The sequence below is a fragment of the Bubalus bubalis genome, chromosome 3 (genome assembly GCF_019923935.1).
Source record: "Bubalus bubalis isolate 160015118507 breed Murrah chromosome 3, NDDB_SH_1, whole genome shotgun sequence".
Classification (NCBI taxonomy): Eukaryota; Metazoa; Chordata; class Mammalia; order Artiodactyla; family Bovidae; genus Bubalus; species Bubalus bubalis.
Genome location: NC_059159.1, coordinates 70141050 through 70391625, shown reverse-complemented (window position 1 = coordinate 70391625; position 250576 = coordinate 70141050). Strand labels below are relative to the sequence as shown.

Below are 250576 nucleotides of genomic sequence, written 5' to 3'. Positions count from 1 at the left end.
TTAGGTATAGAGTTAGGTTATTTATTTGACTTTTTTCTTGTTTCTTGAGGTATGCCTGTATTGCTATGAACTTTCCCCTTAGGACTGCTTTTACAGTGTCCCACAGGTTTTGGGTTGTTGTGTTTACATTTTCATTCGTTTCTATGCAAATTTTGATTTCTTTTTTGATTTCTTCTGTGATTTGTTGGTTATTCAGCAGCGTGTTGTTCAGCCTCCATATGTTGGAATTTTTTAATAGTTTTTCTCCTGTAATTGAGATCTAATCTTACTGCATTGTGGTCAGAAAAGATGCTTGGAATGATTTCAATTTTTTTGAATTTACCAAGGCTAGATTTATGGCCCAGGATGTGATCTATCCTAGAGAAGATTCCGTGTGTGCTTGAGAAAAAGGTGAAATTCATTGTTTTGGAATGAAATGTCCTATAGATATCAACTAGGTCTAACTGGTCTATTGTATGGAAAAGGCAATGGCACCCCACTCCAGTACTCTTGCCTGGAAAATCCCATGGACAGAGGAGCCTGGTAGGCTGCAGTCCATGGGGTCGCTAAGAGTCAGGCACGACTGAGCGACTTCACTTTCACTTCTCACTTTCATGCATTGGAGAAGGAAATGGCAACTCACTCCAGTGCTATTGCCTGGAGAACCCCAGGGACGGGGGAGCCTGGTAGGCTGCCGTCTATGGGGTCGCACAGAGTCAGACACGACTGAAGCGACTTAGCAGTAGCAGTAGCAGGTCTATTGTATCGTTTAAAGTTTGTGTTTCCTTGTTAATTTTCTGTTTAGTTGACCCCCACATTTCTGATTCATCAACTGTCTGTCCACTCACAGCATGGTCTCCTTAGAAAGTCTGGCACCTGCCCACTAGCTCACATTCTTGATTCTGTGAAGAATCAAGAGGAATCCTCTTTGAGAGGAGGCAGACAGCCCCAAGGTCATCTCGATTCTTCCCCTTGAACTTGCAAGATCCACCCCAGATGAGTTCAGATCTGCCTTGGACACTTACCTTCTATTTCCTGCCTCTTGGACCTGTTGGAATGAGGTTACAGCCACAAAACACTTTGTAGTCGAGTACCTTAGATTCATGACATCCGAACTCAAGTGGTACAATTAAGGGATGTCCCCACATCCCCTTTCTCCTCCCAGAAATAATGTTTGCCTACACCATTGAAGTAAAATGAAAGTTGGTTGTCCATCCAAGTTCTCATTTTTTTGTCACTACATCATGTTTGACACTTCTGCCACCCCAAGGACTGTAGCCCACCATTTCCTTCTCCAGGGGATCTTCCCAACCCAGGGACTGAACCCAAGTCTCCTGCATTGGCAGGTGGATGCTTTACCACTCAATCAGGAGGGAAGCCCCCCATTCAAGTTCATAGCAGCCTTATTCACGATAGCCAAAAGGTGGAAATCACCCAGATATTCATCAACAGATGAACAGATAAACAAAATGCGGTGTTTATACTAGGATATTATTCAGTGTTAAAAAGAAGGAAATTCTGACACATGGATGAAATGAGGACATTCTGCTAAGTGAAATCAGCCAATCGCATACAGACAGACGCTGTATGATCCCACCAGAGCAGTCAAGTTCACAAAGACAGGAAGTAGGATGACAGTTCCCAGGCACTGGAATCAGCGTTTAATAGGTACAGGGTCTGAGTTTAGGAAGATGACAAGTTCTGGAGATGGATGGTGGTGGTGGTGGCTGCAACCGCTGTGAATGAACTTGATGCCACTGGCGGAACCGCAGGCTCAACAATGGTTTGTTGTTCAGTTGCTCATTTGCTCAGTCGTGTCCAACTTTTTGAGCCCCATGGACTGCAGCACACCAGGCTTCCCTGTCCTTCACCATCTCCTGGAGTTTGTTCAAACTCACGTTCACGGAGTCAGTGATGCCACCCGACCATCTCATCCTCTGTTGTCCCCTTCTCCTCCTGCCTTCAATCTTTCTCAGCATCAGGGTCTATTCTAATGAGTCAGCTCTTCACATCAAGAGGCCAAAGTATTGGAGCTTCAGCTTCAGCATCAGTCCTTTCAATGAAAAGTCAGGGTTGATTTCTTTTAGGATTGGCTGGTTTGATCTCCTTGGTGTTCAAGGGACTCTCAAGAGTCTTTTCCAGCACCACAGTTCAAAAGCATTAGCTCTTCGACACTCAGCCTTCTTGATGGTCCAACTCTCACATCCATACATGACTGCAGGAAACATCATAGCTTTAACTGTATGGGCCTTTGCTGGTGAAAGTAATGTTTCTGCTTGTTTATATGCTGTCTAGAAAAGCAGAGACATTACTTTGCTAATAAAGGTCTGTATAGTCAGAGTCTGTATAGTCAACAGTGGTTAAGATGGTACATTTAATGTTATGGATATTTTGCCACAATAGGAAAATGAAAAGAAACATAAAGTTGGCAGCTGACTTGGCACCAAGTAGACCTAGAAATTGTTGAACAAGTCTTTGTTTCAGAGTTTGGGACAGTTCTGCAGATACTTGGGGAGTGTCAGACCCACTGCTCACTGCTGTGTCCTTTGGGCCTTGAGCAATGCCTGGCACATGGCAGGCCAGCAGCAAATAGCTGATGAAGGCATGGATTGAGAAGGCCACAGTGGAAGTACTTCTTGCCCTTCTCACCTCTCACTCCACCCACCATCTTCCCTACTCCATCCTCATCAGAGGGCAGTGGTCAACTGACTTGGTTCTGATGCCCTCTGTGGTAGGGACCTTCGAGAGTCATTCCCTTCAAGCTCTTTCCCGCAGGGATCAATGTTGCAGGCAATCAATGTCTAAGTTCTTACAGGCCGCTATGGAAGGGGTCCCGCTAATCCTGCCTGGGTCACGTATTTAATGCTCTGTGATTGATGCAACACTCTCCTCTCTTTTCTGCCCTGATTTAAACCTCCCATACCCACCCACCCAATTCTTTTCCCCTGAGAAGTGTGAGGGGGCCCTGAAGACAGGTGGGAGGGTACCTCGCAGGACTGAAGGAGGGGGCACGTGGGTAAGAATAAGACTCGGCCCCCTCTGAAATACTGTCAGCCCAGACAAAACATTATGAGGATTAATGAGGCCCTTCCTGGAGCTGGAGATGGAGGATATGCCCCCAGGGGAGTCCCTTTACCAAGTCTCGGAATTCTCAGAGTCTGTGAAGCCAAGGGCAGGCGGCTCTAAGGCTGAGGGGCCGCCGTCTTTGAACCTCCCTCTGACCAGTGGGTTTCTAAGAGGCCAACGGTGGCCTCGTGATTGCTGGGCCCCACAGAAACCCGGGGAAGTAATTGTGCAGCAAAAGGGCACAAATAGTGTCAAAACTCACAAATTAGGCAAATGAACTCCATCTGCTAAGGAGAAGGAAGAGGGCCCCTGACTAAAGGGATGTGTGGGTTGAAAATATTAGGAAATGATGAAATGGCCTTACTTCCCAAGACCCCTGGGATGAAATGGTGAAGTTCAATCAGTTTTCCACAGATCTTAAGGACTATGAAAGACCAGCATCACTAGTGTAAGAAGACAGTAAACACAATGGATGGGCTCCCCTGGTGGCTCAGCGGTGAAGAATCCACCTGCCAATACAGGGGACATGAGTTTGATCCCCGGGTTGGGAAAATCTCCTGGAGAAAGACATGGCAACCCACTCCAGTATTGTTGCCTGGGAAATCCCACAGACAGAGGAGGCTGGTGGGCTACAGTCCACGGGCTGCAAAAGTGCTGGACACAACACAGTGGCTAAACAACAATAAATGTAGTTAAACATACAAACAAGGTGTGTGTCACCATGGCCACGGTGGCCTTATTCCCACAGAAGCAGCCGCACTTCTCTCTCTCCCTGTGCTTCATGTGAGAGTGGATATAGGAATTATAGCAGGGTTTCCCAAAGGATGTGCCAGACAGCCCTAAAAAATCAGAGGCTCCTTAAGACAGTAATACATACTGAATACTTGAAACTGTGGAAAATACTTCAAAAAAGACATCTATTTTACTTTGTTTAATCTAGCATTTCTCCAAATTGATTTTCTATGAAAACCTTAGTCTACTAATATCTATCATTCAGTGGAAATAGAATTTCTTGGAATGTACTTAGGAAAATGCTTCAGTGTATCATTCAGATACCCTTGACTCATGATTCATTGAACAGTCAGTGTTCATGCACAAAGACAGGCTGTGTTGTCCAGGCACTAGGAACACAGAAGGCATGAGTCACAGTCCCTGTCCACCAGACACACTGTGGGGGGTGGGGGGAACCCCAGCATCAGGCGGCTTTGTAGGGGCTGTGTAATTCAGCAAAACACTGATTCAGAGTTGCAACAGTGGGCAGAACAGGATATGGAGATGCCCAGGAGAGGACTCCTACCCCAAGTCAGGCATCAGGGAGGGCTTCCCCTTGAACACACAGCTTAAGCTGAGCCTTAAATCAAGCAGAGGAGTTAGCCAGGCTCATGTAGGAGAAGGTTGTTCTAGAAAGAAGGAAAAGCTTATGAGGGACTTCAAAACACCAGCAAAAAGAACCCACGTAGGAACGACTGGGGCTTCCTCAGTGGCTCGGCAGTAAAGGACCAGTCTGCCAATGCAGGAGACGCAGGTTTGACCCCTGGGTCAGGAAAATCTCCTGGAGAAGGAAATGGCCACCCACTCCAGTATTATTGCCTGAAGAATCCCGTGGACAGAGGAGCCTGGCAGGCTACAGTCCCTGTGCTCAGGGTCAGACTGAGCACACAGGCAAGCAAGGGGATGACTAGGGCAAAGGGTATGCCTAAAGGGACGGGGAGAGGGGAGGTAGGAGAAGAAGCCTGGAAAAGAGCCAGGCATCTCTCATCTTAAGGCTTGTGGGCTTCATCTTAAACCATGCAGCACCATGGAAGGGCAATACGTGTGGCTGTCTTTCCTCCTGATATTGCTGGTCAATAGGCTTAACTGCAGAAGTCTGGGGGAAGTTTAGGAGGGGCAGGAGCTGAAGAGACAGACCCAGCACATGGGCCAGGACAGACTTCGGACAGGACCTACCACTATGGGCAAAGGCAGCATCTTTGTCAGAGACGTCAGCAGCAGATGCCAGTCTCTGCATAGTCAGGAAATTCTGTCCCTGGGGTGTGAGGCAGGGGGATGCAAGGAAGAGAGGAGACTGAGATCTAGAGATCCAGGCAGAGTTTGTTTGTTTTTTAAGTAAGTAGCAGTTAGGAGGTACAAGGGGAAGGTGAGAATTGGCGTACAAGTGAAAAAAGTCAAAAGCTTCAGTGATGAAAACCACATTTGTCAAGATTCGTCTCAGAACTTGGAATGAGGGTGGGAATTGAGTGGCCTGAGCTGTGAGGTGAGGGGAGCTTCGGGAAAGCTGAGAAGCAGGCCGGTCCTGGCCGGAGAGCTGCCTGGGTGGGTCTCACTCACCAGACTCTCCGCCCAAAGCAACCAAACTGTTCTGGGCTAGTGCTGCCCTCTAGTGGCTGGAAATAAAAACCAAGAGACATCTGCAGGTGGGCCAACTCCCATGTCTCTTTGAAGGAATTACATACCCTCCGCCCTCACCTCTGTAGAACGTGCTGTAGTTCTCCGTCCAAAATTTAGCTCCCTTCAGATCAGACACTTGCTCATATATACATCCCCTCTTAACTCCTGCATCTCTGCCTTAGCTCACACCCAGTTTTCTCAGGGGAAACTTCTCTCCTTTCCCATCTTGCTTTTTCTTGAATTTCATTTGAAGAAATTTCTTTAAATGACCCCCGTCACAATTAATGAAGGATAGCAAAGGGTCTGTATGAATGGAAGGAACACATATTAGATTTGAAGCTAAGTACAATTTTTTAAAGTAGAATAATGTGCACTGCAGAGAAGATCCTGCATGCCGCAACCAAGACCTGATGAAGCAGAATAAATAAACAAATATCTTTTAAAAGACTTGTAATCTTCTATTTTAAAAAAAGAAGAACAATGTCATCAATCTCTACAAAACAGCACTCATAGGTGCTCAGGAGTCCCCTCAGGTGGATAAATCGTCATCTATTTCTCGACCTTCTTCTGATTAAAAATCTATGTCTCCTGAGACTTCTCTGATAGTCCAGTGGTTAGGACTCCATGCTGCGAGTACAGGGAGCAAGAGGTCGAACCCTGGTCAGGGAACTAAGATCCAACACGCCTTGAGGCCAAATAATTGAGAAAATAAATAAATAAAAGACTGATAAGAATTACCAACAATAAAAACCAAATCTATGTCTCCTCAAGAACTAGCATTTAGGAGAGGAAAATGCTTTATCAAATCTGTTGCTTTGTCTGGAGGATTGGAACTATTGCATTGTCTCCATAGGAAACTGTGTTACTATTTCCGAAAGAGCCCATTGGTGAGTAGGGGCTGCCTGGAGGATCACTTCCTTAGCCTTGAAGTTGAGACAAGGTCTGTGGGGACAGGTGGAGGTGTAACGGGGACAGCAGATCCTGGTGCGAGGAAGAAGACTCACCGACTGCACTTCTTATTCTCGATCTGCTCCCATGAGCCTAGCACTGGACAAAGATACCCAGAGGATCAAAGCCAGAGCAGCATGAGAACCAGTTCATCCCCTAGCAGCCATGCTGTCTTCGCACCCCAAGCACAGCATCTCTCAGAACTAAAGTCAAGGCTTCCTTGGCAGTTCCTTGGGCAGCTCCCACCAGCTGCAGCTTTGAAGGGAGACTTCCTGTGTGAAGCCAGCCCAGGCTGTGCAGTTATTATGAGGCTCCCCTGGAAGGCATACTAACTTGTATGATATTTGCAGGTACCAGAATAGTTCAGCATCTCGAACTGTGGGTTTGTGCAGCAGCCAGAGCTCCTGATCCAGGTCTCAGCTCCTCTGTCTCTCTCTCTCTCCACCTCCTGTCTCTCTCATACACACACACAGAGATCCAAGCACATTCTGACCTAAGACCTCTCCTTATTTGGGGAAAAAACAGCAGCCTGTGTTCTCCCACAGGCCAGGAGAGCATCAGGCCCCCTCCGGGACACTTTGCTCTGTTTGCAGAGTGACTCCCCCGAAAGCGGAGGGAAACTGATGATGTCACTCAAGTAGGAACTCTCAGAAGGACTTTCTCCTCCGTGGACCCTGGAGAGCACAGGCCTACCTGAGCCAGAGAACTGGAGGATATGATGGCAAATGTGGAGGGCGTCTTGAACCTGCTTTTCTGCACTTGCCTGAGAAAACATCGACTGTCCTCATGGGAGACTGGGTGCTGCAGGAGGCTGGGGCCTGGGTGCCACGGCCACCCTGCATGCCCCACTCTGGCTCCATGCTCGGCCCTGCCTCTCCAGCCTTCAGCCCAGTGCAGGTCTGCCCTCCTCTGCTTGGCTCCTCGCAGCTCTCCTGTCCCCCAGAGTGGCTATCTGGCCACCCGTCGGCTGGACAAAGCGTTTGTCAGCTTTAATGGATGTATGACTCCCAGCCCTGACATGTTTTATGCATCCCCGGGGACTTTGATCTCCTTGTCTGCGTACATAAATGAGAGGATTACCGAGCCATCCAGAACAGGGCACCAAAAAATGTCTTTCACCGAGGTGCTTTTGCCTCCAGCAGATAAGAGTCATAAGCCGAAATCCCGGGAACCATTAGGGCATTGAGCTTGAGGGTAACTCAGCTCAGGAGAAATGGGTCAGGGGGACTGGTCTAGGAGGCGCTCCCTGTCACAGTTCCCCTATATTGTTTATATCTGGGTGATGTGGATAAAGAAACCGGTCGCTTCTGGCACCGCCCTTCCTCCCTGAAGATTACAAGCAACTGTGGCTGACATTTGCCAAGGCGGCCTGGACTGACTCGTTGGTGGCATATGGTTACTGTCAGGGATTTCTGGATGTGGGGGCTGGGATCGGACACGGGGGTGGGGACTGGTATTTTTAGGACACTTGGAGTTCTCAACTGGATTCAGGCCAGTTCTCCAGATGGTTACGGAGCAGCAGTGTCAGTCCTGCCTGGCTCCACCTCCTGAGAGAGAGAAGAAATGGAAGTGGTTATTGCCCTCATTAGGGGCTTCCCAGGTGCTGCCAGAGGTAAAGAACCTGCCCGCCAATGCAGGAGACGTGGGTTCCATCCCTGGGTCAGAAGATCCCCTGGAGGAGGGCATGGCAATCCACTCTAGTATTGTTGCCTGAAGAATCCCATGGACAGAGGAGCCTGGCGGGCTACAGTCCACGGGGTCACAAAGAGTCAGATACGACTATGCGACTTAGCATGCATGCACGTTGTCCTCACCATCTTACGTCCAGTGAATGCTAAGGGCCGGTGTTTGGAGGTGGGGCTCCTTGAAAGCTAACCTGAAGTTTCAAAATGGCAGCACAGACACGGCAGCCAGCCGAGAGACTGGGGGTAGGGTGGGTAGGGTGGCAAATGCCATCATGGAAGTGAGAAGGGTTTTTTGTTAACCATCAGCCACTGAGGGGGTACTGTAAGTTGCTCCAGTGAGCTAACAACAGTGCTGATCCCTAATTAGCTAATAAGGCTGCTGTATCTACTGACATGTTTATCACATGAGCCTATATGTCCTAAGGACAGGTGAGTCACTGGTAGATAAGACACACTGCTTCCTTCCATGAGCCAAGAACTTATTCATCATTTTCCTCTTAGGAAAATAACAAGATAGGCTCTCTGGTGTGGAAAGGCTGCCTAGCCCAAACTCATCTAAGGTTTGAGGATCTTCAACAATATTACTAAGAAAGAATCATCTGCCTGAGCTCGAACACCTCTGGTGACGAGGACCTCACTACCATAAATCTTTGACATCTTCTATTATTGTAAAGCTCACCCTGGCTCTTACTCCTTGTCTGTGGGGCAGAGTAGAATGAGTGTAACTTACCTCCATAGATCTTGGGTGAGTAGTGTCTAACCCACTGGCAGATCATACTTCACATCTGACCAAAGGCAAAGAAAATTAGGTTCTAAGTCACAACCCTCACCTAGCCCCACTGCTACTGCTGCTAAGTCGCTTCAGTCGTGTCCGACTCTGTGCGACCCCATAGATGGCAGCCCACCAGGCCCCGCCGTCCCTGGGATTCTCCAGGCAAGAATACTGGAATGGGTTGCCATTTCCTCCTCCAATGCATGAAAGTGAAAAGTGAAAGTGAAGTCGTTCAGCCGTGTCCGACTCTTCGATACCCCATGGACTGCAGCCCACCAGGCTCCTCCGTCCATGGGATTTTCCAGGCAAGAGTACTGGAGTGGGGTGCCATGGCCTTCACCTAGCCCTAGGCCACCCACTAACTCATCCAGGACCTTTGGCGAATGAAACAAAGATGTCTTTCCCTGGGACACATTATCGCCACCTGCTGGCAAATCGCTGCAGTGCACCACTTCCTGTGCGCCCCCTCCCGCGCCCCTCCCGCATGATGGTTCTCTTTTCCTTCAAATGTGAGAAGGAACTTTCGGGAGTCTCAGCGCTGGAAGGAGTCTGTGATGTGCAATATGAATCAAAAGTGATTTTTTTGGCCGTGCAGTAAGACCTGTGGGATCTCAGTTCCCCACCCGGGGTTCTCACTCATTCCCCGTGCAGTGAAAGGGCAGAGTCTTAGTCACTGCACCAACCAGGCAAGTCCTAAATCCAAAGCGATTTTTAAAAATTTTAGTAAATTTAGTGTTTTACTAAAGGACAAGCAAAAAATTCTTAACCATCTAGAGCAGTCCTTCTCTAAAATGTCAGAGCGCATCTCACACTCCCATAGGCTTTTAGCCTCTGTTCTTGACTCTCTTCCTTTCCTTGACACTTCCGTTTTCTCTCCTGCACTGATGTGTCATTCCCAGGACCCTCATCCTGGCTAACTGGTTCACGAATAGATGAAGAGGGTCTGCGGTAGTAAACTATGGACTCCCACTAAAGAATAAAGCAGTTTTGCACACCTCCCACCTAGAGCCCCAGCAGCAATCAGGGCTCAAGCTCAGGCACCCTAAGTCCCTTAGCGTCTGAGGGCTGAGCTGAGGCCCCCCTCGGGGCAAGAGGCCCTGCCCCATCCTCCAGGAGCTTCCAACCAGCACAGTTATCTGACCTGGACTTGAGAGACACCTCCTTCTTGGGAGAAAAGGCCAACCTATGAGTCTGATGTCTTCAGTCATCGCCAACAAGTGACTTCCAGTGTCAGGAGCACACCGCCAGGCCTCCAGGTGGCACAGGCGTAGGCAGCAAGCAGACTTTGCTCTCCCTCCTGCTCAAGGCACCTGGGAATGCTGGTGTGGGGGAGCGGCTGCCTCCACCATGCAAGTCCCCAGACAACTGTCCAGCCCCGGACACGTTCAGCAACCGTGTGCAGTTTAGGTTTGCAGAGAAGGTAACGCCTGAGCTGAGTCTCAACAGGTGGAGAGATTTGTAAAGGTGGAAACAACTGAAGTGTCCACCGACTGATGACAGGTAAACAAAATGTGGCATGTCCATACAACGGGATATTGTTCGGCCTTAACAGCGAAGGGAACTCTGACACAGGCCACAGTGCAGGAACCTTGAGGACATTCTCCTAAGTGTACGAAGCCAGTCACTGAAGGATAAACCCTGTATGATCCCACTGACAGGAGATACCTGAGGAATCAAATTCAGAGACACAGACTATAATGGGGTAGAGTGGGGCTGGGGTTGGGGGGAGGAAATGGAGAGTCCCTCCCACAGCACCCAGGGCGGCAAAACAAGGCCCGCAGGAGGCCCCCCACCCCTGTCCCCTGCACCTGTCCAGCTTGCCAGTCCCTCCAGGAGCTGCCTCAGGGTAGGGAGACGGCAGCAAGCAGACTTTGCTGCAGGGAGGGACGCTGGGGCGTTCTCTGCGTGCTCAGTCCCTCAGTCTGTCTGACTCTTTGCGACCCCATGAATTGTAGCCCGCCAGGCTCCTCTGTCCATTGGATTCTCCAGGCAAGAATACTAGAGTGGGTATAGCCATTCCCTTCTCCAGGAGATCTTCCCGATCCAGGGATCAAACCTGCATCTCCCGCATTGCAGGCAGATTCTTTACCCTCTGAGCCACCAGGGAAGCCCTGGTTCGCTGGATACTCTGGTACTGAGACCACCCCATCTTTTGCCTTCCCTCCCTACCCTCACTATTTCCTCTCCGGACCAATCATGCTGCCGGGAACCCCTTCCCTCCCTGCCCTGGGAGCATCCTCCTCCCACCAAGAAAGCTCACCAGGCTGAGATGTGCTCAGACTGGGAACCTGAACTGAGCTGTCTGTTCCTGGCAGCTGTGCCCACATCCATCACTGGGGACCACCAGGCCACACCAGGCATCCACCTGTGTGGATCCTCTGTGGGGTGGACAGCTCCGGGGGCCAGCCCACAGATTCAGAATTCAAGGACCCAGATTTGAGTCCCAGCTGCAGAGCTGGGTGTTCTTGCAACATCACCAAACCTCTCAGAGCTGAAGCTTCCTCAGCTGTGACCTGTGACGTGGGATGGTGTACAGCTTTTGAACGTATCCTACCTTTTTCACCAGATTGTTTCAGAGACCCAAATGGGAAAATAAATGCAACAGGGCATTGTTGATTATGGGCTTCCCTGGTGGCTCAGCCGGTAAAGTATCTGGCTGCAATGCAGGAGACCTGAGTTCGATCCCTGGGTCAAGAAGATCCCTTGGAGAAGGAAATGGCAACCCACTCCAGTATTCTTTCTTGCCTGGGCAATCCCATGGACAGAGGAGCCTGTCAGGCTACAGTCCATGGGCTCACAAAGAGTCGGACACAACTGAGCCACTAACATTCATTCACTGCTGACTATAAATGGGCTAGCAAATAGGAGGGCATACCTTGAGATCCAGTGCTTGAGCACTGTCTGTTCTGTCCTTATTAAAGGGAAGTTCAAGTTTCACACAAACACCTCCCACACGCTCCCTCCCTACAGACACCTCTAGGTCTAGCTGGTTGACAGGCTCCATCCACAAGCACAGGAATGAATTAGGAGGGGCCTTCGGATGCCACGGATTCTTTAAAATATGTCTATTTCAATCACTGAATTACTGTTTTAAAATTTCTTAAATGCTGGAGAAGCAAAAGCCGCCTCTGACCACGTTTTGCTGCCTCCCGGCCCATCTCCAGAGCTGCCCTCCCTCCCCAGGAGCCCCTCCCGGGTGAAGGGCAGAGCACAGGCTCCCTCTGCAGCCCCATACTGTGCAGCCCCTGCTCCATGGCCTGGAGCTTGGACCCTGTCCAGGCCCAGAGCCAGGATAATCACGCCTCTCTCCTCCGAGCATTTGAGCCAATTAAAAAGACAAATGACCACTGGCTTATCTTCCCTTCTCCTCTGCTCCTCCATCCCTTCCCACCCCCACCACCTCCTCCCCTCCAGGGAATGGAGCTAGGGACCTCCGGGCTGTGATTCCTTTCTGGAACAACCAGGCTCCCCCCCATCCTGCCCCTCAAACCTGCCCTGGTCCTTTCAAGGTCTTGATGGATGAAACAGCTGAGGCCTCCTCCTGGAGCTTCTGAGTGTCCTCAAGCCGGAGGATGGACAGTGAGGCCACAGGAGTGAACTGGGAGAAAGGAAAGCAGAAAAGCTACAGGCGCAAATGATTTTTTTTTTTTTTTCCTCTTTTGGAAGAGAAAGACTTAGAGCTTATTTTCCAACTCTGGCCTTGGAGCCTGGAGCTTTAGCAGAAGGCTCTATTTCTAGAGGGGCGTTTAATTCATTTAGCTTATGGTTAAGGTGACCAGGTCCCCTGCCTTGAAGGAAGGCCAGCCTGCCCATGAAAGAACAGGAGTTTTGGGTGTGGAAAATACTAGGTCTAGTCCAACCTTCAAGCTCCCAGACCCAGAGCAAGTTACGGAAGCCTCTAAGGCTGCACCTCCATTTATCAAATGCCTATCTCATAGGAGGGTTAGAAGGAATAAGATATCATGTAGTAAGTGCCTGGCACAGCATTGGGTACATACAAAGCAAGCCATTAATATCCATCAATTCTCTTCCCCATTGTGGAAACCTCAAGACATTTATTCTTTATGGCTCACACCTTCGCCTCCTATCACAGCTTATTTAAGGGTCTCATAAGTATCACCAACAGAAAGTTTATCCTGAAATCTAACTGAAGAAAAAAAAAATCTTTGATACTGTCTCTCCCTGATGAACTCCTATTCATTCTTCAAAACCCAGTCTAATTGTCACCTCTCTGGCTTTGACCTTCTCTACCTTCTCCCAGCACCTTGATCACACTTCCATTCTTACTCAGCAATATTGTAATTGTTCCACTAAGTTAATGGGTATTTTCTGAAAGTCTGCCACAGGTAAGGCACACTGCCAGATTCTGGGATACTTTGGTTAACAGCATGAAGGATATCCTCACTGTCTTGCTTTTGGTCAAGTTAGAAGAAACAGACATGTTTTAAAAAAAAATTCTAAAAAATAAGCAATTTGCCTTATTTTGTCTTATTTCCTATATAATGGACCCCTTGTCGTCTTCTTTGTATCCTGAGAAGCTGCGTGGTGCCAACAGAGTGGGAAGCTCAGCAGATGTTCGTTCTCTTCTCCAGCTTCATTTTCAGTGGCTCATTCCTCTGGGAAGATAATGAAGGGCTGTTCGCAGGCCCCTTTAGCGGTCAAGGTCCATCCGCTCCTCAGGTCTGAGCAGCTCTGAGGGCCACGTTTCATGGCCACACCAGCAGACTCAACGGCCACCTGGCATGGACAGAGTTCCCCAGATGCACTGCTTCAAGCCAGAGAGCACAGCAGAGAGACTGGACCGGCCTGTCCCCACCAGGCTGGGCCCAGGGAGGAGGGCTGTGCATGCAGGCTGGGGGAAGCCCGGCTACTGACCAGGAGCCGCCCAATGAGCTGTGGAGCTGCCTCTGCAGCCCTCCCCACCACCCCACCCCAGAGTCAGGGGCCAGCAGGAGCTGACTTCTTTCCTGTTCCCCACTACAGCCAGCTCTCTGGAGAGGAGCACTTTGGATGATGTTTGGGGTCACTGGGGTCCTAGAGTAATGGTGCTAAAAAGGAATTTCGAGATCAGCCAGCCCAAGTCCCTCATGGATGGAGAAGACAACTAACACTCCAAGTAGGAAAGAGTCATGCTTGACACCAACAGGACCTTGGAGATCGTCCACATCAAGAGAGGAAACTTGGGGAGTTTATGCTCCTCGTCCACTGTCAGCACACATCACTGATCAGTAATGGCCCTTTCCTTCTCCTCTAACTGAGACAAGGTCCCTAGTCCTTCCAACATGGACGTCCAGGCAGAGATGGCTGAGCTGACACACGAAACAATGACGATGATAATGGTCTTTCATATGGATATCTGTATGCCACTGCTGCTTATTCGCTTCAGTTGTCTGACTCTGTGCCACCCTGTGGACTGCAGCCTGCCAGGCTTCTCTGTCCCTGGGATTCTCTAGGCAAGAGTACTGGAGTGGGTGTCATGCCCTCCAAGGTATCTTCCCAACCAGGGCTCAAACCCAGGTCTCCTGCACTACAGGCATATTCCTTACCGCTGAGCCACCAGGGAAGCCCATATATCTATATCTATATATATTCAAATACATGTATATATAAAGCTTGTTTTGTGTTGAGTCTCTACATGCATGGCCTCATTTGATTCTCACAACTCTTCCAGGAAAGTGCTTCTATTATTATTCCTATCTTGCAGACAAGCAGAGGAGACTTAGCTGAAGTAACTTGTCCAAGGTTTCACAGCTGGTGACCCTCATGCTTGCCCAGCCCTGGCTCCATGGGCTGCAAGCAGGAAAGCCAGGTGTGCAGACACACACATCATCCAGAGAGTTTGTTCTGGGTGCCAGGCACCTACACAGTTCCCAGGACTGCACACTGGGTGCTTGGCCCCATGTGGTAGTCATCATCACATTAGCTGCCCTTACTAAGCGTCTCCCACACTCCAGGGACAGTGCTGGACGACGGACACACGTTGTCTCATTTTTATCTCCAAAGCAGTCTTACCAAGTAGGCATCACTGCCTTCACCATTCTGCTGTTGTGTAGTCACTAAGTCGTGTCCAACACTTTTGCGACCCCACAGACTGTAGCCTGCCAGGCTCCTCTGTCCATGGGATTTCCCAGGCAAGAATACTGGAGTGGGTTACCATTTCCTTCTCTAGGGGATCTTCCCTACCCGGGGATCGAACCCAGGTCTCCTGCATTGGCAGGCGGATTCTTTACCATCTGAGACACCAAGGAAGCCTTCATCATACAGGTGGGAAAACTGAGGCTCAGGGAAATTAATTAATGCATGCAAGGCTATGACAGCACCAGCGTTTGAACTCAGGTGGTCTGTCTCCTGAGTTCACGCTCTCTTTTTCCATGACACCAAGTCTTCCCCCCAGAGGCGCTGGTGGAAGGAAAGATGCTCTACGTTTGCAGGCCAGAGCTGCTGCCAGCACGGTCCCTGGCTTACCGAGGAGATGTGGCACCCGACTCAGGGGATGCACGACCTGGTCCCCTAGCCAGTGCGTACACTTCCACTCTCACCCCCATGCTTCCAGCCACCATTTGTCTCAAGCAGCCAGACTGCATGGAAGACAGGACTCAGCCCCAAACCTACTGGGTCCTGCCTGTCCAGGTATGGTGGTGTGTTGGAGAAGAAAGCGCCTGAGATCAGAAGTCATCAGAGTTGGTATTGGCTCCATGACCTCCGGGACTCACGGGACTCATCTCCACCTGGGAAATGAGGAGCCCCAGCCTCTCCAGTAGAGGTTGGTGAGGGGCTCAAATGAGCTCACACAGGCACAGAGCCCAGTCCCAGAAGCCAGGGACTTATTCTCAGATGTGAATGCCACCCCATACCAGGTAGGCAGCCCTGGGTGAGTCACACCACTTTGCAAAGCCTCAGTTTCCTCTCTTGCAAGATGGGGATGTGGATGGTTGGATGTGTGTGGATCAAATGCGGAGCTCTGTGTGAGGCCACTCTGTGGACCAGCAAGTACTGTGCCAAATAATAAAGAGCCACCACGGATATGAGAGCTGGACCATAAAAAAGGCTGATCATCGAAGAATTGATGCTTTCAAACTATGGTGATGAAAAGGACTCTTGAGAGTCCCTTGGACAGCGAGGAGATCAAAACAGTCAATCCTAAAGGAAATCAACCCCCGAATATTCACTGTAAGGACTGATGCTGACAAAACAAACCCTGACTCCCAAAGTAGCAGTGTTGATGGCACAAACCAGCAGTTATGAATGTTGCCAGCTTCCCCTGTCTTTGCGCATTCCTAGGGTCTTAGATGACTGGGCCCTTGGGGACGGGGCTCACAGAACCCTCCCTGGAGTGGGCAGTTTGTCAAGACCTCCCCCTTCTTTGCAAAAGAAGCCACTGGGGCTTCCTGGCTGTCCTCGACAGCTGCAGCTGCTGCCCGAGACGTCACCATGCCCTTGAGAAGGTAGCTGGCCAGTGCAAGTTTAGTCTGAAATTCCATTCCGGTCCTCCCCCTGCCCCGAGCGCAAGGCCTTGAAGATGTTACGTGCTGTGTGGGCTGGACAGGCAAAAGTAACAGCGAGAGAAAGAGGAGTGAGAGGGAGACTGTGAGCACAGCGATAGCAGGGTCAAGGCCAGAAAACACAGCACAGACCAAAGGCCTGCAGGATCTTCTTCCGGCTGAAGCGGTCATTAGTGGAGATACATAAACTTAAGTGTCTTCAGAGATCCTTCATCTCAAGACCTCATATCATTTTCCAAAGACAAGTCTTTCCCGCATTCTTTGCCCTGGAATAAAAGAAATGCCCTTGTAACTCTAGCCTAGAAATGTTCAGGCCTTTGCCCACACATCACCTGCATCTTTTTTTTTTTTTTTTTTAATTTTGGGGGGCCTTCCCTGGCAGTCCAGTGGTTAAGACTCTGGGCTTCCCAATGGAGCAAGCACGGGTTCGATCCCTGGTCCCATAACTAAGATCCCACATGCCAAGAGGCATGGCCAAAAAAATTTTTTTAATTAAAAAAAAATATTTATTTAGTCACATCTTGTCTTAGTTGTCCCAAGGCATGCGGGCTCTTAGTTCCTTAACCAGGAATCAAATCCACATCCCCTGCACTGGAAGGCAATTCTTAACCACAGGATCACCAGGGAACTCCCTTAACTGCATCTTTTAAATGGTGGACCCTAGTGGTGGCTTCCCCACCAACCTCCAACCCCACAGCCTGCCCTGGTTTCCTTATAGATGGAGTTGTGTCTCCTCCAAGTTCCTAGGGTGAAGTACTGACTCCAGAACCCCAGGATATGACTGGATTTGGAGCTGGGGCCTTTAACAATGTAATTAAATGAGGTCATTAGGGTGGGCCCTAATCCACTATGACCAGTGTCCTTATAAGGAGAGGGGATTAGAGCCCGAACACACAGAGGGAAGACCATGTGCAGACCCAAAGAGAAGACGGCCATCTGCACGCAAGGAGAGGCCTCAGGAGGACCCGACCCTGCCCGCAGCTTGCGCTTGGACTCCCATCTCCAGAAGTGTGAGGAAAATTGCCGCTGCTGTGGCAGCCTGATCAGATCAACGCTGTTTCACATTAGCTTCAGTTTAACGCAAGTGATTCCTGGGCTGGCCAGGCCCTGGGCAGACGCTAGATTCAAAGAGGAAAAGGCACCGTCCCAGCCATCAAGTTGCTCCCGGTCCAATGAGAGGTCAGAGAAGTCGAGGACAGAATATGTTTGTGGGGGAGGCGGTCAGAGAGAGCACCGACTATGGAGTGACTGTTACACGGGGGCATCCAGGAAGGCTTCTCAAAGGACGTGAGGTCTGAGTCCGTCCTTAGAGGGTGGGAGGCACTGGCCAATTTGGCGGGCAGAAAAGAAGAGGGAGTGAGTGTTTGGCAGACACTGACACATGAAGAGACAAGGCAATTTTGGGAAATTATCCTGTAATCTGGATTATCCAGATTACAGGAGTAAATAAAGCACCAACTGGAGTGGGGAGGGTTATGTCAAAAAGCCATGTAACCTCTCTGAGCTCAGTTTGTCCATCTGTGAAATGGGAATAATAGTATCTCATACAGTTGAACTAAGGGTGAACTGGGACAGTGGGGAGGAAATTCTACAGAAAATCACTCACAAATCTTACTTCAAATAAACTCATTGTAAACCCCCTAAACTTCGTGGCTTTTTCCCCTTTAAAAAAATCAGCTTATTAAAATGTAATTAAAATACAGTAAAACTGATGAATTTTAAATGTATGGCTTGATGAGCTTCAACAAATCTATATAACCCCTCTAAACTTTGAATTCCACTCACCCCTACTATCACTTACAAACTCCAATTAAACCAGGCCAGGCCTGATGTATTTTAACAACAACAAAAACTAAAATTTTAGGATATCTAAAATTAGAATTTAAATTTAGAATCTAAATGATGTGCAAAAAGGTTGCTAAGACAGAGAGTTCCCACCTACTCCCTCCTAGTCTCCCCTTTTGTTAACCTCTTACATAATATGATACACTTGGTACAATTAAAGAACTAATATTCGTGCCTTTATTCACTGAAGCCCGCAGTTATTCAGATTTCCTTAGTTTTCACCTAATGTCCTTTTTCTGTGCCAGGAGCCCACCGAAGATGCTGTGTTACGTTTATTCATCAAGTTTCCTTAGACTCCTCTTGACTATGGCAGTTGTGACCTGATTGCTTTTTTAATTCTGAAGATGCAGCATTTGCCAGGGAAAGTGCTAATGCACAGAAGTAGGAAGCGAGGCAAATGTAATATTTTTTTCAGCATTGTATCATTTGGCTTAACAGCATTGGTTACAAATGAGACTCATCTGTTCCCTGAAGGAGCCCTAAAAAGTCTGTGCTGGTTATCCTCTCAGTTTATTTTATCCTTTGCACTGAAAAATAATAACTAATTTACATACCATTTTAGGCTTCTCCTCCATATGACAGTCTGCGTTCTTTCTCCCCTCCCTGGAGACCTTTTCTGGTCCCAGGTGTCCTGTGCTTTTAGAATTAACCCCTGCCTCTCTGAGAGGTGAAAGGCTGCCTCCTTTTCTGACCCTGGGGGCGGGGGGTGGGGGAGGGGAACAGGGTGCCACGTGCCTAGAGGCAGCCTTCTCTCCCAAGACACCTGCCGTGGCCACTGGGTCTGCACCCACCACTCCACAGTTGGTTGGGGATGCTTCCACTCTGAACCTGGGTGGCCTCAGAGGTGGGCTGGGCCGGGTCGGGCTGGGTGGCCTGTTACTGGCTGTTCCTCATGAAAGGACACATCCCACAAGTCTGCCTGCACAGCACTCTGTCTGGAACACTAGGTTCTAGGACTGTGTCTGTTCATGGATCTCACATCAAGGCCCCGACAGGATGACGAGGAACTGGAAAGCAGCAGCAGCAATCAAAGCTGCATTTGTGAGCCTGGAGTGGCAGAGAACCACAGACCACACCTCCCACCCGCTCCCCACCCCCTCCAGCTACAAGGCCCGAGTGACCCCAAAGTCACACCCTCAGCTGAGCACCTTTCTTCTCATTCTTTTTTATTTAAATAACAGAACTTTTAAAAATGGTTCAAGTCATTGTAAAAAGAATGAAACAAGCAGATGAAATGAAAATCCCCTGGAAACACTGCTCAGTCCAGGGCCCTCCGCAAGGCCAGCAGCTGAGCTTGGGTCCTCAGAGCCCTTTTCAGTGGATTCACAGGCCTCTAGCGCTTCCCAGGTGGCTCAGTGGTAAAGAATCTGCCTGCCAATTGGGGAGACATGGATTCAATCCCTGGGTCGGGAAGATTCCCTGAAGGAGGAAATGGCAGCCCACTCCAGTATTCTTACCTGGAGAATCTCATGGATTCTTTGTTTAGCAACTAAACAACAATGGGTACATTTGGAAACAGGGAATGTTCTTGAGTAGCTGAAAGAGACAATTCCTCTAAGTCTTTTCCTTGAAGAATGTGAACTGAATGGTCCCATTCTGCCATCTACGGGCCCAATTCATCAAATGTACACTGTCATTTGATCAGTAATTTAGTAAACAAAAAAAGTCATTTTCAGATGTTAAAAAACAATAAATAGGTATAGCATATGCTCTAATATACTACACTAATACACTAGATGGGCCAGCATACCATCCTTATAGACTAGAGGTAGAATACAGACTTTACATGAGTGTTTCTGCAGTAAGGAATTCCCTTATGGCTCAGACAGTAAAGAATCCACCTACAATGCAGGAGATCTGGGTTCAATCCCTGGGTTGGGAAGATCCCCTGGAGAAGGAAATGGCAACCAACTCCAGTATTCTTGCCTAGAGAATCCCATGGACAGAAGAACCTGGCAGGCAACAGTCCTTAGGATCACAAAGAGTCAGATACGACTGAGCAATTAACACTTTCACTTTCTACAGTAAGGATGTAGGATGGTTCATATAATGATTTACTGACAGAAGTTTGGACTCCTTCTCATGCTGTAATTGAAATGTGACCCTTCTTTTATTTTGTAGGCAAAGCTGGTGGATGACCATATCCCCAATGGGACCAGATAACCATGCATCTCTCTCTTCACCCTGGGAACAGCAAGAGAAAGCCTCTTGCTCTGCATGTTTCCCCAGCATGGTGCATAAGGGGTGACTTATGCACCCCTTCCCAAGCTGTGTTTATTTCCACAAAGACAGCTGGCCAATCTTTGAAAACGTTGGCATTGTTGAATGATGTTCTCAGTCCTGACTCTTCTTTAGGTTTCAGACTATTTGCCATGAAGATGACCATAGGAACAACATAGAGATGGTATTATGTTCTGTGGCTGCCATAACAAACGATCACAAAACTGGTGGCTTAAAGCAGCAGAAACTTATTCTCCCGTGGTCGTGGGGGCCAGAAGTCTGAAGTAAAGCTGTCGGCAGGGCCATGCTCCCTCCGAAGCTTCCAGGGGAGCATCCTTCCCAACCTCTCTAGCTTCCTTGACTGGTGTCCACGTCACTCCAGTCTCTGCCCCTGTCTTCAAGTAGCCTTGTCCTCTGTCTGAGTCTTCTCTTCTGTCTCTTATAAGGACACTTTTCATTAAATTTAGAGTCCACCCAGGTAAATCCAGAATGACCTCCTCTCAAGATCCTTAATTATGTCTGCAAAGACTCTTTTTCCAAATAAGTCACATTCAAAGCTTCTGGGGCTAAGATGTATATGTATGTTTTAGGGTCACCATTTAACTCACTACTGGGATCATGAGTGAAGCCCCCCACTTAACAGATAGGATGGATTCTTCCCTGCCAGGGGATGATAAGTGCTATGGGGAAAAAAAAAAGCAGAAGAGAGACACAGGGAGGTGCCAGGCCAGGGGCAGGGTTCCTTCTTCAAATAGGGTAGTCAGAGATGGCCTCTCTGATGACAGGACATCGACCGAAGAGCTGCAGAAGTGAGGATGTGAGTCACACGAGGGTCTGGGTGAAGCCTTCCAAGCAGATGGGACAGCAAGGATGGATATGGCCTCCCTGTACCCTCTGCACTTTGCTTCTACTGTTGTAATAATTTTTGACACTATTTATATTTTAGCCAAGTGCATATTGGTCTCCTGGATTACACTGCAAGCTCCCTGAAGATAGAAACTGTATCTTTCTCCTTGCAGCATCCACAGCACCTCGCCAAGTGCATGATGCATGATGAGTAACTTGTACAAGAAAGTGAGTGAATGACAGGAGATACGAAGGGAATGTATGGCTTAAATGACTTGCCCAAGGTCACACTGCTGGTCAGGAGCAATGCTGAGACCAGAACACAAAAGCAAACCAGCTTTTCAATGGAAGCTCATTTTCTAGTCAATTCTCTTTGGAGACTCAATTTCTTGTATCAAGATACATAGAGTAGATGTAACCAAGTCACAGGACTGAGACACAAGCCTCCTCAAGTCATGGGCTTTATTAAATTAGAATATCCCCACTGCTCTAAAGCCAGGAAACTTTTCATAAATGTCTGCTTATGTGGCCGGAGAAGTAGAAAGGACAAAATCAATAAATTGAGTATGTCTTGAAAATCGACCAGATTCCAAGGAACAACCACACAGGAAAGCAAGTGCCCGTGGGAGGATGTAAGGGACAGAGTGACACACTGCTGGACAGTGGGCTCGGCTGATTATCAGCAAGGACAGCGGAGGTGCAGAGGGAGGCCTCAAGGCCATGGTGCACCGGGTCCAGTGAGCTCGGATCAGCAGGACCTAGAAAGTGGGTGAAAGGGCGGGGTACTGTAAAGTTTGGTGGGTCCCAAAGTCAGGGAAGGCCAGAGGCCAAGGACCCAGACAGAAAGATCGGAGGTCAACTGATTACAGGCAGCACCGGGCAAAGCACTTGCAGGACCTTGGATAGCTCCATGGAAAGCTCTGCTGAGGGGACTGAGGAGGGTCTTCCCCGCTCCAAGTCCCAAGGGTGAACAGATGGATCCACCTCTCCAATGAAGCTCTGAGATTTAAGGGACCCCCCTATACTCACAGTGGCTCTGACACTCTGGTTGTGAAGAACAAAAGCACATTTTCCCAAAGCAGTGACTTTTTCAGCACGTGTAAGGTGTTGTGTTGACATAACTGATGGTTGTCAAAGCCACAAGGAAGCCCGAGAGATCAGTGATCAAGGAGGAGCTGTAGCCATGTTCAAGGTCTTCCAGCTCCTGAGCAGACCCCAGGCCTGGTCTGACTTGGCCGCTCCAGATGGTGCAGCAATTCAGCCTCGCTATTCCTTTCAGTTCAGTTCAGTCACTCAGTCGTGTCTGAATCTGCATCCCCATGGACTGCAGCATGCCAGGCCTCCCCATCCATCACCAACTCCTGGAGTTCACTCAAACTCATGTCCATTGAGTCGGTGATCCCATCCAACCATCTCATCCTCTGTCTCCCCTTCTCCTCCTGCCTTCAATCTTTCCCATCATCAGGGTCTTTTGGCCAGGGCCTTTGGCCAGGGGCAATCTTCATCCATGGGGGCATCCCCAGGCCATGCAAGAACACCTGTGATGTGTCAGAACAAGTGTGCACTTCGGAGGCATTTAACTGCTCAACAAGTTAGTTTCTTTGAGCCTCTACTTTGTCACCTGTAAAGTGGGGACAAGAATATCTTTCAGAATGATTGTAAGGACTGGTCAAGCTACACAAAGCACCCAGCACGCAGTGGAGGTTCAGTGAGTGATCACTGTTATTAGAATTGAGACCACCCCTTGTCCTCCTTAAGGTCACTTGGGAGGTCTAGGGCACAACCCCTCAGAAGTGGCATTGTCTATCTTCCCAGAGTTTTTAATCCCTTGCCATATCCCATTCAAGTTTGAAGCTTGAGTCCGGGCAGGATCTTTTTTTTAAATATTTATCCGTTTGACCTCACTGAGTCTTACTTGCAGCATGCAGGGTCTCTGTTGGTGCTGCACAGGCTCCGGCAGTTGTGGCACACAAATTTAGCTCATGTGTGGCACGTGGGATCTTAGTTCCCCTGACCAGGGATCAAACCAGGGTCCCCTGCATTGCAAGGTAGACTCTTAACCACAGTCCCACCAGGGAAGTCCCCAGGCAGGATCTAAGACATGGTAGAAACAGACAGCCAGGAGACTGGAAAAAGATTTTCTAAAGTCAGCAGAAGAAGAACTTAAAAGCTTAATAGCTTCACACACTAATAAATGTAATATATTTGGACAGCACAGCCTGGAGAATAGCTGAAGACGAACTCAATGTCAGCAGAGCCTGGGGAGACTTTTCTGCCCCCAGAATTAGACCACTGCACTACTTCTGAGGAGCATAAAAATACTGGTGGGGTTATTTGTGACAAGAAAGAGAAGCCAGGGCTGGATCATCCAGATCTGGATTCAAACCTCTATCCAGCTCTCATGGACTCTGAGGCCTTAAGCAAGTCATATAACATCACAATCCTTGGCTTTCTCATCTGTGAAATGGGCAACTAATACCTCCATCAAAGAGCTGGTGAAAAGTAAGTGAGAAAACATGTCTGCAGTTCCTGCCAGGGCAGAGTTTTGCAACATTTATCCAAGAGCTATAGAACCTGGGCATGACCAGTGCAGGTCCAGGGGCAGGGTGGCCACGTCACACACAGACCATGGCTGCCACAGCCCACTCTTGGGCTCCCCAGGTCCCCTCCCCACGGCTGTTCAAGTCCTCGGGGACACCGAGCCTGAAGTCCTCCTGTCTTATGGGGTCCAGCAGTGGCAGAGTTGCTGGCCTGGAGGGATGAGTCCTGGCATCTGGGGTCCCCCATCCTCTGAGGCATCCCCTCCAGCTTCCCAGAGCAAATTCCCGGAGCCCCGGGGAGCCCTGGCTTGGCCAGCTGTTCCGTGTCTAATCTGAGGAGCCGAAATTCTAATAGGGATGATGGATGAGCTTCTGGGCGAGGGGAAAGGGAGCGGCACTTTCCTCTGACACAGAGCCTGGTCCCGCGGGTGCCGGGATGAGTGATGCTCTCCAGGGGGGCAAAGGGCTGTTGTCTGAGTCAAGGGATGATTTAACTCCTCAGGGAGCCAGCATTCCCTCCAATAACTCACACTCCTTGAGAAAGGGAGTGGCGTCCCCCGGTCCTGTCGGCCTCTGTGCCCACTCAGGGGCAGGAGGGGCCCAGGAGCAGTCAGCACGGGAACCTCATGTCAGCATGCGGCAGGGTGGGCCGGGAGCCAGCAGGCACGGGGCGGGTCAGTGTACTGACCGCTGGGCAGGGGCTGCCCCAGGCTGCCGAAGGGATACCCAGGGGAAGGAGCAGAGTTAGACTGGCTGGGAACCAAGGCCAGCTCAGGACAGGTGCAAAGGGTTCTTACTCTTGTTGTTTACACTCTAAGTCCTTCTCAACTCCGTACAACCTTATGGACTGTAGCCTGCCAGGCTCCTCTCTCCATAGGATTTCCCAGACAAGAATACTGAAGTGGGTTGCCATGTCCTCCTCCAAGGGATCTTCCCGACCCAGGGATTGAACCCTCGTTTTCTGCACTGGCAGGCGAATTCTTTACCACTGAGTCACCAGGCCAGCAAAAAGGGTACTAGAGGATTTGAACTTGGGACAAAAAGAATTTCCCAACAATCAGATATACACTCCCACCTGTAAAGAGTAAATTGTGTCCTGAGATGGTTGGTGAGGGTTATGGAGAAATCAAGAATTTATTTGCAGGGCAGCAATTTATTTGCAGGGCAGTAATGGAGAAACAGACATAGAGAACAGACATATTCTCTAAGACACAGGCATAGAGAATAGACATTAAGAATTTATTTGCAGGGCAGCAGTGGAGAAACAGACATAGACAGTAGACTTATGGACATGGGAAGAGGTGAGGAGAAGGTGAGAAGTATGGAGAGAGTTACATGGAAACTCACATTACCACATGCAAAACAGCCAACGGGAATTTGCTGTATGGCTTAGGAAACTCAAACAGGGGCTCTGTATCAACCTAGATGGGTGGGATGGGGAGGGAGATGGGAGGGAGTTTCAAAAGAGAGGGGTTATATGTATACCTATGGCTGATCATGTTGAGGTTTGACAGAAAACAACAAAATTCTGTAAACTAATTATTCTTCAATTAAAAAATAAATTAATTTTTTAAAAAGACCCCTGTGCATTGCTGGTAGAGTGTGAAATGGTGGAAACCAGTATGACGGTTCCTCAAAAAATTAAACATAATATTACCATTTGATCTAGCAACAGATATTTGTACACCATGTTCACAGCAGCGCTAATCACAGATGCCAAAAGGTGGAAACAACCTAAATGTCCATCAGGAGATGCATGGAAAACAAAAACATGGCCTATCCATGCAGTGGAATAGTGTGTGCTCAGTCGCTCAGTCATGTCTGACTCTTTGCAAGTCCATAGACCGTAACCCACCAGGCTCCTCTGTCCATGGGATTCTCCAGGCAAGAATACTGGAGTGGGTTGCCATTCCCTTCTCCAGAGAATCTTTCCAACCCAAGGGGTCAAATCTGGGTCTCCTGCATTGCAAGCAGATTGTTTATCTGCTTGCCTGTATGAACTACAGGGAAGTTCCTAAGTGGAATAGTATTCAATCTTAAAAAGGAAGGAAGGGGCTTCTTTGGTGGTCCAGTGGCTAAGATTCCAGGCTCTGAAATGCAGGCAGCCTGGGTTCGATCCTTGGTCGGGGAACTAAAGATCCCACGTACCACAACAAGATCCAGTGCAGCCAAATAAATAAAAATTAAAAAAAAAAATTTTAAAGGAAGGGAATCCTGATACAAATGACAACCTTGAGGACTTTATGCTGAGTGAAATAAACCAGACATAGAAGGAGAAATACTACACGATCCCACTTATATGAGGCACCTAAGGCTGCCAAATTCATAGAGACAGAGAGGAGAGTGCCAGGGGCTGGGGGCTGGAGGCAGGAGAGTCATTATTTATGGGGACACAGTTGCAGTTTGCGATGATGAGAAAGTTCTGGAGATGGAAGGTGGGGATGGTTGTGCAGAAACAAATGTACAAAATCCCACTGAACTGCACACTTAAAATGGTTAAAACGGGCAACTTTATGTGATGTACGCATGCCTGCTTGTGTGCTCTGCTGCTTCAGTCGTGTCCCACTCTTTGTGACCCCACGGACTGTAGCCCCTGAGGCTCCTCTGTCCGTTGGATTTTTCAGATGAAAATACTGGGGTGGGTTGCCATGGCCTCCTCCAGGGGATTTTCCCAACCCAGGGATCGAACCCAGGTCTCCTGCATTCCAGGCTAATTCTTTATCACCGAGCCACCGGGTATTATGCCACAAGGGCAAAAGGAAAAAATTGAATTTCAATAAACACAAGAGAAGGGGCTCAAGCTTTTGAAGGACCCAAGGACTTTGAAAGTAACAAGCTGTTTGAGCACAGGGGAGACTCAGAGTAAATTCAAGAGAAAATGGAAATACAGCCTCTGGGGCACTGTCCTGTCCAGATCCTCTCAGTCTGAGATGACAAGGCCCAGGGTGTCTGCCCTTAGAAAACAGATACAAAATTTATATCAACCCTGACAGTCCACTTCCTAAGTCACCTCCTGATATTCTGTCTCCTGTAAGAATCACAAAAATACTCATGGCTAATATTTACTGCATGCCAGTCCCTATGATAAGCACGCTATGCACACTGTTCCCCTAAATCTCACAACAAACCTAAGTGATAGGTCCTGTTATCACCCCTTTTGCAGATGAGGAAAACTGAGACCTGGTGCAATTCAGCATCTATTATTTTTGCAATTAATCTCTTTCTCAAGCCAGAGATTTCTCCGGCACTCACTCTTCCACCAGTGTGCGATGTAGACCAAGTGGCATGAGGGGCGGGCTGAAGACTGTGCACAGGAGCCCTGAGCTGGGTCTTCAAGTAAAATGGGGCTCCAGCTATGAACCCAGATGCTGAACTCACCAGCCATAACTTAGCCTCAGTCTCTCATCTGCAAATTGGTGATGATCATCACACCTGCCCAAAGGTTTGCCGAGAGGACCAGGATGCAACGAGGCAACAGCACAAGAGTTTAACCCAGCTCCTGGTACAGAGGAGGTGCTGACGAGCACCCACTCTCCTTGTGAGCATCTGTCTTTCCCCGTCTGAGTTTTCAGAGTGCTTGGTTGCACTTAGTAAGTCCTACCAAGCACTGGATGGAGCACTTAACTTGGCCCAGCAACTTGCCAACTCCCCAAGTTACTAGAGGCCAAGGTCTCATCTTGCGCCTCTCTGGGTGTCCAGCAGTAGTATAGGAAGTGCACAGTGAATGTCTGAGAGAATGGTGACCTAATAAGTGGATGCATGATGCTCTTTGACCAAAAACAAAACAAAACAAAACAAAATCCTCCTGTGATTACAATGGGAGCCACAGCCTAGCGGTCCACGAGGCAGGCCAGAGCGCCATCCTGCCCCATCCTTGCAGACGACCAGTCGGCTACCTCGGGTCGGGCTGACCTCAGAAAGGATAAGGGGAGCAGGCAGCTTTGGGAGGGGGCAGCCCCGGCAGACAGGCGGGAGGAAGTGATGGCCCTGGACCCTGTGGTGGAAAAGTGGAGGCTATGAAAAAATGAGTGGGAAATGAAGTCAAGGAGCCGAGGGAAATGGCAGATCTGTTAACAGGCTGTTTTTGCTTTTGTCTCTGGAGAAGGAAGAGGATGGAGAGCAAAGAGGAGAGTCATGCCGGCTTCCTGCCCTGCCCACCGCCGGGTGGAATTGCGCCAGATAGTAGCTGATAGTGGTGGAAACGGGGAGACAAGATAAAGGGGCGGCACACAGGCAGCAGACCCCTGGAGCCAGAGCAGGAGCCTGGGAGGCGCGGGAGGGGAGAGGAAGAGGTGAGGAAGTTGGGAGGAAGGCCTCACCAAGACGGACCCAGCAGAAGCTCCCAACTGGCTGGGGCCTCGGTCCAGGGATGAGACGTGCTATTGCTCAGGCTCAGGGGAAACCCCACTTTCTCCAGGAGTTCCTAACTGTCCTGAGTTCTGGGGCTGTGCAGGGTGGCCTGTTAGCAGCTCAGCTTCCTCTAAGGGTGTTTGCTGCAGGAGAGGAGGCTGGTCCAAGTGGAGGCTCTACCAAAGGGCTGATTCCTCACCTTCCCTGAGAGTGGCTTCAAGGAGGCTTCAGTTCCTCCCTGTGACCCTTGAGCTCTGGAGTGGCCCTGGGTGGTCTCTGGTGACCAGAGCAGCAGCTTGGGCTGTACCTACTTGGTTCCAGTGCCTCCTCTGAGTTCGGGCATCAGAGGGCATGTGGGGGAGCCTGTGTGAGCAGCACTTCTGTGCATGTGTCCACAACTCCGCACACACCGCCCCCCACCTCCTGAGATGCACCCTGGAGCTGCCATCCACGCAGGGCACAAGCATCCCATAGACGCCTGGGCTTCCTGACCTGGCACCCCCGCAGTGCTAAGCAAGGCACAGACCGAGATATAGCACGGAGCCAGTGTCAGGAACCGCCCAGAGGCAGCTGCCCCTTTCCCCATGGCTGACCCTAGACCATCTTCATCTTCTCCCTGAACCTCCGCTTCCTGCTCTATCCTCAGCCTCCAGTGTTGCTTCGGGCTCCTGCTCCAGGATGCCGAAGTGTGGGGTGGCCTCACCATCCCAGACCCACATGGATGCCCTGCCGTAAGAGCTCAGGTCATAGCCCATCCCCCAGAATCTTGCTGTCTGCCCAGCACCTCCTCCTCATCAGCTCATTTATTCACTCGGCCCATGTTTTCTGAACATCTTCTGTGTGCCAGCCGCAGGCTGAGATACGGAGACATGGTGTGGACATGGTGGGGTCAAGAACAACCCGCTTTTGTCCCACTGGGGCTCTGGATTGAGAGGTGATGCCAAGAAACACATGAATGATCATTACCAAGCACACGAGGTGCTATTAAGGGTTCTGTGGGACATAAATACTGGGGAGCGGGTATAAGCCAAGGAAGAATACATCACGGCCTCATCAAGGCCACAGACTTCTTGCATGAGCTGGTATTTCTATTGCAGATCTCACAGGAGAAAGGTGAAAGGCGAAGGACTGAGACAGAAGGCAGAAAGGAGAAAGGGACCAGCTTACAGAGATGAGCCGGGCATTGTGTGCTAACACGGTATTTGTAAAGCTCTGATAACTCCCTAAATGCGATTGTTTATCTGGGCAGGAAGGAGGCACTTCACTGTGTGTAAGAATCTCCCAAGAAACCCAGTCAGGCCTTCTGACTTCTAGAAAATTATGCTCTGAGATCATCAAAGCTTAAGGAGCATTAAGTGCTTGGCTGAGCAAAGGGACACCCAGGAAATGCTGCCTTGGGCCAAAGGAACACGTGTTCCAAATGTGAAACTGGAAAGGAAAAGATAACCTACACCATGCAAAATAATAATAATAATAATTTTTAAAAGCCAAGTCTGGACAAACTGGGCAGCAAATGCTTGCCTTCTGTCCCATGCCCCCTTCCTCTTGCACTGACCCTTTTCCCCTTGGTGTTTTCCATGGGCACTCAGCACTCACAGAAGAGAACACGTGAAAACCTGTTCACGTCAAGGTGTTCATGACTTGCATGTGGTTCACCCAGAAATATTTGCACCTTAAAATGGGACAGATAGAAGGATCATTGATACAATTACAACCAGTCCACGGCGGAGAAATTTGAGACCTGTAGGAATCCTTCAAATCCCTCAGGGGAAGAGAATTGACTTTGCTTAAAGCTGCCCTTGAAGGAAGAGATAGTTAGGGAGCTTGGGATGGACATGAAAACACAGATATATGTAAAATGGATAGCCAACAAGGACCTACTATATAGCACATGGAACTCTGCTCAGTGTTACAGGGCAGCCTGGCTGGGAGGGGAGTTTGGGCGAGAATGGATACGTGTATACGCGTGACTGAGTTGCTCAGCTGTTCACCTGAAACTATCACAACACTGTTAAACAGCTATAACCCAACGCAAAATAAAACACTGTCTAAAAAAGAATTTATACACAACTTAATTATAAAGTTAGTTTAATATTTTTTAAAAAACAACTCACCCTTGAAAACACCATCTCCAATCCACACAGCACTGTATTTCTGCCTCTGTCATTCTAATATTTCACTTTGGAACTTCCAAAAGAGAGTCCTGTCAGGAAGGAGGTATATCCAGTGGGGCCTGGGATTGGGAAAGGGCACCTCTGTTTTGGATGTCTAGTCCCCTTAGCCCCCTCAGCCCTGGCCTCTGGGATGACAGAGAGTATGGCAAGCCCCTGATGAAGGAAGATCACCCAGCAAACACAACAACAAAACAGACAGTGCCTGCCCCTATTCTCTAAGCCTCTTTTTGTCCCAGGAGTGTGTGTTTAAGAGACAAAGCCAAGTGCTCTATCTGCTGCCACTTGAGGTCTTGGAAAAGGCCTGGATGTGGACTCAGAGGACTCAGGTTTGACTTCTAGCTCTAGGTAAGCCCTGTGTCCTGGGTGTAATGTGCTGGTGGAGATTAGCCAGCGTGTCTCACCGGACCTGGTGAGAACCTAACAGGATGGGGTTACTTTGAGGACTCTGGCCTTTAGGGGCTGTGCTTATTATCAGCCTGGGGGTCTGGAGCCCTGGGGAGGGGGGCAGATGGATGGGAAGGGTCTCCACCATTCCTGGTGTTGAGCCTTCACTCTCTTGCAGGAGCAGAGCCCTCCTGCAGGGTTGTCTGTTTATTAAGTGAGGTTCACTAGGCCATTCTGCAAATTAAAAACTGCCTTCAAATGGAGCTTGCCAATCATGTTCCAAATTAAGTTTCCCTAGAAGCACTTCAAAACAGATCCATTAGATACAAAGTTTGACTCCACAGAGAAGTCTCCGAATGCTTACCTATGCATTCACGTTCTTTTTAAAGGTGAGGCAAAAACTTGACGCCCGATTGTCTCTTTTTCCCTCTGGCAGCCAACACAGGCTGGCCTAGCCCACCGAGGCACACCGCCTCCTCTCTGCCCCAGCTCTCCAAGGAGGGGATCAAGGCAATGCCCTCTAAACCCTACTGGCAGCTCTCCTCTGGTTGTCCAGAGACCAGGCTTTGTGCCAAAGCCTTAAACAGCTATACGCATAGCAGCCACCAACTTACTGCGTGTGACTACATGCCACGCAGCCAGCTGAATACCTAGCCACGCACCTTACCTGTTTCAATTCTGGCCTCCGGACAATCCGTTGAGACGCTCCTGTTTAATGGAGGAAGAAGCTGAGTCTTGGAAAGGTTAAATCACCCCAGCAAAAGGCAGCAGGGCAATGCACCATTTTCTTTCTTAACCACATTCTCTGAGGGGCTTTATAACAAAGGCAGCTCTAACACGGGCGCATGCGCGTGCACACACAGGGTCTCCTGTACTCAGACCAGACTATGAGCAAACACAGGATCTGGGAAGACTGAGCATCATGGGGAGAGGACAGACCATATTATTAAGACTTTCCTTAGGAGATGGCACAACTAGGGCTGGAGGGTTGGGGAGTGGGGTGTAACAGAAATGAAGACTAGTCTTGAGTTTTCTACCTTCTCTCAGGCTGGACCTTCCCAGATGCCTGCGCTTTGGTTTTATCATTTGCTTATATGCTTACCAAGCTCCTACCAAGAACAGGCTCTGGTGGGGCCTGAAGGAGCTTCAGCGGAAGAAGAGCACCACGACCCCTCCCCACCTGGAGCTCACCACAGGGAAAACAGGCCTCCAAAACACTCACAGCCCGGGGTTGGGGTGGGGGGCATGAAAGCACCCCCAGCACGCTCCACCCTCCCCAGCACTTCAGCTGTGAGGAGACTGGCAGGGTCGTGAGCCAGGGACTGAGAGAAAGGCCAGGAATGGTGTCCGGGAACCCTCCCACCACCGTGGCGCCCTCGGCGGCCCGGCTGCGGGGGGACAAGGGGTGAATTCTCGTGAGAATTCTGATAAATGGGCTCCTCCGCCCCTCCCCCTCCCTCCAATTAAAGCGAAGCCCTCCCAGCGGAGATGCAGAAACCACTTCCAAGCCAGGCATGACATCAACATTTCTGCGATAAGCGGTGGACAATGGGGTGTTAGACTAATAGAAAAACACCGCTGGATAAGGCCGGCTCCTGATACCCAGGCTGATGGGAAATACCATTGTCTGTCCGCTGTCAGCTGAGTCCCGGGGCGACAGGGATCCCAGTGGCCACAAGCAGCCGCCGGGGGAGGGGCGGCGGCCGGTGGGGCTGGGGGAGGGCGCCGCGGAGAGTGGGGGTGGGGTGGGGCAGGGGGAGGGCGGCGAGGATTCTCAGAGGCTCCGGAACGTTCTGCGGAGGGTGCTCTGGGCGTGGTAAATAAAGGACGCTTCCTGCTGTCCCCGCTTAGTCTGTTGGAGAAAGTGTCTCCCCAGCCCAGCGACAGCGACGTGGAGCCTGCTGTTCCCAAGCCCGGAGCCCCGCAGCAGCCAGAGACATTTCTACCCAGAGATTTGGATAGAAAGGGAAGAACCACACTTCTCTCCACGCCCCTGAGACTTCCTTGCTTTACTGTGTTCGTAGCTCACACGTGAACTTGACGCTTTGAGTCTCGGAATTTATTTTTAAAGTTTTTTATCAAAGTAATATGTTCACAGTTTTTCTATTTTAAATCAATTAGTTACAAAAGCATGTTTAACAACCAAACTATTTTCCTGCAATCGGCCTCCCCATTCTCCTTACCATCCTTGTCCCCTGTCCAGTTCTGCTTCCCAAAGGCAACCAAACGACTGCTAACCCCTGATGCTGCTTCTGGTATTTGCCTCTCTGTTTCTGAATAATGTGTTTATGGTGCTATCTCTTTGTTTATCAATTTTAGACATCATCTAATGGCTTCTTCATATGACAAATGAGAACTTAGTAACTGTACACTACTCTCCCTTTTACTTTTTCTCTCTCATCCTTCCAATAGAATTATAATATTTGAGTGAAACAAATCAGAGATTATTCTGACAATAAAAATATTGCATTTGTTACACTGTTTCCTAGATCCTGAGTCCTCCACTTGGTTTACTCCTTTGTCTTGCTGGAGTATCTCCTTCACTATCTTCTTGCTGCTGCTGCTGCTGCTAAGTCGCTTCAGTTGAGTCTGACTCTGTGTGACCCCAGAGACGGCAGCCCACCAGGCTCCCCCATCCCTGGGATTCTCCAGGCAAGAACACTGGAGTGGGTCGCCATTCCCTTCTCCAATTACCTTCCTGAGAAAGGGTAAATTTTTCAGTTAGTAAGGTATTGAATTCTAGATTGAAAGTCTTTTTTAAAAAAAAAAAGAATTTTAAAGAGATTGCTCCTTTGTCTTCTAGTTTAGGGAAGCTGTCAGACCTCTCAAGATACCAATCTGATTCCTGAGTCTTTGAATGGGACCTTTTCTTGCTTCCTCTCTGGGAGCTATTAGAAATCTCTATACCCATTGGTGAAACACTTCACGGTGATATTTCTTAGTATGTCTTTTAATTCATTGTTTTGGACAATCAATTAATAAGCTGTCAATCCAGAAACTCATCTCCTTTACTTCTGCAGAAAATGCATATATTTATTTCTTGACTAATTTCTACCCTTTCCCATTTTCTCTATTCCCTCCTCTAGAACTTCTATTAACTGGATATTAAACATCCTAAATTGATAGTCTAAATATCTCATCTCTTATCTCTTATTTTCTATTTACCTTTTTGTTCTACTTTTGGGAAGAAGTCTCCAAGTTTTTCATACCCTCCTACAAAATCCTCTTTTTTTTCTGTCATATTTTAATTTCAGTGATGACTGAAAGAAGACCTTTGTCATTTACTTGGACTGGTTGGTTTCTGCAGCTTCCATCTCAGTGACCAGCCCAAGGCCCCTGCATTCTAGAACCAAGGGAGGGGAAGGTATGTGTGGTTCTGATGGTTCAGATTGCCAGCTGCTCCTTATCCTCATGGTCAGGGTCATGCTTCATCCCTGCCCTCCACTCTGCCAGATGCCCCTGCGTCAGGAGACTCTCCAGTTCAGGTTCCATCGGAAAACACTTTATTTAGTACCTTCCACCCCACCAAGCCCTAGAATTATGCTGGAGAGCTCAGGAATTCCTTCTCTGGTAGAGAAGGATGGTGAACTCAGTGAGAAATGACTTGCCCTATGTCCTATGGGAGATGGAAGCAGTGCTGGATTAAGGGGTCAGGCAAGCCCAGCCCATGACCTCAACCTCCAGCACAGAGGACACATCTGATGAATGGCCAGGTCTCCCTCCCCACTCACCTCTCTGTGTGTCACTTCCTGTCCTCCCTCTGTTTCCTTTCCACCTCCACTGAAGGATCACAAGAGGGTGAAGACAGTTAGTATGAATCGCACAAGTTGCACAAAAGAGAGCACTGGATAGTCTATGCATAATTTTTTTCTGTGCATCATTTTCAGGTGAAGAAATTTTTTTAAAATTAGGTAAATAAATGTCAATTCAACCAGGTGGTCCTCAGTTTTAAATATGTGACCCTCATATACCCCATACTTTTATACAGAAGCACTTAGGAACTTGCTTTGATGGGCCTATCTTGAACCTCTCTGACCATTTCTTGGAAGCACTTTTTGAATTCCCTCGTGGTGGTGGTTCCCATCTACAAACAGATGGCTTAGGGCTATGTTGCCATCTTTGTGTTTAGCAGTACATATTAATGAAATTATTTGTCTTGTATGAGTGTATTTTCTTTCATTATGTTATCCAACTAAGTGGACAACAAAATAAAAGTGTGATACCAGCAATAAGAAGGGTTAGGTCACAGGAACTTAATTTGGATGAGACAAGAAGCCGCCAGAGTGGCCAATCTTCGGCTTTAAGCATGTTGAATTAATCCGGCTGGTGGTGTTTAGTTTTGAAAACAGCATGATTAGAGGATAAAGCTTAATTGGAGGGTTTACAATCTTTTTGAGATATCTTCCAGAGTTCATGTGTCAAAGCTCATGGGAGGATTCTGATTGGTTCTTCTCGGATCACACGTTTGAACTAATCACCATGGAGAAGGAAGTAAACAATTAGAATTGGACCAGTGAAGTCACAGGCCATCCCAGGGGCTTCTGTGTTTGATACCCCTTCAGACTCATATGTGGTTCATGTCATGCTTTCCCAGTGAAAGCTTGCTGGAAGACAAAACCTGTCCCTTATAATCATCCATAGACATTGTATCAGTGCCCTCTCAGAATAAAGCATTATATTCAGCTTTGTAGAGGAAAACAAAGATTAATCAGACTCATCTGGCCAAAGGGGGCTTAGAGCAAGCAAGAGATTTAGTTATGTCCATAAATATCTATAACAGCCTGCCTGCATGCTAAGTCTGATTAGTCATGTCCAACTCTTTGTGACCGTATGGACTGTAGCCCTCTAGGCTCCTCTCTCCATGGCATTTTCCAGGCAAGAATACTGGAGTGGGTTGCCATGTCCTCCTCCAGAGGATCTTCTGGACTCAGGGATTGAACCTGAGTCTCTTATGCCTCCTGCATTGGCAGGCGGGTTCTTTACTACTAGCGCCACTCGGGAAGCCCATAACAGCTTGCAGGTGGGCCCTAAAGGCACAGACAGAGTGCTCTTAGGTGCCATAGAAGGGAGCTGTCTAAAGGGTCACCTGTGGAAACCGGTGCAGAAGAACAATCCTATAAACTCTGTGGTCTGTTGGATGGAACCAAGGTGAGGGAGCATCAGTCTTGTTTACCCAGAGCTGGCTTGATGCCTGGGCATGACTTCCTGAGGTCTTTCCAGGCATCCACAGTGCTGTTTTCTTTCAGGTCCAACCTCCCATTCTTCTACTCGGCATCCCGTCCTGATTCAGCTGACCCAACTCACATTAGGACCCTGATTCCTCCCTTTATCCTCTGCCAGGCTGGTCCATGCAACAGTTACCTGCTTCCAGCCAGCATCATCACAGACATTTCTACTTCTGATTTCTGAACTCCATTAAGGCACCTGACTGGAGATGGGCTTCAGATGAGATTTGGCCCCAGACTTTGTTCTAAGTGTCTTTTCAAGCAAATGCTTCAGCCTACTACCCCTGGGCTTCTAAGTGATTTCAGTCTGTTGCAAAAACTCTCCAATCACGGGCAACCTGCCATGTGGCGAAGCTCAGTCTCTAGAATATCCCCCCTGTCATCTCATCATATCCCCCACCCAGGATCCCACTGGAAAGTTAAACTTTTGTAAAAGAGGGAAAGTGTCTGTGGCTAGATGGAAAGGGACAATGCCTGGAGGCAGGGCCACATATGGTTAGAAGGGAACTCTAAGCTAGCTAGCTAGATTGGCCTCTGGGGCTCCATCAGTTAATAATTTCAGTTTACTCAGGGCATTGGTTTCACAACTCTGCATGTTCCAGAAAATACTTGTGACTTTTCCCCCCACACACTGGTAAGAATGTGAAAAGTTGTCAGTCAAATAGTTATTTGCTCCATAAGAAGCACACAGCGGGCTTACATATTTTCCTTTCTTAATGACTCTCTGAGTGAATTAATGCCTTTTTTAAAAAATTGAGGTAAAATTCACATAACATAAAATTAACTGTTTTAAGGTATATATTCAATACCATTTAGTACATTCACAATGTTCTGCAACCACAACTCTCTCCACTATCAAGTTCTAAAACATGTTCATCACCCTAAAAGAAAATCTCTTACCCATTAAGCAGTTACTCCCCCCTGCCCCCTTGCCTAAACCCCTGGCAACTACCAACCTGCTTTTTGTCTTTATGGATTTACCTATTCTGAATGTGTCATATAAAGGGAATTGTACATCATTTTTTGTGCCGAGCTTGTTTCACTCAGCATAATGTTCAAGGTTCATCCACACTGTAGTATGTATCAGTACATCATTATTTTTTATATGACTGAATTATATTCAATTGTAAGTATAACCACATTTATTTATCCATTCTGTTGATGGATATTTGGGTTGTTGCTACCTTTTATCTGTTGTGAATACGCTGCTGAGAACATTCATGTGTGTTCACATACTTGTTTTCTATTATTTTGGGCATATATCTATCTAGAAGTGGAATTTCTGGACCACATGGTGATTCTATGTTTAATTTTTTGAGAAACCACTGTGCTACCTTCCACAGAAGCTGCACTATTTTACGTTTCTACCAGTAATTTACAATAGATCCAATTTTTCCACATCCTCTTCAACATTTATTTTCAGAGTGTTTTTTTTATAGCCATCCTAGTTGGTGTGAAGTGGTATCTCATTATGGTTTGTATGTGCATTTCCCTAAGTACTAATGATGTAGAGCAATTTTTCATGTTGCTGATTAATTAAATCAATTGGCCATGGATGTATAAGTTTATTTCCAGGTTATTTTAGTTAAATTCTGTTCCATTGGTCTATATGTTTATCCTTATACCAGTACCATTCTGTTTTGACTACTGTAGGCTTCGAGTAAGTTTTACAATTAGGAAGTGTGAGCTCTCCAGTTTTGTTTTTCTATCTCGATATTGCTTTGGTGAACTAAAACTGATGCTAATTACAGAAAGGACTTCTGTGTTTGGTCAGACTCACCCAAGTCATCCCAGGCAGCAAGTTGTTATAGTAGAGGGATCCTTGGAGACCTGAGTTCTGTTCTGGCTTTGCTCCTATGGTACTGGAGGAGACTCTTGAGAGTCCCTTGGACAGAAAGAAGATCAAACCAGTCAATCTTAGAGGAAACCAACCCTGAATATTTATTGGAAGGACTGATGTTGAAACTGAAGCTGCAATACTTTGGCCACCTGATGCAAAAAGCCAACTCATTGGAAAAGACCCTGAAGCTGGGAAAGATTGAGGGAACTGAACACAACAACAACCGACTCTCCAGGTGTCCTTTGTAAATCACATGTCCTCTTTGCTGCTGCTGCTGCTGCTAAGTCGCTTCAGTCGTGTCTGACTCTGTGCGACCCCATAGATGGCAGCCCACCAGGCTCCCCCATCCCTGGGATTCTTCAGGCAAGAATACTGGAGTGGGTTGCCATTTCCTTCTCCAGTGCATGAAAGTGAAAAGTGAAAATGAAGTCGCTCAGTCATGTCCGACTTTTAGCAACCCCATGGACTGCAGCCTACCAGGCTCCTCCATCCATGGGATTTTCCAGGCAAGAGTACTGGAGTGGGGTGCCCCTTCTCCGCATGTCCTCTTTAGGTCTTTACTTTTTTTGCAAAATGGAGACAAGGGGGCTCCAACTTAACATTTCCCCTTGAAGTGGGACTTGAAGCTTTTTAATAGGCTCATCCCGAAAAATGCTTGGAATTTTCAAATTGAGGACCCAGGTACCAGAGAAGTTACTGTCAGACAGCTCCCCCGCAACCCCACAACTATAGCTACCTGGCCTGCTTATAAACTGTCACCTTGCTCCTTCCTGACTCATCAATAAAGATGTTATTCTCACAAGTACTGAACTGGCAGAGGAGTGAAATTCTAGCAAGCACTGAACTGAAAAGTTTGAGTCAAAGAGAACGTTAAGAGATTGAGTTACCTTTAGTACCTCCTCTGATTGTCATTGAAATTATGCTTGATATTCTCTAGAACTTGACTAATGAGTAAAAAGTGAAGTCTCATATATTTTAGATGGCACAATTCATTCATTTATCCAAAAACATTTATAGGTAACTATTATGTGCTAGGCATGTTGGGTGGGTATTATGGGCCATACAAGAATACATTAGGTATGAGTCTCACCTCTGGTTTCACATTTGAATACTATGAAGGGGAATTTTCATTGTTTTGAAAGTCCCTAATATTCTTATTGACTTGGACATTGCTTTCAATTTTTTAAACTGCTACTGCACATATTAATGACCTTGGGTGTGTGCTTGATAAATTGCTTTTCGTGTTCAACTCTCTGCAACCCTATGAACTGTAGTCCACCAGACTCCTCCGTCCATGGGATTGTCCAGGCAAGAATACTGGAGTAGGTTGCTGTGCCCTCCTCTAGGGCATCTTCCTGACCCAGGGATTGAACTGTTAGGTCTGTTAGGTCTCCTGCACTGGCAGGTGGGTTCTTTACCACTAACTTTCACCACTTGGGAAGCCCTGTTAATGACCACAAAAGAAAAAGTAAAAGTGTTAGTCGCTCAGTAATATCCAACTCTTTGCAACCTCATGGACTGTAGCCCTCCAGGCTCCTTGGTCCATGGGATGCTCCAGCAAGAATACTGGAGTGGGTTGCCATTTCCTACTCCAGGGGATCTTACCAACCTGGGGATTGAGCTCAATTTTCCTGCATGCAGGCAGATTCTTTACCATCTGAGCCACCAGAGGAGCAAAGTCTCGTGCATAAAAGATCAACTACAACACATCTGAAGCCCCTTTCCACACCAAGCAATTTAGTACAGTCTGTGTTACATGGCTGAAATCAGGGTACACACATGGTTGGGTTCTTAACTTGATGTAATTTCCCTGAATTATTTTCTTGCAGAGATACGGTCCAAATTGTAGACGGTGAACTACAATGCCTCCTTAAGATGGTCATGGGGCACTTTAGGGAGCAGAGGGCCTGAACTACCTCCAGTGTCTAGATGAGGACAGAATCACACCCGATTCCAGAAGAAAGCAGTGGGTGATCCTGGTCTTGGGTCACTTTATTCTTCCCAGAAGGATCAGAACTGTTCCACTGCATCCATTTATGCCTGAGGACTAGCAGGGGCTGGGCCAGGCGGGGATGAGGAGCCAGAGAGAAAGGGCAACAGGAATAATTACTTGGGCTGGCAGCAGCTGGCTAGGTGGACCCTTGGGACCCCAGAGGAGAAAAGAGTGAGGGTTTCTTTAATGGCCACAGGTGTTGGAGTAGAAAATTTTCCATGAAAAGGGGGCTGTTCCACATGATTAAAATAACCACTTGGTCAGCTTGGCAAGTTCAGACCTTGTTTGTTTCACACTTCGCAGCATGTCCTTCAACTCCATTCAGAGGCTGTTCCAATTGCTAAAGGAATTCCTTTTCTTTTTAATCACTAATAAGGAAGGAGTGGGAGAAACTGGGCCTCCAAGGGCAGGCAGAGGCAGGGTACTTGGTTTTGTTGGAGTCGGAGGGGAGCGAGGCGGGGGATGCAGATGAAGGGAGCTAACTTGGCAGCTGGGAAACCTTGGGGTGGGGGCGGGGGAGGGCCCTGCAGAGGCACTGTCCGGTTGGTGGCTGCTTGGCGGGAGAAGCCGGCGGTAGAGTGACTCGGACCAAAGCCCGTCCAAGAGAGAGAGCTCAAGACCTGGTCCTCGCGGTGGTCACAGAGGGAGTGTTTCAAGGGAAGCTGGGGAGGAAGACAAGCGCGCACCCCCTGGGGTGTTTAGACGCTGTGCATCCATCTGCAGGGATAAGCGAAGACAAGAGGCAGCCTAAGCTCGCGCATGCGAGCCTACTGTCCTGGCGGGTTACTGGGTGACTCCCTGTCTAGGGACCTCTCTGTAAAACGGGGCTGCTTGAGGAGTGAAGAGGGCCTATTTAGAAGAAAGCATATGAACAACCGATAGTGTTAATGGTGGTGGGGATCCTTTCTTAGTCCTCATCCAACCTGAGTCTCCAAGGTTCTTACCTGTTCTCTCCATCTAGGATTTAATTGCACTTAACCCACTCCAGTACTCTTGCCTGGAAAATCCTATGGATGGAGGAGCCTGGTAGGCTGCAGTCCATGGGGTCGCTAGGAGTCGGACACGACTTCACTTTCACTTTCACTTTTCACTTTCATGCGTTGGAGAAGGAAATGGCAACCCACTCCAGTGTTCTTGCCTGGAGAATCCCAGGGATGGGGGAGCCTGGTGGACTGCCTTCTCTGGGGTCACACAGAGTCGGACACGACTGAAGTGACTTAGCAGCAGCAGATAGATGATAGATAGATGCTGGGTAGATAGGTAGGGAGATGATGGATAGATAGGTGATGGATGGATTGATATGATTTGATAGATGGGTAAATAGATGTGCTTAATTGCTCAGTCGTGTCCAACTCTTTGTGACCCCATGGACTGTAGCCCACCAGACTCCTCTGTCCATGGAGATTCTACAGGCAAGAATACTAGAGTGAGTTGCTATGCCCTCCTCCAGGGGATCTTCCTAATCCAGGGATCAAACCCAGGTCTCCAGCATTGCAGGCAGATTCTTTACCATCTGAGCCACAAGGGAAGCCCATAAATACTGGAGTGGGTGGTCTAGCCCTTCTCCAAGGGATCTTCCCAACCCAGGAATTGAACTGAGGTCTCCTGCATTGCAGGTGGATTCTTTACCAGCTGAGCTACCAGAGAAAGCCCAGGTAGATAGATAGGGAGGTAGATAAATGATGGAAACAAACCTTATCAATTCAGCTCTGGTAACTCCCCAAACTGAAGTGCAGGATGTAGAGAAGTGCCTTATAAAAGACAGGGCCTGGATCCATGAAGCTGTTTAGAGCAAAGGTAGATAGGGGGCTCTGCTTGGAGTTGATAACCTGGCAGGACAGGGTTCAGATCTGCCCCTTAGTGGCTGAGTGTGGTTGGGGAAGTTACTGGATCTCCAGGCCTGACTTGCCCCATCAGTAAAACAGGATCCCAACAGTACCTGCTCTCGGGACTACGGTGAGCTCTGACTTAGTGTGGGCAGCAAAGGCAGCTGTATGCTGGACATGGGCTCCAGTTCCTATTCGCTCTCTTCTTTCCTGCTTTCTTGCAGCTTTGCTTCCAGAGCTCCTCCCTACATACAGCCATCTTGTAGCTGGTTTATATCTTTTCAGAGGCAACACTTCCGACACGGAAGCATATCTCACTCAAGTCCTGAATCCACGTCTCTGGAGGAGAGATCTGGAAGGACCCTCCAGGCTCCGTCACAACTGTAAGCCCCTCCAGTCAGAAGTAAGGGACCCAGTGGTGCAAATGTGAACGCAGCTCCGTACCCTCAGCTCCTGCCAAGAAAAGAAACAGTCCTCAGAGAGAAGGGTGGACGCAGGTGACAGGATGCACAGACACCCCTCAGCTGTCTACCATGGCTCCCCTGAAATAAACATTCTCTCCAGATTGACCCCCTTACTGCCTTTCATCTCAAAGTCTGCCCTCCACATCTTCCTGGGATTAAGTCCTTCAGCCCCTACCTCCACCCCAATCTGTCCCCTGTTCCCCCATTTTGTCCACACTGGTATGATCCTCCTAAAGCTTCCAGTGTGCCCTCCACTGGGTGGGTTAGGGATGATCCCCAAGTGTGAGCCCTACCCCCAAGGTGCTGACAGTCTAGCTGGTGACAGCAAGACAACACATGCAAACCAATTGAAACCATGAGTCGTGACCCTGAGGGCTCCAGGGATCCAGAGAAGGGAGAGATCCGTGTAGACTGGAGTGACCAGAGAAAGCTTCCTAGAGGAGGAGGAACCAGGGCAGGCTTTTGAAGACGGCGGGGATTGGGAAGAACATTCTAGGCAGGCACTAGAGGAATGGAGAGAGTCCTACTGATAAGCTGCCCAGGTGGGGAAGGGGGTGGTGGGAAGGAGAGGAGGAGGAGTCCAGCTCTGGAGGAGCCCAGCTCCGGAGGAGCTGTGACTATGGTGGGCCTCATGGCCAAGCATGGCCCTCCAGACTGTGTGCTGGAGGTCGGTGTGTCCAGGCCTCCCTCCCACCCAACTCAGACAGGCTGGCTATCGGGCTCCCGACCCCAGAGCTGCCCCATTGATTGGCCTGTGAAAGGCCACTTGGTGGGCTGGTTGCCGAGAGACGGCCCCAGAGGCCAGGGCTGGGATTAGCAAGTGGCCCTGTTTGCTCTCATTGCTGGGAGGAAAGAGGACTTTGGTCTCAGCTTATCAAACTGCCCGGGTTTGAAAGCCCAGGAATGCAGCCTTGGCCAAATGTGCAGGTTCACAGGACACCCATTAATCAAACAGTTCCCTTCCCTCCACCCCAATAACCTGGCCCCCGCTCCACACACACATACACACTCACACTCACATGCGCACACACTGCCACTGCACTTTTATATGGTGTCTTGGAAGGCCAAGCCCAGCTGGCTGCTGAGCCTGAAACACCTCAGTGGAGGAGAAGAAGCCAGAACACCACCTTGCTGCCTCTCTTCTCCATACAAATGGAAACTCATTGTTTCCTCAAGATGGAAAGAAAAATATCCTGGGAAGTAACTTATTAAAGTTTGTTAAAGTTTCCAGTAGTAAGCTTTTTAAACAAACATTTTTTTTAAGAAAACATAAAATTCCTCTTACACAGTGGGTGAAACTACAGTGGAACGTCACATATCAACCCAGAGGCCAAGCGTCACAGCTTCTAACCCAAGGCTGCTGTGTCTTCAGGGTAAAGGGCTGGAGGTGGAAGCGCTGAATCTAAGAAAAGTGAACTTCTTACAAAAAATACAAAGAAAAATAATAAATGCGAGTTCCTGTTAATAGGTTCTAAAAACCAGCTGCCTGGGTTCCAGACAGGGGCACGTGGCTTGGAGCGATCCAGAGTGAAGGTTCACGCCCTTGAGAAGAAAGTGTGTTTCTATGAGCGACTGTGGGCTCCAGCTACCAGACCTCGGGTGTCAACCCTGGTGGCAGAGAGGGCACAGGCTGGAAGGAGAGATAAAAGGCTGAGATAATCCACACCATCCAGACAGTAGCTGAAATCCTTTGTTCTGCTCTGGGCGCCACACTTGAAGTTACCTTAAATTGTAAACAGGAGCCCAACCCAAGGGGCTGAGTTGGCTGGTGAAGCACTCCAAGGTTATATCCAGTGAGTACGTGCAGACCTGAAGTTACACGTCTAAAGAAGTTTGCCAGCTCCCCTTGGACCCACGTGTTACCATCTCTCAACCCCACCCATTGCCCTCCACCCACGGCTGCCGCCTTAGCCCAGGCACCCAGTGCCTCTGGCCAAGCTGCCTGCAGCCACCTCCCCTGGACTCTCTGTCCAGCCAGAGGACACCCTGGAAATGCCTTCTCCACCTGGAAGCTGGCATGACCTTGCTAAATTCCACACCTGATCCTGCCTTTCCCCTATCAAAACTCCCTGGTCTGTGCCCACCCTCGCCCCTGCTAGGGCCTCAGAATCAGGTCCAGCTGGTGCCCTGACTGGGGTAAGCTGTCGGTCTCCCCACACATTCTGAATCACCTGCAGTGCAGGCGCCAGGCTGCACCCTGGACTCCCATGTCCCAGCCCCTCTGTCTGGAGCACACAGAGCTCCAGCACCCCGCCTGAGTAGCCGTCATGTGCCCTCCAGCATGTGGCTTCCTCTCCTCTGGGCAGTGGCCAGCCCCCAGGGGGTCTCCCAGCCTGCAGACTATCACCCTACAGGGCCAGCTCTCTTCCTGTCCTCACCTCCACCAGACCACCAAGCACATGTCTGCTCTCAGCTCTCAGGCCTGGCCCAGCACCCAGGAACCCTCTCGGTATTTGCCAACACATGAATGCCAGCTGTTTTCCAATATCACAGGGCTGTCTTGGGGAAGGAGGGTTCATCCTAACCCAAGTAGCACAGTCAGGACGAGTGAGTGGAAGTGACAGAGGGGCAGGAACCCGGTGGGCCTCCCCTCTGCCATAGGCTGCTCCCAGAGGCAGTGAGGACCCTGTCACCTGTGGTCACTGAACATGACAGGCTGGCCCCTTAAAGGGATGACCACAGAGGGGATTGCATTTAGATGAGAAAACCTCCACGGCTTCCAGTCACACACCAGTCATGCTGAGACTTGAGCTGTCCCAGTCAGGCCCAGCCAGGCTGAGCCTCTGAGCTGTTGAGGAGCCAGACGCAGCCCTGGTAGGACCCAGAACCTGTCACCATTCTGCAGAGGCACGCTGGGTGCCTTTGGGAAGACAAGGAGGTTGGTGGACATGTGACCATCAGCCTGTGGCCTCCAGGGGGAAAGGTAGAGTCTCGTCCCCCAAACTCTCCTCCCCGAGGGCTTCCCTGGTGGCTCAGATGGTAAAGAATCTGCCTGCAATGTGGGATACCTGGGCTCAATCCTGAAGTCGGGAAGATCCCCCGGAGAAGGGCATGGTAACAACCCACTCCAGTTTTCTTGCCTGGAAAATCCCCTGGACAGAGGAGCCTAGCGGGCTACAATCCATGGGGTCGCAGAGTCATCAGGCACAATTGAGCGACTAACACACTTCGTTGTGGGCCCCCAGGGGCAGAGAAGGAGTCTCCTCCCCCCAAACCTGCAGGGCCTCCTTGAGAGCAGAGCTTCTCACCCAATGCTGAACCAGCATCTTTGCCATCAGAGTCAACCCAGGTGCCGCAGGGGAGGGGAAGTGACCTCAGCCCAGCCAGCGCGGCTCCTTGGCCTCAGCGGGGCTGTCCTCCCTTGCCAGCAAGGTCACTGTTATCTCCTCTGCGAGTGCACTCGCAGGGCCTGGACGCCCTCCAAATATGTAGAGGGAGTTTTCACCTAACCCAGGACTAAGAGGCCTCCCACGCTTGACATTTTCCAAGTGCTGTAAACTCCAGGCGAGGACAAGAAGGAAAAGCACCGTGAAACACCTTTGCAGCATGGGCTGTGGACGTCACCTGCATGAGGGCACTGGTTTATATATCAAAGTGTGGGTATCAATGTGTGTGTGTGTGTAAGCATGTGCCATTGTGTGTCTTGTGCATGTGTTAACGTGCACGCATGTGCCTATGTGTTCACAGGGGTACAGAGAAGCAATTTCCTTTGATCGCAAGGCTGGACTTATGGAAACGTTTTGTCCAGAACCCTCTCCCAGGCTGGGAAGCCAGGGTAAAATGGCTCCCATTCTCAGTCTCTAACTACTCGTTGGATGTGGCCACTGACAGTGCCCTCAGTTCCTTTGAAATCTTTCACTGTGAGCCATCTTCATCCTCTACAGAAACTTCCGCTCCCCTGTTGCTGTCAGAGGTGTCATCACTTTCCTGGGTTAAGGGTCTAAGCCTCAAAGCCACTGGGAAAGAGGGGGACGTAATGTTCACTGAGAGTCCTGACTCCGGGCCGTCCCATCCCCGGCTGTGTGATGCCGGTGAGCTAGCCTCTCAGCTGGCAAATCTGAAAGCGGCCTGATTGTATGATCACACATGAGCACCTCTCTCCACGTTTCTGTAGTTCCCTGCATTGTAAATCCACTTTTCCAATGTAGAATTAAAAAGCAGAACAAAAACAATAAAGCTTTCTGATCCCTGACTGAACTATCTTCTGTGCCCTAATGCACCCCACACAGAAACACTCACAACCACCTGAATGTGCTTAAGACTACTGGACGATACACTTAAAACGGTCATGATGCAAATTTTACATTATGTATAATTGACCACAACTAAAAATGAGAAACATTTTCTGCACCAAATGGATGTTATCTGATTATAGCAACATGTTACCCACTGGTCTCTGGGCTAAAAGGGCAATTTTATAGCCCTGTCATCTCTCACCACGCCTGGCACTTAGTGGAAACCCCATACCTTTTAGTAAACTGCAGGAGGCTTTGGAAAGAGGGGTGGCTGGGGGTAAGGAGGACAGAGTGGAGCCTGGTACAGAAGCCACATTCAACCATGAGCACTTGCCTTCTTCCTCTGAGAAAATCTTCTGTAATCAGGTGGGATTCCCTGAGGTAGGCGAGTAGGCAGGTTTAGAGTAGATAGACTTGTCTCTGCTCCTTGGAACTGGTTTTCACCTGGGTCCTCTTGCCCTTCAAGGAGACTTAGGCACCAAAAACAAAGGAGGGGGCAATTACTTGACAATCCAATGGCTAGGACTCCATGCTTTCATTGAGCATGGGTTCGGGGAACTAAGATTCCACAAGCCACCTGGTGTGGCCAAAAATAAAAATAAATAAGTAAAATCAAAATGTTTATAAATAAATAAAGGAAATAAAATTTAAATATATTTATATAAATAAAATAAATAATCGTGTCCTACTGTATAGCATAGGGAGCTATATATAATATCCTGGGATAAATCATAATGGAAAAGAATGTATATATGTGTATAACCGAGTCACTGTGCTGCACAGCAGAGATTAACACAACACTGTAAATCAACTATAAAATGTAAACTTTAAAATTAAAATTATTTAAATTATACAATTATTTATTATTAAAACAAAACTAAAATAAATTTAAAAATAAAAGGTAAATTGTTCTTGAATATCTGTAAAACACAAAACTTGTAATAGTCACACTATTTTTTGATGTCTTCACTTTTAAGCAATATGAAAAAAAGCAAAACATGACACCTGGCTTTCACTTATTAAAAGGAAAGTAAATCTTTGAATTAGAAAAAGGCAGAAAGTAAAGATATGTTGGCTTTAAAATATAAACAGTATAGTCTATCTTGAACTAGAAGTGAAAATAAATGCTGCCTGTAATGGGTTTATTATTTTATTTTGGCTGTGCTGGGGCTTTTCTCTAGTTTTGGAGCACAGGCGTCTCATTGCGGTGGCTTCTCTTGTTGTGGAGCACAGGCTTTAGGGCTCACAGGCTCAGTAGCTGCAGACCTGGGCTCTAGAGCACAAGCTTAGGTAGTTGCAGCATGCGGGCCTTGTTGCCCTGTGGCATGTGGAATCTTCTCACATCAGAGATCAAACTAATGTCTCCTGCATTGGCAGGCAAATTCTTTACCACTGAGCAACAAGGGAAGCCCATGTTTTACAAATGATACATAACTGAAGGTGACTATAATAGAATAGCCTGAATGAGTTTATTTCCAGGGTAAATCAAAGCTGTTAAAATATATTTTTTACTTTCCTGCATTTCAAAAACTCAACAGTTCTTGGGTGCAAAGGAAACCAAAGCATGAAGAAATGTTCTTAATCATTATCAAAAATTATTAATAACCACTTAAGTCCTTACAGGTATATTTAGTCGACATCCAAAAGAGCCACTAAGAGACATATTTGAAAAGTCACTTGTGTGTATGGATTGGAGTGTATTTTTCTTGCAACATTCAGAAAACTAAGATCGTGGCATCTGGTCCCATCATTTCATGGCAAATAGGTGGGAAGAAAGTGGAAACTGTGACAGATTTTATTTTCTTGGGCTCCAAAATCACTGCAGACAGTGAAATTAAAAGACACTTGCTCCTAGGATGAAAAGCTATGACAAACCTAGACAGCATATTAAAAAGCAAAGACATCACTTTGCTGACAAAGGTCCGTGTAGTCAAGGCCATGGTTTTTCCAGTAGTCATGTACGGATATGTGAGTTGGACCATAAAGAAGGCTGAGCACCCAAGAATTGATGCTTTTGAACTGTGGTGCTGGAGAAGACTCTTGAGAGTCGCTTGGACAGCAAGGAGATCAAACCAGTCAATCCTAAAGGAAATCAACCCTGAACATTCATTGAAAGGACTGATGCTGAAGCTGAAGCTCTAATACCTTGGCCACCTGATGTGAAGAGCCAGCTCATTGGAAAAGACCCTGAAGCTGGAAAAGATGAGGGCAGGAGGTGAAGTGGGGCACAGAGGATGAGATGGTTGGATGGCATCATTGACTCAATGGCCATGAGTTTGATCAAGCTCCAGGAGACAGTGAAGAACACGGAAGCCTGGCGTGCTGCAGTCCACGGGGTCACAAAGAGTCATATACAACTGAGTGACTGAACAACAACAATGAATAAGAGAATGTGACTTTTAGAACCAGAACAAAGTTTAAAGAAAATATCCTGAATATAAGAGCCTGCCACCCTTGCATACAGTAGGTGCCCAGTAAATGCTGTCCTGTCCAGTCCTCATATATCCACTTTGAGCTATTGATCTGACCCTCAAAACAGACCCAATTCTCTCTCCTTCTGGGCCTCAGACTCCCCCTTCTTTCCAGTGAGTAGCAAGCTCACTGTTCCTCGGTTTCCCTCTGCGCAGAAGGAGGGCTTTACAGTTAATATACTGCCGCCTCTGATTGCAGCTTTAAGAGGTGTAACATTTGATAAGCTCCATTTAGCTTGGCTGGGCTGCATTGTTTAAATTATTCAAAGACAGATTGCACCCCTGCCGTCCCCTCCCCCACCCCAAGGATTTCTGCTCCACTGAGCCCGCTGCCTGCCAGTTACCAGGAAGTAAGGAAAGGGAATCAGCGGGGCAGTTTTTCACTCTAGGACTGAAAATCAGTTCCAGCCGTTGTTCGACACCCATCACACCCCATTATTCCTTGCTAATTGCAAGCCTGGTATGCGGTTAACTCTTTGAGAACAATGACGGCTTTGATTGCCAGGGAGACGCAGGGCTGCCCCTCCAGCCCTCCCCCCTACTCCCGTTGCCCTCTCCCACCATCCTCAGCTGACTCCGCCTGTCTGGGATTCCAAAGGTCTCACTTTGAGGAAGAGGAAACTTGGAGAACGGGCTTACCAGGTGGCTCAGTGATAAAGAATCCGACTGCCTTTCCAGGAGACTTAGGAGACCCCGGTTCAATCCTTGGGTTGGGAAGATCCCCTGGAGAAGGGAAAGGCCACACATTCCAGTATTCTTGCCTGAAGAATTCCATGGACAGAGGAGCCTGGTGGGCTACCGTCCATGGGGTCACAAAAAGTTGGGCACAACTTAGAGACTGAGTGTGCAGGCGAAATTTGAAGAACAGCTTGCTTCCCAGGCACTCTGATGGTGGGGCATGTAGTGGGGAGTGAGACACGTGGGGACAGAGCCTGTGTCTAAATGACAGGAAGAACAGACAGTCTAGACTTAGCACCTGCTCGACAGCGCCTGCCTAGGCTGTCATACTTTGGCCACCTGATGTGAAGAACTGACTCATTGGAAAAGACCCTGATGCTGGGAAAGACTGAAGACAGGAGGAAGACGGGACAACAGAGGATGAGATGGTTCGATGGCATCACCGACTTGATGGACATGAATTTGAACAAGCTCCTGGAGTTGGTGATGGACAGGGAAGCCTGGTGCGCTGCAGTCCATGGGGTCACAAAGAGCCAAACTCAACTGAGTGACTGAACTGAACTGAACTGAGGCTGTCAGTCTCAGAAAACGCTTGCTCCTCCTGGCCTGAGAAACAGGGATGGCAAGAACTCAGGCATCTCCTGTGGACAGATCATTCACTAGAACAGTTTGCTTAAAAGCCACTGAATAGGGACTTCCCTGGTGGTCCAATGGCTAAGACTTTGTGGTCCAAATGCAGGGGGCCTGGGTTTAACCCCTGGTTGGGGAACTAGATCCCACAGACCTGGTGAAGCCAAATAAACAAATAAAAATATATATAAAAAATAAATACGGAAGGGGGTTTAAGAGGGAGGAGAAATATGTGCACCTATGGCTTTTTCATGCTGATGTATGGCAGAAACCAACATAATATTGTAAAGAAATTATTCTTCAATTAAAAATAAATAAATATAAAAAAAAACAGTGACTAAATGCAGATGGTTAGCAGGCACTGTGAATGGGAGATTGTTTATTTCCATCTACCGAATTCATTGAACTTAATTTGACAGCTATTCCCTTAGAACAAATAAAAATAATTGTAAGAGAGGGCACATGACCTGCAAAGACTAAAATATCTACTCTGATCCTTTACAGAAAATATTTGCTCACCCCTGACCTTGAGTTTGGATGAAAGGAGACTAAGGCCACATAGCCACTAAATATAGCTCGTGAGCCTTTGTTGAATTGGATCCTGGACCAGAAAAAGGGCGTTAATGAAATAGCTGGAAAATTTGAATAAGACCTGCAGATTAGATAAGAAAGTGCATCCATGTCATTTTCTTCATTTTGATCATTATACTGTGGTTCTGTAAGATGTTAATATTTGGGAAATCTGCGCATGTGGGAGTTCTTTGTACTATTTTTGCAACTCTTTTGTAAGTTTAAAATTATTCCTAGAGGGGAAAAAAAAGGTCTACAGAAAAACAGTTACAAAGAGATGGGGCGTTGTCTTCCTCGCCAGAACCCAGGGGACCAGGAGAAGACAGTCTTAAGGTAGGGAAGCACCCAGGAGAGGAACACAGAGTTCAGGAGGCTACCCTCCCCAGAGGACCTGAGTTTGACCTCACGGGCCCAGATGCTGCAGAGAACACAGGTTTGGGGAAAGGATGTGAAGTGAGGGGGGAGGGAAGAAAGATGGTGGAGGGATGTCCATGTGGTGACCCCTCTCCATGAAACCTAGAGCCTCAGCCAACTTACTAACCTTACGAAATACAAGTATGATTAGATTTCTCATGTAAGTTCAGGGCCCAAAGTGGTGTCAGCTGGCAGGAGGGTGAACAGAGCTGGTATACCAGAATGCAAGGACAGAGACCATGGCCCATAAGGAAGTGAGGCTGGTCATTGACAGGAATCTCGGGAGGCCTCAGGGCTTACCCAGGCTGGGAAACTGGAGGGGAGAAAAATGTACCTAAATTGCTAAGGGGCAGATGGAGAAGGAAATGGCAACCCACTCCAGTATTCTTGCCTGGAAAAATCCCATGGACAGAGGAACCTGATGGGCTATGGTCCATGGGGTCAAAAAAGTCAGATACAATCTAGCGACTGAACAACAACAGAGAGGTCCCAAGGGCTGGGCTCCCCTCTCAGGCGGTTGGCACTGAAAATGTGCATACATCCTCACAAGGGGTAACCAACTCTCCCTTGAGAGCATACAGCCAAGAACGGCTTCAGGATGATCGATGGGGCCCCAGCGAGTCAGCCCATTGGAAGTCGATAATGCCTGATTCACTCACAGCCACTCCCGGTGCTGTTGGCTTTTCCGACCACCCAAACCTGATAACCACTCTGGCGGAGGTCCACGTGCTGTGGTGTAAGCAGCACAACTGATCTGTGGATTCTGCAGCTAGTAGCTAGCAATGAAACAGAAAGTCCTGCCCCTGCCAAAGCATCTTTAAGGAAAGAGGGTGGATTCTTCCCTCAGTGGTAAAGAATCCATCTACCAATGCAGGACGGGTTTGGTCCCTGATCTGGGAAGATCTCACATGCCATGGAGCAACCAAGCCTGTGCGCCACAACTATTGAACCCACGTGCTGCAACCACTGAAGCCCTGGCACCCCAGAGCCTGCGCTTTGCAACAGGAGAAGCCACTGTGGTGAGAAGCCACTGTGGTGAGAAGCCTGGGCACTGCAACTAGAGAGTAGCCCCCACTCCCCATAACTGGAGAAAAGCCCTGCAGCAACAGCACAGCCAAAAATAAATAAAAATTTTCAATTATTTAAAAAAAGAAAAGAGGGCATATGGAAAGCAGGAGATTCTCACCAAACAGTTCCCTGAGAACAGCCAAAGAGGCAACAGACCTCAAAATATTCACACTGGGAGAGGCCCTGGAGCTCCGGGGAGCCAGCCCACTGCATTGGGCGTTAGAAAGGCTCAGAGCTACTAAGCCAAGAGCTGGGATTTGAACCTGTCTGCAGGCACGACATTGGTGTCGTGACACCCATCCTGTGACTCAAGAAGGTATTTCTGGACTGGTCACCTTGGTGACTCCATCAGCACTCACTTCCTTGGCTTTATTTTGGACTCAAAGCTGCCCAAGTGATGAAATCATATTTGTCTTTGCCTAAAGCAGCACTGTATTCTTGCCTGGAAAATTCCATGGACAGTGGAGTCTGGCCGGCTACATTCCATGGGGTCGCAAAGAGTCGGACACAACTGAGCAACTGAGCATGCACACACAAAGCAGCACTTTAGCTTTTTTTTATTTCAAAGCACAATTCATGGTGAGAAGCATCTTTTTCACTGCAGTCCAATACACATATACCCGTGGAGGTGTATAAAATATCTGAAACAAAGGTCACACAAACTGATACTAATCCTATTTGCAAAGCATTCTGGTGTTTTCTCATTTAGTGTCTTCTTTTCTCTATCATTTAAAAGTAAAGCTACTTGCAGTCAGACAAACACCAGCTGAAGGGAGGACTGTGGTGACCTGAGTGACCCGGAAGTAATGGCAGGTCAGCAGTGAGGCTGTGCTCAGGTGTGGCTGAACGTCCTTATCAGGACGCTGGAGTTCTGACCCCAAGAGGTCCCCACGGCCTTGTGGATCCTCTCACTGCTATAGGTCCAAGGACATGCCTCAGCCCGGATGCCTGCTCACAGTCTCTGATTACAGTAACAATTTATACTTCACTCACATTTTCTCACTAGAAATCCCTCAGAACCACCCAGCAGAATAGGTGGCGTTTTTCCTTTGTTTAACCAGTGAGAAAAGTAGAAGTCAGCCTGCCCAGGTGACTTGTCCACGGTCACCAGGTCTCAGGGCTGAGACCTGAGTCTTCTGATGCTCTTTCCACCACGACCCTTCCCCAACATTTTGAGGTTCTCTGTTGGGACTAGGGGAATCTTCTGTCTTCCTTGGGAAATCTCTCCTAGGTCCTTGAGGAGGAGAAATTTCTAATAATCATCTTGCAGCAGTCTATCCAACTGATAGCCTGCAATAGGGGCTTCTACTAAGCCCTTGAGCAAATATTGAGGATTTATACAGAGACAGTAGGGGCTTCCCAGGCGGCCCTAGTGGTAAAGAGCCTTCTTGCCACCAATGCAGGAGACCTAAAAGACACAAGTTTGATCCCTGGGTTGGGAAGATCCCCTGGAGGAGTGCAAGGCAATCCACTCTGGTATTCTTGCCTGGAGAATCCCATGGACAGGGGAGCCTGGTGGGCTACGGTCCATAGGGCCATGAAAAGTCAGCCACTACCGAGTGACTAAGCGTGCACGCACACATACGGAAACAGTGGATTGCTCAAGAAGAAATATGGGAAGGCAACAGTGCTTCCAGCTCTGCCTGGGAACTCTTTTAAGCTGCTAAGGTCAGAAGCGATTTGCAAAGCCCTCCAAGAAACTTGACCGAATGACGCTCTGTGTTGGGAGTTAATGTTTTTATTAATTGGTTGTGTTTGCAGCTTCTTGAAAATATTGTCGACCCACTGGCATCCACCCCCCAGTCCCACTGTAACAGCCTCAACCCAGCCCTCCATTTATCAACACAACCGCATCGAGGGATCACCTCCTGGTCTCATCCATCAAACAGGCCACTGTCTGCAGACGTTCCGGGATTTGTTGTATTTGGGATTAAATGTGGGAGGGGGTGGGGTAAAATTAACGGGATTTCTATAAATATAACTTCTCTGGCTCTTGTTAAAACTCGGGGTCACAGGAAATCTCTGGTTTCAAACAACTTCATGTGGAGTGATCCTGTTTACTTGAAATGTCTAGCCAAGATCTAACTTTGCCCCATTAATACTGAATAAATAATTTCCACAGAAGCTATTTTTTGGTCATCTTTGCCAAAAATGTTGAGAAAAGGGGCCAGTACAGAAGCCTTACATGCATGTTTCATGTAAAAGCCACAAAATCATTCGGAACTAGGCTTCCTTATTTTTTTAAGCTGTTTCGTGACAGATAAAACTCAGCTGGTGGTGAACCCATCCATACAGAATGATCCATCAGGGCTACCATACTGTGAGTAAAGAGAGAAAAAAAAAATCAAAGCCCCTTGTTAAAGGTGGGGATGCTGACTTTATTCAGGACATTCAGGACAGGTGTAGGGACCACTGCAATGGGATTTTACAGTGGGAGAGAGAGAGATGGGATCAACTCTGAACATATCAGTGACAAGTGAGGATTTATAGCCGAGGGGCCTGGTGGGGACCAGTGGCTGGAAAATTCCTGGGAGGAAACATCAGGGCTGAGGAAGTTTCTTCATAAAGTGACATAACAGGATTCGTTTTAAATTTTCATTTACTTATTTATTTAGGCTGTACTGGATCTTTGTTGCTGTGCACAGGTTTCCTCTACTTGCCGCGGCGGGGTTTGGGGGTGGGGTGGGGGGAGGAGGAGCCTACTCTTTTACTGCAGTTCACAGGCTTCTCACTGCAGTGGCATTTCTTGTTGTAGAAGCATGGGCTTAGTTGCTCTGAGGCATGTGGGATCTTCCCAGACCAGGGATCGAATCTGTGTCCTCTGCATTGTCAGGTAGACTCCCAACCACTGGACCTCCAGGGAAGCTCCAGGATTCTTGATGAAGGCGAGATAGGACAATCAGACATCTCTGGGGTATGGTGTGGGATGAGGAAACTGATCAGACATCAAAGGTGATCAGATACTAAAGTTGGGGAGATTTGGTTAAACCGATTTAGCAGGGTTCTTCCTAAAACTAAATTTTGCAAGGAAGCACACAGATGGGCTTGGGAGAAGGCTCAGGAGCCTGACTACAGTTTGGTCAGGCAGTCTTTGTCACCGGTTACCACCAAGAGGCCGTTCCGTGAGCTCCATGTTCTCTTCCTGTCTAAAACCAGCTCCCTGAGAAGGGCCTAGCAGACGAATTTACCCAAGAAGTAAATGGCTGTTAAGTATGGTGGTCAGATTGAGCACATAAAAAACACAGAACATCCTGGGACTTCCCTGGTGGTCTGGTGGTTAAGACTCCATACTTCCAATGAATGGGGCATGGGTTCAATTCCTGGTCAGGGAACTGATTCCACATGTGGCCAAGAAATAAAACAAAAAAAATTTTTTAATATGTCATGTTCAGTTAGATTTGAATTTCAGATGAACTGTGAATAATTTTGAGAATGTCTGTCCTGTGCAGTATTCAGACCCACTTATGCTGAAAGTTTTTTGCTGTTGATCTGAAATTCAAATTTAATTGGGTGTCCTGTATTTAATCTTGCCACTCTACTTGGTAAGGCCCACTATGCTACCTTTCCAAGGGCATTTGATTTTTAAGAGGACAAGAGTAGACAGTAATGGGGTGAGAAGGGAATTTTTGTGGGCCTGGGCTGGTGTGCCAGGTAAGAGGTTTTTGTTGCCCAAGAACTTGCTTGGATTCAGAAAGAGCAGCTTGTCCACTGTTCTCTGCTGTGTGGCTGAGTAACCAAGCTCTGCACCTTGGCCCCTGGGATGGGTAAAAGCTGACATTCCTGAGCACCTGGCACTTGACATTCGAGGTGAGGTAGGTATTCTGACTCCATTTTCATAAAAGAGGAAACTGAGGTCAGGGAGATCAGAAAACAGGCCTCAGTTCTCCACCAAGACAGAGGCCCCCAGAGACAGTCTGGGTCATCTTGAGAGGGAACGTACCCTCCCTTAAGTCACCAGGCTGGGCCTGCAAGGGACAGAGGTAGACAGGGATGCAGAGGGATGACCAGACGCTTAGTGGACAAATCTAATAAAATGGGCTCTATGCAGAATGCTCAGAGGGCACTGATACTTACTGGGGAGACTGACGAAGCTTCAGAACCAAAGTGATTTGGGGGCAAATCCATAAAGGAAAAGAGAAGGTTGAATTTGGAAGGAAGTGAAATGAGTATGGATCCAATTTCCGAAAATCATCATCCCACCTGCCATCAGAGCCTCTGCTTGCTGCATGTATGTCCACTCCCACTGGTTTTGTACCCAATTCAATAGGAAATTCCAGCCAAAATTTCAGAAAATAAGAGTTTCCTCAACTTTATTCCTAGGTTTATTGCCCCTGCCTGGCTACAACTTTCTCACACACAGAGCCTCCAAAAATTGCTATTTTTCTCTGATTTGTGTTCTAAGAAAATCAAGGTCAGCACCATTCCAACCTTGGATGTGCCAACAATGCTGCTCTTGAGAAGTTCAGATATCATTGCAGGCCTCCCAGTCGTTCTCAACTGGGGCAATTCTGGGCCCAGGGACGATTGGACATGACTGTAGGTAAATGGGCTTCCCTGGTGGCTCAGATGGTAAAGAATCTGCCTGCAATGCAGGAGACCCAGGTTCAATCCCTGTTTTGGGAAGATCCCCTGGAGAAGGGAATGGCAACCCACTCCACTCCAGTATTCTGGCCTGGAGAATCCCATGGAGGTAAATGGATTGTTACAGTCTGACAGCAGTGGGTCTACCACCTCCAGTGGGCAGAGGCCACAGGGGCTGCTAAATGTCTTACAATGTGCAAGACACCTCCCAAATAGCATTATCTGGCCCCAAACCCTGGCCTAAACTACTCAACTAACCCGTGCATTTGAAAAGCAGCTACTGGACACCAACCAGGCCAGACGCTGAACTAGATGCTTGGAATGTGAGATAAATCAGGCCTGGTCCTTGATCTCATCCACTCACACTCTGGGTGAGGAAAAAAGGCCCAGAGACAGAGCTCTCAAAATTGCCTGTAAATGGGGGCTGCACACAAGTCCATGTGGGCAGAGAGAAGAGGGAAGGGTGATTCTGCCCCCCAGAAGGTCCAAGAGGACTTCCAAGGAAGGGCCATTAGAAAAGAGCTGTGACAGAGGAATAGGAGTTTGGTAGCAGGGAAGAGAGGAAGAGGACTCAGGCAGTGGGTCAGAGGCTCAGAGACCTGGGGGTATGTGAGTAGCACCGCACATTCCAGAAACCGTGCAGTGCCTGTGCAGCTAGAGCACGGCCTGTCGTGAAGGAGACAAGAGGGGCTGGGCAGGTGGGGAGGAACCCAGTCACATAGTCACATTTGAACTTGGAAGATGAACTGTGTGTGGAGGGTGGTCTGGAGCAGGCAGCCCGTGAGAGAGGAGGCAGTGGCAAGAAAGCAGAGGGCGCAGCTGGCTGACGGGTTACGACAGTGATAGGAGAATCTGGGATATTTTAGAACTTAGCAACAGATTCTGTCAGGGGAGCGGGGGAGGCAGAGGTCAAGATTTAGAAGTTGCAGGAGAAGGGAACATGCCAATGCGGTTGACATGGAGTGGGGTCTGGAGTGGGGAGTTGCACGTCTGCTAGGGCTGCAGTAGCAAAGCCCCACAGACCCGGGGCTTCAAAGGCAGAAATGCATCCTCCTACAGCTCTGGAGGTGCCAGCAGGGTTGGTTTCTCCTGAGGCCTCTCTCCCCAGCTTGTCGAGGGCTGTCTCCTCCCTGTATCCCCATGTGGTCAACCCTTTGCATGTGTCTGTGTCCTCATCCACTCTTCTTAGGACACCAGCCATCCTGGATTAGAGTCCACCCCAATTACTTCATTAAAAGATTAATTTATTAAATTCATTATTAAATTAAATGAAAAGGTGCCTGTTCCTTGAAAGAAAATCTATGAGCAAGCTAGACAGCATATTAAAAAGCAGAGACATCACTTTGCCAACAAAGGTCCATACAGTCAAAGCTGTGGTTTTTACAGTAGTCATGGATGGATGTGAGAGTTGGACCAGAAAGAAGTCTGAGCACCAAAGAATTGATGCTTTTGAACTGTGATGTTGGAGAAGACTCTTGAGATTCCCTTGGATGGCAAGGAGATCAAACCAGTCGATCCTAAAGGAGATCAACCCTGAATATTCATTGGAAGGACTGATGCTAAAGCTGAAACTCCAATACTTTAGCCACCTGATATGAAGAGCCAACTCACTGGAAAAGACCCTGATGCTGGGAAAGATTGAAGGCAGGAGGAGAAGGAGGCGACAGAGGATGAGATGGTTGGATGGCATCACCGACTCAATGGACATGAGTTTGAGCAAACTCCAGGAAATGGTGAAGTACAGGGAAGCCTGGCTTGCTGCAGTCCATGGGGTCACAAAAATCAGACACAACTGAGAGACTGAAAAACAATAACAACACACTAGATTAAGACCCACACCAATTACCTCATTTTTATTTAATGCTTCTTTAAAGATCTTGAAATACAGTCCCATTTTAAGGGCCTGGGAAGTCAGAACCTGGGGTCTGGGAGGGCATCAGCCCCCAGTGGAAAGGCACTGAGCTGTCTCCTCCAACACTTCCCTGGGAGCGGTCAGGGTCCCACTGGTTCAGAGATGCTGACTTAGCAGCAGGAGGACTGTAGAGATGTCCCACGGGCCAGGCAACCAGCAGGCTCTCCAGTCCAGAAAACGAGACATGTCATGAATTGAGCCACTGCTGAGGGATGGGTATGTCACGTGCGGTTCCATTTCCTCCTCACAGGGGGATGCAGGCAGCTCCTCTCATCCTTGTTGTAGAGACTGGAGACAGATGTCCAGAGAGCTCAGAACACTTGCCCATGTTCTCACAGCTCACAGAAGCAAGTTCAGAAGCGGCGCTCCTTGCCTTCTCCCGCACATCTGCCGGGCTGCCCACCAAGCCCGTTGTCTGCTCAGGGCCTGGCACCGTGCCCCTCGGGGGGAACTTTTGCCTCTGCATCACCCATCTCTTGCCTGGCAGAGCCCCCACTTTGCCAGAGACGTGCCCGTGGAAACAACAGGTAGCTCCCGGGCCACCGGAGCCGTGGGTCAATATTTACCCAGTAATTCAAGCGGGCAATAAACAGCTTACAGGTAGCCTCCCTCACACACCACACAAACTTCCTCGGCCCTTGGACTGGGCCCAGCCCAGGCAGGTCTGGGCCGGGGCCTCCCCTCCTCAGCCCCGGGGGCACAGTGGAAACCCCCAGGGGAGCTTTGAAAAATTCTGGTGCTCAGGCCACCACAGACCAGCGAAATCAGAGCCTCGGGAGTGGGACTCAAACCTCAGGCTCTCGGATTCTTTATAAGGCTCCCTGGTGGGCAGCCAAGGCCAAAGGGATGCAGCCATCTACAAATGTGGTGGAGAGATTTACTGTCCCTGTCCCCAAGGGGCGTGACACTCAGCACAGCACAGCACTCCCTCTCCTGCGCATTTCCACCTCCAGTGGACCCCAGGCGGATTACAAGCATTTACTCGCACATGCAGACCCACAATCAGGCATATGCAGGCCCACGCCAGGACCTTCTGTCCTAAACCCATTGGAGACAAGTTTTCTGGGTGATGGGGCATGAGTCAGTTGCCCTGGCTCACCCCACAGATCACCCCAGCATGGACTGTCCTGGCAGTGGGCTCAGCCCTCTGCTGGCAGAATAGACGTGTCAGATCCCCCTCAAGACGTCCATTCCAGGCAAGGGGATTCCCGCAGGCGGCCCACATGGAGCATCACAGCTGGGGAATGACAGGGGACTTGGCAGTGGTGCCAGTCCTTCTTTTCTGCAGCCCAGAGAGGTGCGGGGTGTGCCCAGGGCCACACAGGAAAGGCCAGCAGAACGACACTGACGTAGCTGCCAGCTACTGGACATTGGTGGCTGCCAGCATCTCTGGCCGCCACTCTGGACTGGCCACTTCTCTCAGGGGACAGCTCCATTCACACACTCAACCCTGACAACCTCAGAAGTACAAGAGGTTTTCCCCCGTTTTAGAAGTAAGGAAACTGAAACAGAGGGGTTTTTTCCCCTCCCTCTTTTTTTCAATTATGGCATAGTGGTAAAGAACCCCCCTAGCAATACAGCAGACATAAGAAACGCTGGTTCGACTCCTGATAGAACCATTCCTGATAGAATGGTAGAATTCACCTATGGACCCATCCGGTCCTGAAATTTTGTTTGTTGGAAGTTTTTAAATTACAGATTCAATTTCATGACTCAGAATAGGTCTGCTTATGTTTGCTATTTCCTTCTGGTTCAGTCTTGGAAAGTTGTACGTTTCTAAGAATTTGTCCCTTTCTCCTAGGTTGTCCATTTTATTGGCATTGAGTTTTTCGTAGTAGTCACTTATGATTTTTTGTGTTTCTGTGGTATTGGTTGTAACTTCTCCTTTCTCATTTCTGATTTTATTGATTTAAGCTCTCTCCCTTTTTTTTCTTGATGAGTCCATTAAGCATGCAATAGTATTATGTCTAAAAAATACATATATCTTAATTAAGAAATACTTTATAGCTAAAGAATGCTACCATCATCTGACAACGCAGCGTTGCCACAAACCTTTGATTTGTAAAAAGAAAAAATAATAGTAATCCCCCCCAAAAAAACCCCCACAAAAATGTAGTGAATGAAGTACAATAAAATGAAGTCTGCCTGTACGGATTTCCAGAGAAGCTGCTTTATTCCCACCAACAGTGCATACAGGTTCCAATTTCTCCACAGGTTCACCAGTATTGGAGGGGTGAAGTTCACACCCAAACATCTAACTGCAAGAACTTGCTTTTAACCATTGAAATAACACGTGTGGAGCTCTTGAAACAGTGGCTTGGGCGGATTAAGTATTCTGTAATGTTAGCTATTACTGCCCTTAACAGTACATTAACAGTACGGCCACTCAACACCAGTACTACCATTAACATCACCACTACTCGCACTACCCGTGGTTGTTACTACTACCATTGCTACTCTTAACGGTGCTGCTGCTCCTGTGTGTGTGTGTGTGTTAGTCAGTCAGTTGTGTCCAATTCTTTGCGACCCCATGGACGGTAGCCTGCCAGGCTCCTCTGTCCATGGGATTTCCCAGGCAAGAATACTGGAGTTGGTGGCCACTGCCCTCTCTGCTGCTAGCCTTATTACGAATAATATTACCATGACTGCTTTGACAGAGCCACCATGATAACCACCACACCAGCAGCTGAGTTCTGTCGAGTACTTGCTGTGTACAAAAGTCTTCTGCACACAGTATCTCACTGACTCCTTGCAACAACCGCATAAGATGAGCCATGATTACTCTTCACAGAAGGCACAGAGGGACCCGTTTGCCCAGTCACCCAACGAAGGTGGGGCAGAACCAGCATTCGTGGTCCTACCTGAGAGCTTCCCTCCGCTGGAATCCCAGAACCAGCACGGAAAAAGTGCAGAACCCATCTGCACACTTGATGATGCTGCTCCCTTCTGGGGTGTCAGCCTCCAGTCTGGGAACACCACCCCCAAGGCTTTTGGACAGACCTGTGTCCTGTGCTGCTGCAGAGCCGAGGCCAGACGGCCACAGCCTGCTGGACTCCCTCATCACAGGAGCTGACCTGCAGGTCAGGGTAAGTGATGGGGTGCGGCAGTGGCTCAGCCGTCATCTGCTCACATTCGGCTGCACCAACATTCTCTCTTGTTCGCGGGAGACGCCTGACCCAGTAGTCTCGGAAGAGAAAGGTGCCTCCCACCACTCCGAGCAGCCAGGCACGGAGCTGTCTTGTCCTGCGTAATAAACTGAAAGGAATTTTGAGTATCTGGGCAACCAGACAAGGAGGAAATAAAGAGTCTGGGAAGGAGGAAGGTGAGACCAGGAGGAGGGTCAGGGGAGAGGGAAGAGCATGGTGGCTGGTGCCCTGCACAGGGGAGCTGCCAACACAAATTCCTCCTGTCCACGCTACAGAACCCCAGACAATATGCCCAATGTTGCATTTATTTTAAAGATTTTTAAAATATTTATTTATTTGACTGTGCCAGGTCTTAGCTTTGGCACAAGGGATCTAGTTCCCTAACCAGGGATAGAACCTGGGCACCCTGCATTGGGAGCACAGAGTCTCAGCCATTGAAGCACTGGGAAATTCCCACATTTATTTTTAAACCTATACAATTTTTTTTTCAATTTTTTTTAAAGCATGGAATTTGTTACAATGTTGCTCTATTTTATATTTGGGGGGTTTTTGGCCCTGAGGCACATGGGATCTTAGTTCCCTGACCAGGGATCGAACACAAACCCCCTGCATTGGGAGAGGAAGTCTTAACCAGTGACCATCTAGGGAAGGCCCCCAATGTTGCATTTTTTTTAATAACAAAGTAAATCAAAACTTTACTCTTCCTCTGTATATTAACTATAATATTTTATTACTTTTAATTAGCATTCCTTTTCCAATGTTGCATTCAAATGTGTTTGCTGTGTTTTGTCCTGAGAGGTGACACCCTTTTCCAATTACCCAGGCCTTTAGCAAAAGTCAACCTCACCCAAATGTGGTCCATCTTTGACGCTTTGGGACATGAAAAAAGAGGAGTGTCATCCAGCAAGTTTGAGAGAAGACCCTTCTGTCAGTCATTACTGGAAAGTAGGGGCCACCCATCTTTCCCAAACGCCTGAGTCAATTCTGCCTGGATCCATGTCCTCAGCTCTTTTTCAAAATTAACCGCAGTAACTGAAACTGAAACTCCGTATCCACTAAACACTAAGTCCCTATTTCCCCTCCCTGCAGCCCTGGGCAATCCCCTATTTTACTTCTGTCTCCATGAGTTTGGCCACTCTGGATACCTCGTACAAGTGAAATCTACAGTATTTGTCCGTCTGTGACCGGATTCTTCAATGACCATAATGTTCTCAAGATTCCTCCATGCTGTAGCCTGGATCAGAATTTCCTCCCTTTTTAAGGCTGGATAGTATTCCACTGTATGGATGGACGGTATTTGGTTTATCTGTTATCCATTGATGGACACTTGAGTTGGTTCCACTTTTTGGCTTCTGTGAATAATGCTGCTATGAACAGGGATGTCAAAATATTTTTTTTCAAAATCTTGCTTTCAGTTCTTTTGGGTTTATACTCCAAAGTGGAATTGCCGGGTCATCTGGCAATTCTCTTTAATTTTTTGAAGAACCACCATTCTGTCACAGCAGCTGCCCCATCTTATAGTCCCACCGGCCGCACACAAGGCTTCCAGTTTCTCCACATCTTCCCCACACTTGTTACTTTCTGTTTCCTCAGCTCTTTTTAAAAATTATTTATTTATTTAGCTGAGCTGGGTTTCACTGCGGCATGCAGGATCTAGATCCCTGGCCAGGGTTTGAACCGGGCCTTCTGCATTGGGAGCGCAGAGTCTTGGCCCTCGGACCACCAGGGAAGTCCCCTGTTCAGCTTTCTTCCTCACTACAGGTCTCAACCTCTCTCGACTTACTGCAAAAGTGATCAGTGGAAATATTCACTCTTCCAATGCATTTTCCCTCCAGAACTCCCGATTTCTGTAGGGTTCTGCGTGCTCAGTGTTTTACTTAGGTGATGGTTTAGTCACTAAGTCATGTTTGACTCTTTGCAACCCCATACATTGTGGCTTGCCAGGCTCCTTTGTCCTCCACTATTTCCCGGAGGGAACAATATTCAATTTCCTATGATACCGCGATAGTTGAAAAGAATATTTTTAAAACGCATATGTGTATAGAATGGAGTCCCTTTGCTGTACAACAGAAATTGGTGCAACAGTGTAAATCAAGTATACTTCAAAAAGAAAAAGACACCTGCCTCTGGAAAACAAAAAGTGTGGGTGGTGGGAGGCCAGGGAAAGGTAATCAGCATCTGTTGAATAGTTCCTCTGGGCAAGCACTGTGCTCGATGTTTAACATATTCTACATCATAGAACGCTCACATTCCTGAAGAATATGCAATATTAGCCCTTTTACAGATCAGGAAGCCAAGGTTTACCAGGAGTTAGCAGCTTGCTCATCAATGTTGGGGATGTAATCTCAGATGTATCCATAACCCCAAATTCTGCTTCTTCCAAACGGCCAGCTGCTGCTGACTTCTGTTTCCCCGCCTCTCTGCTGTGATGGTGAAGAGGGCAGGGTCGGGGGGGTGGGGGGGAAGGGTTTGGGTGCTGAGGCTTCAGACCATGGACCAGTGTTGTGCAGGCCCAGGGCTGACATTCACCTTCCCCTCCAAGTGAGCAGTCTCTGGAGGTCTGACCTCCACTCAGAGGAGATTGACTTGAAAGCAGGGTGGTGTTTACATATTTATTATGACCAGATGGTGACAAGATGCCTGGCTTCCAATCAGTCACCATCTCCTGGCTCAGGAAGTGAAATCAAGGTCAGAGTCAGACTGATATGCAGAGAGTCCATGCAAAGTGAAATCAGCATTTTAAAAATTCTTATTTATTTATTTTTGACTGTGCTGGGTCTTCATTGCTGCGTGGGCTTCTCTCTAGTTGCAAGAGTAGGGGCTGCTCTCTAGTTCGGAGGCACAGGTTTCTCATTGTGGCAACTTCTCTTGTTGTGGAGCACATTTCTAGGGTGAGTGGGCATCAGTAGTTGGGGCTCCCGGGCTCTAGAGCACAGGCTCTCAGTAGCGGTGGTGCTTGGGCTTAGCTGCCACCACGGCATGTGGGATTTTCCTGGGTCAGAGATCGAATCTGTGTCTCCTATGTTGGCAGGCAGATTCTTTACCACTGAGCCACCAGGAAAGCCCCAAATCAGGATTTCTTGTTGTGATAAAATGCACCTGAGATGGACCATCTTAACTGTTTTCAAGGGCACAGTGGTAAAAGAGCTGCCTGCCAAGCAGGAGACTGAGGTTCCATCCCTGGGTAGGGAAGATCCCCTGGAGAAGGAAAAGGCAACTCACTCCGGTACGCTTACATGGGAAATCCCATGGAGAGAGGAGCCTGTTGGGCTACTGTCCATGGGGTCACTAAAGAGTCAGAAGCAACTTAGCAAATAAACCACCACCACCACCACAGGGAGGAGGGGTGGAGGTTCCCTTGGGGCAAGCATCCTTAATTAGCAGCTCCTGGATCTGGAGGTTCTTGGTCACTTTCTGTAGAGCTGGGCGGTTGCGGCCCTTGTTCTAGTCTTCTGCCTGCTTGAGCCATCCGCTGAAACACACACCCCTTGCTTCACTTTTCCAGAATGAAGATGACTCCTGGGGCCTCCCCACCCCACCTCATGCCAGCTGCCCTGCCATCTGCCTGTCTGCCTGTGCCCACCTCACTGCTTGGGGAAAGAACCTCTGTCGGCCATCCCTTGAGGGTCAAGGTCACTCGGCCCTCCTGCCCACCCTCTGGCTGCCCAGACTTCCCGGGCAGCTCCACCCTGCCCTCCTGGGAGCACAGGCCTGGGATTGCATCACGCACACCTTTAGACTGCCAGTGCCACATGGGCAAGGACTCTGCTATTTGTCTTGGCTACACCTTTTTCATTAATTCCCTGCTGCCCTCGTTTACGGCCCCATAAAACGACAGGATTAGAAAGAAATAAATAACCAATTGGCCGTTGGTGCTCCCTTTAACAGGGGAGAGGTTGGGAGGGTCCTCCTTTCCAAGTCCAGAAGTGAAAATGTCACCTTTCACCTCAACAAGGTGAGGAGCCCAGGAGACCTTGTGAAGCTCACCGGGTCCCCTCTGAGCCCGGTCCTGTCTGCTTCCAAAAGGCCCTTCTCCCCAGGCCAAGTTGCCTTCAAGACCCCTCTGCTTCTCCTGCCTCACCCCATCTCCCAGCCTATCTGTATCCCCGTGGTCTTGTTACTTGTAACAAGGGGGTGGGAGCAGCTATGGGCTTCACCCCAAACCTTCACCACCACCCCATTTTCCTTCCTGAATCCCAGAAAGGAAAAGTCCTCCCTTTTCCTGCTTTCCCAGGAAATCCATTCTACAGAGGCTCTCTCACCTTGTTACTACTAATAACTGGTAGAGAATAAAATCAAGAGACCGTCCCCAGAAGCATCCTCCTCATCTCCTTCCAAGCCCGGGGGTGGGGCCCTGTGGACCACTCGCCCCAAGGAGCTTGCGGGGAGCAGCAGGACCAGCCTGCCCTTGTTCCCAGGGAGCCCTGGACCTCTCATACCCTCATCAGTCATCCCAGCTGACTCTCTGGAAGACCCAGGTGACAAACCTCATCACCTCTCTCTGTGGTGGAAGCCTCACTTCCAGGACGATGTCCCAACCCTGCATTGTAGAAACCACCTGCCTTTGCATCTTCCTCTCTGGCCCATTAGTAAAAAGTGAGGAAACCGCCTTTTCATAGATAGTCATCCCCTCCCGTCTGGGCCAGGACACTGACCTCCCCACCCTCCTCACTGCTGCATATAGTAACCTTGCTGGGCAACACCAGGGGCCCTCAGGGCTTCATGCCCAGAAGTCCTAAATGATTCCCCACCTTACACAGAACAGAGCACTCAAAGCCCTGAGCACGCTGACCCCAGCTGGCCCCTCTAGCACTTCCTCCGTGACCTCGGTGTAAGTACCTCATGCTTCAACCAAGAGCGCCTGCTCATCCTTCAGAGAATGGGTGTATGGTCTTCACTTTTTTCAGAGGAATATGGACTTAAAGAAGGAAGAATTTAGTTTTAAAGAAGGGAGTTACCATACTGTGTCTGATGGTGGTGGGAACAATCCAGGAAAGAACAGGTGAGTCTAAAGAGAGAAGGGAGGTTTGCTAGAGCCACGTCCTTGAACATGGGGAAGGAATGAAGTCAGTCCACAAGGCAGGGAGACAGTGGCTCATGTAAGAGCAAAGACAGTGTGGGTATGCCCAGACGAGAAGGAGAGGCAGACAAGCCCAGAGGCAGAGGCAGGGGCTGGCAGCACATGGGTGGCTCCTGTTTTCTCAGTGACATAAGAAGCTGAGACAGAGTGGGTGGGTGTTGGAGGCCTAGGAAGAGAGAAGGAATGAAACACAGGATGACAGCAACTATGAAAACACACATCTACGTCTGTGTAGCTGTTTCTCTGCCTACATACCAGCCCCCTCTCCCTCTATGAAGCCTGGAGAGAAGTAAATCAGAAGGTGATGTGAGGCTCTATCTGAACACGTGTTTTATGAGGGGTTCCTGCTTTCTTCTTTGCATATGTTTTCCAAAACATATCCAGTGAGTGTGAATTAATTTTACAGTTAAAATATAATTTTTAGCAACAAAAATAAAATTAATCACAGGCTGGCGTCTGAAGTAGATAAAATGGGCACCTTAGAAAGTAACTTATGAGGATCTTAAACTAGAGTCAGTTGAAGGGAGAAGGCAGCAAACACCTCAAAGACGCGTGACAAAATGCCTCTCTCCAAGCTAGTCTAATGTTACAAGCCCTAGTGGCCGCACAGACCAAGAATGGCTTAAAACTAAGACAGGCTGACACTAAAGCACAGACAAGAAAAACAAAAAATCCACTGGACTACATCAAACCTTGGTGCATCTGAAGACTAGGATTCTAGGCTTTTATTGCTGTGGCCCAGGTTCCATCTCTGGTGGGGGAACTGAGATCCTGCCAAGCCATGTGGGGAGTGGCCAAAAAAAAAATTTTTTTTTTTTTACAGATACAATCAGTGAAGTGAAAAGGCGTCTCTCAGAATGGCATCAAATATTTACCAATTCTATTCCCGATTAGGAGTTACCATCCAGACTATGTCAAGAACTCCTACAACTCAGTTCAGTTCAGTTTACTCAGTCATGTCCAACTGTTTGCAACCCCTTGGATTACAGCATGCCAGGCCTCCCTGTCTATCGCCAACTCCTGGAGTCCACCCTAACCCATGTCTATTGAGTCGGTGATGCCATCCAACCATCTCATCCTCTGTCAGCCCCTTTTCCTCCCGCCTTCAATCTTTCCCAGCATCAGGGTCTTTTCAAATGAGTCATTTCTTCGCATCAGGTAGCCCAAGTATTGGAGTTTCAGCTTCAGCATCAATCCTTTCAATGAATATTCAGGACTGATTTCCTTTAGGATGGACTGGTTGGATCTCCTTGCAGTCCAAGGGATTCTCAAGAGAGTCTCCTACAACTCAACAATAGAAAAATCAGATCACCCCATTTAAAATGAGCAAAGGACTTGAATAGACATTTCTCCAAAGAAAACACACAAAGAACCAGTAAGTACATGAAAGGTGCTTTCACAAATCATTCAGTTGAGTTCAGTCGCTCAGTCGTGTCCAGCTCTTTATGACCCCGTGAACTGCAGCATGCCAGGCTTCCCTGTCCATCACTGACTCCCGGAGTCCACCCAAACCCATGTCCATTGAGTCGGTGATGCCATCCAACCATCTCATCCTCTGTCATCCCATTCTCCTCCTGCCCTCAATCTTTCCCAGCATCAGGGTCTTTCCCAATGAGTCAGCTCTTCGCATCAGGTGGCCAAAGTATTGGAGTTTCACCTTAAACATCAGTCCCTCCAATGAACACCCAGGACTGATCTCCTTTAGGATGGACTGGTTAGATCTCCTTGCAGTCCAAGGGACTCTCAAGAGTCTTCTCCAACACCACAGTTCAAAAGCATAAATTCTTCAGCGCTCAGCTTTCTTTACAGTTCAACTCTCACATCCATACATGACCACTGGAAAAACCATAGCCTTGACTAGATGGACCTTTGTTGACAAAGTGATGTCATGAATCATTAAGGACATGCAAATCAGAACTAAAAAAGGAAAATAAATGTACACTAAACAGCTGGTGAAAAAATGCCAGCAGACCTATGCAATTTTGAAGTGATTTATCCAGGAAGGGTGAGGCTGTTTCACTGCGGTGTTTGAAGCATGAGATGAGACTCCTTGCTCATCCTGTGTGAGTGCCGGGGCCATGAACTTGAGCTCAGGCAAAGCTGGCACTCTTGCTGCCCTCCTGCATCCGTGGGCACACTCGCCAAGGACCAGCTCAGGAGCCAGGGTGGGAGGGGCTTGGGCCAGGCCTCCCTGCAGGTAAAAGGCGGAGCCCCGCCCAGCTCTCTGACTCCACCTCCCGCATCCACTCACCACCCCCAACCGCCTTCCGGACACCAACAGGCTTTAGAGGTAAGCAAAATCCCAGCCACCCCTTCACATTTAATTTCAGCCACCCTCCCTCACCACTTTCACCTCTCTGCTTCAATCCATCCCTATTTCTTTATCTCCAAAACTCAGGCTTCCGGCTCCCCCGAAGAGCCATCTCCATGATTGTCAGGGGTGCGCTCTTTTCTGCACCAATTTGTTGCTGGTATGAGGCAGCAACTTCTCCCTTCAAGCCTATTCTTTCCCACCAGGGCCCTTGAACCTCACGGACCAATTTTTAAGTCCCTCCAATCTACAGGTCTTCTTCCATCAAGCGAGACGTTACCTGTCCTCTCCCCTGGGGTAGTCTAAACATGCATCTGAAGAAAAAGACATTTATTGCCTAGACAATTGAAGATAAGACAAGATTGTCTGTCTGCCCAAACGCCTTGGGTTGGGCCAGAGTTGCGGCATTGTCAGAGTGATTTTAGCACAGACTCTGCTAGACATGAGGCTCTTACAAACTCTAGATAAGGCCCTGGTCTTTATAAGGCTTGGAGGAGTGGAAGAGAGGCTGGGAGTTGCATGAGACTTGCCACTGTAGATAAGGAGGATATATATTTTGTTTAACCAGACCTGTCCTTTGGCTGGAAACCCCAATGAAGTAGCATCCATCAAATCCTTTTCTGATTTACATGAATCCCTGATTCCCCTGATAAGGAAAAGTGTAAGTCAACACAGCTCTGTTGTAATTGGGTGTTACCTGCTCAGATACCAGACTTTTTATCTATAGATTCTTTTGCAGGCTCCCTTTGGCTTTATCTGCTTTGTAGGTGCGACCAAATTATCATGTGTGTGTGTGTGTGTGTGTGTGTGTGTGTTCCAAGGACCTGTTCATGAATATGTCCCAAAGAAATGCATCAGAGAATTAGTGATTGGAATCCAAAGAGGGGGAAAAAAAAAAAAGGAAGATGGCAGAAAGATGATGAATCTATTTAATAATCATACCTAAGCCTTCCCATATTGTCTGCTCCATGAAGATATCTGCAATCCATCAACCATACCACAGGAAAGCCAAACTCAGGGCTGCCCTGATAAGAGGCTGATGCTGGGATAAATCACCCACACCTCCAGACTCAGTTTCTCCACCTATGAAAGGGAAAACTGTATGTACCACCATGTAGCTATCGTCAGGATAAATGAGCTGTGTTTCACCAAGTGATCTTAAAACAGGAAGGCTGGTGGATTAAATAAAGATTTACAAAGAATTATGTCTAAATGATCATTATGTATGATGTGCTTCGGGATGGTGATAGATGATGCCTGGAGAGATCGCCAGAGAGAACCTGCTTCCAGTGGCTCATTTCCCAAATGGAAAAAAAGAAAAACACACATACTCCCCTCCCCACTTTCCCTCTGCTGGTCAGGTCAGTATCCAGGGAAGATAAGTTCGAGCTACAAGTCACTGGGAGCTCAAAGTCCATCCTTCTCTCCTGGAGAGTGATACTTAGAATTTTTGGCAAGGCAGAGAATCAGCAAGGATACAATGTTAAGCAACCTAGCAGAATACAACGGGGATTGACATATATACACTACTATGTGTAAAATGGATGGCTAGTAGGAATCTACTGTAAAGCACAGGGAACTCTGCCCAATGCTCTGTGGTGACCTAAATGGGAAGGAAAGGCAAAAAAGAGGGGATATATGTATACGTATAGCTGATTCACTTTGCAATACAACAGAAACTAACACAACATTGTAAAGCAGCTGTACTCCAATAAAAATTAAAACAAAAACAGTACGTATACTACAATTGCATTTGTGCTGAGTGTGTGTCTGGGGAAAGCAGTATTTCAAAATGAATGGAAATAGTCATGCTTGAGGGTGTGTTTTAGTTTAAATGTTAGTCTCTAATGTTACTGCGTTGGCACTGGTCTCTTAAATTGTGACGCTCTCTTTGCCAAAGTGCTTTTATACAGAAGTGTAAAAGTGTGCTCCACCATGACTCCCCAGTCTCTTATCTTGCTCTCCCCGGTGAAATAGCTTTACGTTAGACATGTATTTCCAGATCTTTCCTAGCTACAAACCTGACTCTGAACGTTTGTATTGATTTTTTTTCCTTTGAAAAGGGGGTGAGATTCTTAAGTCTCACTACTCAACAACCAGGAACAACCTGTCCTGGGACACAACAGTGTGTGTGGGGCGGTGGGGAGCGTGGAGGATGGGGGAGGATGTACTCTCCACTGAAACCAGGAAAATGTGACTGTGGACCGAGGTGAGAACAGTTCATTCACCTTCCTAAGGGGAGACTTTACTCCCAGAAAAGCACTGACTCAGCCTGGCTCCTCCTGGCTCGGTTTCTTCCCCTTTAGCCCAAAAGCACCCAAGTGTGTTGGCCTGTGGACCCAGCCACCACTGATGAGTCAGAGGCCAGCCTGACGGAGGGAGGCTCAGAGGCAGCAGTAAGTCAGTGTGCGTGAGTGACCTGAGAAAAACAAATCATAAAAGAAGAACCCTGAGGACAGCAGGTGCAACGAGCAAGCACCATGTGGCCTGTATGTGGATTATCTTCCTGGGAAATCCACCAGGACCCAATTCAAACACCACCTTCATAACACCCTCATTTATGCTGAGCTCTGGGTGCTCATAATGGACTAATCCAAACCTTGGAACAGGTTTCTTTCATGAGCAGGTGCCCCAGTAACCCCCAAATATAAGGAACCCACCCCCTATTCACACACAGGGCTTCCCAGGTGGCATTAATGGTAAAGAACCCGCCTGAAATGCAGGAGACAGAAGAGATATGGGTTCGATCGCTGGGTCTGGAAGATCCCTTGGAGAAGGGCATGGAAACCCACTCCAGTATTTTTGCCTGGAGAATTCCATGCACAGGGGAGCCTGGCGGGCTACAGTCCATGGGGTTGCCTAGAGTCAGACACAACCGAAGTGACCTAGCACACACGCATGCATACACATACCATTCCCATCAACACACCCCTCCATCCACGGACCCCAAAATTGTTGCAAGTTTTCTCCACACTTAGAATTGCCACATTTGCAAATAAAAACTCTGGACACCCAGTTAAATTTGAATTTCAGATAAATAACAAATTCTGTTTTAGTCTGGTAACAAAAGAGTTAACATTCAAGTCACTGGAGCTCCAGAAGAGAAAAGAAATGGGTAAGGCTGAAAATAAATTTTAAAAATTTTAAAAAATAAAAATTAAAAATACTTAAAAGTTCCAAATCTGAAAAAAGATATAAACTTGGAGATTCAAAAAGTTTAGTGAAGCTCAAACAGGATAAATCTAAAGAAATCCAAGTTCCTCACAACCTATTTAATATAAAATAGACCATTTGAATAGCCCTGCAACTCTTAAGAAAGCTGAATTTATAATTTTATTCCCCCCCAAAGAAATATCCAGGCCCAGAGGATTTTATTGAAGAATTCTACCAAGTGTTATGAAGAAATCTCACCAGCTCCACACAATCTCCTCCAGAAAATATACATGGGGAGACATTTCCCAAGGCATTTTATGAGGCTAGCGGTACCAAAAGAAAACTAAGAAATACACGAAAAGAACATGACAGACCAATGTCTCTCATTTATATAGATGCAAAAATCTTAACAAAATGTTAGCAGCTAGAATACAACAGCTCAAAAGAATTACGTACCATGACTAAGAGATTTATTGCAGAGATGCAAAGTTGGTTCAGTAGTTGAAAACTATTCAGTGTAATTCACCACATTAATAGGCTAAAAAAAGGTAAGTCATGAGATCATATCAATTGGTACAGAAAAAATCTTTCCACAAAATTTGACATCCGTTCATGATGAAAACTCTCTGTAAAACAGAAACAAAGGAATATTTTCTCATCCTGATAGCATTTACAAGACACCTATGGCTAACATCATACTTAATGGTGAAAGACTGAATGGTTTCTCCATAAAATTGAGACTAAGATGAGGATTTCCACTCCCAACCCTTCCGTTCAACATAGTGTTACCAGAAGTTCTATCCAAAATAATAAAGCAAGTAAAAGAAATAAAAGGAATACAGGGAAAAATAAAAGCATGGCTATTTGCAGATGATACGGTCATATAAATAGAAAACCCTAAAGAACCTATGAAAGAAAGCACTCTGGAACGCATAAATGAGTTCTCTATGGTTGCAGAATACAAGATCAACCATTAATTACATGTGATCAAATGACATAGAACTATACACATGGCACTATGTCAGTTTCCTGGTTTTGATATTGTACCTTATGTCAGACGTTATCATTGAGGGAAACAGGTAAAGAGTACATGTACTCTGCGCTGTCTTTGCATCTTCCTATGATTATATATGTATGCAAATCCGTGGTGTATCAGCAGCCAAGGGACTTTCCTATGAGAAAAACCTGTAAAGAGAAGAACCTGGGGCTGTAATGAGTTTCCTCCCACTTCAGTACCATGTATCTCTTTCAATTAAGCATAGATGCTGATCTGGGATGAGAACAATAACTGCACCTTCTTCCTTTTAAAACATGGAATGTCAGAGCAAGGCGTGATCATTTAGAATTTGATATAAATTGCTTGTCAAACCATAAGAAGAAAGGAAATTTAGTTTATTTGATTCCACAGTCTCCACATTTATAAGGACCAATCAAGTCAACAGAATCATGGATTATTCTGTTTGTGCAGCCTAGGACTTTTTCAGTTCTAAGAGTCTAAAATAATTCAGATTAGCTTAATAAAGGCAGACTTGAATCTAGGGGATTAAAATATGTCATAAGAGTCTTCACGATCCAGCAGGCTCTCTTCCAAATGTGCAGCCTGAAGACATACATCCCACCAATTTTGGAACCCAGCTGGAATAGACAGATGGCTTTCTCCGGTTAGAAAGTCTCAGGAAAATTCTGAATACATCTTCAAATTGGCCAGCTTGGGATACCTGCTCCAACTAAGCCACAAGGAACAAGTATCCCATAGGAAAGAGGATTCTGCCACTTGAAGAAGGGATGAGAGAAGTCAAGACCCAGGACTAGCCCTCCAAAGGAGTCCTCTCTGCCCTTGAAAGGGAAATTACCAAGTGGTCCCCACCCCTGCAGACTTCACTTTCCAAAAAGAGAAACAAGATGAACCCAAATGCACAATTCACATATAAACATGAGAGGTAGGAGATCAGGTGGCGTCAGCGGTAAAGAATCCACCTGCCAATGCAGGAGACATAAGAGACATGGGCTCGATCCCTGGGTTAGGAAGATCCCCTGGAAGAGGGCATGGCAACCCACTCCAGTATTCTTGCCTGGAGAATCCCATGGACAGAGGAGTCTAGCAGGCTACAATCCATAGGATCAAAAAGAGTCAGACACGGCTGAAGTGACTTAGCAGTAGCAGCAGCAGATTGCAAATATGAACACATTGAATCTCAGCTATATGAAGACATGGGTTGAGTAAAAGGCCAGTAAAGCGTTAATAATGAAGTGCTGAGCTGGAGTGTCCAGAGGGGCGGGACTCAGAAAGCTCTCATGGGGGAAATGCCCAGGAGCAGTTTCAAAGGAGGGAGAGGGCTTTGCCTCTTGAACACACAGGATTAATGGGAAGGTCCAGTGAGAACAATGTGAACACTTGGTCACTGTCACCTGTGACACAGTTGGCTGTTGGCGTGATTTACCAGGGAGGATAGGAGGACATCCCCAAGCTGAGGAGGGCACAGTATCAGAGTTAGCCAGCTCAGAGAGTCAGCGGCACAGTGAGGAATATGTGAGGGTTCAAGGGACTTCTGTGAACCTAGATGAAATAAAATGATATGTTTGTTCTCTACAACCATGTTTCATTTCTGCTTTGAAAATAGGTTCATGTGCACCATTTGTTCTAGATTCCACGTATGTGTATTAGTGTATATATGGCTGGTTCGCTTTGTGGTATAGCAGAAAAGGATAACACATTGTAAAGCAACTATACTTCAAAAATATTTTAAAAATAAATAAATAAAAGGATAAGAAAACATGCACGTGGAGAGCTCAGGGTGGCGCCTTGCAAGGGTGAGAACCCAGCGCCAAGCCACCATTCAAAGCCACGGTCCTGGTTCACCAAGTCAACATGAAGAGCAGGAAGGACCGGGAATGATCAGCTAGGAGGCAGACCCAGAAGCTGAAGCTGGAATAGGGTTAGACCAACACAACCCCAAGGGCCACTAGAACTAAAAAGTCTGGGACTTTCTCTAAGAAATTTTCAATAAACCTGTTGCTGCTGCTAAGTTGCTTCAGGCATGTCCGACTGTGTGACCCCATAGACGGCAGCCCACCAGGCTCCCCCTTCCCTGGGATTTTCCAGGCAAGAACACTGGAGTGGGTTGCTATTTCCTTCTCCAATGCATGAGAGTGAAAAGTGAAAGAGAAGTCGCTCAGTCATGTCCTACCCTCAGCGACACCATGGACTGCAGCCTTCCAGGCTCCTCCGTCCATGGGATTTTCCAGGCAAGAGTACTGGAGTGGGGTGCCATTGCCTTTTCTGAATAAACCTGCTAAATCCAATCAAATTATGACCCGAAAACATTCTGAGTTTAGATGGTGGTGATGGTTTGCACAGCCTTGTGAATATACTAAAAGCCCCTGAACTGTACATTTTAAAGGATGAATTTTACTGTTTGATTCCACTTATACAAGGTACCTAGAATAGTCCAATTCATAGAGTCAGAAAGTACAAGCATCTCCGGTTAGAAAGTCTCAGGAAAATTCTGAGTACATCTTCAAATTGGCCAGGGGCCAGGCACAGGGTGTGAGGTGGGTTGGAGAGACGGGAATGGGGAGCTAGTGTTATTAAGAGGGACAGAGTTTCCATTAGGAAGGTGAAAACTTGGGGAGATGGATGATGGTGAAAGTTGAGAGTTGCACAACAATGCGAATGTATTAAGCACCATTGAACTTTATAGTTAAATAAGATTAAAATAGTATATTTTATATCATGTGATTTCTACCATAATAAAACAATACTTTAAAATTTTTTTTAATTAAAAGAATGAATTTTATGATATGCAAAATTTATCTTGATGTTAAAAAAAAAATCAAAGCCTGACAGGCTGGGACAGAGAACAAAGGTCAGAACAGAGTGGATATACAGAGCCAAGCCAGAGCCTGGCCCAGAAGGCACTTGTCTTCAAACTGTCCTTACGTCTGCCCACATCACAGGGACCTCCCGGCCCCAGGAGACACACTTACCAATAGTCCTGTCACAACAATGCGGGGGAGCCACCTGCCAAACACAGCACAGCCACGAGCTCCAGGGCCAGGCGGAGCGTTCACAGATGGTCAACGCTTGTCAAGCAGCTGTCCACAGAGCTCCTGCCTGGACACAGGTCAGCACAGGTAGCCTGAACAGGGTCACTGGGCTGAATTCAAGCTTCCCCTTCTGTCCACAGTTAGTAATATTTTATTTATTTGTTCATCTATCGATTCATTCATCTATGTGCCAGGCAACATACTAAGTGATTCTCATCTCAGGAATCTCAGGTTCACGGGAACCCTATGAGATAAAAATTATTTTCATACCCATTTCACACATTTGAAGGCTGAGGCTGAAAAATATCCATTAATTTGCTCACACAAGAGTAAGAAATGTAATTTCTGGAGGCTATCTCTTCATCACATGTTCAATGTCAAACCACCCAGGAAAAAAGAAGTCTTCAGAAGAAAAGTCAGAATTTCAGAGGGATCTGATGAAGGGGGAGGTGACGGTGATGAGAAAGACTGTCAATTTTCACCTTCTACAGTACTTTTAATTTTAGCAGTGGCTATGCCACACTCCCATAATAAAAACTAGTAAAAAAAAAAAAAGTGTGTGTGTGTGTGCACGCATGTGTATATTTGAAGATCAGGGAAAGCAGATCTGTAATGAATGTTCCTCAGAAGTTCTCTCTCTGATCTTCTCCCTGGGGTGGGTTTTGAGTGGTTTTTAGAGAGTTCTGGCTGGTTTCATCAGCAGTCAACATCATCATCCCTGGGTTTTACCCTCTGCCCTAATACAGAACAAGCAGGGGTGTGTAGATGACAGTAAGTTCTTTGTCGAACCAACACACGAAGGAGCAACTGGCAGAGGGCTTCCTTACCCCTCGCCTAACCTGAGCTCCTGGGCACATCTCACCACCCTACTCCCCACCCATGGGCAGTAAGGGAGCAAGGGCTCCCACCCTCCCAGGAAAGACTGGACCTGACCTGGGCTGTATGGCCAGAGCCCCAGACTAGGCCTCAGGACAACAGAGTTTCAGGTTCCCCAAAAAATACAAAACCTCTGGAAAGTTTGAAACCACAGGGGACAAAAATGGGCTTGCCTCTACCTCACAAAAAAAGTTCAGTAACATGGGAAGAAACAAAAATACAGGAGATTGCATTAATGCTCCAGTGATTATTTTTGCTTTTTAAATTTCTGAACATAAAAGCGTGCTGTCTACGACTTGTGTTTCTCTCCTTGACCTTGTTGGCTGAATAGTGAAGCTGTGAGGACCCCAACTTGTGGTCACATGTGGAAGATGGAGGTAGTAGACAGCAGAGCGGATGTTGGGAGCCTCTGAGCAGGCATCAATCTGCCTGGATAGAACCCCAGCTGGAGTAAATGGGTGCAGCTGACTCAGCTCTTCATTTTTTTAGGGGGATGGAGACATCCTCTACCCATTTTAAATCAGAACTCCACAAGGGGTGAGAAAAAACAGCATGACGGGGACTTCCCTGGCAGTCTTGTCATTAAGGCTCTGTGCTTCCACTGCAAGAGTCACGGGTTCAATCCCTGCTGGCGGAACTAAGCTCCCACATACTGCAGGGCCGAAAACAAAACAACAAAACAAAAACAGTACGGCAGCTCCTCAAAAAATTTAGCTTACACTGGTCCATATGATCCAGCAATTCCACTTCTGTGGATATAACGCAAAAGAGCTGAAAACAGAACTAGAACAGATGTTTGCACACCCCTGTTCATAACAGCATAATATTCACAATAGCCAGAATGGCCATCCACGGATGATGGTAAATAGAAGTGTTGTATATGTGCAATAGAATATTATTCAACCTTAAAAAGGAAGGAAATTCTTTTTATTTTTTAATTGGTGGAAAATTGCTTTACAGTGTTGTGTTGGTTTCTGCCGTGCAACAATGCAAATCAGTCATAATTATATTAATACATATATCCCCTCCATTGGCTCAGATGGTAAAGAATCTGCCTGCAATACAGCAGATGCGGGTTTGATCCCTGGGTTGGGAAGATCCCCTGGAGAAGGAAATGACATCCCACTCTAGTATTCCTGCCTGGAGAATCCCATGGACAGAGGAGCCTGGTGGCTACAGCCCATAGTGTTGCACAGAATCAGGCATGACTGAAGTGACTTAGCACACAGCACACCCCTCCATCTGGAGCCTCCCTCCCCTCTTCCCATCCCACCTTTCTAGGTCATTGTAGAGCGTCAGGCTGGACTCCTTGTGCTATACAGCAATTTCCCCCTTGCTATCTATTTTGCACATGATAGTGTATATAAGTCGATGCTACTTTCTCAATTGGTCCTACCCTCTCCTTCCTCCATTGTATCTACAAGTCCATTCTCTACATCTGCGTCTCCATTCCTTCTCTGCAAATAGCTTCATCTGTACCAGATCATGGCATCTGGTCCCATCACTTCATGGGAAATAGATGGGGAAACAGTGGAAACAGTGTCAGACTTTATTTTTCTGGGCTCCAAAATCACTGCAGATGGTGACTGCAGCCATGAAATTAAAAGACACTTACTTCTTGAAAGAAAAGTTATGACCAACCTAGATAGCATATTGAAAAGCAGAAACATTACTTTGCCAACAAAGTTCCATCTAGTCAAGGCTATGGTTTTTCCAGTGGTCATGTATGGATATGAGAGTTGGACTGTGAAGAAGGCTGAGCACCGAAGAATTGATGTTTTTGAACTGTGATGTTGGAGAAGACTCTTGAGAGTCCCTTGGACTGCAAGGAGATCCAACCAGTTCATTCTGAAGGAGATCAGCCCTGGGATTTCTTTGGAAGGACTGATGCTGAAGCTGACACTCCAGTACTTTGGCCACCTCATGCGAAGAGTTGACTCATTGGAAAAGACGCTGATGCTGGGAGGGATTGGGGGCAGGAGGAGAAGGGGACGACAGAGGATGAGATGGCTGGATGGCATCACTGACTTGATGGACGTGAGTCTGAGTGAACTCCAGGAGTTGGTGATGCACAGGGAGGCCTGGCGAGCTGTGATTCATGGGGTCACAAAGAGTTGGACACGACTGAGGGACTAAACTGAACTGAACTGTACCGCTTTTCTAGGTTCCATATATATATGTTAATATACAATACGTGTTTTTTCTTTATGATTTACTTCACTCTGTATAATGGGCTCTAGTTTCATCCACCTCAGTACAACTGACTCAAATTCATTTCTTTTTATGGCTGAGTAATATTCCAAAGGAAGGAAATTCTGACAAAAGCTACAGCAATGGATGAACCGTGAAGACATTGTGCTCGGTGAAATAAGCCAGTCACCAAAGGACAAATACTGTGTGATTCCTTTTTGTATGAGGTGCTTAGAGTAGTCAAATTTAAAGAGACAGGAAGCAGAATGATGAGTAACAGGGCCTGCAGTGAGGAGGAACGGGGAAGTGTTATTTAACGGGGACAGAGTTTTGGTTGGAGAAGATGAAAAAGTTCTGGAGGCAAATGGTGGTGACGGCTGCACGGCAATCTGAATACAATTAGTGTCGCTGAACTATGAACTCTTAAACGTGGTTAAGATGGTAAATTTTACGTTACATGTATATGTGTGTGCTCAGTTACATCTGATGCGACCCCATGGACTACAGCCCGCCAGGCTCCTCTGTCCATTGAATTTCCCAGGCAAGAATACTGGAGTGGGTTGCCATTTCCTACTCCAGGAGATCCTGACCCAGGGATCAAACCCACATCTCTTGCATCTCCTGCATTGACAGACAGATTCTTTATCACTGTGCCTGTGTCTACATACTGTATATATATAAGTATACGTATTTACCATAATAATTGTTTCAACTTCATGAAGAGAGGCTACAGGGGAAAGGGCAGTCCTCTGGTAAAATTAAGAGACCCCCCCAAAAAAAAAGAAATCAGGTATGACCCTGCTTCTGCATCACTGTCTTGTCCTGCTCAGCCCACACATTAGGAATTTTAATGATCTGACATTACAGGGAGTTGTACACTGAAATCTTCCTGTGGCATAGTTTCTACAAGTTATTTGGCAGGGGAAGAGTATAGAGACAGATAACAATAATAGACACCTTATTTATCACTTCCAAAAATATTCATAACTAAAAATTCTTGGAAGGAAAAAAATATTTATCTTCCCTTATGTTTTGCCTTTTTTCCCAGGCCTTCATTTCTCTAGTTGCTTTTCCACCAAACGTTTGTTCTTTAATTTCTGGCAGTTCTTTTACCTTTTCTGTTCTGGGTTTCTGGACTACATTTGGAAATAAGTAATAACTTGTATTACTTATAACTTGTTCTTTCCTTTCCTTGCAGAGATTGTTGTAAGAATTCTGGAGACTGGGAAGAGGGAAATATGTTAAAAATATAAAGGCATTCTGTTTCTTCTTATTATTATTAAGAATTGCCTTTGGGGGACACTGACTCCACAGGAGAAACTTACCCTAAACAATGCCAGACGTGACAGGAGAGAACTCCACAACAGACCTGTCGAGAGACCTGGTTTGCCTGGTTCCTCAAATCATGCTGCAACTGCCTCTTCCTGTCTCTTTCTGTGTGCCTGGCATAGCCCGCAATTCTGGGTCACCTGGGGGATAGGTAAGTGTGGTGGCCAGGAGAGCTGTACCTCCATGCACTGTAAAGGGATGAGCTCCCCATCACCAAGGGTATTCAATTAGAGTGCAGCTAATCACATCACAGGGAATTTCTGCTTTGTGAAAGAGACTGAATTCTGAGGTCTCTTTCAGTTTTAAGAACCCATTGATTTCTTTATTACTGGATTCAGTTGTGTTCAACTCTTTGCGACACCATGGACTGCAACACACCAGGCTTCCCTGTCCATCACCAACTCCCGGAGCCTGCTCAAATTCACGTCCATTGAGTCGGTGATGCCATCCAACCATCTCATCCTTTGTTGTCCCCTTCTCCTCCCACCTTCAATCTTTTCCACATCAGGGTCTTTTCCAATGAGTCAGTTATTCACATCAGGTGGGCAAAGTACTGGAGTTTCAGCTTCAGCATCAGTCCTTCCAATGAATATTCAGGACTGATTTCCTTTAGGATGGACTGGTTAGGGGAGGGAGGTAGGAGGGGGATTCAGGATGGGGAACACATGTACACCCATGGCGGATTCATGTCAATGTATGGCAAAACCAATACAATATTGTAATTAGCCTCCAATTAAAATAAATAAATTTATATTTAAAAAAAAAGGGTGGACTGGTTGGATCTCTTTGCTGTCTAAGTGACTCTCAAGAGTCTTCTCCAACACCACACTTCAAAAGCATCAATTCTTTGGCGCTCAGCTTTCTTTATAGTCCAACTCTCACATCCATACATGACCACTGGAAAAACCATAGCTTTGACTAGACAGACCTTTGTTGGCAAAGTAACGTCTCTGCTTTTTAATATGCTGTCTAGGTTGGTCATAACTTTTCTTCCAAGGAGCAAGTGTCTTTTAATTTCATGGCTGCAATCACCATCTGCAGTGATTTTAGAGCCCCCCAAAATAGGAGTCAATTGATCTGTTCTTTATATGGGCTCCATCCCCTTCCTTGCTGTGTGACTGGACCACAGGCATGTTCCTAACTTCTCTGAGCTCAGTTGTCTCAATTATCTCTTATTATTATGTAATCTGCCTCCCTGATCCTATCCTGAGGAGTCCAGAAAATGCTACAGAGCAAGTGCTTTGAAGATCTTATTTTTTTTTTAATTGCCATGCTGGGAAGAATTGTACTGCTGTTATTATTACTCCTGCCCTCAGAGGACGACTGCACAAACCAACCAAATACCACAGGGCAGCCCTCCCCGCTCAGAAGGACAAGACTAGAGTCTGAGAGGGACTTGGGGTAGAGGAGCCATGCTCTGAATCAGCATTTCTCCCCAAGAACAGTGATTCCTTCCGTTTCTTTCCTGTTGATCTCTGGTCCTTCTGAGCAGGCGAACTTTCAAAAGCATCTCTGGAACCATGTGAACACTGACTATTATTTTTTTAATGTCCAACTAGGGCTTCAGTTCCTAGGAGGGTTTCCTTCCACTTGCACACATACCAAAAAAAAAAAAAAAGGCTTGCTGAATTAATGAACCACTTCTCTTATCTATTTTTCCTGTTATCTAATTCCGAGGGGAAAGCTGGGAGCTCTGAGGGAGCTGGGAGACAGCTCACAACGCCTCCCTCCCACCCGCTGAGAACAGCCTGGAGTCCCCAGGACTGAAGGACGCTTCGAGGAGCTGCAGGAACATCGCTTCTGCTCCGGGTGAGTCCCCACCTGGCCCCCTTGGTGACCCCTTCACCAGGGCAGAGCAGGAGATGCACCGAGGGAGTCGGGAGGGCCAGGAGCAGAGAGGCTGGAAGAGAGGCGGTAGGTGGGGGGAGGAGGTCAGGGAGAGGACCAGCCAGTGTGGAGTGAGGGTGCACAGGGCTCTTGGGCCTTGGGGACAGGAAGGATGAGATTCTTTGCAGGCCAAGTCACAGAGGCAAGGCTTCCTTTCCCACTTTCGCTCTCTGGTTCATTTTATCGGTTTCTCTTTCTTACAATCGGGTGGCATTTTAGTTTCTCATTTCCTGATTCGGCTTCCTGCTTGAACAATCAGAAGTTGATGGGGATGAGCAGTCTCTCAAGAAAAAAAAAAAAAAAAAGAATATGCACCGTGCAAAAATATCAAGTGATTGGACCAGTTGCCCCTGGGCCCCTTGCCTCTGCTTCCTCCAACACACCCAATGGCCTTTCTTTCCCCTGGAGTCCCCGCTGTGGATACTCTGTCTTGAGAACCTGGTTGGAAAGCTTAGGAGAATCCTCCCTGACCCAGATCAGACTTGCCCAGGATGCTTTCGGGGCAGAAAAAATCTCACTGGCATTTTTTGTTGGTTTCTTTGGTGAGTTAGTGAACAGGCCTCACGGCCTTCAGGATCTGATCATTTTCTTTACTTATTAACAGGTCAAAAGTCAACCAGACTTGGTGTCCGGTTTAATTTTTCGTTAATTCTGGAGCCAGAATTGTGATGGGAAGGAGGGGGTGAGGGTGGGTCTTGCAGGTGTACCTCAATGATCACGCTTTTCTTTTCTGAGTTCAGTTTGTACTTGCAAGAGTTTGGTTGCATATGGTTTTTGCAAACACATCAAAATTACCTCTGCTCCCTATAAACCCATTCCTTGGACAAATGAGCTTTGGATCTTATTAGTAGCTGAGAAAAGGAGATACAGTGGCTAAGACAGAGGGATAGCTCTGAGAGGGCACAGTTGAGAATGACAAATCAGTGCTTAAAAATGAAGGCTCTGTGGGGTTTGAAACCAGGCAGGTTGAACTTTTTCCGCTGGCCCAAAAGTTGGAAATAGATAATGGCAGATTTTAACTCTGTAGCCTTTCAAGGACTAAGCAGCGTTCTTCGGGAACTGGGAAGGAGTTAGTGCAAAGTCTCTTGGTGTCTGTACAGTTACTACAAATATTAGCTCTGCAAAGAGGAGAAGGGAAACTTTTCCTGTTTCCCTCTCGCAGTCTTTCAGCCAGGTGGTTCAAAAGTTCTGCCTGACTTATCTTTCCCCTGCCCAACTCTGAGTTCCTTCACCTTCCCCATTCCCCTCAAAGGTTTTTATTCTCGGGCTTTTGTGTTTTCTCCAAAATTAAGGGAATTTGAGAGGTTTTTAGCTCGGCAAAATCAAGAAAGTACCCCTCTGAATTGAATGAAAATCTTACTGTGAAAGGCTACTAGAATCCCATGATTTATCATCACAAAATTGATTTTTTTATTATTAGTAGTAATGTGTTGGTTTTTGTTTGCTTGTTTATGTCTGTTAGTCTTATTTGAATAAATAAGCCTAGCATAAAAGGATATATAAAAGTCCTGCTTTATAAACTTTTTAAACATAATTCATTAGAGTTCATTTGTAGCAAAACAGACATATCCTGTTTCTTCTAAAGAATTCATTCCTGAAAGTGACTTTGCATTTGTGAATTCAATTGGCAGGGAGGTGAGAATCTCAGTTTCCTGTGGTTGGTACTGAGGAAATATTAATAAGTTGCTCTTTATCCAGTTTTATTTCTCAAGCCCAATAAAATATCCATTTCAAATGACTTTCTAATGCTTTGTTATATTTGCCAAGTGATTTATGGGGCGGAAAATTGTAGTTCAGCATGTGTAAGTGCAGAGATGGTTTAGCGCTGGGGACAGTAGAAAGGAGGGGGTTTAGGGTTGGGGCAGCGCAGAGACTGAAGAAATTCAAGCTATCAATCTCCAGCTGTCTAAACACAGCACCAAGTGGAGATTTGAGACAATTATCCGAATAATTGGGGGTGGGGTGGGGAGGCACTTTCACCTGAACTGTCTGGATAAAGGGGAGGGCAACACAGGAAAAAAAAACTAGCACGGGGAGGGCTCTGCTTCGGCTTTTTCCGGGATCACGCGAATTCGGACGATTTTTCTTTAAATTCTCCGACTTAGACTTAGGGATGGCAAAGAAAGCTTTCCAGAAAAAGCTTAAAAGGGGCTCCCGTCGCACCACTGGGCAAGGCGGAGGGTGGGCGCCCCGCCCGCCGGGCCTGCGCCGCGGGACGCCCCCGCCGGGTCTGATAAAGCCCCGAAGCCGATCTAAGGTCAATAAACCAGGCGGCGTCAGGCTCTGGCGGAGGGTCGGGAAGGACAGGGGCGGGAAGGGAAGACAAGCAGTCTTGAGGCTGTCAGCGAAATGGAAAGGAACGGAGGACCGAGGAGGTCCGGGTCCGGGCGCCGGCGTGGGGCGCGCGGGGCCGAGACTGGGCCGCGGTGCGGGGCGCGCGGCCCACAGGAGGGAGTCGGGCGGCCCGGCTGGGTGGATCCCCGCGGGCGCGGCCCCCTGACCGGCAGTGAAGGCGGCGACCTTGAAAAGTAAATCGGATCCCCAGCGATCAATCGTAACTTCGCCGAGAGTTTGAAGAAGGAAACGAAAAGTTTGGGGGGCGGGAGGAACAATTTTTTTTTTTAAAGAAACGGAGGAGGGGTGAGGTGGAGACGCTCAAATAATGAGAACACTCAATAAAACTTCTGGGATGCTTGTAAAAGCCAGGGAATTGTCCCAAAACGAGAGAAACTAGGAGAAGGATGACAGTGTTCATCATTAGTCATCCATTTTAATCCCTTTTGTATGGCGTTTAAAAGTTTACAAATTCCTTTTACATATAGTTCTTGTTTCTCCCACTCCTCGCGTGGCGAGAAGAAAGATTGGAAGTAGTTATTCTGCCCAAAGTTACATCACGTCGCCAGGGTTCCCCGCAAAGGGACTCAAACCGGTTGCTAAGTCACTCCTCGTCATCAGAGAAGGTCTTCCCAGGAAAGAGCCCGGATAAGTACGCAGCCCTGCGGAAAACCGGTGCACGGAAGCCTGGACCAGCGATTGGGGTAGTTAACAGCCGCGATCTGGTCCCTCCCGCTGAGCAGTCTAGTGCAAAGCCCGGACGAGAGCAGATGCGCGATGAGCTGCTGCTGCTGGTGGTGGAGGGGGCTCCCCTGGAGGCTCGCAGGATCCCGGCTGACACAGCGCCTAGAACCGACGGATTTCCGCAAATAAACACCACCCGCCTTGAGTTCTTTCCACTCTCCCACGCTTGGCCCACGAGGCTGCGGGGTCCAACTTATTCGCATTCCTGGCGCGGCCGAAGCTGGTTTGGTTTGAACTTATTTCAGCTACTGTGGTGCTATGTAGGCCAGGCCACCTCGGATGGGTGTCGAGTCCGAGGTCTCCAGGGTCGGGTCTTAGGCCCTGGGAACCCCGCGCAACCGAACTTTCTGAGCGCAGCAGGGCTGGTAGGCGAGAAAGCCCAGGCCGCAGGCGCGGTCAGTCGTGTGACCTCGGGCCTGAGTGTGGCGCTGATCAGAACGCCGCCCTAGCTGCCCTCTGCAAGGGAGACCCCTTTAGGGGTCTGGGGATGCAGGATTCAGGACGCACTCATGGCGGGGGCGGGGGTGGGGCGCTGTACGGGTTAGGTGGCGGGCAGGAGTAGGTGTGCTAACTTTGCCTGCCTCCTCCGCTTCTCCCCCTGTGAGCTGAGCTCTAGCGGCCCCAGACGCCGTTGCCCCCATGGTCGGAATAGCAAGGCTTGTAGTGCAGCCCCGTCCCCCTGGTGTCTTTCCGGTCGCGACTGCCCTGTGAGGTTCCTAAACAGTCCAAGAATCACTGTAGGAGTTTAATCAGAAAGGTTATTCTTACACACAACTCCCCAGTTAGGCTGTTCTGCATCTCAACATCCCGTATGGAGGATCCCCTATCCCCAGGGTCGAGGGTCGCAGCGAACCTCCGCAGACTCCGAATGGCACTGGATCAGTCATTTCTTGGGCCGGGTTTGGAGGGTTATGGGATCTGGGAAGGAAATGAATGGCAAACACCCCGGGCTCGAAGGCTTAGTGGCCACGGACACCGGGTTCAGGGAGTCTCGCTCAGCCCGGCTCAAAGAGCCGTAGTATTTCAGGCACGTTCCCTTCCCGCGCGGGGGCTGGAGGTAGATTTTGCGCAGCTTCTGGACTTGGAACTTACGAAGGATAAAGGGTTCCCGGGCCTGGGCACGCGGATTTTTTTTTTGGGGGGGGGGCAGTGTTTTAATCACTTCTCAGCCCGCTCCCCAAACTCGACTGTTCCCCAGCGAACCTCCTCCTAGTCTTGGATAAAAACTCCTGGCAGATCCTTCCCATACGACCCGTCTCTAAACTCGGGGGCAGAGGCTGCAAAGCCCGCTTGGAGGTGAGGGCGGGGAGAGGGGGGGCCGGGGTCCAGTGAGACGTGGGCGGGTGTCGACGTGGGGCTGGGGTTGGAATGGCTGGTGCTTTTTCTTTAGCTACTGAGAGGTGTAATGTCTCCCTCATCCACGCCAATCGTCGTTCTTAGGGATTTTCTTTATTCGTTTAATATTGTCTTCTTAACTTAAACGCTCCGCCTTTAAATTTTCCTCTGGGTCTGGCTTGATCTTTCCTCATCCCAGCCCGAGACCCTTACTCCTTATGATAAATTCGTTTTTATTAATTCGGGTGTCCAGTTCCCACCCAGAAATTACCCGATGATGTCCTGTTGGATGAATCAGGGGCCTTCCTGTTCGCGACTTATTTTAATTCATGAATGTTAAACTACATGGTAGCAGTTTTTCTCGCCTTTAAGGAATTTCTTAAATTCCCACCTCTAATTAAATAGCACCCTACAAATTATTTTCCAGCTTCTAGGTGGACGTCTAACAAGATTGATTCTCTCAAATCATGATGCAGTGGTGTTGATATTGTTGTTTTTTAATGTTGTAGAAACATTTACTACTGAGCCAGTTGATTTGTCCTACCACACGATTTATTATGGCTTTCCACTAACTCCAAAGATTTAGCAGGAAACTGATATGGTATAAATAGATAACTTTCAGTTGTTCATCAGCTAAGATTTTGTTTGCTTTCTGTTATATCAGAGTAGTTCCAGTGTAATAATGATAGAACAATTAGTCTCTCCTTGTAGATAAGTCATTATTTTGAGCATTTATTATATGTTTTCTGCCGAATTTGTTGTTAGAGCCTACTTGAAAATGTAGTTTCCTGTAAGAGTGCTGATTAATAATAGATCCTTTTCATTTTCAGAAAATGACTGGAGATCACGAAAAGATAGCTCATACCAGGGGAAAATGTGTTGAGGTTTATTACTTCAAGAAACTTTAACAAGGAAACTCTAAAGAAACAAAATCATTAACAGATAAAACTTGATCACAGGGAATTCAGAGTGGAGGTCAGAAAACATAGAGGAAGCTATGCTTCCTCTGCAATGATTCAAAAACAACAAAAATTAGGAAAACTACTACCCTACTGGTCACCCTGTTACTGCAAAAATCTCTTTCTAGTATTAATTGAAGGGAGGGGGAGTGGAGTGCATGGGAAAGGTGTTCAAAGTGTTCCTAGCTTCTGGAAATTTGACAAGCAGAATCTACCAGTCTTAGAACTTCTCGCTAGAATTCAGCAGATAGTAGCTACAGAGCACATCGGATACCTGCTTCCTAAAATGCTATGGGAGTAGCGGCAGGAGTTAGGGTTCAGGGCAAGTTCTGAGAAGAAGTTCTAGGAGGAGACAGCCTGGAAGCCACAGGGATTTGTCAGCTCTCCTGGGCCTGTCGTTTCCCGGGCTTGGCACGGGGCTGCCTTAGAAAGCTCTCAGCATGGTGGCCGCTCGGGTTTGCTCCAGCTGCGATAACGAAGGGGCCAGCTATCTAATCTGGACAGCAGCATGAACAATCCATTAGACCTCGACATTTATCTGGGGCGGGGGAGGAAGGAGGGATGGGGCTGGCGTGCCCCACCAGGACTAGGAGGCGCTGAGCTGGCCCATTGGAGCCTGGATGGGGTGTGGGTGGGGGGTGGGGGGAACTGGTGAAGCAGAGTTTGTGTGGACTCACAATTCACCCTTGCTTGGTGTGCTTCCGATGCTGGTAAATTACAATTTACCCATTATCAGTGTAAGGACGAATTAGGATCCCTTTGGGTTTGGAGTATTATACGTTTTATCTTAGGCAGTTCAGTGTACACTTCACAATGTCTCATTCATACTCCACCCCAATTGCAGGGCACTGTCAGATTCCAATTTTCACCAGGATTCCCAGGACCTGGGAGACCTAAATCCATCCACCCATTCTTTCATTCAGTCATTCGGCAAACATTTACAAAGCTTCTCTCTGCCAGGCATTGTGCTTCGTTCTGACAGGTTGAATTATTTGCCCAAGACGAGGGCTATGCTGGCGACAGAGGCGGAACCCTAAATCAACTATTCCAGCCCTGTGACTGCTCACTTCTTTCCCCTAAAACACACAAATCAGAAACACAGGGAGTTGCAAGGGCCTCAGGGGTTATCCGGTCCAGCCTACCATTCAATGCAGGAATCCCCTCCTCAGAAGGCGGGCAACGAGGCCTGCGTGGGCTTGAATGTGGCTCCCAGGACTGGAAAGTCTGTTCTGGGAGAAATCAGCCTCTGCCTGCCTTCACCTAAGCTCAGGATGCTAAGCCCCTCCAGCTACTGTGAACCCCCAGGTGTCCTGCTAACGAGCTGGGCTACCTTCCTTTCAGACTTGCCCTGGGAATGGAATCTGCAAGTACAGGATACTAACCCCCAGGTAATGCTTGGGCATTAAGGGCCTTAGTCCAGCTGGCCTGCCTCCCCCTCCCATAGTGGGTATTTGCTGCTGGGTCAGCAGTAGCCAAAGAATCTTCAGAGCTTGGATTTTTGTCTCAACACAACTACCTACAAGCTGGGTGACCTGGAGCAAATGATTTCACTTCTGTTTCTGGCATATTCTAGAAATAAGATACATGAATGTGCTTCTCAGTACTGGAGGATACCACCTTCTTCAAAGATAAAATACCCCCTCATTAGTAAAGAGATTGTTGTCATTTGCTGTTTAAAAACTTCAAAGTTACAAAAGGCAACTTCTGAACAATGACCTCATCACAGAGAACATTCTGGAAACTTTAGAACTGATGAGAAACTAGGTGCGCACTGTCACTGGGTGAGTGTGAGAATTTAGGCTGTTAGAATAATGTGATTTGAATCCCACCCCCACTGCTTACTGGCTAAGTTGTGTTCAACTCTTTGCACCCTCACGGTCTGTAGCCCACCAGGTTCTTCTGTCCATGGGATTCTCCAGGCAGAAATACTGGAGTGGGTTGCCATTTCCTTCTCCAGGGATCTCCCCAATTCAGGGATCGAGCCCACACCCACGTCTCCTGCATTGGCAGTCAGATTCTTTAGAATTGAGCCACTTGGGAAGCCCCCACTGGCTATGTTGTCTTGGGCAAATTACTTACCATTTCTGTGCTTCTGTTTCTTGTCTTTTGAAATCTTCACAGACGTTAGAGGGCAGAGAGGACCTCTCCCAGTCCCTAAAATAATCTCCATAATGTAGTTCATTAGCATCAATATCCCTTGTGGGTTTGGTTTTGTTTGTTTCTTAACCTGTAACTTCAAAACATTTAATAGTTAAATTTGTCTACTAATGGGTAGACATTTTCTCTAAAATTGATAACTATCTTTTAAAATTATCTCACCCAAAATGGAGTGTTGCTGGTGGGAATTTTAGGTGCAGCCTTTCTGAAAGGCAATTTAACAATATGTATCCAAAACACCACAAATATTCATATTTTTTGACCCACTTTTTCCAGTAGTAGCAATTTACTCCAAGGAAATAATCAGAGGTTTACAAGATGCTTTGCTTTCCAATATTTGTGTGAACTTGACAAGGACCCTTCAAACATATATTTAGTTTAGTGAAAAATAGAAAATAATATAAACTCTGAAAAATAAGTTACATAAACTGTGCAAAATCCATAATGTAGCCATCAAACTATTTTTTCTTAAAATATTTAACTCATGGGAAATCTCATAATATATTTTTAAAGAATAAAAAGAAGATTATAAAAGAATAAAAAGCAGATTATGGAATACTTTATACAGTGTGAAACTGGCTGAGTGGGGTGGAGGGGAGAGAGAATTAGATAGATGGAGAATATTAATGTTCTCTGTTTTTCTTTCTAGGTGATGTGGTTAAGGATAGGTTGTGTTTTCCTGTGTTATACTCATTTGTGTTTTCCAAATGAACTACAATGAGCTCCTGTTTCCTTGAAACTAGAAAAAGAAATTATTTGAGAGGGGTGGGGATAATTGGTCAGCTCCAAGACCAATTCTCTTGCTTCCTAAGATTTCATGACTATAGTGCTTATGACAAACACTTATTCATTTTGGAGAATTTAAAGTTTCCAAAACTCAATGGACTCAAATTCCAAAAACAGTCCTGGACTCTAGAGACGTTTATACTTGGTGGGAGTGATTTTTCCACACAGATTCCCCCTCCTCCTTTAGAAAATCTTTTCAAAGTCATCCAGATTGTCTCAGAATTTCACTTGCAACCTTGAGTGTTTCTGAAATTGAAAACAACAGTCTAAGTTCTTGTAACTTTTTCCTCTTCTCAAAACTCCCTTTGCTGGCAGAAGGATGTGCTGGAATGTGAGGCCAGGTGCTGGTCCAACTGCAAATAAAAGCTGCTTATTCAGACCCAGGAGAAGAGGAGGAGGGAAGGCAGACATTTAGTGTTGGCCCAAAAACCGGAGAGGGTTTTCAGAAGGGAAGACCTCTGTGAAAGCAAGGAAGTTAACCACTGAGAATGCAATGTAGGACAAAATAAATTACAAGTATCTAGTGAAATAGTTTTAATTTGTAGAGGATTAAGTAACAGTTTATAAAGAAGAAGGCTGCCTTCCTTCTACTTTATATGTGCATTGTGTGATGGGGTTGCGAGGGAAAGTGGTAACACAAATAAATGGAAACAAAATCCCATCATGAACTCAGAGAGCCTTCAAAGGTCTTGTACTGAGATTTTTAATTTAATATAACATATTGGGTCAACAGAAGATAAAAGTAGCATGGAGCTGAAGGCTGATTTCATTGATATTAATTGTGGAATAAACAAGCAAATTTTAAACATTGGAGTCTGAATACAGTAGGGGATAGAGATTTAAAATACCACTCCTATCCTCTCTCTCCAAGCTCTATACTTTTTGTTTGTTTGTTTAACTTTGAGGTCAGCCTTTGATTGGTTGGTTGGTTGGTTGGTTTGGTAATAAAGGCATAGGAATAGAATTTTGGTAGAACTGCAGAATTTAAGTTTTTTGTAAACTGGAGTGAGTTTCTGTCCATCCTGCTCCATCTGTGAGGCAAGCAGGGCTCTAGTAAGGCACCATATTTATCTTTACGCTGCATTTGCAGGCCCCCTTCACTGCACAGTCATGGTAGTAGGTGATGTCTTAAAGACTGATCTCACAGGAGCACATTCTAGACATCTTTGCTAACTGAATTCTCTACAACAAAATCGTTATCAACCACTGATTTCCCTTGTCTCGGAAGGGAACAAACTTAAGCCTTGGACAGACCATATGTACCCTCCACCTGGCCAGGATACATCCCAAAGCAAGGGGTATAAGAAGTAGTAAGGACAACCAGAGTTACGAAGCATGCATATTTCCAAAGCCTTTACAAAATGCTTTATTTTTCTATTAACGAGGATTTCCTAGATCTGTGGGCCAGTAGATACAGGCTGATTTTCTTATGACTGTGCCATTTAGCATTCTCATAAATGTCTCATCAGGCAAGATTTTCTTGAATACACACTGACCCCAGGGAAGTATCCTTAAGTAGTCAACCTCTATATAATTTTAAAATAATTTCCACATGTAATCAAAACAGAATGAGAGAGGTCAAACAAGACTTCCCTTGACCCCACTACAAACTGATTAAACAAACTGCCTCAATCGATTGCCCGATTTGTAAATTGGGGACAAGGAGTAGCATTTATTGGAGTCCTTTCATGTACATATCACATTTGATCCTCACGTTTGATTGCTCCCTGGGGCAATCAGTGTGGATATTAATAGTATTATGCCCGTTTTATAGGTGAGGAAACTGAGACTTGGAGATGTTGCATTGCCAAAGGTCACATCGCTAATAAGTAACAGAATAAAATTCAAAATGCCCTGCTATATCTAGCTCGTGCTGCCTCCTCCACCCTCCAGGAGTATGCCAAGGACTCCTGAGATGGTCTGTATGAACTGATTTGTAAAAGATCTCATCAGGATCCCTTAATTTACTCATCTGAAAATCTGGAAATCAAGGAATGACAGAGCTGCAAGTTTCTTAAAGCTTATTTAACTACCCCCTCCCTTTCATTTTACAGGTGAGGCTCAGGGAGGTTAAGTGATTTGCCAAAGGTCACCCCACAAGTTGGTGGGAAATGACCAATGTCATTTTTAAAAATTAGTTAAAACAATTTCCTACCAAGCCCATTTTTATGGCTTATTTTAAGCAGGTTAATAAGTATACCAGGCATAGCTTTAAACCCAACTGAGTAAATGCTGACACTAGTTTATAGATTCAACAGATAAGTAGCAATAAGGAATTATTCATCTCTCATTTATCATCCAGCCTCTCCAAGGTGCAAGTTATAAAGTGAAGCAAATAGCAGTTTAAGAGCCCCCACACATGGGAGATCAAAACAGTGAAAATAAAGTGGTTCAGGAAGCCATCATTTATAATGTGGCTTGGCCCCCAGGTCTCCTGAAATGTGAAAAAAGTGAAAGAAATTTGTGCATTTCACAAATAGACACTTTTGTGGTACAGACTTCCATATTTCGCTTCCAGATGCATCCCGTCTTAATTCATCCTTTGGAGTGTGTATTGAGCACCTACTGAATGCAGGGCACTGTGGAAGGTATGGAGAATGATTAAATACTATTCCAGCCATCAAGGACCTTTTACGCTTAATAAAGTGGCAAAATAAAACACACACACACACTCGAACCTCAGTTAGTGGGTATAAATGAGGAAAGGGAGACTGCCCTGACTGCTGGGGAAGCCGCAACAAGCAGCAGACTGAGGAGGTGTCCTTGCACAACCTTGTCCCCAAAAACACTTCTTTATCATAAGCACAGTGCTGGCAACCATCACGGGCAGAAAAAAAAAAAAGGCTGTGAATTGACTGCCCCAGTTAAGAAGGAATCAAAAAACCACATTTCCTCCACTCAGCTCCATGTTAAATACAAACAACCTGGTGAAGAGATGGAGGGGGTCCCCTAGGATGTGAACAGATGTTAGAATATTTGTAACATATGCTGATGATGAGTAAAATTAACAGTTGATTTGCTTATTTGGAAGGTGAGCTCTAATGAATTCTCACATTGTTCTTCAGGAGGACTGGCTTACTTTATTATTTTCTAAAAGTCAATCCCAGTACCCCAAGGGTGAGCCTTGAGGTTATTGACATAATAACAGGGCAGTCACAGATCCATAGTGACTTTGCTCTCGCTGCCCAGACAAAAGATACTGTGAGGCTCCTCTTGGAGCCCCACTCTCACAAAATGGAAGCATTTTCCAAGATATTTACTCAAAATCCTTTAATTTATGGGACTTTCCTGGTGGTTGTGGTAAAGAATTCTCTTGCTGATGCAGGAGACACAGGAGACATGGGTTCTATGCCTGGATCAGGAAGATCCCCTGGAGGAGGAAATGGCAACCCACTCCAGTATTCTTGCCATGGACAGAGGAGCCTGGTGGGCCACAGTCCATGGGGTCACAGAGTCAGACATGACTGAGCGACTGAGCACAACAACATCAAACTTTAATTTGTAGATGAGGAACCAAAGCTCAGAGAGTCCAAGTGGCAAAAGGTGACCATTCAATATATGTGAAATGATGAGTGAAGTGTGTATTACAAATAATTACGCAGGACGTGGGGGGCATAAACTGGGACATGGGATCATCCCATGAAACAATAAGGGTCATGACAAGGACCTAGCCCAGGACCCTGTCTATTATACCTCTCAACCTGCCCACAACTTTGCTATCTTATTTCATTTTGAAGGCTGGAATGTTTAATGAGGATAATTGAAAGCCATTGTCCAGAAACATATTATGTACCCAGTGCCCCTTTTGGCTTGGTTTATCCTCTGTCTAGGAGGTGCAAGGAATGACTGTTGTTTTGAATGTCTCTGACTCCCTGAGACCCTTTACTGCAGCCTTGTTCCCCCGCCCACCCCCACCGGGGCTGAGCCTGGTCACCATCTTCACCTTCCTGCAAAGCGTGGGGGTGGCGGGACTCACCATGTACTCTGGCTACCCCAGAGCTCAGTGTGCCTTATCGCTAATCCTCTCACCCTGGTGATAGCATCAGGGTGAGGAAAGCTTGGCCTTGGGATTCAGATTTATAGAGGGGAGCTATCAGTTCCTACAGCAGCATATTGAAATGGAAGAATAGGGTACGGCCAGCTCTAATACTGGCTCTGCCACTAAATAGCTGTGTGACTCTGCACAAGCCTGTCGCCCTTTTCTGGGTCCTAATCGCCTCATCTATTGAATGAGTGGATTGGACCAGAATCCCCAAGGCCCCTTGCAACTCCAGCTCTCCATATCAGTGTCAATGTCAAAATAAGAGACCAAAGGTACATGGGTCATAGTCACTCCCACAATAGGGGCACTCAGGCTAAGATGCTTGTGAGGCCTCATTAGGCATCTTCTGCATGTGAGCTTTTCTGTGTTTGCACAATGGAAGGGACCACAGCACACGTTTTGCCGTATCCCACCGGTGGCTCAGCAGTGAAGAATCTGCCTGCGGTGCAGGGGGCACAGGAGACACGGGTTCAATCCCTGGGTCAGGAAGATCCCCTGAAGGAGGGCATGGCAACCTACTCCACTTTTCTTCCCTGGAGAATCCCCATGGACAGAAGAGCCTGGTGGACTACAGTCCATGGGGTCGCAAAGAGTCGGACGTGACTGAAGTGACTTAGCTCGCATGTAACATGGTACATCATCTTCAGTCATAAACGATAGGGGTTTATACTGTGTGAAGACAAATTGAAAGCTTCCATTTTCTGAGCTCAATTCAACAAACTTTTAAAAACATCTATTACATATTAGAAGCTATGGCAAATACAGAAATACCAAATAGGATTTCTGCCCTTGATAAAGCTGAAATTTGGGAGAGGGTTATGGAGACAGGCAGACATGTGGAGAGATTAAAAGGAACTAATGTGGTAAAATCTGGAAAAGGAGGGGGGAAGGGATCGATTCTGGGAATTGAAGTCTTTAAAAATGGATTTTCATTCACCTGCCAATGCAGGAGACATGGGTTCAATCCCTGGGAAGATCCCCTGGAGTAAGAAATGGCAACCCACTTCCGTATTATTGCCTGGGAAATTCCATGGACAGAAGAATCTGGTCTGTGGAGTCACAAAAGAGTTGGACACGACTTAGCCACTAAAAAACAACAATGTGAGGTTAAAGCTCATGTTTTTTCCCTTTTTCATCCCTCACAGTACCAATGCTTTGCTCACAGTAGCAGCATTTGGGTTCTGGAATCAAACTACCTGCTTGTAAATCTTGGCGCTGTCAGCTAGTAAGCTAGGCAAGTTATTTAATAGTGCTGTGTCTCAGTTTCTTCATCTGTAAAATGGGAGAATAAAGTGATTGCCTAGATAAATGAGATAGTCAATCTGTCCCACGTTGTTGGCACCATGCCTGGATATAGTAAGTGCCCAGTGGTAGCTGTTACTCAATAAACGTTTGTCTAGGAAATGGAAGTTTTGTCTGCAGTCTGAGCCTTCTATCATAGACATGCAGATGTCTATGATATAGACATTTTGGGTTTCTCACTGAACACATTCATTATCTGTGGCTAAAATTGAGTTCAGACTTAAAGGTCTGGTGTTCCTACCCTCCCTCTGTGTGGGACCAGCAGCGAGCCCCTTGTTATAGAACCTTTAGAAGGACAGAATGGCACCATTTGGAGATGTCCACCTGGGGAGCTTTAGAGTCACAAAGTGTTGATGTAGGAAAGGATCCAGCCTCTGCTACTTACAGACAGAAAACTAAAGCGCAAAGAAGCGATTTGCCTGTGGTCCTGCAGAGTCAGGATTAGAACCCAAAACTTCCAACTCCAAATCAATGCGTTTCCACCAGACACCTGAAACCTAGATCCGACTCCCTGGCCAAGGCTGCTTTTTGCTGTGAGTCTCTTGGGCCACACTGCCTCCTCCCACTCTCCCTACTATGTCACAAAGAAAAGGCTACCTGTTCCCAGTTCTTAGGTCACATCTAACGTAGAGTGAAGGCCCTTACTTGTCAGAGCTAGCCCTCAACTCAGACTGGGGTGAGGGGCGGGGCGGGGCGGGGTGGGGGGAGACAAAAGAAAAATCTGAGCCCTTTAGCACTTCCTGTTAAGTTGTCTCCAGGGCTGACTTACTCCTTCAGTTCTCACCGAAAGTGCTTTGCAGGTGCTATGAGCATGGCCCCTCCCCCCACAGGAGTGTCTCCAACAGAGAAGGTGACCCTGGGGGCTTTCAGTAGAAAGTCAGAGGAAGAAGACAACTTGCCCTAGTTACAAAACCTGTCAGGAGGTCAGAGTGCCCGCTTTTCTGGTCTGAAAGACAATGGGAAGGAAAACTGACCAAAAGCAAGATGGAGGAGGGTGGAAACGGGAGAGTGAGCTTGAGGTTGCGCGTGAACTAAGGTGGATCGTATTTTTTCAAGCGAGTAAAGTGTATTCGCTATTATAAAAGCGCAATTGAAACATTCAGTTCAGTTCAGTCGAAATGTACAAAAATGGAAGGGGGGCGGATTCCAAGCTGGAAACGTACCGTCTTTACATGTAGGTGCACTGACTTTCATTTATCTACCTGTCTTGGTTTCTATCATTATGTAAAAATTCGATGAACTCAAATGGAATGTGCGCCGGGGTCCTGATTTTGCTGCGCTCGCGCGGGCGTGAGTGATACCCGAGAAACTGACGATTCCCGTCCTGAGCTGTGTAGCCAGAGATACTACGCGGCCCCTCCGCTGGGAAAGGCGCTCCTCTCCCCCGGCGCGCGGCTGGAGAGGGCGGGCTCCGGGCTCTGACCCTGGCACGGACCGCGGCTGCCGGGTTAGAGCCGAGGTCCGGGCGCGGGACCTCCGCCCAGGAGGCTGCGATGTCGGCCAGGGGGAAGTGGCGCGGGGGAGCGGGGGCGGGAAGCTGGGCCACAGCCTGGAGGAAGCTGGGCCGCGCACCGGGCGCCGGGCTGGGGAAGTGTTTCAGCGCCCGCCGCCCCCTCCGCGGAGCCGATCCGGGGCGCGCCGCGGGGCGGGGGCGGCCGGCCGGGGGCTGACCCCGAGCGCCGCAGAGTCTGCGCCCGCCTGCCGCCCCGCGCTCGCCGCCCGCCGCCTCGGGTTACGCGGCGGCTGTCGGCGCGCACCTCATCAATAAGGCCTGACAGGCCGCCGGCTCCGCGGCCATCCATCACCCGCCCGCGCGGCCCGAGGCGCAGGGCACCCGGCGCGGGGGGCGGGCGCGGGCCAGGAGCCGACGGCCCTTCAGGAGAGCGGGACAGGAAAGTCCAGCGGTCACCGAGGAGCTGGACCGACTCCACGTGGCGACTCCACAGCCCCGCGCAGCTCGGAAGCAGTTTTCTATCCATCAACAAATATTTGACTTTATTCCAGTTCTTAATTTCAGGGGGACATGCTCATTTGTTTTTAAAGAGCCACAAGGGAGCTTAGAAATGATCTAACACAGCCCGCCCATATCACAGATGAGGAAACTGAGACAGAATGGGAAGCAGGCATGCCTGAGGTCACGCAACCTGGTGGCGATGAAAACGACAGCCTAGGTCTCCTGACCCCGGATTCCCAGCCCACGCGCCGGCCACTTGGGCACTGGGCGGGACCCACGATCCATATGCAAGATTGTCATCAAATATGTGGATTGAACGAAGTCCTGCGTGTTGTAGGTTCTCGGTGTGCCCGCTAGTGCATGAACTCTACAAGGTCGACACAATCTCTTACCCCGAAGTCAGATCGCCTCCTGCGTGTGTGTGCGTGCGTGTGTGTGTACACGCGTGTGAGTGCGCGCGTGCTGAGGTCTAGAAAGAGAAGAGTGAATGAGGCAAATGTATGGGCGTGGCGGGGGGCACCTACATATAAAAATAATAGAGTTCCTTGAATTATTTACTTCCTCTTCCCACCTACTCCCCCACTCTCCGCCCCTCCAAGCATTAAGGTGGTTTCTCTTCTAATTTCTCTGTTGCAGCACTTTTCCGTTACCTGTTTGCAGGGTTCTTTTTCCTCACTGGTCTGAACCAGTTTGGAGGTGGAGACTTGTGTTCATCCTTAGATCGCCAAAGTTTGCCTGATGCATGGCATACAGCAAGCATTAAATACATGTTTGCTATGTAAATTGCAATTCTTGTAAGGGAATCCAAGTAATACAAGTTCAGTGGACACTGAAGCTGAAAGAACTCTCAGATTACAGTGTTTTGTCTCATTTCAGGAGAGACAGAGACTGACTCTTGATTTACTCAAGGTTGCCTGCCAGTAGGATCAAATCTCTCTTGGCCCCGAGTTTTTTTCCCCCCAGGATGCTACGGTCACAGGCTCTCCCAGTTGTGGCTTCCTGCATGCTTTTTACTTCTTCCCTTTCCTTCCCACCTTTTGGATCTTCCACTGCCAAATTAGCAAGCTTTCAAAGGATGGGGAGGAGAATAAGAAAAATCGACAGAGCCAATCTGTTGGCTTTATTTCTAACAGGAAACAGTATTTTGTGGGGTTTTGTTCTGTCTTTGTAGATGGTGGTGTTTTGTGATTGTTGGTGCTATTAATTTTTTATTTCGAGTGAACAGGATGAGATTAAAGCCAAAGACCAATGGGTGTCTGTTAATGTTAGCATTCGTTTGATTGGAGTTAGAAACAATGATATCAGCAACTCTTGGAAGGGGTAGAAATGAATGCACACACACTCACACCACTTTTGTTGAGCGGGAAAGGCATCAGAGCCATCCTATGGTCCAGGTAGTCAGTGGCTTTGGGCTGGCTTGTGATGTCCACTAGACCATGATTTCTGTAGATACAGGTAAAAAGTGTAATTTTATCTGGAATAATGTGCACTTTTTTCTGGTTACTATCTACCTACATGGTAGCCCTTCCACAGGCAGGTCATGAACTGCAGCTGAATGTAATGAAAATTGATATAAGAATCAGAGTCAGAACAACTTATCCTGCAGAACTGTTGTGAGGGTTGAATATGATCATTTACAGAAAAGGTCATGTTTCACCCAATGGAAAGGGAAATACAGTTCTCTTCTTGGGGGCAAACTCATGCTCTCAAGGGCACACTTTGGCTTACTCTTACTTCATGGGACCAGCCGGAGAAAATCCAGTCTCCTGATTGACTAGGTTCTGGCCAGCTGGGTCCCTCCACCCTTCATTTCCTGCCAGCTGGTTGCCTTGGGGAGCAGCAATGTGACTGAAAGTGACTTAGCAATTTCTGAGCTTCTGCTACATGGTCCGGGGACTGTCAGGATGAGAGAACAACCATTCTTCCTGAAATAAGGAGGGCCAAAAGAAGACATGCAAGGCTGTCTTCTGTATATAAATCACTTTTCTGAAGTATCTTAGGTGGGAGTGAAACATGTACCAGGGATGTGAAGTCTCACTAAAGACTGGAGATGTGTGTGTGTGTGTGTGTGTGTGTGGAGACAGAGAGAACAGGGAGAAGAATTTTATCTTGCCCCAGAAATACTTTTCAACCCCCTGGTTTTTCAAAGATACTTTTTCAAATCCCCTCTTTCTGATTTATTGAGGTAAAACTTACATACAGTAAATTCACCCTTTTTAGTGTACAGTTTTGTCAAATATACAAATGGTGTAACCACCACTACAATCAAGACATAGACTAGTTCCAACACACCCCCAAATTTCCTCCTCCCCCTTTGCTGTCGCCCCTCCTCCACCCTCCTGCCCCTGCCAACCTCTCTTTGCTATCCCTACGGTTTTGCCTTTGTGACAATGTCAGATAAATGGGTTCATTTAGTCTTTTGAGTTCCACCTCTTTGATGCAACCCTAGGGCACTTGACATTTTTTCATGTTGTCGGGTGTATTTGTAGTTCATTCTTTTTTGTTCCTGAGTCGTATTCCCTTGCATGGATGTCCCTCCATGTATCTATTTTCCAGTTGAGGATCATTTCTGTGGCTTCCAGTTTGGGACAATTATGAATACAACTGTAAGTTTAAAGATGCCAGCAATCCTCTTTTATAGGTTAAAACACAACTTACATTGAGCTTGTCTTATCCTGAGGCTGGTCGCAAATAATTCATCTGCTGAGCAGCCATGTTCAGGGAGTCTGGGGAGGGGATGTCACAGTATGTAGAGGTAGGGAGGTTGGGAAGGAAGAGAAGAGGAAAGAGAATGAGAGTTCAGGGCTTTTGAAGAGGAATAAAGACCAATTACTCACCTAGTGAAGGAGAATTTGATTGCTCTTGTCACATAAGGCTGTGTCTTATGTGTCAACCCTCCATCCCATCCTTACCCCACACCAAGAAGTGTGTGGGCAATGGGAACGGCATCTCCAGAGACTTCCTGGGGTAGAGGTGCAAAGATTCTTGCCCTCACAGGGGAAAGATTCCAGCCTCTGTGAGCGGTGGTATGAGATGGGAGCGGGGAGACAGGCTCTGTGTGCAGAGGCTCCTGGGGTTGGGCTCTCCACCTCCCAGAGCAAAACCCTGCCAACTCTTCCCCAGCTAGGTGCTGATTATTCCATTTCATTTGGACCCTTGCCTGTCTATTTCCCCCCTTTAGTTTCTGGCGCTTTGGCATCTTGCTGTTGATTAGCACCTCTGCTACAAAGGGCTTGGGCTGTGGAAGAAAGACTTTAAAGGTAGAGCACCCTTGTCTTTCAGTCAAACAGGCGGATGCAGGAGAATGCACAACAGGGAAGTTGAAACTAGCCTAGAGAAATGGAACATCAGGGATCTTCCAGTCTTTCTCTTCACTCAGGTCAAAATACAACAAATACTCTTTTGACCAAAATAGGTAGGTCGAGCTGTGGGGAAGCTCCATGCCTTCCACTTCCTTCTTCTGCTGTTGCAAGAAACCAATCATTTACAAATAATTAATAAATAACCAATACTCTGGCCGCCAGATGCCAAGAGCTGACTCATTAGAAAAGACTCTGATGCTAGGAAAGACTGAGGGCATGGGGAAAAGGGAATGACAGAGGTCAAAATGGTTGGATGGCATCATTGACTCAATGGACATGAATTTGAGCAAGCTATAGGAGATGATGAAGGACAGGGAAGCCTGGCGTGTTGCAGTCCATGGGGTCGCAAAGTGTTGGACACAACTGAGTGACTAAACAACAACAACAATAAATAATTATCTCCAAGTGCCCAGGGGTGTGTGAGAGAGAGCAGCCCACTCTCTTCAGGCACCTGCTGCCATTGAGGAGTGGTGGCCTCTGATCTAACTTTGGGTCCATTACAGGGAAGCCCAGGCCTGGGCAGAGAGGCTCCTCCCCCACGTGCAGGATCACAGGGCTTCCAGCCACCAGCCCCCAGGTCCGCTCAGCTCAGCCCTGTGGCCTCGGCTCTGGGAGCCGCCTGCCCAGGGCGGAGAGATTTCCAGGGAATGGGGGGCAGGGAGGAGATGCTGTTTTTGCACTTGAGCTTCGTGCTTCCTTGACACTTTCCTGTCTCTCGCTCTGCCGCCACGTCGCGGCGCCTGCCTGGGCGTCTTCTCCAGCTCCGGGGTCACCTAGGGCTCAGTGGCCCCGGGAAGGGTGCAGGGGGAGGCCTGTGCGGAAACCGGCCCAGGCTGGCGCTTGAAACACCGCCTCTCCGGTGGCCCCACAGGTCCCGATATGCATGTCGGGGTATTGGACTGGCAGCTCTCCAGGCGCTGGATCCCGGTCACTGCCCGCTGCCCTCCTGGGAACGGGTCACGAGTGGTGGTGGGGGCACGATTTGGAATTGAAGTCACCCTGCGGGGTCCCCTCTCCTCCATCCGGCAGCCCTGGCCTTTCCTTCCCAGTTCTCTCCTTGGCCTCCCCTCTCCCTGGGGGTCTCACTCTCTGTTTCTGTCGCCTGGTCTCTTGACTCCTGTCTCTTCTTTCTCTGAGTCTGTGTTTCCCTCTCCTGTCGACACCCCCTCTTTTCTGGGGTCTCTGTTACTCTCTGCCCTCTGCCAGTCCTTTCCCAGCTGTTTTTTTCCCCTAACACTCCACACGGCCTAATACTCTGTATTTGACTTACTTCTTCTCTGTCTTCCTCTTATAGAATGTAAGCTTCCCAGGCGGAATTTTTCTCTATTTTGTTCTATGTTGACTCCCAGCAGCACAGAAAGCTCCTGGCACCGAGTAGGTGCTCAGTAAAAATAGGATGAATGACTGGATGAATGAATTGTCTAAGGATGGAACGAATCCTGTCCCCTGCTGAGTCTCTGGGGAAGCCCCTCTGGGCTCTCAAGCCAGTCTTTTCTCTGTCCTTTCTGCCTGCCTTCTTTGGTCTCAGCTTCCTCTTGTTTCTGTCTCTCTCCATTCCTCCCTCACTTTTTTTCTTGGTCCTACTAACTGACATGGTCCCTCCAGCTTTCCAAAATGTAGGGGTCCACGCCCTCCACCCTCCCTACCGGGAGACAATACACCTGGCATCGCTTGTCGGCCTTTGTCCCAAGGAGCCTGGCAGCTCCCGGCTCCAATCGCTGTAGGCTCAACGCCTAACCCGGTTCCTAGCAGAACTCAACCTCTAAAATCCTGACTGCACCTGGAAATCCCTTCTTCCTGCAGACCCCAGAGTCCTTGGTCCTTAGAGGCAGCCTAGATTTGGGTGGGAAATTTGTAGGCAGCTGCACAGATTAACACTCCCCAGAGACTCAGAGTGGGCCTTCCTCTCCCCGTGTCTGGCCTGGGCCTCAGGGTTCTACTTAGAGAAATGGCGGTGACTGAGCACCTACTGTATGCCAAGAGATTCACTCCCTTTTGAGACAGTGTTCAGTGGTCCAATTCCCAGCAACCCTGAGAGATTCCATTAGCAATTCCTTTTGTAGTTGTAATCATTCAACAAACATTTACTGGGCAGCTACTATGTGCCAGCCCCTGCTGCCCTCATACATCCTGCATTCTGGCATGTGTGGGGGAGGAAGGGGTGTGTACAAGCAACCACAGATACACTAATTTCTAACTGTGGGGAACAGAAGGCCTAGGGATTAAGCTAATTCACGTTTTTTGTATTCCAGGAACATTTACTGTGCTCTTCCGCTGCACTGGGCACAGCCAGCGCTGCAACTTCAATAGTCCCTGATAGAGGAGGAGGGAGGGAGAGTCCACAAGTGAAAGAATGGTGCCCACATCACCAAGAGAGAGCCCAGAGGTGGCAGCTTAGGTCCCAAAGAGTAGGGCCCCTCCAGTCAACTCAAAGACTCTGCAGGCTCAGGGCAGCCAGGGCAGTGGGTGCCAGAAGCTTCCGCTAGCGCTAGCGACTGTTCCCTTGCCTCCAGCCCCAACCCCCACCGAAGTCCTCTGTGAGGAAGGGGAGAGGGAGCCAGGCTGGGAGAAGGAAGAGGAGGCATGAGAGGGCGTCAGCCTGGCCGCAGGGCGCCCGGTGCTCCGCGCTCCGCGCCCCGCTGGCGGCAAAGCCGGGACTTGCGGGCGCCTGGACCGGGTTTCAGTTCTGGCCTCTGCTGCCCCGGGACCTGAGGATCACTCTCCCCATTCAAAAAACTTTTGGCATCCTTCCCGAAATTAATGAAAACGTAGAGACTCCTTTTAGCCTTTCTTTCCCTTCCCACGGGCTCTTAGATTATGAGACAGGAGCTGTTTTATTTAACCTTGATTTTAATTTTTAAATGTGAGACATATTCAATGAAATTTAGAAATATTTGAAAAGCAAAACGAGGGTTGTTTTTTTTTTTTAAAGCATTTCGTTGTAGAAACTCGATATTAAATAGAATGCTGCTGGTGCTAAGTCGCTTCAGTTGTGTCCAACTCTGTGCGACCCCATAGACGGCAGCCCACCAGGCTCCTCTGTCCCTGGGATTCTCTAGGCAAGAATACTGGAGTGGGTTGCCATTTCCTTCTCTATTAAGTAGAATAAATAAAAGAATTAAGACTCAGAAATCTAGATTTGAGACCTACTTCAGAGAGCACTGGCTTTGCTACCTCCAACAAGGGTCTTAACCGCTCTGGGTCTCTGAGTTCCCGTTTGTTCGAGGACGGGAATCTCTCTGCCTCTAGCACAGCGATGCTGTTGTTTCCTCGAAGGGGGAAAAAAAAAAAAGGAATTCGAAAGTGTTCTGTAATCTGGAAATGACTCTAAAATATGGTAGGATGTGCCAAAAACTCTAGTCCTCAGGGCCGGAAGCAGGAGGAAGCGTTTGCGGTCTGTGACTGAGAGCATGGCTTCGCCTTGCAACACCGGGTAGTATTTTTACAAGTTTGACAATTAAGAAGCCGAGCTGCCTTCTCCTCGCACGTCTGCCGGCCTCGAGGCTGGTAATTCCTTTCCGGGGTGCAGAGCACTGTACCCTTAGGAAGGGGGCGAGGGTCTCTATGCCCCCCTCCCACCAAGAATTCCCAGTGCCAAGGCACAGGGTTCGGGAGGGAAAGAAGGTCTACTAGCTTAATTCGTTCTGCATTTTTCCGTCCACGGGGATGGCCCTGCTCCACACGCTGGTCCTCGGTGCTCCACTTGCGGAGGGTTGCGCTGTTTTCAGTGCGGGCTCCGCGAGTGAGGACCGACTGTCGGAGAGGGAGAAGGAATCGCCCGCAGCGCGAGGCCCCGCGGGGCAATTGGAGGGCGGTGAGGGGACTCGAGCCGGAAAACGCTTCAGCGCGGGTCCCTTTGCCCGTCTGCCCAGAGTCCTTGTGCACAGACTCGCAGAGTATCGTCCACACCTCGAAGGAATTCGTTACACAGGACGAGGGGTGACTTTTCCGGTCTCCTCCCTGGTTCTCTTTGCGAGTTTCTTGATTAGAAGACTTTGGGGGCCCACTGTTCTTTCCGGCGTCGTTAGTTTTTAGGGCTGGCGGCCGCCGAGGCTGATTTCCGCGGGGTCCCCAACGACTGCACCAGCCAGAACCGAGATTGTGGCACCGCCTTGCGCTCGGCTTAAAGCAAGCCCACTCCGGTCCCACCAGGAAATCCGGAGAACCCCACACGGAGAGACCCTCGCTGGTGTCACTGTGAATCCCATCGTCCACTGCTTATTAACTTCTTTTTTCAGGGAACTAGAGTTCCGATCCCTTTGTCCAACGTGTCCTGCCTACAAACCTGTCTCTAAGGTATGGACCGGCTCAAGTCCCAGAGGTCTTAATGGAGCAAGAAAATGCATCTTATTCTTGTGTCCTGGAGATTTTTTTTTTTAAGCGTAAAGCACATTTTAGTAATTCTTATTTCTCTAAAAATCTCACCACTTGACTCTTCATTAGACCCAGACTCCTAGTAAAAGAGGTCAAAGAATTTCACAGTATTACATTTTCCTTGCAGTCTATGGGAAAGAAAAGCGGAAAGAGGACGTGAATGGGGTTGGGCCATATCCCAGGCCAATTCAGAGCCTTCTCCTTAAAAATAGCCAGGAGTCCGAACCTCCAAGCACAACCGCCCCCTTCCCCCGACCCCCCTTCCTAGCGGCCTCCTGAACGTGGGAGAAGCCTGGGAACTTAGCGGCAGCCGATAAACCTCCTCCAGCCCGCGGGCCAGCGAGGCCTTGAAATGCTCTCTGCTCCTGGCAACGGCGAGCCGGCCCCAGCGGCTCCCGCCTCGCCCAAGGGAGGGAGGGGGCGAGCGAAGGAAGGAGGGAGGGAGCGAGGGAAAAAGAAACACCCTAAAAGAGTGGGCGGCTCGCCAACCACCCTCTGGACTGTCCTTGAGCTGGGCCCTTTGGGAAGAAACTTGGGGCGCTGGGCCCAAAGGTGGGAGCACATAGAATACATCGACACAAAATTCTCGGTCCCAGTAGCCTTCGTAGAAGCAAGGAATCTTTCATGGACTCCTGGGCTTCAGCACACAGGAGAGCCCGGGGGTTGGGGGTTGGGGGTGGTGAGGTGTGGGGGGGGTGTGGGGGTTGGTAAAGGAGGTCTATCGCAGGCCATGCCTGGAGCGGCCCCCTAGTGAATCCCGGCTGCCTCGAAATCAAGCGCTTAGAAAAATCAGGCTCTTCCATCAGGGGTCTCACAACAGCCACATACAGCAGGGACTGCTAAGTGACCCCTCCATTGCACTGGAGACTGGGAGTTGGGGGAGTGGGGCGAGGCCCCCCGCCGGTTACCGGGCTAATGCGACCCTCAGCACGCGCTCTAGCGCCGCGGCCGACCCGGCACTGTGGAGGTAGCCTGCGTGGGAGTGGCCGTGTCCTTGGCTTTGGGGAGGACGCCCAGATGGCCGCTCCGCCAGATGCTAAGCTCCAAGGTCCAGTCTCCAGGTTCATTCCTTTTCGCCCTCTGGGGGTCGCGCGGACGGGAGGCAGCTCTGAGACTTGGGGCATCGCTGGAGCCACAAATTTCCAGGGAGAAGGGAGATGCCGACGCAGCTTCCTGCTCGGCTGAGCTCAGCCTTTCAACTCCTGAGAAAGCCCTCGTAGGCCCCTGACGCAGGCCTTTTTCTTCGTGGCTTTCTCGCTCACTCCAGTGGGAAGGAGGACCCGTTTCAAAGAGCGCAGGGGCCCTGCACCCTTCTCGGCTGCATCTGAAAGTGCGCTGGTCGGAGTGTCCCCGCGAAAGCGCCTTTTCCCAGGTCCAGCCTCGGGGATCCCCAGGACCCTCCTCCGCCCCCACCCCCACCCCTCTTGAGTTCCCAGGCCTGGGATCTGCAGCACCAAACTCTGCCAGGCGCTGGCGAGGAGTTGGGGGAAGCTGGAGAAGGGACCGACACCTAGCACGCCACCCTCAGCTTCCGGGGCGCGAAGGGACCCGGCGGGCAGCAGCCCAGGGAGCGGCGTCGGTTCACCCAGCCAGCTCGCAGCCCTTCCGCCCCTCTGCTGGGCACCTCAGTTTTCTCTCTTTCGCCTGAGCCCCTCTAGATCTCCGCACCTTTCGCTCAGGGAAGAGACTTCCCCGCGCAGCCGCGCTCAGTCCTTCCTCCGGGATTTTCCTGAGAATCCCCACGAGTTGGCCACGATCCCTTTGGGGGTTTCCTTCCAGCCAGCCCCTAATCCTAGCCTGGTTCTCGGCGCTCGGATCGCCCTTGCGCAGGCCGGGAATCCAAGACCGATTACCGACTGCGGAAGCGGGTCTCGCCTAGTACCCTTACGTCGGAGGCGCACAGGTTTCTTGCAGGGAGGTATCCTGGTCCCCTCCCGACCCCTCCAATCTGGCTTGAGAAACCTGCGCTTGGGATAGAAACACGACCTTTGGCGGGTGGGGGGTGTTTAACCGAAAGCTTGAGAGCCACCGGCCGGCTGTTATCTGGAGCTGAAGGCTGCGGTAATCGATGGGTTATTTTTACGCGGTAATAGGGCCCTGTGATTGCTCTATTAACCTTTAGACCTGTCTGAGGGACTCTCCGGCTCGCAGCCCCGCTGCGCTGAGGCCTCTAGGCACTGACGCCGACTCCAAACTCAGGCCTGCCACCCTTCTCGCCCGGCTCGGGGCGGGGTGCTGAGCCCCTGGAAGAGTCATCTCCTCGGAGAAGCCCCGCTGGATTGCTGAGCTCCCCGAGCCCCTGCTAAGTCTCTTAGATTAGTGCGGCGGCGCCGCAGGCTGCAAAGAAAACGGAAAAATCTGAAGGCAGGAGGCCGCAGGGGCCGGGAGCTTCGCCATGAAAGCGTGGACTCTGCATAAACACAAAACTGTAGGCAGGAGCCTCACGGACTCCCTGGGCTACTGCGAAGGTGAAAGGGAGGGCGGGTTAGGTCTCCGCGCTCCGTTTGAGGAGGCCCATCCAAGTTTGGTGTCTCTTCCACTTACCCGGGAGCTTGGACTACGAGGATCCCCACTGCCCACTATCACCCGGAGCCTTGCAGCCAGCCGGGGCACTCCCCGGTGACCTAGTGCCCCACACCCGAGCCAGGGTCGCTCCCAAGAGGTCACCTTCCCCTGATCAGCCCCGCCCCTCGCCCACCGCGTCCCTAGCCTCGGCTGGAACCCGACCACCAGGAGGCGTGTGGAGGAGGGACGAGGTGGAAGGCAGGGGAGGTCTCATTAATAAAGCTGACCCAAGGCAAAACCGCAAAATCGAATCGACCTCAGGCAGGGCGTGAGGTGGGTGAAGCCCCGCGCCCGGGCGGAAGCACTTTGGCGTTTTCCGAGGAGATCCCAGAGTCTGGACTTTGCCTGCTGGGGGAGTTTTTTTGAACAGCCCCGCAGCCCGGCGCCCGGTGGAGGTGCAGCCGCCTCGGCGCACCCCCCGCCCCCTTCCCTTGCACGTGACTCCCGCGGGCCAGTCAACGCCGGCGAGCCGGGAGCAGGGGCCAGGGGCTCCGCGCCGCGAGCCGGGGGACTCCGCGGCGGCCGGCAGGGAGGCTGCGGGAGCTCTGCCGCCGCCTAAGCTGCCGCGGCGCCCGGGGGAGCGCGCGCTGGCCTCCAGGAAGCTCGAGCCCCGGCAGGTACGGCTTTTCCCATCCCTCTCCCGGCTCTTTCTCCCTAGTCGCGGAACCCCGATCTCCTCCGTGCGGGCTTGCCTGGGAGTAGAGAGAGGTAACTAGCGGGTGGAAAGGAGACGTCGGTCATCCCGCGTCCCTAACCTTTCCCAGAGCCGGCTGTCCTTTGGCTTAGCAGTTTCTTTAAAGCTAAGTGAGATTTAGGGGGAAAGTGGAGAGGAATCTTCTATGGGCTTCTGGATTTTTTCTGTGTGAACTTGGACGTTTTTAATCCCCGCCCCTCGTGCGGATTTCCCAGCCCTTGTCTGCACCTCGCAGGACTGGGCCTTGGTGGCAATGATGGCCGTGAGAAATCATCCTGACCAACTGACCCGGGACCGGCCGCCCAGCGGCTCGAACACGGAGAGACTCAGACGGAGGACTGTCGCCCATGGGCGACAGAGTGGCGGTGGGAGGCGGCGCAGCTGGGCCTCAGGGCCCCGGGGAGGCGCTCAGAAGTCGGCAATGGCTGCTGAGCGCCCGCTCTTTTTATGCCTCCCAGTCTTCCCATCCGGGGTCCAGGGAACTAAACGCCCCTCACGCATCTAGCAACCCCACCCACCCACAGTGCTTCTGGATGAGATTAGCTGGGGTTGGGGGCGGGCGGTAGGGAAGGGCGGGAACCCGGTGTAGAGCGGTGATGTCCCTCAACTGGCCAGGGCTAGCTACCCCGTCCACGAAATTCTGTCGCTTGACCTTGGGCTGGGGGGTGATCTAGGGGATCAGAGGATGCCCAAGTGGTGAGCTGCCACCAGGCTGAGAGAACGAGGGGCCTTGGGGTTGGTCTCAGAGGGTGGGGAGGGACCCAGGGCTCGTGGGAGTCCGGGCCAGCGCTGCCGGGAAGGTTGGGGAAGCGCCTCGGGGAAGTATTTCCTGTGTTTCTCAGAAAAGGAACTGCAGCCTAGAGCAGGTTAGAGGCTTTAAAAGAGAGAAAGTTTTTATTAGGGTGACGGGGTGGTTCCCACCCACCCTACCCCCCCACTTCTGGATCTCCACGTCCCCCTCAGCGATCAGGTTCATTATTGCCAGCTAGTGTGTGCGTTCGGGTGTGACAGTTTTCTAGGCAGCAGGCCGCGGGGGAAGGCGCCAGCAGAACCGAAGGAGCAGGAGTGACTGTAAATGGAGGAGAATGTTAGGGCGCTCTCCATCCTCCCCGCTGGCAGAATTTATCAGAAAAGGGCTGTGCGCTAACTCAGTAAGGAAAAAAAGCATTCCTGTCCGGCCTGTGAATCGGGGGTGAACTGGGATGAGTGATCAGGAGGAGAGGGAAAACTGGGCGCAAGCCTGAATCTCCAGAGGCCAGACCTTTTCTGCCATTCTCAGGAGTTCTGTCTGTATCTTCTCTGGGTGGCCTGCGTCGGAGTCTCAATTACAGAAACAAGCAACAGTCTTTTAAAGGGAGCAGTTAATTTCTTGTCTTAACAGAAAGGTCTATGGTGGTATTTTCTCCACCTTCTATTGTTCAGTTATCCAACTCTTAGGTAATGTATCAGCCATTTTAAAAAGGCAGAGAATGCAGTAAAGACAAATGTTAGACTTATGGCATTTTCAGCGTTTACATTTTAAAGCTTGTTAAGTTAGCATCTGTGTGTATATTGGAAATTGGATTACAAAATTATAAATCTTCCTTTCCTGCAGCTATGTGAGAAAAGAAATATATAACGTTTGTTTTAGAACTGAGGGGGGTATTCCAGAAAATTCAATGAAATAGGTCAACTATTGGATTTTAAAATTAAATATGAATATTTTATTAAGGTAAACCTGTGTAATTTACTTATTGAAGCCTAGGTATTCCTTTAGGTATTAATTTTTTGTGTTCATTTTTGAAGGGGAAAATTGATTTCAGGTCAAATTTTTTAATATCCATCCTCTAACTAAACTTCTTATTGGAAGGAAATGTTCACAAACCAATAATTTATCAGAGTTTTGAAAGCAAATAATAAACCACTTAAGAGTTAACATATGACTATATAATATAGTGGTATCCCATTATTATTAGTAATGTTATTAATGATGATGAAAAGCATTATATATTATATTAGAAATTCCGTTTCCAGAACTTTTACTGGAATAAAGATGACCATTTATTATAGTACATAATACATCGGAAGCACTTTCTTTTGATACATTAGAAATTTTTAATAGTAATAATAGCCAAGTATATAGAATTTATAATCCTCACAGTGACCCTACAAGATAATTACCTTTAATATTTGAATTTTTGCAAATGAAGAAACTGAAGCATGGGGGTTAAGTAATGTGTCTACAGTCATACAGTCATACAGTGGCAGAGCCTGGATTTAGTACATAATTCAGTTAATAACTCTGTAAGTTTGCTATTGCAATAAAAAAAATTGTTACGAGTACCTGAATTTTCTTAAGGAGAAAAGTGGGCACGGACTGGACAAACTTAAACTCTGGAGTCCTTCAGATTTTGTCCCCCACCTCTTTTAATTGTACTTTGATCTTAGAGGAGTTTTAAAACTTTTGGATGCTTCAGTTCTGTCTTTTGTAAAATGATGAGAGAAACTTCTGCTTAGTGGAATTGTAAAGAAAATGACCTGGAACCAAGCAGGTGCTTCAGAACATAGCATGCTTGGTTTTTATCAGAAAAATTGCCTGGTGAAATCAAACACAGGATGCAAGGAAACAATCAAGTCCTACAAACTGTTTCTGTCCCCCAAGCAGTCTCATTGGTGTTCTGATTCCATACGTGGCTGGACCTGTGATTCCATGTGCAAAATCCACTCAATGAATTGGAGAGCCAGTGAGTTCTATAGTTCTGTAAACTGATTGTACATTTCTCTCACTTTTCTCATCTTAATATCCAGTCTGCAAAATCTCCAAAATAAAACTATTTGTAAGAAACATGTATCTTGTCTAATTTGATGTCCACATTGTATAGTTGTATAGATAAGAGTTCACAAACCTTTTCACTGAGATTTACCAGACGCTGTGTTCATTTATAAATATTTAGAATCTGCCTCTAGTTTAAAAGCAAAAAAAAAAAAAAACAAAAACAAAAAAAAACCCAAACAAACAAAAAAGATTGCAAACAAAATTTTCTTAGGTTGCTGGGTTTTTTATTTTATAAAGTTTGTCCTTGTCTTCCACGGGCAATCTAAAGTTCTTTCAGTCAGGATCAGTTGGGGATAGGTGGGGGAGAAAGGAGTTGGGGAGAGATTTCTTAGATTTCTAGGCTCTTCGTGGAAACCCGAAACCCTTGGTCTTTTAAAATACTGTGACAAGAATATGCTAGAAATAAGGTAAAATAAAAGTCCTTCCTGACAAGCAATGCAAAAAAGAAAAACTCTGATCGAGATCACAACCAGTACTTTACACGTCCAATAACTGCAGAGCCCTACGTCTCTAAGGCGCCCCTCCCCGAGGCTGCCTTGCAGCAGTCACACCCCACGGGCCTCTGCAGATCAGCTTTCCGAGGAGCTGGGCCCCTGAGAGTGGTGATTTTGTTTGTAGGGCGAGAGAAGCAACCAAGCTTAGGGGAAATAGGCCCTGAAAGCACTGGATGACCTTGTTTCCCCCTGTCGTTCCCTCTTTAGACGCGGCTACGTCTCGGAGGAAAGGAGCCGGCCCGGGCCTCAGCCTTGGAGCCAGCCTACCGCACCCTGTGCCCCAGGCCGGGGTGTTCTGACGACCGGCTGGCCCGCGTCACCCTGCAGGAGCTCCGCGCCCCGGCGCCATCCCGCGCCTTCGGATCCTCTAGGACCTTTAGTGGACTCGCCCCCCACCCCTCAACTCCACCACCAAGGGGAACAACCACAAATTCAATTTGGGATTTTCCTGAGTAAACCAGAACCTCAGTCTTTTTGCTCAACGCTGGATTTAATATGTATATATTTTTGAAGGATTTGTGTTTTTTTTTTTAACCTTTGATTTTTGATCTTCGGGTTTTTTGACAGCCCCTCCCCTGTACGTTATTCGTTTTTTGTTTTTAATTTTTGTGTTACTATTTTCTCTCTCCGCGTTACTCCTTGGCCCGAGGACTCGGACGCTGCGAGCGCGCGCGGGGCGATGTACCAGAGCCTGGCCATGGCCGCCAACCACGGCCCCCCTCCCGGGCCCTACGAGGCGGGCGGCCCGGGTGCCTTCATGCACGGCGCGGGCGCCGCGTCCTCGCCTGTCTACGTGCCCACGCCGCGGGTGCCCTCCTCGGTGCTCGGCCTGTCCTACCTCCAGGGCGGAGGCGGGGGCGCGGCCTCCGGGGCTGCCTCGGGCGGCAGCTCGGGAGCCGCGCCGTCGGGAGCGGGGCCCGGGACGCAGCAGGGCAGCCCAGGCTGGAGCCAGGCGGGACCCGAGGGAGCCGCCTACACCCCGCCGCCCGTGTCGCCGCGCTTCTCCTTCCCGGGCACCACTGGGTCCCTGGCTGCCGCCGCCGCCGCCGCCGCGGCCCGGGAAGCCGCGGCCTACAGCAGTGGCGGCGGGGCTGCCGGCGCAGGCCTGGCGGGCCGCGAGCAGTACGGGCGAGCCGGCTTCGCGGGCTCCTACTCCAGCCCCTATCCCGCCTACATGGCCGACGTGGGCGCGTCCTGGGCCGCGGCCGCCGCCGCCTCCGCCGGACCCTTCGACAGCCCAGTCCTGCACAGCCTGCCCGGCCGAGCCAACCCCGCCGCGCGACACCCTAATCTCGGTGAGTGCTGCATGCCGCGCGAGTACCCGGGGCCGGAACAGAAGCAGCCCTGAGCCCTGTTTGGGGCATTTAATTTTTCACAAATATATGGGGGTGGGGCCAGAAGGTAGAAGTTATGCGTGAATTTCCAAGGAAAGCAAACTGGGATACCGAGCCAGGCGGCCAGGGTGATGATGGCGGTGAAGGTCACAGCTCCAGGGAGCCCAGATTCAGTGAGATTGGGCCTGCCCTCTACATCCTTTCCTGAGCGGGAGAGACGACTGCAGGATGGCAGGGGCTGGGGGAGCCCTCCGCGCGGCCCCAGACGTAGGATGTGTCTGGGCCGCCGTGCACCCAGGCAGCGCCCATTTTTGGGTGACTGGGGAGGCCACCGGGCGCCCCTAGTGTACAGCGCCGAGACCACGGGGTTTCTGCTCCCACCGCCTCTCAGTCCTCCGCAGGGTACTCATTCCATGGTTTGGGCCTAACATCTTATGGCTCCATATGGCGGCTCAGTTGGAGGATCCCTCTGGGCCGTAGATTTTCCTGTTGAGTATTTCACACCGGGAACAAATGAGGGACCCTAGCGATGGAGAGGGCTTCCCTGGTGGCTCAGACAGTAAAGAATCCGCCTGCAATGAGGAAGACCTGGGTTCGATCCCTGGGTTGGGAAGATACCCTGCAGGAGGGCATGGCAAGCCACTTCAGTATTCTTGCCTGGAGAACCCTCATGGACAGAGGAGCCTGGCGGGCTACAGTCCATGGGGTCCTAAAGAGTCAGACAGGACTGAGCGACTAAGCACAGCAATGGAGATGGGTTGAATTGGGACCAGTGCCAGGGGTGTGTCTCTGGGTCGTATCTCAGGGCCGGAGCGTATTGTGACCTTGGCTGGTCGGCCAGACCGAGGTGCCCAGGGCTGCGTTAGAAGCACTCCCCAGGTGGGTGTCCTGGCACACAGGGAGCTAGGCATAGGAAGTCCTGGCACACGGGTGCTTCTTTATAATGCCCACCTGTGGAGACTGTGACGCAGGTCCACGTGTTCAGCCTCCTCCTGTCCCTAGCGCTGGGGTTAGAAGTTATCATTGTAACAGGCAGAATGTTATAGTTCCTTTGAATGTCAGACCTGAGAAGGACAGCATGCGTGTACCCCTTGGCCGGATTTACAGATGAACAAAATGAAGTCCCAGGAAGGGCTTCCGTGCTGAGAGGAAAAGGAAGTGGCACCACAAATTCAGAATTCGAATGTCCTTTGGTCCTGTGGAGTTTCAGGAAAGGACAGAATCGGGTTTGGATGGAAGTGGCTTTGAGGAGGAGGGGAAGCCCAGACTTGAGAAATAAAGTTAACATTTATTGACTGCCTACTAAGTGCTAAATCCTTTCGCATTTGTTCTCACTTTGAAGAGGAGAGCTTTGTCCCTCCCTGGTTTCCAGTCTTGGGCTGGCTCCAAGAAGGATCCTGGCTTTGAAGGTTTTTAAATTAGTCTCTGACCCTGGGTGGCCTGGGAAGGTCCTTAGGGGTGTCGGACCAAATACACATCTTAGGTAAACTGATTAACTGTGCATGTGGCGCCCAGTTTCCCCCTCCCCCTCTTGGGGGAGCCAGATGGCACCCCCCCCCATCCCCAGGGAGGAGGACCCTCTCCCCCAGGCTGCTAGCCTCTGGGAGGACCTTGAGAGATAGCTGGACAGCATCTCCATACAATGGCAGTTGGAGGTGGGAGTACTAGGGGTGGGGCCCTCAGGCCTCCCATTCTTGGAACTCTCCTGAGTTCTCTCTAGAACTCACTCTAGAACTTCCATTTTAAAATAGGAATGGTTCACAGAGTTTTACTTCTTTTAACTTGGGAGTGGGCTGGAGAGATTGCTTCCTTAACTCCTGTAATCTTGGACTCAGAATTTGGTGTTAGAGGAAGAAAGAGAAGTCTGAAATCCAAAGATGGGGGACAGTTTGTGGTCATGAGAGTTACAGTCGCAGCAATGTTAAAAGAAAACAAAAGTACCGTTTGAGAAGTGCACTCAGGGAGTATTTAGATTAAAAAACATAACCCCTACCAAGCAGGAGGGTATTGGAGTCAGTAAAGTTTCCTGCATTCCAGTGTCAGCAAGCTGACCTTTAAGGATGGCATCCTTGCTGAGACGCGTGCTCTGTTCTGTGTCCTCCTGGTTCAGCAAGTCCCACCTGAAGACAGCCGTTGGGCCTGGCCAAGCCGTTGGATTTTCTCTTCTGTGCACAGCCAAGTGTTTTAAGTGGTCAAGTTACGAAAGGTTCCATGTTATCTATGTGAGGGGAGGAGGCATGTTGAATTTGTTGGCATTCACATCTCCAGTATGTTCTCCAGTGGCACTTATATCAAAGCCAGTTAAAAGCAGCATATGTACATGTGCTTTTTATATGTTCCTCCCATCACATGAGCCCTCTTGTAAATGCCTCGTAGCTTTATCAAGGACCATCACTGGCATGTTAACTGATGCTGAGTGGTAGAAGGATGAAGACTGATTCTATATTTTTTGAGAGCTTGCTGTGTGGAATGAATACCAGGTCCTAAGACCCACTGAAGGGCTTCCCTGGTAGCCCAGCCACAAAGAACCTGTCTGCCAATGAAGGAGATACAGGTTCAATCCCTGGGTGGAAAAGATCCCGTGGAGAAGGGAATGGCAACCCACTCCAGTATTCTCGCCGGGGAAATCCAATGGACAGAGGACCCCGGTGGACAACAGCAACGCCTAAGACCCAGTACGGTGTGGGGGTGTGGCAAAAGCAAACCTAGATCCAGGTGCCCCTGTGATCTTGGGCAAGTTACTTACCTCTCTAAGTCTCCTCTCTTTTTCTGTAAAATGAGATGATTGTAACTACTTTTAATGTTGTCTTAAAGTAGAAAAATACTGTAATGTTTGTGAAGTACTTGGCTCTGGCATCTCAGAAATGATGGCTATTTTATTAAACAGTCACTCGCTATCATGCAGAGTGACCAGTTCTGATTTTCTAAAGACTGGGGTTTTTTTTTTTAGGATTGGTAATGTTTCATGCTAAACCTAGGCGAGGCCTCCACAAATGGGGATGGTTGATCACCCTAAAGACACAAGAAGGCCAGTAAGTGACTCAGCAGGGAGCTATGGCCATGAACTGATAGCAGAGGAGAGATGACAGACGTGTGCCTCCCTTCTGTCTAGGAACCTGGAAGCCTTCACCAGGGTGGTACTGTCTGCACTTGGCACTGAAGGGTAAATAGAACTTTACCAGGAGAAGTGCCTGCAATTTGAAAAAAAAAAAAGATTAAGAAAACATATGCCCTCATCTACAAGTCACATAGCCTGGTACCATGAAATAATACAACCCAGTTTGGTTTTTGTTTAAATAATATATTTGTCACTATAGGTAAAACCACACAGACTAACTCACCCTTCACTCAGAAACTGTTTTTAATTTCAGTGAGGAGAAAGAAGCAAATACTTTTATTTTCTATGAAGTATTAAGCATTAATATTAACAATAGTTCACATCTTGCCAGAGTTCTTTTTTTTTTTTTTTTGGTTATTGGAATAAGGGAAAACCCAAAGTAATAAAAGCAAACAAGGGCCTTTGTAGAGCTCTGGACTTCAGGTGGACGGAATTACTCTGCCTTGACTGCAATGTATATAAACGTTAATTCATTCCAAGTTCAATATGTGCGTGACACACCATTGAGTTCGTGAATTAGGCTGCACTAATGGAATTATGTGACCTTACTGAGGCCAGGTACAGAATGTCACTCATGTTTAAGTGCCTGGCAGAGGCTGGGCACTTAGCAAATATTTCAGTGGAAATCCAAGAGGGAGTTGCCGCAGTCCTCTGCCCAGGACAAACCACACACTTGGGCTGCTGAAGAGGCCAACTGGAGAGCCATGGGGAGGAGTAAGTCAGGTGGGAGAGGGTTCCAGAAACCCTGGGAAACCACTGGAACAGTTTTGAGTGAAGAAGTCACAGGGTGGGTAAGAGAAGATAAGAGAGAGAGAGGGACTGTGTACAGACATCTAAAATGCAAGAGTCTATGGCCTTTAAGAACTTCTCTGGTGGTCCAGTGGTTCAGACTCTGAACTTCCACTGCAGAGGGCATAGGTTTGATCCCTGGTCGGGGAATAAGATCCCACACGCCACACAACATGGCCAAAAGGTTTAAAACAAAAAATCTGTGGCCTTTAAACGTGTTGCTCTATGTGAGCAGATACTAGGCTTGAGAAGAACACTTTCAGACATGGGACTGTAGTTGTTGAAATGGAATGTGGGCGCTGAAAGTTCTTAAGGATGCACAGCATGACCATCTGCCAATGGAGCTGTGTTCAAGGGCTCGGGTCCACGTAGGTGTGCCTGTGAGTTAGCTATGCAGGATGATATAGCTGTCCCCTTGTGGAGAACACAGCTGTTACGTAGGCATATCCATTTGTCAGAACTCATGGACAGGTACTAATAGAATGGGAGCATTGAGAATTCCCTGGTGGTCCAGTGGTTAGAACCCCATACTTGCACTGCCAGAGTGTGGCTTCAGTCCCTGGTCGGGGAACTACGATCCTGCAAGCTGTGAGGCCTTGGATGAAAAATTAAATAAAATGGGAGTATATAAAATAAACAAAATTGCCAAAAATAAATAAAAGGGAGTATATAAAATAAACAAAATTGCCAAAAATAAATAAAATGGGAGTATTTTATTGTGTGTACATTACACCACAATAAAGTTGATTTTTTTAACCAATTAATGCTTGTAAATACTTAAGGCTGAAAAGGAAACTGGAAATTATATGTAAATATATCTTAAAGAAAATAACATTGTGATAGATGTTACTGGAAAGCTATGGAAATATATTTTATGATGAAATAATTCTTTTGTGTAATAGAAAAACAAGGGATTATATTTTTAAAGGATCTCAACAATTTAGAATCATTTTAAGGGTTGATTAAAAAAAATAACAATACAACAAAATGCACGTATAACAGTGTTAACCAGAGGTTTCTTTGAAAGCTTTGTCGTATTCGCTGTATTCTAAGAGTTTGTTCATGGTGTAGGTTGGTGAGTTCCACAAACCTACACCATAAACAAACTTTTAGAATCTTTTGGTAACTGCTTATCAACAAAGCCAGTTACTTTCTGAGCCAGTTCATTTATGTAGGGAACTTTGTAAGATAGACTCGTGAGTAGCTTGTTTGGCTAGAGAATGATTCGTCAGTCTTTGAGAAACCAAAGTTGTTTAACTTTCCGGTTACCACCCCAAGTAGGTCAGTCAGAGCTGGGGCTGGACTATGGTGCTGGCTTGAGAACCAATTAAATGGGGAAGGTGTGTGGGGGGAGCCAGGGGTGTGTCGCTGCTTCTAGTAACATTTGTCACCTGCCCAATTGTGTCCCATCGAAAGGTCAAGCCACATTTGCTAGGTACTTTCTAAGCACTCAGGTAGAATGATGCACGGGAGATGGCTTTAGATAACACTTTCTTTGGTATCCCTCCCTATTTTTTTTTTTTTTTTTTTTACCTTAAATGAGCTAAGAAAACAAACATACTCTGAGATGGGGAAACAGGAACTCTGATACCTGTGGATGGAAGTGAAAATTGGTACAACCTTTGTGGAGAGCCCTTTGTGATGTCTGACAAATTACAAAACTGATACCCTTGACCTGGAAATTTAACTTCTAGGAATTGATTCTGCAAATATAAGGGCCTATGTTAGTTGCAGCACTGTTTGTCATTGGAAATAATTATTCCAACCAAAATTGGAAATAATCTAAATGTGCATTATTAGGTGACTGCCTACATATGGTGCATACAAACAATAGGATATCTTGTCAGCGTAAAAAGTTAGGAAGTTAAAAAAAAATTAACACTGTTTAGAAAAAAAAATAATTGATATTCTTTGAATATGCAAAAAGCTCTCCAGAAAAAGTTAGAACGTTCATTATGCAATGAACTTAGAATAAGCTTGGAATCCTCTCCAAGACGTTTATAAGTGCAGAATGTGTGTGTTTTTGATTTTTTTAAAAAAAGGACAAGAAAAGATTATGTACGTTTGAAAATGTTTAATTTTTCTGTGGAACTATTCACAAGGAATTTGTAACAATGCTTGCCCGATGGGATGGGATGGGGTGGGGTGAGGGGAAAAGGACTTTCACCATATATGCTTGGGAACTTTTGAGTTTTTAACCATCTTAACTGTTTTTCATTGTCATTTTTCTGCTTCTTTATTAACCCATTAAATAACAAGAAAATACATTTAACATCCAGGGAGGTTAAAGTGAAAGTTTATTTGTTTTGTTTTTTACCATCTTGTTGTTGTTCAGTGGCTAAGTCACATCTCTTTTTGACACCATGGACTACAGCACACCAGGCTCCTCTATCCTCCACTATCTCCCCAAATTTGCTCAAATTCATGTGCATTGAGTCGGTGATGCTATCTAACCATCTCATCCTCTGTCGCCCTTTCTCCTCATGCCCTCAGTCTTTCCCAGCATCAGGGTCTTTTCCAATGAGTCGGCTCTTCACATCAGGTGGTCAAAGTATTGGAGCTTCAGCTTCAGCAACAGTCCTTCCAATGAATATTCAGAGTTGATTTCCTTTACCATCTGAACCATTTTTAAGTGTACAGTTCAGCAGTGTTGTGTGTGAATGCTCAGTCATGTCCAACTCTTTGTGACCCCATGGACTTCAACCCACCAGGCAGGAATACTAGAGTGAATTGCCATTTCTTCCTCCAGGGGATCTTCAGAACCCAGGCATTGAACCCGCATCTCCTACATTGACGGGCGGATTCTTTACCACTGAGCCACCTGGAAAGCCTAAGTTGTTTTTAGATTGTTGTAAAACAGATTTTCAGAATTTTTTTTGTCTTGCAAAACTGAAACTCTATACCCATTAAACAGCAACTCCAAATTTCAAACTCCCTACCAGCCCTTGGTCACTGCCTTTCTGTTTCCATGATTTTGACTACTTTAGATCCCTCGTGTAAGTGGAAATCAAACAGTATTCATCTTTGTGTGACTGGCTGATTTCACTTATGGTCTTCCTGGTGGCTCAGCGGTAAAGAATCCACCTGTAATGCAGGAGATGCGGGTTTGATCCCTGGAGAAGGGAATGGCTACCCACTCCAGTATTCTTGCCTGGAAAATCCCATGGCAGGTTACAGAATCCATGGGATCACAAAGAGCTGAACCCTGAGTAACTAACAACAACAAGGGAATGTCCTTCAGTTTCACCCACATTGTAGCCTGTGATATAATTTCCTTTCTTTTTAACGCTGAACAACATTCCATTGTATGTACTATGTTTTGTTTTTCATCTGTCAGGGACACAAGTTGTCTCCTCCTCTTGACTGGTGAATACTGCTGCTGTGGATATGGGTATACATGTGGAACCTTTTTACTTTTGAGTCATATAACTATATTACCAGTTTAAAAAAGCATGAAACCGGTTAAAATTTTAAAGACACATAAGTATTCATTAATTAACTTCCTGAAAGTCTCCCTTCTTTCAAAAAAAATAGGGTTCTATATTTAGAGTTTATGGATGCACAGGAAAAGCACTTTAAAACATAAATTGTTGTTTATTGAATGTGGCTTTTGATTTTTGCTTATCCAACAGGTGATTGCTTTACTGAGGGGTCCAAAAACCCTTATCCAACCCTCAGTAATGTCTTCTGGAAGCAGATCTCAGTCCGCAATTGTCAGATGCCACTCCCCGCCCCCCACAACTGACATGACTTCCTAAGATGCCCTCAATTGGTGCATACACTGGCCACCATTCTTGGTGTGGGTACTTTCACTCAGATTATATTGGGGATAGAACCAGAAAAACTAATAACCCAGGGCAGTGATGGGATTGTGTTAGAAAACCAAATTACCTTCCTCCAGGGCAAGGTAAGTAAGTCTTTTAACCACTTCTTTTCAGCCTGTCCTTTTAAGACCTTTAAGGTGTACTGAACTTAGAGCTGAAGCAGATTGCAAATATTGCTGCTTCTGATTGCTTAAGAAAGAAAAAGGACCCCTGGTTTTTTCCGTTGCTTTGCTCTAGAAGTGGGCAGTTCTTCTAGGTCCCGGGATACTGCTGTTTTAAGATCTTGAAGAGGCCCTTTTTGACATGCGAAAGTATTTGCTGGTGACTTCTTTGACCTATAGTCCTGCGTAAGTTGCTGGTGATAAGTCTCTCTCATGGCTTGGAAAGTATCACTCTGTTATATTGCCCTGCCATGGCCCATGAAGTGGTCTCAGGTAACACTCTCCAGGCAGGATTATTTAAATGTTTTATTGGCTTTAAAACTATTCTTCTGTGTAGAGCTGTTCTTCTGTTTCTTTCTAAAGAAGGTAAAGGAAGATAATATGAATGGGGTTATAATAAGAGTAACCTCTGAAGTATTTTAATTTATACAAAAGAAGTTTACAAGTTTGGGTACATTAATGTTTGGAAACCAGCTAACAACATTTTAGGGATAGGAACCTTTATCTTGTAATACACACACACACACACACAATGCCTGTATCATGCATATGGGGCTTCCCTTGTAGCTCAGCTGGTAAAGAATCCGCCTGTAATGAAGGAGACCCTGGTTCGATCCCTGGGTTGGGAAGATCCCCTGGAAGCAGACATGGCACCCCACTCCAGTATTCTTGTCTGGAGAATCCCCATGCACAGAGGAGCCTGGCAGGCTACAGTCCATGGGGTTGCAAAGAGTTGGACATGACTGAGTGACTAAGCACAGCACACAGCACATCGTGCATATATGCAAGTAAGCTGAATCCATTCCGTGAGGAAGTTGTCAGGTGAGAGGGACTTGTAAGTTCTTCTTGAGAATTAGATACTGTGATCTCCATTTTGCAGAAGAGGAAACTGGTGCTCAGAAAGATTAACCTGTCCCGGTTCTCTCTGGTAGCAAACAGTAGGTCCAACTTAGAACCCAGGTAAGTCTCAATTTCCAGGAACACGCTTTCTCCCCGTTTGCCACCCTTTCACTTGCCTAGTTTAAGGGCACTCATCCTTTCAGATCCTGAAGGTCTGTCGTGGTCAAAGGTCTCAGGTCAACTTCAGGCGTGTGTATTACTTTGTTCTCCGCCTGCTGTCTCTCCCCACTGTGGTTTCTCTTCTGTGTTTTCCTGTTTCCTACCAGTGTCTCGCCGTCTCCCTTTGATGCTGCAGAACTCGCTGTGCCAGGAGTCCCTGCCTCACAGAAGCGTCCTTTCAGCATCCTGATTTGGGGGTGTAGAGAATTAAAAGAGAGATTGCCCAGAATTGAGACCCTCCAAACTAGAAAATTCTTCTTATTCCTGGGGACTGTTGGCTACAGAAGAAGGGCAAAACCATATGCCTCTCACAAAAATCCTTTTCTAGAGTTTTCTGTATTACCTTTTCTTTGTATTCTCTTTATTGCCTTTTCTTTGAAGGTCAGAGCTGAGAAAGAAAGAGGGGAATCACAGTAATTATATTGTTTAGTGAACATGTGAATAGACGCCTGGATCAAGATAGTGGATAAAACCCTAGGCTGGAAAAGCCCATGGACTTGGTCTGAGCTGATCACAGAAGCCATCAGTAGAAGCTTTCTCGTTTCTGGCAGGGGGCCTAGGGTTTTATCTATTACTGCTCTGTAATCAGAACTGAGCCAGGATATTCAAGCCTCTTATCTGAATGAAGGGAATTGGGTTTTCTGGCCTTCAGTACTTTGCAAGAGCCCTTGAATTGCCTTCATGTCTTTAAATAATCTTTTTTTTTTCCTGCCAAAGGAGGCATATAATCCAGACAGGTAACCCATTCTATTTGGCTCACGCTTTGCAAGTGGAATGAACACAGAATGTAAGGCTGTCACTCTGTGTTGAATCGTCATAGACTGACTTTATTTTTGGAGGATGAGAAATCAAGGAGTTCCCACCAGAATTTGGTGGGAAGTTTTGAGGATTATTAAGCTACAGGCTTTGAGATTCCTTAGTCACAGATCCAGTTTTGCTTCTTAAAATTGAATTTGGTCCTTAACATATTTTTTTGATCTTCCTTTTTTGCTTCCTAGTTTAAATCTCTATTTCTACTTCTAGAAATGCAGTCAGACTTTATCAGCGCCATTCAGTATTGATCGATAGCAACTGGTGAGCAGGTTAATTATAATCGCAGAATAAACGCTGAAGTCTCAAAGTTCACCACATTTGCAGTGTTTCCAAACCCCTCGGGGACCATGCCAAGAGACTCTCATTGACACATTCAGAGCAGGTGTGGGAGTTTGAACCCAGGCAGACAATCCGATCTGATTCAAGACAACCCAATTTGGCTTCTTATCTGCAGCTTTTCCATCTTATGATGTCTGTCATTTCAGATTTAAAAAACAGTTCAGTCAATTGAGCTGGGAAATGGCAAGTTACATTTTCTTCTGATAAAAGTTTTCAAGTTGCTGTTTTATCAGATTGGGTTGAAGTTGTATGTGTTTCTGTCAAGGTCTGCAATGACCTTTTCAGATATTTTATCAGGTATTAGGTGGGGAGACCTTTTTTTTTCCTTCTTTCTTCGACCCAGCAGAGAATGACCTGACTTCCAAGATCATAAATCAAACCAGGTAAAGAGAGGCAATAATACAGGTTACCCATCAAAATTGAGTAGGCGGGGAAAACAAACAACAAATAAAACCTTTCCCTAGCATATAGAGAGAACTTAACTTGACCCTAAATAAAGAATGTGGTTCTCTCTGAGTGTACATTTAATAGGGAAATACTGCTTATTTGAGAAAAGAAAATATTTTCCAGGTCAAAGATGGCTTCAGAAAGTTTTTTTTTTTTTTTTCAAATAGTATCAATAAAATGTAATTATTTTTATTTTATTAAACAGTGTGTATTTACTATGGAGAAATGAAAAACTCTTATAAACCAATGCACAGAGTTGTAATCTTACCGTCCAAAGATAACCACTGTTAGGCATTAATCCTTGACTTCTTAGTTACCATATACAGGCATGTGTATATCTATATATTTAAACAGTCATAAAAAGTTACTGTTTAGTTATTTAAACATTGAAGAAAGTTTTTATAAGATTAGTGACCCAGACTGGCTCCTAAAGACTGATCCCTTAAATCAGGGGTCCCCAACCTCTGGGATCTAATACCTGATGATCTAAGGTGGAACTGATATAATAATAATAGAAATTAGTATTTCCATAAGAATAGAAATAAAGTGCACAATAAATGTAATAATTTGATCGAATCATCCTAAAACCATCCCCCTGCACCGTCCGTGGCAAAACTGTCTTCCACGAAAACAGACCCTGGTGCCAAAAAAGTTTGGGGACCACTGCCTTAAATAGAGGAAGACTGGGGAAATGACTGAAAGAATGGGCTGTAATAAATAGCCAATCAAATGGGAGCATAGTTTTCAAATCTTACAGTATGTTATGCTTAGCCATTTAAAAGCTAGGGCATTTTTCTAAGTTCTAAGTGGTTGCCCTCTTGAAGTGAGGTGACCAGCTACAGGATATGTTGATTTTCGAGGCTCTGACATGCGGGAAATATGAGTGTGCTGCTTTCAACCCACTTTTTAGAAGGAGAGGTCACTGAGGTGAAAGCACATCAGTCTGGCACCAAGAGTCCCTGCGATCCTGTCTCATGCTCTCATCTTCCTGCTGTGTGACTTTGCACAACTTACTAAGCCTCTCTTAGTCTGAGCATCTGCATTGTCAAGGTTAAGAAACCAGGCCAGGCACAGAAGTAGTGAGAAAAGGTATTTAAAAATCCAGGGTCTGGGGAATTCCCTGGCAGTCCAGTGTTTCGGGCTCCACGCTCCCAGTGCACGGGGCCCAGATTCGATCCCTGGTCAATGAACTAGATTCTGCACGCTGCAACTAAAAGCCCACATGCCCCAGCTAAGACCCAGCACAGCCAAATTAAAAAGACAAAGAAACCCCAGTCAGGGAACTAAGATCCTGCGAGCCGCATGGTGGAAATAAATAAACTTAAAAAATCCAGGATCTGATGGCATCGCCCATGACAATAGTTCGCGGGCTTTGTCTTTCCTCACAGCAATGGTACATGTAATGGTTCTGAGCTTGCTGGGCATCCATTCGATTTCATTCATTCTGGGTAGTGTAGGTTTCCATGACTGCATGTGTGTGTGCTAAGTAGCCTCAGTCATGTCCTGCTCTTTGTGACCCCATGGACCATAATCCACCAGGCTACTCTGTCCATGGGATTCTCCAGGCAAGAATACTGGAGTGGGTTGCCATACCCACCTCTAGGGTATCTTCCTGACCCAGGGACTGAACATTCCCTTACATTCTCTTACATTCTTCTGCTTTGGCAGTCAGGTTCTTTAGCACTAGCACCACCTGAGAATCCCATTTTAAGCAATGGTATCTGAAATTTCAGGTTTGATGGGTTAATTTTTTTTTTCTTATACAAAATAAAATAGAAAAAGGTAAAAACATCTGTGGGAAAGCATGGGTTAAATGACTCCAGTGTTGGGGTCTCAGTGTGTTGTTCCTTTGGTTTTGTTTTTCTGTTGTTAACTAAACCCATTCAGTGCCTGAGGTTCTTGGAGACCTGCAGAGGGTAGAGCTCTGTTACCGACACCAGTACAGACACATCATTTGTTTCATCAGCCAACCAGCCAACAGATTTTTTTTTCCCCCTGCTTCCCAGGAGCTGAGCGCTTGTTAGGCTTTGGAGATTGAAAATGAACAAGGTTGTCTCTTCATCCCAACAGTGTACCATCTGTCAGGGGAGTTAAAAAGGCAAGGGTCTCAGTGTGTGGAGAGCACATGGAGATTTACTCAGCGGGTTAAATCTGGGTTCCTCAAGAGCCCAGGATGCTTCAACTGGTAGAGGCCCGCTTCCTGTAGACCTGGACTCCTACAGGCGGCCTGAAAAGAAGTTTAGGAGTTTGCTGCCTGTGGGGGAAAGACATGGTAAGCTGAGGCTCCTGAGTTGGCTTTTCTGCAGTGTTGGGGGTGAAGTGTGGGGAGCATGCGGCCAGCAGAGGCATCTGGAGAGTTCAGACTTGGCTCGGGAAGGCAAGACTTAGACAGTGGAGGGGCAGGATTCAAGTAGCATTTTGGATCTATCACTTTGGTTATAGTGTAGACAGGTTAAAATTAGTGGCTCTTGTTTGTTTTGTTTTTGCCTCACTCTTGCAAGGTGATGACAGCCTTCCCCCTGCATTTCTGTGTGCATGCATGCTCAGTCGTGTCCGAGTCTTTGGGACCTCATGGACTGTAGCCCGCCAGACTCCTCTCTCCATGGGATTTCCTAGGCAAGAATACTGGAGCAGGTTGCCATGCCCTCCTCCAGGAGATCTTCCTGACCCAGGGATCCAACCCGAGTTTCCTGTGTCTCCTTCATTGACAGACAGATTCTTGATGCCTGAGCCACCCACCTGTTCCCAATTAGAGAAAGAGCTCAAGTGGAAAGCAGGAGATGCAGTATAGGATGTTGAGCTGTTGTGTGTTTATGCGTGCTTTAGAGTAGGGCATAGTGTGGCTGTGTGGCTTGTGTCCGTGCCGAGGTGGAAGAAGGGGCAAAAATCCAGGTGGATTCTAGCTCCCAAACCCAGATTCCCTGCCCTGGGAAGCATGGGGATGTGGCTAATCTGACCTCAGAGGTGGAGTCCTACCCTCTTTTGTAACCCCACTCCCTTCTTAGTGATTCTGTCTCTAAAAGTGAGATGTAGGGACCAGGAGTGTCCTGAATAGGAATACAGGTAATGACGGTAAATTACTGTTCATGCAGGTGTGCAGAACCAGATGCCACAGCACCTACTTCCCAGGGGGGTTAGAGGTGACGATGAAGATTTTACGCTCACTTCTTGCCTTTCATACACATTTAAAATAACATGTTAATTTCCAAACATATGCAAAATTAAGAGTAACTACTCATCCTGCTAGCTTCAACAAATTTCGACTCAAGACCAGCTGTATTTCATCTGTATCTCCCCCATCCCTCATACTATGTTATTTTGAAGGAAATTCTAGACAACTTATCATTTTATCTCTAATACTTTGTACATATCTCTAAAAGATATGAGGACACTGAAAAAAAATGTAGCCTGAGGATCAGCATCACTCTGATACAAATTAACCGTCACACCTTAATAGTAAATATCCAGTTGGTGTTCATATTTCCTATTTGTCTAACTTTCTTTAACAGTTTGTTGGAATCCGGATCTAAAAGGTCCATTCACTTCCTCTGTTAATATGTCTCTTAAGTCTCTTTTAACTTGAGTTCCCCCTTTCACTCTTCTTTTTCTTGGAATATATTTGCTAGGCTTCCTTGGTAGCTTGGTGATAAAGAATCTGCCTGTCAACGCAGGAGATGCGGGTTTGATTCCTGGTCTGGGAAGATCCCTGGAAAAGGAAATGGCAACCACTCCAATATTCTTACCTGGGAAATCCCACAGACTGAGGTGAAATGAGTCCATGGGGTCACAAAGCGTCAGACACGACTTAGCAAATGAACAGCAGCAATATTTGCTAAAGAAACTAGGCTTTTCCTTTAGGTTTCCCCACAACCTGGATTTTATTGATTGCATTCCCTTCATTTAATGAGTTTCTCTGTCCCATTTTTTTTTTTAACTAACTAATTATCTATTTGTTTTTGGTTGTGCTGGATCTTCGTTGCAGTGAGCAGGCTTTCTCTAGTTGCGGAGAGTGGGGGCTACTCGTTTTTGCAGTGCACGGGCTCTAGAGCACACAGGCTTCTATAGTTGTAGCGTGAAGGCTTAGTGGTTGTGGCGCTCTAGCTTAGCTGCTCCGAGGCATGTGGGATCTTCCTGGACCAGGGATTGAACCCGTGTTCCCTGCATTGGCAGGCAGATTCTTAGCCACTGCACTGTGAGAGAGGACCCCCATCCCGGTTGTTTTGTGTAAATCTGTGATTGGAAAAATTGGCTAGATTATGTTCAGCAGCTGATGGTCATTGCCTAGATCTGTTATTTCACTGGGGTTGCAAATGGTGACATTCTAATACCCTCATTCCTTCTTCATTTATTAGCTGAAATGCATCTATGACAGCAAAAAGACTTTAATTTATCAAATATTCGGTTACTCTGAGATACAGTTTATATAAGAAAAGTAGGATAAATGCTTGCTTCTTTCACTTTACTTTTCAATGTTCAAAATAATGAATTCGCTCACTAGCATCCTTTCCAAGATTACCAGTGGAATAAAAGCTTTCTAGTATAATTAAGAACTCATGGATTTAAACATACTTGATGTGTTTTAGTCTATTTCCTTATTATCCTAATTGATGCTCACGCTGTCCCATCTTTGCCAGAGGGAACTTGTTCAAATTGTCTCCTGAGTTCTTTTGACAAAATCTTGGCTTGATCCCTTCCTGATTTGCATACTGTAAAATGTTCCAAGTTCTTCTTATGCACTTCCTCCTCCCAGACCTGGGTTTGGCCATGTCTCCAAGAAACACTGGATCCTTCTAATGAGAAATGGTGTTTGGACACCACTCTTAGAGTTGGCTCTGCTAGTTGAGCTCTCTGCTATTGGATGAGTCATTCAAAATAGAGAGATAGGAAATACTTCCCCTGTCCACCTGAAGATAAGATAAAATACATCGTGTGGTGAAGCTAATACTTCCAACTCAAATTTAGGACTGAAAGGCTTTCTCTTCCCTTTATGCATCTTTTGTATTAACTGCTGTAAAATATACACAGCATAAGATTGGCCATTTTAACAATTTTTAGCTATCATTTCAGTGGCACTAAGTGCGTCCACATGTTCACACGTCCATCACCACTTCCATCTCCAGAACTTTTTCATCCCCCCCAAATGAAACTCTCTGTACATTTTTCCTCCTCCTCCCAGCCCCTGGCAACCACCATTTTCCTTTCTGTCCCTAGGAATTTGACCATTCTAGTTACCTCATGTAAGTGGAATAATCCAGGGTTTGTGCTTTTGTGTCTGGATTATTTCATGTAGCATATGTCCACAGGGCCCACTCATGTTGTAAGCCTGTGTCAGAATTTCCTTCCTTTTTTGGCAGCACCACATGGCACATTGGGTCTTAGTTCCTTGACCAGGGATTGAACCCGTGCCTCCACGTTGGAAGTACAGAGTCTTAACCACTGGACAACCAATGAAGTCCCTTTCCTTCCTTTTAAATACCGAATAATATTCCATTGCATGGATAGACCACATTTTATTTATCCATTCACCTGTTGATGGACACTTGGGTTATTCTGCCTGTTGTGAATCATGCTGTTTGCCCACAGATGCACCAATATCTCTTCAAGTTCCTGCCTTCACTTCTTTTGGGAATATACCCAGAGGTGGGATTGCTGGGTCATGTGGTAGTTGTGTGTGGTTTTTGAGGTACTACTATAGTGATTTCCATGACAACTGCATCATATTACATCTCTCATGCATCTTTTGGAGAAGGCAACAGCACCCCACTCCAGTACTCTTGCCTGGAAAATCCCATGGATGGAGGAGCCTAGAGGGCTGCAGTCCATGGGGTCGCTAGGCGTTGGACACAACCGAGTGACTTCACTTTCACTTTTCCCTTTCATGTATTGGAGAAGGAAATGGCAACCCACTCCAGTGTTCTTGCCTGGAGAATCCCAGGGGCGGGGGAGCCTGGTGGGCTGCCGTCTATGGGGTCGCACAGAGTCGGACACGACTGAAGCGACTTAGCAGCAGCAGCAGCAGCATGCATCTTTACATCTTTAAATCCTTTCATCCATATCAAGAATCTCACTCTCAAAAAACCCCAACAGAATTCCTCGTTTGCTTTATGCCATCCATAGAGTCTGAGAAAAGCAGTATCGATGCTAACACTGAAGCTTGGTTGCTGGAACCTGCTCTGTCTGTTTTGATTTTGGGTTTACCTCCCGTGTTTCCAGCCCTGGGCTCTGGGCTCTTGTGCAAGTACATGAGCTGGTTGCTCACAGCGACACCCCTGCCTCTTGCTCCCTGATACAGTTCTGCACCCTGGAGGACCACCTTGGGCATCTTGGATATTCCCACACACACACATCTTGGACCTTTTCCAGGTGCAGCTTGGTTCTCCTTTTGGGGTTGCCCAGGTTGACACCATGGGTCTGCATGTGGAGGGCCTTGAAAATCAGGCACAGGATTTCGGGCTTTGTGAACAGGGAGAACATGACTGAGACAGTAAATTGAGAACATGTATACACAGAGGTGGGGCTTCCCAGGTAGGCTCAGTGGTAAAGAATCCATGTTCAACGCAGGAGACACAGGAGATGTGGGTTTGTTTCCTGGGTCTGGAAGATCCCTTGGAGGAGGGCATGGCAACCCACTCCGATATTCTTGCCTGGAGAATCCCATGGACTGAGGAGCCTGGTGGGCTGCAGTCCATGGTATCGCAAAAGAGTCGGACATGACTGGGCGACTAGGCATGCGTGGCCTCATTTTTCCTTCTACCCTAGACAGTTCATTCTGGCTTTTTAAAGCAAACAACTTTGTTTCTTCTCACTCACCTGACCATGGAAGAACCAGAAGCAAACAAGGAAGAATTAAAGAAATCAGGTTCACGCTGCCTCTCCATAGGCCAGAGGGAGCAGAGCTGGATCTTGTCATGAATGCACGAGAGCTGGGGTAGGCTCTGGGCTGGGAATCTCGCTGTGGGCTCATCTTTGCGGGGCAGCCTTTGACTTGCCCACAGACAGAATTCCTGAGACTTGTGCACGACCAGCTTTCTCAACCTGTACACACCTGTCTATCCTTGGCGCTGCCCTTTAATCTGGATTATAGTTCTACTAGACGGGAAGTGTTTCCAGGGTAAGAATCCCACCTCACTTATTTTGCCGTCCGTGATACAATTACAGGGAAGATACTAAGTGAGCGTTTAATATCTGAAAAGATAAAATCAGGAATTCATCAGAGTCTGTGGCCCCTTCGGCTCACATTTTCATACCTGCAGTCTAGCCCCACTGAGACTTTGAGAGGAAGGGATCATCCTTGTAAAAGGAACCTGAGAGGCAGAGGTCCAGGGAGGAGCGTGATCAGTTTTACAGGGAGAAGGACCTGGAGGGACTGGGTGTGGGAGGGGAGGAGGTTGAGGAGTTGTAAGAACCACGTTCAGGGGCTTCCCTGTTGGTCCAGTGGCTAAGACTCTGCACTTCCGATGCAGGCAGCCAGGATTCGATCCCTGGTCGGGGAGTTACAGCCTACAGGCTGCAACTAAGACCCAACGCAGCCAAATAAAGATTAAAAAAAAGAAGAATCAGGCTCAGGCAGCCCAAACCTAGTAGGCCAGGGGAGAGAGGAGAGCGTAGAAAACTCCAGTGCTGTGCTCTCAGAGGTAACAACAAGGCAACAGGGGATCTAGGGGTGGGTCAGTGTGTTGGACACGGTGGTCCTGAGGCGTGGGGGAGGGACAGGTAGGTGGCAGGACGCAGATGAGCCAGTCTGGAGTCTGCAATCATCACTCTGTTTGAAGCCTTGAGAAGAGGAGAGAGCCCCCAGTGTTGTGGGGAGAGTTGGTGGGGGAGTGGGGGTGGGAGGGTGGGGGTGGCTAGGCAGCACTGGCCTCTAGTGGAGGTGGGAGTGGTAACAGGTTAAGAGATGCCTGGCAAGAGGAACCAAGAAAGGAAGCTGAAAAAAAAAAAAAAAATCGATAGTTATGTGCAGAAAAGGCAATGGCACCCCACTCCAGTACTCTTGCCTGGAAAATCCCATGGATGGAGGAGCCTGGAAGGCTGCAGTCCATGGGGTCGCTAAGAGTCGGACACGACTGAGTGACTTCACTTTCACTTTTCACTTTCGTGCACTGGAGAAGGAAATGGCAACCCACTCCAGTGTTCTTGCCTGGAGAATCCCAGGGATGGGGGAGCCTGGTGGGCTGCCGTCTATGGGGTCACACAGAGTCAGACACAACTGAAGCGACTTAGCAGCAGCAGCAGTGCTCTCCATGTTCACCTTGTAAAATTCATGCGACCTCATTCCTTGATCTCGTGATGCTCTGCTGGGCCCTGGTGGTGCCCTCTTTGACTTCCTAAACTGCTTGACCCCTGCCAACCACACACCAAGCCTTTGCATCCTCTCAGATTCTGGCCCCGATGCCAGAACCATACAATCTCCTCCTGCCAACGTATGGAGACTTGTAGCATTTCCCTCAGCAGATTTGTCCTTTGCAACTCATTGAGTGTCTGAATCTGTGCTTCTCCCTCCTCCTCACTGCGAATAGATTCCTTGAGATCCTTTTTAGAGAGCCTCTTAAGGCACCCAGGAGGGTTTTGTGTATACGGGTAACCGCCTCTCAACCTCATCATAACAAACGAGCTCAGGAACTCAAAGATTCTCTGTAGAAACAAACTCTCCCATCAGACTCTGTTTAAAGGGCGTAAGTGCCTGTTGATTTGGAAGGCTGGTCTCTGCCTGCCTGAAGTGCTTCACAGAAGTGACAAGACACTCTCCTTCAGGGAATGTTGATATTAAGTTTCCTGCCCTGTGTAAACACATCTCCAGGAATGGCATTAATAAAGGGGACCCTTTCCCAAGACAAAGCACAAGGGGCAGTGGGGGGAGAAGGACTGGGAGGACGGATCTGCTGGGCCGGGGAGAGCTGGCTGAATGCACCGTCTGACCAGCTGTTCCCGGTGAAGGCAGAGCCCATTAGCCAGACCTCTTTTTGGCATGTTCGGAACTCTTGCTTATATTTCGTGTTGGGACCTCCATCTTTTTATTATTTGGCAGCTGATAACAGAGCGGCAGAAGAGGCTTGTGTTGAGGGCACGAGTCTGGAGTCAAGACACCTGATTTAAAATTCCAGCTCTACTACTCACTTCAGTGTTCACGTCCACTTCATCAGCTTATTGAGAGTAACAGAAATAACATTCTTAAAGCATAGCATCCTTAACTGTTAGTCATCAGTCACCTATTAATAAATATTCACTATTATCACCAAGCAGGTATTATTTCAAATAGGATTTTTTCAGTTCTACTAATGAAAGATTAGGTGGCCAGGTGGAATTAAATTGGAGTTTTGTAAATATTTGTTAGGAGTTACCTTCTTTCTCAGTATTAGTGTACATTTAGGCATACAGTTGGACATATCCAGCTTAACATCTGACTTTTTTCTACATATGGGGGCACGTGTATGTAGTGAAGTGAAGTGAAAGTTGCTTAGTCGTGTCTGACTCTTGCCACCCTATGGACTATACAGTCCATGGAATTCTCCAGGCTAGAATACTGGAGTGGGTAGCCTTTCCCTTCTCCAGGAGATCTTCCCAACCCAGGGATTGAACCTAGGTCTCCCACAGTTGCAGGCAAATTCTTTACCAGCTGAGCCACAAGGGAAGACCAAGAATACTGGAGTGGGTAGCCTATCCCTTCTCCAGGGGATCTTCCTGACCCAGGAATCAAACCACGTTCTCCTGCATTGCAGGCGGATTCTTTACCAACTGAGTTATCAGGGAAGCCACATGTACATATGCAGATGTTAATTGGGGTTGTAGGTACTTGGAGGACGACTTTTTCATAGCTTTGGAATGTTTTAAAAATCCTTCTAAGGAAGTTGGAGCCAGTTGTCCGCCTTCATCAAGAGCTGAAAAAAAAGGGGAAAACAAAGAAACCCTTTGGGTTGCACTTAGAAAGGAAGAGAGTACAGGCCCTGAGGAGGCCTAGACAGGGTCTGTCTCTGGGAATCTGACAGTAAGTGAGACCCCTCTTCCTCACTGAGCCTCTTTAGTGGACTCTTCCCTAGAGTTCCAGACCAGCATCACTTGGTTCACACCATCGTGGTGCTAAGTTGTATTTGCCAGAAAGCAGGGGCCAGGTCACCTGCATGGTGGATTTCTGCCAGGAAATGTACCTATCCCACGGTGGCTGCTGGATTCCCAGTGGATTTGGATAAGAATACGAGGAAAAGGAGGAATTGTGTATTGGTTTTGTTTTTTTTTTTTAATTTATTTAAGTAACCCAATATATACATCTTCCTGGACATTCCTACCTCTGACTGATTTGGGGGGCTGGAATTGATCCAGGGTTCTCTGTACCTCTGTCTCTACTGTGGGAGTGATGTGGGCTTGGTGTCCCTCTCAGAAGAGGTGATCAGGCTGTCTATAAGGTGAAAACTGCATTGTCCATATGGGCTTCCCTCGGCTTCTGATTCCTTTGTAAAAACAAGTGGATTAGAACCATATGCCTTATGTCCAGCTCTGACCCTCTGAGAGTCAGTGAGGGTAAAGTCTTGGAGTGTGTGTTGGAGGGGGTGGATTTTAATGACTTTAGCACAAATAGAAATAGAGTGAAAAAAATAGAAACCTCTGAAGGATGATTTATGCAGCTACTGGCAAAAGCAGGGGTCTTTGGGCCTTTCTTTAGGGTCTGAGGACAACAGCCCAGCAGAGGTCCAGGCAGCAAGGAGGAATATGAAACCTGGGTCCCCATCCTCATCCATGTCCAACCTGTCCAGTTGGTGAACCATTTGGAAGAAGTTGTGACATTTATTGGTGGCACTGAGGCTCAGCAGACACTCTGAGAGTGAAAAAAGGAAAAAGAAAATAAAACTAATACAATAAATGAATATAAAATATATTCTGATATCCATGTGCTTATGTCTTGGTTTAGGAACAAAATGTCTTCATCTCTAGTGAAAAGTGGGGAAAAACTCATGCCCCCAACTTTAGAAATACTCTCAAATAGGATGGAAATTCAAACCACATTGAGGGAAAGACTTTGAGAACTGGTCCATACCTCTCAGATCTCTGGCTAGTGTAAATTTATTTACCTGGTAATAAAATAAATGAGATTGGAAGGGAAGAGGCAATGTTCTCATTATTTGCAGAAGAAAGAATGGTCAGCTTTGGTAAACAAATATGTAAGATCACTGTGGAGAAAGCTATAAAACTTAAAGACATATAAAAAAGACATGAACAAATGGGAAAAGATATTGTGTTCTTGGATTGGAAAGCTTAGCAGTATTCTTCCTTCCAGATTCCCCCTCAAAGAAAATCTATAAATTTAATGCACTTCCAGCAAACATCCCAACAGGATTTCTTAAATTCAACTTATCAAGATGATTATAAAATTTATATGGATGAGTTATTGTGCAAGAATAGCCAAGATAGTTTTTATGAATAAGATGTAAGAAGAGAGAACTTGTCCTGCCAGAAATCAAAACAAATTAAAATAAACAGGTACTGGCACAGAAATTAAGGCAATGCTGTTCATTACAGCCCTGCTGTATGTAGCCGTGAAAAATTACTTGCTGAAAGACAGCCAAGGCATTAGGAAAGGGGAACCCATAGTATAAAAAGACTGGCAGCAAGCAGTGGATCCTTTCAGATATCAAAGTGCAGCTAAACAACTTTGGGAATTATGGATTAGAATGTAAATGTACTTTTACCATGTAAAACTAACAAATACTCTTCAAAGAGTGAGATAGATCTTTGTTGATGGTGTGTGCTTAGTTGGGCAGTTGTGTCTGACTCTTTGGAACCCCATGGACTGTAGCCCACAAGGCTCCTGTGTCCATGGGGATTCTGCAGGCATGAATACTGGAGTAGGTTGCCATGCCCTCCTTCAGGGGATCTTCCCAACTCAGGGATCAAACCCATGTCTCCCGTATTGCAGGCGGATTCTTTACCATCTGAGCCACCAGGGAAGCCCCTCTTAAGGCATAGGAGGAGTTATTTCCTCAGGGCAAGAATTCTTAAAGACAATCTAGAGTCTAAAGAATATTGTGACCACACTGTCAAAAACCTTATTTTTCCGGGGTCATAGTTTTATAACCAAACTTTAGACCAGATAGTGCTCAAATTGGCCCTGATAACAAGGGCAGATTGATACCAGCAGGGATTGTCCTTCTGGGGGAGTGGGGATCTGAGTTTGATCAGCCCCAGGCTGTTGATTATAAGAGAAAGTCCTGGGCATAAGGGAACTTCAGTCCATTTTCCTATCCTATGTCAATAAAGATCTAATATTTTTAGGCCTTTTTTGCGGGGGGAGGGAGGAGGAAGTGTCCAAATACATGTGCTTCCATGAAGAAACTAAGCTGCAGAAAGGCCTGTATGGTGTGATCCCACTTGTGTTCAACGCAGATGGCACTGTGCCCTGATGCCCTGGGGCCCTTCCAGGTGCCCCTTCCTGGGGGAGGATTACATCTCCCACCCTGATAACAGGCGTGCCTGTGAGACTTGCTTTGATCAAGGCCATGTGACTGCAAGTCACTTGCGCAGATTCCAAGCACAGGTGTGAAGAGTCATGATGTAGCACTGACATCACTTTTTTGCCCCTGCCACGAGACCAGCGTGACCCAGGTGGAGGCTGCACTGTCAGCCCGGGTCTCAGATTGAGTCGAAGCACACGCATACAACAGATCTGCAGCCAGCTGACGGGTAATGTGAACAGCAGGAAAAAACGCTTCAACATAGTAGACCGCTGAGATTCTGGGGTTGCTTACTACAGCGTAAGCTAGCAAAAGATGTCTGATACGTTGTTAAACAGCACCCAAGCCAAACCTAAGTGTTTGTTGAATATATATGTTTCTCTTTAATGCATCTATATTTGTTACAACTTTTAAAGCAGATGTGATTTGAGTACTACATTTCCATTCACAAAACTTGCTGGGTTACTTATCAGAGGTGTTACAACGTGCCTCGGTAGGCTTACTCTAAACAATGTTTTTCTTTGGAAAATAAGTCCTGTGGAAAGCTATTCCCGTCAAGTTGGTTCAGTTTAACATGCTAATTTCTAGAGGTCTGACACTTGCAGTGGATAACTGCTGGGGATGGAAGGTTTTGAACAAGCCTAATACATCCTAGAGATAAGTACAAGGACTCCTGTTACAGGGTTATTGTGGCAAAAATTGAAAACTACCTAAATATACATCATAATGAAATAGACAAATTAATGTTAATATAAAGAAAAACTGTAAAGCAAATAAAGTAGGTCCGTATGTATTAACATAATTAAAACTCAGAAACATATTAACAGGCAAAAATAAAACTTACAGAAAGCTACAAATATCATGTTATTTCTATGAAGCTTAATGAAGCTTAAGACATGCAAAAAAACTATGTACTTTTTTGAAAAACTGTGCACATATATTTACCAGAGTAAAAGCATTCACATGAATTGTAAACATATTCAAGATCCACTGAGGGAAAGAGGAGACTGGGATGATAGGAATCAACAATCTGCAGTGCTTGATTTCTTTAAAAAATTGGAAAGAAATATGGTAAGATGTTGAGATTTAACAAAGCCAAGTGCTGGCTTCAAAAGTGGTGTAATATTCTTTTCTTCTCAATTACTGAAATATTTCACATTAAAAAAAAAGGAAATTTGTAAACTTGATGTACAGTATGAGGGTATTCATGTAAAGTAAAATTTCAATTTATACAAAGCCATGCCTATAATGTTCAGAGATGCCTATCTATGTGTGTAAGAGGATAAACAGGAATTGGAAGAATATACAGTGAATTCAAAATAGTGATTGGATAGGGATGGTGATAAAGAATAAAAGGAATTGTTATATTATTTTTGGTACTTTTTGTAATTTCTAAATATGAAAATTATAATTAATAATATAGAAAATGTCTGGAAATAGAAAATTTGTGAACCTCCATTGCTTCTAGGGAGCAGGATAGTGGTAATGGTGGAGACTTGTATCTTTCGTGTGCCATCTTTCTGTACTGTTTGTGTTCTTAAAGCAATAATGATTTATACAATTTAAACATAAATATAGGGATAAATAAAATACATATATACATGAATGGAAAGAGTTCCAGTGTAGTGCCAAGTCAGATGATTCAAAAAGTAGGGAGTTAAAGGGGCTTCCCTGGTGGTCCCGTGGTTAAGGCTTCACCTTCCAGTGTTTGGGGTGCGGGTTCAATGTCTGGTTAGGGAGCAAAGATTCCACATGCTTCCTGGCCAAAAAAGCAAAATATACAACAGAAGCAATATTGTAACAAACTCAATAAAGACTTTAAAAGTGGTCCACATTAAAAAAAAAAAAAAATACAACCTAGGGAGTTAGAAATCATCTTTTCCAAATATTTTATTTCTGAGTTTTGGAGACCAAAGCAAGAGAGGGAAAGCTGCTGTTGGTGAATGTTTTGGCTTGTAATGCTTCTGGAACGGGTTCTCATTGCTCCCAGCCTGTAAGCTTGGTAAATGTAGTTTGTGGTATTGAAGCAGTAGATGAATCTCATTCATATCATTGGTAGAGAGTCCTGGGTAACACTCCTGCAGCTATACTAATCCTAAATACATCAATCCTAAATAAAATTTTCATTGAAGAAAGGGTTCTGCAGCTTTAAAAAAACCCAAATGACAGAAAAGTACTCTGGTGGTTGGAGGACCTCCTCAGGGCCACTGTGTGAGTTTAAATGTATTGAGGGGGATTTGGGAAAAGTCTGGGTCATCCTTTCACTCAATCAGCTGCACTTCTCTTTTTTTTTAATATAAATTTATTTATTTTAATTGGAGGTTAATTACTTTACAATATTGTATTGGTTTTGCCATACATCAATCCTAAATAAAATTTTCATTGAAGAAAGGGTTCTGCAACTTAAAAAAAAACAAATGACAGAAAAATCACTGACAGAGTCATTTATACATTTGATCTGATATTAATCTGGATAATTTTTGAACTAGGAAGGACCTTGATATGTGGTCTAACACTCCCATTTTACGAAGAAGGTCCTAAACATAGGTGCATAAAATGTGTGCTTTCCGGGTCCCTTGCCTGGGAGAAACACAGTCTCCTGGCCCTACTGTAAGTGATATTCATCCTTCTTTTTGTTTTATGTTAAGTGAACGCAAAGCTAAACAGAGCCCTCGTGACTCTCCTTAGAATCCACGTTTCATACAAAAAGCTTGCAGGATAACTAGGTGGATTAGTGGGAGAAGAAAATATAAACTGCTGGTGATTGAATTTAACCTGGGTTTGATTAAATAATCCCTAAGAAACCCCCAGAGGAGGAAAGTAGTCCCATGTATACAGTGCTACACCTTAGCTCCCCTCCCCTTCTAAAAGGCGTAAATCTCCCTGAAATGCCTCCCTAGCATTCAGAGCAATAAAGAGGTCACATTATATCTCCATAAATCTCCCTGGCTGGCTGGCTGGCTGCTGCCATTCCAGGAGGTGAAAGGGAAGTTGTTTCCTTTTGACGGCCACTGGGCTGGAAGGAAAAGGCTTTTCCCTCCAGACCCATTGTCTGGATCCCTGAGGGAGCTGGTCTGGCAATTTGTTCAGTATTTCCTTTCTGTCCTTCCAACCTGTCACAAACTTGAAGAGAGGTTGCAGAGTCAAAAGGGCCCAGACTGGCCTGGTATAAGTTTCCTCCAGCGGCCCTGATAAAGGGCCTGGCCATAGCGCCTTCTCAGTCTTCCTAATTAATAAAAGGAACAGGATCTAAACAGGCAGTATGCATGGGTATAGCCTAGCTTTAGAAACCAAGCAGGATTCGCCAGGGGCTGGGACCTGAGCTGGTCGAGGAGACTGGACTTGGGGGCACCTCAGGATAAGAACTGGAGTGCTCTGAGAGATGGCAGTGGGTCAATTAGACTGAGAACCTGCTTGGGAAATTGTGGGAGATAAGATGTTCTGATGGGCAATCAGAAAAAGGAATCTTCCCTGCTCTAAATTAAAAACATCACTACATGAAACAGTGGTGATGCTGGTGGGGGCTTATTATTTGCTTTATTGCTTTATTTAACCTATAAAAGAGTTATTTAATTGCAATGAGGAGATAAATTAACATAGGTCAGTATTCAAAAGGTTCACAAGGGAATACAGTTGAAAAGTACTCCTGAGCCACCAGATTATAGTCTCCCTAGAAGCAGTCAGTATTACCAGTTTCTTGTCTGTCCTCCTAGAGATACTTGGTGTGCGTACGAGCAAATTTGTGATAGTTTCAGGTGAACAGGGAAGGACCTCAGCCTTGCAGATACATGTATCCATTCTCCCCCAAACTCCTCTCCCATTCGGGCTGCCACATAACACAGAGCATAGTTCCCTGTGCTATATAGTAGGTCCTGTTGGTTATCCATTTTAAATATAGCAGTGTTGGACGCCTCTTCTTTTTTAACAGAGTCTTCTATGCCCTGTTGTGTACCGTCTAACATTTCATAGCATATTTTGTAAAGAATTCCTTGCTACTGCTAAGTCACATCAGTCGTGTCCGACTCTATGTGACCCCATAGACAGCAGCCCACCAGGCTCCTCCGTCCTGCAATTCTCCAGGCAAGAACACCGGAGTGGGTTGCCATTTCCTTCTCCAGTGCATGAAAGTGAAAAGTGAAAGTGAAGTCGTGTCCGACTCTTAGTGACCCCATGGACTCCAGCCCACCAGGCTCCTGCATCCATGGGATTTTACAGGCAAGAGTACTGGAGTGGGTTGCCAGTGCCTTCTCCGAAAGAATTCCTTATCAGTGTATAAAAGATTTTCATTCTTTATGGCTACACAGCACTCCCTCATTGAGTTAATAACAGTCCCATATTGATGAATATATAAGTTGTTTTCCCAATCCTCTGCTGTTACAGGAAAAAAAATGCCACATTAACTATGCTTGTACGTGAGCCATTTTATGAAAGTGCCAGGGCATCCACAGGATAAATTCCTGGAAGTGGAGTTTCTGGATCAAATGCACTTGTGTTTATCCTCTTGCCAAGATATCCTCATGTTGCCCACCTCCCTATCCCCGTGCCCTGCTCTCCATCAATGTCCGGTCTGCGTGTTTACTCACAGTCCTCTCCCAGGGCACAATTAGGAGACTGAGGCAGGCTGGCGGGAGGCCTGGACTCTGGGGAGCCAGAACCAGCGCCGGACTTTGTCCACAGCGAGATTGGCAGGCAGCTTTTGACTAGCTTGTCACGTACATGGCTGCACTTGTTGGTCCTGCCCACTGAGGAAAGGACCTTCCTCTCTCCTTCTGTGGGGTAGGAAGAATAGCCTGTGCCTTAGTGGCTACCTGAGCCCAGAGAGGGATACCTGAGCCCTGAGGTCCACTTGCAGAAGGCATTTGGTCATTGGAATGGGAGGATCCTGGGAAATTGCAGGAATGAAGTCGACATCTCCAATCCCCTGGCGCCTAGGCAGAGATGCTTTGGAAAAGTAAATTGAACATGATATTAGTTATTTCACAACAGCCTTATTAATCTGCATTATGCAAGTAATATGTAATGTACAGGCTGTAAATTTCACTCATTTAAAGTGTGCACTACAGTGGATGGATGGTAGTATGTTCACAAAGTTGTGTGTCTGTCTCACAATCAACTTGAAGACATTTTCATCACTCCATGAAGAACCCTGTACCCATCAACAGACATTCCCGTTCCTTCTCCCCCAGCCCCTGGCAACCACTAATCTACTCTCTGTGGATTTGCCCGTGGATTCTGAACATTTCATATGAATGGGACCATGCACTCTGATCTTTGTGACCGGCTTCTTTCGCGGTATTAATGTGATTTTTAACCATCCATTTCCCCTGAGCTCAGGGATTTCACACTGCTGTTCCCTCTGCCTCCAATGCTGTTCCCCCAAATACAAAGATGTTTGCTTAATTAGCTGCTGATTTAGTGAATTTTGAACTGGGTTACAGGAAGATAAAATTCTTGACATAGTCTACTAATTGTCATTTAAAAAAAATCAACCCAAGTTTTCTTTTTTTTCTTTTTTTACTGTATCTTAGTTTTCTTACTCATTCCCCTACCAGTGAATATTTGAGTTGTTGCTAGTGTTTTGCCATTAACACCTAACATATAAATATTTCTCCCTTCCTGTCTGTCTCTCTCTTTATCTCTGGGAGCGTTGGGGAGTCTTTTTGATGTATTTTAATGAATTATTAGAGCAATTTTATCACTAGAGTTGGCTGATTTTTAATGCATTTCATGGAGTACTTTCCTGTATCCATCCATCCATACATCCAGATGGATGTATAATATACATATATATATACACACACACAGATGGGTGTATAAGTACACTATGTGTATATGTGTATTTATAGCTAGGAGAACTTGTGGCCCTGTGTAGATAATTCCCTCAACTGAATTATGATGTGTGTCCAGGAACATGGATCTCAGTGACCAGGCAATCAGGCAGGCCAGGAGCGGAGCCTTCAGATGTACACTATCCTACTGGTGTGACCGCAGCCTCATTGAATGTTTTAGGGCGCTGGATTTTGAAATCTGTTCGGTCAAAATGTTCTGAGTTTCTATTGTGTGCCGAGCACTGCAGATGAAGTGAACCGGCCTGAGAGCAGCATGGGGCTGGGGAGGGCAAAGATCAGGTCACAGAATGTTCTGGAAGCTTAGATGACTTACTCACCATCTTCGGACCTTGGTTTCCTCCACCAAATGTCCACACAGTCACCCAGACATCTCTTCTAGTTTTCAAGACTTGTGTGCCCACCCTCCAGGAGCCAGCACAAGAGTACCAGGATGAGGGGCTGCTCAGAGCTTATCGGGCGCAGAGAAGGAATGGGGGTGTGTTTTGGGCTCAGTACCCAGAGTCCAGGAAGCAGCAAATATTTTCAGTGGCCAATGCCCACCCAGGGCTCCTGTGGCTGTAGCTGAGCCAAAGGCTAAACCCAGCCTGAACCCGGGGAACTGGGAGATGTTGGTGGCCAACTAGAGAACCCAGCATTCAGAGCAGTTTGGGGCACCTCTTTCCTTGCATTCTGCATACACCTTGTCTGGGAGGTGGTGACATGGAGAAACGAGTGTCCGGGGGACCCCGGGGGAGTAAGTGTCAGGGTTGTAGGTCTTATACCTGAGTTCTGCCAAGAGTGGCCATAAGTCTGGTGTTAAGCCAGTTACCTGATGTGAACAGCCAACTTATTGGAAAAGACACTGATGTTGGGAAAGATTGGAGACAAAAGAAGAGGGCGGCAGAGGATGAGATGGTTGGATGGCGTCACTGGTCCAATGGACATGAACCTGGGCAAACTCAGGGAGAGAGTGAGGGACAGGGAGGCCTGGCATGCTGCAGTCCACGGGGTGGCGAAGAGTTGGACATGACTTAGCAAGTGAACACAAAACGGTAACCCAGAATAATTAGTAACAAGCACCTTTCCCTCAGAAGTGTTCTGCTGTAACTGGTGAGTTATGTGGTATCCTAGCCAGTCCAACAGAGTGGGTAAGCGGGGGGAGGCAAAGAGGAGGAGCTGTTGGTTCCAGGTTTAGAGGTGGGGGGCTGCAGGGCAGGGTGTCTGTTGGATGCAGCAGCTGACAGAGACCCAGGCTAGTCCTCACTCATGTCTGCAGGGTTCTTCCCCAGGCCCCTTGGGGAAGACTCTGGGCAGCTCAGCCACTGGGTAAAAATGGACAGGATGTGGGGAGGGGGAGCCCACAGAGGACCAGGAGACCACTGGGCAAAACAGTGTTTGTAAAAACATTTATTGTCAAAAGGATAAAATATCAACATTAGGAAGAGTTTTAAGATCGAAATTAAAACACAACACAATCTTTTGAGTGTCTCTTTCTTTGTCTACTTTGAAGACAGTTTCCCAAGCCCGTCATCACAAATGGAAAGGGGCCATGGTGACCCTCTCCCAGGAGCCTACATGTGTTTCGCTTATAGATGCAGCAAGCAAAGTAATATTCTCAGAACTTAACACCATGGATAATCATGAGGCTGTCTGTATCCTTCATGGACTTAACCTAGCACAATGCAGGAGGCTCAGGACATCATGCTCACCAAGGACCAACTGTGAATTCTAAAGCACCCGGGGCTTCCCTGGTGCTTCAGTGGTAAAGAATCCTTCTGCCAATGTAGGAGGTACAGGTTTGATTCCTGATCCAGGAAGATCCCACATGCCATGGAGCAACTGAGCCCATGCGCTATAACTACTGAGCTTGTGCTCTAGAGCCCAGGAGACTCAACTACTGAGCCCACGTGCCGCAGCTATTGAAGCCATCGTGCCCTAGAGCCCGTGTTCCGAAACAAGAGGAGCCTGAGCACTGCAACTAGAGAGTAGCCCCCGCTCTCCGAAACTAGAGAAAAACTCACACAGCAACAAAGACACAGCCCAATAAATAAATAAAAATTTAAAGCTCCCAGAAATTTCTCCCACATTAGTGACTATGCCTTCAGTCATGGGGAAATCTTTACACTGTAATTATATCCCTGTACCTGGGGATTCTTGAGGGTCACAAAGAGGCAGGCCAGGAGGCATTTCCCAAGCTGGTGTGCTGAAGGACATTGAAACGCCCGTGCCTTGAGATGCTTCTGTGATGCCGGTGAGCTGGGTAAACAGGCATACATACGTGGGTGCCGGACTTCTGTGGTCCTCGCTGCTAACATGTCATGTCATGACTGTCTTTCACAAAGTGATTTTTGAATTGCTCACGTTCAAAAATCACTGTCTGCTACTGGGAGGAGAATCAGGCCCCCGGCAAGATGGTCAAGCCATCCATCTGCTGGTAGAACCTGGTGGAACTCTGGGCCCATGGTTAAGAGACTGGCCAGTTTTCTGGGTTGAAATCTGAACTCCTCTATTTACTGGACAAGACTTACTTCTCTGAACCCCACTAACACACCTCTTTCTGGGCCTCCCTCCCACTCTGCCCCTGCTGTGAATGCAGACCAAATAGGAATGGAGGCAGATACTTGAGAGCTTGTAGAGCTTCAAGAAAGGATCAGTTGCTCCACAGAATGGAAAGGCTTGTCTCTTCCCACAGCTTCTTCAGTGTCATCATTGGTTGCCCCACGGAGTCTTTCTCTGTGTGACGTGTCATTTTTCTTAACATATTCAGTTCAGTTCAGTCACTCAGTCGTGTCTGACTCTTTGCAACCCCATGGACTGCAGTGCGCCAGGCCTCCCTGTCCATCACCAACTCCCAGAGCTTGCTCAAACTCAAGTCCATCGAGTCGGTGATGCCACCCAACCATCTCATCCTTTGTCATCCCCCTCTCCTCCTGCCTTCAATCTTTCCCAGCATCAGGGTCTTTTGCAGTTAGTCAGTTCTTCACATCAGGTGCCCAAAGTATATCGCTGCTGCTGCTGCTAAGTTGCTTCAGTCATGTCCGACTCTGTGCGACCCCAGAGATGGTAGCCCACTAGGCTCCTCTGTCCCTGGGATTCTCCAGGCAAGAACACTGGAGTGGGTTGCCATTCCCTTCTCCAATGCATGGAAGGGAAAAGTGAAAGTGAAGTCACTCAGTTGTGCCCGACTCTTAGGGACCCCATGGACTGCAGCCTACCAGGCTCCTCCATCCATGGGATTTTCCAGGCAAGAGTACTGGAGTGGGTTGCCATTGCCTTCCCCGCCAAAGCATATTAGATGGTATTAATTCTTGGCATCATGCTGCAGATATTTTCCTCCAGTCTATCATAGCAAGAGGTTCTTTCTTTCCTCCTTTCCTTCCTCCCTCCCTCCCTGTTTCTGGTGCTTTTGTTCCTTCCTTTCAGGATGTCCTTGCTTACTTGTGATTTTTTTCTTAACCTGACTCATTCTTTAACTTTCACCTCAAGTCCAAAGCCAGGCTCCTCGGTAAATGCTACTGGAGCGTGTATGTGTGTTGGTGGAAATCTATTTCCAGTACAATTACAATATTCACCTGAAGAAAAGTTTAAAGGTCTCTCATATTGCTCAGTGGCTATTAAGAAATGTAATTCGGGGACTTCCCTGGGGGTCCAGTGGTTACGACTCTGTGCGTCCACTGCAGGGGGCATGGGTTCGATCCCTGGTCCAGGAGCTAAGATCCTATAAGCCACATGGTGTGGAAAAAAAAAAAAAAAAGTAGGAAGAAAGGAAAGAAAGAAAAAGAAATGTAGTGGGTCACATGTTTCATACAGATTCTTCTCGGCTTCCTTGTTTGTAAATTTCTAAAGCTATCCCGCCCCTCATAGGTCAGGGTTGGGATGTAGTGGGTACTCTTTGTGCACCTCCCGCGTGCCCTGCCGGGCGCTCAGAGGCAGGGCCTCAGCTCCCGCTCCGCAGGGCAGCTGCAGCCCGGCCCAGCAGGAACCGCTTCTGTTTAGCAGGAGCTTCCAAAATAGGTGCTCTAATCCTGCCAGCCAGCCGGTCGCTGCCTGAGCTGTGTCTGCCCTCCCCGCCCAGCTGCCTGTCACCAGCCGGGCCTGACGAAGCCCAGAAGACCGAAGGCTCAGTCGCTACCCAAAAACCTCAAGATTTGTTTGCTGCTCGTGCCTCAAACTGAGGCGCCAGCCCAGGGACAGAGCCTGGCCTGTCAGGAAATCCAGGCACAGTCTCCTCTGAACTTTGGATGGGACTCGGGGCTGGGGTTCAGCAGGGGACGTCTGGGTAGGGCTAGATGTCCTGAAGCCCCTTTGGCTCTGTCCCATCTCTGGGCGGCCCCTCCACTCTATTCACCCGGCCTGGCCTTGCACCCAATCTGGCCTTGATTTTGCACCACTGAATTGGCACTCTGGGCATGGGTCATTTCCATTGTGTTTGTGTGTCTTCCCTCCCCAGGTAGACTGCAGAGTAACCTGGGACAGCTGAGGATGTGCTGGGGGTGGGGGTGAGGGGTGGGGCCTAGTGATGCAGCCCAGACTTCATTGCAATTTGTTGCATTTAATAAAATTATTTGCTTTGAGTTGTGCATCCCCAGCTAGATCGAGACAACTTAGGGCAGAGATTTTAGCCCCAGTTTTGCCTAATATGGGCTTCCCTGGTGGCTCAGACAGTAAAGAATCTGTCTACAATGCAAGAGACCTGGGTTTGATCCCTGGGTTGAGAAGAGCCTCTGGAGAAGGGAATGGCAACCCACTCCAGTATTCTTGCCCGGAGAATTCTTGGCATGGACAGAGGAGCCTGGTGGGCTACAGTTCTCGGGGTCGCAAAGACTTGGACACGACTGAGCAACTAACACTTACACGCTTTACACTTTGCCTAATATATCTCTATAGGTCCAGCACTTGCTTCAAAGGCAAGCAGAGTGGACACACACACGGCATATATCTGGGCTCTGGTGCCCCCACCAGAAGCACAGGCACCTGGCAGACTCAGCATCTGAGGACTGAGGGAGAGGAGGGGCTGGCTCAATACCCAGCAAGTGGTAGCCCCCCTGAAGAGGGAAGGCATGAGGGGCACCTTTGCAGCAGAGCAGAGCCAGCTTTGCAGCTCCAACCTAGCGGCTGACATGAACGTGGCCAAGTCCGTCAGCCTGAGCTCGCTCTCTCCGGCTGTAGGGAGACAAAACAGCTTTCTCACAGTACCCAGTGGATGTTGCCAACTGTGATCCTGGTCTCTGAGTCCTCTCACTTCTCCCCCACCACCTCCCCTCTCTTCCTCTCCCGTCAGCCGCTCTCCCAGCCCGGACTTGCTGGCCAGCCTGTGGGTGGGTTCCCCAAGATTGATGGAGCCGGCCGGGAGAGGTCAGCTCCCAGCCCGTGTTTGCGTCAGCTAGCCATGGGGGAAGTCAGGGTGGGATCCTTCAACCTCCTGGCCCACATTTTTCTTGCAGGCACTTGGGTGGGCGTAGTCTGCCTTAATTCCTAGGCATATCCGTACTATTAATAAATTGGGCACAGAACAAACCAGGCTGGGTTTGCGCTCCTCCTTTAAAACATTTTTTTAATTGGGCATGGATGGAAGTGAGGAGTTAAATCCCCATTCCTGGGGTGAGGGCTCAATTCATTTTCTGCTTTTGGTTGCTAAAATGATCATGAATTAAGAGTTCCCATGAGGAGCAGCCCCAGACCACTCAACCTGTCTGCAAGTTCACTCTGCCTATGAGTCTCAAACTGGGTCAAGTTTAAGAGCGATACACCTTACAATTGAGAAAAGGTCAGATTCCCAAATCTAGCTCTTCTATCTGTTCCGGCTCCCAAAATCCCAGCCCCCAGTTTCTCCCTGGTTGTTCCCACTCTCTCCCAACCCCACCAGCCCTGACAATAACCCATCATTGTTATCTCATTGGGTGTTTGCAGACCTCTTTACAGCCATTGTTGAGTTTTTTTTTCCTCTTATTTGCAAAGTACTTTACAATTTTTATTACAAGTCTTTCCTCTGAATGTGGGGTAACACTGACCCACTTCTGAGAGCTGGATTCCCATTGCCTTTCTAAGTGGTTGGTCCAGATCCCAGGATGCCCGGCACTGGGTGGGTGGGGCTTTTGAAAGTCAAGGCCATAGCCATGGCCTTCCTCATTAGAAATCAGGCTGCTGCCCACTTGCCCTCGGGAAGTTCCACCCAGGGCACGTCTGTGTAATGAGGTGGTTGTTACCAAGGTTCACACAGATGTTAGTGCTGGTTTGGGGCTCCCAGCCTGTCGCCTCCCACCTCCCCCAGAGTGGGAGCTAAGCAGCAGTGTTTGGACTTTCTTTCCCTTCTTCAGTCTATCGGATTCCTGCTTGTGTCAGATGTAAGAGAATAAAAGGTGCCTTCCCCCATGGCATAGTGGGAGTTGCTGAAGATGATCAAAAATTTTGGTTTTCTTATCTTTTTATCATATTTAAAAGCTAAGCAATTATAACATTTCAGAATGATGCTTTTAAAAATGAAAAAGCCACACAATTTATTAGCCGAATTGAAGCCCCTTCCTGGTGGTCTCAGCTGCCGTCACAATGTATAGGATGTTTTGCAAGTTGCATTTTTTATTTAACATGGGAAGTAGGCATTTTTCTCTATCATTAGGTTGTCTTCGTCATAATCATTTACGTGTGTGTAACATCCCACTGAGTAGGTCAGATGACAAGATCTGGTAGAAGACATGGAGACTTTACCCATTTGGAGGTGTGGTAGGTTGTAGGCAGACGCGGTACATTTACAATGCTTTTAGGAAGCTCGTCCTTAACGGCTTTCCTTTGGCTGATGTTGTAATGCCCAACTCTTCAGTCTGGGTCAGACTTCTGCGCCTTCTACCCTAGACAAGCAGTCTCTGCCACCATAATACCCAACTTGCTTAAGGTATGTGTCCCAGGGCTTCCCTGGTGGCTCCATGGTAAAGAATCCACCTGCCGACGCAGGAGACATAGGTTCCATCCCTGGTCTGAGAAGATCTCACATGCCGTGGAGCAACTGAGCTTACGTTCAGCAACAAAAGAGGCCACCGCGATGAGAAGCCCGTGTATGCCCCATGCACTGCAACTAGAGAGCAGCCCCCACTCGCCACAACTAGAGAAGGCCCTTGTGCAGCGATGAAGACCCAGCACAGCCAAAAAAAAAAAAAAATTTTTTTTAAGATACATGGCCCAAATGAGTTCAGTTATGCTGTTATTCATTGCTGATACTGTGGCCCAGTTTGCCCAACCAGGGCATTAGTGTTCATAGCTCCTATGACCTCTATCAGAGTGCTTAAATAGCAGGTACTCAGTAAATATTTGTCAGTGACAAATACATACTTGCCGACCTCCAATGCCTTTCCCCAGCCTGTAAAATAGTTGCTTGACTGTGTAACCCATTCTGTGTGGCAGGTGAGAAGGTATTTCTAAGGCAAGCCTTGGTGTTGGGTTCTCAACGCTCCAGGCCAGTAACCAGCAGAGAGACTGGAACTGCTAGGGAGGCTCCTGGGATGAGACCCTGTCTGGGATGTAAAACAGTAAGTGTGAAGAGAAAAGGGAATGTCCCCTCCAAAAAAAGAGGAATGGATTGAGAGACCTCTGTTTGTGCAGCCTTCTTTAGATGAATCGGAACATAGGAAAGAGGTTGGTTTGCTCATCTTTAAAAGAAAAAGAGTGTGAATCTTTATCTGTGAGAGGCACGTTCTGAAATATTTATGAGTGAAATGGCAGAAAGTCTGAGAGTTTCTTTAAAAAAAAAAATCAGGTAGGGAAAGTGGGTTGAGGTATACATGAGATACGATTGGCCACAAAATGTTGAAAGCTGGATGGTAATTAAATAAGAGTTCGTTTTCCCATTCAGGCCCCATTTGGGCCTGAAAAACAAAAAACAAAAACAAAAAAAACAATAATTGAGTTGTACTGGGTTTGGAATGGGAAGGTGCTGTAGAAAGCCCTCTGTCCGGAGTTAGACCCGAATGACGAGTATCTTTTGAGGCTGTAGCGCCATCTAGTGTTGATTGCAAACACGCTACAAATAAGGACATTGCAAGCGCCTCTCCTTGCTCTGAGGGCCTTTTATGAACTCCCTTGGCCTTTCCAGCCCTCTCACCAGAAGGCTGGGCCAAGGGAGCGGGGCAACAGGCACGGGTGGGGTGGCAGTGGTGGGTGGAGGGTGACGTGCAGGTTGTTGACGCCTCCCCCGGGTTTGGGAAAGAAAGCTGAGTCCAGGAGTCGTCCCGTCATGTGGGGCTCTGAAGGCCGGTGACCTTGCTGGAGGGTTCTCAGTGTGACCTAGGTGCAAAAATAGCCTCTCTTGTGACTGTGTGTGCTCAGCTCCCCAGCCTGAGCAAACAGCCCCTCACACCTGCACGCTGTTGACTCACAGTTACTTGTTTGCAGGTGCAAATGACTGTTTGTGTACCCAGACTTGAGGGGAGGGCCCCCCACCATCCTTTCCTCTCTTAGCTCATGTTCCCTTAGAGCAGGTAGTGGGGCCACAGAACTGGCAGAATGTGAGACCTTAACCCCCAGGGCCAGGGGGCTAAGTCCTGATGGCAGAGAAAGGCATTACCCTCCTCCTCAAGTCTCCCCGTGCACTAGAGAAAAATCCACTCTTGCTTCTCGTAGTACGATGAGAACAATCTGGACACCAGAGTGGCTGTATTTAGGGACAGAAAATTAGAAAGAATATAACATTTTTCAAAATAGGAAGCAATCCTATGGAGTCAGAGAGACTTCTGGGAGTTCTCAGCCAGGCTTTATATAGATAACAGGGAATAAGAAAACCAGCCCAACCTATCTCAGCAGGATGACACGAGTGAAATGTGTCCGTTGTCACCTTCTATAGACATTAGGACCTCCTCAGTGGGCCCGTGGTTAAGACTTTGAGCTCCCGCTGCAGGGAGCTTGAGTTCGATCCCTGGTCAATGAACTAGATCCCACGTGCTACAACTAAGACCCAGCATGGCCAAATCAATCAATCAATCAATCAATAAGTAAATATTTTACAAAATTCTAGAGACAATGGACGACAAAGGGGATGGGGAGGCAGGGGCCTGTGAGCGAGTGCAGGGGAGTGGCAGGGATGGCCACGTTCCTGTGGACAGGTTCCACTCCAAGGCATCATTGCTCATAATATGCACCTTTATTCCTTTGTTCCAATAAGCAAGAAAAATATCAAGCTATGACATAGCATAATCATACAGATATTGACATGAGAAACTCATGCAGGGAAGTTTGAAAATTTCAAGAGCTTTCAAAAAGAGAGTCCCTTTTGCTCAGTAATTCTATATCTAGGGGAGTATCCTGAGAAATAACCAGAAATGCTAAGAGTAGTTTACCGAATGAGCTGTGTCTACAAAAGTCAGAAACTGGGTAATGACTTAGTAAAAATTCAATGAGAATAAAGGATGGTACATTTCTGTGATGGGATAATATACACTAAAGTTTCTGAAGAATTTCTAATATGGGAAAATGCTTTGATATGAAGTGAAAAGACAGGCTCAAAATGATATGGCCTGACCTCAAGTAGGCAAACCTGTGTCAATGTGTAAAGTATTACAAAGGATGTAATAGAACAAACTTAATAACATGGTGATCTTTGAGTTATAGGATTACCTGTGTTTCCTATATTCTTTGTACACATTTCAGCATTTAACTTTCTTGAAGTAAATATTTATTATATTTTTATGGAAAAGGAACTGGAATCTCAATTCTGAAAGGGAAAAAAGAGAGAAAGAAGGTCTTGAGTGGAACTCAATGTCGAGTGAGACCCCAGCTCTGAAGCGGCGGAGGGGCCAGGTGCTGGTGGTCTCTGCCGCCCTGCCTTCCCCTTCTCACAACCAGGGAGAGCCCTGCTGTGTCTGTGATGTCGGCGGTGAAACGTCCACTCCCCAGGACAGGCCTTGGAGCCAGTTCTCCAGGGTGAGGGCAGAGTGAGGGACAACGTGGCAGCCCGCGGTGGCCCGTCTTCCACTCCTTGCAGGGGAGGCCATCGTTTCTGTGGTCTCTGATTTCTGGGCATAAGCAGAGAGCTAATCCTCTGTGTTGCTTCCCACCCAGTAGATATGTTTGATGACTTCTCGGAAGGCAGAGAGTGTGTCAACTGTGGGGCCATGTCCACCCCTCTGTGGCGGCGGGACGGGACGGGACACTACCTGTGCAACGCCTGCGGCCTCTACCACAAGATGAACGGCATCAACCGGCCCCTCATCAAACCCCAGCGCCGCCTGGTAAGCAGGGCCTGGTGCCGCATGGCCAGGGCCGGGGCAGGTGCCGCGTGCCCAGGGCGGGGGCAGCGGGCTTGCTTCTCTGCTTCTCTCAGCTCCCGGCTTCGGGCTCAGCCTCGGTGGGCAGCTCCTGGTTTCGAATCTGGGGTTTCAAGTTATCTTTCAAAGAAGGTGCAGGTTGAAGGATTGGGTGGGTGGCAAAGAGTCATTTCTTCCACCTTCAGTGTTAGTTTGAACTGTGAGGATGGTCCAGCCCATTTAGTTCAACCCCTTAATTATGCAGAAGTGGAAAGTGAGGCTATGCCTTGCCTGCATTGTGTGGTGTGTCTCCTGTGCTCACGTCAACCCCATGAGGAAGGCTGACTCTTCCTTTTATGTTGTGACTCACTCAGTTTTCAGTTGATCCGTTGACAAACCCAAAGATTATGTGAGGGTGTGCTGGACCCTGTAGCTGGGGAGGAGATAGAAGCAAGTTTTTGGCTCCTAGTTTCCTGGTCGTTTCTACCACGATTTAATTTTGACCAATAGCTTTCACAGATATTAGGGAAGGAAGAACAGAGGGGATAAACCGTGGTGCTTGCTTCCCTCTCTTGAAGTCAGTGTTTGAAGTCTCTGGGATACAGTAATTGTCAACTCCTGCCCCTGAGACCCAGGTTAATTTTACTTTCGGGAGAAGTTTTTCTGCCTACAGTGCCCAGTGGTTGCTGGGCTCTTCCCTGACGTGAGTGACAGATAATGTCGCTGACGCAGCAGGAACGACCAGGATTTGCTGTCTCCGGCAGCCCAGCCCTCGGTCCCATGCACCCGTGAGAGGCTGGGGTACCCGATTCCCAGCATCCGGGCACCGCAGCACCGGAGCATCCCTTGCGGTGGCCCCACCCCGCGATTGCTCCTGGTGAAGCAGATGCCATGGCACCTTGGGCCTGAAGGGTCTGTCTCCTGTGTTGCAGTCTGCCTCGCGCCGAGTGGGCCTCTCCTGCGCCAACTGCCAGACCACCACCACCACGCTGTGGCGCCGCAACGCCGAGGGCGAGCCAGTGTGTAATGCCTGCGGCCTCTACATGAAGCTCCATGGCGTAAGGCTCCCCCCGCACCACGTCCCGTACTTTCCTCCACAGCTTGGGTCTCATCCCTCTTCTTCCCCACAGATCATAATTCATTGTCTCCTTCTTAAATATACTTAAATCTGGAAGGTCCAGAGACTGTCTTACAGCAGTCTATTAAGGCTGCTGTAACAATGCCATAGGCTGGGGAGCTTGGGTCTCCTGCATTGCAGGTGGATTCTTTACTGACTGAGCCACCCGGGAGGCCCACGGGGCAGCTTGTGTGTGTGTGTGTGTGTGTGTGTGTGTGTGTGTGTGTTAGTCATTCAGTCATGTCCGACTCTTTGCAACCCCAGGGACTGTAGCATGCTAGGCTCCTCTGTCCAAGGGGGATTCTCCAGGCAAGAATTCCCCAGGCAAGTTCTCTAAAGTGGGTAGCCATTCCCTTCTTCAGGGGATCTTCCCTACCCAGAGATCTAACCCAGGCCTCCTGCATTCCAAGTGGATTCTTTACTGTCTGAGCCACCAGGGAAGCCCTCCTGGGCAACTTAACCAACAAGAATTAATTTCTGTGGTTCTAGAAGCTGGAGGTCTGAGATCAGAGGCCAGATCAAGGGAGGATCCCCTGTCTGGTGGCAGACTTCTTACTGTGTCCTTACATGGTGGAAGGGGCAAGGATGCTGTGGGGTCTCCTGTATAAGGCCACTAATCCCATTCATCAGGGCTCAACCTCATGACCTCATCACCTTCCAAAGGCCCCACCTCCTAATACAATCACCTTGGACTATAGGTTTGTGAACATGTCAGTTTGAGGGGGATACACATTCAGACCATAGCAGAGACATTGCTAGGGAACATCACTTCCATCTTAATACTACCTAAGTCTAATTCCCATTTTACCAATGAAAGAGACTCAAAAGTAGTCTGTATATGTGGTAGTATGATATATAACAAAGGTAACAATTCAATGGATAAAGAATAGCTTTTTAAGAATGCTTGTATTGACACAGTCTGGAACACAAAAATGAAACTTGGCCTCTGCCTCCTACCAAAACCAAAAATAAACTTGGGTGTATTAAAGATATTTGCCATTTCCTTCTCCAGGGGATCTTCCCAGCCCAGGGATCAAACCCATGTCTCCCGCACTGCAGGCAGACGCTTTAACCTCTGAGCCACCAGAGAAGCCCTGTATTAAAGATATGAAATGTAAAACCTCTTTTAAAAGGGACAGTAAAAATACTAAAAGAAAATGTAGAGGGAGAGGTTATATAACCTTGGGGATGGAAAAACTTTTCTTCAGCAAATTTTAAAAACTCTTAAGCCATAAAAGAAAAAGATATATTTGATTGTATACCAATTCATATTAGTATATGGAAAAAGATACCCCAAGAAAGTAAAAGCAGGGGGTAAGGGGAGAGGGAAATGAGGAGTTCCTGTTTAATGAGCAGAGAGTTCAGTTTTGCAAGATGAAGTGTTCTGGAGATGAATGGCGGAGACGGTTGCATAACTGTGAATACGCTTGACAGCGTTGAACTATACATTTAATAATGGTTAAGATGGTAATTTTATGTGACATGCACTTTATGACAATGTTTCTGAAGTACTGATGTGGGTGGGGTGCACATGAGGGCAGGATTCTTCTGAAGTCAGGATGGTGTTCAGGAAGGTTCAAGGTGGGCGGAGGGGAGGAGGGCTGGGAGGGAAGGACACTTTCCTCCAAAGGTGGAGGTGCTCTCTCATCTGACTAGGTTGACCGGAAGGCAGTTCAAGTTCACGGATGCTACTGCCCTCTTTTATTTTTTAGCCACTCTCGTGGCTTAGTTCTCTGACCACAGAATGAACCTGGGCCCTTGGTAGTGAGAGCGCAGAGTCTTAACCACTGGACTGTCAGGGAATTCCCTACACTTCCTTCTTTAACAATTCCATGTTCATATCTCAAAAGTGGTTGTTGCTTTTCCTTCGGCTTTTGCAGGTGTGGCCTGTATTAGTCCCACAGGAGAGAATAGCATAGACCCGGGACTGAACCGTTTGGTTGGCCAGGCCTGAAAGAAGTCAGATGTAGGCAAGGCACACTATTTTAAAATACTAGAAAGAGGACCCCGCCAGTCTGCCACTTTCCCTCCCCCAACCCAAGACAGAGTTCAGTGTTTTTATTTTTCTGTTTTCCCACATCACCTAAAATCTGGTTATTTTCTATTTGTCTGTCTTTCCCAACACACTGTGAACTCTACAGGCAAGGAACTGTGTCTTTAAGTCTGTTGCCCCAGGGTCTAGTACAGTATCCCCAAATACAAGTGTTCAACTCATCTTTTTAATAGAATTGATTTCTTGCTCAAAAGGAGTTCCAGGCCTGATTGACTTAGACTCAGTCCCAAAGTTTGTAGAGGAATTGCACAGATCTGGCCTTCCCAGTGTGTATTTCTGTGTGTGTTGTGTAAATACTGTCACAGATCATGTACAACTGGAAAACCATGTGTGTTGACTTGCGCAACCTCCTAGGTCCCCAGGCCTCTTGCAATGCGGAAAGAGGGGATTCAAACCAGAAAACGGAAGCCCAAGAACCTTAACAAATCAAAGACACCAGCAGGTGAGAAAAAGATCTCTGTGTAATTCTATGAATAACTCCGTAGACTTCAGAGTGAATGAGCATCGTGTATGCTCAGGTGGGCCAGCCCAGGCTGCAGAGGTGTAATGATAGCATCGTCCATTCCCTGCCTTTCAGGACAGAATGAATAACTTAGTGCAAAAGTAACATTGCCGTGGAACGTATTGGGAGCTTTTAAAGCAGGTTCAACTCTTGTCATGCCTGATTTTTGCCAGTTACAAAGATTGCAGAGGTCCAGCTAGACCGGTCTTGGAGGAGAAAGGAAAATTACTCAGCCCCTCCATCTTTAGTGCTGCAGCTACTCAAGAACTCGAGTCCTCTTGGCTCGCTTTGGGCTAAATGGGGTCAAGAAACACTGGGCCCATGAGTTGTGTTCAGTTAGATTTGGATATTGATTTGTAAGCTAGTGTATAATTAACATTGTGTGTACTTTGTGCTTTACAAACCTCCTTCACAAATACTGTCTCGTTGCTCCTTAAAGACCCTCACTAGACCCCATTTATGATCCCCATTTTACTAATGAGCAGGCTGAGGCTCAGAGAGGGCAGTGACTTAACAAGGGTCACATAACTGTGAATGGGTAGAGCTGGGATTAAAACCCCTGTGGTTTCACTTAGGAAATATGGATATTCTGTTCAATATACGTTCTGCCTCTCAATTTCTAGATTTCAAGATGAGGACTACTTGGGTCCCCTACCAAGAGCATTCCCTGCTTGACTGACATGTACACACAGCTCTATTTAAAATGGATAACCAACAAGGACCCACTGTCTAGCACAGGGGACTCTGCTCAATGCCATGTGGCAGCCTGGATGTGAAGGGAGTTTGGGGGAGAATGGACACACATATACGTATGATTGAGTCCCTTTGCTGTCCACCTGAAACCATCACAACATTGTTAATCAGCTAAACTCTAATACGAAATAAAAAATCTAAAAAAAGAGCACTTCCTTCTCAGTCAGTACCACTGTCAAAGATTTTACTGGAAAATGTGGCAGGGGCAGAGAAAATAAGTCAGCTGACCTGATGGGAATTTTATCTTCTAATGTAAGGCCTGACACGTTCAGATGACGTTCCCTGTTCCACTGCTGAGAACATGACTGAAGTGCTCCTTTTCCAGGTTCCACAGTGGCTTGCCCCTTCTGGCAGTCATGTATTATCAGAGCGTGCAGTGTCTCATAGCTGGTTCTCGGCCTTTCCCCCTCCTTGCACGCTGTGTGTATGTCCAGCACCTTCCCCTGGAACTTCATCTTTTTACATGGTGGAGTCCTGGGGGATCAGGTGTCAGTTCAGGTGTAGGATCCCCCATCTGAAACTCCAAACCCAGGGAGCTAGATTTGGCAGCAAGACGTAATCTGAACTGACACAGGCTACTTATAATCTTTATTTATCCCACGTGTGAATATTCATGTTTTGCTTTAGAACTATTAATGTATTTAATTACTGGGTGTTGTCCCAGACCCTGCCTCAGATATTCTATAATATACAGGTCTTGCCCCATTTATAATCCAAAAGTTTTGAATCCTGAGACATATGTGGCCCCAAGGATCTGGGATAAGGGGGGATGAGCCAGTCATCTGAAAAAGTTCCCTTGAAATTCTGCTGCTTCTGCTTCATCATGAGAACTGCCACCCTGCCCTGATGAAGGGCCCTGCTTCTTCTCTCCCCAGCAAGTGTAGACAGAACCATTAGCGCTGATCTGCCCTGGCTGGCTCCAAGGGCCACCATCCGTGTGTCCCGGGCCCTGGGCTGGGTGTGCTGACTCTGCCTTGTTCCAGGTCCCTCAGGCAGTGAGAGCCTCCCTCCTGCCACCAGCGCTTCCAGCAGCTCCAGCAGCGTGGCCACCAGCAGCAGTGAGGAGATGCGCCCCATCAAAACAGAACCCGGGCTGTCATCCCACTATGGGCCCAGCAGCTCCCTGTCGCAGGTACTGCCCGTGGGAGAGTAGACTCTGGGTGGCCAGGCCCCCAGCCGAGGCAAGGGGCTGTCCACACAGGGGTATATTTCAGCATATCTGATCAAGCTACAGCGATTTGGATACACAGCCGGGATACACTCTGTGCCAGGCTTCCCTGGTAGCTTAATGGTAAAGAACATGCCTGCCAATGCTGAAGACGCAGGTTCGATCCCTGGGTTGGGAAGAACTCCTGGAGAAGGAAATGGCAACCCACTCCAGTACTCTTGCCTGGGAATTCCTGTGGACAGAGAAGCCTGTCGGGCTACAGTCCAGGGAGTTGCGAAGAGTCACACACAACTTAGTGACTAAACAGCAACAACTGTGCCAGGGCCAGTGAAGACGGGCTGGCACACAGCATGACTGCAACCTGAATCAGACTGTGGGCTCGCTGGGGGACATGGCGAACCCATCGCAGGCCTTGGGAGGCAGAACGGGGCTTTCTGAGCAAGTCTGTCTCCTCAGTGAGGGTGGCTTGACCTTGGCGGCAGGTAGATTTCAACAAGAGGACGAGGTCCCTCCTGGCCTGTGGAAGCTGCAGCGGGCAGGGTGGGAGGCTTGGGGTTGATGAGGGGTCACAGGCAGGATGCTATTGTAATGAGAGCTGGCTGCAGGTCCAGCTTCACACGTGTCCAGAGATGGGCCAGCGGGACCCTCCTGTCCCTCTGTCAGATATGACGGCAACCCTGCTCCTTCACCCTCTTCCCTCTGTGGCTCCCCCATTCGGGACCAGAATGCCTCCAAACTTGGTCATGGTCTCCCATTAACTGACCTCTTCTCCTCCTGTACTTGAGGTGAGCATGTCCTAATAAGCTTTGTGCTGTCAGAGTGAAGAGAAACTGGTCCTGTGGGACCAGGAGAGCCAGGAGCCCCTTCTGGGCAGGGGGGAATGGCTTCTCTTTGGAAAATAGAGATTGATGGTGCTAAGATTATAGAAAATGTCTGATGCAGTCATCAAAGGCGTCTGAGAAACCAGAATAGTCACAGAGTTACCAGGTCAGTGCTCAGAAGCAGCTGGTCAGTCAGGAAGACCCGTTGCCTCTCATACCTCGGGATCAGGGGGCCAGCAGTGCGGCATGGTACCTTTCCTGCCCTTGTCTTTTGACCCTGTCCTCTGGTCCCCTTCCTGGGGTGGGAGCCAGCCTGGGCACAGCTACAGAGCAGGGCTCCCCTCTCCGGTAGGAAGGATCCCACTGATGGTATCTTATACCTTTCGCTTTCAGACGTTCTCGGTCAGTGCGATGTCTGGCCACGGGTCCTCCATCCACCCGGTCCTCTCCGCTCTGAAGCTCTCCCCGCAAGGCTACGCGTCTTCTGTCAGCCAGTCACCACAGGCCAGCTCCAAGCAGGACCCTTGGAACAGCCTGGCCTTAGCTGACAGTCATGGGGACATAATCACTACATAATGTCACCCCTTCCCTCCTCGGATTCCTGCCCGGACTTGGGGACACGGGGGACAGCAGAGACGAGGCTCTGGGCTCCAGGGTGCCGGCCTGCTCTGTCTGGGAATGACTCCAGACGACAACTGGGAAGAAACTTGAAGTCAATGATTTGCTTAGGGGATTTTAGCGCATACCTTTTTAAGGTGGGGGACTGGAGAGCTCAGACTCTGATCAGGAGGAGCCCACTCCCTTCACTAGGAGCACACCTCAGCCCCTCCCACAGAGCTGCAGACTTTCTCATTTTTCTGCCCCATCACCCCCGACAAGAGACGAGAAGTCCTTCTCCCCTGTTTCCACCACTGCACCCAAGATGGTGGCCTTTCCACGGTGCTGCGGCCACCGGGGATCCCAGGGCAGGTAGAGTGGGCATCTGTTTTTGGACGTGTGTTGGGATCCCTCGGACCCGCGGCCGGTCCTGCCCTCGGCCAACACTCCCCTTCAGACTCAGTGCACCCGCATCCCTCATATTGAATCTTGACTCCAGAAACACTGCGTGTAGGGCCAGTGTTACCAGATGCTGCGTGGGGAGAGTGGCTTCGGCAAACTCGCTACCTGGCAACCTTGCCTCCCTGCAAGTTCCTTCCGCGGCTCTAATCGCTCCTTCTCTTCACCCCCTCCCTCCTCGAGGCCTCTGAAAACAAACGCCCCTCCGCTGCTCTTGGTGATTCTGCTCTGCCTGCAGTTTGAACTAGTCCCCGAATCCTTCTTCTGCCCCATCACGCTCAGGGGGGTTCCTGAGTAAGAACAAAAAAGGTTCTGCTGCTGAAGCGGATTTGACTAGCAGTCATCTAGGACTTGAGATCCTTCTGGACAGGATGTCTGGTGGACGGCCTCCCCCAACCCGGCGGGGGCTGCGCTGCGTGGGGCCGGGTTGTTGGCCTGGAACTTGCGGATGCGCTGTGGTTCCCTGGAAACGCCCCTGCTGCCTGGGCCGCGGGCCGAGTCCATCTGAGGGGTGCGCACTGCCTGCACCCGCGTCCTTTCTCCAGCAGAAGGCGTCTGTCCAGGAGGCAAAAATGCTAGGGATTTTCCAATATATATTTAAACAAACACAACACAACTCATGGAAGAAAGACGACGGGTGATGAGAGAAGATAAAAGGGCGCGAGGGGGCGCCTACCGCTCCCTCGGTTTGGCAATCGGCCTCCTCTCCGCGTCGCTATCTCTACTCACTATCCGTGACCCGGGGCTCCCGAAGATGCTGCGTTCCGTGCCCTGGCTGCCAGCAGAGTGTAGCTGACTGCCCTTCCTCTGTGCTACTCCACAAACACCCAGCCCCCGCCCCGCAATCCTCCCGGCGGTAGCAGAGTTATCTTTAAGCCCAGGTTCTGTTTTAATCATCATTTACATCGGCTTTCTTCTACGAAAGCCGCCCCCCACCCCTTGTATACCCTTCCCTAACCCACAAAACTGCTAACGTTGTCTTAAGGTGAAATGGCTGTAAAATCAGTATTTAACTAATAAATTTATCTGTATTCCTCTTTCCCTTCTCCTCCTCCCTCCGCGGTGTTTTCTAAGAGGTTCACTGCTGCCCGTTGCAAGGCAGTCCTGAGCCACTGAGGCCCCTTTGCTGAATCACTTCTCCGTCCATTCCTTTTGGCAGTTGGCGGAGACTTCCTCTGTAGGTGCTGGGGGTTAGTGACAAGGACACGCATCCAAGCCCTGCTACTGACTAGTCTGTGACTCGACAGGTAACCTCTAGGTTTGGTTACCTAGGGCGGGTTGAACCAGCCCTTAACTGAAGTTCCTGTGGCCTTTTAGAAGTTGCCACCCCAGGAAGGGGGCCATTTTTAGAGCTGCTGGCAAACACCGGTAGCTGGAGTGTGAAGGAGAGCTGCGAGGTAGTACTCTCCAGTCCACCTTATTTTACAGTGTGTACTGGAGGGTCACGCTGAGTTATTTGCCATCTTCTCCATTATGGTTTGATCCAAACAAGCCCCCAAGGGTTCCATACCAGTAGGAGAGGAGGGGAAAAAACCTCTCCTTTGTCCATTTTGTCTTCACTTAGGCTTACAGACTTGCTTACTTGCTTCATCTTAAAAGTGGAGTGGGGTTGAGGGGGGTGACTCTAGGGTTTGTGGAACAGAACCCAGACAGGCAAATCCGCTCCCACTCAGAACTGTTGGTAGCAGCTTCCTGCCTCTCAGATGGCTTATACCCAGTTGGTAACTGAAGGTGTTTGACCTTTCACAGCACCCGAGTTATTTTTTGAGCAAATAAGGATAAAAAACTGTAATAAGTACTCAATATAAAATTGGAAAAGCCTTTAAACTGGCTGTGAAATAGCCAAACCTATTCAATGCATCTACCATCCAGAAAGATGAGTAATTGATAACTCTGGCAAAGAGTAGCAAAAAAGATTTAGAAGCAAAAATAAATCGACCAGGATTTATATTAGCCTTGGGGAAGATGTGTTTTCTGATGATGAAGTCTTAGCTGAAAACATTTTTGCCACTTACCTTTAGGAATGGCTTTCAGAGGATGGATATACACACACACACACATATATATATATATATATATACACACACACACATATACATATATATATATATATATATATACCTATACACACAGAACCAGAAGATTGACCTCATTCCTTATATGGTCATAACTTGTGCTTCACCCCAGATGGTAAAATCCAGCTTTATTCATCCTCCTTGCTCACCAGACTGGGTTGATTTTTCAAATCAAATGTATCCTTGCTGCTGCTAAGTTGCTACAGTCGTGTCTGACTCTGTGCGACCCCATAGACGGCAGCCCACCAGGCTCCCCCGTCCATGGGATTCTCCAGGCAAAAACACTGGAGTGGGTTGCCATTTCCTTCTCCAATGCATGAAAGTGAAAGTGAAGTCGCTCAGTCGTGTCTGACTCTTAGCGACCCCATGGACTGCAGCCCACCAGGCTCCTCCGTCCATGGGATTTTCCAGGCAGGAGTACTGGAGTGGGGTGCCATTATCTTCTCCTAATGTATCCTTAGAAGAGGTCAATAATAATGTTAGTCGCTCAGTCATGTCCGACTCTTTGCGACCCCAATATCTGTAGCCTGCCAGGCTCCTCTGTCCATAGAATTCTCCAGGTAAGAATACCGGAGTGGGTTGCCATTCCCTTCTCCAGGGGATCTTCCCAACCTGGGTCTCCTGCATTGCAGGCAGGTTCTTTTACTATCTGAGCCACCAGGGAGGCCCCAGGAGGTCAAGAGGAGGCCAAGTTGCTACCAATCAGGATATTTGAAAGGATGCAATTCCCAGATGGTTGGAAAGTGGCTAGAGGAAGGATGGGGAGGTGGGTGTGGGAGATGGCGTCCTTAGAATAAGTGTCTGCCCCAATATGGTGAGTGCAGCCCCTGGGGGTGTTTGTTCAGGTTGAGACATCCCTCATGGTCCCTTTCAGGCTCACCCCTCACTATGACAAAAATTTTGAAGTGCAGATCAAATCATTTTAACACTCGGGAGCATCAGTTCTTAATATTTGACTTTTCGATACCTTTAGGGGCTAAGTAGTAGCAGATTTAGCCATGATTATGTGCTTCACCCCAGATGTTTGGCTTGGGTGGCAGTAGTGAACATGAGTTTATATTCACTGAACATGCACCAACTAGACCTGGGCTGCGGATTATTTGATGCCCCCTCTTCTAAGCCCCCAGAACCTACTGATGTGGACACTAATGCATGAGAAATTCGGTCATTTGGCAAGCTGCTGTTGGAGTGGAGGTGATTGGTTTCAGTTTTAAAAATCATTTTCTGACATTGGAGACTACTCTTCAGATTACATCCTTGCCTTGCTTGATGCTGGAACACAAACAGGCCTCCATCCTTAACAACACAAATAGGTATCTTCCCAGAACCAAGGACGAGGCTCAGAGCTTCCAAGTGTAGCCCGGGAAGTGGAATCCATGCTCCAGGGGACTCTGGGCCCTGGACACTGTTCCTTTCTGTACAGTAACTGAGCCTCTGTTCTGTAGCCTCCTAGGAGCACAGCTGCTCTGTGCCACCCTGGCTCCTGTGCGATTATCTCCCCTCCAGTAGCTGTGGCAGTCCAATTTGCAAAAAGACATCAGTGACAAGAGAGCTAAATAATCCAAGCAAAGATGGCACTAAAGCAGACCTAGGTTCTCAAAGTCCAGTTTTCTTTGGGTCTGTGCATGGCTAGAACACTGGCTGAAGCCTGGGAAATTGTGGGCTCAGTTGTATGGAGAGAGGGGCAACCACACACAGCTGTGCTCTGGGTTCACGGGAATAGTGGAAACAGAAAAATCCTGTAAGGTGCCTGCTGGTGCTCTTAGGCCCTGACTTAGAGGTGGTGTCAGGAGGTCTTCAGAAGGACCCAAAGAGGGAGCATCTCCAGTGAAGGCTGATAAATGAGAACCCCCATCGCCCCCAACAACACACACTCACACTGCATCCCCACGCTGTGTGGTGACTGCCTTCTGTCCTTAGCTGTAGTGGCCCTGCTTCACCTAAGAAATAAACATGACCGCATAGGTTTTTAACCAGACGCACCTGAAGTTCAAATCACTGGGTGGTTTCAGTTTCCAAATCACTGAATCTCTGACAGCAAGGAGTTCATCCAGATGAAGTTCAATACTAGTAAATGATGCCAGTGAACAATACAAATAGACCCCTCTTACAACAAAGATATTGTAGTCTCTTGTGCTGCTTCTCTTTTAAGATAGGTTTAGTCTCTGCCAAAAAAGATTTAGTCCAATGAAATGGGTTGTAATTAGAGATGTGAAACATTTAGATTTTTCGTTCCTCTGTCCTTTTCCAACTTATGAAAATTTTAAAAAAATGAAAATTTCATTACTTCTAGGGTTCTTGATTATCTAAGACTTTGGGGCTGGGATGCGGGACAAAAACGGTAAAACTGAAATAACAGAATCCTAAATAGGATTGTTCTCTGCCGAACAAAGCAATGAGTGATGCCAGCTAATGTGCTTTAGAATGTAAAGTTGTCGCTTCATTATTCAAAGAATCCCCAGACTTCGCTGTAGGGATGTGGCCTGGAAACACTTTCAGGAAGTCTTCTGGTTCAGCCCCCCTCAGTGACATCCTTGCAGAATTCCTTAATTGTGGCTTCCATCCTGACCACAGCTAGTTTCCCCATTCCACCCTACCCCTGCAATAGTGCCCATGTTTGGAAATTATTTTGCCTGCATAGTTATTGGGCTTCTCCTCACTTTAGATTAAAACCATAACCACATATAAATTACACTTCAATTTTTAAAGAACAAAAAGCGTAACTGCTCACCTCTGCTGACAAGTACTACCAGATCACACAAGGATAAGTGTGAGGAATTCTTGGTAGCCCCTTCCTTACAGGAGGATTTGAGTCTGGGATCTGTGGGAGTACAGGGGAGTTACAAGACACAAGCTGCTAAAGATTAGGGGCAGTATAGCTAAGGTTTCCTTCGAGTAGCTGGTTGCTGCTGAAGCTGCTAAGTCGCTTCAGTCATGTCTGACTCTTAGCGACCCCATGGACTGCAGCCTACCAGGCTCCTCCCATGGGATTTTCCAGGCAAGAGTACTGGAGTGGGTTGCCATTGCCTTCACCCACCAGTAGCTGGTTGCTGCTGCTGCTGCTGCTGCTAAGTCGCTTCAGTCGTGTCCGACTCTGTGAGACCCCATAGACAGCAGCCCACCAGGCTCCCCGTCCTTGGGATTCTCCAGGCAAGAACACTGGAGTGGGTTGCCATTTCCTTCTCCAATGCATGAAAGTGAAAAGTCAAAGTGAAGTCGCTCAGTCGTGTCTGACTCTTCGAGACCCCATGGACTGCAGCCTACCAGGCTCCTCCGTCCATGGGATTTTCCAGGCAAGAGTACTGGAGTGGGGTGCCATTGCCTTCTCCGCAGTAGCTGGTTAGGGAGAGTCAAATGGAAGGGAAACAACCCAGCTAGAAAGAATACCTGGATTGGGAGACCATGCCTGATGCACTTAAAGATCATGAGGGGATCTCAGAGATCATTTGGTGCAAACCTTTTTGTCCCACCATCATCAAAAAAAAAACAAAAAACAAAACAAAACTCCCCCAAGGTCACAGAGCCCCATGAAGAGGGGTGCTTCCTGAGCACCTACTCTCACTAGGCATAAAGGTTGTCAGATACCGCCCTTGCAGTTAACACACTCACCATGTGAGGGCGCCAGCGTTCTCTCTCTTGTGGCCTCCAGAATGCACCAGCCTGATTTTCGAACATTCCATCTGAGACTAGCCCAGAAATTCGACTTAAAAAAGTACCTGCCACTTATTGAGCACTCCTGCACGTCCGACACGCTAGCAGCTGTATGTACTTATTCAAGTTTTCCGAAATCCTTATAAGCACGTTTTACACATGAAGAAGATAGACATGGACTTTCTTAACATTTTTTTTTAATATGGACCATTTTAACTCTTTACTGAGTTTGTTACACTATATTGTTTCTGTTTTGTGTTATGGCTTTTTGGCTGCAAGGCATGTGGGATTTTAGCTCCCTGAGCAGGGATCGAACCCGCACCCCATAAGTTGGGAGATAAAGTCCTAACCACTGAACGGCCAGCCTTGGAATTCCTAGCCCAAGGATTTTAAGTAGCTTGCTTAGTACAGAACTAGTACAGGCAGAACCAGGATTCAAATCTGACTCCAGAATCTGAACATTTATTAAAGCCCACCCCCGCCACTCCCAAAGAGTGTAAACCTAAGACCTGGAAACCCCGCACAACCTGGGTCTAGGTACCACTCCAAGCTGAAGTCTTTGAACTTCTCTTCAGTTAGAACCACTGGGGAATACGGCTCACTATCGACAGTCACAAGTCCAAAGAAGGGGACAACTGGAAGAGATCCCTGCCCGAAGCCTCACTCTCCGCCCTCCAAGTTCCCCAGGTGCCCCTGGAGACACATGAAACCTCCGCGATGTGGTTCAGGACTCCCAGCTCTTTCACTGTACCTGTTAGGACTGAGGAGCCCGGAACCCCTACCGCCCCAGGCAAGAGCCCCGCCTCCAATGATCAGCAGGGGGCGGAGCCCCGAGCGACCCCACCCTCGAGGGAGGAGCCTCTCCCTACGCGTTCTGGTCTCCAACCTCGCATCTGCCTCTGCACGAGGCTGCGTGCGGGCCTTTGGGGTCCCGGGGTCTACGGGCCCAGAGCCGGTGAGTCCAGCCGCGAGCCCCACCAGCGGCGTCGCACGACCTGCGCGGGTGAGGACTGGAAGTCGCGTCCTCGGCGGTAGCGACCTCCCCACCCCCAGTTGGAAACGCAGGGCTTTTTCCCAGCTTTACCCTCATCACCTGTTAGCCGCATGAAAACTCAGTTACCGAACATTTTAGAAGCATCCCTCATGAAAACCCGTACCCCGGGTCGAATTTTTCTTTCTTTTCGGCTGTTTACCACTTTTTAACCTACCGCCCCACCCCCCCACTCCCCCCACCCCGCCTCCACCCCCAGTGGAGCGCAGTGACCGTCTGCTCCGTCTTTGCACCCGCCTCTCCCGCACATCACCCGGAGGCGGCGTTGGGAAAAGCAGCCATTTTAGACTTTTGGGGAGTGGGGGAGGGGTGCGGATGGGGAGGGGGGCGTCGATCTGCAGAGGAAAGGGGACGCCGGCGACGCCCCCTCCCCTCCTCCTTTGTGGTCCGCAAGCCAGCCCCTTAACCAGCGTCGCGCGGTTCACCGTTCGGGGGAGGGGCTCGAGGGTGGGCGGGGTGTCCCCTTGGAACCGGTGTCCCTTTGGCTTCTTGTCTCTTAAGGCTGTAACTGAGCCCAGCTTTCCATCTCCATAAGTAAACCTAAAAAACACATGCCCTTGTGTCGAAAGATCTTAAGGATCAGATGCATTTCAGACGGGAGCTTTTCCAGAAGCTTCCTCTGTTGGAGAGGACCAGGGCGCAGAGCTGGCAGAAGTTCAGGTCGACTTAACTGTGATCTCCCTGCAGCCGCGCAGTTTTGTCAGGATACTCTGTCGAGTGTCTTGAAGGTCTGATTAGGGGCAACCACACTACATTTTAGTGAGTCTAAAGCACCATCAAAGTAAAAATACATATTAATGTTATGGAATGTGGTGCTAATTAAACAGTGAGAAAACATGGATTGTAAGAGGCACGCCCATTTCTGAGATTTTTAAATTCTTTTCAGAGTTACTGAAATGCAGTAGCTACCACCATGCCAGGAAGCTGCTTAGTTCCTTGTGTTTTCATCATCATTTGCAGATTTGTGCAGTTGAGGAAGCTGGTGGATAAGTAGTATAAGAGTGGGGGGGATGCCTTCAGTGTCTTAGAAGCTGGGGTGCTGAGCACTTAGACTCAAACATGTGAATGCCCCCCACACAAGACCCCAGTGGAGTGTGATGATTTGGGGCAGGAAGAGATGGGGGTCCCAGGTGACCTACATCAGGGTTAAAATGAAACCCCAGCTGTTTCTCAGTTACCAGGGGTAATTTTCTCTAGTTAAGCTGCATGTGGATCTGACGTGGCATGACCCCGTGACTTGTCACGGTCCTGAGCTCTGCGTGGTTGTCGCATATACAGTGCTCCTGCTAGCAGGATGGTCAGGGCAGGCTGAATCGGCATCTATGTCTGTGTCCCTTACAGCTTTCTCTGTCCCAGCCATCTCTCCACTGAAAGAGGGGAGACAAAGCACCAGCAGTGGGCTGAGATGATTTGGGAAGGCAGACGGAGGAGGACAGAGAAAGCATGGAGATGAGCTAGGGCCGCAGTCCAGGAAAAAAGTTGACAAGGGCTGGCTCCTATTCAGGCTGCAGGGTCAAAGTGGAGGACGCTTGTGGTGTGGTGCCTGGTATGTTGTTGGTGCTGCCTGGAGAAAGGTGAGGGTCTGGATGAGGCAACCCTCCTTGGGAAACTGGCTTATACCCTGCTGCAGCTGGACTTACTTTTTAAAAATTTTGGGGGGACATTTTATTTATTTTTATTTTTTGGCTGTGCTGGGTCCTTGCTCTGCATGGGCTTTCTCTATTTGCAGTGAGCCGGAGCTTCTCTTGTTACAGAGCACAGGCTCTAGGCACTCGTACATTAGTAGTTGCAACTCTCGGGCTCAGTAGTTGTAATTCACGGGCTTCACATATGCTCCGTGGCATATGGGATCCTCCCAGACCAGGGATCGAACCCATGTCCCCTGCATTGGCAGGGGGATTCTTATCCACTGCACCACCAGGGAATTCCTGGGGTTTCTCTTTGATCTGACCACCTCCCTCCCCAACCACATTCTTTTTTTGGCTGTATATGCTCTTAAAGTTGATGGCAAAAACGTGGCTACTTGAAAGTTTGGAACCCACCAGAAATGCTGGAGAAACCAGCTAAGTCAGCAGCCTCTTTCCCCGTTTCTGCCTGTAGGGATGCCAGAGGGGCCGTCCGTGAGGAAGTTTCACCATCTGGTTTCTCCCTTTGTGGGGCAGCAGGTGGTCAAGGCAGGAGGCAGCAGCAAGAAGCTAAACCCCACAAGTTTCCAGTCCCTCTGGCTGCAGGACAGCCAGGTGAGTTCACCGTCTTCCAGCAGGTTCGTTCCATACCTCACCCCCGTGGGCCAGCTCCATCAACACAGCCTGTCCCTCCCCTCAGTTTCTGTTAAGACTTTCCATGTGGTTGTTTCCTTTTTCCTGAGGGTAGCCACGCTGGGACTCCATGCAACTCCTCCGCTGACGTTTCTCAGCCTTAGGTCAGTGGCACAGTGGCCCATGGAACTGTGCATGAGCTGGATATTCACGTTCAGGGTCTAAAGTGATTCTGGTGACTCTAGCTGAGTCCACTGTGCACTTTTGGTTGGAAACAGTATTTAATTCTCTGGGGCCAGCAAGGAGGTGAGGAAAGAGCATAGCCTTAAAAAAAATTTTTTTTAATTTACTTTTTAATTGGTGGAGAATTGAGCATAGCCTTTGTTCTGGGTTTCAGCCTGGCTCATCTTTGCCCTCAACATCAGTCGGTATTCCCTTAAGGGCTCACGTGGCCACTTGCCAATCTGATTTCATGCCTCCCCCTCTGGCCTCTCTGCCTTAGATCTCTCCCCAATCATGCTGAACTATTTGGAGCTCCTCTCACAGCCCTTCTTGCTTATGGTTTGACATGGTGATCTTCCTTTTTCTCCCTACTCCACCCCCATTCCTGTACCTTCATGTTACCACGGTAATTCCTAGTCTCCTTTGGATTCAGCCTTGGATCACATCCTTTGAGAAGCCTGTTCTGCCTGCGCTGGGTTAGGGAAGAGACCTTGATGTGCTTCCAGGGCACCTTATATGTCCTCCTGTTGGCCCCTCATTCCTGAATTTGTCCTGCCTTTTGATTGGAGGAGACAAATAAACAGGACAGGGACTGTGACCTCAGCATTATTGTATTCCTAGCACTTAACTGAGTGTCTGGTGCCTAGGAGACTTACAGTAATTGGTGGTAGAGAAACTAATGAGCTCTGCTGCTGCTTAGCTGTGCGCTCCTAAGCAAGGTACTCAACGTCTCAGCTCTAGTGTCTGCTTGAGTTGTAAAATGGGGTAAACCATGTACCAGTTAAAATTGAATTAAGTAGACTTTATGCCTGGCACATAATAGGCACTCAGTAAATACTAGTTCTCTATCTTCCATCTTGCCCTTCTATCTGTCTTTCCTTTCTCTCTCTCTGTCTCACACATACATCCCAGTTTCAGTTAGAACTGAAAGATGCCTGAGAGGTCTGCTAGACCTTCACATGTGTTTTCTGCATTTGAAGGAGGGGCTCAGGGAAGGCAGAGTGGTTAGTCCAAGCTGACATAGGCTGGAAAGGGGCAGAGATTGGAGTCCAAGCCCTTTGACCTCCAGGTCTGCATGAGAGCACCTGTACTCTTTGTGCACACTGTCCTGCAAAGTTTGCAGGACACGATTAATGTCCCTTTGTCTCTGGATCCCAGAGGCCTGCATCTTAGCACCTGCTGTCACAGAGCTGGCTCGTAGAAAATAACTTTTCATAACAGACTCAGAATACTGGCTAATCCATGAAAAAATTGGAAGCATTTCCTCTTGGGCATTCTAGAGTGGCCCTGCATCCAGCGTGCATCTCTTTCATTGCTGATATGATTGTTCCACTTGCTACTAATCATTTTGAAAACTGTATACTAAGTGCTCATAGGACTGGAACAAAAGGCAAGTCCTGAATACTCAAGTTGGGAAAGCTTCATAGAAGAGGCAGAAGGGGAGACATTTATATTAGGATAAATGGCTGGATGCACCTCTTCCAGTCTTCCCCTTTCTAGGTCTAAAAGGCTCAGTCTTTGTGGACTGTAGTAACAGAGCATGTCACACCAGGTGGCTTATAGCAACAAAAATTTATTTCTCACAGTCTGGAGCATGGGAAGTCCAAGGTCAAGGTGCCAGCAGATTCAGTGTCTAGTGAGGATCAACTTTCTGGTTTGTAGACAGCTGTCTTCTTGCTGTGTCCTCATGTGGAGGAAGAGGTGGGGGAACCCTCTGCAGTCTCTTCTATAAAGGCACTAGTCCGATGTATGAGGGCTCTATCCCCATGACCTGATCACCTCCTGGAGGCCCCACCTCCAGACACCATCATATTGAGGGTAGATGTCAACATATGAATTTTGGGAAGACACAAATAATTCTATACCAAGCCTTAGATCATGTTCATCTATTTCTAGGTCCATGGAAAGAAATTATTCCTTAGATTTGATCCAGATGAAGAAGCTGTGTCCCTGGGCAATTCCCCACTGTCAGAGCCTCTACGAAAAGGAGAGCAGAAGGACAAAGCCAGTCACCACCAAGAAGCCTCTGACCCGTCCTCCCAGTCCCCAGGAGGAGACAGTGCTGTCCCCAGTGGAGATGATGGTCTGCAGTGTTTGGGGGGAGACACCCCTGCAGGAGGTGCTGAGAGGTGGCTGCAGGTCAGCTTTGGTTTGTTTGGCAGCATTCGAGTGAACGAGTTCTCCAGAGCGAAGAAGGCAAACAAGAGGGGTGACTGGAGGGACCCTGTTCCCAGGTGAGGCGTGGTCGAGTAGGCCATGGGCTGCGACTGCGGCTGTGCAGGGTCTCCGGGCTTTGCCTGGGCCAGGCTCTCCACCTGCCCTCTGGCAGCCCACTTCTGGGAGAGAGAACCCACTTCCCTGGCCACCGTGATGGCAGGGAGACTGTGGTCTACACCAGGGGAGGGACGGGAACCAGCTGGCGGCTTGGAGAGCGGGGATAATTTTCCCAACGAACATGGCCCAAGTTATATCTACTTTCTTTGAGTCTTTGGGGTCATTGTTTTTAAGTTTTTTATTGGATTATGATCAGGACAATAGCCTGTACATTTTCTACTTTTGGCATCAAAGTTTGCAGCCAAACACATAATTGATCTTTGCTTACATTTTATATACATAAATGAAGATAAAATGTTCATTAAAAGTAAAACATTCTGATAAAAACCAACCAAACAAAAAAAGTAAAACACTCTGTAAATGTTAAGAACAGGTAGTTGTTTTGATCGCTCAGATTTTCTCCATTCTTGCTTATTTTTTGCTTATTTAATATGCCAAGCTCGGGAAGAGGAGCATTGAAATCCCCCACAGTAGTTGTGTTTTTATAGGTTCTCTTTGTCTTTCTTGGAGAAGGAAACAGCAACCCTCTCCAGTATTCATGCCTGGAAAATCCCATGGACCGAGGAGCCTGGTGGGCTACAATCCATGGAGTCGCAAAGAGTCGGACACGACTGAGCGACTTGTGTGTGTGTGTTTGTCTTTCTAAGCACTTTAGGGGCTTGTTTTGCTGCCCTGGGTCGCGGGCATCAGGGTCCCTGACTCTCACAGTTTCTTTATAGCTTCATTATTAAATAATCCTGTGCCTTCTGACTGCTTTTGGCCCTAATTCGGTTTCTTTTGACATTAACAGTGCTGTTCCATGTTTGGTTGGCTCACTCCCCGTACTTTTTTTCCACTTGTTTATGGGTTCATTTTTTTCCACTTATTTTAGGTATGTTTGTTATCAACAGTGAATAGCAGGCTTTTGTATCTCTTTAAACTCAAACTGAAACTCCTTGTTTTGAAATTGGGTAACTAGGCTATTTGGATTTTCTTTCATCTGCAGTCTTACTGTCCCTTGTTTTCTTCTGTTGGATTTATCAGGGTTTATCACGTTTCTTTTCTTCCCACTTTTTTTTTAAACCCCTGTTAATTTGGAAGTACTGCTATTCATCTTCATCCTATTGCTGGTAATCTTATCTTTAAATGATACCTGTTTTTTTCCCCCCTGGGTTAATAACTATCAATTTTTTGATAGCTTTAAATTAATAATCTTCTCCCTTATTATGAACACTGGTGTTTCACTCACTCTCCTGCCATCCCTCCCTCCAAGTTGAGACTTTTAAAATATTACTATTTCTACTTCTATACTTTTCTGTCATTTCTACCCCATCTTCTGTGTCTGCTGAGCTAGTTTAGAATTTTAGTTCCAGATTGCTAATTAACTAAATTGTTAGTTGTGTATAATTAAATTAAGTGATATTAAAAACATATGAAGGGTGTCCTTTTCTAGGCGCCTCCTTCCCTCACACTTGGTTTACATTCTCAGGTGCTCTGCCGTGACTGTAGACCTCAGATCGTACAGTAGATGTTGCAGGGTCCTGTGCTGATATCTTCACCCGTCCTTTCCATCTTCCTCCACTGTGAATCCTGCTGATTTCATTTCCATTTGGGATGTATTTTTCCTTGAGTAATCACCTCAGATACCATGCATAGGTGTTTTTCTGAGTCCTGTTCCTCTCAAATTGTCCCTTAACTTTCACATAAAGGTGCGTGAGTCTTGGCGTCCAGCTGCAGCCTGAGTCTCTCCCCTCACAGAGTGACCCACTGTTGCTTATCAGGGTTCATGGAGGTTTCTCCTCTGTGTCTGCAATTCAGGAAGCCCAGGGGAGTGAGTGTGATCTTGCCCAGGATGGGAGAGGGGCCTCCTTAGCATCGGCTCTCTGCCCTCCTTCCTAACAAGCCCTGCTTTGTGCCGTAGCCACACCTACTGAACTTGAGACTCTTCTGTACGTCCCAAGTTGTCTTCTATGTATTGTTTTGATCAGGAAAAAGGAGAATATATATGTTTTCTTCTAATTACTCCATTTGGCTGTGAGAGTTTGACAGTTGTGGCAGAGCCATCCCTTTTGTCCTCTGGGACCTGAGCTCCTCCAGGTTTGCCCTGCGTGGAGTGGGAGCCGTGTGTGCACGTAGGACCAGATGCCGGGGGCATCACCCTGTGGACTGTGGCCTCTCCTCTCTTCCCAGGCTGGTCCTACATTTCAGCGGGAGCGGCTTCCTGGCCTTCTATAACTGTCAGATGACATGGCGCTTCTCTTCCCCTGTGGTCAGTCCCGCCTCTGACATCTTGTCAGAAATGTTTCACCGAGGACAGGCCCTGGAGGCTCTGGGCCGGGAGCAGCCCATCTGCTATACACTGTTGGACCAGCGATACTTCTCAGGCTTAGGTACGGCTGATGGCAGAGGGTGGTCCCCCTGATAGACCTAGTGAGAAAGTCCCTTGTCCGGGAGGTGGGACACTGGGACCCCACCACAGCTCTCAGGGTTCCTTGGCTCTACTTCCCTCTTTTTTTTTTTTTTTTGCCTTGTGGCATGTGAGGTCTTAGTTCTCTGACCAGGGATTGAACCCATGCCCCCTGCATTGGAAGTGCAGCGTCTTAACCACTGGACCACCACAGAAAGTCCCTTCCCTGTTTTTTAAAATGAGGGAGTTATCAGGCTTTTCTGACCTCTCTCCTACCCTGATTATATTGTTAGTCATAGTTGGCCTGACAGCCTCCTGGAGCGTGACCTTCTAGAGAGCAGGGGTCACATCCCTCCATCCTTTTTTTTTAAATTTATTTTTAAATTGTCGTATATAGTAGGATCTGGAGAAGGCAGTGGCAACCCACTCCAGTACTCTTGCCTGGAAAACCCCATGGACGGAGGAGCCTGGTAGGCTGCAGTCCATGGGGTCTCGAAGAGTCGGACACAACTGAGCGACTTCACTTTCACTTTTCACTTTCATGCACTGGAGAAGGAAATGGCAACCCACTCCAGTGTTCTTGCCTGGAGAATCCCAGGGATGGCAGAGCCTGGTGGGCTGCCATCTATGGGGTCGCACAGAGTCGGACACGACTTAAGTGACTTAGCAGCATATAGTAGGATCATGACAGTTCCTGCACCCAGAGGAGCACAGGCTTCTAGGAGCAGCATTTAGGGTAATTTAGCAAGAGAAATGAAGAAGGCAATGGCACCCCACTCCAGTACTCTTGCCTGGGAAATCCCATGGATGGAGGAGCCTGGTAGGCTACAGTCCGTGGGGTCGCTAAGAGTCGGACACGACTGAACGACTTCACTTTCACTTTTCACTTTCATGCATTGGAAAAGGAAATGGCAACCCACTCCAGTGTTCTTGCCTGGAGAATCCCAGGGACAGAGGAGCCTGGTGGGCTTCCGTCTATGCGGTCACACAGGGTCGGACACGACTGATGCAACTTAGCAGCAGCAGCAAGAGAAATACTCTATAACTAGCTGCTATTATGTACAGTAATCATAACAGCTGACGTTTTTCAGGTGACTGACTCCGCCTTACCAGGCACACGGTTCCATCCTTACTGCTCTTCTGCAGGATGGCCACTTACCAGTTTTTCCTTCATTCAGATGAAAAAATTGAAGCAAAAGACCCTTTGCTCTAAGGGCACAGCTGAGATATGAACCAGGTAGTCCACTGGTGAATTAGAGAGAAATTTTGTCTGACTGTGAAGTGCTTGGAAAGAGCAGTCTTTTCACCCATCCATCACTCCACGCATGCTAAATGTCTGCCTGCCACTAAGCCCGCTGTCTCTCCTGGAGGAGAGTGTTAATAACCCAGCTGACTTGGACTCAACTTCCTGGAACTTAAGATAGACTGTGATAAATGCCTAGTGGAGGTTAAAGAAAATGCACTGTTGGGACATTTTGAAGAAACTTACTGATTCTGAAAGGAGAGGTCAAAGTTGACGTCACAGCAAATGAGACAGGAGTAGAAAATAAAATAACACCTTCTAATCAAACCAATATTGTAAAGCAATCATCAATTAAAAATAAGTAAATATTAAAAAAATTAAAATGTAAAAAATAACACCTTCTGAACACTTTCTATATTTCAGGCATTAAGCTTGACATTTTAAATAATAATAGCAGCTAGTATTTATTATTGGAGAAGGCGATGGCACCCCACTCCAGTACTCTTGCCTAGAAAATCCCATGGACGGAGGAGCCTGGTAGGCTACAGTCCATGGGGTCGCTAAGAGTCAGACACGACTGAGTGACTTCCCTTTCACTTTTCACTTTCATGCATTGGAGAAGGAAATGGCAACCCACTCCAGTGTTCTTGCCTGGAGAATCCCAGGGACGGGGGAGCCTGGTGGGCTGCTGTCTATGAGGTCGCACAGAGTCGGACATGACTGAAGCGACTTAGCAGCAGCAGCAGCAGTATTTATTATTACTCTCCACATACCAGCATAGTGCTCAGCATTTGTATATATGTGTGAGAATTCTCATTTTCTGCCCATGAAAACCGGGTAACCCACCCCCATTTTAGAGAGAAGGAGACAGAAGCTGAAGGAGGGCAGGAAACTTGATAGGGTCAGGTAGCTGGGTCTGGTTGGGCCAGGATTCACAGCCAGGCACTCAAATCCAAGCCCCTTTTGTTAATCTCTTTGCTATAACATGGGCCACGTGTGAGTTTTATGTCATTTCATCTTTACAACCACCTCTGGGGTGTGTGCATACTAAGTCACCTCAGTTGTGTCCAACTCTTTGCAACTCTATGGACTGTAATCCACCAGATGGGTAAGTATTAGGAAATCCTTCGCAGATGGGGTGACTGACTCAGTGCAGTGACTCCCTTGAGAGCCCCAAGGACGCGTGGTTCCTCCTGAGGTGCTCCCTACGCTAGCTTTACTCTGTTTTATTAATTTTGTGGCCAGCTTTTCTTATGGACGTTTCCCTTTGCCTTCCCTCGTCCCCTCCCGACCTTCTTCCAGGGAACATCATTAAGAACGAGGCCCTGTTCAGAGCCGGGATCCACCCGCTTTCTCCAGGCTCCCTCCTGGGTCTTCCACGCCTCGAGGCCCTGGTGGACCATGTGGTGGCCTTCAGTGCAGACTGGCTGCAGGGCAAATTCCAGGGCACACGGCAGCACACGCAGATCTACCAGAAGGAGCAGTGCCCTGCCGGGCACCAGGTGGTGAAAGAGTCCCTGGGGCCGCCGGGGGGCTTCCAGAGGCTCACGTGGTGGTGCCCCCAGTGCCAGCCCAGGTTGTCAGCAGATGAGCCCAAGCAGGTGCAGCCCTCCTAGAGCATCCAGCCTCCTTCTATATGGAGCTTTGCCCTGAAGGGACTGTGATGCCTGAGCATTGCAGACAGAGCTGTGGGCAGAGATTGGGACTGGGCACAGGAATTGGGTGGTTGGGATGCTAGGACTATTGATGTCCATCTCACTGCAGTGAGTTCAGTCTAGGGCGGTTTTCACAAAGTTTGATTTTGTTCTCTGCTAGTTTTGGTTAATTCTTCCTATCTGATCCCCATTGTGAAAGATGAGACAAGTCACAGTGGCACTTTAGGGAAGACCTCCCGAAATGACAGTGTGGCAGAGCAAGTGAGAACCAGTGGGAGACAGCCAGGCCCAGCTCTGCTTTGCACATGTTTTATTTGGTTTGGTTTTGGTTTTAAAACACTGGCTGGAGTTAAGATCCTCCATTTGAGAACCAGGGAAAGGGAATTATCATCCTTCTTTTTTCCCCAAGAGGGATCCAGGGCTGAGGGGGAAGTAACAGGAGAGTAGTGCCCAAATTTAGCCTCCCAATTGGACCCTTCCCGTGGGACAGAGAAGGAGGAGAGACAGGATCAGGGAGCTGGCCACGTTCCTGGTGTGTCCAATGGGTTATAGAAAAAAAAAAAAAAAAAACAAAACCTTGTTTCCTCCTCAAGGTGATGTATTTGTGACTATTGACAAGCTCACCAGTACAGGGATCAAAGTTGTTAGCGAAACCTTGAAGAAACCAGGACATGGAAATAAAGCTGTTCATTACTTTGTGCTGTCATCTTTATTTGGCAGGAAAGATTCTTTCACCGTATGTAACTGAGCTCTTTGTGAAGGCACCGTGTGAGACGTGTTGAGTTGGCCAGATGGGTCTGCTTACAAGGAGCGGGGCTGGGAGGAAGGCAGCCATGCACTCTTTACTCTTGTCTGTCTGAAGTCACTGAGTTGCCCACGGTGGGGTAGGGAAAGCCACCTGATGGCAGGCACTGGCTGGGGGCCAAGGTGGTACCCACACAGGCCGTTTCCTATAAGTCAGTGTCTGTGAGGGGCTGGAGCACAAGAAGGGCTGGGCTGGGCAGACATCACAGCCTGCATGTGAGTGGACACTCACTGAGATTAATAGAAAAGGGAAAATGCTGTTGGCAGTTGTTGAGAAAAGAAGCCACAGAACTAGAAACAGCAGTGGAAGTGGAAAGGAGCAGAGATGGGAGGGTCACCATGGTGATTGATGTCAGCTGACTGGATGTGGAAATATGGCTGGGGAGGGGCTGAGGATGGCCCAGGCCTGGCAGCTGAGAGCTAGAGGAAGCCACCCCCACTTTGCCCTTGAGATAGAAAGTCGGGGGAACTGAGCAGGTTCCATGAGGAGACAGACCTTGTGTGCTGAGCTTGGGGTACCTGTACCTAAGCAGGAGGACAACAGCCAGGAAGCTCGCTGCCAGTGCAGGCTTGCAGACATGGATTTGGGAGCTTTCCTTAGATCGGAGGGTCAGTTCAAGAAGGTTAACAAGGGTACTCCTGTGGCCTGAGAAGGATGGAGGTCACAGAAGAGCCTTAAGATCTTTTGTATAAGAAGCAAGAGATGACAGAAGCCAACTGGAGATCAGATCGAACAGGAGGAGAGAACTCGGGGGGCAGCCAGTGGTGCACAGGACAGAGAAGAGGCCTCTGAATTTGACAGTAGGGTAAATTTGAGGTCATGACCTTCGAGAGCCAATTGTGCAGAATGGCAGCCAGTCTGTAGGGGCTGAGGACTGGGTGGGAGCCCAGTGAGCTGTGAGGGAGCTCTGCTCTTCAAGAAGGTGGTCCTTGAAGGAAATGAGAAAGAGGGTCACAGACGGAAGTGATGTCAGGATGTGTGTATGATCGGGTGAGGGGGAAACCAGGATGAAGAGAATTACCAGTGCCAGCATGTAGAGAAGCCTGGGCTCGAGTAGGAAAAGAAAAATAGACACAGAGAAAATGAGCTGGAGGTGAGGTCTTTTGAGGCACAGAGTAGGAGTTAGGGAGCTTTTGTAACAGCTGTGAGGGGAAGTTAGAGCTCAAGGGAAGGTTGTAGAACCAGGCTGGAGACCAGAGTGGTTAGTTGCTCCATTTCCCGACCTTGTCCAGCAGTCTCTAGTAGCTTAGGGTCAAAAAGAAGAGCTGTGCTGGATGAGCCCATAGTAGAAGATTGTCAGGGTAGGAATGGTAGAAAGCCAAGAGGGAAAAGGAGATTCCTTATTTTATCATTTAAGTTGTTAAAATTCAAGCCACATAAAAGTTTATAGAGCAAAACATGGGAGAATAATTCTCAGTCTACTCTGTCTTCTCAGGAACTGACTTATCACTTCTCTGACTTCAGTCTGTAATGAGGAAAATAGTAGCACCTAGTAGCTGAGTTGTGAAGGTTGATGACCACGTTGTCAGTTCTTCAGCAGAACTGCATGGACTGGGTTCCATGTGGAGGTGACAGGGAAGCAGAAACATGAAAGAAACAAAAACACAGAAAACACGGCTGCCGCGCCCGATCTGAGATACCATTCATCCTGGCAGGAGGTTCGTGGCAGAAAGTCTCAGGTTAGTTCTGCGAGGAGGAAGGGAAAAGCCAGTAGAGGCAGACTGAATGAGGATGAGAGAAGAAGATGGTGCTACAGGACCTGCAGGGCTAGGGTGGGGTGAACAGTGGGAATGACCCCTGTGGCCCGTGTGCCTGTTCGACGGGAGGAAAGGCTTTGCTTGACAGGCTGCAGGTGAGGGGTGGAAAGTCCAGGTTTCACTTAGGAGTAAGAGGTGAGATATTTGGACTCTGCAGGTGTTAGGGAAAAGATTTACTTAAGAGCTGGAGTTTCATGATGATTGACATTGTAAAAAGCTTGGAATTTAATGTGAGGCTTCAGTGGCCTTCAGTTCAGTCACTCAGTCGTGTCTGACTGTTTGTGACCCCATGGACTGTAGCACACCAGGCTTCCCTGTCCATCACCAACTCCCGGAACTTGCTCAAACTCAAGTTTGTCAAGTCCGTGATGCCATCCAACCATCTCATCCTCTGTTGTCCCCTTCTCCTGCCTTCAGTCTTTCCCAGCATCAGGGTCTTTTCCAATGAGTCAGTTCTTCACATTAGGTGGCCAAAGTATTGGAGTTTCAGCTTCAGCATCAGTCCTTCCAATAAATATTTAGGACTGATTTGCTTTAGGATTGACTAGTTGGATCTTGCGGTCCAAGGGACTCTCAAGAGTCTCTTCTCAGTGGCCTTAGCCATTCAATAATTGTTTTGTTTTGTTTTAATTTTTTGACAAATGAATAGGATTTACTAAAGAGAAGGAAAGTACAAAGCTCTCAGCATGGACACTGAGGGGGGTAAAGAGTCCCCGAAAAGGTGGGGATTATAGCAGTTTTATATCTTTACTAGTATTAATTACATTTTTGGTTGCTTCCTTGGATCTGATTGCTGATCATTTATCAGGCCAAAGACACATTGAAAAGCAGTGACAACCCTAGACAGCATATTAAAAAGCAGAGAAATTACTTTGCGTACAAAGGTCCATATACTCAAAGCTATGGTCCTTCCAATAGTCATGTACAGATGTGAGAGCTGGACAATAAAAAAGGCTGAGTTCTGAAGAATTGATGCCTTTGAACTGTGGTGCTGGAGAAGGCTCTTGAGAGTCTCTTGGATAGCAAAGAGATCAAACCAGTCAATACTAAAGGAAATCAACCCTGAATATTTATTGGAAGGACTGATGATGAAGCTGAAGGTCCAGTACTTTGGCCAGCTGATGCAAAGAACTGAATCACTGAAAAAGACCCTGAAGGCAGGAGGAGAAGGGAATGACAGAGGACAAGATGATTGGAAGGCATCACCAACTCAATGGACATGAGTTTGAGCAAACTATGGGAGATGGTAAAGGACAGGGAAGCCTGGAGTGCTGCAGTCCATGGGGTCACAGAGTCAGACACGTCTGAGCGACTGAACGACAACAAAAAGACACATTCCAAGAACTCAGGACAGAGGGTATAGCTTTAGGCTAATGGAGTGAGATGTTTATTGAAAACAAGACCAAGGTCTCAGAGTCCTACACTGACTGCCTAGCAGTTTCTCCCTCAATCCTCGCCTCTAGAGATGGAGACTAAATGCCAGTATGGGGAAAGGAGCAGTGACCAATCTGGCTTCTCCAAGCTGTGTAGGGGCATAATGAAGGGATGGCAATTAGATCTTCACCACTGGGATGATCTAGTGAACCTCGGTATATCATCTTAGGCTCTATTTCCATAACCATTTGAAGCTTGATAGCTTCAATGTGAGACATTACAAAGCAAGAGAGACAATTTAGAATACAAGGGCCAAAAAACAATATGAGCAAAATAAGACTTCCATTCAGGACCAGGGGTTTCCACCAGGTGGAAGTTGATACCCAGTTCCATAAGGTGGTCTCAAAAGGAGGAGTGGAATCAGCCATTGCCTGGATTTGACTTTTCAGATCTTACATAGGTGTTGAAGGATCCCGGATGAGCCCCCAAAAGATGAAATGAGAATCTGAGTTCTTGTTCACAGAGCCGAAGAATGAACTTCATGAACACACAGACACTCGTGGTAGCAAGTGAATAGGATTTATTAAAGAGAAGGAAAGTACAAATCTCTCAGGATAGACAGAAGGGATAAAGAGCCCCCAGTTATTTCGTAAACACCTCCTAAATGCTAGGTCTGGAAATGCAATGATAAACAAGACAAGAAAACTTCTACACTAGTAGGAGAAGGCCAGCTTGTTACAATAGAGTGTTGGAAACATTTCAGTAGGTTACGAAAAAGTGCTTTATGTGTCAGGGTGGGGGCCAAGTGACTGCCTGCTGCTGCTGCTATGTCACTTCAGTCGTGTCCAACTCTGTGTGATCCCATAGACGGCAGCCCACCAGGCTCCCCCGTCCCTGGGATTCTCTAGGCAAGAACACTGGAGTGGGTTGCCATTTCCTTCTCCAATGCATGAAAGTGAAAGTGAAGTTGCTCAGTTGTGTCCGACTCTAGCGACCCCATGGACTGCAGCCTACCAGGCTCCTCCATCCATGGGATTTTCCAGGCAAGAGTACTGGAGTGGGGTGCCATTGCCTATCTGTGGTCTAAAAGTTCCAATACAGTCTCTTATTTCAAGCCCTGGTATTCAATAAAAAGTAGTGGAGACTTGTTACGTGGCAAGTACTGTGCCAGGTGCCCTCTTTAGACACAGTCCCTGACCTTGAGGGGTTCAAGGTGAGGTGAAGAGTCAGACAAAGGATAATTAGCATAAAGTTCTGGATGAGAGTAACCGGTAAACATGATTGAAGTAATGAAGTTTGTGGAAATAGAAAAGTCCACTGGAATAAGAACAAGCAAATGAGGCTTTTTATTCAGAGCTTGCTATAGCAAGGGCCTCAGCCCCCATCACTGGCATGTGGCTGAAACTCAGGCAGGCAGGGAGTGGGAAGACTTTATAGTCCAAAAAAAAAAGAAAAAATGAAATCATTTTGCTCTGATGGGAGGAGGTTGGCAAGGGGATGCTGGAAGCAAGCTAACTAGAAGTGGGTGTGTCGTGTGTGACTGGTTTGGGGAGTATGTTTGGTTTTCTGTGGTTGGTCCTGAGTTGGAAGCAGGGACAAAAGATAGAGAAGTAGTTGATCAAGTCCTGACCATTCCAGGCCAACTGGTGCAGAGGTTATGGGTAAGAATTCTTTCATTTTATCTAGTCTGGCCACTGTCCATTTGTCCATACTGTTTCTGGCTGGGCGCCTGGATCAGACTCAGGGAACTGGATGAGGCTCCAGGTGTGTCTCTAGCGAACAACAACATCATGTCAGACACATCTGTCTCTTACTCTGGACTGGACTTTTTCCGCCTCTCCCTCTTTGGGGAAGAACCTCATCTACCTTGTCTTCATTATTCCCAGTGTGGGGCATGTTGTTGGTGTTTAATGGATGCTTGTTAAATCTGAAGAACAGACAAAGGAAAGAGGCCAGGGAGCTTCAGAAAAGCTTCAAAAAAGGTTTCAAAGTAGTCAGGTGACTGAATAGGAGGCTGAAATCCAAAGGGAATTTAAGTGCCAAATGATGAGGGAATTTTTATTCTGTGCCAGAATCCTCGATTTTATCTTGAAAGCATTTCCTTTGTGGAATTTAAAATTGAAAGAAGGGAATGTTTCCTACAGGATCCTTGTAATAGGGAAGCGAAGGAGTGCTAAAACTCTTAGCTTTGTGTTTTCTGGCCAAAAGCAGTGTGCAAGTAGAGATATAAAGTTACAAGTTGACAAGAGTTTTTGTTACTCTTGTTCAGTCGCTCTTGTGTCCTACTCTTTGCAACCCCATGGGCTGCAGCACGCCAGGCTTCCCTGTCCTTCAGCATCTCCCGGAGTTTGCTTAAACTCATGTCCATTGAGTTGGTCATGCCATCCAACCATCTCATCCTCTGTCACCCCCTGCTCCTCCTGCCTTCAATCTTTCCCAGCATCGGGATCTTTTCTATTGAATTGGCTCTTTACATCAGGTGGCCAAAATATTGGAACTTCAGCTTCAACATCAGCCCTGCCAATGAATATTCAGGGTTGATTTCCTCTAGGACAAGAGTTTTAAGCAGGACCAAACATCACGTTTGGCATCACCGACTCAATAGACATGAGTTTGGGTAGGCTCCGGGAGTTGGTGTTGGACAGGGAGGCCTGGTGTGCTGCGGTTCATGGAGTCGCAGAGTTGGACACGAGAGCTGCTGAACTGAACTGACTGAAACATCAGGTAAGATGAAACTAAATCGTGGATACATGAGTTCTCCGTGAAACTCCCTTCAGTCTGTTTTTCTATGTTGCCAGACTAATTCATGAAATCAAAGTCTAAAAGCCCACAGGGCCTCACCATAAGCTGATTAAAATCATAATACCTTATGAAATGGAAAGATGGTAGGCAAGAGAGTAATATAATCAAATATATGTTTTAGATACATTATTCAAACTGTCACATGGGATTGGATGGAGAGAGAGATATGGGAAACTGTCCTCAAAATAGTTGGAGAGAGAAGATGGGGCTTGAACCTTGATGGAGCAAAGATTAAGATGAAATATAGGTGTTTCTTGGACTCTAGAGACTTGATGAATGACTGGGTGTAGGGAGAGCAAGGAGGACTTAGGAATGACATGTGGATTTTGTAATTAGGCAACCAGGAGGCTGTTAGTGGAGAAGGAGAAGGAGTTTCAATGGGCAAGAGATTCCAGTTAGGGGCAATGTTAAGTTTGCAGTGTTCAGGGGACATCAAAGAGTTGCACTGTAAAACTTGAGGCTATGTTAGTGAACGAAACAAAGGTCTGTCATCATTGAACTTACAGTTTACAAGGAGAAGCAGACACTAAACATCATAAGTAAATGATACATATCAGAATGCAGTCAGTCCTGAGATAGGCTGGGACCTGGACCCTTAACTGTAGTGCTTAGACCTGGACAGATGTCTCCCCGAGCAGCAGAATGCAAAGAGACTAGAAGGGACTAAACATAACTGCATGTTTGGGCAGTTTGGGCAAATAATGAACTGTTGGGAAAATTATGGTCCATGCACAGGTTGGAAAAGAATTTCCAGATATGAGGAGGCAGAATGAGAGGAGAATAAAGTTTATTAGAGTGGGAGATGCTGTTAGAACAGTGGGCTGGCTCAAGGGAGAACCGAACCCTTTTGCAGGTTAGCAGCCAACTTTTATTGCCTCAAGACAGAGAAAATTCCTACTGGAATGGTGGCATTAGGTGATTGGTTACGATGCTATAGGGTGGTTAATAGGGTGCACATTTTACATAATATGGGGTCAGAGAACTGTCTGGTTTAGATCTGGAGGCTGATGACAACAGTTGCTATGGGGTTTGGTCAGTTCCAGAGATTTTTATCCTGTGACCTTGGTACAGGGTTCCACATGAACAATAAGATACAATAAGACCAAAACCCAACTGGCACTTCTGAGGTGCCAGGAACAAAAGCAGGTACTCCATGATCCTTGCACACAGCACCATCAGTGAGCCAACCACCTAAGCCACTCCTCCCCTTCCACCCACCACCCACTGATCTGCCCTTAGGCTCACCCCATTTAAGGGACAAGCTTGTTTTCTCTCGTGTCCCAGTAAAGCCTTGCCTGAATTCCTGGTCTGGCCTCTTATCAATTTCTATTGATTAAAGAGTCCAAGGACCGTAGAAACAAGACTACTGGAAAAACTAGAGCAGAATGGGGCATCAGCAGTGGTGGGGGAGGAATCGGGGCAAGCTGCCCTGTAAAACAGGGTGATCATTGTGGGCCTAAATGAGACACCAGCAAAGACTTGAAGGAGTTAGCCAACTGCATATCTGGCGTGGGAGGAAATAGTGCAGGAAAATGAACTGTAGACAACAGGCCCTGGGGCAAAGGAGAGAGGGATAGAAAATAAAGGTGAGAGAGGTAATGAGAATGGGGCGCTACTCATATATATAGCTTTTAGACTCTCATAGGAACTTTGGCTTTTATGAATGTAATGGAGAGACACTGCAGGTTTTTGGGCAGTGATCAGATCTGCCTTAAAATTTTAAAAGGGTCACTGATTGCTGTTAAAATAGATATGGAGTTTGGGGGCTGGGATAGCAATTACTTTCTAGGGCTTGTGAGAGCACTTTCCGTATCATCTTTGGATAGGGCGTAGAAATTCTTCAAATCCTTTTCTGGGACTAAAGCGTGCTCGGCAGCCTCAGGCTGATCCCACCCAGCGAGGTGCGCCTGCGCCGAGTGCGTCCGGGAAGAGCTAATCTGGTCGGCAGGACGAACATGTGGAGGGCTTGTTAACAAAGTCATATTGGACTCTCCGCGGCTGGGCTTTCAGAGGAAGCCAGCCCGGGGCCGGTCTCCAACGCCATGAGCTCCGCCTCGGGGTTTCGCAAAGCGAGGGTTCACTGCCCCAGATCCGCGCAAGGCAAGCAGAGGAAAACAAAGGCCCGCCTCCATTACGAGCACCAATCCCGCTCTCCCGCCCGCCCCCTTTTTCACCCTCCATTTAGCCTCTAGGACGTGGTCCTCACGCCAGACTCATGCCGCCGCCGATTGGCCAGCGTCTTCCTGGTGCGAGCGGCCCTAGCCAATCGACACCCGTCAGTCCACCCCGCGCGCTCACCGGGAGCGGCGCGAGAGCTGGAGGCCCGTTGAAGTTGGTGGGGAAATGGGCGTGGCGCCGCCGCGTTGGGTCCGCCTCCGCCCCGCCCCGCCGTCTAGCCGCACCTCCTCAGCCTAATCCTTCCTTGAATGCAAGAAGGGGCCAGGCTGAGGTTTCGACGAGGTGAGCTCAGGGATCCGACTGTCCGCTGCCGCCAGCATGGAGTTCGTGAAGTGCTTGGGGCACCCTGAGGAGTTCTACAACCTTCTGCGCTTCCAGATGGGGGGCCGGCGGAAGGTGATACCCGAAATGGACCAGGTGGGCTGAGCATCCCTGCATCCCCGCGGAATGGGGAGGCTGCGCGCGACCGCTGACTTCTGGGTCTGACCGGCAGGGCCCATAATCGAGCTCAGAGGTTGCGGCCAGCGAGTGCCAGACCCCTCGAGCTCCCTCCTTCCCTCCGGGGAACAGACCCCTATCACGTCAGGCGGCCCCACCTGCCAAGTTTGGTTCACCTTCCGTTACCCCAATATTTGGCCCGGCTGCCCTTGTGTCCTAGGCATTCCCCTAACCCCCAAGTTGTCTTGCTGCTTAAAATGTTTCTATTTGTTAAAGACATTGGTTTTCAAGTAGTTGGCTTCACGTTTCGTTCTGTCCCTGAGATTGATTTTTTTATGTCTTGTAATACGTGGGTTAGACAACCACATGGGTAGATTAATGGGAAAGGAGGTGTGAAAGAATTTTGTGAACATAATGAACTATGCAAATATTGTCAGGAATACCTTTTCTGGAATGAAACCTTACTCATTCTTACAGTTTTCAGTTACACCACCTCCATACGCTTCTCCCCACCTCTTTGCTGCAGTCTGAGCAGTCCCTTCGTCCTCTGTGCTCCCTGAGTTTTTTAGAACACTTATCTACTCTTGCAAGTTCTAATTATTTGTCTGTCTGTCGATTAGCTACACTGTTGGCTCTTTGAAGGCCAGACTTGGGTTTGTTTGTATTTCATCTGCCTCACTCCTGTACCCTTTGTTCAGTGAATTTTCAATGAATAAATATGGTATTTATTCCAACAAGAAACTCATTAAGTGATTTTAAATGAATAGACACATTCAACTGAAGTAGTGGGGTTATATAAAAAGTTATAAATTCTTTTCCCCAATGGAAACATCACAAATACTGTCCTTTGTTTAAATATACTCTTAGTTGTTGTCCTTTATTAAAACACTATAATTTTCCATCAGAAAAAATTTCCCTTTGTGATGTAACTCAGAATCCTTCTCCTTCACAGTCTAGCTTCTGTGACTGCTACCTCTGTTGACCACTCAGCAGACATTTATAAAACATCTGTTCTGTTTTAGGCTTTATGCTGGGTTCAGAAGGGCAGGATAACGTGTGTAGACAAATTAGACACCCAAAGAGCTCATTCTCTTGTCCGTTCGATAAAATGTTATAAAATTGTTCATAGAAATTAGGCAGGCACCATAATGAGATGCCTTTTCATGTTACCTCTGACCCTCCCTCAACCATTTTCTCTAGCACTGTTTAATCTTGTATCAGCCCCATAGTCTTGTATCCTGGTTATTTGTGGATGGGTTTTATGTTCCCAAAGTCCCTTTCAGAGTTAAGAGTCTGTTTGAATCCAGATTTTAAGCTGTTTGAAAACAGGAGCCTTGTTTGATATACCTTGATGCAGTGCCCTCAAGAAACCTCTAGTTTTGTAAACAAAAGAAACTTAAGTAACCATGGCAGAATATACACGCGGTAAGGAAATTTACAGAAGGAAAAAGTCACCTCTGCCTGGGATAGGGGATTAGTTTTTAAAGGGATGCCTAAAGGAAATACAGCCTTAAATTGCTCCTATGCCTTGGTTGATAGATATTTGTTTACTTAGGAGAGTCTGGCTAAGAGCGCTTAGGTGGTCCTTTCCTGAAATTATTTGGAAATATTTATTTTATTGTATATTTGTGTGTTTTGAGGGGGTAGAAAAATTCTGTTCCCTATTATCAGATGATGTCAGGGATCTGTGACCCAAAACAGAAAAATAGCCACTGCTTTTACAATCCAAGATGTACAGTTTCCTGGACACTTCCTGGGACAGGTAATTCACTACCTCTGGAGACTGGCCCCCTCCAGACAGTTCTGGTTTTTACGAAGTGTTTCTTGACAGTGAGTTGAAGTTTTACTCTTTGTTCACCCTCTGGAGTCAAGAGAGTCTAATCCTTGTTTTGTAATATGCCACTTGAAGTATCTTAAGACAAGTTTCATTCTCTCCAAGAATAATGATATACAAGCCAAATGTTCTGTGTTCTGCTTGTAGTTATTCATTATATGTTACTTTTTCCAGGTCATTAACCAACCTGGTCTCTCTTACTTTAAAGTCTAGTATTCAAAACTGAACAATATTCCTTAGGTGTGATCTGGTTATTTCAGAACTTTAAATTCCTTTCTTATGGATACTGTATTTCTAATTAACATAACTCATAATTGCTTTAATTTAAAAAATGCACTTTATTTATAAAATGTTTTATTTATTTTTTTAGGCTGTGCTTTGCAGCCTGTGGGATCTTCGTTCCCCAACCAGGGAGCAGACCCATGCCCCCTGCATTAGGAGCCTGAAGTCTTAACCACTGGACTGCCAGGGAAGTCCCTAAAATATTTTAAGTGAAGACAAAAATACTGAAAATACTGTAACAAACCGTTTTTGATTCCATCATGCTGACAGTCATTAAGGTGATGAGCAACAGAGTCACATTAAGCAGAGGGTGGTCCAGATTCAGCTGAAAGCTGAGCACACTTTGTGTGATGGACACAGACAGGAAACTGTGTACCCTCAGTTCATCCCTGATGGAGAACAGGTGTACAAAGGTTAACCTAGAGAACTTCCCTGGTGGTCCAGTGGCTAAGACTGTGCACTTCCAGCGCAGGGGGCGAGAGTTTGATCCCTGGTTGGGGAACTGGGACCCCAGGCACCCGTGCAGTTTGGCCAAAAAGAAAAAAATTAACCTAGGAAATGCCAAGTCGTCTTAAGTTCATTGAGATTTCAGGAAATTTTAGCGAAGTAGAACCATTTTACAGCAAAAAGTTTTCAGAAAACACAGAGTAAGTGCTTTGTAATGTGTAGGGCCTTGAAGAAATATTAGATTTAGATTAGCAGTGAGGATCATCCATGTGTAAAGCCAGTATGAGCCAAGTCATTTGGTAGGACTGTGCACAGTGTGGGGCTGAGGATTCCAAGTTAGAAGTACATTGTAAAGGGACTTCCCTGGTGGTCCGATGGTTAAGACTCCTTGCTCCCAGTGCAGGGTCCCAGGTTCCAACCCTGGACAAAGAACTAGATCCCACATGCTGTAATTAAGGTCAAAGATCCCATGTACTGCAGCTAAGACCAGGCACAGCTAAGTAAATAAATAAACACTTTAAAAAATAAATAGATAAAGGGGTTTTGAATAAAAAAAAGTACATTGTAAAGCAACTGTACTCCAATATAAATTAACTTTAAAAAAAAGAAGTACAAAGTGCAGTGGGTGCATGTGGGAATCCTGGAGCTGAGCTATATTCATGGAAGCAGGCAATGGTCAAATGCACCCATGACATGATGAAAGCAGTATTTTGGGAACAGTAATTTGGCAGGTGAATGGATTAGGGGATTATACTGTGAGTTAAACTAATCAAGTTAATAATAGACAGCATTTGAGTTCTTCTATGTGCTAGACTTGAGGTCAGTTAGCTTTCACTGGGTAGCCACCCCAAAACTGTGTGGCCTAATTCTGGAGTCTGGTTGCACAACAGTATGACTGTACTTAACACTGCTGAAGTGCCTGCTTACAAACGGTCAAGATGGGCAATTTCATGTTATGTATATTTCACCATGGCTTGCCTGATGGCTTAAGGGTAAAGACTCCACCTGCTGGTGTGGGAGACACAGGTTAGATCCCTGGGTCTAGACCATCCCCTGAAGAAGGAAATGGTAACCCACTCCAGTGTTCTTGCCTGACAGATCCCATGGACAGAGGAGCCTGGTGGATGACAGTCCATGGAGTCGCAAAAGAGTTAGACACGACTAAGTGACTAAACAACAATATATTTCACCATAATTAAAAAAACCAAACTCAGTGACTTAAAATAACACCTGTTATTTAGTTCACAGTTCTCTGGGAGAGCTGGGGGGTTCTGGTCTGGGCCAGCTTGGGGTTGATTCCTACTGAGTTTGCTCAGTTGGCCAGTTGGCATGTGGCTGGACCATGTGTGATTTACAGGCTATAGGCTGGGGGCTCTCCGCTCTTGACTGGAATTGTGCAAACCCGAGTGTGCACACACTCTTGAGCTTTATGCTTAACTCACAGTTCCTACTGTCTTATTGGCCAAAAAAAGGGGAGCCCACATGCAAAGAGATGGAGAAAGACTCCATCTTCTGATGGAAAGAGCAACAAACTTTATGGCCATTTTGTAATTTACCACACTTAGTAGATCTTGACAACAACCCTAAAGACATAAGAGCTATTGGTACTGCCATTTTACAGATTATAAAACTGTGACATAAAGTGGTTGAAATATGAATCTCTTAAATGGTGGTTCCAGGATGCTGACCCGGGCCTGTTTGAAGACCTTCCTGCTTCCACTCTGAAGGTCACCCTGGGATAAAGAGCACAGGCTTCTACTGGCCCCAGACAGCGGATCATATCCCAGCGCTGTCGTGTGTGCTCCAGACATATCACAGGCATGCAACAGTTGCTGGTTTCTTCCCTTTCCACTTCTTTCCAATTCTGCTGTATAGTCCCGCCCTCCCTTACTCCCTTCCTTCTTTCCTTCCTTCCTGTATCCATCTAACAGACATGGGACCACTGGTTGCATGCTTGATATTGTTCTAGGAGCTTGAGATTAAACGGTGAACAAAATAGGTGAATACCTTGCTTTTACAAACCTTACATTCTTGTAGAAGAGACAGAATGAAGAAAAAAAAAAGATAACACAGTATTTCATGTGGAGAGAAGCACTACAAAGAAAAAATGATAGCAGTACAAGGGAGCTGAATGTTTGAAGTCAGGGGACATCATTTATAAGGTGGTCATTTGGGTCCAGACACTTATCTTTGCATCTTTTACATTTTTTGAAAAGTGAGACCTGGACTATTCCCTCTTCTAGCTCTAAGGTTTGATGAGCACAGAGTACAATATTTTACCATGCTCAGTGACTCAGTTGTGTCCCACTCTTGGCGGCCCCATGAACTGTAGCCCACCAGGCTTCTCTGTTCGTGGGATTTTCCAGGCAAGAATACTGGAGTGGGTTGCCATTTGCTTCTTCAGGGATAATTTTGTTAGTTTTAGGTTTTCTGAGCCAGTTTTAATCTGAAGCATTTTTAAAAATGGCTGAGTATACCTCTAATTAGAGAAAACAGTTGGACTGTGAAGAAGGCTGAGCACCTAAGAATTGATGCTTTTGAACTGTGGTGTTGGAGAAGACTCTTGAGAGTCCCTTGGACTGCAAGGAGAGCCAACCAGTCCATTCTAAAGGAGATCAGCCCTGGGATTTCTTGGGAAGGAATGATGCTAAAGCTGAAACTCCAGTACTTTGGCCACCTCATGTGAAGAGTTGACTCATTGGAAAAGACTCTGATGCTGGGAGGGATTGGGGGCAAGAGGAGAAGGGGATGACAGAGGATGAGATGGCTGGATGGCATCACTGACTTGATGGACATGAGTCTGAGTGAACTCCGGGAGTTGGTGATGGACAGGGAGGCCTGGCGTGCTGCGATTCATGGGGTTGCAAAGAGTCAGACACGACTGAGCGACTGATCTGATCTGATCTGATCTGAGGAACACCTATGGGACAATGAAAAACCAAACTGAGGTGGGCAGTCTCCAGAGGTAGTAAATTACCTGTCCTTGGAGGTGTTCCAGAAACTGTGTATCTTGGATTGTAAAGCAGTGGCTGTTTTTCTGTTTTGGGTCACAGATCCCTGGCTGCATCTGATAATAGGGAACAGAATTTTTCTCCCCCCTCAAACACAAATGTATAATAATGTGTGTGTGTGCATAGTCACTCAGTCGTGCAACCCCATGGACGTTAGCCTGCCAGGCTCCTCTGTCCATGGGGATTCTCCAGGCAAGTATACTGGAGTGGATTGCCATGCCCCCCTCCAGATCCCTTCCCAACCCAGAGATCTAACCCAGGTCTCCTGAATTGCAGGCAGATTCCTTACCGTCTGAGTCACCAGTTCAGTTCAGTTCAGTCACTCGGTCGTGTCCGACTCCTTGTGACCCCATGAATCGCAGCACGCCAGGCCTCCCTGTCCATCACCAACTCCCGGAGTTCACTCAAACTCACGTCCATCGAGTCAGTGATGCCATCCAGCCATCTCATCCTCTGTCATCCCCTTTTCCTCCTGCCCCCAATCCCTCCCAGCATCAGACTCTTTTTCAATGAGTCAGCTCTTCGCATGAGGTTGCCAAAGTACTGGAGTTTCAGCTTTAGCATCATTCCTTCCAAAGAACACCCAGGGCTGATCTCCTTTAGAATGGATCTCCTTGCAGTCCAAAGGACTCTCAAGAGTCTTCTCCAACACCACTGTTCAAAAGCATCAATTCTTCGGTGCTCAGCTTTCTTCACAGTCCAACTCTCACATCCATACATGACCACTGGAAAAACCATAGCCTTGACTAGACGGACCTTTGTTGGCAAAGTAATGTCTCTGCTTTTCAATATGCTATCTAGGTTGGTCATAACTTTCCTTCCAAGAAGTAAGCGTCTTTTAATTTCATGGCTGCAGTCACCATCTGCAGTGATTTTGGAGCCCAAAAAGATAAAGTCTGACACTGTTCCCATCTATTTCCCATGAAGTGATGGGACCAGATGCCATGATCTTCGTTTTCTGAATGTTGAGCTTTAAGCCAACTTTTTCACTCTCCTCTTTCACTTTCATCAAGAGGCTTTTTAGTTTCTCTTCACTTTCTGCCATGAGGGTGGTGTCATCTGCATATCTGAGGTTATTGATATTTCTCCCAGCAATCTTGATTCCAGCTTGTGCTTCTTCCAGCCTAGCGTTTCTCATGATGTACTCTGCATATCAGTTAAATAAGCAGGATGACAATATACAGTCTCAACGTACTCCTTTTCCTATTTGGAACCAGTCTGTTGTTCCATGTCCAGTTCTAACTGTTGCTTCCTGACCTGCATACAGGTTTCTCAAGAGGCAGGTCAGGTAGTCTGGTATTCCCGTCTCTTGAATTTTCCACAGTTTATTGTGATCCACACAGTCAAAGCCTTTGGCATAGTCAATAAAGCAGAAATAGATGTTTTTCTGGAACTCTCTTGCTTTTTCGATGATCCAGCAGATGTTGGCAATTTGATCTCTGGTTCCTCTGCCTTTTCTAAAACCAGCTTGAAATCTGGAAGTTCACGGTCCATGAATCAAGGCAAATTGGAAGTGGTCAAACAGGAGATGGCAAGAGTGAACGTTGACATTCTAGGAATCAGTGAACTAAAATGGACTGGAATGGATGAATTTAACTCAGATGACCGTTATATCTACTACTGCAGGCAGGAATCCCTTAGAAGAAATGGAGTAGCCATCATGGTCAACAAAAGAGTCCGAAATGCAGAACTTCGATGCAATCTCAAAAATGACAGAATGATCTCTGTTCGTTTCCAAGGCAAACCATTCAGTATCACAGTAGTCTAAGTCTACGCCCCAACCAGTAATGCTGAAGAAGCTGAAGTTGAATGGTTCTATGAAGACCTACAAGACCTTTTAGAACTAACACCCCCAAAAGATGTCCTTTTCATTATAGGGGACTAGAATGCAAAAGTAGGAAGTCAAGAAACACCTGGAGTAACAGGCAAATTTAGCCTTGGAATATGGAATGAAGCAGGGCAAAGGCTAATAGAATTTTGCCAAGAGAATGCACTGGTCATAGCAAACACCCTCTTCCTACAACACAAGAGAAGACTCTATACATGGACATCACCAGATGGTCAACACCGAAATCAGATTGATTATATTCTTTGCAGCCAAAGATGGAGAAGCTCTATACAGTCAGCAAAAACAAGACCGGGAGCTGACTGTGGCTCATATCATGAGCTCCTTATTGCCAAATTCAGACTTAAATCGAAGAAAGTAGGGAAAACCACTAGACCATTCAGGTATGACCTAAATCAAATCCCTTATCATTATACAGTGGAAGTGAGAAATAGATTTAAGGGACTAGATCTGATAGATGCCTGATGAACTATGGACTGAGGTTCGTGACGTTGTACAGGAGACAGGGATCAAGACCATCCCCATGGAAAAGAAATGCAAAAAAAAAAAGGCAAAATGAGTCACCTGGGAGGCCCATTAATACTGGAGTGGGTAGCCTGTCCATTCTCCAGCGGATCTTCCCGACCCAGGAATCGAACCAGGGTCTCCTGAATTGCAGGCAGATTCTTTACCAACTAAGCTATTAGGGAAGTCCATAAAATTAATAACAAAATATTTGCAAATGATTTCAGAAAAGGGCCACTTAAGACTTCTTCACTAAACATTATCTTAGTTTCTGTCTTAGGTAACAAAGACTCTAGAGAAAAAGATTTATACTTAGCAGACATGGAGGGCTGAGATTATTTCAATCATAGAAAGATTTTGCTGTAGGAGTGCAGGGTTCCCTAAACTTGATTTATCCTGAATTTTTAGAAGCATATCAATAAATCTGGAGGCATACTGCCAGCTGCAAGCTGTGTGACATCACTTAGCACAAAATGGAAAAAGTGTTTTCTAATCATGAAGCTCTGGTTTCCATCAAGTCTAAATCCTATTATTTAGACTAACATCTTCTCTGTTAAATCAAATCCTGACTCTTACTTGTGGTTGCTTAACTTTCAGCAACAGTTTCTTCATCCATAAAATAGAGATAGTGGCTTACAATCTCTCAGTCACAGTTTCCCAACTCCAAAATGGTCTAAAACAGGTTTTTAATAAGTCTGGCTCCAAGTCATTTGGCGGTATAATGTGCTTTGATTTAAAGTCATCCCACTTAGGGTAATTATTCACTGTTGAAAAAGTGTTGATAATCCCAGTTACAGGGAGCCACTCCACAAAGACTGAATATGTATGCTTTTTATTGCCTGTCTTCTAAAACACTACAGATTCTGAGTTCTGCTACACATCTGGCCTTGAAGTCCTTGGGTGGATTGCAGATCTGTATGATACCTTCTTTAAAGGATTGTGTAAGGATCAAGGCTATTGTTTGTATTGTGCTTGGCGTACAGTTGCCACCCAGTAAGGGGTAGTTACTACACTTGTTATTTCGTAACTTCAGTTCTCAAGTTTGTGGGGTTTTCCCTCCCTTCTGAGGAAACCTGTGTTGTATGAAGTCTGAACGGAAGGCTGTGGGGAAGGTTGGTCACTGTCTACTTGTGGAATTGCTTTTCAGCTGGAGCCCCAGTCCTAGGAGGACAGTCCTGTACTTCTCACCACTGCACACTCTTCCCCTCAGTGCCCTTCATCCGTCTTCTGTCACTGGAGAGTTCTTGGGAGCATGCTTATCTATCTCAGCAAAGGAAAACAACAGGAGACTCAAGGGACAGGCTGCGGTAGCTTTAGCTTCCCGCTCCCTCCCCAGTCTCCTTTAGCTCCTGGGAAGCAAGCAGTGGAGATGTTTTTAACAGTGATGTTTTCCATAGTGTGTTTTTTAGTTGTATCTTCCCTGTATCTTCTTGGTAATTTGAGGAAATTGTTACAGATGTATTGAAACAAATAGGTGCCAAGAAAAAGACTGATGGCAGAAGGAGATAAGTGATTTAGTGACCTGGGTCACTTTTAAGATTGTAGAGGGCATTTTTGGAAAGGAGGGGCATGTTCTTAAAGATTGTTACTCTTCAGAAGGAGTGCGATCTAGCTTTGACATCAGCCCCCAAACCCTTAGGTGTAGCTGAGGATGAAAACATTTGGCAGAGCAGGGAAAGGAATCAAGTTGTATGTGAAGAGCTGGCTCAGAGCTCAGAAAAGAGCTGTTCCTTTTATTTATTGTGAAGTTTTTCCTCTCTACATTTTGAGAGAGGAGTTGATGAATTGCTCTTAAAATACTCTCTGAACTGATTAATTTATTCATCAGTCCTTCACTCAGTATTTTTATATGCCAGACTGTATGTCCAAAATGATGTTACTAATATATGGTGCTTAGTAAATATTAATTTTTACTAATAATTTTAAATTGAATTTCACAATAAAATGAAATTCTTATGGTTAAAAAAAAGCTTTATTCTCTTGACAAAAGAATATGTATCTATGTAAATTTAGGAAATATACACAAATGAAAAGAACATGGTTCACCTGGACCCCAGCAAGGTCCCAAGTTTCACTGTTAACATGCCAAAGTGACTATGGGATTTACTTTTATACATATATACACACACACACACACACACACACACACACACATATTCTTTTAAACCATCCCCTTGTTAGATATTGCAAATTATTTACTGTTTCTCTCTTAAAAAGAGAGTGCAGGGAGACTGGTTGGGGGGTGGTATATGGGAACTCAATTCTCTCTGAACCTAAAACTGCTCTAAAATATAAAGTCTCCATAAAAATAAATACAAAAGAGCAATTCTTTCTGATATGGTTGTGTATTAAAATATGGATTTTTTTTTAAGAAACAGTTTTTGTTTTCCTTAGGGAAGAGTAAATATAAAGTTCATAAGGATCGTTATGGTTCATTGATTTGAAAGGGAAAGATGATTAGAAATCTTTAGAAAAGGAATAATTAGCTTTCCAGAGGATAATAGAGGTAGGTGTGTGTGTGTGTGTGTGTGTGTGTGTATGCTCAGTCATGTCCAACTCTTTGCGACCCCTTGAAATAGTACCCTGCCAGCCTCCTCTGTCCATGGAGTTTTCCAGTATACTGGAATATAATATATATTATATAATATATAATAATATAATTATATAATATACTATATTATATATTATATATAAACAATATATAATTATGTATAATATATAATATACTGAAATATAACAGCATAATACTGGAGTGGGTTGTCATTTTCCTCCTCCAGGGAATCTTCCCGACCCAGGAATTAAACCCATTTCTTTTGTCTCCTGCATTAGCAGGCTAGAGTTTTTACCACTAAGCCACCTGGGAAGCCCCAATAGAGGTTTGCTGTTGCTGTTAAGTCGCTTCAGTCGTGTCCAACTCTGTGCGACCCCATAGACGGCAGCCCAGCAGGCTCCCCCGTCCCTGGGATTCTCCAGGCAAGAACACTGGAGTGGGTTGCCATTTCCTTCTACAATGCATGAAAGTGAAAGGGAAGTCGCTCAGTCGTGTCTGACTCTTAGTGACTCCATGGACTGCAGCCTACCAGGCTCCTCCGTCCATGGGATTTTCCAGGAGTGGGGTGCCATTGCCTTTTCCGCTAATAGAGGTTTAACAGGTGTTAAAATAAAACCAGAACAGGACAGTAGTTAAAGAGGTCAGAAAAGATTTTATTCAGAAAAGCGTTTGCAGTAGAGGAAGAGACTTCAGTATAGAACTGGGCTCAGTTCCACACAGTGTAGGGGCGGGTGGATGAAAAATTACTAAGATGAAACCTATGGGGTAAAGAGCATTCTACTTGAACTACCTATCGATTTTTACTGGAGGCAGGCCGGGGCGCTAGGATAAGTGGGGGAAGAGGAACCTGGCCAGATAGTGAGGGTGATCATATATGGGTTATGGGGGATTCTGGCTAAACCAATTTAACCGCGTTCTTGCTAGAGCTGAGCGATGCAAAGATAGCACAGAAGTACAAAGGTTGAGGATTCAGAGGAGCCTGGCTAAAGTTTGGCCGAGGGGAGATTCCGTTGTAGGGGAAAGAGCAAACTTCTCAAAAGAGGACTGGGTTCCCTTAAGCAGCCTATGGGTTCTGGGGAGAAGGGGAACTCAGAGGAAGGCGCAAAGTGGCCGAGTTTTGAGCCAGCGGCCGCGGGGCGGGGCGGGGCGGGGCTAACATCTGGGCGGGGCTTACATCTGGGCAGGCGGCGGGCCGGGTTGTGGGGTGAGAGGGGCTGGCCGCGGGGTGGGCGGGGCCCGCAGGGGGCGGGCGGCGGGCGCCTGCTCGGTGCTCTGGAGCCACAAGCCTATTGCGGGTGAGGGAGAGCACGTCCCGCCCAGCGGTGGGCGCCTCTCCTCTCGGCTCGGGTCTATGGAGGAAAAACTGCGCTGGCCCTGCGATTCCCATGGCCGCAGTCGCCTGCAGCACCAAGGCCATGTCCCTCTTCAAGAGGACTTTGGTGCTGAGTCCCGGCGCGGCACCCAGGGGCGCGGGCACCCCCTCGCGCGGCTGCCCCTTGCCTCCCGCCGCCTGGCCGTCCAAGGACCGGCCGCGGGGAGAGGGCGTGTGCGGCCGGCTGCGGAGCCCCGCGGCAGCCGGCCGCTCGCCCCAGCCCCACTCCAGCACTTCCGCGTCTCCCACCGCCGCCGTGTGTCTCCTCTGCCCGCAGGACTCGCTCAGCAGCAGCTTGAAAACATGCTACAAGTACCTGAATCAGACCAGTCGCAGTTTCGCAGCTGTTATCCAGGCACTGGATGGGGAAATGCGGTGAGTGGCAGAGGCTGCAGTTTTTGACTTGGGGGAGGAAAACTTTGCCAGAGGCCTGCAGAGTCATTCGAAGCTAACTTTTTGACACAGCTCCTTGCGTTGCAGTCTCGGTGGTGCTTGTGGCTTTGCCAGAGCGTGCCCCAGTGGGTGAAGGAAATGTTGGCGGTTGAAACGCGCCTGTGTTTACTTTGGGCCCTTCCAGGCACCTGGCCATCTCATCGTGTCCCTGCCCAGTTCTGTAGGGGGGCGGGGGGGGGGGGATGTTTATTAACTTTTTTTAGTCCTGGCCGCTGGACCTGTCTCTGAGCGGTTCGTGTATTTTCCTTGGCTTCACTTAGGCTACCTTGCATTTCTAGTATATTGGGTTAATTCTTCTGAAGTTGCCTCTGTGCAGATTATATACATGACTTAGACCAGTTGCCTTTAAGTATGATAGTGTTTGGGCTTCCCAGGTGGCGCTAATGGTAAAGAATCCATCTGCCAAGAAACTCAGGTTCAGTCCCTGGGTGGGGAAGATCCCCTGGAGAAGGAGATGGCAACCCACTCCAGTATTCTTGCCTGGAAAATTCCATGCGCAGAGGAGCCTGGAGTCCGTGAGGCTGCAGAGAGTCAGACAGTACGGAGCCAGCCAGCCATACATGATAGTATTTAGACTGAGATGTTATTATGTCTTTTGACTTTATTTTATCTGCAAAATAATAGTTCTGTCTACACATTTGGTCTTTCTACAGTTCTTCATTAGTTAAATGTAACTCATTCTGGGAGTAGTAGTGACATCCAGCTGGTAACATTTTTTATTTTTTAATAAATTACAGAAGTCCATTGTTCCCATCTAAGAAAGGAAAGCTAAGAAGTTGCCTTAAGTAGGAAAAGCTTTGGATATCCTTTCATTGGTCTGTAGAGTTAAGAGTGTAGGAGGGTTTTCAAAATGGCCTGGCAAAAATGAAATGTGATTTTGAAACAGTATCTTTGAATGTTTGTTCACATGCATTAGTAGTTATTCCTTTCTTACAGCCATGCAGTGTGCATATTTTATCTGGTTCTCCGAGCTTTGGACACACTGGAAGATGACATGACTATCAGTATAGAAAGAAAAGTGCCACTGCTACACAACTTCCACTCATACCTTTATGAGCCTGACTGGCGGTTCACGGAGAGCAAGGAAAAGGACCGACAAGTCCTGGAGGACTTTCCAACGGTAGTAGGACTAGTGGGGTGCAGTCGCGTGCATGATTGGTGGGGGGGCTGTCAGCCAGCTTGTGTGCCTGGTTGTCATTGTTTAGTTCCTAAGTTGCTTTTGCGACTCTGTGGACTGTAGCCCCCCAGGCTCCTCTGTCCATAGCATTCTCCAGGCAAGAATACTGGAGTGGATTGCCATTTCCTGCTCAGGGAATCTTCCCACACCAGGGATCAAACTTGTGTCACCTGCATTGGCAGGTGTATTCTTTACTACTGAGCTGTGAGCCTGCAGGGAACTGCAAAACCAGCAGTCTCAGGACAGCATAGCATAATGTGGCGAAGGTGCATCAAGCCAGACTTTCTGGGTTGGTGGCCCCACACTCTTGCTCACTAACTGGTGCTGCCTGTGATCACATAGTCTGCCTGTGATTCCATTCTTTCATCTATAAAATAGATTAAAAGTCCCTGTCTCCTAGTGTGGTTTCGAGGATGGAAAGAGTTACCAATAGGTGGAGCTCTTGCTGCTGCTGCTAAGTCACTTCAGTCGTGTCCGACTCTGTGCGACCCCATGGACTGCAGCACACCAGGCTCCTCCATCCATGGAATTTTCCAGGCAAGAGTACTGGAGTGGGGTGCCATTGCCTTTTCCGGGTGGAGCTCTTAGACAGATGTTATTTGCTGCTATGATTACCAGGATGTTGTTGGTAAGTCCAGCCTTTCTTCCTGTGGAAAGAGCTCTCAAATGCCAGTGTCCTGAAAGATGCTTTGTCCAGTTTGTGCACCCAAGAATGCAGCTGGCCACAGTCACACTGCTGGCCTCTGGAGCACCCTGAGTCTGGTGGCAAACCGTGCAGCTCGCAGTGGGTGGCAGTTGTGGAGTAGGGAGTGGGCTCTTTGCACCTGGACTGAGTGAGGACTGAAGCAGGATGACCTCTGTCATCCGCAGCTGTGTGAGCTTGGATGCGCTCATTAACTTCCTCATGCCTGAGTTTCTGCCTTTGTAAAGTGAGAGCTGTGAGGCCTGAATGAGTTTATACATGTAAAGTACTTAGAGTAGTGTCTGGTACATACTGAGTGTTCTGTAAATATTAGGTATGTAGTCCATTCTGTTGGAGTAAAGTGGATTCTAACTAAAATCTTGAGCTTTAGAAAATTTCACAGATTTCTTTTATGCATGTGCCTAGATCCTACTTTTCTAGGATTTTATCTTAGAAAAGTCATATCTTTATCATATCTTATCACATAAATAAGCGATTCTTCCATACCTTATAAATAAAGGTTTGATTTGGCAACATCTCAATGTTCTCTAGGGGCTTCCCAGGTGGCTCAGTGGTAGAGAATCCACCTACCAATGCAAGAGATGCAGGGTTTGATCCCTGGGTCCAGAAGATCCCCTGGAGAAAGAAATGGCAACCCACTTCAGTATTCTTGTTTGGGAAATCTTCCAGACAGAAGAGTCTGGTAGACTACAGTCCATGGGGTCGCAAAGACTCAGACATGACTGAGTGACTGAGCATGAGCACCAGAGGCTTTCTAGAACAATCAGTGTATGTGATGGGTTAAATTAGAGTACATCTTTTTCACCTGGTGCTAGTGGAGACTTGTAGTCTTAGAGATCTACCTCCAATCATAGCTTGAGGAATAACAAAGGGTTACTTTTAAATGATACTAGCAGTAATAGCATTCATTTATTGAGCTCTGGGTTATGAAATGCATTTCATTATCGATTCATCATCTTCTTTATTTTATATGAATGGAGTTTAACATGTAACATCTATGATACACTGTTCCCCATGTTTTGTATAGATGAAGAAACTGAAGCACAGTTTTAGTTTTAAGCCCCTTGCCTGAAATTACCTGTGCAGTTAAGTGGCAGGACCAGGATTCAAATCCAGAAAGCCTGCCTCCAGAACCCTCCTACTCAATTCCTGGTACGCTTTACTGTCCCTTTAAAACATGGTTAAAAGGAAAATTTTGTGATTTGAGATAGTAGCATTAAAACATATACATTACCATATATAAAATAGATGGCCCGTGAATTCCCACACAGGGAATTTGCTGTGTGATGCAGGGAACCCAAAGCCAGTGCTCTGTGACAACCTAGAGGGGTGGGATGGGGAGGGAGGTTCAAGAGGGAGGGGACATGTGTTTACCTATGGCTGATTCATGTTGATGTATGGCAGAAACCATTACAATATTGTGAAGTAATTATCCTCTAATTAAGAGTAAAATAAAGTTTTAAAGAAAGTAAAACTTTACATATAGGTGAAGTGTTTTGATCGTAACATCCCAAGGTTTATTATTAGGGAGGTTTCTGTTTACATGCTCCTGTCACCCTTGTTGGGAATCTGGCCTTTCTCCATGATACCAGTGGATTCTCTTCCATGTCTTCTCTTCTCATACTTAGCATCACTAGAGAGTGGCCTGGGGACCAAAAAGTGTACTATAGGTGGGAAACAGAATTACTTGGAGGCATAAGAGAAAGCACCTCCTGGGTGACCTTGCTGAGCAGAGGTCCTTCCCTCAGATTTCTGGGGAAATGGAGAGCTCTTCACTGTCACTCTGCTAGATATTTGTTTTCGTGTTCTGTACAACGACGTAGTAAGTACCAAAGAGCTGAAATTGGTTCACATTCAGCAGTGAAGTGTGTATCTTGGAGGGTTTGTTTTCAAGCCTAAGCTGCCCCTCCCCCAGCTGGCTGGCCTTGCCCCTTTTATAAATAGAACTGACCCAGCCCCTTTAGCTGTTGAAAGACCAGGTCCTCTCGAGATTCAGGGATTTAGATGACCTTTGGTAGAGTTGCTGATTTGCTTCAGTCCACGTGGGAATTGCCTTTGGGCTTTGTCTTGGAACAGCTGTTCTGGAAAGAGCAGTTCTGGAGAGATGGAATTGATTTTACGGATTTTAGGGGTTTAACAGTCAATGTTTATCAGAATAATCCTTAATATCTTAGGCTTCTGAGTTCTTTCAGTGCCCTGCAACCAGCTGAGTTTCCCTCAGGTCCTTACATTTAGGTGTTTCCTGAGGGAGTTTTTCTAACCTTTCTGTAAATGTAGACCAAGTCTACATGAGACCAAGATCTCAGCCTTCAGATCCTTAGCAAAGTCTGTTCACTACTTTTCGTATTTTGTGGATAGTATATTATTTGAGAAGTTTCATGGTATTTAATATTTTATTTTGACAACCTACAAACACTTCTTTGAACTTAAGTAAGATACTTATGCAGTAGCGATGAATTTTAAAAGCATCAATAATACTTTTAGACATTAAAGCTTGGGCTATGGGAAAAAAAAAAAAAAATTGGATAGCCTGCCTCAGATTGAACTAAACTGAGTTGTTTAAGAAATTAGAAAGTATAGCTTTATAATGGATAAGACACTATAGCTTCATGGCATGAATTCAGAAACTGATGATGGAAAATGGTTGTTTGGTCTCCTCAGTGGAATGTAAGCTCTTAGGGCAGGTTACCTGCCGGCTGTACCCACAGCAGTGCTTGTTGCATAGGGAGCACCCAAGACTGCACAAATGAATCTTCATTATAATGAGGCTTGTCTGAAAATGAGGTGTTCTTCCTAAAATTCTTACACTTAGGTTCAGTTTTATGTTGAAGCATCTCATTTCTCATTAATTGGGAAGGTGGGCATATAATAAGACTTTGCATCTTGAGTTTGGAGACTAGCATTTTTATACCCTTCTATTTTAACATGTGTGAAATTTGCTGAGCTTGTTATTCAGTATGTAGAAACATCGTATAACATAGATTTAGGCTTACTGCTGGATCGTTTGGGGGTCTTCACTAACAAGTTCTGTTACAGCTCTGCTTTACGATCCATAGGTACCATCTTGTTTCCCAGTTTTAATACATGTTTCATATTTTCTGTTTTTTTATGACCTCCATTTCAGATCTCCCTGGAGTTTCGAAATCTGGCTGAGAAATATCAAACAGTGATTGTTGACGTTTGCCAGAAGATGGGCTTTGGGATGGCGGAGTTTCTGGATAAGCGTGTGACGTCTGAACGGGAGTGGGACAAGGTTAGTGTCCCTGTTGAGCATTGTCGGTGTGGGTGGCACCGATGAAGCTGGCAGCACCCACTGTGATGTTTAGGATGAAGAAGAAGTGGTGTTTTTACAACCCAGTGGTAATGTCTCCTCATAAACACTTAGCAGTCTTGTGTTACCACTGGGTTGTTTCTGAGGACTTAATACACAGAGCTTAAAACACATCCTCATTATGTTAAAAAAAAACAAAGTACTACCATGACGTTCTTTTACATAATGAAGATTTTGAGACACTGCAAGATCTTAAAATGTCTTCAAGATTAAACTCTACTTAGTATTCTAGTTTCTGTTAGACTATTCCTTATTCCCTAAGGGCCTTTACTCCCAATTTCAGATATCAGAAAGTTTACTGTACTCGGTTATTTTTCCAATAACCTTTTATTCTAGAAGCAGTGCGTGTGCATTGTACATATATATCTTTATATATATATATAAAGATATAGAAAATATAGAAAAAAAGAAAAAGAAGAAGAAATATCACATGAGCTAGAGATCACAGATCTCTGATGAGCCAGAGATCATTTTTGTTAAGTCTTTTGTATCCATCCTTCTTGGAATGTTTTTTACTGCTTACATGTACATGGTATATAATGTGTGCGTGTGTGTTTAAAGCAAAATGGGATCTCTTACACTGTCTGGAACCTGGCTTTTCGCAGCTAATGCTTTCTAGTGCCCCTTTAGTGAAAGCTTCATTATTAACTCTAAGAACTTTCTTACAGTACTGTCACTATGTTGCTGGGCTGGTCGGAATTGGCCTCTCCCGTCTCTTCTCGGCCTCGGAGCTAGAAGACCCCTTAATTGGTGAAGACACAGAGCGAGCCAACTCTATGGGCCTTTTCCTGCAGAAAACAAACATCATCCGTGATTATCTGGAAGACCAGCGAGAAGGGAGAGAGTTTTGGCCTCAAGAGGTAACAGCTTCAGGGGGTTTGGGCAGAATTTTGAACGCTCTCTGACAACAAACCATTAAGTCCTGTTGGTTGCAAGTGACAGAAACACAAATCAAGGTCCCTTAGACAACACAGGAGAATATGCAGACTAGGTTAGGATTTAGTTTGCTTCAGGGAGACTGGCTGCATCCATCTAGGAGTTCAGGCTGTGTCCCCTTTTTCTTGGACAGGCTTTCTCCAGTGGTGGGTATAACGTCCCGTGACTCACTCAGAGGCTTGGTTCCTGTGTCATAGTTTTTGGATTTTCCCAGATTCTCACCAAAGGGAAAAAAAAGAAAAAGATGAGAAACTCAAGCTATTACCCAAAACCCAGCTCATGGATAACATGTCCAAAAGCACAAGCGACAGAACATCCCCAGGAGCTCCAAACCATGAATGGTGCAGGCAGCACACCAGCTCCACAGATGAGAGCTCAGAGTCTGTGCAGGACAAAGCCAGAGCAGCCACAGGGAGCTCAGATCAAACAGGGGTTCCTTGTCAGACTGTGTGTGAGTCCACGAGGGCCGTGGTAAAGCCTACAGGGGCTGGAGTGGACTGGCCCCCTTGAACTGGACATGGACACTGACCAGCCAGGGTTCTCTTCCTGGACTGGGCCACATTGAGGAGTGAAATAAAAACTGAGCAGCTGGACCTAGGAGAGACCTAAGTGACATCAGCCAGATATAACGCATGGACCTTGTTTGTTTAAGATCCTTATTGGAGGAAACTCAGTGGGGAAAAAATCAGACAGTGGGACAATATGGCTGCTAACTGGATAATCTGTATTAAACATTTATCTTTAGTTAACTTTTAGTTGTGATAAGATATATGTGCAAGAAAGGTTCCTGGTCTTTTAGAAATTCATAATAAAATATTAAATGATAACATATCAGGATAAAATGATAAATACAATGATTATTGGGATTTTAAAATAATTTGGGGGCTGGGGCAGTAGAAGCCAAGCGTCAGTAACTGTTGAAGCTGGCAGATGGTTACATAGGCGTTCATTAACCTTTTTCTCCAGGTTCTGCAGGACAGTTGAGTACCATCAATCTGAGTGAGTTTAGGTGCAAGTTAAGCATGGAAAACAAATTTGATTTTCCGTTAAATCTCTTAGTCCTTTTAGGCCCAGTCATTTCTTTTGGGGAGTGTATAAAGTTATGCTGCTGCTGCTAAGTCGCTTCAGTCATGTCCAACTCTGTGCCACCCCATAGACAGCAGCCCACCAGGCTCCCCCATCCCTGGGATTCTCCAGGCAAGAACACTGGAATGGGTTGTATAAAGTTATAATAAGTGTTATTCTTTAGGAAGTTTAAGAATACCTAAGAATAAAAGTAAGTTATTTGCTAGCTTCAGAGAACCCTCTAAGTAATATCATTAAAGATCATCAAACCAATCCCGTTGTTCAAGTTGAGGCTGTTATTTCACTTTCAAGTTACTAGGATCAAGGAGGGTAACGTTCTTATAGTAGACACTCAGCTCGTTTCCCCTGGATAATTTGTTCAGCCGTATTCTTATCAGAATTGGGAACATAACGTTAATCATTAATTATTTTGAGTCCTGGACACCTTGTGAATGTTTAATGTTTATCTTACAATGCCGTTGTAGCTGATTTTGTTATAGCTGGTTATTTTTTCAGAAGTAGACAATTGCCTTGCGAAAATCAGGAGGCCTTTTTGGCCTGAGGTCATCAAAGTATTGCTCCATCTGTGCTGAACTAATTGTCCCAAAGGGACACTTTCCCAAACACTTAACTTAACTCTTGGTTGTGGTTAGAGTGTAGTTATAATAGCGGTGGTTAAAACAGATTCAGTCTTTTTTTTTTTTTTTTTTTTTTTTTTTAGATTCAGTCTTGATGAAAGGTGAGGCCGCGGCAAGATGGACTTTGTATATCATAGTTATTTGCAAAGGTCCTTTCATGTGGCTCGCGCATTGCTCCCTTATATATATGCTGACTTGTCTTTAATCTGCTTATCTGTCCAGACTTGGAGCAAGTACGTGAAGAAGCTGGGTGACTTTGCTAAGCCAGAGAACATCGACTTGGCCGTGCAGTGTCTGAATGAACTCATCACCAACACACTGCACCACATCCCCGACGTCATCACCTACCTCTCACGACTTAGAAACCAGAGTATTTTTAACTTCTGTGCTATTCCACAGGTACGGAGCGAGGAGCCTGATGAGGAGAGGGCGGGATGCTGGGGGTGGGGATGATGGAAGGCATTTACTATTTTGGTCTATTTAGGAATGGAGAGTTCCTTAAAAGACGACTCTAGTGTTTTTCTTTCTTTGCCCAACAACCACCACACTCAGCTCAGCCTTGAGGTTAATTAAGTCTGTGCTTTTCCAAAAAATTCTAGAACCTATTTTCCCATCAGCTACTCTATAAACTAGTTACTTTGATTCTTATCCTCACTATTTAAATCGAGGACTTCAACTCCAGATTTTATGAGTTCTGGGTGAAACACAGGTGAAGCTGTTATTAAAAAGTCATAATTAAGCACTTAACTTTTGCTGTCCTTTTCCTAGATCTTGGGATAACAGAACGTGAAACCTGAGCCTGTGAAACCTAGGAACTTAATTTTTAAATCCCTTTACCAACTATTTCAGTTTTTAACTCAAAGTGAAGAAAGTTACAGGATTTAGCTGATTTGGAAACTTGGTTTGGTCTTATTCTAATGACCAGTCTTGCCCAGCTGATGGAACTAAAACCTCCGTGCTGGGCTTATATATGCCATGTGCTTAGTTGTGTCCAACTGTTTGCAACCCCGTGGACTGTAGCCCACCGCACTTCTCTGTCCATGGGATTTTCCAGGCAAGAATAACAGAATGGTTGTCATTCCCTTCTCCAGGGGATCTTCCCAACCCAGGGATTGAACCTGGGTTTCCTGCATTGCAGGTAGATTCTTTACCACTGCACCATCTGGGAAACCATATGCTGGAATTAGGTTTCCATCTATCCTAAAAATAATTTACCTTTTAAGCATGGGAGACCATTATTACCCCCTCACACCCTACTTTTGTCCCCCACAACCCCCTGTACTTTTTTTTTTAATGTATAATGATTATGTTCATTGTAGGAAAAATAGGGAGAAAAAACAAAATAGTGAAAAATTTTCAGATACTATTTTGGAATATATGTTTTTCAGATCTAATAACTCATTGCCTTAGCATGGAAGTTATTTGTTACACTGGATTGTGTGTTTTTTTCCAAATAAAAAGGAACTTTTGTGACTAAATTATAGAATTATTCAGGACTGCAAAGGGCGCTTGATTCTGTGTGTTGCTGAGAAAGGGAGGCATGGGAGCTGGGGTGTCTTGGCGTGCTTTCTTTATGGGTGTTTTCTCTTGGCTGGCTGCAGCTTAGCCCTTTGGTGCTCTCTGCCCATGTTCTCTTCCCATCTCATGATGACTGGTTACAGTGCGGTTTCTCACATGTTTTCATGAAATGAGATGAACGTGTTTTCTGTCTCTCATTATCCATAGGTCATGGCCATTGCTACTTTGGCTGCCTGTTACAATAATCAGCAGGTGTTCAAGGGAGTGGTGAAGATTCGAAAAGGGCAAGCGGTCACCCTAATGATGGATGCCACCAACATGCCAGCTGTAAAAGCCATAATACACCAGTACATGGAAGAGGTGGGCTTTATTTAATAATGTTACTATTTAAACATTCCTTCATATTGGGATATTAGATGATCTCAACAACTCGCAGTGTTATGGCATAAAGACATGGGTTGGTATCTTTTATTCCAGAAGAATATGCACAGGGAGCCGACTGTTGGGAGCTTCCTGGTGCCCTAGTCAGAGGGGATAAAGGAAGCCAGGTCTTACGATGGCACTCCTAGGAGAATCATATTTTTTGAGTTGGAAGGTGAAGTTAGAGGCCAACCAGGCTTCTCTTTTTATGGCTGATGCATGTAAAGCCAGGTCTGTGGCTGATGACATAGCATCTGAGGGGATCCAGGATCGCAGGCTACACTTCCTGACACCCCGTCCAGTACTTCATATTATGGCAAGGGCCTCAGTGGAGAATCCATCGTGGAGAATTTTGACAAAGGAAAACCAAGAGGCTGCAACTATTTCTAAATTTTGTAATGTCGATCTCATTTCATATGCCAAAATGCATCCCATAAAACAGAGCATGCCTGTTCTAGAACTTTTTCTTAGAGGTTGGGGCTCTCTACTTGCCAGGCCCTGAGCCTTACTTCTCAAGTGAGATGATTTAGCTTCCTCCTCTTCCGAGGACATTTAGTAGCGTCTGGAGACATTTTTGATTTTCACAGGGGGTGTGGGTGGCTACCGCCTTCCGCTGCATAGAAACCCGAGAGGCTTAGGTTTGTTCTTACTGAAGACTGAACTACTGCAGAAGCAGGTGAAAACATAAGACCTCCCTCCCCACAGGTCACCACTGCCCCTAGTTTTCTGATCCTTCCAGTCCCTGGGTTATGTTTTGACCGGGATAAGATTTATAAGAGCAGTTTTATCTAAAAATTCTATAATACAATGACTTCCTCTGATTTCCATTGCATAGTGCACATTTTTCTTGTATTTCTTTCCTGTCTTCCATCTGCCAAGTTTTAGATCTCTGCATTTCTGTGTGAGGCACTTATAGAAGGTATAGAGAGCAGGTTTTTTAAAAAAACCCAAAATTCTTTTACTGACTGGATGAACATGTCCAGCTATTGACCAAAAAATAGCTACAAAAAAATATTGACCAAAAAATGAGACTTGGGACACTGGGGTTCACCGTTTAGCCAGCACTTACTTGGGACTTACTCTGTACCTGGCATAGCAGCCAAAAAGGTGGGTACTATTAATATCAAGGAAATTTGAGGCCCTAACACCATGGCTGGGGCCATAATTTGGACCCAGGTCTGGCTGACTTCAGAGCCACCGTTCATCACAATTCTAAAGGCTTGAATTACCCTTTCTGAATAGTGACATTTTAGGTACTGTTCCCATTTTATATAAATTAGAAACATGCTATGTAGTTTATAGTTCAGAGAATAGTTTTATAATTTTATTCTGATCATTGATTTTAGAAAACCATGTTTTTAAAATGTAGGCAGTTCCATTGCTGTATTAGAATTCATACTTTATTAGGTATTTTCCATCACTACTGGAATTAAAGCCTAGTTGGGATTCACAGTTTGACTTAAGGCAGAGCAGGGCAGGCCGCACACAGCTGGCTGACCCCCTGATTTCATAAATGACTTTACATTAGGACACAGCCCCATCCATTTGTTTCTGTTATCGTCCATGGCTCCCAGGGCTCTTGAGCAGCTATAACAGACAGGGCCCACAACGCTGAAAATACTTTTTTAGGCCCTTTAAGAAAAGTTTGCAGGGACATCCCTGGTGGTCCAGTGGCTAAGACTCTGTGCTCGCCTTGCAGGGGGCCCAGATTTGATCCCCGGTCAGGGAACTAGATCCACATGTTGACCTATTGACTTGCCACAACTAAGACCTGTTGCAGTCAAATAAATATAAAAAAAGATAAAAAGTTTGCAAACCTTTGATCCAGGGCATCGATTATTTTATTTAAAATTACTCTAGTGAAACTTAAGGTATTTTAGAGGAAATATTAATAGCCATAAGTTTATTTGACTTAAACTGAAAATTTCTGAGTCTCAAGGAATGGAATGTGAAATGGTTTTAATGTCAGCCTTAAGGACATTTTGTTAATAAAGTTTCAAGTGACGACGTTTAGTATGAAGTCCACGAGTTGTTGGGCATTTTGCTGGTGGCCAGAGGTTAGCTCGCATCCTGTCTCTCCTCGCTGAGCGTGTAAGACGGGAGGACATTTACCCCTGGGGTGCCTGATTGCACATGCGCAGGGAATTCAGGGCTCTCACAAGTCTGAAGTGCGAAGGACGAGGTGGAGCGAAGCCCAGATCCCCTGAGCAGGGCAGCTGCTCCTCAGGGCCTCGTCCTCTGGAGCCGCCTCCACTGGAAGGCAGTCTGGGTACCTGGCAGCTGGTGAGAAGTTCCACCAGCTATTTTGGGACAAAAACAAATGCTCAGGCAAACAGCCAGAAACTTCTACTTCCTTCTCTGCTAAAGATGATTCCTTGGCAAGGACCAACTTTTTCTAGCAGGTGGAGCTTCCTGTTTGGCTGTGGACCGTGCTTCTCAAACCCCGTGGATCCTCTTGACTCAGGGCGTAGTCCTGTGCCCCCGCAAGCGGGTTAGCATTTCTGTTCTTGAGTCAGAATGCGTCTATCCCAGGATGCCCAGGTGGCGCCTGTGAGCACAGTTTGAAGAGCAGGCAGGGGATTGGACGTCTGAACTCTTTGTGTCCCCACCCCCATGCTTGTGCTCTTTCCCTCCTGCCCTCCTCCCTGGCTACTCCACCCCACCAAGGGTGATGGGTGAGAAGGGAGCCGAGGAGGCCCTTGGCCAGACCTGGGCGTTTGGGGTAGGTGTCCTAGAAAAACTTAAGCTGAGGCTTGGGCAGGAGGGAGCCTCAGGCTGAGGACAGAACATGGGAGCAGCATTCCCGGGCAGAGGGAATGGTGTGAATGAACAAGGAAGGGAACAGGAGCGGCATCGCAATATCATTTCCCTCCACCACGTCACTCTGCTTCAGCCTCAACAAAGAATGTGGATGCCACTGGCTCTTTGAGGTGCTGGGATAGAGCCCACTGGGACGGCCCTGCTGCTCCGGGATGGGCTAGGGGATCACCCAGGCTAGGCTGATATCCTGCCTTATTAGTGGAGTGGTTTGGGGTTGTTACTTTTGTATTCAATGAGCCTCAGTTTTCTCACTGGTGAAATGGGCATAAAATGCCTAGCTGTTGCAGGTTGTTGTAAGAAGTGAGCACAGATATTTATAAGGTTTTTAGGATTTACTGTGTTTTCCTCTTTCTCAACAGATTTATCACAGAATTCCCAACTCTGACCCCTGTTCCACTAAAACACGGCAGATCATCTCCACCATCAGGACACAGAATCTCCCCAACTGTCAGCTGGTCTCGAGGAGCCACTACTCGCCCATCTACCTGTCGTTCGTCATGCTCCTGGCGGCCCTGAGCTGGCAGTACCTGAGCACCCTGTCCCAGGTCACAGAGGACTACATTCAGACCGGGGAGCACTGACTGGCTCTCTCTGGAGACTGAACGCCCCTCCTCCCCAGCCCCCATCTGGGAAACAGACTGACCTTCTCTTCAGGGATGGATGTGGGCTCCTCTTTTTTCCCCTCCTGTTTTAATCCCTCAAAGAGTTCTGTGGGCCTGGACCTTTAGAAACTGTGACCTATGGTGGAGAAAAAGATAGGATTAAAGGGAAAGGACAGCTCAGCCACCTGTACTCACTTGTGCGGGGTGACTGACGCCGAACGTTCACGGCTGCCATCAGGGAAGGGGCTGTATCCGGGGCTGCAGAGGAGATCATAGTGTGAATACAGGCTAGAGTTACAATTAAGTGTATTTAATGCAAAACAACTTTTGAATACCTATCACAGTAGAAAGTGAAGGGAATTTTCTTTCCATTCACTTCTTGTTTTTTTTTTTCATCATTTTGTTTCTTCCAGTGGACTTGAATGTAGCAGGTGTGAATATTTGTAGAGTTCTAGGAAATATTCCTAAGAATGCAGACTGTCTGCTGCACATAAAGCCTAGGAGGCAACTTCTGGTGAAGTTGGCATCATTTCCTTGTTTAAAGGGAGTTTAGGTTTCAGGATTGCCGTTGGTCCCTTCATAGCAGGTGAGTTTCCAGTCAAAGCTAATGTTTTTGAGATTTTTATAATAAAGAATTGAATTATTCAGCGTTTGTCAAGGGTAGTTCACCTGAAGCCTGGACGTGGCAGGTGTGGAACTCCAGGTATGGAGTCGGTGGTTGAGGGACGATGGCAGGCTGCTGCCCCCAGAAAGCTGGAACCACCCGGCTGCCCAGCCCCACACTGTCCCTGCCAGAAAGGGAGCAAGGGCGTCCCTTCCACTGGCCTGCTGTGCTTCTGGCCAGTTCTATTAGCTGTGTTCAGACATTTTATTGAATTCAGAGGTTATTTTCAGTTTTGGGCTTTTTTTGTTTCTCAAGAAAGGCAGATGTTTTTCTGGTGACTGGCTTGAACGTCGAGTGGCACTTAGCCCCATCCCGCAGCACAATGGTCTGTCTCCCTTTTCCCCCAGGCATTGCTGAAGTTTGGGCCATGCCCACCCAGTGACTCCCTGAGTCTCAGCACAGAGCCCGAGAATCCCTGTTGGAGGGCATGATAGAACTTTCCAGAAGCCGGGCTCCTGGTATATACAGTGCACAGTCCTATTTTGCTTCTGCTTTTTATGTAGTGAGTCACCGAAAGAGGTTTGTTCCAGCAAAAACGGGGTTTGCACTGCTCCACTCATACCCACACTGATTCTGGTCGTGTGGCCACTGCTGGCCGTCTGATAATAGACTGATGGTTAGTTTGATAATAGACTTGGGGTTCATGGAGGCTTCAGGTCCTCAGTTCATTTGAGACTAAAACCAGCCACCACACTGACCCAAAGTTACTTGCCACTTGGGAGCACGGCTCTAAGCCAGACTCAACAATTTTCCAAATATTTGTAATTTAAGCATCAAAACTTAGTCTCAATATTCCAAGGTAGGTTGTTAAGATTTGTATGTTGAAACCTATTAGTTCTGCTAAAGTTCACGTAGGACACGGGACAAGCTGGTGGCAACAACCTTGGTCTGAGGATGCACTGGAAGATTCCTCGCTCAGCCGTGGGCTGTGGGGCTTTCTGAACCTCTGGGTGGTGTGGGTCCCTCCCAGCTGTAAAGCTGTTGGGGGTCTTGGCCCTGGTACACACTCCTAAGCTCTTTGGAAGAACATTTGCCTTCTAAATGTTTCTCTACTATTGATATAATTCAATACAGGATGTCCAGTTAAACTTGAATTCCAGATAAACTTTTTTCTAGTATAATTATATCCCAAATATCACACAGGACATATTTATGCTTTAAAAAGGAGTTCTGGGACTTCCCTAATGGTCCAGTGGTTAAGAATCTGCCTGCTAGTGTAGGGGACACGGGTTCAATCCCTAGTCTGGGACCATCCCACATACTCAGAGCAACTAAGCCCATGCTCCACAACTACTGAAGCCCGCATGCCTAGAGCCCCTGCACTCAACAAAGAGTAGCCCTCCCTCACTGCAACTAGAGACGGCACATGCATAGCATCTCCGGAGACCCGGCATAGGCCAAAAAATAAATTTTTAAAAATGGACTTCTGAATTCAAATTGGGCATCCTGTACTTTTCGTCTCTAAATCTGTCAGCCCTGCCCTCTACTCTGCACTTTAATTATATGTATAGCATCCTTGGTAGCGTCTACTTGGCTCCTACTTCCAGAGAGAAATTTTAAGTTGTCCTCACAGGAGTTTCTGACTAAGCTGAATCTAGGGCTTTAATTCAAGAAGCTCACAGAGCCCAACGCCATTTGGGCAGCTTTCTGGAGTTGTAACTAAGACCTGCACCCACAAACACACCCACCCTTCCCTGAGAAACTGCTTTGAAGCCCCCATCTTCTATTTACTGGGCCCCTTCTCTGGGGCTGGGGGTGTAGCGGGAGGAGGAGGAGTGGCTGGATGTTTGTTAATTAACAGGCATTCTAGGTTCTTAGTTTGGGGAACAGAGCTCTCAGGCTGATTCTTAAACTTCAGTGAACTGCCTGAAGGTTCCAGGTTTTCTCATAGTTCTCCTAGTTTTTTCCTAGTCATGTATGGATGTGAGAGTTGGACCATAAAGAAGGCTGAGCGCCAAAAAATTGATGCTTTTGAACTGTGGTGTTGGAGAAAACTCTAGATAGAGAGTCCCTTGGACTGCAAGGAGATCAAACCAATCAAATTCTAAAGGAAATCAATCCTGAATATTCATTGGAAGGACTGATGCTGAAGCTGAAACTCCCAATACTGTGGCCACCTGATGTGAAGAACTGACTCACTGGAAAATACCCTGATACTGGGAAAGATTGAAGGCAAGAGAAGGGGATGACAGAGGATGAGATGGTTGGATGTCATTACCAACTCAGTGGACAAGAGTTTGAGCAAGATCCAGGAGTTGATGATGGACAGGGAAGCCTGGTGTGCTGCAGTCCATGGGGTCACAAAGAATTGGACATGACTGAGTGACTGAACTGATGCTTTCTCAGGAGACGTGGGGAGGTGCCTCAAAACCTGCATTTTTAACAGGTCCCCTGATAGTCTTCTTTAACTGCGGACTCAGGTCTGGCCCCAAATTCTGCATTTCTTAGAACCTTGGAGATAGCAATGCTGCTGGCCCATGGGCCAGTCCCGAGTAGCAGGGCTCTTCAGTGTAGCGTTCTGACGCATGCTCTGAGTGGGTTAGGCTGATCGACCTTTGCTCCCACTTCTAACAAAGATATGCCCTCCTCCACTTAAAGAACGAAAAGGCACTGTCACTTCCAACCGTCCTCTTGCTTGGAGGCACCCAAGAAAAAGTGAGCCGAGGTGACAAGGTGGTAATCGGTGTGGCAAATTTTTTACTGAAGTAGTGACATCAATCCCAATCCTAAATTCTGCTTTTTGTTTCATAGCAATGATTCCTTAGGCCAAGCATGAAGATGCCCTAAGGTCGTTCTGGCCCACTTAGTGCATCTCTGCTAGCTTCCGGGTAAGGATGGAGGTGCCGGTGGGTACATAGCATGGATTGGAGAAAAGTAGGAAATGGGATTATTCAACTTGTGTGTGGGAGTGGATAGAAAATGTTAGAACCGAGGTTATGCATGTTTCCCGGTTGAAATTGTACACATAATGCAATGATATATCTACAGATTTAAACCTCATTAAACATTCCGTAAGTACTGGGTTCCACCAGTTTTTCCTACAATGTTAACCAGAAGTTTAAGAGCTTGTATGAGGTAGTTCTGATCCTAACTTCTGAGGCACATCCAAAGGCCAACCTCCCCGCTTCTCAGAAGAGCACTGGTCCAGCTCCCAGTCGTGGAGGGGAAGTGATCTGTGGTATCAACAGGTCAGTGATGGTGGTGATGGCGGGAGAGGAGTGGATGTTGCCAGTATTAATGGGCTCCTGATCCCTCAGGAACTGGTGTCCTTCCTTTGTGTATGTATGGTCCTGTGATTTTGGAAAGATTGAGGCCAGGAGGAGAAGGGGACGACAGAGGATGAGATGGTTGGATGGCATCACCGACTCAATGGACATGGGTTTGGGTGGACTCCGGGAGTTGATGATGGACAGGGAGGCCTGGCGTGCTGCGTTTCATGGGATCGCAGAGTCGGAAATGACTGAACTGAAACTTCCTGCGTGTTATCTAGGACAATGCAAAAGAATACAAAGGAATATGTAATTTTCAAACATTTATTTGGCTGCACTGGATCTTAGTTGCAGCACGTGGGATCTAGTTACCTGACCAGGGATTGAATCGGGCCCCTGCATTGGGAACGCAGTCTCAGTCACTGGGCCACCAGGGAACTCCCAGAAATAAGTAATTCTTAACCAGCAAGGTAAATCCAAGAGACCAGGAGCTCATAAAACCACACATGGACTCTGCTTCCACCCAGCTGCAACGCTGGAGGGCCCCAGGACGCTGGCTTGGAGGAGGACCGGTACACCACCAGTACCCCATGCCTGCAGGGCTCCTCAGGTCACTGCTGGTGTATGGCTGGTAAAAAGAGGTACGAGTTCTTACCTTAGTAAAACAGGGACAGAGCTGCTTAATCAACAGAACACGGCTGATGAGAATGAGGCACCATGCTTTGAAAGTACAGCAGCAGCAACATAGTTAAAACTAGGTATTTATTTTGTTCCACTAAACTGCGACAAGACCTCCCTGGTTAGAGGTTCGAGGGTACCCAGATTCATGGGAACATGATTCTTTCTGGGGAATAAGGAGAGACAGCAGCTAGAAGTCCACAGTGACACACAATCTTGGAGATACCACCAGAACGCAGACTTCACACTGAAGGAGAGGCTTTTTATTGGCAGCCATTCCTTGTGTTAACAGGGTGAAGCAGTGATTGTAAAAGGTACAAGTTGGCTTCCTGCCAAACTAGTTTCACTGGATTAGAGGGCACCGAGGTCAGTCAAGTCACAACCACCTCGTTTGAAGGAGACAATCCGTACAAGTAGTACAGCTCTTCCATCTCATTCACATGATTAGCCGAGGTGCACAAAAAGAAAACTTAGAAGGATCACAGCAAGGACAGGACCGGAGAGGGTGAGCCATGCTGCGACGCGCGACAGATGCAGGGGCCTGGGAGAACAACAGGGCTTTCCAAAGGGCTGCCCCACGGTCTCTTCTCAGATCTGTCCCACTCCAGATCCGGAAAGCTGCCTGCTTGTGCAGGGATCTAACTAGGAACTCTGCCTTCCACTCTAGGAAATCTACAAACCCTTTAAGGTCTTGCTCCCTGGTGATGCAGAGGCGGGGGTGGGGGCAGTACAGAAGTGGTCAGGGCAGAAGCAGGGGTCGCAGGCACTACACAGTTCGTCTACGGGGAAAGGTTCGCTCTGCTTCGGCAGTGGCTTGTGTGTCTACGTGTTCGTGTTGGGGCAGCAGTCTGTCCCTGGGCAGGCCTGGCTGTGTGTCTGGAAGACAGACTGGATGGCAGACACACAGCTTGGCCCGACCCAGTCTTCTTCAGACCCTGTCTAAAAACCCTTTATATCTTATCATAATTCAAAAAATAAAAGACATTCCACTCCCCCCTATCCCCCACCTCATCCCCAGTCCAAGTGGCTGTATTTAGGGGAAAACTGGCCCTGGGCCAGCAGACAGGGCCCCAAGCAGATCAGATCTTCTAGTACTGATGAGTGCACGGCATTCCAGCCACGATTTCCGACTCGATTCCACAGTGGTCCTGTCCTCTGAGGATTTTGAAGAAGCCTGGAAAGCAGAAGTAAGATGCATTTAGTCTGCTTGGATTCTGATCTTTGCCAACATACCCAGCGTGCATGCTCAGTCATGTTTGACTCTTTGTGATCCCATGGACTATAGCCCACCAGGCTCATCCGTGCATGAGATTTCCCAGGCAAGAATACTGGAGTGGGTTGCCATTCTCTTCTCCAAGGGATCTTCCCTACCCAGGGATCAAACCCACATCTCCTGTGTCTCCCCCATCAGCAGGCAAATTCTTTACCACTGAGCCACCTGGGAAGCCACAGACCCACCCCTGAAAGACGGGGGAGTGGAAGTCACAAACCAGCCCCAAAGCTGTCACCAACCGGCACCAAGGTGCTCGGCGGGCTTCCACTTACCCTCCCACCCAGCCCTGTATCAGACTTCTGGACGGTATGGCCCCCCGCCCCCTGCGGAACCAGGACGAGCACATCTGGCTTGAGGCCATGCCCCCATGCACACACCCTATTGGGATCCGAGGCTGCCCCTGTGGCAAGGGGAAACCCCAGCTCCCCAGCACAGCTGGCAGACACGATGCCCACTGTGCCCTGGCTTGGGCGCCTTCTTAGCGGGGACTGCGCTCACCATTGTCACCCCAATCAGTGTTCCAGGAGTTGCCGACCAGCCAGTAGGGGGTGCCGTTCTCCACTCCCCAGCCTAGGATGCGGATGGCGTGGCCTCCCATAATCTCTCCAGAGACGTGCTGGTACACCCCTGGGGGAGGACAAGACCCTTCAGACTCAGCCTGGGCACCGCTGGTCTCCCACAGCAGCCCGCCCGCTCAGCTGGCCAACCCCACACAGGACAGATAGAGCCAGAGGAAAGGACGGGCCCTGGTGTTCCATGGGAAGACTCCAGGGATTCCCATAACATTCGGGAATTATTTACATATATTTTTGAAAGCCCAGCACACTCAAACATGGGGGATAAATATTAGGATGGAATGCAATACAATGTGCTTGTTGGCTGCCTTTTAAATTAGAAACTCTGACACATTAAAATATCAACGATTATTTTTTTTACATACTAGGACTCCATGCAATGACTTGTCAAAGGCTATCTGTGGCTTAAGTTTTAAATTGCTAATCTGGGGCACACCGTGCAGACTGGGTGCTGTGGGAGAGGGCTGGGCTGGCAGCTGCAAGTCTGACTGATGGGAAGAGATACCGGCTAAGGTGCTCAGAGGACCACCAGGTTACTGATGAATGATTGTCCAATCGGAAATGTGTTCTCTTTTATAACACTAGTGGAAGTTAAGAACTGCCAGGTTTATAATTTTTTTCTCGCCAGGCAACTTGGTCTTTTTTTTTTTTTTTTAAATGACTAGAGAGCTTTGAGTTTTTGAACAAGCAGAATACAAAATGAGACAGAAATCCTCAGCACAGACCATTTGTCTGGAACAGGGGATTTCTAAGACAGCTCTTGGGTGGGGACCATCCTGCCCCCTTCCCACTTTGAGTCCCCACAGGAAGGTGCTCCCTGTTTCCTCACCCACTGGGGGCTGGGCACAAGGCTACGACTTTGTCAAGACAAAGATGACAGAGGAGGTCACCCAGTGCAGACACGGGAAACCTGCGGACGTGCTGGGGGAGTGATGGAGCTGGAGAGATGGGGCCAGCGGCTCCAGAAGGAGCAGAAAGGAGGAGACGCTTGGGAGGAGCAGGAGTTGGCCACGGACAGGGCGGGTGCAAAGGGCTGAGAGAGTGGCCAGCAGCGTGCGGCACTGCTGGAGGCCCAGCGCCCACCCAGGACATCCTGCCAGCAGGAACCTATACCTGCCTCCCCGGGTGCTGTCGGTGGGGTCGGGAGGGGGATACACACCAGACTTGTATAGCAGGAAGTCCGAGTACACAGAGAAGGCCCCCTCGACTGGACCATTTTTGTAGATCTCTGCCATGATCTCCTTCTCGTTGTTGGCGACGCTGTAGGAACTGCATCCTGCAAAGAAACCAACCAAGTGGGGAGGGTGCCTCCGGCAGGGGGTCAGCCACTCCCTGATTCATGGGGTTCCAGCAGGCAGGATCTTGGGGGTGTGTGTGTGTGTGTGTGTGTGTGTGTGCGCGTGCACATGCATGCACAGTAAGCATGAGGCCCTAGAAGCAGGGCAGGAGGAGAAGGCTCCTAGGCCAGATTACTCCCCCGTGACTGAGGGGTTTGGTCTCTTCCTTCCGAGACTGAGGGTCTAAGACTCTGTTCAGGGTGGAGACATGCAGAGAACACCGTGCTGCTCTCTCCCATCAAAGAGGCACTAACCGCATCGCTTCTCCTGACCTATGACTCCAATGCCCTGGCCTCCTCCTTCAGCTTCCCTGGGCCCGGGGCAGGGGTCGCCCACCCCACTTACCAAAATGCTTGTCTTCTTTGTAGGACGGGCTGTAGCCAGGCTCACAGGTCTTGCTGCACTTGGGGGTGTCCCCCTCACCGGTACACGGGGGCCGGGAGCCGTTCACATGGTGCTCACAGGGAGGGATGGAGTACGGCCTGCAACCTGGAGGCCAAGGAGAAAGGTGGTGTCAGCAGGAAGCCAGCCCCTCAGAGGCCAGAGAGAAGAATCAGGGTGAGAGCTCATGAGAATGGAAGTCGCCCCGAGTCTGTGGCGCCAAGACTGCCCTCTTCCAGTTGCTGACTCTGTGTACACAGGGCTGCCCTGTCTTCTACCTGAGTTTTCAGCCCAGCGTTCAATGTACCCTCAACCCTGATCTTCACTTTATAGGGGAAAATGAGACCATTTTATAAGGAGTAATCCTGCTTATAAAATCCATCTGGCTGGACGGGAACTAAAGGCAGACACTCACCTACATGTGAGTTATAGAGGCCCCCGGACACTAAGCCTTTCTTTGTCCAGAAGTTCCAGGCTCCAGAGGGGAAGCCGCCGTTACAGCTGAGAAAAGAGCCACTCATTAAACAATGTGAGAGTTGTCCTGGCTGCTCCCAGACCACCACCCACTACACCCATCACCGCCTTCAGCAACTGGCCCGTCGATTCTCCCAGATCCCCAAAATCCCCGTCGGTTCTCCCAGATCCCCAAAATCCCCCAATTCTCCTCCTGATAGTCACTTCCTGCTGGGAATCACCCAGGACTGCCCACCAAGTACTTTCATAATCAGAAGTACTTTCATAATCATGTGCTCACCAGGAGGCTGTGTCTTCTCTCTGGACAGGGGTTCTCAAAGGGCAGCACATGAGAATCCCTGGGGCTATGTTACAAATACCAATTCCAGGGATTTCATTGCTGTGGGCTGAGACCTACGCACTCCCTTTTTACTTTCTTTTCAGGCCCCAGGTTTTTCTAATCTGCAGCCACATCTGAGAACCACTGTTGCAAAACCAAGGCCAGAACTGGCAGAAAACAGGGAGCTGTGTTCCTAATGTGGGCTTATCTGGGAATCCATCAAACCTCAGTTACAGAGGAGGAGACAGGTCCCAAGCTGTTCCCCGAGGAACAGGAAAGGAGAAGAAGCACAATAAAACCCAGAAACTAAACCGGGAACATCTGTTTTCCCCTGACCGAGGCCCAGTCCAGCCCTGTGGGGGCCCAGCCTGGTTTCAGGAGCCTCCTAAAAGCAGTATCTCCCAGGGTCAGCTTCCAGATGCCCTGGGGCCCCATCGTGTCTTGGTAGAGACATCGTCCTGCCCGAGGGAGTATCATGCCTGTACCCTACAGGGAGCCCTCCAGTCCACGTCCACCCACAGGTCTCCTGGGGAAGCTCCCAGGGGCTCCGACTCACCCGTCCCCACACTCGCCGCCACAGCAGGTCAGCATGTCTTCAGCAGACACCTCCACGTTGACACGCCCATTGCTGTGGATGCAGATCCGGTCAGAAATGGCTTCCACAGCCCCGAACGCCTGCAGGAACAAGCCCCCCAAGGTGAGCCCCACTCTGCGCTGCGGTCCCTCCAGCCCACACCCAGGAGACCACAGTTGACACCTCGGGCCTTCCTGGTGGCTTGTTTCCCTCAAGGCAGCTGGGGGTCCTGGGGCTGAAGCTGCGCTTTAAAGCAAGAGACCAGTTCACTCCAGACCTCTACCTGGGCATTTGGTTTATCTCTGAACCATGCAGTTTTGGGATTTTTAACATAAAAGTATAGCTTGCACAAAGGACAAATACTGTTATGATGCCACTTATATGAGGTATCCAGACTAGTTAATATCATAAGAGCTCCCCTACCCAAAATAAAAAAGTCGGGGTGGAGTGTATGACTATTAGCATAACTGATGCCATCTGGGGGCCCTACAGCTTCTCTGGTCCTTTTGCTGATATACCTTGATTGCATGATGCAGTGAATCACTTCTATGTCATCAAAGGCTTTAGTATTTAACAGATTTTGTTTCATAATCATTAGGACCATGTAGCCTCTATGTTCTGTTAGTCCCCAAACAATGAGGAAAACTTTCGCTGACAATGCCTGGTTACCATTCATGAATCTTGACTTAAGAATGTACTTCCCATTTTCAAGCTTCTAACTACCCGTCCCCATACCCTAGGTTAGCTATAAAACACCAGAGGCTCCTCAGTGGTGTGGAGTGCAGCTGCAAATGATTCCAGACTCTTGTCCCCACTCATATCCCCCATCCTGATCCTACCCTGTGAGTCACCCTATAATAAACTGATTGATTTAAAAAAAAAACAAACAAAAAAAAACAGAAAAATCATAGCACAGAGAACTTTACTAAGTGCTCTGTGGTGACCTAAATCAGAAGGAAATCCAAAAATCGGGGGATGTATGTAGCTGATTCACTTTGCTGTACAGTAAAAAGTAACACAACCTTGTAGAGCAATTATGTGTATGTGTGTCCAGTCGTGTCCCACTCCTTGCAACCCCATAGACTGTAGCCCGCCAGGCTCCTCTGTCTTGGGATTCTCCTGTCCCTGAGATTCTCCAGGCAAGAATACTGGAGTGGGTAGCCAGTTCCTTCTCCAGCGGAGCTTCTTGACCCAGGGATTGAACCTGGGTCTCCCACACTGCAGGCAGATTATTGTCTGAGCCATCACTCCAACAAAAATTAAAAGGAAAAAAAAAAGAAAAGTCATGAGAGACAGAAAGTAGAAGAGTGGTCGCTGGGGACTGGTGGAGGCGAGCAGGAGTTTCTGTTTAGTGGGGATGGAGTCTCAGCTCTCCAAGGTGCCGGGTCCTGTGGACGCAGCTGGTGATAGTGGCACAGCAATGGGAACGAACCCAACGCCACCGGCTGGCACACTGAGAGACTAGGACGGTTACATTTATATCACGTGTTTTACCCCCACACACACAGTTAAGACAGCTCATTGACACAGATGCACCGCTACTTCATGAAGCAGTGCGTACATGCTGAGTCGCTTCAGTCGTGTCCAGCTCTGTGCGACCTTTGGACTGTAGCCAGGCAGAGCAGGGGTCAAAGCTAATGGTGTCTGCTGATGGCCCAGGACAGGGTGTTCAACAGAAATCAAAACTGCTTCACAACCCGTATGTGGGGCATGCCTTGTACAGGACACTCTGCCTGTCAATTCTTCCACCTGGTCCTGCCATGATTCACGACCACCAGGGATCTTTCTTTTACACTAGGGGAGACTGAGCCTCGAGAAGTTTATGTGACTTGCCTAGACTCAACCTGTCTAACCTTAGAGCCCCTGGTTGATCCCACCCTTCCCCAGCCCCTCACCCCAACCCTCCCTTCTGGCCCGCAGGGCCTCACCCAGCAGGAGCCACAGGATCCCTGGTCTCTGATCTCTTTGATGGTCGGGCAGTTTGGCCACTGTTCCCGGGCATCGAAGCTTTCAGGCAGAACCACATCCGTAGCAAATACATCTCTGAAAAATGACAGGTCTCCGTCACAAGCCGTCACCTTACAGTCCGCGCCCCCAGCCCCTGTGGCCTGGGCTGTCACTTTGCAGGGAGAGGAAGAAGATGTGTGGAGGGGGCCATGTGCAAGGACGTCCCCTTGGAATTTTATTAAAATTTTTTTTTTTTTGTTGCGCCATGGAGCATGCAGGATGCTGGTTCCCCGACCAGGGATTGAAATCATGCCCTCAGCAGTGATAGCATGGAGTCCTAACCTCTGCACTGCCAGGGAACTTCCCACTTGGAGCTTGATAAAAACAAAACTGGGTTCTACTCCTCCAAATAACTTACCATTCTGTATACTTCTGCCTAAACTTATTTTGTGCATATTTTTGAAGAGTTTTAACCTCAGGGTCCAGATAACTACATCTCTTGCTTTCCCCATGCTACCCTGAATCGAACATCTGCCAGATGTTCATCGTTTTTCAAACATCTTCACAACTGTGTATTGGTCCCATCACTTAACTATCCCAACCTCATAGATTTTTCTAATGCTTCCTTCAAGGGAAGTATCTGCATGAAAAATGCAGACTTTTCCAGAAAAATAAAACATTAATGGCAGATTACATGGCTTTTTTCAGGTTTTGCTTATTCAAGACCATTCAGACCTGGGGCCTCTCCCTCTGCAGCTGGGACACCCGAGAAGCACAGGAGGAAATTCCGGCACTGGGAGCGGGGCCCTGCGCCTCAGGCGGGGTCCCTGCAGCTAGGGGCGGGGGGCGGGGCAGATGAGGCCTCTGCATGCCAGGGAAGCCTCCCTGTCCCCCCCTTGCCCCTGTGCCAAGCATAATCTCTGCCTACATGCCAGCAGTCCTGGTGCAGCCAGGTGCCCTACCTGGGGGCGGGTACGCACCTCTGGGGCAGCTTGGGCCCGCCCAGGATGGCGCCACACAGCTTCTTCACGTAGCTCAGGTCCACGTTGTAGAAGTTGTGTCCAGCCTGGAAAAGAGCCCCACCCAGAGCAGTCACCCACCGACTTGGGGGGTTGGGGGTGTGGCATGTGCACACCACCCACACAGGGCCTGACAAGGCCAGGGGTCCCCTCAACCCCGTAGCGCAAGGGTGCTGGGGCACTGCTCCAGAATGATGTCTCTCCCCCGACAATTCACGTTCAAACCTAACCCACTGTGATGCTGTGATACAGTGGGGCCTTTAGAGATGATCAGGTCGTGAGGGAGTAGCCCTCAAGACTGGGACTAGTGCCCTTTTATAAGGAGACCCCAGAGATCAAGCTTGCCCCTCAGGCCAGGGAAGAACACAGAAGTCACCACTTGCCACCTAGAAAAGGACCCCAAGCAGGACCTGGCCACGCTAGCACCCTCGTCACGGTGGGGTCTCAGCACGAACCCAGCTGTGAACTCCACGGGGGCTGGTTTACTCTCCCATGCACCTGCACACACTCGCACTCATACTCTCACACACGTGGACGACACACGCGCACACACACACGAGGCAGGGGACAGGGCAGTGGGCACGGGCCTAAGCAAGTCAGGACCACGAATCAGATCAACTGTCCAGGACACACCGGCCCGTGGGCCACAGCCGCCGCCCCTCCTGCAGGAGTCAGAACGCACAGAAGGGGCCCCCAGCCCACCTTCCAAGTGGTGTTTTGCTTGTTAACAAAGTTGACCAGCTCATCGGACAGAGGCGGGAAATACAGGCTGCTCCGGGCACTGGTCAGCACCAGCAGGCAGCTGAGGGTGGCCAAGAGCCGCCACATTTTGGAAACTGGATCGGAGATTCACCTGGAGAGGAAAGGACACGAGACATCAGTACGTTTCTTCCTTCAGCTCAAGTGCTCGACACACACAAGGCGTCACCTCAGGATGCACCGTTCTGGGGGCCTCGTCCCATCCTCTCTCCGCCGTCTGCCCCCTCATGCTCCTTGGTCTCCCCTTCTGGAAACAGGGGGTCGGCAGAGTGCCTGCAGGGACCTTGGCACCTGTGGGCTCTCATGCCTTGTCTCAGAGTCCCAGCCCGTGCCCACAGCACACAGGACTGCACGATGGACTGAATGTTTGTGTCCCCTGCCCACAAATTGAAGTTGCAATCCTATCCCAGAAGGTGATGGTGTTAGGAGGTGGGGCCTTTGGGGGAATGATAAGGCCATGTGGGTGGAGCCCCTATGAGTAGGATTAGTGCCCTGATTATAAAAAAGACGCTACAGAGCTCCCTTGCCTCTTCTCCATGTGAGGACACAAGGGCAGTCTGACCAGGCAGGGTGTCCTCAGTGGACCACACTGGCCCCTGATCTCGGGACTCCCAGTCTCCAAACTGAGAGCAGTAAGTTTGTCTGGAAGCCACTGTCTGTGGCATTCTGCTGCAGCTACCTGAATGGTCAAGAGAGACCGTGTGGTCCAGGAACACAAGACAAGCCAAGGAAAGGCTGTGCCATGCGCAAAAGGCCCCACTGATGTGGGCAGGACACCGTGTCACTTAAGCCTCCAAAGCTGCTGCAGGGCCAGGTAAGGGCTCGCGGTCTGAAATGGTGCTGCTCACTGCATGGTTTGTGAACCAACTATCTCGTGAACTATGAGTTTGGGGCAAAGGCAGCCTGCTTTCCGTCAGAACCCACCCCAGGGCCCAGGTGACAAGCAGTGCCAACAAGTCCATCCCAAACAAACAGATAAAACCAAATCTGCACGCAAAGGCAAGCCCATGGCGCCTGCTGCCGTGGCCAAGCTGCCTCTGCACGCGCTACCGGAACAGGGTTTGGGCCTCTTCTCAAGTTTGAGCTCCCAAAGAGTAAACACCTTTCCCTGTGACCACGTCTCAACTGGAAGCCCAGTGAGAGACAAAAATTGAAACCGAAGATAAATCTCACGAGCCACGTTTTGAACACCAGACAAGCAAACACAAGTCCACCTCCAGCTCCGCATGCCTTTCTCGAGAGCCGGGAACTAGAGCTGGTTTGGCCGGTGGCACAGGTCTCCTGGGACCTTCTGTGGTTTTTCCAGTCAGACGAGGACTGTGCTTCAGAGACGGGGCTTCCAAGAAGGTAAGTCATCCCATTACCACTACGGCCTTAGATCCTGGACTGGCCTGCAGGTCGAGAGACAGGCGAGTTCTAGAGTCACACTCTTAGGCAGGAGGCTCTGATGAGAGCAAGAAATATGACCCAGGTGCCACAGCACCACCGGGCCTGGGGAGATGCCCTCTCAGTGAGTGTGTGTGTGTGTGTGTGTGTGTGTGTGTGTGTGCAAAGGCGCTGGCCACTGTGTCGCCTCCTCAGGTCACAGGTTGCTGAGTGGTACAGGAAGATGACGTGTTTGACAGCACTGAACACGCTGCCTCCCACACAGTGAATTCTATTTAAGCAAGAGCAAAGCTAAATGTATCTGTTGCTTAAGCAACAAGCCACGGGGAAGAATCCATGTATGAGGCTGGCCAGGCAGTTCTGGAAAGCAGCAGTGACGGAGGCCTAAACCCCTGGGGTGGCAGAGGTATGATAAACCCCGGGGGATGCCAGCTCAGGAAGGGGTCCATCAACACAACAGGCCACTTGGAGGCACAGCTGTGTGTGGCAGAGGTGGGGGAGGAAACACACATCTCGGTGGATGGTGTTTGCACACCTGGTTGTGCATTTACAAAAAGGGAAAAAAATAAGACTGAATCTTTACCCTCAAGTTCTTACACGCAAAAATGCTACATGGAACAAAGATCTTGCATAAAAACACAGAAGTTGTATGAGAAAATAAGCACACTTAAAAAAAGTAGTATTGGGACTACCCTGGAGGCTCAGGGATAAGGAATCCGCCTGCCAAGGCAGGAGACGCAGGTTCAATCCCTGATCTGGGGAGATCCCATATGCCGCAGAGCAACCAAGCCCGTGTGCACCAACTATTGAGCCTTTGCTCTAGAGCCCGGGAACTGCAAATACGGAGCCCATGTGCCACAACGAGAGTGCAGCCCCTGCTCGCCAAAACAAGAGAAAGCCCGTGCGCAGCGAAGAAGACCCAGCAGAGCCAAAAAAAGATAATCCTTAAGATTAGTAAAACAAACAAACATAATATTGGAGCGAGGAATGCCTCAGATTGACATAAAACAGAGCCCTTAAGGGGAAAATGTTTGATTACATGAAAGTAAAGCCTCCCTTCTAGAAAAAAAACAACATACAAAGTGACAGACAAAAAACAGCCCTTACATATACTTAAGGCTTTGTTTCCCTAATAAGCAAAGGACCCAAAATCAGAACAGCAGCAGCATAATGGAAAACTAGCCAAAGGAGATACACAGTACGTGTACAGAAAAAGAGCTTCAGAAGGCCAGCAGATATTGAAAGATGCTCATCAAAGAGATATTTATCTTCCACCACACTGGCAGAAGCTGCAGTGGGATCATTTTCCACTGGGGTTAGAGGTGGGGAATCAGATGCTGCTGCTGCTGTTTACCCACCAGTAGGTACCGCCCAGCGTCTATCAGCTCTTCAATCCACACACCCTTTGACTCAGCAATCTGACCTTTAGAAATGTATCCCACAAGCCTCAAACCACAAAGACACTGGTAACATGCGTATTCACTAAACATTCTTGGTGTTCACAAAAGACCAGAAAGAAAGCATCTATAACAGTAACTGTTAAGTTGTGGTAAATGGTTAAATAATGAACTACAAAGCAGCCATTAGGAAATGAACCTGTGGAAGTGAACCACATTGTACTGATAATAATATATGTGTGTGTGTGTGTGTGGGCATATATATATATGCCCACACACACATACAGTAAGTGAAAGAAAGCAAAGGAGCAGGTGAGTCATGGCAAGTGTGACCCCTCAACCCGAGTACGTTTACTCCTGTCACTACATGCAAAATGTCAAGAAAACCATACTCACACATAACCGCTTACGTTCGCTATACGTGTGCATGCTCAGTTGCGTTCAACTCTGAGACCCCATGGACTGTAGCCTGCCAGGCTCCTCTGTCCATGGGACTCTTCAGGCAAGAATACTGGAGTCTGTTGCCATTTCCTCCTCCAGGGGATCTTCCCAATCCAAGGATCAAACCCACAGCTCCCAAGTCTCCAGCATTGGCAGGCAGATTCTTTACCACTGAGCCACCTAGGAAGCCCATTTTCACTATACAGCCTTCCCTCTTTTTTAAAAAAATTATTTTTTCTGGAGTGAACATGCTATACTCTTAAGTTTTGTTCCTGTAGAAGAATAATACTGTTAATAATCCTTCAGTTGGGCCACCCAACTGAAAGAACCCAACTGAAAGAACATGTTCTGATGAGGCTCGAGATGCATTTCCAGTCAGAGGTCTTCTCTAGAGTGGCTTTCTGCTCAAAACGCTTACCCTTCCCATGTTCAGTGACTCATAGGAAGGCTGCTGCTCACATGACCCCGAGTCAGGCAGTCTCCAAACTGTCAGGAGATATTTCACTGTACACGCTTGTGCCAGGAGGGACAAAGGAGCTCTCCAGGGCTTCTTTTTAAAAGGCTTCTGAGCAGAGAAGAAGAGGGTTCCTATCGACACCCTGACTTACACTTGTCATCTCAGCACTGCACTGAGAAGGTGTGTGTGCTCCCTGCATACAGACCCACCCCTGCAGCTGGAGGCCGGGCCGACAGGCCCATCAGAATCACAGCTGGAAGGGTCGCCACCCTCGGCCCTCACCACAGCCTGTCCAGGTCACAGGAACACAGCTGGGTCCCCAGGAAACCAGAGGCCATCCTCGTGAATGCTCCCTGTGTGTCAAAGCGGAGTGTCCCCAGGACCCCTGTGGGCTTAGCCAGCTGCTCAGTGTGCAGAATGGGGCACTTCCATGCAACCCAGATCACATGTAAGATTTCTCTGGTTTCCTGGTGGCAGGGAATGCCACCCTGCTTTCCTGCTCTATGGGTCCTAATCCATGGCTCCTATCAACTGTTCTCCCAGCTCAACCCCGGCCTCAGTGAGAACCAGACCCGTGAACCTGGGGATTGCAGCAAAGCACGAACCACCGCCCCAACTTGCCCACTGGGGCTGCAGCATCACATAAGAGCATCTGGGTTGCAGTTCAAGGATGAGCTCCAGGCGTGTAGTCCGGAGACCTGGATTCCACTTACTTCCTAACTGTGCACCTGCCTTCACTTAGCCTCAGTCTCACCACCTGTAAAATGGGGCTAATGACCACTGGTGTCCCCCCAGTGGAAGTCCAGAGTGAGAGGAGGGTGCCTGCCACAGTCAGAAGGCAACAAAGCCTCCTCCCTCTTCTCTTCTCTCATGTCCCTATTCACAGCCCGTGCCAGACAAGCCCAGTTCGCACAAACCCACCTACCTACCTCCACGTCACAAAGAGCCTGAAATTAAAACAGGTGTTAACTCCAGCTGACCTCCCAATGGGCCTCCCTTTGTGGCGGTCCGGAAGCTACTGAGACCCCAGAGAATATGGAGTCAAGTTTCTCCTCCCAAGGGGACAGACCGATGTCCAGGGCAGTGGCAACTGCATCCCAGCGGGTGCTGACCTCCACAGGGACCGGGAACCAGGGACAAACTCGCACAAACAGCCGGAGGCCCGAGCCGTGCTGTTAGCCGGGGTCACGGCCTCAGCACGAAACACTGCCAGTTTTCACTTCCCCTCTTTTGGGCAAACATTTCCCTTTTCTCATTCTGTGGGAGTATTTTTCCCCCTTAAAAACCGGGGAGAAAGAATAGAAGGTCCTTACTGTGAGGGAAGAGGGCTCCCATACAGGATTACGACACCTGCAAGTCACAAGACCACGTCAGGGTGTGGACGGAGCAGGGGCAGCTGTGGGCAGATGTGAGTTCCAGCCCTCGGTCAGCTGACTTCCTGGGAAGTCAGATCACGGGCTCCTCTACGCCCTCTGGCCCTTTTCCAAGCTAAACTCTAGCATTTAAAAATAAGGGCTGCCTCATGTCTTTCCGCTCCAGACCCCTAGAGCACTTTTGTGTCCAGCCTCCCACGAGAGCACAGTTGCTCGCTACACCTCCCTGCCGCCAGCTATGGGCTCCATGGACCGGGGCTCAGGAAGCAAGGGACTGAACACGGGAGTCCTGACATCCCAGGGACACGTAGCCAAGCCTGATTTTTTTATTTTTTTTTTAATTTAGTTTTATTTTTGTTGGTGTTGAAATGCATGAAGTCATTTATTCATGATTACAGCTGTGCAAACAGCTGGGCAAATAGCCGTCCCAGGGCTTACAGACGCACCCTCTGCCCTGGGTGCCTCCATGAGAATGGGGAGCGGGTGGAGTTGGAGGCGCACAAAAATGCTGATAGAACACAGGCCTTTAGGACAAGAGCCCAAGCTCGATTATTTAAAACAGCTTTCTTATATGGTTAAGAGCCCTCTGCAGACTGGATTCTAAATCCTAAGGAGGCAGGACATATATACCTGAAATTTCCAAATTGGCCACCTGCAATCCACCGGCTAATCCAGAAAAAGATGGATGCATGCCAACCCGCCTTTCATCTGGTCCTGTGCTCTTCCTTATCCATTGCTGTTGTTTAGTCTCTAAGTTGTGTCTGACTCTTTGCAAACCCAAGGACTGTAGCCCGCCAGGCTTCTCTGTCCACAGGGTTTCCCAGGTAAGAATACTGGAGTGGGTTGCCATTTCCTTCTCTAGGAGATCTTGCCAACCTGGGGATCGAACCCCTGTCTCCTGCATTAGCAGGCAGATTCTTTACCACTGAGCCACCAGGGAAGCCCCCTATCCACTACTGCCACTCAAATACTGTTGACAGTTGACTTTCACAGTTGGCTCAAAAGAACTGAGTGCCTACATTCCGCCAATAGCTACAAAGTGAGGCTGTTTCTTATGCAGCAGAGTGGCTCTAGGTAGGGGTAAGGTAGAAGGTTTGGAGGGTTGTGAACATTCAGTGGGACCATGTTAGAACTTGTGTTTCTTTCTCTTCCACAAAGACTACTCTTGCCTCTCGCTGTTGCCATGAGCACTTGCGCCCTTGAAGCTGGGACCATTTCAGGGCACCCACACAAAACCAGGCACCCCTTGGTGTCCCCTGGATGCCAGCTGCTCACCGACACCTCCATGCTGGAGCAGAGCACGGACCTTGACTTCAAATGGGCTCTGACTGAACTGAAGGACACCTGAGACCCCTCCTCTTTGAATCTGAATCACAGCCTTGATGTGGTCTGTTTGATGTCTTGGTTCCAAACGGAAACGTGCTCAGCTGCTTTGAAATCAAAGTGGAGCTCGGTAACAACCCAGAAGGGTGAGATGGGGAGGGAGGTAGGAGGGAGGTTCAAGTCGGGGGGGGGACATGGGTAAACCTATGGCTGATTCATGCTGATGTTTGGTAGAAACCAACACAATACTGTAAAGCAATCATCCTTCTATTAAAAATAAATACATTAAAAAAAAAAAAGCAAGCAGAAAGGGTTGATGGTCTTCTCCTCACAGCACTAAACAGACAGATAGCCAGACATGAGCTGGTTATCTGGCCCCTAGATCCAGGCCCCCTGCAGCTGAATGCCCCCAAGCAAGTGCTGTGAGACCCAGAAAAGGCATCTACCACATCACTGCAGGCTCCATGGGATCCAGGAGCCGTGAGAGGGATCCCACCACCCTCACCCACCTAAGCTCTTCAGGACACTCATGGGGACTCTCCCTGCTCCCCATCTGCCAATCGTCTGCCCAGAATGAGTGACTAATTCCCACCAAGTTCTGCAGTGTGGCTTCCTCAAGCTGCTCTCCCCTGGTGCCTGGAAGCCGTATGGCTGCAGTGCCCACAAATGGAACATCACTTAACACACTATTGACCAAAGATGTATTATGGTCACAGGCGCCAGTTTCTGCAAAAATTCCCAGTCAGTAATGTGTTAAGATCAGTCACAACAGCTCACACCCTATAAAGAGAAGAAAAATACTAGTCTAGGGCTAAAAAGGGCTTTCTAGGTGGCTCAGTGTTAAAGAATCCACCCGCCAATGCAGGAGACGCAGGTTAGATTCCTGGGTTAGGAAGACCCCCCTGGAGGAGGAAATGGCAACCTACTCCACTATTTTTGCCTGGGAATTTCTATGGACAGAGGAGCTGCAAAGAGTTTGGACACAACTGAGCCACTAACCAACAGGCCTAAAGACATGGACCTGCAGGAAGGTCCTTGGCAGTCAAAAAATGTTGTTTTTTTGAAAACCAAGACCATTTGGGCAAGGTTCTGTAGAGCTGTAGAAGCTTTTGCTTGCCAGCTTGATCCCAGACTCAGATGCTGACTTACTGAGATGCTGAAGGGGTGACTTCGTCCCCACTCGGTCTCAGTCAATAAAACGGGCATGCTGCCTGGATTCTGAAGGACCTTGAGGCCCCTTTATAAAAGCTTTCAGAAATCCTTGAAGATTCAAATGAGATTAGTGTTCCAAGCCTTTCCAGCAAGCAGGAACACAGCAGCTCCCTAATTTAATTCGAGGCTAGATTACATCTCCCTGCTGGCTGGGCACTGGGGGCACAGAAACATAAGCAGATACAAAAGCAGGCAGCAGAAAGGCCTCACCTCTCTTATGTGGGCCTGGTTTCCTTCCCTGGGCCCCTGAAAAGACACATGCCTCTCATCAGGGGCTGCCTGGCTCGGAGCAGACAGCCCTACAGCCACGCAGGAAAACAGTTTCTCAGGGACCACGTGAGACAGTTTCTCATGGAACATATCTCCCTATGCACAGGCCGGTTAACTCCTCCCTCCCCAAGGGAATCCCTTCTGTCCTCAAACGTACCCCAGTGGGCGGCAGGGGGAATCAAGATCTTCCTCAAATGATGGTTTGTGTGTGTGCCTGCATGCTCAGTCGCTCAACTGTGCTCGACTCTTTGCGACCCCAAGGACTGTAGCCCACCAGGCTCCTCTGTCCATGGGATTCTCCAGGCAAGAATACTGGAGTGGGTTGCCATTTCCTCCTCCAGGAGACCTTCCTGACCCAGGGAACCAACCAGTGTCTCCTGCATTGACGAGTGGATTCTTTACAACTGCACCACCAGGTGAGCCCAAATGATGGTTTATTTTGCTCTTAACCACCAGAACATAGCACCCCCTAAATATCTGCAGAGTTAAGTAGAGGCAGAAGGGGCGGGGGCTGAAGGCTCCTAGTGGATGTGTGACAAGGCCTCAACCCTAAGCCACAGGACTTGTTTGTTCCAATGAACAGATCTTGCCCAACTCCAGGTCAGCAGGTCATGGAGAAGCCCAGCCTCGCTGGGTCTCTTGGCAGAATAGCTGGTCTCACTGTGCTCTGTACGGAGTCCTTTCACTACCTAGATATTTGTCCCATCCTCCTTCCCGTACCCTTGCTGGTAATTCTAGGTTATCCTGATGGCCACACTGAGTGACTTACTGGCCAGGTAAGAGACATGTAACCACAGTCAGACTGCAGGCACATCCCTCCTAGCACCCAGCATTCATAACATAGTAACACTGGAAAAGGACCCCTGGTCCTGATTAAGGCTTTTGTTTCCCAGGTGAGGGGACCTGGAGCTTGAGAAAAGACCGAGAGCAAGCTCTGGATGGTGTACCTGGATGGGGACAGAACTGCCAAGAAATGGAATTGTAGAGATTTCTGCACAATCATCTGGGTGACCCCCGCCCCCCGCCCCATCATGTCACAAACCTGCAGGTGCCTCAGTTTTCTCATTGTAAAGTGGAAGATTCAGACTGCCAATATCCCGACCCCACACGCGTCCTCAACGTTAAAAAAACCAGAGAATATTATCTACTTGAAGACAAGTCCAGATGCCTAGGTTAGGATCAAAAGAAACCTTCTTAAGTTTCAGCTGTTGGCAAACATACTAAAACCCACAAATTACCACTGATCAACAACAAAAATAGAAAAACATCATCAACAATTTCCTAGGGCAAAGAATTAAACTGGAATTCCCAACCATGCAAATTAAAACAAGGACAGCTTTTCAAACACATCAGATGCGCGGAGATTAAAATCTAGTAATACCTGGTGTTGGTAAATATGAGGAGCAAGAACCCTCAAGGCCCTGAGGATATGCTGGTGAAACTTCAGTGGACAGCACGGACATCTAGAAAATGGACGGTGCACACAGCGTAGGACCGAGCACCTTCCCGACTTCTGCTTCTCCCCCAGAAAAACCCTTGCAACTGACTGAGAGACAGGATACTGTAGCCTTGTGAGGACAGAGAAAAAGCAAAACCCACCTAACTGTCCCTCAGGAGAGAAATACACTGTGTATTCAAAATGAATGAACAGTGTGTATGTATCAATGTAAATCAATTTCACAGACACCAGTGGAAAAGGATACATGTGGTATAATTAAAGTCATGTGCATTTCAATAACATTCATAAATTGATACAGATACAAGGATTAAAAGAACCATAAGGGGATTAAAAAAAAATCATGCAGGAAAATTAGAAAGAGAAGAGCAAGGGACATCCCTGGCAGTCTAGTGATTAAGACTTTGCCTTCCAATGCAAGGAGGTAGGGATTTGAGATTCTTGGTTGGTTGGGGAGCTAAGATTCCACATACCTAAGTGGCCCAAAAGCCAAAGCATAAAACAGAAGCAATGTTGTAACAAACTCAATACTTTAAAAATGGTCCACATAAAAAAAAAAAAAAGAGAGAGAGAGACAGACAGACAGAGAGGAGAGAAAGCAGATAGGAGTTACAATGTCCCTTAGGAACTAGACACAGATTTGCAGAAAAGAAGCTGAAAGTTGCTGCCTGCAGAGGGGGGCTGTGACCAGGAGGAAAGGCCCTGACTCCACCACCCACCCTCCTCCCCACCCAGACACACAAGGCTGAGACAAGGAAGCTGTGGGTAGGGTAGAAAGCAGGTGGGGATGAGGCTTGGGCTTTAAAAAGGGACTGAAGCCTAAATATTTAATGGTGTTTGATCCCTAGATCCCCCTCCTACCCAAACTAGGGTAAAAGGTGAATATATCAGCCATGGAGGGACTCAGGAGTCATCTCTCAAGCACCTGGCTTAAGCAGCTCTGCTAAGTGTTAACCAAGAAAGATGAGGACCCAGGGCACTGAGTGTAAACCAAGAAAAATGAAGACCCAGGACCAGGGGCAGAGTGACAACTGCCTCCTAATACCCAGTGAGTCCAACATACACCTGCATGTTGCTCAAGCAGATCCATCAACCTACTGGATCCATCAACCCCGACCACCCCGCACACGAGACTGAACTGTATCAAGGTGCCCGATCTCAATGCTCCCTGACCTACAAAAAATTACCATTTCATACAGTTCAACCTCATATTTCCAATACTTTCCTTCTGCCAAACTGTCAAAAACAAACAGCAGATATTTCGGGTTCTCATCCCGAAACATTTCAGTCCTTCTCTCCCAAGGACAGGGATATTCAACACAATCACAACTCATCACCACATTTAAGAAAACCGTCCAACCAACCTTCCAAGGTTCACCTGAAAGCACTCTTCGTTCACTCCCCAGTGCAGCTGCCAGGTAACAAAAGAAATCTTAAGCCCTAAAACGCATGCAACTTCCTACTCCCAACTCCCAGGGCCAGCAGCTGGGGAAACAGCCAGTCCATAAGGAGGACCTCGGCTTAAGCTGCTGAGTCAGCAACACACGGGCATGCCTCCTGGAGACAAAGGGCTTCCACCCTCACTACCTGACCAGTTCAGAAAAAGGGCTGTCCTGACCCAGCGGCAGCGGAGGTAACTGGAATCAGGGCTCTTGTCTGGTCCAAGGTGCCTCCCCCTGGGCCTGTGAAGCCCCCAGATAAGGGATCTGCACCTTTCCACTTGGCAGCACCCCACCTCTAGGACAGATACCCCTAAGAGATCTGAGTGAATCCAGGGCACCTTCTTTGGGAAAGCCACACAGGGTGGGGCGGCCCAACCTCTTTTTCCACAAAGCTTAAGAGTCACCATTACCAGTACCAACAGGAAACAATCTTCTATGAAGTTAACAACGTTATGAGAGAAGAAAAGGAAAGTAGCCTTTAACCAATCCAGACACACCACTAAGGCTCTTTGTCTTATCACCCTGCATCTAAAGATTCAACTAGATGGATGTACCTTGGCAGATATGCCCCTAGTGAAGGCGCCTGAAGGGCAGTTTTTCTAAGGTTACCAAAGGTGCTAGGTCTCCTTTTGAACCCCATGCCCCTCCAACTGGGTATGAGTCTCAGAGGGATATGGGGCCTATCCTTCTCCCTGTGCCTGCCTATTGGCTTCCTCAGTGCCTGGGGAAGGGGCTGACCAAGGTCCATAAAGAAAGCAAATCCAATTCACATCTACCAGAACGGCCTGGCTAACTTCCAAATTCAGTCACCCCACAATGCTCCCTCTCCCAGACCTCCAGAGTCATCAGCTGAGGGGCAGGCGATGCTCCAGGGACTCTGCCCTGCCTTCCCGCTCCCACAGCACCCTGGGCCCAAGCCTGACTCCCTGCCTTAGCAGTGCAGGGTTGGGGCCGGCATTCCACTCTTCTCACACTCCCAGGGAAGAGGCTGGCACCCCGGGCTCTAAAGTGCCCTGTCCTCCCCTCTGCTTAGCTTCTCCTCCCTCCATCTGTGGATTTAACTCTTCCTGTGGGTCCCACCCTGCTCCACCCAGTTCCAGGTTCCTGTTTCCCAGTTTCTGTCTTCTGGGGTCCCTGGAATTGTATGACTCTGTGCAGAAAGTTGCCCAGGAAAATAATTTACAAAAAGAAAACAACTAAGACAGATGTTGATAGTATTTCCTATCAACTCAGTGATCTTCTAAGAAAACTGAGGACCAGAAGCTCACAAGGGGCTGGAAGCCAGGCCGAGGTCCAAATGGAGTCAGCGGGGATCCAAGCCAAGCTCTTCCTCCCAGACTCCTCCCTCGTGTCCGCCGGCAAACTCCCCGCCTCCGGCTCTGGAGACGGCGGACTGTGGGGTCGGGTGACCCGACCCGGGGTCCGACCAGCGCCCGAGATGGGGGCAAGCCTCCCGGACTGGCAGTGCAGTCCGGCCGCCCGCGCGCAGAGCTTGCCTTTCTCATCACAACCACGTCGGAGAGGGCGCGATGCCGCTCGGTTCGCCCTGCTGCGACTCCCCGAGGGTCCCGGCTTCCGCATCCCCTAGCCCGCCCGCACTCACCGCGCTCCGCCGCCGCCGCCGCCGCCGAGGGCCTGGGCCTGCAGCCTGAGCGCCTGAGCAGCCGCCGTAGCTTCCCGCAGCCGCCCCCGCGCTAAGTACAGCGCCGGGCCCCGCCCCGTGTCCAGCTGACTCGTCACGTGACCGCACACTCCCCGCCCCTACTGGAGCCTCACATGACCTTCCGCGCCCAGGTGCGCTGGGGTTCTGCTTGGACCCAGCACACCTCCAGGCGCCGGCTCATCGCAGGGGCTGGGAGCAGGGTTTCTGAGTTCCTCCTGCGTATCCCCGGCGCACTGGGACCCTTGCAGAGAAGAAGGGGGCTGCAGGCGGCTCTCGGGGCCTCACCCCTCCTGGCGAAATTCCCCGGGGCGGCCCTGGACGGGATGCAGTGTGTCAAAGCCTTGATCCCTACTTGTGGGAAGAGGATAGTTTTTCCTTATTTCATTGATCTAGAAACCACTGCCAGAGATGGGGGCATCGAACCAGCAGGCTTCCCAGAAGAGCCTTAAAAGGCTGTTAGCTTTAATAGAATGTCGCTATCAGATATGTGAGAATTTTTTTTTTTTTTTTTTAAGTATTCCTCTGTCCATGGAATTCTCCAGGCAAGACTACTGGAGTGGGTAGCTGGTTCCCTTCTCCAGGGGATCTTCCCAACCTTGGGATCAAACCCATGTCCCCCGCATTGCAGGCGGGTTCTGTACCATCTGAGCAACCAGGGAAGCCCAACAAGAAAACTGGTGTGGGTTGCCATGCCCTCCTCCAGGGGATCTTTCCAACCCAGGGATCGAACCCAGGTGTCTCACATTACAAGTGGATTCTTATTTACCGCCTGAGCCACCAGGGAAGCCCAAGAATACTGAGGTGGGTAGCATATCCCTTCTCCAGGGGATCTTACTCGGGAATCCAGCCGGGGTCTCCTGCATTGCAGACGGATTCTTTACCAGCTGAGCTTCCAGGGAAGCCTGAGTTATTACCACTGAGTACTAATTTCAAGAGCTGCATAAGAATTTCTATAAAGGCGTGATAGGCAAAAATCGAAAAAGGGGTGCCAGGTGGCCTGTCCTGAAGAGGACGTACATAGCAAGCTCAGTGTTATATTTGGAGTTTACTTCAGGGTGGGAGTGCCTGCAGAAGCTGATGGAGATGTTTGGGGGTAGGGGTCAAGTCCCACCCTGCTCTGTGAATCCACGGATGTTTCTTTTTTTTTTTTTTTTTTATTTTTTATTTTTCCACGGATGTTTCTAATGCGGATGACAACCTTGCAAGGTTGGTATCATCCCAGTTTTGTTCAAGGGACTTGGGGAAAATCTGACATTTTATCCTGGTGCTCCTTTAGTATGACAGCTATAGGTCTGACCAAATCCAAGAGGCCTTGACTGGCTGCTGCGTCTTGCAGATCCCCGGCCATAAGCTGTGACACAGTCCTTGTGCCTTCCAGGGCCCTTCAGATAGCTTTGTGGACACATGTGCTCGCACCTGTTTAGTTCCAGTTAAGGATAAGAGGGGAAGGAAAAAAGACTCGTGTATTGATGTGAGAGTTGGACTGTAAAGAAAGCTGACCACGGAAGAATTGATGCTTTTGAACTGTGGTGTTGGAGAAGACTCTTGGGAGTCCCTTGGACTGCAAGGAGATCGGTCCTGGGTGTTCACTAGAAGGACTGAAGTTGAAGCTGAAACTCTAATACTTTGGCCACCTGATGCAAAGAACTGACTCATTTGAAAAGACCCTGATGCTGGGAAAGATTGAGGGCAGTTGGAGAAGGGGATGACGGAGGATGAGATGGTTGGATGGCATCACCGACTCAATGGACATGAGTTTGGGTAGGCTACGTGAGTTGGTGATGGACAGGGAGGCCTGGCATGCTGCAGTTCATGGGGTCGCAAAGAGTTGGACATGACTGAGCGACTGAACTGAACTGAACCCATGGTTGGTACACCCGCAAGTGCGTGGAGTTTCCAAGGAACTTAACGACAACGGTGGGGATGAAGAAGCTCCAGCCTTGGGCTCCAGACTGCAAGTCAGTGTTTTGCCAAGTCACATTCATATGACATCAGTCCTTCTTGAATTCCATAGAAGTGCTCATAAGAGGAGGCATGAATAGGGAGGACACACACATGATGGTGATACATTTCTCTCTCATTAAGAGGTAGAAATTCCTTTTGAAATAGAACAAAAGAAAAATAAACAAGTACTGCAAGAGTAGAATTGAACCCTTGCTGGGAGATCCAAGAGTGCTTCATGGAGAAATACACCTCAGAATTTATTTTACTTTTCTCTTTGCTCTCACTGGCTGTTAAACTCCATGAGGACAAGGAGTTAGCGTGTTGTTCCCTCACCATCCTGAGCACATAGCAGCATCAGTTCAGTCAGTTCAGTCACTCAGTCATGTCCAACTCTTTGCAACCCCATGAACTGCAGCACACCAGGCCTCCCTGTCCATCACCAACTTCCGGAGTTCACTCAGACTCACGTCCATCGAGTCGGTGATGCCATCCAGCCATCTCATCCTCTGTCGTCCCCTTCTCCTCCTGCCTCCAATCCCTCCCAGCATCACAGTCTTTTCCAATGAGTCAACTCTTCACATGAGGTGGCCAAAGTACTGGAGTTTCAGCTTTAGCATCATTCCTTCCAAAGAAATCCCAGGGCTGATCTCCTTCAGAATGGACTGGTTGGATCTCCTTGCAGTCCAAGGGACTCTCAAGAGTCTTCTCCAACACCACAGTTAAAAAGCATCAATTCTTTGGCGCTCAGCCTTCTTCACAGTCCAACTCTCACATCCATACACGACCACTGGAAAAACCATAGCTATAGCATCCTCAAAGCAACCTTATGAAGCTGCTCCCATTAACACTCCCATTTCTCAGATAAGAACACTAAGGCTTAGTGAAGTGTCTTGTCCAAAGTTCTCCACTAGTGCATAGCCTACTGGAGATTCAAATACAGCTCTGTCTGAAGTCAGAGATCCTGGACATTACTTTGCTTCTCTGATGAAAGACAATTTCACCCTCTAGAAACCTTTCTAATCTCTGTACTGGCTGGTACTTCATGGTGATAACACCAAGGAAGTAAAAATGCTTTTAATCACTTCAAGAATTGAGAATTTTACTCAAGGCATAAAATAACATGAATTTCTGAAAACCAAGGTGGTCACAGAAATTATTACAAGCTTCTTTCTTTACTGCTCTTTAAGTTCATCAAACAGGTCGGGGCGGCTGCCAAGAGCACCAGGCTGTGATGGCGAAGGAGCAGCCGAGAGGAGCTATCCCACATCTGAGGTCAGGGGCAGTGGCCGAGAGAAGCAACCCCACGTCCAAGGAGCGGCGGCTGTGCAGGCGCAGGAGGGCCGAGAGGAGCTACTCCACATTTGAGGTCGGGAGGCGTGACCTTGTCCAAGGTAAGGAGCAGTGGCGGCACTTTGCTGGAGCAGCCGTGAACAGACACCCCACGTCCAAGGTAAGAGAAACCCAAGTAAGACCATAGGTGTTGCAAGAGGGCATCGGAGGGCAGACACACTGAAATCATAATCACAGAAAACCAGCCAATCTGATCACACGGACCACAGCCTTGTCTAACTTAATGAAACTAAGCCATGCCCTGTGGGGCCACCCACAATGGGCAGGTCATGGTGGAGAGGTCTGACAGAATGTGGTCCACTGGAGAAGGGAATGGCAAACCACTTCAGTTTTCTTGCCTTGAGAACCCCATGAATAGTATGAAAAGGCAAAATGGTAGGATACTGAAAGAGGAACTCCCAAGGTCGGTAGGTGCCCAATATGCTACTGGAGATCAGTGGAGAAATAACTCCAGAAAGAATGAGAGGATGAAGCCAAAGCAAAAACAATACCCAGCTGTGGATGTGACTGGTGATAGAAGCAAGGTCCGATGCTGTAAAGAGCAATATTGCATAGGAACCTGGAATGTGAGGTCCATGAATCAAGGCAAATTGGAAGTGGTCAAACAGAAGACGGCAAGAGTGAACATCAACGTTCTAGGAATCAGTGAACTAAAATGGACTGGAATGGGTGAATTTAACTCAGATGACCATTATATCTACTACTGTGGGCAGGAATCCCTTAGAAGAAATGGAGTAGCCATCATGGTCAACAAAAGAGTCTGAAATGCAGTACTTGGATGCAATCTCAAAAATGACAAAATGATCTCTGTTCATTTCCAAGGCAAACCATTCAATATCACAGTAATCCAAGTCTATGCCCCAACCAGTAACGCTGAAGAAGCTGAAGTTGAATGGTTCTATGAAGACCTACAGGACCTTTTAGAACTAACACCCAAAAAAGATGTCCTTTTCATTATAGGGGACTGGAATGCAAAAGTAGGAAGTCAAGAAACACCTGGAGTAACAGGCAAATTTGGCCTTGGAATACGGATTGAAGCAGGGCAAAGGCTAATAGAGTTTTGCCAAGAGAACGCAGTGGTCATAGCAAACACCCTCTTCCAACAACACAAGAGAAGACTCTAAACATGGACATCACGAGATGGTCAACACTGAAATCAGATTGATTATATTCTTTGCAGCCAAAGATGGAGAAGCTCTATACAGTCAGCAAAAACAAGACCGGGAGCTGACTGTAGCTCAGATCATGAACTCCTTATTGCCAAATTCAGACTTAAATCGAAGAAAGTAGGGAAAACCACTAGACCATTCAGATATGACCTAAATCAAATCCCTTATGATTATATAGTGGAAGTGAGAAATAGATTTAAGATCTGAGAGATAGAGTGCCCGATGAACTATGGGCTGAGGTTCGTGACATTGTACAGGAGACAGGGATCAAGACCATCCCCATGGAAAAGAAATGCAAAAAAGCAAAATGGCTGTCTGGGGAGGCCTTACAATTAGCTGTGAAAAGAAGAGAAGCAAAAAGCAAAGGAGAAAAGGAAAGATTTAAGCATCTGAATGCAGAGTTCCAAGGAACAGCAAGAAGAGATAAGAAAGCCTTCCTCAGCGATCAATGCAAAGAAATAGAGGAAAACAACAGAATGGGAAAGACTAGAGATCTAAGAGATACCAAAGGAACATGTCATGCAAAGATGGGCTCGATAAAGGACAGAAATGGTATGGACCTAACAGAAGCAGAAGATATTAAGAAGAGATGGCAAGAATACACAGAAGAACTGTACAAAAATGATCTTCACGACCAAGATAATCACGATGGTGTGATCACTCACCTAGAGCCAGACATCCTGGAATGTGAAATCAAGTGGGCCTTAGAAAGTATCACTACAAACAAAGCTAGTGGAGGTGATGGAATTCCAGTGGAGCTATTTCAAATGCTGAAAGATGATGCTGTGAAAGTGCTGCACTCAATTTGCCAGCAAATATGGAAAACTCAGCAGTGACCACAGGACTGGAAAAGGTCAGTTTTCATTCCAATCCCAAAGAAAGGCAATGCCAAAGAATTCTCAAACTACTGCACAATTGTACTCATCTCACACGCTAGTAAAGTAATGCTCAAAATTCTCCAGGCCAGGCTTCAGCAATACGTGAACTGTGAACTTCCAGATGTTCAAGCTGGTTTTAGAAAAGGCAGAGGAACCAGAGATCAAATTGCCAACATCCACTGGACCATGGAAAAAGCAAGAGAGTTCCAGAAAAACATTTATTTCTGCTTTCTTGACTATGCCAAAGCCTTTGACTGTGTGGATCACAATAAACTGTGGAAAATTCTGAAAGAGATGAGAATACCAGACCACCTGACCTGCCTCTTAAGAAACCTATATGCAGGTCAGGAAGCAACAGTTAGAACTGGACATGGAACAACAGACTGGTTCCAAATAGGAAAAGGAGTACGTCAAGGCTGTATATTGTCATCCTGCTTATTTAACTGATATGCAGAGTACATCATGAGAAACGCTGGGCTGGAAGAAGCACAAGCTGGAATCAAGATTGCTGGGAGAAATATCAATAACCTCAGATATGCAGATGACACCACCCTTAAGGCATAAAGTGAAGAGGAACTAAAAAGCCTGTTGATGAAAGTGAAAGAGGACAGTGAAAAAGTTGGCTTAAAGCTCAACATTCAGAAAACTAAGATCATGGCATCTGGTACCATCACTTCATGGAAAATAGATGGGGAAACAGTGGAAACAGTGTCAGACTTTATTTTTTTGGGCTCCAAAATCACTACAGTCATGAAATTAAAAGGCGCTTACTCCTTGGAAGGAGGGGTATGACCAACCTAGATAGCATATTGAAAAGCAGAGACATTACTCTGCCAACAAAGGTCCGTCTAGTCAAGGCTGTGGTTTTTCCAGTGGTCATGTATGGATGTGAGAGTTGGACTGTCAAGAAAGCTGAGTGCCGAAGAATTGATGCTTTTTAACTGTGGTGTTGGAGAAGACTCTTGAGAGTCCCTTGGACTGCAAGGAGATCCAACCAGTCCATTCTAAAGGAGATCAGTCCTGGGTGTTCTTTGGAAGGAATAATGCTGAAGCTGAAACTCCAGTACTTTGGCCACCTCATGGGAAGAGTTGACTCATTGGAAAAGACGCTGATGCTGGGAGGGATTGGGGGCAGGAGGAGAAGGGGATGACCGAGGATGAGATGGTTGGATGGCATCACCGACTGGATGGATGTGAGTCTGAGTGAACTCTGGAAGTTGGTGATGGACAGGGAGGCCTGACGTGATGCAATTCATGGGGTTTCAAAGAGTCGGACACAACTGAGCAACTGAACTGAACTGAACTTAGTAGCTGACTGGAGAAGGGAATGGCAACCCACTCTTGCCTGAAGAATTCTTGCCTGGAGAATTCCATGGACAGAGGAGCCTGGTGGGCTATTGTCCATGAGATCGCAGAGTTGGACACGACTATGCAACTAGCTTTCACTTTTTTCCGGTTGGAAGGAGAACGAAAAATGAATGATCAATCATTTCTTTTTAAAAAATTAAGTTTTTGTTGAAGTTGTTACAATATTGCTTTTTAAATATATATATATATATATGTGTATATATATATACACACACACATACATACATACTTTTTTTTGGCTTTTTGTCTTCAAGGCATGTGGGACCTTAACTCCCCAACCAGGGATTGAATCCACACTCCTGCATTGGAAGTTGAAGACTTAACCACTGGACCACCAGAGAAATCCCTGGATCACTCATTACGTAATGCACACCTTTTAAAGAAAATTCTCAACAGCCTTGTGATACAGAAGAGTTTCCTCCATGAAGAAGGATCTCAGAGAAGTCCTGATGCATCCCATGTTACTCTGGCTTATTAAGGGCTGAGCAGCAGTTTTAAAAGGACAACAGTACAGTGTGACCCTGAAGCCCTGGTCCCTCCTCCTTCCTCAGGCAACTGGAGGCGCCATTACTCACTTCTGTGGTGGGATTTTAGGAAGAAAGAGTGCCTTTTTTCTGCTTAAGGCATTTTGTCCTCAGGAGATTACAGTTAAAATGCAAATAGACCACCTGGAGAAGTAGCCCAAGCCACAGAGAATTCCTTTCAGTCTGCTGCAGCTCTGAAGTTTTGCAGAACAGCTCTTCTACTTCAGGCTCTCGTCCCTCCTGAGACTGCTTGGAAGGTTCTTTCTTTTCGCAGATCCAGGAGCTTGGGCATTTGTCTCGGAGGCGGCCTTGTTGAGAAAGTATCTTGGCATGAGGGTTTCCCATCTGGGTGGGAGCACTCTCAGTATGGCAGCTCTGAGCCTGTGATCATGTAGCCCCTGCATCAGTGTTTTTGGCTGGGAGGAGACAGAGTTTGGAGCCTTCCTCGTGAAACTGAGTCCAAGCTCATACTGCTTGCACAACAAGCCAATAATTCAATAAGTCGAGAGCTGAGTTGTGGGGGCAAGAAAGAGGAATTTTATTCAGAAAGCCTGCAGGCCCAGAAGATGGTGGATTAGAGTCCCAAATCAGGTTTCTTTTATACTAAAAGGGGAGATGGTAAAGCCCTGGTTCTGGAGGGCCTCCCGAGGGGATATGTTAAATGTGTTATGTTAATTTCTTCCTGCCGCGGTTCACTGGTGGATCTGGTCAAGGTGTGTCCTGGGAGCTAAACAAAGTTATTTTTAGCTTAATGCTCATTACGTGGGGGAGGGGGTTCCAGAGAAGTACTATTATAGTTTAAGTTTATAAGCAACATCCCTTTAGAGATTAACTTGTAATATAATAGAATACCAAGCTTCTTCCTTATCGTTTTACTTAAGTGACTCAAACCCTCTGTTCTTCAGGTTCCTCTTTGGCTAGTAAGATGGTTGTGTTTACTGCATACAATTGTGAGGGCTAGGTGAGTGGGGCTCCATTCATTCCCTTAGGATTTATATCCCCAACCCCATGCAATCCCTCAAATAAATCTGGGTGCTCCCAATGGGCAGATTCAGCTCCCACTGGGTCAAAAAGCCCATCTGAGGGATATTATTTAAGCCAAGCAGAACTGCAATTGGAATTTGTGTTGCAACCAGCACCCTTAGCCGCAGAGGTCCCTTTCCTGGGAGGTTGACAGCACAGATAAGTTTTTCCTTTAGGGCCTTTGTGAGCCTGAAAGCTTAATCTCCTGAAACCTCTAGCAAGTGGAAGGAAGGGTTTGAAGGAGGATTCTTTTCCCCACTTAGGCCCTGTCTCCAATTCATCCAAACCTACAGTGCAGAAGCAGTGGGTTCTACCAGGAACCAGAATCTTTTGAGCTTCCCAGAGGGCCCTGACTGACGGCAAGAGTTGACGATAGTCTCCTGCACAGAGATCTTGCTACAGGAAAACTAGGTTCACCTCCTGATGGATGTCGAGCCGATAGACACAATCAAGCCAAAGATCAGGAGAAGGATATGTTATTACTTGAGTCAAAGGTGAACACAAGGGATCTTTCCCAAAGTGGTGTCTCCCAGAGCAGCAAAATTGGTACATGCATATTAATGAAGGGGCTTGAGCAGAGGTGAATTAGTGTAGAATCAGAGCAAAGGTTGAGAGTCCAAATCTTAGCAGATTGAAGTCAGGAGGAGGGTCAGCATTACCATTCCACTCCTACCTGGTAGAGGCCTTAGGTCCTGTAGAACTCAAAGATTTATTATTGTGTATTGCTTATTATCAATACATTATATCATTATGTATAATTACTGATTATAATTAATACATTGTATTATTATGTATCCTTTGAGGAAGCACTAGCACTCTGCTTTATCATTGCACTGTTGTTGACTGCCATTTACCTGTTCCTGGATTCCTTTTTTTCCCTTAGAAATAATTAATTACTGAGACCTGTTCAAAAGCAAGCATTGTGGCCAGGCTTAGATCACAAAATGACTTAGGCCAAAATGGGTTCTTTTATGTCAGGAAGGCCATTCCTGTTTCTCTTTTTCCAGGAGCCCCTAACCTATCTGCTTGCTGCTGCTGCTGCTTCTAAGTCGCTTCAGTCGTGTCCGACTCTGTGCGACCCCATAGATGGCAGCCCACTAGGCTCCTCCGTCCATGGGATTTTCCAGGCAAGAGTACTGGAGTGGGGTGCCATTGCCTTCTCCAAACCTATCTGCTTACAACCTGCCTTCTCAACACTTGGAGAATATGCACTTCACATTTGTACATTTAATCATTGTAGATATTAATAGTTTTATTTATATGTGTGTGTTTAGTTGCTAAGTGTTGTCTGACTCCTTGCAACCCCATGGACTATAGCCTGCCAGGTTCCTCTGTCCATAGGATTTTCCAGGCGAGAATATTGGAGTGGGTTGCCATTTCATCCTCCAGGGTATCTTTCCAACTCAGGGATTGAACCCTCATCTCTGGCATCTCCTGCATTGGCAGATGCATTGTTTACCACTGAGCCACCAGTGAAGCCCAATACCATAGATAGGGAGGCTTAAATAAAAGGACTTTTATTTCTCCCTGTTCCGGAGGCTGGAAGTCTAAACTCAAGGTACCTGTAGGGCTGGCATCTGGTGAAGTGCTCTCCTTGGGTTGAAAATAGTGAAGTGAAAGTCGCTCAGTCGTGTCCAACTCTTGAATTCTCCAGGCCAGAATACTGGAGTGGGTTGCTTTTCCCTTCTCCAGGGGATCTTCCCAACCCAGGGATCAAACCCAGGTCTCCCTCATTGCAGGCAATTCTTTACCAGCTAAGCCACAAGGGAAGCCCAAGAACACTGGAGTGGGTAGCCAGCCCTTCTCCAGGGGACCTTCCCGACCCAGGAATCAAACCAGGATCTCCTGCACTGCAGGCAGATTCTTTACCAACTGAGCTATCAGGGTTGCAAATGGCCCTTCTTTCTGTGTCCTCTTATGGTCTCTCCTCCACAAAGGTAGGTAGAGAGAGAGGGAAAGCAAGCTGTCTGGCTTCTCTTCTTTAAAAAAATTTTTAAAATTTGTTTATTTTATATTTGGCTGCGCTTGTCTTCATTGCTTTGTGTGGGCTTTCTCCAGTTGTTGGAGAAGGAAATGGCAACTCACTCCAGTACTCTTGCCTGGAAAATTCCATGGACTGAGGAGCCTGGTAGGCTGCAGTCCATGGGGTCGCAAAGAGTCGGACACGACTGAGCGACTAACACTGTCCAGATGTGGCGAGGGGGGCTACTCTTCATTGCAGTTCTCGGGCTTCTCATTGCTGTGGCTTCTCTTGCTGCGGATCACAGGCTCTAGGTACACAATCTTCAGTTGCAACTCACAGGCTCTAGAGCTCGGGCTCACTAGTCGTGGTGTACGGGCTTAGTTGCTCCACGGCGTGTGGAGTCTTCCTGGACCAGGGATTGAACCCTGCATTGGCAGGTGGATTCTTATCCGCTGCACCAGCAGGGAAGCCCCCTGGTTTTTTTTTATGATAAAGGCATCATCATGACCTCATCTAAACCTGACTACTTCCTAAGGATCCCATCTCCAAATACCATCCCACTGGGGGTTAGAGCTTCAACTTGTGAAATCTGAGGTGACTCGATTCAGTCCATGGCAGGAGTTAATACATGGAAGACACTGAGCAGCCAGCACCAGAAACATGATCAAATCCAAAAGTGCTGACAACACACGTGAGTGTGTTTGTACTCATATAGCTCCTTACGGTTTACAGCGCACCCTCACCCTCAAAACTTTTCCACTTGGGGCCTCTTAGCAGCCCTGTGAGGTAGGCTTTTTCCAGATGAGAAAGCCAAGGAGAGGCTGGGCGATTTGCTAGTCACGTGCACTTAAGCAGTTCAGCCTCCTGACTCAGCCCACGCTTTCCTGTCTCTTTTTCTGAGGTCACTGGCAGCACCTTTAGCACACTGTGCCCCCTGGACTCACTCCAAGGCTGCCAAGAAGCTCACAGAGAGGTCTAAGTTAGAACTGCCGAGTCTGCTCCGGGTCCCATACTTGGGGGTCTCCTGGACTGCGTCAGACTGTTTCTGTCCTCGGTACTAAGCTTCCTCTAGAGATAAATCAGTTGACTTCACTGTCTGTGAAAAAGCAACGCCATGCCATCAGCAGTCAATACGGAACGTATAGTCAGTGAAGTCATCAGGAAGAGTGACCGCAGGGAAGTACCCAAGTTCAGGGTTCTCCATCATGTGGGGGTCAAATGGGAGAAAAGTTTTATTTCCATACGCCAGCAGAAATCATTTCTGAGATTGTTTTTGCTAAGAGGAAGTAAAGAGTAAACTGTTCCCATATAAATGCAGAGTCATTGCCCTGGCTGGTGTTAGAGGCCAGTAAGATCATCATGGAGGATGGTTTAATTTTTCTATGAATACAGAAGGCTTGCTTGCTGTAGATGCCCAACAAGTACTTTTCAAAAATCAACTAATCTTCCAAGAAGATCTTTAAAAAAAAAAAATGTTTGTTTATTTGGCTGTACCAGGTCTTAGTTTTGGCATGCAGGATCTTCAGTTATGACATGTGGTATCTACTTCCCTGACCAGGAGTCAAACTTGAGCTCTCTGCATTGGGAGCATGGCGTCTTAGCCACTAGACCACCAGGGAAGTCCCCAAGAAGATCTCTTAATTTCTTAAGAGAAATTTCTTAATTTCGTTCTTTCTCTTAATTTCTTAATCTCTTAATTAATTTCTCATGAATTATTCTTTTGCTTGAGAATGTCTTCAGATATTAGAAATCCATGGTGAGAAAGAGTCCTTTGTTTCCTCCAGATGTTGACCTGTGTGAGCTCTCCAACCTGTTTATCTTGGGTTCTGTGTAGGTGAGAAAACCTCCTCTAATTGGCACATGTGTGTGTGACTGGATGAATAAAGTATCTTTTGATTATTAATCATCTAATTTATGTGTGTGTGAAGGGAAATAGTGGGTCAGTCATCAGGGAGGATTTTGCAAATTTTGTGAATTTGCAACAAGAGCTGAGAAGGGCTTGAACATTTGTTGGGGCGGGATATACAGCCTGAATCCCAGCTCAGTTTTCTGCCTTCCATTCAGCCAGGAGTAAGTCTTCCTTGATGACTCAGTGGGTAAAGAATCCACTTGCAATGCAAGAGACACAGGAGATGGGATTCCATCCCTGGATCAGGAAGATCCCTTGGAGAAGGAAACTGTAAGGGGAGTGCAGAGAAAAAGAGAGCGAGCTGCGCAGTCAGACAAGAAGGGGGAAATTTATTAGAGGGAAAAGAGAGGATGACTGGCTCTTAAGGAGAACCAGCATCCTCCCTTTCTGACAGAGTCCTTCTTATACCCCACCAATGAAAAATTCTCTGAAAGGAAGGTCACGTAGCCGGAGGTCTGGAATCTGGTGGAATCGCAGCTTTGAGAAGATAGGCACCAGTGAGGTAACAGGATGCCATTTGGGCAATTTGGTCAGTCTCAAGGATCACTGTGATTTATTCTTTATTTGTGAGGTCGACATAACGAGCCATCTTATCAGTGAGACCCCATGTGGACCCTATCGTTCCAGCCTTTTTGATTTAGGATAAGGGCCGAAGGTCAATCTTCTGTAACTGCTTCCTGTGGA

The 250576-nt window shown here is 47.5% G+C and overlaps 4 protein-coding genes and 1 long non-coding RNA gene across 14 annotated transcripts; 3 read left to right on the top strand and 2 right to left on the bottom strand.

The window, feature by feature from the left end:
* Positions 1-20630: 20630 nt before the first annotated feature.
* LOC123332401 lies at positions 20631-32448 on the bottom strand. The gene is made up of 4 exons (XR_006549193.2): positions 32321-32448; positions 31367-31407; positions 30256-30344; positions 20631-22872 (listed from the first exon to the last, which is right to left on the bottom strand). It is a non-coding gene; the product is annotated as an uncharacterized LOC123332401 (long non-coding RNA).
* Positions 32449-82401: 49953 nt separating this feature from the next.
* GATA4 (GATA binding protein 4) lies at positions 82402-161437 on the top strand. 3 transcript variants are annotated; one of them, XM_044939693.2, is made up of 7 exons: positions 82402-82547; positions 112750-113837; positions 152742-152911; positions 153859-153984; positions 156451-156538; positions 158335-158483; positions 159734-161437. In XM_044939693.2, exons 2-7 carry the CDS (start codon positions 113222-113224, stop codon positions 159914-159916), a joined length of 1332 nt encoding a protein of 443 aa, XP_044795628.1. In that variant the 5' UTR covers positions 82402-82547; positions 112750-113221; the 3' UTR covers positions 159917-161437. The 3 variants fall into 3 exon arrangements, with proteins under 3 accessions (XP_044795628.1, XP_044795627.1, XP_025137127.1); XM_044939692.2 differs by lacking the exon at positions 82402-82547 and adding an exon at positions 108762-109156; XM_025281342.3 differs by lacking the exon at positions 82402-82547 and adding an exon at positions 108777-109156 and having other exon boundaries at positions 152745-152911.
* Positions 158353-177967, top strand: NEIL2 (nei like DNA glycosylase 2). Of its 4 annotated transcripts, none has more exons than XM_044939697.2 (5): positions 158353-158483; positions 169274-169413; positions 171550-171887; positions 174157-174356; positions 176919-177967. In XM_044939697.2, exons 2-5 carry the CDS (start codon positions 169276-169278, stop codon positions 177230-177232), a joined length of 990 nt encoding a protein of 329 aa, XP_044795632.2. In that variant the 5' UTR covers positions 158353-158483; positions 169274-169275; the 3' UTR covers positions 177233-177967. The 4 variants fall into 4 exon arrangements, with proteins under 4 accessions (XP_044795632.2, XP_044795630.2, XP_006060306.4 ...); XM_044939695.2 differs by lacking the exon at positions 158353-158483 and adding an exon at positions 166931-167077; XM_006060244.4 differs by lacking the exon at positions 158353-158483 and adding an exon at positions 166979-167125.
* Positions 177968-186411: 8444 nt separating this feature from the next.
* On the top strand, positions 186412-212782 carry FDFT1 (farnesyl-diphosphate farnesyltransferase 1). 4 transcript variants are annotated; one of them, XM_006060242.4, is made up of 8 exons: positions 186412-186604; positions 198750-198847; positions 199862-200045; positions 203930-204058; positions 204805-204996; positions 206998-207174; positions 208501-208653; positions 211893-212782. In XM_006060242.4, exons 1-8 carry the CDS (start codon positions 186506-186508, stop codon positions 212112-212114), a joined length of 1254 nt encoding a protein of 417 aa, XP_006060304.2. In that variant the 5' UTR covers positions 186412-186505; the 3' UTR covers positions 212115-212782. The 4 variants fall into 4 exon arrangements, with proteins under 4 accessions (XP_006060304.2, XP_025137125.2, XP_025137126.2 ...); XM_025281341.3 differs by lacking the exon at positions 199862-200045 and having other exon boundaries at positions 186444-186604; XM_025281339.3 differs by lacking the exon at positions 186412-186604 and having other exon boundaries at positions 198333-198847.
* A 3971-nt stretch (positions 212783-216753) lies between these two features.
* CTSB (cathepsin B) lies at positions 216754-237857 on the bottom strand. Of its 2 annotated transcripts, XM_006060241.4 has the most exons (10): positions 237705-237857; positions 225288-225438; positions 224547-224632; positions 223548-223662; positions 221602-221720; positions 220668-220753; positions 220217-220360; positions 219694-219810; positions 218458-218586; positions 216754-217860 (listed from the first exon to the last, which is right to left on the bottom strand). In XM_006060241.4, the coding sequence occupies exons 2-10, from the start codon at positions 225411-225413 to the stop codon at positions 217775-217777; spliced, it is 1008 nt and encodes a 335-aa protein (XP_006060303.1). In that variant the 5' UTR covers positions 225414-225438; positions 237705-237857; the 3' UTR covers positions 216754-217774. The 2 variants fall into 2 exon arrangements, with proteins under 2 accessions (XP_006060303.1, XP_025137123.1); XM_025281338.3 differs by lacking the exons at positions 221602-221720; positions 224547-224632; positions 225288-225438; positions 237705-237857 and having other exon boundaries at positions 223548-223621.
* Between the last annotated feature and the right edge of the window lie 12719 nt (positions 237858-250576).

Excerpts from the sequence above, each read along its gene's own strand:
- NEIL2 (XM_044939697.2), top strand. The coding sequence starts at position 169,276 with ATGCCAGAGGGGCCGTCCGTGAGGAAGTTTCACCATCTGGTTTCTCCC. Across the intron at positions 169,414-171,549 it reads TCTGGCTGCAGGACAGCCAG|GTCCATGGAAAGAAATTATT; the intron begins GTGAGTTCACCG and ends ATCTATTTCTAG. Across the intron at positions 171,888-174,156 it reads TGGAGGGACCCTGTTCCCAG|GCTGGTCCTACATTTCAGCG; the intron begins GTGAGGCGTGGT and ends CTCTCTTCCCAG.
- GATA4 (XM_044939693.2), top strand. The coding sequence starts at position 113,222 with ATGTACCAGAGCCTGGCCATGGCCGCCAACCACGGCCCCCCTCCCGGG. Across the intron at positions 113,838-152,741 it reads CGCGCGACACCCTAATCTCG|TAGATATGTTTGATGACTTC; the intron begins GTGAGTGCTGCA and ends CTTCCCACCCAG. Across the intron at positions 158,484-159,733 it reads CCAGCAGCTCCCTGTCGCAG|ACGTTCTCGGTCAGTGCGAT; the intron begins GTACTGCCCGTG and ends TTTCGCTTTCAG.
- FDFT1 (XM_025281339.3), top strand. The coding sequence starts at position 198,486 with ATGGCCGCAGTCGCCTGCAGCACCAAGGCCATGTCCCTCTTCAAGAGG. Across the intron at positions 204,059-204,804 it reads CTGAACGGGAGTGGGACAAG|TACTGTCACTATGTTGCTGG; the intron begins GTTAGTGTCCCT and ends ACTTTCTTACAG. Across the intron at positions 208,654-211,892 it reads TACACCAGTACATGGAAGAG|ATTTATCACAGAATTCCCAA; the intron begins GTGGGCTTTATT and ends CTTTCTCAACAG.
- CTSB (XM_006060241.4), bottom strand. The coding sequence starts at position 225,413 with ATGTGGCGGCTCTTGGCCACCCTCAGCTGCCTGCTGGTGCTGACCAGT. Across the intron at positions 220,754-221,601 it reads GGCGGCGAGTGTGGGGACGG|CTGTAACGGCGGCTTCCCCT; the intron begins GTGAGTCGGAGC and ends CTCTTTTCTCAG. Across the intron at positions 220,361-220,667 it reads CCTCTATAACTCACATGTAG|GTTGCAGGCCGTACTCCATC; the intron begins GTGAGTGTCTGC and ends CTTGGCCTCCAG.